This window comes from Hippopotamus amphibius, chromosome 8 (assembly GCF_030028045.1).
Source record: "Hippopotamus amphibius kiboko isolate mHipAmp2 chromosome 8, mHipAmp2.hap2, whole genome shotgun sequence".
Classification (NCBI taxonomy): Eukaryota; Metazoa; Chordata; class Mammalia; order Artiodactyla; family Hippopotamidae; genus Hippopotamus; species Hippopotamus amphibius.
Window position 1 is genome coordinate 3,281,446 of NC_080193.1, and position 260,259 is coordinate 3,541,704.

At 45.7% G+C, this 260,259-nt stretch overlaps 5 protein-coding genes and 1 non-coding gene across 30 annotated transcripts; 4 read left to right on the top strand and 2 right to left on the bottom strand.

Moving 5' to 3' along the window:
• Window positions 1-294: 294 nt before the first annotated feature.
• On the top strand, window positions 295-35,981 carry PISD (phosphatidylserine decarboxylase). Of its 3 annotated transcripts, none has more exons than XM_057744390.1 (8): window positions 295-370; window positions 6,555-6,634; window positions 9,869-10,044; window positions 33,522-33,758; window positions 33,906-34,044; window positions 34,265-34,411; window positions 34,683-34,843; window positions 35,409-35,981. In XM_057744390.1, exons 1-8 carry the CDS (start codon window positions 306-308, stop codon window positions 35,631-35,633), a joined length of 1,230 nt encoding a protein of 409 aa, XP_057600373.1. In that variant the 5' UTR covers window positions 295-305; the 3' UTR covers window positions 35,634-35,981. The 3 variants fall into 3 exon arrangements, with proteins under 3 accessions (XP_057600373.1, XP_057600375.1, XP_057600374.1); XM_057744391.1 differs by lacking the exons at window positions 295-370; window positions 6,555-6,634; window positions 9,869-10,044 and adding exons at window positions 26,469-26,670; window positions 30,092-30,317; window positions 31,903-32,068; XM_057744392.1 differs by lacking the exons at window positions 295-370; window positions 6,555-6,634; window positions 9,869-10,044 and adding exons at window positions 22,728-24,321; window positions 31,903-32,068.
• On the bottom strand, window positions 35,855-130,132 carry SFI1 (SFI1 centrin binding protein). 15 transcript variants are annotated; one of them, XM_057744380.1, is made up of 32 exons: window positions 124,819-125,401; window positions 110,256-110,385; window positions 102,178-102,351; window positions 100,849-100,920; window positions 89,293-89,403; window positions 85,223-85,317; window positions 79,143-79,260; window positions 78,196-78,298; window positions 70,030-70,186; window positions 68,437-68,598; window positions 66,638-66,708; window positions 65,570-65,662; window positions 63,846-63,943; window positions 62,701-62,767; window positions 58,918-59,048; window positions 48,675-48,756; window positions 48,178-48,356; window positions 47,425-47,500; window positions 46,822-46,917; window positions 46,339-46,415; window positions 45,490-45,592; window positions 44,259-44,355; window positions 41,695-41,855; window positions 41,187-41,261; window positions 40,532-40,606; window positions 40,272-40,442; window positions 39,931-40,193; window positions 39,242-39,346; window positions 38,951-39,155; window positions 37,489-37,823; window positions 36,914-37,025; window positions 35,855-36,841 (listed from the first exon to the last, which is right to left on the bottom strand). In XM_057744380.1, the coding sequence occupies exons 2-32, from the start codon at window positions 110,351-110,353 to the stop codon at window positions 36,737-36,739; spliced, it is 3,867 nt and encodes a 1,288-aa protein (XP_057600363.1). In that variant the 5' UTR covers window positions 110,354-110,385; window positions 124,819-125,401; the 3' UTR covers window positions 35,855-36,736. The 15 variants fall into 15 exon arrangements, with proteins under 15 accessions (XP_057600363.1, XP_057600360.1, XP_057600357.1 ...); XM_057744377.1 differs by having other exon boundaries at window positions 40,266-40,442; XM_057744374.1 differs by lacking the exon at window positions 124,819-125,401 and adding an exon at window positions 129,990-130,132 and having other exon boundaries at window positions 39,931-40,442.
• TRNAG-CCC (transfer RNA glycine (anticodon CCC)) lies at window positions 59,610-59,682 on the top strand. Its single transcript has one exon. It is a non-coding gene; the product is annotated as a tRNA-Gly (tRNA).
• Window positions 129,480-169,904, top strand: EIF4ENIF1 (eukaryotic translation initiation factor 4E nuclear import factor 1). 4 transcript variants are annotated; one of them, XM_057744386.1, is made up of 19 exons: window positions 129,480-129,597; window positions 130,518-130,637; window positions 143,112-143,185; window positions 144,635-144,762; window positions 147,511-147,797; window positions 148,040-148,241; window positions 151,792-151,967; window positions 156,653-156,788; window positions 157,007-157,186; window positions 157,814-158,046; window positions 160,666-160,737; window positions 161,194-161,377; window positions 162,338-162,417; window positions 162,767-162,909; window positions 164,892-164,970; window positions 166,478-166,610; window positions 167,765-168,109; window positions 168,382-168,546; window positions 169,138-169,904. In XM_057744386.1, the coding sequence occupies exons 2-19, from the start codon at window positions 130,545-130,547 to the stop codon at window positions 169,377-169,379; spliced, it is 2,952 nt and encodes a 983-aa protein (XP_057600369.1). In that variant the 5' UTR covers window positions 129,480-129,597; window positions 130,518-130,544; the 3' UTR covers window positions 169,380-169,904. The 4 variants fall into 4 exon arrangements, with proteins under 4 accessions (XP_057600369.1, XP_057600372.1, XP_057600371.1 ...); XM_057744389.1 differs by having other exon boundaries at window positions 162,770-162,909; XM_057744388.1 differs by having other exon boundaries at window positions 129,529-129,597; window positions 130,526-130,637.
• A 4,139-nt stretch (window positions 169,905-174,043) lies between these two features.
• DRG1 (developmentally regulated GTP binding protein 1) lies at window positions 174,044-192,752 on the bottom strand. Its single transcript, XM_057744394.1, has 9 exons — window positions 192,542-192,752; window positions 191,631-191,754; window positions 190,551-190,726; window positions 184,950-185,019; window positions 182,548-182,717; window positions 180,255-180,385; window positions 179,032-179,199; window positions 178,668-178,790; window positions 174,044-174,361 (listed from the first exon to the last, which is right to left on the bottom strand). The coding sequence occupies exons 1-9, from the start codon at window positions 192,581-192,583 to the stop codon at window positions 174,262-174,264; spliced, it is 1,104 nt and encodes a 367-aa protein (XP_057600377.1). The 5' UTR covers window positions 192,584-192,752; the 3' UTR covers window positions 174,044-174,261.
• A 33,840-nt stretch (window positions 192,753-226,592) lies between these two features.
• Window positions 226,593-244,812, top strand: PATZ1 (POZ/BTB and AT hook containing zinc finger 1). 6 transcript variants are annotated; one of them, XM_057746028.1, is made up of 5 exons: window positions 226,595-228,139; window positions 229,532-229,595; window positions 235,820-235,991; window positions 241,762-241,899; window positions 243,327-244,812. In XM_057746028.1, the coding sequence occupies exons 1-5, from the start codon at window positions 226,869-226,871 to the stop codon at window positions 243,743-243,745; spliced, it is 2,064 nt and encodes a 687-aa protein (XP_057602011.1). In that variant the 5' UTR covers window positions 226,595-226,868; the 3' UTR covers window positions 243,746-244,812. The 6 variants fall into 6 exon arrangements, with proteins under 6 accessions (XP_057602016.1, XP_057602011.1, XP_057602012.1 ...); XM_057746029.1 differs by having other exon boundaries at window positions 243,330-244,812; XM_057746034.1 differs by having other exon boundaries at window positions 226,596-228,139; window positions 241,827-241,899; window positions 243,327-243,492.
• Window positions 244,813-260,259: the final 15,447 nt, after the last annotated feature.

The following is a 260,259-nucleotide window of genomic DNA, read 5'->3' on the forward strand; positions in this document are numbered from 1 at the left end:
TCAGAATTTCCAGGCACATGCGGAAACGCACGTCAGAGGGAGGAAGGAAGACCGGAACGCTGCGCCCAGGTCCAGGTTTAGCAGAGCAGGCGCCGCCACCGGCCACACCTCTTCAACCCGGCTCAGCAGATGCGGGAAGCGCCAGGCTGACAGCGCCCCGAGCAGCCGAGGGAGGAGCTTAGACAGCTCCGCCCTCACACACTCCGCCTTCTTCATTGGCCCCGTGAGTTCGAGGCTCGTGACGTCACACGCGTGCGCCCCGCGTGTAAAAGGGGGGCGTGTCCCGCCGAGAAGGAGGAGACAAGATGGCGGCGTCCGTGGGCCCGGGGTGTTTGAGGTGGCTGCGCGGGGTCGCGCCGTGGCGAAGCAGGTACAGCTGCTTGGGGAGCCTGCCTCGAGGCGGGGTGGGGGGGGGGCGTCCGGGCCACACCGGGGTCTGGAGAGAGGAATCGTTTCCCTGTCGCGGGGTCGCCCTGAGGAGAGCTCGAGTGGAGAGGGAGCCACTCACCTTCACCGGGAGCTCGCGAGCAGGTGCGACCGCCGCCTCGTGGGGCGGGCCGAGTCAGGCCTTAGCGCTCTCTCTTTGCCCTTTCCGCAAGGAACAAAAAAACAAACCCCAGCCAGGCGAAGGAAGCTGCGTGCCCGTCAGGGCTGGACGCCTCTCCCTCAGGGATTCGTGTTGCTGGGAGCGACGGCGTGATGTGGGAACAGCCCAGGACTGGGAGTCGGGCGGCTTTCCTTTCGGGTTCTTGGTCTCTGAAGCGAGAGGGTTGGAGTCGATGATCTCAGAATAGCCCAGGGTGGAAATGGGGTCTTACCCCGGTGACTCCCGAAGCTTAGGTTGTTGGAGGGGTCATGTAAATACAGCTGCTGCTTTTCGGAGAATTGAGGCCCTGAGAGAGGGAGGGACTTGCTCAGTGTCACCCAGCCGGTTGGTAGCAGAGCCGGGACCCCCACCAGGGTACCCCTCTCTCTCTCTCTCACGCAAGGACCTTTCCCTCAGGCTGCCCGCATTATTCCAGATAGCTTACGTGAGAACCAGCTTTGGGAGCATTTTGGACTCTCGGAACATGGATGAAAACGTTGGTAGCTGTGACTCAGAGTCTGCTGCTCGGTGTCATTTCAAAGAGCTAAGGTTTGAGAGATACACGGTCCTTTTGTGTTTCAGGCGGGCTTCATTTTGTTAGTGTTGACCAAAGCTTGCTCTGTGATTTTGAGAAGTTAAGGACATTGGTTTCGGACCGAGAGGGAACAGAAACTGCCATTTCCCTGGCTAGAAAGATTCTCTCTTCTATTATTAACTACTCAGAAATGGTATAATTTTCTGAGGAGGGGGCTCCGCAGTGTGGTGGTAACTGTTAGGATTTGGACAAGGAGGGTCTCTGTGGTTTTAACGTTATCAGATGTGCTGTATGTCAGTCTGAAATTATCTAAAATATGTCAGAAGTTGGAAAGACTAAAAATTTAGTCTTCCTAAAATTTTTTTTTTTTTTTGAAGAATGGTGAGGAGGATGTACTTCACTCATTATGTTTAAAAGGGGGAAAAAGTCCTAACTTTAGTACCAGTGTAGGTAGATAAGACTGGATTTAGGTGCAGTTTAGGGAGGGATGAGGATTTGGGTACAATAAGAACTCAATTTTCAAAGGTATTACATATCCAGGTAGGAACTATATTGAGATGCAGCAAAACCCCAAAAGATAACATTTCCATGATTTTTAAGTAACGCGGTGTTTGTGAGACCTGTATTTGGAAGCCTCACAGTGCAGGGAAGTTTTTCAGTAACTAGATGATAGATGACAGGTGAGAGAACAAAGAGAAATCAATTATGGGTGCTAATTTAGGGCCATGTTTTCCACATTTGTTTGATAAAAGAATGGGGTGGGTGTTTAATTAGAAAAAGAGATTCCCAGCTATACCCCCACAGTGCTGCCAAATTCAGGTTCAGTACATGTAGGCTGGGGCTCTGGCAGCTGTGTTCTTTATACGTGCCCTGGATGATTCTTAGGTTCAGGCAGTATGGACATAGTACCCAGGGAGTGGTTGCTTGTGCGAAACTTAAGGAGTATTTATGATATCCCTACCGCTGCCAACTGCAGTCAGGGATTGGGGGAGGGGAGGGAGAGCAGGGGGAAAGAGGAATTAAAAGATATAGGCCTTGGGTTTAAAGAACTTCACAGTTTGGTATAAGAGCGAGGAAAGACTACTAAATAATATGGCATAGAACACGGAATGAGGCCTGCCAGTTCATTTTCAGGAAAACTTTCACAGCTCTAAAAAGCAGGAGAGACATAAGGACTATAGTTAGTATTACCACCAGGGGTGATGTTAAAAATATTTTAAAACTATGACAATGTGGACACGGATCAGTCAGGGCAGACACTGGTCACAGTTGAGGTGGCCATCCCAGCGTGTGCCAGCTGAATGTCAACTTTGTTACTTTTAATGATAGTGATATATAACTAGGTGCCAGGGCCTGGGCTTAGGGTTTTATGTGATTGTCTCATGTACTCCTAATAAGGTAGGTCCTGTTTTTACAGGTGGGGAAACTGAGGCTTAGAATTAGTTAAGAAATGCCTTAAGGTCACACAGCTAATAAGTGGCAGGATGGAGATTTGAGGCACACAGACTTGAGTGCTTAATCGTGGGCTTTCATTGCCTGCTTGCAGGAGGCCCACGTGAGTTCACCAGGTAGAAGGTACATGTGATTGAACTTAGCCATTCATTTCTCTGAAGCTTAATCTCACTGTTGAGATTGAGGCCCAGGGGAAAGACAGACAAACCCCTGCATCCATCAAGGGGTACCGACAGTGAACAAATAAGTGAATATATATCAAATCTGTTCATTTCGGGTAGTGAGAAGTGTTATGAAGAAAAATAAAGGAAGGTAATTAAAGGGTTAGAGAGCGCTCCAGAGGGACAACTCTCACGCTTTGGTTAGGAGGAAGCATTTGAGCAGAGAACTGAATGAGGAGGGACTGAGCCAGCTGGGGGGGGTGTGCCCAGCAGAGCAACAGCACATGCTAAGGTGTGGGTGTGCAAGAAGTGGGGGCGGATGAGTGAAGAGAGGGGAAGCAGCAGGAGGTCTGAGGGCTCAGTGAGGGCCACTTACATAGGGTGGTCTTATTTTCTGTTTTGAAAAGTTCACTCTGGCGGTTCTGTGGTGAATGGGACATGGAGGCCAAGCAAGGAGAGCAGGCTAGTGCAGTCCTTCAGCAATAGCTCCAGTGGCTCAGGCCAGAGTGAGAACGGTGGCAGAGAAGTAGGCATGGTATATTTTGACGGTAGAGGCTTCTTGCTTTGTCAGTGGATTGAATGTAGATAGAAAGAAAGGACTTACAAAGGAGTTCTAGGGTTTTGACCTGTGCAGCTGGGTGAATGGTGGTGCCTATTTTCCTGGGATGGTGTATTAATTATGGCAGTGTTGCTACGATAAAATGTGAACTCCAGCATCTCAGTGACTTAACACTGAGAGTAAAAGTTTTTGTCTTGATCATGTAAAGTCCCAGCGGGGTGCTCCTGATCTGCAGGGCAGCAGTGATTTGAGGACCCATCTCCTGCCATCTTCAACACATGGCTTCCCAAGGTCTGCATGCTTGTCTGCATCAGACAGGCTGAAAGGCAACAGCCTGGGAAGCCTGAATGGTCTCACAGTAGTTAGAACTCAGTTCTATGGCCACACGCTATTGCAAGGGCGGCTGGGAAGTGTAGTCTTTTGGGTAGAGGAAGTGGATTTAATAACCGTCTGGCTAGTCTATGCGGGGTGGAGCAGGTTGAAGGGGAGTGAGGGAGGGTCAGGAATTCTGTTTTGGACAAACTTAGTTTGAGGTGATTCAAAGTGGGGATGTTGGGTAACCGGGTGGAAATATGGTCCGGAGGTTTCTGAAGGAGCAGTGAGAGAGTCCTCAGTATCTGAATATTTAAAGCCACAGGACTGGGTGAACATCTCTAGGGAGAGAGTGTAGACAGAGAAGAGGTCTGAACCCTGGGCATGCAGCTGTTTGAAGTTAGGGAGAGATCAGAGAGGTAGGAAAATCAGGGTCTCAAAGATAAGTGTACTTCAAGAGGAGAAAGTGTGAATGAAGGAGATCAAAAGATACAAACTTATAAAATACGTAAGTCCGAGGATGTGACGTGCAGCATGCTGGCTACAGTTAACAATACTGTATTGTGTATTTGAAAGTTGCTAAGAGAATAGATCTTTCTTATCACAAGAAAAAAAATTTTGTAAATATGTATGGTGAGGGATGTTAACTAGATTTATTGTGATGATCCTTCACAATATATGCAAATTGGGAATAATGTTGTACACCTGAAACTAATATGTTACAGGTCAGTTATACCTCAGTGGGGAAAAAGGGGAGGAGGAAGGGATCACCAGTGGCAAATGCTGCTGAGAAGTCAAATAACTTGAGGTCCAAGAAATGTGCGTTAGGGTTGACAACGTGGAAGTTGGTGACCTTGACAAGAGGTGACGTGGTGGGAACAAAAGCCTGGGTGAATGGGTTGAGAGAGAGGGAGGCGAGGAAGCGATGACAGTGAACATTCCTCTTTTTAAGTGCTTGCAGTGGGGTGGACAGTGTTTCTGTAAGATCAGAGAAAGTACAACATTTATAGGAGGATAGGAATGAAAGACGAGCTGATGGACTGCGGCGTTTGCCAGGCACTTGTTCCAGGAGCTGGGGCTGCAGCAGTGGACGAGGGACCCAGACTCTGTTCTGGGAAGAACCGAATGCATACGAACCACCTGAACACTGAGCGTCAGGTTACAATGGGTGAACTGTTATCTCTGATTTGTACCTCCCCCAGCCCCCCACCCCCCCAACATAAAGCCTCATTCACCAGTCTGCAGACATTCTTTCAGGGAGGGGGTTCAACAGCAGTTCTGAACACACAATGCAGCAGTGTACACAGTACAACAATACAGCCTTCAGTCAGATTTTACACTTCTTGTTCTAATTCCATTTGGAAAGCAGGGTTTTAGGTGCTTAGCTTTTGCAGTGGGAGTATGCAGTCTGAGAGATGAGCATTGTTCACTGCTGAAAGGACATTTATGTATTGCAGCACACTCTTCTTTGTGTTAATAGCTGTCCATCCATCTGGCCTCAGAGGGGGTGGTGATTGTCATGGTCCCAGGCTTGCTCACCATACAGACCTTGCTTGCCTGTAGGAGAATTGGAGTCATCATGTCCGCACCTTACTGTGAGAGTGTTAAGTCTAGGAAATTTCATGTGAAAAAATGAAGGTGTTTAAATCTGATAATGTTTACAGGATCTCTATGTAAGACATAACTACTGAGTATCCATGAATATCAGTATTATTGTATGAAAGTCATATATGCAGTTCTGTTCTCCACAAAAATAGCAGTTTAGATATTTATAGTAGAGTAAATTTTTAGTTCTCTCCTAAAGAAAGGGCTCTAAGGTAAAAAGAGAAACACTGACAAGGACATAGTTTCTTTACTTTAGATTTCAGGTCCTTATTTGGGGGAACTGAAGTGCTGTGTGAATTGAAGGTGGGGTGTTTGCTCTTTGATTAAGGAGAGAGCCAGTTGTTCACTAAAAATTCATTCGTGCTTTCGTTGCTGGCACAGTCACTTATTGCCACTGGGGATATGTCCCGTTTCCCTGGTTGAAGAGGAAACAAACAAAGAATCAGAAATAATATTTTCTTAGAGCTTGAAGGCATGAAAACAGTCATTTTTTTCTCAGAATGCTTGAAAAACCTATTCACTCTGAAAGTAGGTTTTATGGCAAAGTAGCCACAAATGATAATTTAAAATTCCAAACTAGGTGAACCTTCCACACTCAAAGTAGATTAGAATAGTTCAGTCTGATTTGTTTGTGTCATTTTTTTTTTCCAGGTCAAACATTTAAGATTTCAGGGAATTCACTGGCGGTCCAGGGGTTAGGACTCCGCGCTTCTACTACAGGCAGCACAGGTTCGACCCTGCAAACCGTGGCGCAGCCAAAAAAAAAATTTCAGCCACTTTCTTAGGTTCTTTAATGAGGGCTTAGAGGCTGCGAGGCTGTGTACAGCTCTTTGTGGTGAAGCGATGTATGGCTTTGTGTAAGGCTGGCTTGACTACTTATTATAAGATTATAATTATAATCATAATCTTATAATTAAGAAGAGTAACTTTGTATGTGAAAAAGTTTTACTTATAGAAAAGTTATAAATAGTACAGAGAATTCCCAAATACCCTGTACTCTGATTGCCCAAACACCAGCTATTGGCTTCATCATTCTCTCTCCCTTCTTCTCACTTTTTTTCTCCCTCTTTGTGAGTGTGTGTATGCATATATATATATATATATTTTTTTTTTTTTTTGCATTTTTATATTTTTGGAACACTTGATGCCCCTTTACCTTTAAGTATTTGAGCCCTCTTCCTATAAGGATGTCTTCTTCCAAAAACCAGAATACGATGATCAAAGCCAGGAAATTAACAGACACAATATTATTGAATGTATAGACTGTAGTCAAATTTGGGCAGTTGATCCACTAATTTTTTTAATTAAAAAAATGTTTAATGCTTCCTTTTTGCTTGATCGTAGGCGCCCTCACTATGAAGACTTTGTCCTGAGCCATTTCCTACAGTCCTTGAGAAAGCTGCCTCTCAGAACTTTTTCCACAGGTAAGTAGCAATTAGAGGTGATGCTGAGCTCTCTGCTTCAGGGTGGTCGTCAGTACATTGGGATAAGCACAGCATGCATTTCATAGGGTTGTTGTTAGAATCAGATGGAATTGTGCCTGCGAGGTGCTTAGTGTCCCTGGCATGTAGCTACCACTGAAGCCTTAGCTGCTGTTGCCTGATTGTTTTTTCTGGCTGCGTAGTATTCTGTCACGTGACTGTACCATTTGGTGTAGGACATTTAAGTTGCTCCTAGTCTTTTTCTGTTAGACAGTTCTGTAGTAACATATTTTTGTGTGTCCTCAGGATAAATCTGTAGGCTTAGAATTGCTGGATCAAAAGGCTTGTGTATTTTATAATTTGGTATTTAGGCCAAATTCCTCTTCAAGGAGGGTTGTCTCAGTTTACATGCAGCAGGATGTGCTCGTGTGTGCGTCAGTTCCCATACCCTCCTCAGCACTGGGTTATGGACTTTGTGGATCTTGTAAGCAGCTATTGAACCTGTACGGAAATGTATATTGTCTTTATTATCTAAGTATCCGTTTTATTCTATCATACCAAAAACTGCCCAGTTTTTGTATCCTGGGATACAGTTTTTGTACCCCAGTTTTTGACTGCCCAGTAATTGTATCCTGGGAATAAAATTAGATGGTTAATGGGAATAAAAACAAAAGGCTTATTAAGGTAGTTAATAGGGGCACATCCGGGTGTTACTTATTTAGTTAGGACTTGTAGGCTGGAACAGATAGGAATCACTTGAAGGGTGGAGGGGGAGCCTCAGGAATGGAGCCAGAGTCTTGGATCTGCAGAAAAGCTGTGCTTTTATAAGGTGGCAAACCCAGCAGAGAGGTGGTCAGGAGTGGAGGGCACTCTCTGCTTACTACTTCCTGTTGGAGGAGTAAAGTAAGCCTTTGGAAGGCAAGAGAAAGAGACCTATCGTTGAAGAAAGGACCAGTGGAGCAGAAGCATTCGGGAGAGTGTGACCAGTCAGCCTAGGGTGCTGGTTCAGTGCAGGGAGGGAGTGTACCACACTTCTCTCATCACCAAATATTTCAGAAAGAGGGGAAAAAGTGCTTTTTGACAAGTTTTTCTGGTCAGAGGTAGAATGTTTAGTTGTTAAGTAGTAAGGGTTCATTAGGAATACTCAGAAGATGGAAGAGATTAATGACATCCATAGTTACTCATTAAAAAAAAAAGAAACAGCAGGGAATTCCCTGGCAGTCCAGTGGTTAGGACTCTGTGCTCTCACTGCTGAGGGCCCAGATTCAGTCCCTGGTCAGGGAACTAAAATCTCACAAGCCTCTTGACGTGGCCAAAAAAAAGAAGAAAGAAATAAAAAAAAAACAGTAACAACCAAAAGATGGTGGAGGGACAGGGACAGGTCGGCAGGACGATTTCCTTTGGTTAGAAGCCAAGGGCAGTGTGAAGGGTGTGCTCTTTGGTTTTGCACAGGCTATTGAGAATTCAGCTATTGAGATTTTGTTTTAACAGTAACTTTATTGAGATATATTTCACATACCATAAAATTTACCCTTTTAAATATGCAATTCAATGTTTTTTTGTATCGTTACAGAGTTGTACAGCTGTCATAACTACCTAATTTTAGAATATTTCATTCCACCCTCACCCCCCACAGTAACAGCACTTGATCCCCATTTCTCCCTATCCCCAACCCCTGGCACCCAACTAAACTTTATGTCTCTATATTATGTTTCCTACACCGGACACTTCGTATAAATGGAATCATACAATATACAGCCTTTTGTGGCTGACTGCTTTTACATGATATGTTCAGGGTTCATGTTGTAGCATGTGTCAATACTACATTCCTTTTTTATTACCAAATAATATTCCCTTGTATAGATATACTACATTTTTTTCATTCATCTGTTGATGGACATTTGGATTCTTTCCACCTTTCGGCTATTATGAACTAATGCTGCTGTGGAACATTCTTGACAAGTTTTTGTGTAGATGTATGTTTCACTTCCCTAAGAGCTGAATTCTAGGTTATGTGGTAATTTTATGTGTAATATTTTGCAGAACTGACAAACTGTTTTTCACAGTGGCAGCCCCGTTTTACAACCCCATCAGCAGTGTATGTGTGTTCCAGTTTCTCTACATTCTTAACCATTACTTACCTGTCTTTTTGATTATAACCATCCCAGTGGGTGTGAAGTTGTTATCTCATTGTGGTTTTGATTTGCATTTCCCTGATTGCTAATGATGTATTGGTTTGCTAGGGCTACTGGAACAAAGTACCACAAACTGAGTGGTTTAAACAGTAGAAATTTATTCTCTCACAGTTCTGGGGACTAGAGGTGCAAGATCACGGTGTCACAGGGCTGCTTCCTTCTGAGGGGTGTGAGGGAGAACCTATTCCAGGCGTCTTGTCTAGCTTCTGATGGATTGCTGGCAGTATTTGGCTCTTTTGGCTGAAAATTATAGACGCATTCCCCGATCTCTGCCTTCGTCTTCAGATACCATTCTCCCTTGTATGCATGTCTGTCTCCAAATTTTCTCTTTTTATAAGCACACTAGTCATATTGGATCAGGGCCCACTGTGATGACCTTATTTTAACTTGATTACCTCTGTAGAGATACCTTATATCCAAGTAAGATCACATTCTGAGGTGCTGGGAGTTAGGACTTTAGCATATGAATTTTGCAGGGACACAACTCAACCCATAACAGATGTTGGGCATCTTTACATGTGCTTACTGGCCATTCATATATCTTCTTTGGAGGAACATCTGTTCAAATCTGTAGTATTTTTTAAAATTGGGTTGTCTTTTACTGTTGAACATACGAGATTTTGCATTTGAGAGAATACTTGTGTCCAATCAGAACTGGGCCTGGATCATAAAAGTAGATCAGAGAGCCTGTGTGAGAAGTGGTTCCTGTCCCATTCCTGGCCCTGTTGGTAGCCAGTGGGGCAACCTGGATTAGTTTCTTGACCTCTTTGCAATTCAGTGTTTTCATCTTAAATTCTGTAATTATGGTGGCAGTTGGGGTGCATTGTAGTGTCACAGGAGAGGAACTTGTCCCTTACTAGATAGAATTTGGAGGCAGCAGGGTCTTTGCAGTGACTCAGGGCTGCACTTGCCTGTCAGATCCCTTCAGGGTCCAGTCAGCTTTGCTGAGGGCTTTTCCCGGCCCTCTTGTTAGTGCTGTGTTTGTGTGACTCATCCCTGTCCCTTCTCCCAGGCTCAAGAATTTTCCTGTTTTTTATTACAGGTGCCAGAAAAGTCCACACTGCCCCTGCCCGAACCTTGTCCCTGCTGCGCCCCCTGCCCGTTCTGGTTGCGACGGGCGGTGGGTACGCAGGTTACCGGCAATACGAGAAGTACCGGGAACGAGAGCGGGAGAAGCTGGGCTTGGAGATCCCGCCGAAACTTGCTGGTCACTGGGAGGTAGGAACAGGCTGGAACCACCTTAGGTTCTCATGGAGCACAACTGCCTGTCACTGTAAATTGCCCCAAAGTTAAGCTGTTTGAAAAAGTGAAATGCGCTTTCTTGGAGCTCATGTCTCCAGTGGGTTTGGGGCCGATCACAGAAGTTAAACCTTGGCGTCGTGTCTGGCTTCTTTCTGTCTCCAGACCCACCCCTGGTCTCCCTGAGGCCTCTGAGTGGAAGTTTCCTGCTGTTGAAATCTTCAGAGCTCATGCCTTATACTGGGGCTGGCATCCTGACCATTCACGCCTTCTCAGTCTGAGGATGAGCTGGAAGGGTTGGACTTCTGTGATTTGGATAAGTTCTCACCAGGAACCAGACTGAAATCATCAAATTCCTTTATTGTTACTGCTCAAAATGCTCTCCATGTGATTGGGCCGTGCAGTTGGGACTTCAGTGTCACTCGTGTGATACATAGTGAACTGTCTTACTCTCCTGTGCTTCCTGAGGCCCAGGATACCTGACTCAGCGCAGACAGGTTACACCTTTATATTATTCTTTTTTTTTTGGGGGGGTTACACCTTTATAAAGGTGTAAATTTAAAAATTGCCTTCTTTCACCCATAATTTAACAAGTGAAATATCTGAAATACCAGTAGACCCTGATAGCCTGGGCAGCAGAAGGGTGAGAGCAGAGACTTGATGGTGTTTGGGATAATGCGTTTGGATTTTCTCATGAGCAGCGCCATGTCAGTAACCCAGCTCAGCTGCACCCTGCGGCCAAGGTCCTGGTCCTGAAGGCAGGTTCCATCCATGCTCCTTAGTAGCTGGACTTGGGCATGTCACTTTCCAGGTTTTCTGGTTGTAGATTACAGAGTCCTTTTGGTGAAGGGTAATTGTATAGTATGTGAGTCACACTTTTTTTAAGTGTGCTGAATGCTATTTATTTCCCATAACATTGGTAGTCTCCTCTGTAAATATATCCTTCTCCTTCAGACTAGTAAAGTACTTGTAAGACTGTGGTCCATGATCCACTCAAGTGTTAAACCCAGGCTGGCTTCCCTCTGACCTCAGGCATCTGTCAGGCTGACCCAATCTGCGATGAGCTCACTTGCTTTCAGGAAATTCCCACTCATTTCAAAGGTATGTGAAGAGAATCTGCATTTGGAGGAAATTCATTCGCTACTTCCTTGTTGATAAAAGACCAGTGTCAGTAGTTTTTAATAGCATCCACTGTTTGTATAGTTGGGATTACTGCCGTGTATGAGTCAATACCTGAAAGATGATTGTAAAGAGGGCAGGGTTGACTGACTTCTAAGTTCTAGGCTGTGGACAGTGATAGGACACAGGAGCAGAGGGGCCTGGTACAGCGAGAGATCTGAAGCCCTGAGCTGTTCTTTCGGTTGAGTAAGATGGCTCGTGGGCTTGCAAGTTGGGCCACATGCCATTTTCTGCAGGGGAGGTGGTCTGGGCTGCGAGTAGATGCTGTAAGGCCTCGGGAGAGGCAGCAGCTTGTGAGGAGGGGGTTTCTTGAATGATATGGGTTCTTTGGTCTCACTCCTGGAGATTTAGAAAGTTTGGTCAAGGCTCAAGATCTTTGTTTCTGTGAAGCCCTGCAGGTGGTTCTCATGACAGGTCAGATTTAGGAGTCATGGGCAGATGAGCTGTAAGGGTCCCTTCAGGGCTCCATTTGTATGTCGCAGGGGGAAATTTCTGGTGGTGATTTTGCTGGAATATAATCGCTTCCTATCCCTGAGGACAAGTCTGGCATCTCCAGAGCTAAGAGAGAAGACAGGCTGCAAGTTACCCTGACAAGGCCTCTGGGGTCAGTGGCACAGCGGAGGTGACTGGTTGATTTTGTTTGACCAAATAACATTTTCTGGGTTTCCAGGAGACAGACACGGCAGTATGGCCATCCTCACACCCGAAGCCTTCCTGTTAGCCCCCGTTGGTCAGGGTACCAGCAAGAAGCCTTTGTGTGTTCCCCTTTCCCAGCCTGTGAATTTCTCTTGTGCCAGAGAAATGTCCGGTCCTCCTTCTGTATCAAAACTCTCAAGACCGTGGTTGTAGTACCTTATGTTGAACAGCACCTCACAGTTTTTCTGAACCCTTTTAGTTACAACAGCTCACGGAGAGGGGAAGGGCAGATGTTAGAGCTGTTTTACAAATGGAAAGACTAGTTGGTGGCAGAGTAGGTTCCAGAGCAGATCAGTCGACGCCCAGCCCTGTACTCCTGGAACAATACCGTGTTGCTCATAAAAAGTGCTCTTAGTACAGAAGCTCCGTGGTGACAGTGAGAGGTGGAGGGAGGGCTCAGTGTGTGCTTGAGGTACCTCCATTCTCTGGGGCTCTGACTGTTTAAAATGTGAGGTGAGTGTGAGTGGTCTGACTTGAACTGTTGTCTGTGATAATGGGACGAGCATTCACGTTAGCCCCCCACAGGGGCTCTTGAAGAATCCATGCCCACATCTCTCCTTAATGTAAAGAGAATTTCCTCTCTTCCGTAACAGTTTAGAGGAAACCATAGCTCCAAAGTCTATGCTGCCTCACTCCCTGCAGGCTGTCCTCTGGGCTGGGGTGGGCGCAGCTCTCGCAGAGGAGCTGCGAGGAGGGAGGGACAGGGTCTCAGGAGAAGAGGTGTGGGCACCAGCAGCTGCGAGGCCTTGGGCGAGTTGTTTCACCTTGTGGGGGTTCTGTTTTTACACATTTGAGAAACTGTTTCTAAGATTTTTGCCTGATCTAAGATTCATGTTTTTATGGTAGAAAAGAAGAAAAAAAAAAGTTCATGCAACTCGCTGAGTAGAAATGAAACCTATGTGTTAATGGATGTGAGATGAAGGGAATTCTGTAACTGGCAACAAAATAATCTGTTAAGGAGAGTGTTTGGAGTCTCTGGAAGCTTTCCGAAGCATCCAGGTTCCAGTAGCTCCACTCTTTTTCTCTCTCTATATGGTATATTTGTTCCCCAAGGTAGAAATAGTTTTGTCCTTTATCTCCTTATAGAGATGTGTTCATTCACAAAAAGTCAGAAAGCGTTGTAAAATATGAAGACGAAAAGAGTTGATGACCCGTAATCCCACAACCCGCAGGAAACCAGTTAACATTTTGGTGAACATCGCCCTTCTAGGCTTTCGGCTCTGTTTAGGAATATGTATTATTAAATCAACTTTTATTTTTAATAAGATAGTTAAACAATTTTTAAATAAAGTATGATCATGAGAGATGAGCCTTCCACTCTCCAGCCCATCTGCTAATCCCATTCCTGCTCTCCAGAAGCAAGGATTAACATTTCTTGTGTATCTTCCAGAAAGTCTCTCCATACTTACATATTTATTGAAAGTTGATTTCAATAATAAATGTTTTTCAAGTTTCGTTGCGAAACAGTTGATATACATGACTGTATATGTTTAAGGTGTACAGCATGATAGTTTGCTGTTTTATGAAATGATTACCACAGTGGGTTCAGCTAAAATGCATCATCTCATATAGATACAATAAAATGAAAAGAAAGAAGGAAAGAAAAAAGGAAAAAATATTTTCTCCTTGTGATGAGAACTCTTAGGATTAACTCTCTTAACAGTTTTCCTGTGTGATAATATAGCAGCATTAACTATAGTTGTGTTGTACATTAGATCCCTAGTACTTATTTCTCTTGTATCTGGAAGTTTGTACCTTTTGGCCACCTTCCTCCAATTCTCCCCTCCCCCTCCTCCTCATTCTGTTTTTCTGAGTTTGTTTTTTTGATTCCACATATAAGTGAGGTCATATGGTATTTTTCTTTCTCTGAGTCATACCACTTAGCATAATGCCTTCAGGATCCATCCATGTTGTCGCAGATGGTAGGATTTCCTTGTTTTTTATGCCTGAATAATACTGCATTATATATATTCAGTATATACACCGCAACTTCCTTATTCATTCATCCATCGATGGACACTTAAGTTATTTCCATGTCTTGGCTACTGAAAATGAAGCTGCTATGATGATTTAATTTTTAAGTTGATTTTACTGAGTTATTGTTTACATACAATAAAACCCTTTTTAAGCATATAATTCATAGTGTTTTTTTTAGATTTTTTTGTTTTTATAATGTGAACCATTTTTAAAGTCTTTATTGAATTTGTTACAATATTGCTTCTGTTTTATGTTTTGCTTTTTTGGCTGCCAGGCATGTGGGATCTTAGCTCTCTGACCAGGAACGAACCCGCACCCTCCCCCTCCCCCCCCGCCCCCCCCCCCCCCCATTGGAAGGCAAAGTCTTAACCACTGGACGGCCAGGGAAGTCCCAAAATTTTCTGTAGTCTTATTTTTTTTTTAAAGAACTTTTATTGGGATATAATTGACATACAATAAACGGCATGTATTTAAAGTGTACAATTTGATATTTTTTTTTATTAGTAATGTATTTATGGCAATCCCAACCTCCCAATGCATTCCCACCTCTCCCATCTGTGGTCTTATTAAATTCACCTATTCTAGTAGCTTTTTGTATAAATTTTCATTGTAGACATTGTTTTCCATTTTGGGAGTTTCAAGTGGTTCTTTTTTGTGTCTTCCATTTCTCTCATTATGAGCATATTTTCCCTTAAATCTCTGAGCATATTGTGCTTGTTTATTTAGCTGTCTCAAAGTCCTTTTCCTCTTCTGTCATTTCTGGGTCTATTTCTACTGACTGGTTTTCCCCTTTCCTGGTTATGCTTCCTTCACATGTCCAGTGATTTTGATTCAGTTCTGTACGTTGTGAGTTTTACTTTGCTGAGTGCTGGATTTTGTTGCTTTCTATCAAATAGATTTTATTCTAGCAGGCAGTTAACTTATGGATCTCTTTAATCCTTTCAGGCTTGTTTTGAAGCTTTTGTTAGGATAGCTTTAGCCTTTACTCTGGACTAGTTTAGTCCTACTAGTATGCTAGGGTGTGACCTTTCTGGGGTGTCTGCTAAATGCAGTGAGTATTTAGTGAGGACTCTCCATCTGGCTGGTCAAAATGCAGATGTCTCCTGGTCCTGTGTGAACCATGGGAATTGTTTGACTTATAGCTTTCTGGTTACTCTTTATGAGCCTTATGGAATTTAACCCTAGAAATGTATGGCATGATACTCAGCAAGAGACTCAGGGGAACCCCTCATAGATTTAGGGTCCTCTGCATAGCTCCCTCCTTTCTGGTTCTCTGCCTTAGAGAACCTGGATCTTTATTGGTGTGGTCACCTGGGGTTCATTACAAACAAGTAGGAGTCATCTCAGTAGGGATGCTTAGAGGAGTCTTTTTATTGAGTTGGTCAAAAAGTACAAACTTTTAGGCCAACCCAGTATTATTAAAGGATTCTGGGACCAGTTCCAGTGTGTATGTTGTATATTGGGGGCGGGTTCCCCACACCAACAAGCAATTCTCTGACACCAACTGGGTGTCGTACAATTTGACTAAATTCTGATACTATCTGCCTTGGAGATGGCATCAGATTCCACAGGTTAAGGGCTCAGTCCCACAAGACTTGCCCTCCACATCAGATGCTGTTAAAAAAAACAAAATTCAGCTGAATAAATTTAAAGATCTTACTGGTTCTGTTCAGTGATTCATGAATTAGGCAGCATCCCATCTAGCAGATAGAAAGGAGCTTCAAGGAGCAGTACAAAATGGAAGACTTTTATAGACAGAAGGAGGTGGGATAAGGAAGTTATTAAGCAAAAAGTGGATTGTTTCAGGCAAGGTCACCTTCCTTTGGGGGAAGACAGGTGTCTGTCAGGTGGAATACCTCACTGATGCTGACCAGGTAATTTCCACATTCCTGGGAGGAGCTGAAACTTCAGTTAGATTAGGTATTAAGACTTGGTTTGCTGAGGTAGGGCTCAGCACAAGTGACTCCATTTGGGCCTGTTGTTTCTTTATTTCACGATGCCAGTCCCAGGTTGTCACCTGTGCTTCTGACCAACTGGTACAGATTGGAGGTTCCAGCGACCCCTCCTTGGGTTACAGGTTAAGGGTTCATTCCTACAAGATTGTCCCCTGCCCCCACTTCAGACACCAGTGCAAGAACAGGTGCTTCTGACCAAATGACTGTAAATCAGAGGTTCCTATGAATTTTGGGTTCAGTTAATTTGCTAGAGCAGCTCACAGGACTCAGAAACATTTTACTTACTAGATTACCGGTTCATTACAGAAGATGTTGAAGGATAAGAGTGAACTGCCAGATGAGGAGATACGTAGGATGGGGTCCAGTACAATGGAGCTTTTTTTATTCTACAGGAATTTGGGGCCCTGCACAGTGGTACATGGAAGCATTTTGGTTCCCCAACCTGGAAGCTCTCCCAGTGTCATTCTTCTAGGTTTTTCTGGAGGCTTCGTTCCATAGGCATGATTGATTAAACCATTGGCTATTGGTGATTGATTCAACCTCCAGCCCCTCTCACTGCCTTGGAAATCAGGGAGATGGGGACTGTTCCAACCCTCTACTCTGGTTGGTTCCCCTGGCAGCCAGCCCTATCCTTAGATGCTTTCCAAAAGTCACATCTTTGACATAAACCCAGTTGTGATGGAAAGGGATATGAATAACAGGATATGTGTGGTTCACCTTTATGATTTTGAAGCTGTTTCGGGAACTGAGGACAAAAGACCAAACATTATAACCAAAGATGCACCCTTTGCTCTTATCACTCAGGATAAGAGGGTTCTGGGTGTTGTGAGCCAGGAGCCGTGACCAAATACAGTTGAGAAATGTATTTTGGTTATTTTGGTCATTATAGGAAATAGATGTTTCTTATAAATTGCAGTTTCACAAATATTGGGAATGATTGCTTGTAGAAGCTGTCACCACCCATTAAGGCTCCTCGGCCCTTATGTTGCTGCTTTCTGCCCTTGTGCTTTGAGTTCAGGTAGGCCAGGGCCACAGGCTGCATGCTGCAGGCATCCAGGAAGTCCTTTATACATTGCCAGGGACACCACTTTGCTCACTGGATGAGAGAAGTGTGTGGGAGGAAAGGAGAGGTCAGAAGTCACATTAAGATGAAACATGGGCTTGGGGACCAGGACGTTACCCCCAAACTGGGTTTGCCTCTTGGTGGATGTCGCGCCGAAAGGCGAAGCTAAGCCAAAGATCAGGAGAAGGAAGGATTTGTTACTTGCAGCAAGTAAGAAGAACAGTGAGGCTGTTTCCCAAAGCAGTGTCTCCCCAAACAGCAAGATTGGGGAAGTTTTAAGCTAAGGGTACAGGGATGTTCATGAAGGGGCTTGAGCAGAGGAGAACTCAGCGTAGAATTGGGGCAGAGGTGGACAGACAGAGTCCAAGCTTTAGTTGATTGAAGTCGGGGTGGGGCGGGGGTCAGCACCGTCATTCGGTCCTCTGCCTGGGTGGGGTCTTAGTTCCTCAGAACTCAGAGCTGTGGTAAATGTTATGCATGTCCCTTGAGGAGGAACCAGGACTCAGTTTTATTGCTGAAACTATTCTTTCTTGACTGCTTTTCCTTTGTTCCTGCATTCCGTCACTTCCCTAAAGATCATTAATTACTGAGAACTGTTCAAGGACAAGCATTATGGCCAGGCTTAGGTCACAGAATGGCTTAGGCCAAAAATGGCTTCTCTCATGTCAGGAAAGCCATGCCTGCTTCCTTCTCTGGGGACCCCCTACTGTATCTGCTTACAGAGAGACTGACGACCCATAATCCCTGGGGAGTGCAGCTAGGGGAGAGGGACCTGGAGACCACCCCCCCTCACCTTGCTCCTGTTGTCCACTGTCTGTCCTCGTTACCTCTGCCCTCTGTGTGTATCTTCACGTCAGTCCCTGTGTGCCCCCCCCCCCCATCCCCCGCCCAGTCTGTCCCTTCTTCTCATTGTCTTCTCCTGGGTCACTTTGCTGTCTGTTGTGACTAACGATGGCACCCTCTCTTCCTCTGCCCACAGAAACCATTCCAAAATATTTTGGTGATGTTTACTTACCCAGAGTCTTAGGGGTACTTCTCTTTTTGCTCGCTCTCTCTTTTTGAGTTCACGGTAAAATGTACTGTCTTACCTCAGCCTGCCATAACAAAATACCATAGACGGGGGTGGCTTAAACAGCTGAAATTTATGTTCCCACAGTTCTGGAGGCTGGGAAGTCCAAGATCAAGGTGAGAGCTCTCTTCCTGGCTAGTGGACCTTGTCCTCACACGGCAGAGAGATCGAGCAAGTGCTCTGGTGTCTCTTCTTAGAAGGGCACTAGTCCCATCACGAGGGCTCTACCCTCATTACCTCGTGTAATGTCCAGATACCATCACACTTCAGGGATGAGAACCTCAACATATGAATTTGGGTAAGGGGCACAATTCAGTCCATAGTGTATATTAACTGCTTTTTTTTTTTTTTCTGGCTGCGTTGCATCTTTGTTGCTGCGTGCAGGCTTTCTCTAGTTGTGGCGAGTGGGGCTATTCGTTGTTGTGGGGCGCAGGCTTCTCAGTGTGGTGGCTTCTCATGTTGCAGAGCATGGGCTTTAGGTGCGCAGGCTTCAGTGGTTGCAGCACGAGGACTCAGTAGTTGTGGCTCTTGGGCTCTAAAGTGCAGGCTCAATAGTTGTGGCACACGGGCTTAGTTGCTCCGCGGCATGTGGGATCTTCCCAGCCCAGGGATGAAACCTGTGTCTCTGCACTGGCAGGCGGATTCTTAACCACTGTGCCACCAGGGAAGTCCTTAAGTGCTTTTTAAGCATTCAATTCAGTGGCGTTAAGCATATCCTATTGTTTTGCAACCCATTACCAAAAAGTTCCTAGAACTTTTTCATCATCCGAAATGGAAATTTTGTACCTATTAAACAATATTCCCTGTTCCCTCTCCCGCCCCCAACCCCCATAAGCGCTGCTGTGCTCGCTGTGAATTTGCCTGTTCTAGGTACTTCATATTAGTGGAATCATACAACATTTGTCATTTGGTGTCTGGCTTATTATTTCACTTACCGTATTTTCAAGATTCATCCATGTTATAGCATGTATCAGAGTTCAGTTCCTTTTTAAGGCTGAATAATATTCCATTGTACGGCTAGACCGCGTTTTGTTTATCATTTGTTGATAGATACTGGATTGTTTCCACTTTGGTCGTTGGCATAGTGCTGCTGTGAGCTTTGGTGTGCAGTTGTCTGCTTGAGTCTTTGCTTTCAGTTCTTTAGGGTGTGTAACTCGGAGTGGAATTGCTGGTCATATGGCCATTATGTGTTTAACTTTTTGAGGAACTGCCAGGCTTTTCCACAGTGGCTGCACCATTTTATACTCCCACTAGCAGTGCATAAGGGTTTCACTTTCACTTTTTAAAATTATTTTTGCTAATAGCCGTCCTAGTGGGTGTGAAATGGTATCTCGTTGAGGCCTTGATTTGCATTTCCTAATGACTAGCAATGCTGAGCGTCTTTTCACACGCTTATTGGCTATTTCTATATCTTTGGAGAAATGTCTATTCAAGCCCTTTGCCCATTTTTGAATTGGGTGGTTTGTTTTTCATTGCTGAGTTGCAGGAGTTCTTTATTGTTATGGATACTAGACCCTTATCTGATATATGTATTTGCAGATATTTTTCTCCCATTCTATGGCTTATGTTTTCACTCTCTTGATCATGTTTTTTGATGAAGTCCAACTTATCTATTTTTACTTTTATTGCCTGTGTTTTTGGTGTCATATCCAAGAAATCATTTCTGAATCCAGTGTTGTGGAGATTTTTCTCCTATTTTCCTCTAAGAATTTTATGGTTTTAGGTCTTATGTTTAGGTCTTTGATCCATTTTGAATTGTTTTTTGTGTCGTGTAAGGTAAACGTCTGACTTCATTCACGTGGATGTCCAGTTTTCCTAGCACATTCCTGTTGAATGGTCTTGGCCCCCTTCTGGAAATCAGTCTCATTCTCTTGTGAATGACACAGATGATGTAACGTGCTGACAGAATGTTGGAGACCTGGGAGGACAGTTGTGATTCCCACCCCTTCTCACCAGAGGACTGGTTGCATAATTACGGGCTTTATTTTTCATGCATTCACTTCCTGTCTGTCTCTGTTTTTATTTTATTTTTAATCTTTTTGTAAAAATTAATTAATAAATTTTTGGCTGCATTGGGTCTTTGTTGCCACATGCTGTCTTCCTCTAGTTGCCACTGGCGGGGGCTACTCTTTGTTGTGGTGCGTGGGCTTCTCAGTGCGGTGGCTTCTCCTTGCGGAGCATGGGCTCTAGGCGCTCGGGCTTCAGTAGTTGCAGCACTTAGGCTCAGTAGCTGTGGCTCTCAGGCTCTAGAGTGCAGGCTCAGTAGTTGTGGCACATGGGCTTAGTTGCTCTGTGGTATGTGGGATTTTCCTGGACCAGGGTTGAACCTGTGTCCCCTGCATTGGCAGGCGGATTCTTAACCACTGCGCCACCAGGGAAGTCCTTGTCTCTGTTTTTAAATGGATATGCAGTTGACCCTTGAACAACTTGGGGGTTGGGCCACTGACTCCCCTCCCCCCAGCAGTCGAAAATATGCATATAACTTTACAGGCTGGGATTTCCTTGGTGATCCAGTGGTTAGGACTCCGAGCTTCACTGCAGGGGGCACAGGTTCCATCCCTGGTCCGGGAACTAGGATCCCACATGTTGCACAGTGCTGCTGGAAAAAAAAAAAGACTAACACACATAGAATGAGACAGTGTATCACAAGATAATCTATTCTGTATCATTATGCTAATTACTAAAATGCTGATTATGACTGATAATTATTGGAATAGTAGAATAAAGCCCTAAGCCCAGTGTCCTCATCGTGATTGTCTGACTGTGGCTATAAATGGCATTATCCTACTTAAACAAACAAAAAACTTTACGGGCCACCCTCGGTATGTGTGGCTACACATCCGCCAATTATGCAGTACTGTAGTACATACTTCGCGACGAAAAAATCTGCTTATGAGTGGACCTGCGCAGTTCAAACCTGTGTTGTTGAGGGGTCAGCTACTCCTGTTTTGTATCTTGCCTTTTTTACCTTATACATGCTGCTACATGTGATGGTTTTGCAAGACTTCATGTAAGTATATACCTAAAGTGGCTCTACTACCATAGTGGATTCTGGTGCCCCAGTGGTTTTTACCATTGTGATTAATGTTGTAGAGCACATCTTTGCACGTAGACCTTTTCCTCAGGCTCAATGCCTGGGTGTAGCATTGCTCTCTCAAAGGGTCTGGGCACCTGCAAGGTTTGTGCTGCGTGTTTGGCATCTGAAAGCATTGTACCCATTTGTAATAAGCGTCGTTGGATACATGAACCACACTGGGTATTAGCGAAAGACTTGTCATAGATGAATACGATTTCTCTCTTGAATTTACTGCTTCATTCAACAGATCTGTGAGCTCCTTCCATGTGCCAGGCCCTGTTGAGATGCTGGAATCCACTGGGAGACAGAACCAGAGCTCCCATCCTCAGAGAGCTTCCCCTATTAGGGGCTAAGACAGCTAAGAAACAGCGGACACATGGACACGTCGAGTGGTTGAAGTGCCGTGGGGAAAACAGGCGAAGGGCACAGTGTCTTGGACTGGGGTGGAGCTGGGCTGGGACCAAGGCAGTCAGGGAAGGAAGGAAGGCCCCGCTCAGTGCCATGTGGGCTGAGGGGGCATCTGAGGGGCGGGGAGAGTGGTCCAGGCAGAGGCTTGAAATGGACAGAGAACACTTATCCCTGTTGAGGGAGAACAAAGAGCCCCTGTGGCTGGAGGCACAGAGGGCAGAAAGGTGGGAGGGCGGGAGGACCCATGGCGCCAGCTCAGCCTGTCCTCTGAGTGAGCGCTGAGTGACGTGGGTTCTGATCTGATCCTGACTGTTGTGGAGACAGATTAGGGGACCTGTTGGAAGGCTCTGACAGGATCCCAGCAAGAGAAGGTGGTGGCCTGAATCAGGGTGGGAGCAGTGGAGGTGGGGGAAAGGCACTCAGTTCTGGTATTTTTTTAAATTGAAGTATACTTGATGTACAGTATAAGTTACAGGTGTACAATATAGTGACTCATAATTTTTAAAGGTTCAACTCCTTTTAAGGTTATAAACTATTGACTGTATTCCCTATGTTGTACAATATATTTTTGTAACTTTTTTTTTTTAATTTTTTTTTTATTTTTATTTTTTGGGGGGTGCACCAGGTTCAATCATCTGTTTTTATACACATATCCCCGTATTCCCTTCCTTCCTTGACTCCCCCTGCCTCGAGTTGTAACTTTTTTTTTATAAATTTATTTTTATTTATTTATTGGCTGCTTTGGGTCTTCGTTGCTGAGTGTGGGCTTTCTCTAGTTGCAATGAGTGGGGGCTACTCTTTGTTGCCATGTGCAGACCTCTCACTGTGGTGGCTTCTCTTGTTGCAGAGCATGGGCTTTAGGTGCATGGGCTTCGGTAGTTGCGTCGAGTGGGTTCAGTAATTGTGGCGCACGGGCTTAGTCGCTTTGAGGCACATGGGATCTTCCTGGACCAGGAATCGAACCTGTGTCCCCTGCATTGGCAGGTGGATTCTTAACCACTGCGTCATCAGGGAAGTCCTGCTTTTCTTTAAATGTGAGTCCACTTCAACATTTTCACGTGTTTATTCTCTGTCTATGTTGGCTCAGGGTATTTGTAAGTTTAATGTTTAGTCTGAATGGCACGGAACAAGGAATCCACACTCCTCCAGCCCTGGTCAGACCAGGAGGACGCCCTGCCCTGAGAACTGGAGCTGCAGGCAGGCCGAGTGCCAGGCGTGGAGGGAACGCTTCCACGAGTTTCTTTTTGGTAACTCATGATGTCCTTCCTGGAAAAGCTCTGGGTTTGGGGTCAAAGAGCCTATTCATCCGGGCTGCCTGGGCCTGGTATTGGGCCTCGGAGGGGAGGGCAGTTGCCACCGGGCGTCTGTGAAGAGCTGGATTGGCGGGAGCAGCACTGACCGCGGCTGGAAGGCCGCCACCTGTGCCCAGAGCGTTGCACTGTCTGCGTTTGTGTGGCAGCTGTGATTTCAGGCATACTGTCATTTTTGTCCCTGTCAGTCAAAAGAAGGGGAACAGACCTTCGTAATTGCTTCTTCCTGAGAGGAGGGGAAGGTGTGTAGCGTCTGTAAGCCCAGGTGTCACCGGGTGACACGGATGGCAGGTGTGTGGAGGGGGAGTGCACAGGGGAGCCCATTGCCCCCAGCCCCCGGGGTTTCTTCCACGCTGGGTGGCACCTGGCAGCAGACTCCCCTCGGTCTCTGGTGCTTCCACGGTGTCCTTTCTGCCTTCACTGGGCCTGGGGACAGAGGTGCAGGCAGTGGGAAGCTGGCCTGGGGGAAAGGGGGCCCTTTGGGGAAGAAGCAGTCCACGCGTCCCTCCTCCTGCAAACCAGGGAGCTGACTCTGCAGAGATGGGGCCTGAGGCTGCAGAGCAGGCCGTGGTCGGAGGGCTGCTGCATGGACCAAAGGGAGGGTTTAGCTCAGCCGGGTGAAGGGTGGCATGGCGCCTCAGGGCAGGAGAGGCGCCCTGTGCCAAATTGGTCTTGCGTGTTTCTCCCCAGTAGTAGAATTTACAGGTTTTTCTGTGGCTTAAAGCAAAATCTTCCAGTTTTTTTTGTTTGTTTGTTTGTTTTACTGTGAATACTTTTGAACTGAGTAAAAAACTTGAGAGAAGAGTTACCCCCACACAGCGCTTGATTGACCAGCTGTTGATGTTTAGTCGTATCCGCTTGTCTGTGTGCGTGTGTATGGACTCTCCTCTGAGCCACGGAGCGTACACGGCAGACGTTATGAACCTTCACCTCTAAACACTGCAGTCCGCATCTGAGCATAATAACACGGTTCGCTGTCGTCTTGCCTGGCTGTGGGGTGTTCAGGGAGCAGCCCTGCATCAGCACCGCTTCCTTGTTTCTGGCTTCAGTTTAGTATTTTTTAAAATGTGAGGTGCGACGTTCCAGTTCTGAAAAGGAGTAAAGGCACATCAGCGTGTCAGGTCGCCCACGTGGCCCACCCTCTACCCTTGTCGACTGGCATCTCCTTCACTCCTGGAGTCCATGACCCTGGACAGTGTGGAACATGTTTTGCATGTTTTTAAACTTCCTATAATTGTTATAGCTTTATTGTTCCCCTCTGTGAACAGGCTGCTGTTAAATGAAAATGATGTAGGCATTAAATACATACCTGGTCCCATGCTGGAGGGGGTGGGGAGATTCAGTAAGTACTGTTTTACCTCTTACCTAATAGTTGTTGAAAAAACAATTCTGGATGTTAAAATGGGCATGCAGTCAAGTTGGCGGGAAGTAGACCCTCCTGCCTCCCCAGCTCTGTCCTCAGAGAGTTCTGGGCTCATTCCAGGGCAGGAAGACCTCTCAAGGCCCCAGGGCCCTCCTCCATGGTTCCTGTCAGGAGCTGTGGCAGCCACTCCAGCCTTTCCTCCCCCTGCTCCCCCAGTCCAGGGAGGCGCTCTGTGCCTGTACCACTAAGGGGACAGGGAACGGATGAGGCTGGGCTCAGGCTGGAGGGAGCTTTCTGCTGGGCTTCCTTACCCTCCTGCACCCTCTTCGCTGCCTGAGTGGCAGAGAAGTCATCTGGGCTGGTGGGACTGCAGGAAACATTCAAGAACGCAAAGGGAGAGTTTGGCAGGGCTGTGAGAGGCCTTCAGATCAAGAAATCACCTGAGGGCACTCTGTGCTTGTCCCAGCTCCTGCCCAGGCTTCTGTGAGGCTGATAACCTGCCCCTAACTCCTCATGCCAGCTTTGGGACACTGGCCATCACCTCTCTTCCTCGAGGGGCCTCCACCAGCCCCCAAGGAATGAGAATTAACGGAGAGCATCTGCCACCCCTGCCCTGCCACTCCCTCTGTTCCCTGGCACAGCAGGGCACGGAGTTCACTCTGCGGGAGGGGAGTGGCTGTGGGTTGCCTAAGCGGGGAGGCCTGACCTTGGCTGCTGCGGCCAAGTGGCCTGGGGCCTGCAGAACCTTGCAGTGGCACTAGATGGCACTCCTGCCCAGGGAAGGCCAAACAAGGTGGGAGGACTGGAAATTAAGGAGCACGTGTGGGCGGCTGGAAGGGACCTCATTTGGGGTGGGAAAGTAAACCTTCCAAGGGCTTTTTTGTTATTCCCAGAAATTATGTTGAGTATTATCTGGAATATTGTCCAGAAGGCATTTCCCTCCTGAGATATACGTGCTGTAGAGCAGATTAGAAGGCAGGGAGGGCTAGTCTCAGGGCAGATCCATAGGCTGGTTTATGAGTTTTCTAGACACCAATCAGTATGAGAGGCTTTGAAAGATTACAGAGGAGCTCTGGTCAACGTGGAGCGGCCCCGTTGGTCATTTTACAGTGGAGAGCATCAGCGCTCCAGAGGCCGCTCAGTGAATGAGATTTTGGGCTTTTGATCCAGACTTGTTTTTTCCCCTTTGGGTCTCACTTGGGCTAGGTCTGGTCTGGATGCACTGCAGGCTGTGTGGAAGTCAGGCCCATCTTCCTGGATTTATGATTCTGGAATTTAGTGTTGCTAGGATTGTGTGTCAGCATCTTCCAGTGCTTTGACTTCTTTTTATCACAAGTGGTGTTTGGTCGGAGCTCTGAGGTGAGAAGGGGTCTGAAGTCTCGCTGGGGCTCTGAGAATGCTGTGGCCCAGGCTAGGAGGCTGAGGTGGGCTGTGCACCTCCTGGCGTCCCAGGACTCCAGCTTGTTACGGAGCACTTGGTGGGGCTGGATCCGGACAAGGGGGCAGGTTGCGGCTGTGGGGGCATGTGGGGCTGTGTCCACATGCTGCTGTGTCCTCTTGCAGGCTGCCTTGGCTGAGCTGCCCATCTCTTCAAGAGCACTGTGGGCTCTCTTCCTGTTCCAGATGTTGCTTTAGAAACTAAATTCCCAGCGGTCGGAAGAAGCTGGGGTTGTACTTTTGTTCAGCTAATCAGGCTCCTGAATTCCACATGCTTTTTGTGGTAGTGGTGGTGTTCCCCGCTGCACCCTCCGCCTCCCCTGAAAGATGTTAAGCTGGCTCATTCCATCCCATGTTGACAGAGTGCTTTTAGTGGGCATGGGGGTAGGGTGCTGACCCTGCAGGCTGGGGCCCAACCATCTTGTGGAGTAGAAAGATGAGGTGAGAATCACCCCACACATCTCCATCCCTGCAGGGAAGCCCACGCACTGGGCCGGGATGGACCTTGCCCACTGGGTCTTGTTTGCTGGTCTACACCAGGGGATTTTGTGTGTCAGGGTGTGTCTGCCTGGAGGAGGAGGGATGGGGTGGGGAGCAGGCTTTGTCTTCAGGGTAGCGTGTGGAAGGGAGCTGAGGCTTAGATGCCTTTTGTTGCGCTTGGAAGGCCAGAAAAGCTGTCCTGAGGTGGCTTTGTGCTCAGTCCAGAGAAGCTGGCCCTCGGGTGAGGTCCGCAGCACGTGGCCCAGAGGGGTGTGTTGGGCGGAGCGTGCGGCCCAGAGAGCCCAGCCCCGCGGAGGACAGCCCGGTGCCCCGCCCCCACCCCGGAAGGCACCCGCGGAGTCCTGCGGCCGCGGCTCCCCTGGCCCCGCCCCTCCCCCAAAGGGACCCCGGATGGGGGGCGGGGCGGGGCTGACGAGCCTGGTGTCCAGCCTCCCGCCCCCGCCCCCGCCCCCGGCGGCCTGAGTGGCTGGAGCCGGGCCCCCGCCTGCCCGCCCGCAGTCAAACTTCCGCGAGCGGCGCCGCCTGGCGAGTCGAGCCGGCGCGGAAGCTGAGCGCAGCGGACCACCGGCAGGTGAGTGAGCGGCCTTGGCCTTGGCCGCACCCTCCCCCCCGCCGCCGGAAGGCCTGCTCGCGGAGCCGGGAGTGCGGCCGGCTCCCGCGGTGCGGGTCGCCCCTTACCGATTGGGGCCTGAGGAGCCCACCTCCCAGCCCCAGTCGAGCTGTGGCTTCCCTGGCCGCACATGGTGTCACGGGGCCGGGCCGGATGAGCTCACTTCCTCCGCGTCCTGTAGCATCTCCTCGCCCCGTGGCCGGGAAAAGGCCCGGAAAAGGGAAATGCAGGCGTTGCGGGCGGCGCGGTGTCCTCCTGCGCCCATTTCCTCAGTGCTGCCCGAAGAGTCGGGGAGGGAAGCGGCACTGTTCCTCATTGGGACCCAGACGTGCTGTCACCATGTACCAGCCAGCACGCCGGAGGGGGGTGACACCCTGTCCTCCCCAGAACCTCATTCCCTGCTGGTGCCAGGGATTGCCCCAGAGAAGGTTCCTTTCCTTGAGGGGATTTAAGAAAGACCCCTTCTGAGTGCTGTCCCCACCTCCATCGCCCTTGAAAGAGGCACCTGTGGACCCTTCTCTTTGCTTCCTCTTCTCTTGCCAAGGCTTCCCCAAGATGGCTTACCCGTTTCACCTGGGAGAATCCATTTTCCTGGCTCCCTACTTCTGACATTTTGTCAGCTTCCAGCCCTGGAACTCAGGGGAGGAATGGTCAGTGGCCCCTGGACGCAGCTGCCCAGCGGCCCTGCCCTCCAGAGCTGGAGTGTGCACAGCAAATCAAGCTGGGGACACATGATTTGGGGGCACTGGAGGTTTCTGCTGAGGCTTCAGGCTAGGTAGCTGGCACCCAGTGAGCTTTCCACTCAGGGAGCAGGAGCACATCCTCGGGCTCTCTTGGGCTAGACATGTGCAGGGCTGCAAGGCCTTCATTGTGGTCAGTAAAGGGTGGGCAGGGACGTTGTGGCACCTCTGGGGTGTGAACCCCCAGAACAGCATGTCCTGACACAGGTGAGCTCCCCCAACATGGTCTTATTGAACTTCCTGCTCACATCATCGCTACCCCTGTGGTTTGGGCACCTCTGTGAGAACTGCCTCCTTCGCCCAGTACCTTCCATCTTCCCAGTGGTAGCAAACTTCTGTCCTCGCAGAGCGTGGGTTTGGAAATGAAGGGGAGGGAGGCATCAGGAGCCAGGTTTGGGGGGTGAGCCTGCGCTAAGCTCTTGGGTGGAAGAGAGGCAAGGGGTTTCTGAGCAGAGTTGTTCTGGGCCTTGGTCACAGCTGTGATCCGAGCCTCAAAGCGGGTGAGTGGACGGAAGAACCCTTCCCATTTCCAGATGAGGAAACTGAGACTCAGAGAGCACCTGTGATTTGCAAGGCCTCTCCCAGTTCTCAGGGCTAGGTGGGGGGAGGGCATCCAGGATCGCAGTAACCATAGTGTCCTTGTCCCCCACCAAAGAAAGCCACTCTGTGTTCTCATGTTCCACATGGCTAACCCTTAGGCCACTTAACAACTTTAAAGTCCTACTGGTCACAGCCCCAAATTCACCTCCATAAAGTGCCCTTGAGACTCGTGGGAGAAAGGGAAGATGTCTGTACTTCTCTGCTTCAGTGTACTGTCCTTGCAAGCTCCTCATTCAGGCCCCCAAGTTGCACTCAGGGAACCAGACAGGGAGAAAGCTCTAGCTTGGCCTCCAAAAGGCATTGTATGTGCAGAGGGCTAATGGGGCTCTGAGATGGCGATGCTGGGAGCGTTGTTGGCTGGGGAAGTGCCTCTGCTCTTGGGAAGTGAGAATGGGTGACCTCTAGGGACCCCCTTCCCTCGGTCCTGTGGTGCTGAGCTGGTCAGAGGGTGTTGGCCCATTTCCTGGGGGACAGCTGAATTCATGTCTGCTTCCTGGGGGCCTTTGGGGGCACACCAAGGTGATTTAAAAAATACCTGACCCTGGTCTCAGTGTCCCGTTTTAGAAGAGGAGGTAGAGTAGTGACTGAGACAGGACTGAGGCGTGAAGACCTCTTACCCAGCTCCTCAGGGCAGTTTCTGAGCTCCCTCCACTGCCCTAGTGGGCTGTCTGGCCCTGCCAGGCCCCTGGCCTGGAGGCCCTGGGGGAGAATGCAATGCAAAGGCACACGCTGGATCTGCTTTGAAGATCTGAGATTTGGGGCCGAGGTGGGGTTTGTCTGTGGGCTCCTGAACGTGCCTTTCTGACAACATGTTGCAGCGGTCAACGTCCCACCAAGGAAAACTGGCAGGAGAGGCCTAGCTCCCTTTGCGAATCCCACGTGTGTGTGCAGCCTGAGCTTTCTAGAGTCGGGGAGAGAGGCTTGTCCTGGAGCCTAGCTCCAGGCTCAACCCTGAATGCCCATCACCCCGCTGGGCCTGTTTCCTGGGGAGCCAGCCGGAGGCGAGTTTGGGGCCCGAGGGCGGGGAGGGGCTGTGCTCCGCAGGTGGGCGGTAGGAAGGGAGGTAGCGGGACCTCAGCTGAGCCTGGCCAGGCAAAAGCCAGAGTGTCCGTGGGGTCTCGGGCAGGAGGAGGCCTGGGTGGGCGTCCTCCTGCCATTCAGCGGCCGGTTAGCGAGGCGGGTGGCCTGGGGAGAGGAACTAGCAGAGGGGTCCTGGTCCGAGGTGGGGCAGGCCTCCGCAGGGGTGGAAATCCATGCTGTCCTCCAAAGCTTAGTCGGCCTCATCCGGCCCTGCGGCCACGCACACCGGGGGTCCTGCAGTTGCGGGGCTGGCGTTTTCTCCTTCTTGGCGGAGGTGGGTCTGCCCAGGGCATCAGACGTTCAGCCTGTGCCGGTCGAGCCATGTCCGAATTGGGGCCTCTTGCTTTGTCCCAGCGCGAGGCCTGAGCCGGGTCAGCTCTCTGCCTTCAGAACGGGTGCGGGACCCCGCGTGTCTTCATCTAGAGACGACGCCAGGCGCGTCCGTTGGGGGCCACGCTGGGCGGGGCCGGGACTCCGGGGCTGCGGAATGTTTGCGCCCCCCCCCCCCGCCCGTTATCTGCGGAGGCCGCGGACCACAGTGCTGCTCCCCCCCCCAGAGACAGGAAGGCAGGGCGGCCGGTTTCCCTGAGGTCGCCCTGGTGCCCTTCTTCAGAGGAGGCAGGTGTCGGGCCCCCGAGCGGGGAGGGGGGGAAAGCCAGAGCAGGCCAGACGCGGGGGTCTCAGCGCCGCGCCTCTCCCGCCTTCCCCGCGCCCTCATCTCTCAGATGCTCCTTTGTCACCTGAAAGGAAAGTGGGTCAGGTCCCGGCGAGGGGGGCCGCCCGTGCCGCAGACAGCATGACGCTGGGCGCCTGCCTGGAGCTCGGGGCTCAGGTTCCCGCTGTGCTCCTGGGTTGCAGACGCCGGGAGCCGGCAGGCGGCCAGGCCGGGGACGGAACGGGCCGAGGGCGGGGCCGCTGCGCGGGCAGAGCAGGTGTGTGACCGGCGCCTGTCTCTGCAACAGCCCCGATCTCTCACCTGCGCCCCTGAGCTGTTGGACCGGACCCAGCCGGGGAGCGGCCCCCCGACCGCCGTCGCCAGGGGCCGAGGAGCGGTGACAGCGCAGGAGCTCAGGGGGAAGGGAGGAAGGAGGAGAGACAAAGGGAGCGAGCCTGACGCCGCCTCCCTGCGCCGCCCACCATGTGTCAGTCAGAGGCGCGGCGAGGACCGGAGCTCCGCGCGGCGAAATGGTGAGATGCTGCGGGCCACGGCCGCGTCCTAACCCGGCCGCGCCCCGCCTCGACCTCCGGAAGGTCAGAGTTCACGTCCCGCGGCCCCGCGGTGGAGGCAGCGGCAGGGGGCTGGGGGACCAGCCCCCGCGGCTGGAGGGGTCCGGCCCAGGGGGCCTGAGTCGGAGAGCCCGCTTCAGGTACTGGGGGGCCGGCGGGCTTGTGGCCCAGTGTCTGTGCTGCGCCCCCGCCCCCTTCCCGGCGCAGCTCCTCCGGGATTGGTCCCCGCGCTTCTGCAGAGAGCGAGGTGGGTGGGGGGAGCCCAGTGGAGAACAGTGATGTGTCCGGCATTGCTTGTCCCCTACCCACTTCCTGGACCTTTTTAAAACCTGAAAACCCGAGGGGGTGGGAGAATGGACACGGGGGGCTCTGGTGAGCAGTGGAGAAGCCGCGCCTTCCGGGGCCACCATTGAGCTGCAGGGCCTGGCCTTCGGCTCAGTTATCCATTTTTTCTGCTTTGTGTATCAGTTGAGGTGCCTCTTTGTTTCTCAGTTTGTTGAGCAACTGGGGGCAGAGGACAGAGCTACTCTGAGAGTGCACAGGCACAGACGGGAGCCTTATTCTCCAGTTGAACGCAGTGTTTTTGTAGATGAGGAGACCAAGGCCCTGGGGACATTCTCAGAGTGGGTGGCAGTGAGGTCTCCTGATGGCCACACTGGGGCCTCAGGAGCACTTTCTAGGTCCTAGGCATGCGGCAAGGCGACTGGGGCCTCCATGTCATGCCTCAGGAGGCCAGGGTTCGGGTGGAAAGGCGCACTCCCGACTCTGGCTCCCCTGAGGCTGAGGCTGTGCTGAATGCACCCGCTTTGGGCTGGTGGGGTCTGGGGGAGGCCCAGCTGCCTTTTCTGGAAGGAGGGGCCTGGGTCAGATGTGTGTGGCCTCAGCAGACCTGGGAGGTGGGCTGAGGGTTGGTGGGGAGATTATCCCTGCCAACCTCTGGATTGTTTTGGAGAACCTGACCTGATGCAGAAAGACCACGGGGATAGATGGAGCAGTAGCGGTGAGGGGTGTGTGTACACGCACACGCGTGCTTGTGCATGTTTATGTGTGTGTGTGTTCCTTTGTGACCTTGTCAGGTCCAATCCCTTAATTTATCAGAGGAGGGAATAAGAGGCCTGAAGCCATGAAAAGATTTCCCAGATCCTGCGCTGCCAGGGGCTCAGGGGGATCAGACTAGCTCTCCTCAGAGCCTGTGTGGGCAGAGCTGACCCTGGGCGAGTAGGGGGCCGCGAGGTGGGCTCCGCACCATCTTCCCAGCGTGCTCAGCCCCAAGGTCCTCCCTGGGGCCACCGCCATGTTCAGAAGCTACTCTCTTAGAGGTGCCTCACTCTGTGTCTCAGCTGACAGGCAGGTGGAGAGACTGGGAAGTGAGTCCCCTGACCAGAGGCAGCCAAGCCCCTGACTCAGAGTGGGGCTGGGATGAAGGAGTCTGGTTGGTGCCACCTGACTCCATCTAGAGGCAAGGTTGCTGAGGGTGCGATGGGCCCCCCCACCTCCATCCCAGTCCTCCACTGACCCTGGCTGTGTGCGGACATGTGCCCTGCAGGTTGCACTTCCCCCAGCTGGCTCTGAGGCGGAGGCTGGGACAGCTGAGCTGCATGTCCAAACCCGCCCTGAAACTGCGCTCCTGGCCCCTGACGGTCCTCTACTACCTCCTGCCCCTCGGCGCCCTCAGGCCGCTCAGCCGGGTGGGATGGAGGCCTGTGAGCAGGGTAAGTGTGCAGAGGCTGCTGGCCTGGCCTCCCCGCAGGCAGGCCGGAGGTTGGGGCCTAGGAGACCGAGAAGGAGACATTTGTCCGAGCAGAGGTGGTGGTGTGGGGGCTCAGCCCCCCGGCAGGGTCATGTTCAAAGGCGAGTTGGCAGAGAGGGTGGGCTGGTTGGTGGCCATGTGGGCTGTAGACAGGTGACTGTAATGGCCCACTGTCTACTGCCTGCTCTCTCTGCCTGCATTTCTGCCATATGGGGACTCTGCTTTTGGAAAGAACCCACATTGGGCATTCAGAAAATGGTGTCTGTCTGATCTCCTGTGTTCAGGCAGAAAAGAGCTTACAGGTGATTTTGGGAAGAATCCAAATTAATTTCTGGACACCAGAGGGTGGTTCAGGGAGGCTGGAGCCTGTGTGGGCCCCTTTGGGTGAGGATGCCTTTGAGGACCCAGGAGCCCCAGGCAGGGCTGGGTGAGGGAGCAGCCTGGCTGCAGCTGACTGTCTTGGGCAAGCTGGCCCCGAGGAGGAAACGGCTCCCGGGCTTTTGGACAGCCCAGGCGGGCATTGCCAGGGTTTGAAAGCTCAGGCATCAGGTCCTGGGCATTAGGCCTGGGGTCATAGGGCAGCCCTGGGCCGCCCCTGCAGGTGGGCATTAGCTGAGAGTGCCTGGGAACCACTAGCTTACTGCCTCTTTAAAGGTGTTTAACGTTGGGATGGAATTGCTTTTACGCTTTGGGGACTTGGTGTCTTGGTTGTGTTCAGCAAGTAGCAGCCACCGATTAGAAGCAGGTCTCACTATGGCAGAGGCCCCTGAGGTTTAAGAGGCTGCCCCTTCTGGGTCGTGTGGCCCTGAGTTTGGCTGGAGAGTCTGACTCAGGGGCTGAGTCCCCTCTGCCTCCTGGAGGAGCTCCAGGTGGGGACAGCTGTGTGGACTGGCCAGGCCTGTGGGGACAGGTGGGCTCAGTGGGCGTGTCCAGGCCCTCAGAGTGTGGGTGTCAGTGCTTAGTGAGTCTGCACGAGAGTCTCCGATCTCAGTGGGGGACAAACACATGTGCTTTGGGCTGTGAACTTGCCTGTGCACCGGAGGCTGCTCCCTTCTCTGCTGATCTGGGACTCGGGCAGCACCACTCACCGCAGCCTGTGTGACCAGATCAGATCCGTGCATGCCCCTCCCCCAAGTGAGGCTGTGCTGGCCAGTCTCGCCGGGAACTGGGGAGGGACTGTGGCAGCCGCTGTGGGAACTCTGCAGGAAATGGCTGACACCTGAGCTGTAAGTCACTGTGTCACGGGCCCAGCTGGTACTGTGTGGAAGAGATTTGGGAGCTCAGTCTGGTACCTGGTGAGAAACAACCATGTCACAACGCCCTCGTGGGGACAAGCTGCTCAGGCCTGGGGAGGAGGGGGGCTGGGGGGTGAGCACACAGTGTGGCTGACTCACCTGCCCACCTGGGGCCTGCAGGTGGCCCTCTACAAGTCGGTGCCGACACGCTTGCTGTCGCGGGCCTGGGGCCGCCTCAACCAAGTGGAGCTGCCACACTGGCTGCGCAGGCCCGTCTACAGCCTGTACATCTGGACGTTTGGGGTGAACATGAAGGAGGCCGCCGTGGAGGACCTACATCATTACCGCAACCTCAGCGAGTTCTTCCGGCGCAAGCTGAAGCCACAGGCCCGGCCTGTGTGTGGCCTGCACAGCGTGGTGAGGACAGGCGGTTCTTGCCTGTGCCTTTAGGAGTGGGGTGGGGGGGGGGGGGGGGCGCTCCTCCCAGGCGGAAACCCAGGGAGGAGGTGGCCCTGCCCTCCACTCCTCCCCTCCCCCACAGCGAGCCCTTCCTGGCCCTTCCAGATCAGCCCATCAGATGGGAAGATCCTCAGCTTTGGGCAGGTGAAGAACTGCGAGGTAGAGCAGGTGAAGGGGGTCACCTACTCGCTGGAGTCGTTCCTGGGCCCTCGTACCCCCGCGGAGGACCTGCCCTTCCCACCAGGTGGGTCCTGACCCGGTCGTGGCTGGCAGCCCTGCTGTGGTGTGGCTGTGCTGGACGTCAGGAGGGTGGCAGTGGGTCAGGGACAGAGGCCTGTGGACCAGGAGTCACTCTGCCTGCAGCTGCAGGCCTCCCTGGAGCTGGTGTCCAGACTGCACGTGGGCTCTGTGCTGAGCAGCGTCAAGTACTTGTCTGAGTGCCTGGCCTCGTGTCTGCCCCACAGCCACCTCCTGCGGCTCCTTCAGGAGCCAGCTGGTCACCCGAGAAGGGAACGAGCTCTACCACTGTGTCATCTACTTGGCCCCGGGGGACTATCACTGCTTCCACTCCCCCACTGACTGGACTGTCTCCCACCGGCGCCATTTCCCGGGTAGGTCAGGGTCAGTAGGTGGGCGGCAGCTGTGCCTGGGGGCCTTGGACAGAGGTCCTCAGCTTCTTGGTGTCAGGGGATACAGGCTTCAAAGCTGGGAAGCGACTGCTGGGTGTGGGCGGCAGGGGCAGGCTGGGGGCCCGCCTGCTTTGCATTTGGAATGACATGGGGGTACACTGGGTCTTGGGGCCCCCCAGAGTAGACACACTAGGCTCTGGGAGGCTTTCTTCCTCCTGCCGGGCAGGGAGTAGCAGCGTCACTGTCCCCGTAGGCTCCCTGATGTCGGTGAACCCTGGCATGGCCCGCTGGATCAAAGAGCTTTTCTGCCACAATGAGCGTGTGGTCCTGACTGGGGACTGGAAACATGGCTTCTTCTCACTGACAGCTGTGGGGGCCACCAACGTGGGCTCCATCCGCATCTACTTCGACCGGGTAAGCAGAGCCCAGGTCCTGCTGACGTCCGAGGGCTGGGCCACCCGGGTTCCCTGCACCGTCTCCTGTGTAGCCAGTTCTGTCGGGACGGTGATTTCTAGGAGGGCACATCCCCCACCAGGCCTGGCCGTGCAGGGCAGCGGCCCGGGGCTCCTGCTCTGTTGTCCCCGCCCACCCCTGCCTAGAGGTGGCTGGAGAGGGAGGGAACTGGCCTCCATCAGCACGCCCCACCCAAGCTCCCCTTGGGTTTCTGGCAGAAGCAAAACGCCAAGCAGGGAGGTTGTGTGTGTGAGGGGTGCCAGCGCCCACCCTGCCCGCAGGCCTTCCCTTCTCAGTGTCAGTTTGTCCCTCAGCCCCTGGGTGCTGGTGTTGTGGCACCGTTTGTGCCAGTGAACCGTTGGGTCTGAATCCTCCATGTCCCTCTGGCCCCAGTTCACAGCTGGTCAGGGGCTATCGGATTAGACCTGGCCCACGGCCTCCCTTTCCGAGCAGGGTGGGGGACAGGGTTTGGGACAGCAGCAGGGGTGTGTTCAGGGTCCACACGCTCTTCCCTCGCCTCCCCCAGGACCTGCACACAAACAGCCCCCGGTACAGCAAGGGTTCCTACAATGACTTCAGCTTTGTGACGCACACCAACAAGGAGGGCATCGCCATGCGCAAGGGCGAGCACCTGGGGGAGTTCAACCTGGGCTCCACCATCGTGCTCATCTTCGAGGCCCCCAAGGACTTCAACTTCAAGCTGAAAGCGGGACAGAAAATCCGATTCGGGGAAGCTCTGGGCTCCCTGTAGAGCTTCTTTCGTGGCTGCGGCTGCTGAGGGACCTTTTCCAGAGAAACGTGAGGGTCTTTTCAAGGGGAACCTCTGAGGCTGTCTAGGGAGGGGGCTGTCAGGTCTGACCAGGCAGGACCTGGGAGACTTCTGTCCCTGCCGTCCGGGGTGCAGACAGGGTTGTCAGAGCCCCTGTCATCCCCTTTCCCACCCGAAGAGAAAGTACAGGCCAAGACGATTGATTCCCTCTTGGAGATTTTTTAATGTGTTGTATAAACTGGAGACCCTGCACCTCCTGGCCGAGCGTTCAGTTGGTCTGATTTCCGTTCTAAGATGGTAAGTGGTAGTTAAGGTACCTTCTCGCTGCTCCTCCTGTCACTGCTTTGTGGCCTCCTTGCACGGGGTGAGGTGCCTCCTGGCACTGACTGTGGGCCCCAGACCAGGGCCTTCAATGCAACTGCTCTCTGTTCCCAAATTCGCCCCACCCTGCTTGTTGGGAAAAGCTGGCTTCTTTTTGCACTTGTGGCTGAACGCGTTACCCCCGACTCTGCCAGTGACTTCCAAGGGTGGCCAGTAATGGCTTGGTGCTTTGCAGGCCCTGATGAGTGACCTTCTGGAGCTGGTAGGTCCTCTTTCCAGTAGGCAGACCCCATTATAACCCCCCCTCAGTGGTGTCCAAAGCAGACAGGGCAGGCAGCTGCTGGGGCCAAGGGAGAGCTTGGGTCCCCTCCCCATATCCAGACCTACATAAAGTACAGAAAAGTTGCTGCTATTGATCAGGGGCTTATGTTGGAGGCGGAGGAACCTTGGTGGTATATTTGATGTGTGGGGGAGGGGGGAAATGTCAGTGCCTAGAAAACCTGTCCCCAGGTAACAGGTACGCAGGCCTTGGGGAGCCACTGATGGTGGGGACAGGGCCAGGTTTCATGTTTCCTGGGGATGCTGTGAATTTCTCCTGCAGGAGAAGCCATTTGAACTTTTTCAACTGTATCAGTAGCACAGTATTTTTGTATGAAAAGTGGGAGACTTCTGAACAGTGATTCATTTAATTGCAACGTTTTGAAATTAAAAAAAAAAAAAACTCATTGCAGCTTTGCATCCTGTTCCTGGACATGGGGTGGTGACTAGCACAGAGCCTGCCGCAGGGCCTGGATGCGGGCGATGCAGGCGCGGATGGGCTGGCGCCGGGCCTGCAGCTTGGAGGCCAGCTGCTGGATCTGTGCTTCCACCTGGGGGGGTTGGGGGTCAGGGTGAGAGGAAGCCCAGCCAGGGACCCGTCCCAGGGCCCCTAGAGGTCGTACCTCCTGCAGCTCTTCCTGAACCTGCCGCTCTGCTTCCTGGTCCTCCCGCCTGGGCTCCTCCTGGCTCAGCTCCAGCCACCGCCGCAGGCTGCTTGCTTGCCGCTGGCAGGACCTGAGGGACAAACGCACCTGCTGCCTGGCTGGGCTCCAGGCAGAGCCTGCGGCTAGGAGACAAGCGCAGCAGCTGCTTCTGGTGTGGGTGGAGGGAGAAGGGGTCCTGTTCCTCCGTTCCCTCCCTGTCCTCTTCCCTGCACAGAGCTGGCCGAATGGGACCCGCCTGCTTCCCTCTGATCAAGGCTGCTGAGGGTCCCAGGTGTGGGGGACGTGGGCTGTGGACCCACACAAAGCAGGGCGGCTCACTGCTTCATCCTGAGTCTGTCATACTCGCCAGGTGGGCCACTGGCTTCCACAGACACAGGTAGGTGTAAGGCTTTGCTCAGCTTTTCTTGAAGGTAAGGCCAACCTGGGCCTTCCTGAGCAGGACTGACAGGGAGAGGTGCCACCTGCGTGCGGGGGCCATCACTGGGTCCCCCTGTTCCCCATGGCCGGGTGGCAGGTGTGTTTCTGAGTCTCACCTGAGGTTCTGCTTCGTGGTCTGGTAGTCCTGCAGTTGCTGCTGGATGCCCTCAAGCTCGGCTTCCAGGTCGGTGTGGTCAGTGGCGACAGGAGAATAAGCTTGATCTTGACCATCCTGTCCAGGCCCAGGCTGAACCCAGGGGTCCCACGTGCCAGGAGTGACTCGTGCACTCGAGGCACTGATAGGCCCCAGGTACACACCTGCAGTGTCAGAGCCAGGCCCAGGCCTGCTGCCTGTGAAGTCCCCAGGAAGGAGCAGACAGGGTTTGGGGACACTGGCCAGGGATGAAGGGACCTGGGATGAAAGTCCAGGGGTCATTGGCTGGGCTGACGCCTGTAAGGGAAGAATGAACACTGAGCAGGGAAGCAGGAGGAAGGCGGGGAGCTGGGGTTCCCCGCACCTGCACCTGTCCCAGCCAGCTCACCTGGCCCTGCTCATTCCTTCAGCACCTGTGATGTAGTCCCACGACCACCCAAGCAGCTGTTTCCAGTCTTACTGACCTTTCCTCCCACTCCAGCTATGACCTTGCATTTCAGTGAGGCAACTTGTTCATGTCCAGCCACAGCTATGACCCTCTTCCCTTCCCTCCTGGTAACAATGGACACTCTCCCCTCCCCCACCCTCCCTCCACCCCCACTTAGGTCACAGCTCTTCAGGCACCAGGGGGCCTTTGGGGCCCCAAGCCCATTGCACACTTGTGCGTCCTCACACCTTCCTGCCCAGACTCCTACGTCACAGGCCTCAGTCTCGGCCCCCCTCCTCCCTGTGACTCCATCAGTTCTTGGGGTTACCTTCAGCTTGTGCTGCAAACTGTCAACTTTGATCTCCAGCCCTGACCTTGTCCCTAAAGGCCAGGCTAAATCTGTTAGGTTACCTCAGATCTGGCAGGTTCAAGACACACGCTTCATGCTTTACCTGGTGGGTTCCCCCCCCCCTCCTGGTCCTGTCTTCCCTCTCACAGTAAAAGAAATCACTATACCCTGAGGTATTTGGGCCGGAAACCCAGGAGCCACCCTGAATTCCTTCTTTTACTCTTACCCAACTCTGAGCAAGCCCCACCTCGTGTGCCTCCCACGACCCCCACAGCCATCCGCCCAGTCCTGGCCGCCAGCCTTCTGCTGGACCCGAGCACAGCAGCCAGCCGTCCTCCACAACGGCCAGACTGCTCACCAGGGCCTGCAGGACCCTCTGTGAGCCGCAGTCTCTTCATGTGTCTGCATGTGGGGTTTTTTGTCTCCACCACACATGGGCGTCCCGAGCAGGGAAGGGCCTTTGGGGGCTGTTCCCTGCTGTGTCCCTAGGGTGGTGGCCCCTGCACCCTGTGAATGAATGAGTGGCCTCCCTGCATCTTCCTGAAGCAACGAGTACAGCTGTGGCTACAGCACCAAGCACACAAAAAAATAGCACCAGCATGAAGACCAGACCAAAGAACGAGGCCCCAGGTGCACTGGAGGACTTACCCGGGCAGCTGCTTCTGGCCCATGCGGCCTGAAGGAGGAAGGGGGCAGCAGCTCTGGGCCTGTGGGTGGCGGCTTCAGGCCAGCAGCGCTTGGCAGTGGGCTGCTTGGGTCCAGTGCTGTCCGGGCCTTTGCCAGGAAGGGTGTCATCAGGGCAGGGCCTACTGGCAGGACCTCGCCTGGCCCAGGCTCCCACAGTGCCTCAGGCCTGAGCGGAGGAAAGGCAGGAGCTGGTCAGGCGTGGTACCTTCCTGAGGAGCAGGAAGGAAAAGGCCCCAAAACCACACCACTTACCCCTGCCCCCCCAGGGTGCCACACCCCAGGGGCGTCTGGCTCTGCAGGGGTTCCAGCAGGAAGCTTGGGCGTCGCGGCTGCTTCCTTGCCCAGCAGGCAGCGCTACTGGGAAGAAACACAGGCTGTTCCTCCAGACTGCCCGGAGCCTGAGACCTCTGTGGGGAGGGGTCATCCAGTCTGACTCCTCCCATCTCACAGGGAGACTGAAGGCCAGAGGAGGAGAGGGTCTGCCCCAGGCGCCCTAACTGAACTTCTAGTAATGCCAGTGAGGCCGCTGCTGACGGGTGCACCACCCACACTGGCTCACTTGACCCAGGCGACGAGGCTGGAGCGGGCTGGGAGGTCGGGCCTTCGTCAGCTGCAGCAGCACAGCCAGCGGGGATGGGGAGGGGCCCGGTCACAAAAAAGTGGGGTTTCCAAGAGGGAACCTGTTTCCTGGCTGTCACGGGAAAGGTGGGGACTGCCCAGCGGCCCATTCCTTTGCTAAGGAACTGCACGTTCTCTCCCCCACTCGGGAGGAACAGAGACTGTGGTCCCTCCGGTTAGGGCTGGAGAACCAGGGGAGCCTGCTGCACAGAGGGTTCCAAGTGGCTCAGCCATGACCCTTGGGGCCCACGGACCTTCCTGTCCCGTCCAAGCTTTGCCCCAAGTGAAAGCAAGGAGGAAGAGGTGAGGGACGGGCTACTCACAGCTCCAGGATGTGGGGGTCCCCGGCGGCCGACGCCAGGCTGTCCAGAGCACCCCGAAGCCCACGAGGAGCTGGTGGCCTCCTGGTCTCCAGGGAGGCATCACCAGCCCCAGCAGCGACTCGGCTGGGAAGGGGACCCTCAAACGTCACTCTCCTGCTGGACACAGCGGACGTGGGGGGCGGAGGCTCCCTGCCAGGGCCCAGTGCCTTCTCTTTCCAGAGCGTGGCGCAGCGCCGGACCACACGGTGGAGACTGTGGGCCGCCTGCAACCGGCCTCTGGTCAGGTCATGCTGTGCCCGCCCGCTCCCCACGGAGGGTGGGAGGCCCTGGCCCACCTGCACCTGCTGCCGGGCGTGCAGCTGCTGCCGGAAGGCCTTCATGCCCGCCGCGAAGCGCAGGAGGCGCGTGACGCCCTCCTGGAGGAGCTGCTGGTGGTAGGCCTGCACCGCCCGCTCCTGCCGCGCCTTCTTTCTCCTTGTCTCCAGCACAAAGCCCAGCCAGGCGGCCCATGCCTCCACGGAGAAGTGGAAGTGAGGCCCCGCCCTCCTGCTCAGACGCCCGCCACAGGGCACGCTCCCCTCCCGAGACAGGGAGCCCCTACCTTTGCCTGTAGTGAGAAGGCCCAGAACCACAGGGCCCGTGCCGTGCCCTGCCGCTCCCGCCTCCTGTCCGCCAGCTGCAGGCCAGAAAGGACATATCCCCTGCAGGGAGACCGCCCTGACCCCGTGGCCCCGGTCACTCTCAGACCCTCTCTAGTCGGGCACTGCCCCCTCCACCAGCAAGGCCCAGCCCTGCCTGCCCTGAGGTGGGGGGTCAAGGAAGTTCCTTTGGCAAGAACACACACCAGGAGCTCGGGGGTCGGGAGCAGTGGGGCAGCGCGCCGGCCTCTGGGGAGAAAAGCTGGGATGGTTCGCACTGCGGGCCTGAGGGCAAGAGGGACGCAGCCGTGAGGGCCGCTGGGCAGGCCGCAGCCCCGCCGGGTGTTTTATCAAGATCTTGACAAAGACCTCAAATGCATTTTCTGTTAATTTTTGGATATCACCCTGACACATTTTCAACGTGACACTGTAGAAACATGGCCCTGAAGCGACCTGGCCTTAAACAGGCTCCAAGTGAAGGAAGCTGGCGGTGCTGGGAAGTGACTGCGGGTGGGGGGGCCCTGAGAAGAGGGTGATGTGAGAAATGATGAACTAGAGGCGGGCTCAGGAGGCAGCGGGAGGAGTGGAGGGGAGAAGCGGCCTCTCCACGGCTCCTACCTGCTGTCTCCACTGCTGGAAGCAGGTCCGGCTAAGTGTCTGGGCCAGGAGTCGGGCAGCCTGTCTCTGCAGGAGCTGAGGAGAGAGCGCACAGGGCGCTGTGTGCCCGGTGCAGCCAGGTGCCCACGCCCGGAGCCCCTGGGGGCAGCACGGGCTCCGGGCCAAGTGAACCGACCTTCCACCACCAAGAGTCGTCCTGGATGAAGCCATAGGCCTCCTGCACTAGACAGCGGTGTCCAGATGCCTCCGTAGGTCGCCCAACTCTGACAGGCACGGCCCACAATGAACCAGGTTCCCTGCTGAGCCATCTTCCACCCGGGAGGCTGGCCTCCCCAGCCTTCACTGAACACCCGGAAAGGCAGCCCTGCGCCCGCAGGGCCCCGACCACCCAGCATCCACACTGGCCGCCGTAAGTGCTTCAGGAAAGACCTTTCCTCTCTGGCACACGGTCTCCTGGCCCAGACACCCCACCACACAAGGGAACTCGGGGAGTTGCCGTCCGCCTCACCCTCTTCCTGACGCAGCCCAGGTGGTGCGCCTTCCAGCGGGCCACGGCCTGCAGCAGCAGCTGCCGGTGGTAATGCTGTGCCACCCTCTGCATCTGGACCCTCTGCTGGGCAGTGCTGCGGCTGCGGTCCCTCCAGCGCCAAAACCAGGTCCTGAGACAGCCTAAGGCAGATGGGGGTCAGTTTGCTCTTTGGGAGGATGCATATGGACGCCTGTGTGACGGTGAAAGCTCAGAGGATGGAGCAGGCTGTGGGGACAGAACTGGGGTGTCAGTCCAAACTCAGTGAGACCACCCCACGTGGACGGTGGCCATTCTGTGAGGATGGCTCTGGCCCCGTCAGCAACTATGCACACCCTGACCAGAACCAGATATGCTGTTTACTGCTGGGCCCTCCAAGGCGCCCCTCCACCCCCAGCCGTAAGCCTGTGCACAGCGACCACAGGTGTGCCAGGGCCTTCGTGGAGCCGCCCACAAGATACCGCTGGGCACACGAACGAGAAGACGCAGGGTCTGAGGGCATGGGGGGGGCAGCAGCCCCATTTTCCCAGGGAGGAAAATGAGGCTCAGAGGCCCAGGCAGGCCGAGACGGGCCAGGGAGTAGCAAAGCGGCTGCTGGCCGTGTCCTCTGACGGCCAGGCAGGCGGGGGCCACACCCTGTCGTGTCTGTGTCACCTGATTCTCTCTCAAGGGAGCAAGACTCTCTTCTGCCAACTTTTTTCCTTTTGGATTTTTTTCCTTTTCTTCAGTCCCAAGAGAAGTTTCTTTTAGAAACAGAAGAGGGCTGACCCCAAGGCACAGAGGCCAAGAGGGAGTGTCCCCCAGGACCTGCCGGAGGGGGCAGGGAAGGCCGCCTGCACAAGCCTAGAGGCGTTAGCGCTACACTAAGTGCCGCTCTTTCCTGGGTCCTGCTTTCCGTGTGGACACGTTAGCCTCAAGGGACGCTCATGACCAATTCCAGAGGCGGGTACTATTATCCCCCTTCACAGAAAGAGGCACGAAGCCTGAGAGGAGGCCATGCCCAAGGTCGCACAGCCACTCCTCTCAAGCACCGGTCAGCGTGAGTGTCCGTGACTCCTCGCTCCGTCCTCCTGCAGCACCCAGCCCAGCCCTGGACCACCAAGGTGTGCCTGACACTCGTAGACCTTAATTAAGCCAAGACACGGTCCCACAGGTATGGACTTTACATCTACCGTGTGCTAAGAATACGGCGTCTTGTCACACGGTCTCCCCAGTCCTCCATACCAGCCCTGATGGACACAGAGAGCCCAGAGCCAGCCACGTGCCACCACCCCTTCTAAGGAAAGCTGCATCCTGCGCCTGTCACCTCCCCACCGCGGCCACCTGATCCAAACTGGAAGGCCCGTGCCGCGCCGGTGCCAAAGCTCTGTCCAGGCAGAGACCAGGGCTGGGCTGAGCCCCTCGGCATCCTTCCTAGGAATGACTAGAAACACAGCCCTGGTTTCTGGGGTGAGGGGCGGCCTAGCATGCTGAGGGCGGAGCAGGTGTGGGGTTCTGGACACCAGGATTCCACTCAGCGGGCGGCAGGGTCTGTGTTCATCCACACGGGAACTCGTCAGAACCTAAGTGGATTAGCTTGTGTCCTGGAACAAATGCTATTAAGCCAATTTAACAACTTGATCCGTTTTCTCTATGGCCTGATTTAAACCATTTCCACTTGTTTCTTCATTTATTCTCACTAGGAGCTCTCTCCTCAGAACATCAGACTCCCCGCCACAGGGCCAAGGGCCTCTGGTTCCCAATGACTCTCAAGCAGAGGCTCCATCCAGACCGTCTCCCAGGCTGTCTGTACAGCAGGTCACGGGACTACCTCGGGCCAACTGGGCAAGTCCCTGCTCCCTGCTCCCTAAACAGACAAGGAAGTGGGACTCTGACACCATGGGGCTGACGTGACAGGCAGCAGCCACTGGAAGGACTTTCCCACCAAACTGTCCCACCCCAAACACCTCCATGTCCCCCGTTCCAGCTCCCCATCTTTATTCCTCTGTAGATCTCGAGCTTCAGCCTTTCATCTTAATATAAACTGGTTGGCAACGAGGTGGGAAGAGAATGCGAAGGTGTACGGACGGAAGAGTTACTCCCTCCCAAGTTCACGTCCATCCCGGAACCTCAGAGCTGCTGTTACTTGGTAAGAAGGTCAGTGCAGTGTCAGACATCTGGAGTGGGGTGGGCCCTTAATCCTATATGACTGGTGTCCTTCTAAGAAGAGACACAGATACACAGCCACGTGACGACACAGCCGAGGCTGGAGTCACACGTCTACAACCCGAGGAACAGCGAGGGCTGCCGGGAGCCACCAGAAGCCGGACGAGGCAGGGAAGTGGCCTCCCCTAGAGCCCTCGGAGGGAGCATGGCTCTGCCAACACCTTGAGTTTGGACTCAGAGAACAATTTTCTGCTGTTTTAGAGTCCATGGTCCTTGGTTACCTCAGCCACAGGAAACTAGTACACATGAGAAGGAGACAGAGACTGAGGGAAGCACCTTGGGAGCAGGACAAGAGCTGTGTCCTCCACAGGCCTGCCTGCAGCTGCTGGGGCCCCGCTTACCCCTCTTCAGCACCATCTGCGCCTCCCTGATGGCCCCGTCCTCCTGCTGTCGGTAGTACAGCTGCACTGATGCCGCCTCCCGCCAAGCAATCAGGACCTAAGGGGCAGAAGAACAGAGGGGTGGTCACAGCATGTCCTGACTTTCTGGGGTCATCCCGGCTCTGCGGGCGACTCTTTGTGGAATGAGGCCAACCGAACGGCACTCACACACGCTCCACGAAGTGCCCGCCGTCCATGCAGACGGCAGGCAACCGTGCCCAGCCCCTTCGCAGGAAGCCCTGCGTCTCAAGAGGACCCAGACTTCATACCATTCCGTGAAGGGGTCAAGTCCTCATGTAGGCTTTCATTCTATTTGTGAAGTGGAAGCTTTACACTGCATGCATTTTCATACACGAGGCACATATGAAATCACAGTAACAGAACTCAGGGATGCCTGGTGCCTGCTCCCCAAACAGTCACAAACTCCACCCCCACAAAAGGCCTCCTCCCTTCTGAGCCCTGAAGCCAAGCAGAGTCCTGGCCATCCTTCCAGGGCAGGGGACACACATGCTGGCCTCGGAACTTTCCGAGAGCAGACTGGGCCCTGACCACGCGTGACTGCCGCTCACCCGCGGAGGCTCCGACGCTATCAGCCCAGCCGGCCAGCCCGTGTGGGGCTCCCAGCAAGCTGCTTTCTTCCCGAACACCCCAGAGTCACGTCATCTGAGTCCCCTGTCTTGTGACACACCTTCCCAAAGCCACGTCCCTCCCCAGCATGTGGGACCAGGCCACACCAAGTGGCATTTTGGGGGCCACTTCCCACCAACACTGACCGATGACCTCACATTCCCAGATGCTCTATGGAAAGCCCCCACAGCCACGAATCCTACGAGGCCGATGAGCAGGAGTGGGGAAGGGGGACATCTGAGCACCTTGTGCCGACATGAGGAGACGTGGGGACCTACACGGTTTGTCCCAGTGGAAAATTCCACGTGTGGGAAACACTGGTTCTGGTGAGAACTGGTCCATACTCACTATCTGCCATGCTTTTGTTTTAATGGATGTTGGTTCACAGTTCAGGAAAATAAACAATAACCCACCTGCGGGCACAGCTGTGTGTGCTGGAGACGGGAGCCACCTCGTTTTCCAGGCTCCTCGTTCAGTTCAAACCTCTGGAGCCACCCCCACGGCAGCCCCTCCCGGGAACACGGCCCCCACCTCCCGGACGACCAGCTGGCCTGCCAGGGCTCACCGAGGAGCACAGGGTCCTTCTGTAGTGAGCTGCTGCTCGAGAGGCCTTCTTTGCTTCATCTGCGTGGGCCACGGCGTTCTCTCTCCAGCGACGTACCACACCCCTGCAGGCACGCGGGGGGGACAGAGTGACCGGGGTGTGGACCGTGAGACGCTCCTCAGCCCCATCCTGAATTGAGGTCTGCCCAAGCGTGTCTGTCATGCTGACAGCACATTTACGTCAACTGCACACCCCACACGCTGCTGAGCTGGTCTGTGCAGGCACTGTGGCAGCGCCACGGGCACCATGGCCTCACGCGTTCATGTGCCACGGGGAACACAGAGCTGTAACCAGGTGCCCAAGACGCAGGCGAGGCGGCAATGGGGAAGACAGAGGAAGGGCACGGTCAGCCTGGAACAGCATGTGCTGAACAATCAGAGGCAGGAAAAGAAAGAGCAGAAGGGAGGGCGAGAGGGAGGGAGCAGGTTAGAGGTCGGCTCAGCAAGAGCTGCAGGAGGCATCAAGTGTGAGAGACACAGATGGTCCCAGAGGCTGGGAGAAAGGCCTGGAGAGCCGGGGCCGGGGACTGACTAGGAGCTGAGAAGAGGTAAAAAGGCTAATCCTGCAGGTCTGGACTGGGCAGGGAAAGGTGCTCGGAAGAGCGAGACACATGGGAGATGGCGCAGCTGCTTCCCAGAGGCTCCTCTCTGCACACAGCGTGGGTTCGAGGCATGAGCGGCCCCAGGGAACGGCGCTGGTTGTGGAAGAGCCCAAGCCACCCTCTGAGCTGCATGAGGCAGGCAGGCCCCCGCCAGGGTCTGCAGTGTGTTTCCCGTTCCTCGGCCTGGGGCACGGGGCACGGAGACTCACCGCAGCAGCTGCCTCTGGTGCCAGCTCTCCCTGGCTGCCGCCTCCTGCAGGACGCGCCGCACCCGGCTCTGATGAACCTGCAGGTGACCAGGACTGGAGGCCGCCTGGGCCTATACCTCTCCCCACACTCAGGCAGCCACAGAGGGGCGGGGATGCGATGCCCACGGCGCTTACTGCAGACAGCAGGAGAGGCCAGGCACCCACCCAACGACAGGGAGAGGACTCGCTAAGCCCTCACTGGGTGAGTCCAACCGCTGGATTCCTGAACCAGGGGCCCCTCTGATGGTGAGGCTGGTACCCCGGACGAGGATGGAGAGCTTAGCTCTGCCCCGTAAGACCACTGGCCAGGGCACTCGCTCTGAGTCTGGTGGAATTACTGCTCTGTTTTGGGAGGGGCAGGAGGTACAAGGAAGGGAAACAAAGCCTCCAGAATCCCCCCCCCCCGCCAGGCAAGGAGACTTGGAGGAAAGCGGCATCTCCTACCCCCCAGGTCTGCAGCGCCCTGTGCAGCAAGGTGTGTTGGAGATGCAGGTCAGCTCGCATCACCTTCTGCCGCTCGGCACCGCGCAGGGCCAGGCGCTGCGGACAGAGGAGACAGCCGGCCGCCGTGCGCCCAGGGCCGAGGGGGGCTCAGCCGTGCCTCCGTCTCACACTTGGTTTGGAGGGCACACTTGGCAAGGTGCTTATGAACCCCTAAGCCCCACCGTCCTCTGCTATAAACATGCTCCCCTTAGGGGTTTGGGAGGATCATACGGGGCGAGTGCCGCCTGCAGGTGAATGCTAACCAGTATCAGCTTAAACATTTTTCATCCTGAAAAGGATGCCTGTGACGGGTTAGACCAGGAGCTTTAGATTCAGAGCATTCAGGAAGGAACAGCCTGGCACCTAACAGAACAACCAACTGTGAGCCAATCATCTCTCAAAACCAGGTTAGCGCTCCACCTGCCGCCCGGCCTCCTCCCCACACTCAAGAGGCAGGTGGTTTCTGAGGGACCGTGGAGACCATATGTTTGCCCTGAGTCACCCTGACACATGGCTCCACCTGCCCACAGCCCCACGTGGGCTGCGCCTGTGCCAAAGCCTCACCTCCCTCCACCTGGTCCAGGCCCAACGCAGGAGCCGTGCCGCGTGGAACCGTGCAGCCCGCGCCCTGCCCGTCCTCCTGTGGGGAGACAGTCAGCGCTCAGCCCAGAGCCTGCAACGGCCCTCTTGAGGGGCACCCCTTCGCAGCCCCTGGCCCCTGCCCAGTGGTTCTTAAACATGGAGCGGGGGGATCAAGACCCTTTCAGAAGAGCTGCCAAAGGATCTGGGCTCTCCACACAGAAAAGCACACAGATCCTCAAATTTCAGAGGCCTTTGTATTCATGTGGTAATAGGTGACTGAGGAGGAGGTTAAACATGGCCAGAGTTTGAGAGGTGAGAGACCCTCAGGGCACAAAGTGGATCTAGAGAGGAACCGGAGGCAGGAGGACGCCTGCAGGGAGCACGGGGCCATCTGCTCTGGCCCCTAACCAAGTGGCGTGCTGAAACTGCCACAATCTGCCCCTGGCCACGGCTGCTTCGAACGGGCCCCCATCAGCAAGCAGGATGTAGCTGACAGACGACCTCAGATCCACAGGCACTTCTGGCAGCCGCGTTCCTGAGCCCAGAGATCCATCAGGTGCCCCAGGAGCCTCTCACGACAGCCCTGGTTTTGCTTAGACAGTTTCGAATTGAATTTCCAGAACTTAAGACCAGAGTCTAGGCTAACATGACCCCCAGACTGGTGCTCAGTGCTGCTACTACAGTCAAAGCTTCCCCGAGCCCGGAAGGGCTTCCGAGGCAGAAGCAGCCACTCACTCTGTTCTGAGCCCTCGGGCCTTCTCCCTCCAGACACAGAAGGCCTTCCTGAGCCGCCCGAGGTGGTGGTGGGCACAGGCCACGGCCTGCCGCTGCCACTCCAGGCGACACGCTGCTGCTTGCTGGCACCACGTGGCCCAGGACCTCCGCAGAAGCTGCCGCTCTGCATGGAGGATGGCCTGCAGCAGGGAGAGATCAGAATGGGTCGTGTGTGAGGCGGAACAGGAGCCAGGAAGAGTCTGCAGGCCACGATGATGACCAAGGCAGAAGAGCTGGATGTGCAGGAGGTGCCTGGCCCAGAAGCCATCTGTAAACTCTACTGACAGAGGAACCAGATGCCCCAGACCCGCCCCTGCCTCGCTGAATCCTGGTCACGGGCGGGTCGTCCTTCAGGGTGGGTCTGGGCCAGGGCAGTGTCCTAGGAGGGGAGGCAATGAGCGCAAAGACTTGAAGCAGGTCCTGCCGGTCCTGGCACCTCCTCGGGGAGAAGCACTTACCATTCTCTCTGCCAAGCAGTGTTCTTGTTGCTGAGACATCTTCTGACACCAAACCGCAAACACGTGCTTCTGTAACATCTCCCTGAAAGTATGCAAATGAGTAACAGTAAACAACTCCAAGAGAACTGGAAGTTCCAAATAGTCGGAATTCTTCTCTTATACAGTGCCACTAAGAGCCAAATAAGCCTAGGTGGGGAGGAAGGAAAGCAGACAGTAGCTGAAAAACCCACAAATGACCCAAAACGTCCCACATTATTTCTGGCCTCACCCACGTGGTACAAAAAAGACGCAGGCTTTGAGATCCTATTTCCTCATCCACCCCACGATGAATTACCAACAGTGCCCAACGATCACAGCGAAAGCCTTTCTAGTCCATGCTGAGCAGCCAGGCTGCTGCTACACAAATCCTTGGAGGAAGCAGTTAGAAACAGATGCCAGACCCCCAAAACTGAGCTGGGCCCCAGGAAATGGAATTTTAAACAAGTATTCCACGTGAGGCAGACAGAGAGACAGGTTTGTCACCTCTGCCTACCTGCACACCATAACAACATCAAAACCTGTAAAAGCAGCACTGGGAGAACCGGTCAACAGCCTGCAGGGCCTGTGCCTCGGCAAAGTCATCAGGGGTGACACTGGGGGACAGAAGGACACGGCTCCCCTGGCATTTAACCCATCAGACACACCACTCAAAACAAAGAGCTCCACTGCCAACTATGACACAGCAACTGGTCCTGCCTGCCCTCCAGCCACACGTTACGAAGTGGGCGAGATATATGAAGCACCTGCTTCCACGCACTGGGCAACAGACAACGCAGATGTGATCCTTGAGAGGTGGGAAACATAAAAGGTGAGACCCCTGGCTGCCCAGGCTTTCTCCTGGGGGCCCTTTCTGGACACTGAGGGCAGGAGGGAGTCCCAGGAGAGTACGACGGTCTCCCTGAGTTGAGGCAGAGACTGGAGTTGGAGACCACAGTGGGGGGAGGGACTGGGTGGACACATGTGGCCTTCATAGACCTGGGTGGCAGCGATGCTACTCCCCCCCCCCCCACCCCCGCCCCAGGCACACTCCCTGTACCCTCCACAGGTGAGGCTGCACAGGCAGAGTCCATGAGCCCTAGCAAAGCAGCTGCTGCAGGGCTGAGAGCTGAATGGAGATACCGGAGGTTGGACGGGACTGGGAGAGGGCGTTCTGGCCTAATTAGAGTGAAGACACCTCGCTGGGAACCTCAGAACTCAGAAAGGCTAGACCTCAGGAATAGAGTCACACCCTAACCGTGAAGACAAAATAAAAAGAGACCCAGACAAAGAAAGAATGAAACCACACTGGACAGGATCAACAAGAACCACCAAAAGAAACAGGAATCACCACCTGCCAGAACAAAATGCAACACCCTTTTAAGGAAAGAAGCTGAAAATAATGACCCAAATGTTGGAATCAGCAAGCACTTAAAAATAGCTATTGTATATAAGTGTGGTATTTTAATGAAAAGATGAACAATATTAGTTACCAGGCAGGGACTCTCAGCAGAGAAACAAATTATGAAAAGAGAACTAAATTATTTGGTGGTTCCTCAAAAAGCTAAACAAAAAGCTACAGTGAAATTACTGTATCAATAGAGTAATTCTATGTTTAGCTTTCTATGTTTTACTGTATTGATACAGTAATTCCACTCCTAGGTATATAATGAAAAGATTAAAAGCAGGGACTCAGATGGGTGTGTGTGCACCAGTGCTCACAGCGGCATTATTCACAACGGCCAGGAGGCGGAAACAACCCAAGTATCCGTCAACACGTGGGTGGAGGAACAAACTGCGGTATGTCCATACAATGGAATATTATTAAGCCATAAAAAGGAATTAAATTCTTACTTGTGCTACAATATGGATAAACCTTGAAAACATCATACTAAGTGAACTAATGGACAAATATTTTATGATTCCACTTACATGAGGTACCTAGTATAGGCAACTGCAGAGACAGAAAGAGGTTAGAGGTTACCTGGGCTGGGAGTAGATGGTAGTGAAAAGTTACTGTTTAATGGGTACAGAGTTTCTGTTTGGAATGATGAAAAAGTTCCCAAAATGGACAGTGGTGATGACTGTATAATATTGTGAATGTACTTAATGCCACTGAATTGTGTACCTGAAAATAGTTAAAATGGTAAGTTTTTAAAAAAATTTATTTTAATGATTCAAAGTTTATTTCAATGGAATATTAGAACTTAAATTATATGCATATGTATATATACATGTTTTAATTTAAAAGCAAATGAAAAATAAAGCCAAACAAATTGAAGAGGAAAAAATCTGAAACTAAACTCATTCAGGAGACTAAAAAACTAAAGCATCTTGAAAACGTAACTTCTCTCTGAACTAAGAAATTCTATATCCTTTTTGGCAAGTCTTTCCTTTTAGTATAATAACAGCTAGTAAGACATATAGCTTATTTATTTTAGGTCCAAGAGATATTCACAGATTAAGATTTAAGGATAAATTCTTTCCCTTTCCTCTCTTCTCCACATTTTCCCATCCTTTATTTTATTGTCTGTTGTGATGCAGTGTGGATAACATAACTCACTTTTGACTGAAATACTTTCAACTATCAAAAGATACAGTAGAGGGACTTCCCTAGTAGTGCAGTGGTTAAGAATCTGCCTGCCAATGCAGGGGACACGGGTTCAATCCCTGCTCCAGGAAGATCCCACGTGCCGCGGAACAACTAAGCCCATGTGCCACAACTACTGAAGCCCATGCACCTAGGGCCCATGCTCCAACAAGAGAAGCCACAGCAATGAGGAGCCCGTGCACCACAGCAAAGAGTAGCCCCCGCTCGCTGCAACTAGAGAAAGCCTGCATGCAGCAATGAAGACCCAACACAGCCAATAAATAAATTAATTTTAAAAATTTATGAAATTAACAATTACAATTCCTCTATGGTTGCTTCTTTTGTGATTGTTAATAAATACATAAAATATTGAGCAAACTTTCTACATCTTTTAAAATATAAAATGGTAAGTTTTATGTTACATAGGTTTTACAATTTAAAAAAAAAAAAGGAAGCAAATGAAAATCCTAGAACTGAAAAGTACCATATCTGAAGTAGAAAAGTCACTGGATGGACTACAAACTAGAAACTGCATAAGAAATATCACTGAACTTGACTGAAGACAGATCAATCCAAAAACCAGAGAGAAAAAGGGTAGAAAAATATTGAACAAAGCCTCAGTGACCTGTGGGACAATATTAAGTGGGCTAACAGTATAATTTGAGTCTCAGAAGGAGAGAAGAGCAGATATAGGGCAGATAAATTACTTGAAGAAATAATAGTAAAAGACTTCCCAAATTTGGTTGGAGTGGGGAGTGGGGTGACACCTCGGATCCAAGCAGCTCAATGAACCCCAAGCAGGACAAACATAAGAAAACACCACTTCATAAATCACACTCTAAATGCTGAAAACCAAAGATTAATAAGAACATCTTAAAAGAAAAGGAAGAGAGACAGACCACATTAAGGGAAACAATACAAATGACGGGTGACTTTTCATCAGAAATAATGGAGGGGCTTCCTAGGTGGTGCAGTGGTGAAGAGTCTGCCTGCCAACGCAGGGGACACAGGTTCGATCCCTGTTCCAGGAGGATCCCACATGCCAAGGAGCAACTAAGCCCATGCGCCACAACTATTGAGCCTGCGCTTTAGAGCCCGTGAGCCACAATTATTGAGCCCATGTGCCGCAACTACTGAAGCCCACACGCCTAGAGCCCATGCTCTGCAACAAGAGAAGCCACGGCAATGAGGAGCCCACGCACCACAACAAAGAGTAGCCCCCGCTCACAGCAACTAGAGAAAGCCTGCATGCAGCAACAAAGACCCCACACAGCCAATAAATAAATAAATAAATAAATTTATAAAGGAAGGAAGGAAGGAAGAAATAATGGAGGCCAGAAGACAACAGAACAATGTCTTAAAAACACCTGGAAGTGAGGGGATGGAGAAATCAACTCATTGCCCCACAGCCAGGGAAGAGTCCTTTAAACATGAGAGAGTGAAATGACCACAAAACAAAAGCTGAGGTGGTTCATCTCCAGCTAACCTCTACTCTATAAAAATGCCAAAGGATCTTCTTCAGGCTGAAAGGAAATGATACAGATAAAAACTGCAAATCTACAGAAAGAAACAAAGAACACCAGATAGGGCAAATATGTGGGTTAATATAAAAGATTATATTTTTTCTTCTCCTAATTTTTAAAAACTAACCCTGATTGTTTAAAGCAAAAACAATAACATTGTATTAGGTAAAAAGTATTGCAGACACAAAATATATGACCACAAACACCATCAAGGATAAAGAGGAAAGGAATTTTACTATCTATGTTCTTAGGTTTAACATGAAGCGGTACAACAGTATTCTAAATAGCGCTGTAATGCGTTAACCATGCACACTGCAATTCCTAGAATCACACTTTAAAAAATACAAAAGGCAGACCCCGAAAAGCCAAAGCAATACCGAGGAAAAAAGAACAAAGCTAGAGGTTTCATACTCCCTGCCTGCAAATTATACTACAAAGCTATATGAATCAAAACAACTTGGGACTTCCCCGGTGGTGCGGTGGTTAAGAATCCGCCTGCCAATGCAGGGGACACGGGTTCAGTCCCTGGTCTGGGAAGATCCCACATGCCGCAGAGCAACTAAGCCCGTGCAGCACAGCTACTGAAGCCCACGCAGCACAGCTACTGAAGCCCACGCGCCTAGAGCCTGTGCTCCACAAGAGAAGCCACCACAGTGAGGAGCCTGTGCACCACAATGAAGAGTAGCCCCCGCTCTCTGCAACTAGAGTAAGCCCACATGCAGCCCAATGCAGCCAATAAATTAATTAATTAAACAAAATCGGGTTGGGAAAACTGGACAGCCACATGTAGAAGAATAAATCTAGACCACTATTTTACACCACACACAAAAATTAACTCAAAATGTATTAAAGACTTGAATGTAAGACCTGAAACCATAAAACTCCTAGAATAAAACACAGGCAGTACAACCTTTGACACTGGTCTCAGCAGTGTCTTTCTGGATACACCTCATTCAGGCGTAAGAAACAAAAGCAAAAATAAACAAATGGACTAAACTAAAAATCTAAAGTAGGTAGAAAGAACAAAATAAAGAGCTTACATCAGAGAAAAATAAACAGGAAAATTAGCAAAAGTTGGCTTTTCAAGAAAAAACAAAAACTAATAAATTCTTAGCAAGACTAATCAAGGAAAAAAAAGAAAACACAAATTATCAAAATCAGGAATGAAAACGGTGGTATCATTCCAGATTCTACAGACATTAAAAGGCACTGTTATGAATAGCTTTATGCCAGTATGTCTGACACCCTGGAGAGAATGAAAAATTCCTTGAAAAACAGAGCTTACCAAAACTGCCACAAAAAGAAACTCTTCAGTAGCTCTGTATCTATTTACAAAATGAAATCTGTAATCAAAAACCTTCTCATAAAAACAAACAAAAAAACTCTAGGCCCAGATAATTTCACTAGGAAATTCCATCAAAAATTGAAAGAAATAATACCAATCTTAAAAAGCCTTTCAGATAACAAAGGCAAAACATTACAAGAGAACTAGAGACCAATAGCCCTCACCAAAGTACATGTAATAAATTTTAACAAAACATTAACAGACCAAAATCAGTAATATGCAAAATGGGTAAATACATCACAACCAAGTTGGGTTTATCTCAGAAATACAAGGTTGATTTAACATTTGAAAACCAGGAAAACTATATGATCATCTCAGTAAATGCGGAAAAAGCATTTGGCAAAATTTATCCACCGTTCATAATAAAAAGAGTCAAAAAGCTAAGAATAGAAGGGAAGGTTTTCAATCTAATACAGGGCATCTATAAAAAGCTGATTTCAAAACCTGCTATAAAGATAGTTATCAAGATAGTATGCTAATGGCATAAGAATAAACAAATCGATAAATGAAACAGAAGAGAACGTTCAGAAATAGATAAAAACTTATATGGCCAATTGATTTTCAACAAAGATGCCAAGGCAATTCAATGGGGGAACAAAAATCTTCTCAAGAAATAGTGCTGGAAAAAACTGAAGAACAGGGGAAAAAAAAATCTTTGACTCCTATCTCATACCATATACAGAAAAAATTTCAAGATGATCACAGACCTAAATGTAAATGCTAAAACTATAAAGCTTCCAGAGAAAATGTAGGAAGATATCTTTTGAGATCTTGGAGTAGGCAAAATATTTCTTAGAGAGAACCCCCTAAATCACTAATTATAAAAGAAAAAAGATTGAGGAATTGGACTGTATCGAAATTTTTTAAACCACCACAATATATAATTTTTTCTCCTTTTCATTTATTTTTTATTATTTTTATTTTATTCTTTTTTAAAATTTTTTCAGCCACACCATGCGGCATGTGGGATCTTAGTTCCCTGATGAGGGACTGAACCCATGCCCCCTGCATTGGAAGTGCAGAATCTTAACCACTGGACCACCAGGGAAGCTCCCCTGTACTGTATCAAAATTAAACACTTCCACCCATCAAAAAAAAAAAACTATTAATTCATTTCAGTATATCTATAACCACCTACTTTGCTCTCAAAAAAAAAAAATACCGTTAGAAAATGAAAAAGCAAGCCACATACTGGAAGAAAATATTTTCAATACCTAACCCAACAAAAGAAATAATACCAACCAGAATATATTTCTAAAAACACTTCTACAAATCAATAATTTTAAAAAGACATATAACCCAATTTTTTAAAAAGCTAGGAAAAATACACTTCACAAAAGATATAAAATGGTCAATAAGCACATGATAAAGCCTGAAAGAGTCAAAGCCTGTCTGGTATTCAAAGAATGAAAATCAGCTCAGAATGAAAAGAACAAACAGCTCTACCATTCACCCCTCACACATAAATCCAACTGCAAGGAAACACTGTTTCTCCCAAGGTCATGCAGCAGTTGTAAAATGCCACAAGGACCCCCTCTTCAGGTGGTTACTGCTTTCCTCACCAAGGATGCCCCAGACAAGCTCTGCTACATCCACTCATCCCTGAGGCTGCTCATGACAGCTCTCCCTAGTGAATCCCCACTTCTCCTCATCCCTCCTCATCTTGCCTCAGAAACAGCAATCGATCCAAAACAGACCCCTGTTTCTCTTAGAGCCTCCTCAGAACCCTTCAGTGGCAGCCCAAACGTTACAGAGTCCCTTCCCTCGGGTACAGCAGCATTCCAGAGATTCTCTGGAATTCTCTTCTTCCTGGCAATCAATCTGATGTGGTCCAATGACATGGGTTTCTGTTTCTGGCTCATCAGGTTTTAAAGAAATGCTGGATATCATTAGTCGTCAGGAAAACGAGACAGCACTCCACACCCACCGAAACGGCTAAGTTAAAAAGACTGTCAAGAACACATGGTGGTGAGGATGTGCAGCAACCAGAATTCTCAGATTTGCTGGCGAGGGCATAAAATGCTGCAACCACCTATGAGATAAAGCATGAACCCACCCTCTGGTCCAGAAGTCTGCTTCTAGCTATCCACCAGAGAGAACTGAAAACATATTCCACTAAAACAAATGTTCATGGCAGCCTTACGCATAATGGCCTCTAACTGGAAACAACTCATCAGTTAAAACGGGTCAAAACACTGTCTCAGATTCATACAATAGCATACTACTCAGCAAACAAAAAAACAGCTACAAATACATGCGGAGACCTGGCTCAACCTCAAAAACATTACGCTGAGCTTGAAAAGACTCTCAAACAAAATAGAGCACGTACTGCATGACTGCGTGATCCTGCCGTATAAAGTTCAAAACCACGTGAAATTGACCTAGAACGCCAGACATCAGAGCAGTGGTTATTTATCGGCAATCGCACCTGGATGGAAAAGGGCTAGAAGGAAACTTCTGGGGTGATGGGAAGGTTCTGTATCTTCACTGGGGTGTGTATTATCCCGGGACGTAATTTGTAGAAACTCATCAAACTGTTTACTTAACACCTGTACCTTTCACTGCATGTAAATTTTAGCTCAATTAAAAAAAAAAAAAAAAGGCAAACCAGTCTTCTCTCATTCTCAGCATAATATTTCACTGGCATGTTAATAAACTACCATTTTTAGTTATAATTCATGAGATTCCACCATAAATTCTATCCGTATTCCTAAAATATTTTTTAAAATACCCTAAGAATTATGGAAAGATAGAACATACACATTTATTTGGAACTCTGATTTGCTAAACACCAAACCAAACCTATGGATATTAATTTACCTTAAGAGTCACAAATCAATTCTAGGGGTCAGGGGGACAGTTAATGTTTTATGCTGGGCACTCTGCTTGGTCCTCCTGACAAGCTGTGAGAAAAGGACTGTTATCAAATCATCTCCATTTCACACTTGAGGAAACTAGGGCTCAGAGAGACTGAGTGACCTGCCCATGGTCACAGAGATGGCAAGCGTGGAGCAAGGGTCTGAACTTGGTCAGGCCTGTTGGCTTCTAAGCCAGGTTCTCAATTACTCTGCCTTCTTGTGAACCAGGAAGGCGGGAATCTGAAAAACTAAGTTTCCTAAAAAGATTCAACCAAACCCAAACAAGATAATGCCTAGCTCCTCTTCGCCAGCCTTCAAACCTCCATCCTACTCCCTGCCTCCAATTCATCCTCTACGCTTTTGTCTCGAGTGATGGTTCTAAACTCACCCAAGCCTGCCCCCCCAACAACAGCCCTTTTAGGTGCTCCTCTTGGCTACTTTGAAGGTCCCCTCAATTTCTGGTCCCCACAACATGCCAAAATACAAAAAAGCAATAGAACCAAGCATGACTCGTTTGTAAAGGAAACAAAGGGGTGTGTATGCATGTGTTTTAGGTAGTGAAGCCATTTTTTGAATGAATCTTACACGAGACCTCAACACAGGAACTAAGGAAAGGTGAAGCAGCCCTCTGAAGGGGAGGGGGCAGAGGTAAGTGCTAGCCCACGTCAGTCGCTTTTCCTCATGGCCTCCCCCTAGAAACATCTCCTTGAACTTCATGTAAGGAGCCCCAGGGTTCTGGCTGATCCTCTCAAACCAGCATTCAGTCCTCCAAAGCCAAGTTCACTGCAACTTCTCCCAACGATGTCCCCCACTCCCCTTGTTTCTCTGTCCTAAGTTGATGCACACTGTCCTAAGGGCAATGTCCAAAACTGGCACCTTACTAGTTCCATGCGCCTTCTCAAACACCTGTCCATTATCTACATACAGGCCCAGGCAGCCTCTCCATCTCACCCTCCGTCCTCACCCCCAGCTCACAGCAAGCCTCCGCAGGGCACTTCCCTCAGCACCAGCTCTGAGCCCTGGAAGAACTCATGCTGACACCACTGAGGACACACGGGTCTATTCTCTTGGACTGCTCTTCAATTGTTTCTTGTGTATCAGTCTTTCCTCCTCACCAAGATCTACAGTTTCCACCAAGTCATCAAAAAGATCTTCTTCTTGATCCAGCAGCAAATACTTGGACTTTGGAATCAGGGAGCCCTGCATGTAAACACCCCGGCTATGCAGCTTCCTGCTTGTTACACAGGTGAGTCATTCATCACTTTGAACCTGTTCTCTCAGGACGGCTGTGAGAAGGAAATTATTAGGGAAGATGATGATGTCACAGGCAAATAAGCTTCTACATTTTCCTTTCTCCCATCACACCACACCCACCACAGTGGCCAACCATTAGTCATCAATCATCTCTTCATGACATTCTACCAACAGGTAGCAATGACCTGCTATGGGCAAGTTTGCCCCTGCGAGAGCTAAAAGGATGGAGCTCTGCTCCCTGCCCATCCTAATTTTGTTGACAAAAATAATTTTAAGACTTCAAAAAGCCAGGTCTCGCAGAACAGGAACCAAGGGTTTCAGAGAAATCACACTCAAGAAAGCCTGCCAAGGCGATGCGAGGTCCAACCACACTCTGATCCAGAAAGTTAATGGGCAGCTTTAATGCGGCTCGGAACAAGCAAAGGGGCATAAAGCCAGGGCTGTTCTGAAAGCACTTGCTACACAGATGGACAGACGTTTTCTCCGGGGAAACACTACCTGTCTTTTCCTGCTAGATGAGCTCAGTGAGCCCATATTATTGAAAATCCAGGAAGAACCAGGGCCTACGGGACGGGCAGGCTGAGAAACAAAGCAAATGGCTGTGCAGAACTAGACCTGAGATGCGTGGCCCAGCGCAGAGAGGAGCCTCACGGCGTACCTGTGAAACCGCGCTGCTCTGGCCTCAAGGACTCTCTCCTGCTGGCGACACCACCAGAGTCTTCTCCATGCCTGGAAGGCTGCAGGGAGGGCTCTCTGTTGGAAGTGACTGTCTGCTCTGGCCTGTAACAGCTAAAGTTAAACAATGAATGACTTTTATTTGTACTTTACATTAAAAAAAAAAAAAAAAAAAGACCTTTTAGGGCCACACTCTTGAGGGAGGGTTGCTTCCTACACAAAAAGTTTTTTAAATGAAAAGTCATTATTTTTAATCTTTGCCCACATGACAGCTGAAAAATGAAATGTGATAGATGAAAAATTTCCCCTTTAATTAAAAGTGAGTTAAGGGGGAATTCCCTGGTGGTCCAGGGTAAAGAATCTGCCTTACAATGCAGAGGACACAGGTTCAATCCCTGGTCAGGAAACTAAGATTCCACGTGCCGAGGGGCAACTAAGCCCGCGCATGCAAGGGCGCCACAACTACTGAGCTCTAGCGCCTCAACTACAGCCTGTGTGCCACAAACTAGAGCCCATGCGCTCTGGAACCCGCGCAACACAACTATTCGAGAAGAGAAAACCCACACGCCACAACTAGAGAGAAGCCTGTGCACCACAACAAAGAGCCTGTGAGCCACAACTAAGACCTGATGCAGCCAAAAATTAATTTTTTTTTAAAAAGTGAGTTAAGGGACTTCCCTGGTGGTCCAGTGGCTAAGACTCTGCACTCCCAATGCAGGGGGCCTGGGTTCAATCCCCGGTCAGGGAACTAGATCCCACATGTCACTACTAAGACCCAATGCAGCCAAATAAATAAACTATTTTTTAAAAAGTGAGTTAAGCACCTCTTCATATATTCGTCTACGTATGTGTGTGTATAGATACATATTTATCTAAGTTTTTTTTCCTATGGCCTAAGTGTTCATCCTCATCGCCCATTTTACTGTCAGCATTTAACTGTGATACATATGGGCTTCCTAAGCCTTAAATTTATCAGTCCTTTGTCATGTGTGCTATCAATTTTGTTCCTACCCTATAATATATCTTTTGATTTTGTTTACAATGTTTATTTGTAGTACAGACTCTAAATTTTTATGTAATTATAAAAGGCTAGTACAATTTCACTGATATATCAGTATGAAGACCGACAACTGACATAAGAAAATATAAACCTCCATGATCCAAAATTTGCGGGGGAAAGCATATACATGTGCAGCAGCTTTTAAAACAGGACTGCAAATTCTTTGATCCTCCTTCCCTTGAATCTGGGTGGACAGTGACCACTTCCACCAGAGTATGGTGAAAGTGACACTAAGTGACTCCTGAGGCTAGGTCTTAAAGGGCCACACAGCTTTTGTCTTGTTCACTGGAACACTCACTTTTGGAGCCTTGAGCTGCAGCACAGGAAGTCTGCCTACCCCGGGTAAGGAAGCCCACACCTCTCCGAGAGGTCATGTGTAGGCACTCTGGTTAACAGTCCCAGTGGAGCCCTGTCTTCAAGTCATTCCAGCCCAGGAACCAGACATGTAAGTGAAGAAACTTCTAGAAGACTCTAACCTCCTGCCACTAGAATCTTCCCAGCAGAGGCCCCAGTAATCAAAGAGCAGAGACCAGCCATCCTTGCTATGTACTGTCTCAATTTTTGACCCACAGAATCCTTAAGTGTAATAAAATGGTGGTTGTTTTAAGCCACTGAGTTTGGGGTGATTTTTCACAGAGCGACAGAAAACTAAATTGCATGCCTGCGTGTGTGTTTGTGAATACATGGGCACACACGTTCCTACCCACACGGAGGAAAGAAAATACCAGGTTTACTCACCAAGTAAGTGGCAGGATTATGGGTGTTTTAACTTTTTCTTCTTTATGTCTTCCTATCCTTCCCAAATTTTCTGTGATGTCTATATGCTGTTCACGGACATTTTCAAATGCAAACTAGAAGCACTAGTATAATGAGTCCCTTCAAACTTATTGTCCAGCTTCAACAGTTAGCAAACATTCCTGCCATTTTTTATATATTACTTTTTAAATAGAAAGAAACCCACAATAAAAAGTATTTTCATCTTTTCCTAAAATAGAAGGAACTGATGGGCTCCTTGGACATCGAAACCAAGAGATAACTTTCAGATTGTTAGCTAAAGATTTTAAAAAAAAAAACAACAGCTGAGCAGGGCTCTTACTGTTTTTCAGAAGTTCTGCTGTACAGGCTGTGCTGGAACCCTGTGAGAGATAACGGCTCTGACCCCTGACCTTCTACCAGTGCTGGGCCCCAGGGTCGAGGAGATCCCTTTTTTCAGGGAGAAACTAAATGAGACCCTTTGCTTCTTTTCTACTTTGAATAAATATAACCTTTCAACTCTGGGGCTCACATTCTTTCTCTAAAAGGGTTGTTTCTTTACATTCTGTTGTGCTTGCAATCAATATGCTCAAGAGACCCAGTGGCAATGTCCTTTCCGAAACAGGGACGTGAAAGAATGCACCAATTCCAAGCATTTTCTAGGGGTGGAAGGTAAAGGTGACAAAAACAAGCCATGTCCTAGGTTAGTCCCATCCAAACATCAAGATCTGAGGTGATCCTTGGGAAAAACTCTGAAGCAATCACCGGCAGCTCATCTGTTTGTTCACCTGTTTGTTCATTCACTTGTCCAAATACTAGTCAGCACCTACCCTTTGCCAACAGTTCAGGAGAAGAACTAGGCATGACAGGCTGTTCCCTCAAGCAGCCCCCAGCCTGGCAGGGAGGGAGCCCAGCCGAAAACATGCAATGAGAAAGCTGCACATGAGGCGGGGCAGGGGGAACAGGTGACAACTGAGCTGAAAGGGCAGCGAGAAGACTGGGAAGCAGGAGCAAGCTGAGAACACCCGGGGAGGACCGGCAGCTTGACTGCATGCAGCTGTGAAGGGGCAGAGTGGTAACAGCAACGGGGAGAGACACAGCACTAGCTCCCAAAGGAGACCGTATGCCTCCCCAAACTGAGGAACCAGCCAAACTCTTTTAGATTCACATGTCAGGCTTGAGCAGCAGATAGAGGAGGGGGTGGAGAAAAATAATTGGGAAGAGCCTGGTTCGTGTCCTCCCCGTTTCACCGCAGCAATGGCCAAGCAGAGGCCTGCACAGTCCACATCCCACTGCAAGGCCCGTGCAGACATCACCAGTCGAACACCAACTCCCCTGAGCCTGAATGTGGCCTGGAAACCCTACTCGGTTCATCGCGCCAGACAGCTGGTGACCCGGCATTGTCATCGTCAGAGCCACCCTGGGGCTAAACTACAAGCTCCCTGAGAGCAGGAACTTTGTATGCTTTGCATCCTCAGTGCCTAGCCTGGTGTCTGAGGCATAGCAGCCACTCAGTAAGTCTGCATCTGTCTTTCTCCACCTGCCTTCACTAATCCCTCAGCCTGACCACCACCTTCTCCCACCACCATGGGCATCTGTGTCTCACATCCTTAGGCTCTGGGATACGTCACTCAGGCTCTGCACCTTTCCCAGCATCTCCTGAAGGTCCCACGGGGTGAGGGGCTGGCTGAGTGATACAATCAATGATTTGGGTAAAGATGTGAATGGAATGACTGATATGCTCACTACCTTCAGAGAGCCGCTGCATTTTCAAAGCAGATGAAGGGATGGGAGTTATGCAGACTTTCTGACATCCCTGGAGGGGTCTTGGCAGATACCTTTGAGCTTTTCACAGCATCCTCTCTTCCAAATCAGAACACCAGACCTCTGGGCACAGGTCTTTCCCAAGAATCTTTCCAAAGCAAACGCTCCCTGCCCTGAGGAACTCCATACCTGCTGGGATCGTCTCTTCTGAGTAGACCGTAACCAGAATCTGAAATACTCGCGTAGCAATGTTATTCTGAAATGAAACACACACCACCAAGGTAACTGCCCTCCCACTTTCAGGTTTAAGGTTTTTAAATTTTGTTTTGATTTTAAGGAAGGTAAATCTGGGTATAGGTACATCTTGAGCGTTAAAGGTGCCCCAGAGGTTTCATTTTAAGGGAAACAAAAACCTGCTTTCTGACACAAAATCTGCCAACCCTGATTTTGGACTGTGGCTTGGCCCTGAAAAATTTGACAACTTTCTTATAAACCTAAATAGACCACCAACCACGGTGTCTCTGGAACTTAGGTAACATGTATGAAATGCCCCAAATACTCTGAACTTCTGGTTTTATGGCCAAACTCTGGGGCCTGTTTAGGATCACCTGGGTCTGTGACATGCTTCCACACAGTGATACTGAGAGTGAGAACCACATTCCGCTTTGTAAACAGGGATTGAGAATAATGATATACCCTGACAATTCCAAATTGAGTCACTTAAATATTGTGATTCTCAACGACTCATTAAAAAGTGCTCCAAAACTGGACCTACAACTACGCAAATTAAGTTAATTATACTGTTGGGGGAGGGTTAATTGAATGTTTCTTGCAGTAAGAAAGTGAACAGTGGTTCCATCTGAATAGTAAGACTAAGGGGTCAAAGGAAGGGGTCCAGGCAGCCTTTCTTTTTAAATTTCTACTTCTTTCCTATACATTCTGAGTTTTTCTTGGGGACATCTGATGCTTTTATTTATTTTAACTGAACGATTAACTCTAAAAAATTGAGGACACACTCTACACCCTCCAAGACCAAGCCACAATCACCCACCTGCCTGGGCCGTCTCTGTAACGCTATCAGTGCCTAAATTCCAAGACGGAATGTCACTAATGCCTGAAAACTGAGGCAGTGGTGGCCGAGCACCAGCACAAGCATCCTCAGTCTACCTCCCATCTCATCAACTACCAGGAAAAGGCAAGCTCAGGGACCACTGGTTTATAGCAGGGCCTTTCCGAATCTGCCGCAGTAACACACGGAGGGTGATGACGACTCCTGGAGACCAGCGAGTCAGTCACAACAGGTCCCTGGGGAGCCTGAAGGCCACGATCCCTACCTGTAGTGGTCCCAGGCAGCACGCAGGAAGGGGAGCCGCCCACTTTCCTCCCTCTGCTCAACCCGAGACTGCCAGAGGTTCCAGAACCTGTGCAGCAGCTGAAGCAAAACAGGAACGAAACCGTTTATTAAGTTTATTAAGGCAAAAGGTAAAATGATCTCTCGATCCATGAGTTAGCAAATCCATAACTCCAGAAGACTGTAAGCTCCCCCAAAGCAGGAATTACCTCGATTCGGAGCACCCAACATGTAACAGACCTGCAAAATAATTATGGCCAAGCTGTATGGAACTATTCTGGGCCAACATAAAAGGCAAAAAGCTGGCTCTACAAAATCTATGGAAATTAGAATGAAGAAGCTATTCCTAACCTAGGCCTCATGGAAGAAAACGCCATTTTAGAAATTAAAACTGATCTTATCACCTATTACTGCCTATGAAGTAGTCTTGCCAAAAAGTGTTTAACCTCCATCTAATCAAGCCCTTAGACCTAACGTCTAGTTTATAAGAGCTACACAGTTAAAAGAAAAATCAAATGATGTCAAAAGGAAACAGAAAAATAGAGGATACGGAAGATTGTACAATAACTGGCCTTCCTTTTCAAAAAGTCAATGTTATTAAGAAAAACAGTGTACATTATGCTAAGTGAAATAAGCCAATCACAAAAGGGCAAATACTGTAAACATGAGGTACCCAGAACAGTCAAATTCACAGAGACAGAAAGGAGAAGGGTGGTTGCTAGGAGCTGGGGGAGGAGGAGGATAATGGGAGTTACTGTTTAATTCACAGAGTGTCAGTTTTGCAAGATGGCAAAGGTTCTGGAGATGGATGATAGTGACGGTTGCCCAGTAATGTAAATGTACTTAATGCCATTGAGCTCTACACTTAAAAACAGTTACGATGATAAATTCTGTGTATTTTACCACAATTAAAAAATAACCATGTTAAAAGAAGTGGGGGTGGAGGGACTGTTATTGATTAAGAGTCTTAAGAGACATAACCAAATGCAGCCAGCCGTCAACCCTTCATTGAGTCTTGTTTTGAAAAAAAAAAGCTATAAAGACATTCTGGGGGCAACTGGGGAAATTTGAGTATGGGATAATATTAGAGCATTACTGTTCATTTTGTTAGGCATGAGAATGATACTGTGGTTATGCAGAAAAATGTTCTCATTTTTGGGCAATGCATACTGAAATGTTTAGGTGTAAAGTGTCACAATGTCTGTAATTCACTTTGATTCAGAAAAAAAAATCAAGTATTAACAATTATTGAATTTAGATGGTAAAATAGATAGAGCTTTATCATACTATTCTTTATATTTTTCTGATGTTTGAGCATTTTCACAATTAGAACACCCCTTCTCCTACACTGAGAAGCACAATCTACAGGTGGAGACAGAATATTTGTTTCTCTCAGGTAACAAGACTCACAGTGCAAACACAACCAAAGCCTCCTGGAATGCAAGACTTACAGTGTATTCCCTAGGTCAAGGTTGGAATCCACAGTCCCTGACCTCTGATTCAACTATCAATTTTTTTAGCAAACCGATAAAAAATGGGATTAAACAAGAGAAGAAAAAGGAGTTTCTCTACTCTCTGGCATAGATTACTAAAGAAAATGGACACTAAGGTTCTGGAGTCTAAAGATCTGAACAAACCTCTAAGCACAAAGGTTAAAAGGCAATGGGCCATCACAAGAGGTGCCTTAATAGAGAAGAGGACCCTCACCATGACATCATGCTGCTGGTGAGCAAGATTCCTTCTTATTCGTTGGAGATGGGCACGGGTCACGTTGTCCTTTAGGGCTCTAAAGCAAAAATGCTGTGAAAAGAAGAATGGTGTGTCTGTAACAGTAAGAGCAAAGCCTGAGAAGGTGGCAAGAAGCTCGGGCATGGCTGTTCACAGCTGTTCCCATGTCCCAGAGAGTGTTTCTCTGCTTTGAGATTCAACTGGGAGCCTGACACAAGCCCGCCCACACAGTAGGCACTTCATAAATGGCTGTGGGACACTCCCTGACGTCCACAGATACTCCATGGGAACAAACACACCCGCGCCTCTGACCAGGAGAGGTCCCTGTGACCCAGATGAAAAAACTAGACAAAGGTCAAAATGTCACCTCTGCTGCTCAGAAAAGAGACAGACTTTCAGCCTATGGTGGGGTTTGTTTTTTGTTTTTACCATGTGGGGTCAATGTGTATGCTTACACAATTATAAATGCAGTTTTGCAAGAGTAGAATAGAAGGAAGAGAAGGAATCTTTGGTGATTGGCGGTGGGGGTGAGGTGAGGCAGGACATGCTGGCCTGGCTCCGGCTCCGTCAAAAATGCCTCATGTGTGACTAAGCAAAGCCTATTCTCCGTCGTCTGGCTTCAGTTTCTTGAGACAGAAGTGAAGCAACTGGGGGTTTTCGTATTGTGCTCTGTGGACCCCCAGAGGCCACCTCGTGGGCTGAGGGTGGGGGAGAGCAGCCGGTAGAACAGACACTACTCTCCAGACCTGACTACGTCCACAGTGCCTCTACTTTGATTGATTTCGGAGACTAGGGTCCCACCACTTAAAAAGGGGGTCTGCCGTTGCAGAACATCCCAGGGCTAGATCACTTCTAAGGCTCCTCTGCAGCCCCAAACCCTTCTGACCCCACACCATCACCATCTCTGATCTAAAATGAAAACAGGAACGTGACCATGAACGGGGCTTCATGACGGAAGCCACCCCCACAACCAGATGCACTTAAGGAGCATGACATGGGCCGGGTCCCCCAGGAGTGGCTGCCTGAGCAAGGCTGTGGCGCCCTTACCAGCATGCTGCGCCTGCGGTGCTCTTCCGCCACCTTCCACTGCGCAGCTGCTTCTGCGCACAGCAGCACGTCTGCTGGAGTTAAGGCCTCTTGTCTCAACAAGGTCCCGCCCCAGCCCAGAGCTGTCCTAGTGACCCACCTGAGAGGTCCCAGCTGCAGGAGATGACGGGCACGTCAGGTGGGCTGGTGTCCACCTCTGCCTCCTCCTGACGACCCAGGGAAGAGAGGACTAAGGGGAACCATGTGAGTTCCTTATCTGTGTTTCTCCCCTCTCATGCCCATTTCATGAGGGGCAAAAATAGTTGAGATAAATTACCACCAGCTGAAGTAAACATTTCAAAATCTAGGCAGAACCTACTCTGATTTCTCCTGCATTCTGTTTTGGCATCACAATCTGGTCAGATGTTTGAGCTAAAAAACCTGGAGTTATTTTCAAACCCTTCTCCCCCCACCCGCTCCATCTTCTCAGCTGCCAAGTCCATCTGCTCCCCTCCTAGGTTTCCCCTGTTCTGTCCCCACCCCCAGCACCGTGCAGTGCACTTGGCTCGGGCCCCCTGTGCCAGTTTCGCTCCTACCATCAAACTTTATCCTTTCCAGAGTACAGATCTGCTGCATCGCTTCTCAAAAACCTGCAGGGGATCCCCAGTGTCACTGGGGTGAAGCCCAAATTCCTGACCACGGCACACAAGGGCCCTGCAAGCCGGTCTCCATCTCTCTGCCCTCCACACCCTACAAATCACTGCAGACCCCGGTAGCCACCATGGATGCTCTTCCTCATCTACACCTGCGTAAAGGCCACTCCTTACACCTGAACCGCCCCTCCCGACCTTCCTGCTGGGAGAAGGTGTCCTCCCCCAAGGTGTAGACTGAGGTCAAACACCACCTCCTCGGCGAGGTCTCCACAGTGGCTCTAGCAGGGCTTGATACAAACCTCTATGATAGCACTCATCACACCACGTTACAAAGGCTGGTTTTCATGTCTGTTTTCCCCACTGGACAATGAGCTGCTCTTAGTCTATAAGCTTCCCTGCATTCCACAACTTAGGCAGGAGTTTAAACCAAAGCAAGAGTTCAGTGAACAAACAAAAGTGTGGGTGAACACCCAGGGTGGTCCACATCCCACACCTGGGCATATACTGTGGCAGGGGCAGTGGTTAAGAAGGCACACTGGCGTCAAAGGCCTGGCTCTGCCAATGAGTTTGAAAATCACTCAGCACCTCTGCATCTGTTTCCTCATCTGTAAAATGGAGATGGTGACACCTACTCCACAGGGTTGCTGTGAGGATTAAGGAGATGATATGTAATGTCTGCACCCAGTAACAGCTCAATGAATAGAAGCTAGGATCGTAATGTCAGGGCCACTCAGGACAGATGGCTTTCTGGAACAGAAATGAAACAGAACAAATTTCTGAAGGAGAAATGGCCGTGGCTATTTACACCATCTAATGGGTAGAAAAAAGCAATGGAATAACAAAATTGGGGCAGCGGCAATGCCTGCGAGGGGGAGGAAAGGCAATGCAGTCAAGGAGGAGCAGACCGGGGTGAGAGCAGTGTTCTATTTTTCTGAGTTGTGTTCATTTTACTATTATTCTTTAAACTGTAAGTGTCTGTTAGACATACTCTTTTGTATGAATATTCCCAAAATAAAACAAAAAATTTTACAAAGTCAACAAAGATCGGGACTGTCTTAAACTGCTGAGTGGCTGTTTCCACATATCTCCTGACTCTTGTCTTACAGGCTGCTGAGCTCTTGCTGTTCTGGCTGAGGGATGGACAGGGCTGGGTGCTGCAAAGGATACAGTGTTTCCAGTGAGTAAAGGCCCTCCGCAGCACCATCCTCCTTGCCAGCTCCTCCACCCGCACGTGGTGGGCACACAAGCACTCCCTCCGCTCCCAGGCCCACCGCCAATCACAGAAGTGTGTCTGGAGCACAGTGACGTGGTGGAATCGCTGGGCCATCTCTGCAACAGAGAAAATAGCTTAAGTGCTGCCCCCTTGAGGTTGGGCAATGAGCTGGAAGCATCTTTAAGACAGGCCAAAACCCACTACTGGCAGGCAGCAGGGATTCAAGGCTGCTCCCACAAAGAACGTTTTTAAAAGGTTTTTAAACTTGGGACAGTTATTAGGAATCCCTTAGCTATATCTCTCTTCTACAAGGAAAGAGAAAAGAGTTCCATCAAAGGGCTGAGATTCCTAGTTAGCTACTGAGGAACAGGAATGGTGACTGCTGTTTTTTAAAAAAAACTCCCATTTCACTTTTGCTTCTTAACCAATGTTTCCCGGATGAGACTTCAGGGACTGAGTCAATGACCCACAACTTGGTCAACATGCTGGCAAAGGCTTTTGTGAGCTTTCAGCCAGGCTGACACAGGCTGCCAGCTTCATCTCCTTTTAAGACTAATTAGCTAATGGCCTGAGGAGCGTAAGTCCAGCAAGTGGGAGGGAATTGGTCCTGGAATGAGAATGCCGTAACTGGTTACTGGTCTGCAGCTCATCATTAAATAGCTTCATGCCTTCAACTTCCAGGCTTGGGCAACCAGACAGTTGGTCCCCCGTCACTATTTTCAAAAGGACACATTCCCTCTCCCAAGAGACAGTGAAGGCAGCCTATGAGATCCCGCAGGGAGGCCTAGGGGAAGCAGGAGAGCCTAACCCTGCGGCCAGCACGGTGCTCAACTTACTTCTGTATGGGCTCAAGAGATCAAAGTACGGAAAGTACTGACAATCATGACCTATTTCTCATTACTTCTGACCTCTCGCAGGGAAACGAAACCATCAAAATAGTGTTCAAAAATGCAACATCATAAATCATGTGCATCTCCATAAATGAGGACAAACAACTCGAACATCTGTAACAGGGGAATGGCTGGGGCTTCCCTGCGGGTCCAGTGGGTAGGACTCCACACTTCCACTGCAGGGGGCATGGGTTCCATCCCTGGTCGGGGAACTAAGATTCCGCAAGCCGTGGGGCACAGCCAGAAAAAAAAATTCTGAATTGCTAAGTAATTAAGGTAAGTCCCCTGTAACATACAATTATTTAAAAAATAACATTTATGAAGAAAACTTAAAGACACAGGAACATATTGGTCAGTTGTGTGAGGAAAAAAAAGCAAGATACAAAATTGTATGTATTATACTAATCATAATCACAGTATTTATCGCAGAATTAAAATTCTATTGAACTAAATATACTGAATAAAATATTGGAAAAAAAAACCCAGAAGCAAATAAATGTGAATCATGGATGACTCATCTTCCTCCTCAATCTCCTCTTCCAAAATCTGTGGTGTAGCATGGTGGTATCTCCCCTTAACAAGTTACCACCACTGGCGGACAGAGAGTGGGCACTGTGACCGACCCTCTGTCCCTGGAGCCCAGGACTTCCTGCTCACCTTTCCGCTGCCTCTTCTCTCTGCGCATCTGCAGGTATCCAAGCCAGGCCCTCAGGGCTCTGCACTGCTGCCAGTGCTGATGGTGTTTCACTGCGGAGACCACCTCCTGCCTCTCCCTGCACACACGCAGGAGCTGCTCCTGCCACCGTGTCCAAGCCTGAAAACCAGAAAAAGATGACCAGTGGCGGCAGGAAAACAGGTGAAGCACAGGTGAGGGAAAAGAGAAACAGACACACACTGGAAAGGCTAAAACCGGAAACAAGGAAGTGGCAATTCCCAAGCAGGATCGTAAATGACAGGAATTTGGGGTGAAAGGATCTTTAAGAAGGGCATTCTGCTTCCAGAAAGTAACTTTTTTTTCTGGATTAAGAAGGGAAAAAAAAGAAGAATGATAAAATCAATGCATATATAAGAAGCAGGGACAATCCAAGGGATGATATAATTAATTCAGATCTGGGACAGGCAAGGGTCTGCCTATTCTTTCACAGTAGGAGGAAGCCTATGGTCAAGAGGCCCTTTCTCAGGCACATTAGTCTCCAGGATGTGGACCTACAGAAACCGAGGTCTACAAAAGGATTCCCTTAAGATTATCCATAAACGCGCACCCTTGGGAAAGTCTTCACGGACGTTCAGCGATACGCATGCCCTACTTTGAAGGTGACTGTCATAGATGACTTGATACCTTCTTCTATACCTTCATACCTTTTTAAACCTGTAACACCTCGTCCTTCCTTCCTCGCACCTGAATACCATTTTTCCTATTTCACCAAAAAAATAAAAGCAATCAAAAGACAATCTCCAGCTCCTGCACGTCCTTCACCTGTCCTCAGGCTCTGCCTTTGCTCTTGCTCCCCTGGATAAACTGTCTATGCTCCCATCAGGGGTCAGCCCGCAATGAAGCCCATCTTCTCTCACCTTCTCAAGTTTATCACTCTGGCAATTCCCCTCACTCCCTTCTGCATCAGTTTCCACCCTCCACTAGATTTTTTTAAATCAGCATTTAAATGTGCTGTTATTTCTCCCTTTGGGGATGGAAAAAAAAACCCTTTGGGGATGTGACAACCAAAAGCAATGGGTGACCGCTGACTGGACCCTAGACCTGACACTAAAAGAGCAACACTATACAGCTGCACTACGAACTGTATTTTAGATATTACCATACCAATATTACATTTCTTAGATATGACAGTGATATTGCAGTTGTATAGGAGAACATCCTTATTTTTAGGAGATATAAACTGAAGTATTTAGGGTAAATACTTTATGTCTGCAACTTTAAAGCAACTCAGAAAATGGAAGCAATGTATTCACACACTCGCGAGAAAGCAAACGTGGCAAGATGTTAAGGATGGCTTACACTCGTGAAGAGAACCCAGTACCCCTTTTCTGTGATTTGGTATTTGTCAGAAATAAAAAGTTGGGGATAAAAGATGATGGTCACACAAACACTTCCTGAAGGGAATAAACCAGTGATCCTCAAACCAACCAGCCAACACCCCTCTCTAGACCACTGTGCCACCCGGCTAACACCCAAGTGTTTTCCTTTCCTTTCCAAACTTCAAAAGGGCTGTCTCCTTTCTCACTTCTTTTTCCAAGCTGATGTTCTTGAATCCTATCCCCATCAGGCTCGCTGAAACTGCTCTTATCAAGGGCATCGGTGACTCCACGTTGCTCAATACAAAGGTCAAGTCTCAGTCCTCACCTGCCCTGGCCTGCCGGAAGCATCTGACACAGCTCACCATGCCTGCCTCCACCTGGCTTCCAGGATACCTCGGTCTCTCCTTTGTTCCAACCGCTGATTCCCATCTCCTCACCAGGCAGGCTCAGTTCCACTGGCTATAGCCACTCCCTCTGTGCTTTCACCCAGTCTCATGGCTCTAAACGCTACCTGCACGCTGAGGACCCCCACATTTACACCTCAGGTCTGGACGCATCCTCAAGGCTCCACACATATAGCCAGCTGCCTCCCTGACACCCCCTCGTGGACAGATGAAAGGTCCATCAGGCTGAAGATACAGAGCTCAGAATGGAGCTCTTCCTAATCTTTCCCCACAAAACTGCCTCTACCTCCATCACCCCCATTTCAGTAAACAAAAACTCCATTGTTCCAGTTACTTAGGCCAAAAACCTGGGAGTCCTTCTGGACTTTTACTCTGACGCCTCACATCTAACCTATCCACACCAGCAAATCCTGTCGGCAATACCTCCAGAATATACCCAGAATCCAACACCATCTTGCTATCACCCTCATCCAGAATCTCTCCTGGAACTTTGTAATTGCTTCCTAACTGTCCTCCCTGCTTCTATCCTTGACTTTCTGTGGCCTGTTCTTAACACATGAGCCAGAGTGGTCCTTTTTCATTTGTGGTTGTTATGGCACTTAAATCTCTCCATTTTATGTGAAAGTTTCCCTCCCTGGCTTTTTTCTCTTCATGCTACCAATTTGTTAGAGAAACCAGGTCACATATCCTGTAAACTGTCCCACATTTTAGATTTGGTCGATTGTCTCCTCCAGATGTCTTCAACGTGTCCCTCTGATCCCTGTATTTCCCATGAACTGACAGTCAGATTCATGTTAGGCTTGGCTGGAGTCATGTTCAAATTTTAGGCAAGAGCACGTCTCAAGTGCTGCTGGGTACTTCCTGTTACATCATATCGTGCTTGGCTGCCACAGTTTTGGCGACACCAAGGCCGTTCAGTGGCTTCAGATGGCATCAGTCTGTCCCTCCCTTATATTTCCCTGTTGTCTTTCCACTGGGTGATCACCGCCTAGATCCATTTTCTCACCGGGGTGCCAATTTTCTAATTCTAATACTCCTGTGTTTATTAACTGGAATTCTATAAAGAAGCCTACTCTCTCACTAACCGTCTCATTTCTCAAAGATTAGTTTGTACAGGAAAGGCAGGACAAATGCTTGACTTTGGCCTTCATTAATTTCCAAAGAATTGAATTACTGCTCTAAAACAACCCAAAATTGTGACCAATGGGCTCCTTTTTTCCCCCTCATTATGAATGCATGAATCTTTATATATGTGATGTTTTCAACCCATGGCAGTCACTATTCTTTTTGATGCTCAAATTATTCTATCGTAAGCCTACGGGAGTCGTCCTGACACAACCCCACTAACCTGTGCTCATTTCCTCACATTCCTGCACACTATCTGCTAGGCTTATGACGTCTATTTCCTGCTCTAGACCTGGAATCAGTCACTTCTCCAAAAAGCTTCAGTTCCTTTTAGTGGGAAATCGTAGAGACCACAACGTGGGCACTGGGGAAGCTAAATGCTTTATTACTGCCACTGCTTCTAAGTGTTTTCAGTAAATCGAGTTAGAAACTCACTATTTTAGGTAAAAGAAAAAAATCATGAGTCCATATTGATACTGAGATTTCCAATTTCAGATTACAGGGCTTTTGTTTAACTTCTTTGATTTTGTACCTATAATCTTTCCTTTTACACTGAAAATCATGCTTCCAAATGACACTGCCACAGTTATTTGCTTTATCTTACGATGTAGCTATAACAGATTCAACACAATTCAAACCTGCTACTAACAATAAGACCATGGAATGCGATTTTAGATCTCTTAGTAGTTCTGTGTCCTCAGACTACAACTCACTAGGGATGAACAATCAAAATACTGTACTTTAAAGTAATTCTTTTCTCTTTGTAGTCATTGATACAAATTTGATATGTTTGTTTCAGTGTGTTCTCAAATCCTAGGGATTGGTTCTTTTCCTTTTTGATTAATTTTTTGTTTTTAATTATATCAAATACTTACATGGTTCCAAAGTTAAAACTATGTAACAAAGTAAATTCACGTTAGTACTTTTCTCCCCACACTGTTCCCTCTTGTCCCCCGCAGGTAACCAGTTTTCATTAGTTTTTGGTTTATTTTTCCATTGTTTCTTCTTGAAAGTATAAGAAAATACACTCTCTCTCTCCCTCTCCCTTTCTTCCTCAAAAGACAGCACACAGTGAACCAGAAGGAGCCTGTTGGGGGTGGGGTGGGGGGTGAAGGTGACCACATCACTCATCCACTCAAAGCCAGCAGCTTCCCCCTCCCCTGGAAAAAAAGCCAAAGCCTTTACGGGCACAGCCTGCAGAGTCTTACTATTATATCTACCACCTTGTCACGTCATGGACTAATCTTTCTCCTTTCCCTCTCACACTCATCAATGTATCACAAGCTACATCAAGTTCAGGAGTGAGGTAACTCAATATAATAAACATGAAAATTTTCTCCAATCTAATGTAAAAACTCAGTGTATTTTAATAAAAATCCTAGTAGGCTTTGTTGTGGAACTTGACAAGTTGATTCTAAAATTAATAAGAGTAAAGAAGAACTGCCAAGACAATTTTTAAAAGAACAAGAACAGAGAAGATCTCTTTCCCTACATGAAGACTTATGAGCTACACAGTAAGATCAGGAGCAGTAATAACAGTTAGTATTTACTGAGGATTTTCACACTCTAAGCACTGCTCTAAGCATATCACACATCTCCTCACACTTAATCCTCAACAATCCTACGAGGTAGGTACCATTATTATTTACTTACAGATAAGAAATCTAAGGCACAGGGAGATTAGGTAATTCATTTAAAAAAAGGCACAAAGCTAATAGGTGACAGCAGCAGAATTTCCACCTGGGCAGTCTGACTAGAGAACCTTTGCTCTTTCTTTGCATAATTAAAACAGTGCGGTACTGGCTCAGAGATAGACAAATAGACCAATGGAATACAGAGTCCAGAACAGACCCAGGAACAAAGGACCTTGCTCTATAATGGAGGTGAACTAATAGTATAAAAAAAAAAAAGATAAAGGATGAACTAATCAGTAAACAGTGCTGCAGAAATTAATTATCCAAAAGGAAAATGACAAACTAAGACCCTGTTTCACACAATTTATAAAATTAAACCCAAGACGGATTAAAGAACAAACCGTAAGATAAAAGAATAAACTAGGCTACACTGAAATTAATAACACTTGTATGAAAAAAAAAAGGCACCATAAACAAAGCAAAAAAACAAGCTGTAAACTAGAAAAAATACTTGCAATGTACTTAATAGTCAAAAGATTAGTAAGCAGAATCTACGACAATGTCCACAGAGCAGAAAAAGCCAAACAACCCAACAGAAAAAAAGGAGTGAGGTATGGTAACTAGCTGAAAAAAGAAACCCAAATGGCAAACAAGCATCTGAAAAGATGCTGGGCTTCACTAGGAATCAGTGAAACGTACGTTAAAGCAACAACAAATTACCACTTCACACCTATCAAATTGGTGAAAATGACCAAGTCTGGCAATGCAAAGTGCTGATGAGGCTGAAAGAAACGGAAACGGAAATTTTAGCACATAAACAGGCACAGCACTGGAGAGCAAATGGGCAACAATGATAAGGATGACGAGATGATACCCAAAGACCCAGAAGTTTCAATTCCAGGAACGAGACAAGAGAAACTCTCAGACTCTTGCACAAGGATCTGTGTTTAAGAACGCTCTCTGCGACACTGTAATTGTAAAAAAAAAAGTAATCAGAAGGAATCAACAATTCAGCAGCACTAAGCAGATAAACTGAGTCTTATTCAGTACAAAGGTATATTATATGTAGTTAATAGATCTCTATATATCAACATGGATAAACCTCAAAAATACACTTGTTGCATTAAAAAAAGCAAGCTGCAAAGTAAATGCACAGTATGACACCATTCGTAAGTTTCCTAACAACACAAAGCCAGAACATTTATTCTTTATGTATACGAAAGAATACAAGAGAATGAGGACTTCAGTATCAGGGTAGGGGTTCTCTCTAAGGAGGAAAGGTGACAGAAGGAAGGAAGGGGAGGGCTTGAACTGTGAATTTAATTACATTAAATTACATTAAATTCAGGGGCAAATATGGAAAAAGCTAACAACTTTTTAAATCTGTATGCTGGGTACTTGGATATCTGTTAATATTTTCAATAAATGTTTTATCTTCAATGTTTTTATTTTTGAAGTATATAAATTTAATTTTTTAAAATTTCACATATCTCATGATGTGTGCCCTGCCTAGTTCACAGATGCTGTGAGGATTAAGAGAAATGACTTAGGGGATTCCCTAAGTGGCGCAGAGGTTAAGAACCTGCCTGCCAATGCAGGGGACACGGGTTCGATCCCTGGTCTGGGAAGATTCCACATGGCACAGAGCAACTAAGCCCGTGCACCACAACTACTAAGCCTGCGCTCTAGAGCCCATGAGCCAAAACTACTGAGCCTGAGTGCTGCAACTACTGAAGCCTGCGCAGCTAGAGCCCGTGCTCAACAAGAGAAGCCACTGCAATGAGAAGCCTGTGCACTGCAACAAAGAGTAGCCCCTGCTCTCAACGAGAAAAAGCCTGCGTGCAGCAATGAAGACCCAATGCAACCAGTAAAAATAAATATATTTATTAAAAAAAAATAGAAATGACTTAAATTTAAGTTCTTGGTAAATCACATGGTACATATGGATTTTATTTATAATCTGCACTATAAAATCTGTTGTAGAGTCTCAGATAGTGTGGTCTGTATCAGTGCTACCTCGATCGCTCACATTTTTCACTGGGTTCGATCTTGAATGACTTCTGGCTGTCTTATAAGTTAAATCCAACCTCAAACCTCGAAAACCTGCTATCACTAAAAATATTCATTCAAATCTGTTGTTGCAAGCTTTGAAGGCAACAGTCAAAAGGGAATCCTAAAAGTGTTCTGAGCACTAGCGGCACCAGCAGAATGACTTTACAGGTTCTCAAAGTGACATCTGAAAGGGACAAGCACTCACACACCTGGAGACCATCAGTGACAGAAGACCAGCCTTATTATGTTCCTATGCTTCTGGCACTTTCACATTCACAGTCCCCTCTCCCTCCTGGGAGCACAAGTCTACATTGGACAAGGAGCATGATGGTTAAAAGAACGTCTCTGCACTTCCCAGGCTGCTTGGGTTCACATACTGGCTCTGACCTTTGCTAGGTGCAGGACCCTCACTCGAGTTATTTAACCTACAATAATATGGGATTTAAAAAATAACTTTGAAAACTGAGATAACGCACGTAAAGCACTTAGTCCAGCACCTAGGACAGTAAGACCACAACAAGTACTATTACTGCTCCTGCTGTTCTTGTTGCTGTTTTTATCACTGGCAAGTTCTGTGTCTACTTTCTCGCTATTGCTTCAGAAGACCTTACGAGTTCAGAGGTCAGCAAATTGTTTTCTAAAAGGGTCAGATAATAACTATATTAGGCTTTGCAGGCCACATGGTCTCTGTTGCAACTACTCAATTCCACCACTGTAGCCTGAAAGCAGCTTAGACAATATGTAAGTGAACAGGTATAACTGTGTCCCAATAAAACTTTATTTACAACAGGCAGCTGGCCAAATCTCACCCGTGGGCAAGTCTGCTGACCCTTGATCTATGCTGCTTGCACGTAATCTCCATATACAGCATATACTTGCATGGATGATGCAAAATGTTGTCAGTTTAAAAAGTTATTACTCCTACATATAGTAACAGGCACTTCTTTTTCTCCTCCTCCCTGCTCTATTCTCTGTGACTGACTTGGAAGACGTGCAAGTACCCAGAAGACATTAAACAGTGACAGAAATTCAGAAAGTCTATCAAAGGCCATAAGAAAGCTTTACCACAGCATACGTTTGGTACAGATGTTAGGCCTTCATAAGTGACCCAAAGCTAGTGACTTTCCTAAAAGGAGCTCTAAGACATAAGCCAAATTATATGAAAAAGCCAAGTTCTTTTCAGTCTTAGTTTCTTTTCTGCCCTCATTTTCTAGTTTGCTGTAGGAAAAGAGTAATGAAGAAATAAAGAATATACTGCTGTTTCTTTAAACATAGTTCGAATTAATTCATAAATCCCATTCTGGCTCCACAATTAGCAGGAACTCTCTGAAAACCACTGGCAATCCCATCTAGCATATTCCTTCAGCGGCCTCCGTCTGTTGAAGAGTCCAGCCTGCCAAGTTGCTTCTGCCTCTCCCACCCCTCTTCAGCCCCTTGAACTGCAGGGATGGCCTTGCAGAGAGGCAGCAGCATGACGGTCAGCCTCCTGTTTGGAAGTCCGACCCTCCTCCCCTCAGGTGTGGGACCTGGCGACATGGACGGAGGACACCAAAGCCTGAGTCTGCTGGACTCACCTGCAGCTGGAGGCTCTGGGCCCTGTGCCTCACGGCCAAGGCATGGAGGGCACGGCCCAGGCGGACCTGTCCCAGTCGCCGTCTCCACGCGCTCCACCACACCCTGTCAGAGAGCAAATCGAAGATGGGACCTGTCGGAGCACGGCCAGCCAGAAAAGAGAAGGGCAGTGAGGGCTGGGCCTCAAACCCTCAGCTCAAGCCCCTCTCCCTGTGGTGCCACCTCCAGACTGACACCTGTTAGATCCACTGCCGGAAAATACAATCGAGAAACACTTCTAGAGCTGCCAGTTAAGGGTTGGAAACTGATGATTCCTAACGTCAGATCCAGCCTTAGACACTACAGACAGGCTTTGGAACTGAGCTTTTAAGACACTGCCATTCAGGACACCTGAGGACCACTGGGAACAATGCACAGGGGATCAGTCCCATTACACAGCAGCTCACTGCCACACACATCTGGCTTCCCAAGTGGACTAGCTCAGGTCCCTCCAACATGTGGACGATGCTGCTGAGATGCAGTGCAGGGCAGCAGTTAGGAGCATGAGCTCTGGCATCAGAGAGATGGGCAGGTGAGCCCTAGTTTTGCTAATTACAACTTATACAGAAAGGCTGAGTAACTCGCCTGAGCCCATATATCTTAATCTGTGCAATAACAGTACTTATTTTATAGTTTAGGGTAAGGATTAAATGAGATACTTTATATTAAAAAATTAATACACAGAAACTTAACACAGGGTTTACTATTAAGTACTCAATTAGTGTGACTTATGATTTTGTGAAAACCTGATCTTCATGGTCAACAAGTCATCAATAAATATTTATTAGGTATCCATTATGTTCAAAACAAGGTTTTAAGGTGGGTCTTTATGCTGGCTTCCCCAGCAGCACACAGCAACGCTGAGGTAAACCGAATGCGGCTGATCTGCAAGGCAACAGAGTGCACCCACCACAAAATATTCCGCTGCCTCAACTCCAGGGCGGTGCTCTGCATCTGAAGTTTGGTCCTACGAAAAACCACGTAGATCAGCCAGGACTTCCAAGCCTGTCGCATCTTTTGCTTTGCATCTAGATGCACCAAAGAGATTTTCAAAAAGGGGTTGGGGGAGATGGATTACTCTGGGTTAAGACAAAAGTTCAAAGGCTCCCAGATGCATCCCTCCTTTGAATATCCAAATTCCTCCAGTCTTCCAGTGCCCTCTGCTGGAAAAGTTGTGAAGCTCTACAAAATTAATAAGGATGCAAGATGTGAAAAATGGTTATATAAGTGATGACATTTACAAAACATTTACAGGAAAATCAATGTACTGCACTGTTCAGAAGTCTTTTATTTTAAAAGTCCTTATTTTTTTTAGAGTTATATTCTGTAGTATTTATACATGAAATAACATAGGAAGCAGCGAAGTGAATGGGAATATGGATATAATAAGACTGGTATGAGTTGATAATTACTGGAAGCTGGGTGATGGGTACGTGGAAGTTCATTATTCTATTTTGTAGATATTTTTAAATTTTCATAATATAAAGTTAAAGAAGTCATGTTATAAAATTTGCTGTTTGAAATAATAACTGTAAAGTAGAATAAGCAAGACAAAAGGAAAAGATACTACCTGTATCTGTTTGAGAAACAGAATAAGGAGGACCAATAATGATCCTGGAGGAAAGAGAATTTACTAGATACGGGAGGTGCAAAGGCCCACAGGTCTCCCTTTGTGGTAGGTTCCGTTTTCATTATGAAAGTCATCACTTCAAAGAAAAGAAGTTTCTTTTCTTTTTAGAACACAAAGAAGAAAATAAAATTATGTAAAACATTTTCAGGATGTTCTTCAAAATGTGGTCAGGAGGACTACAGCTATACTTTATACTTCATAGTTGTTGACAAGTCAAGTCAAAATATGAAAATGAATTTAACACATAGCTTCTTTGGGCCCACACCAGATCTCAGGAATCGGCACATCTCGGGCAACAAGGACTAGTATGGTGCTGTGGTTTAGAGTTTAGGTTCCTAAGTAAGACAAGCTGGGTCTGCGTGGTGACCCTGTCACTGAGCTACGTAACCTCACACAAGTTCCTCATCTGCAAAATGGTGACTTCCTTCAAGGTACGTTTGCAAAGAACAAAAAAGATTATCTATGAAAAAGAGAAAATAAATGCAAGATAAAAGAAGACGTACCTATAACACTCTGGGGGAAAAGATGAGGCTTAATCTCAGGCAGTGGCAGAGAAAAGATGAGTGCAAGGGACACCTCAGGGAGCCACATTATAAGAGAAAATAATGGAATGCTGTTACAAAGAAGCCATTCCTAAGTAAGGTCTCTCATTTAGCTAGGAAAAGTAGGAAGATCAGGTCTAAAAGGGGTGCAGTGGACAAGCTGTACTAGAGACTTGCTGAGTTTGAGGTGCCTGCAGGACATTCATATGGAATGGCTTTGAGAAACAGCAGGATGCATTATCATTTTGAAAGTCAGTGCCTTTTTCCCTTAGGCTCTCCACATGGGTTCCTGGGTTCAACTCAGAGGAATCAGACACTGACCAGAGCTAAACTGGCCACAAGATCACTAAGGGACAATCTGGACAAAAAAGATCAAAAGTAAGCATTACAACTTGACACATGGCAGCAAGACAGACAACAGTTTCAAGTGCTGTGGGAGAAACACAGCCAGCACACTGCACCAGCAGGGGAGGAACAGCCAGTTCACACAAATCATGCTTAAGTGAGTGGTAGGTGACAAAACCATACCATATGAAGAAAACCACAGGTATATTATCACCCAGGAGTTCCTGCTCAGAGAGCTCACATCCTGGAAAATAGGAAAGGGAATCTCACAAATCTTCCCTTTGACTTGGAGTTATTCTCTCTCAGAGATAATGTACTTGTCCTTCACAAAACCTTCTGCAAAAGTATATCTGGGCTCTCAGTAAACTAGGAAAAGTGGGGATTTTCCTCAGCTTGATAAACAGTACCTACAAAAAGCCCATATCATACTTAATGGTGAGAAACTCAAAAGCTTTTCCGCTAATCAAGTACAAGGCAAGGATGACCCTCTAACCACTTCTTTTCATCATCACATTAGAAGTTCTAGCTAATGCAACAAGACAAAAGCAATAAAAGGTATACATATTGGGAAGGAAGAAATAAAACTGTCTTTGTTTGCGGATGACATGACTATGTAAAGAAGCGAAAAGAAATGACAAAAAAAAAAAACTCCTGGAACTAATAAGCAATTCACAGCAAGGCTGCAGGATGCAAGGTTAATATACAAAAGTCAACTGATTTCTTATATACCAGCAATGAACAAGTGGAATTTGAAATTAAAAGCACAGCATTTACATTAGCACTCAAAAAATGAAATACTGAGGTATAAATCTAACAATATATATATAAAATTGATATGAGGAAACTATAAAACTGTGATGAAAGAAATGAAAGAAGAACTAAATAAATGGGGAGAGAGTCCATTTTCAGGATAGGAAGACTCAATATTGTCAAGATATCAGTTCTTCCCAACTTGATTTACAGAGTCAATGCAATCCCAACCCAAATCCCAGCAAGTTTTCCTGTGGATATCACACTGATTATAATGTTTATTCAGAGGCAAAAGACCTGGAATACCCAACACAACATTAAAGGACAAGAAGCTCGGAGGACTGACCCTACCCAATTTGAAGAATCACGATAAAGCTAAAACAGTAACCAAAACAGTGTGATACTGGCAAAAGAAGTGACAAATAGATCAGTAGAACAGAGTAAAGCCTGGCAACAGACCCACATAAATACAGTCAACTTATCTTTGATAAAGGAGCAAAGGTAATACAATGGAGCAAAGATAGTCTTTTCCACAAATGGTGTAGGAACAACTGGACATCCGCATGCAGAAAAAAAAAGAATCTGGACAGAGACCTTACAAGCTTCATAAAAATTAACTCAAAATGGATCACAGGACCCTCTTGCAAAGAGCACCAGAATTACAACTACTGAACAATCATCGACAGAAAGACACGGGAACTCACCAAAAATGACACCCCACATCCAGAGACAAAGGAAAAGCCGCAATGAGATGGTAGGAGGGGCGCAATCGTGTTAAAATCAAATCCCATAAATGCTGGGTGGATGACTCACAAACTGGAGAACAGTTATACAGCAGAAGTCCACCCACTAAAGTGAGGGTTCTGAGCCTCACATCAGGCTTCCCAATGTGGGAGTCCAGCAACGGGAGGAGGAATCCCCAGAGAATCAGACTCTGAAAGCCAGTGGGATTTGATTGCAGGACCTCCACAGGACTGGGGGAAACGGAGACTCCACTCTCGGAGCGCACACAAAAAAATGTGCTCACCAGGACCCAGGGGAAAGGAGCAATGACCCCATAGGAGACTGAACCAGACCTACCGGCTGGTGTTGGAGGGGTGCCTGCAGAGGTGGGGGGGCAGCTGTGGCTCACGGAGGAAGCAGGGGCACTGGCAGCAGGGGTTTTGGGAAGTGCTTATTGGTGTGAGCCCTCCCAGAGTCTGCCATTAGCCCCACCAAAGAGCCTGTGGGCTCCAGCACTAGGTGGCCTCAGGTCAAACAACCAACAGGGTGCGAACACAGCCCTACCCATTAGCAGACAAGCAGATTAAAGTTTTACTGAGCTTCGCCCACCAGCCCACCAAATCGGATTAAAGCCTTACTGAGCTCCACCCACCCAGCCCTACCCACCATCAGTCCCTCCCATCAGGAAGCACCCACCAGCCTCCTAGACAGCTTCCTCCACAAGAGGGCAGACAGCACTATCAAGCAGTATCAGCAGTATTTCATCTTGTGGAACTGAAAACCACAGCCACAGAAAGACAGAGAAAATGAAAAAGCAGAGGACTTTGTACCAGATGAAGGGACAGGATAAAACCCCAGAAAAACAACTAAATGAAGAGGAGATAGGCAACCTTCCAGAAAAAGAATTCAGAACAATGATGGTGAAGATGATCCAGGACTTTGAAAAAAGACTGGATGCAAAGATCAAAAAGTTTACCAAAGACCTAGAAGAATTAAAGAGCAAACAAACAGAGATATGCAACACAATAACGGAAATGAAAAATACACTAGAAGGAACCAACAGCAGATTAACTGAGGCAGATGGGTGAATAAGTGACCTGGAAGACAGAATGGTGATCATCACTGATGTGGAAAAGAATAAAGAAAAAAGAATGAAAAGAACTGAAGACAGCCTAAGAGACCTCTGGGACAATGTTAAACGCACCAACATTCGCATTATAGGGGTCCAAGAAGGAGAAGAGAGAGAGAAAGGACCTGAGAAAATACTGGAAGAGATTACAGTTGAAAACTTCCCTAACATGGGAAACGAAATAGCTACCCAAGTCCAGGAAGTGCAGAGAGTCCCAGGCAGGATAAACCCACGAAGAAACACGCCAAGACATATAGTAGCCAAATTGACAAAAATTAAAGACAGAGAAAAGTTATTAAAAGCAACAAGGGAAAAACAACAAATAACATACAAGGGAACTCCCATAAGGTCAACAGCTGATTTCTCAGCAGAAACTTTGCAAGCCAGAAGGGAGTGGCATGATATATTTCATGTAATGACAGGAAAGAACCTACAACCAAGAATACTCTACCCAGCAAGGATCTCATTCAGATTCGACAGAGAAATCACAAGCTTTACAGACAAGCAACAGCTAAGAGAATTCAGCACCACCAAATCAGCCCTCCAGCAAATGCTAAAGGAACTTCTCTAAGTGGGAAACATAAGAGAAGAAAAGGACCTACAAAAACAAAAACAAAACAATTAAGAAAATGGTAATAGGAACATACATATCGACAATTACCTTGAATGTAAATGGACTAAATGCACCAACCAGAAGACACAGACTGGCTGAATGGATACAAAAACAAGACCCATATATATGCTGTCTACAAGAGACCCACTTCAGACCTAGGGACACATACAGACTGAAAGTGAGGGGATGGAAAAAGATATTCCATGCAAATGGAAATCAAAAGAAAGCTGGGGTGGCAATACTCATAGCAAATAGACCTTAAAATCAAAAATGTTACAAGAGACAAGAAAAGACATTACATAAAGATCAAGGGATCCATCCAAGAAGAGGAGATAACAATTATAAATATATATGCACCCAATATAGGAGCACCTCAATACATAAGGCAAATGCTAACAACTATGAAAGAGGAAATGCAAGGAAGAAATAGAGACACAGGTGTAGAGAACAAACACATGGACACCAAGTGGGAAAAGTGGGGAGGGTTGGGGGGAATGAACTGGGAGATTGGGACACCAAATTGTACACTCTAAATATATGCTGTTTATTGTCTGTTAACTGTATCTCAATAAAAGTTCTTAAAAAAAAAATTAAAAAAAAAAAAAGACTATATGCCAAAAAAAAAAAAAAAAAGGATCACAGACCTAAATGTAAAACACAAAACTATAAACCTTCTAGATGATAACATAAGAGAAAACCTAGATGACCCTGGGTTTGGTGATGATTTTTTAGATACAGCACCAAAGGCGCCATCCATGAAAAAAAAACTGATAAGCTGGACTTTATTAAAATTAAAAACTTTTGCTCAGCAAATGACAACGTCAAGAGAATGAGAAGACAATTCACAGAGTGGCAGAAAATATTTGTAAAAGATACACCTGACAAAGGATTATTATCCAAAATATACAAAGAACTCTTAAAACTCAAAAAGAAAACAAACAATCCAATTAAAAAGGGACAAAAGAACTTAACAGACACTTCACTAAAGAAAATACACCCTAGTATAAACTCTGGACGCTGAGCGATCATGATGGGTCAGTGTAAGTTCACCCATTGTAACAAACACACCACGCTGATGGGGGATGCTGATGACGGGGAAGGCCATGTATGTGTGGGGGAGGGGTGTATGGCCAATTGCTACCTTTCCCCTAACTTTGCTGTGAATCTAAAACTGCTCTTCAAAAATAAAATCTTAATAAAGGGAAAAAAGGCAAGTAAATGGAGGCATTTTCTTTAGACATGTGCTTCCTTTTCTCACCATGATCCTCGGCTCTCAGGTACTTGTCCCTCATCTCCCGCTGCTGATGCACGTAGGTCTTCCAGGTCCGGAACATCAGGTTGTACAAGTAATATCTGAGGAGCCAAAAACGCACACAGTGTTTCTTTAAGACAGAACAACTCCTAAGCTGACATACCCAGTCCCTTATGTACTCAGGAGAAATTAATAGGAACACTTCTGATACAAAAAAGCCAATCTATACCCTAAGCTAAAATTGGAGTGTTGTTCTCCACACCTTATATTATTATCACCAAGGAAAAAAGGCCTGAATTATCCGAGAATAACTTCACCTTCGGCACCCACAAAGCTGTGGCATTTGGAATGACGGTCATATCTACATCATCCACACCGTCCAAAACAGGACCTCTCCTTTGCACTGAAACAGTCAATGTTCTCCTTTGTCTTTTCCTTCTCAATACATACATTATACACGTTAAGACTGTCAGTCCCTCCATATCTTCACTATCCCATTTCCTAAGGTTTGATTTCATACTCTGCCAGTTTCTTAGAATGATTCAACATTGTCTATATTTTATCTGAAATATCCATAAATCAGAAACTCTGCCCCAAAGAGCCTAAAGATGTGATTATAATGAGTGAATACCATTTGAAAAAGACGCAATGTATAAAACATACTAAGTTTTTACTTTTAAAGAGGTATAAAAATATGTATGTGATATAATTCCCAATTTTTACTTTTTCTTCCACTTATCCCTTTGACAAATGTCAAAGTTTCTTTCCTCTATTGCTAAAAAAAAAAAGCAATTTTTAAAAGTTTTTTTCTATTTCTATTTTCTTAATGTTCTATATTGGGCATATATTTTCTCCCAATCAATATAAATTAAACAACTTTATTATTTTAAAAAAAGAGTTAGAAATTATACAGAGAGTCAGTGAGAAAAACCTATTCAAATCATTAGCATGATCAGTATGTAGTGGTTACTTGAATTAGAGGGGTATCTGTGTGGGTGTGCTCACATGCATACAGTATTGTGTGCTTGGGTTTAATTTAGTACCTTGATCTTGCTTACTCTAAAAAGAATTTGAAGAAAAACAGAAAATAATTCAAAACTCTTCTCCTTGCAAGGATGGTCCAACATCCACAAACTCAATCAATGTGATACATCATATAACAGAATGAAAGAAAATTCATATAATCATCAGTATCTCAGTATAATGAAGACCACATATGATGAGCCCACAGCTAAAATCATATTTGATGGAGAAAGGCTGAAAGCTTTTCCTCTAAGATCAGGAACAAGACAAAGGTGCCCACTCTCACCATTCCTTCTCAACATAGTACTAGGAGTCCTAGCCAGAGCAATTGGGCAAAAAGAAAAGAAATAAAAGGCATCAGAATAGGAAAGGAAGAAGTAAAACTCTCTCTATTTGCAGATGCCATGATTTTACATACAGAAACTCCTAAAGATTCAACCATAAAACTGTTAGATCTAACCAATGAATTCAGTAAAGTCACAGGATGTAAAATTAAAGAAATAAGTAGCATTTCTATACAGTAACAACAAATTATCTGAAAAAGAAAGAAATCAATTCCATTTATAGTAGATCAAAAATAACAAAATGCTTAGGGATAAATTTAACCAAGGAGGTGAAAGGTCTCTACTCTGAAAACTATAAGACACTGATAAAAGACATCAAAGAAGACAAATAAATGGAAAGGTATTCCATGTTCAGGAAGTAGAAAAATATTGTTAAACTGTTAGTACTACCAAAAGCCATCTACAGATTCAATGCAATCCCTACCAAGATCCTAATGGCATTTTTACAGAAGTAGAAAAAACAATCTTAAAATTTATGTGGAACCACAAAAAACCTCAAATAGTCAAAGCAATCCTGAGAAAGAACAAAGCAGGAGGCATCACATTTCCTGTTTTCCAGCTATACTATATAGCTATAGTATAGTATGGCACTGGCATAAAAACAGACAAACAGACTAATGGAACAGAATCGAGAGGCCCAAAATTAACCTAAGTACATACAGTTGTCTAATGTTTGACAAGGGAGCCAAGAATATTCAATGGGGAAAAGATAGTCTCTTCAATAAATGGTGCTGTAAAAATTGGATATTCACATATAAAAGAATGAAACTAGACCCATATCTAACACCACTCATTAAACAGAAATGGATTGGGACTTCCCTGGTGGCACAGTGGTTAAGAATCCACCTGCCAGTGCAGGGGACATGGGTTAGATCCCTAGGCTGGGAAGATCCCAAATGCAGTGAAGCAACAAAGCCCGTGAGTCTGCACTCTAGAGGTCGTGAACCACAACTACTGAGCCCACGTGCCACAACTACTGAAGCCTGTGTGCCTAGAGCCCATGCTCCACAACAAAGAGTAGCCCCTGCTTGCCACAACTAGAGAACATCCACGTGCAGCAATGAAGACCCAATGCAGCCAAAATTAATTAATTAATTAGTTACTTTAAAAAAATAGAAATGGGTTAGACTTAAAATCAAGACCCAACACCACGAAACTCCTAGAAAAAATATAGGGAAAAAGCTTCTTCACATAGGTCTTAGCAATGATTTTTTTGGATATGACGCCTAAAGCACAAGCAACAAAATAAATAAACAAGTGGGACTACAGCAAACCAAAAGGCTTATGCACAGCAAAAGACACAGCCAACAGAGTGAAAAAGACAACCTACAAAATGCGAAAAAAATATTTGCAACCCATATATCTGATAAGGGATTAATATCCAAAATATATAAAGAAGTCATACAACTCAACAGCAATAATAATAATAATAACAATCCAATTTAAAAGTGGGCAAAGGACTGAAACAGACATTTTTCCAAAGAAGATACACAAATGGCCAACAGGTACATGAAAAGATGCTCAACATCACTAGTCATTAGAAAATACAAATCAAAATCACATTATCACCTCACACCTGTTAAAATGGCCATCATTGAAAAGACAAAATAGAATTATAATACTGTGCACCTAAAATTTATATAATGTTATAAACCAATTTTACCTCAATTTAAAAAAAGGAAAAGTAGGAAATTAGGTCTCCCAAAAATAAGAGATAAAAAAGAAAAAAAAAAAAGAGAGAGAAATAACAAATGCTGGTGAGGATATGGAGAAAAAGGGAAGCTTGTGGATTGTTGGTAGGATTGTAAATTGGTATAGCCACTAAGGAAAACAGTATGCAGGATCTTTAAAAAAATCAACAATAGAACTAGCAGACAATCCAGCAATCCCACTTCTGGAAATATATCCAAAGGAAACAAAAATACTAACTTGAAAAGATATCTGAACCACCATGTTCACAGAACCATTATTCACAATAGCTAAGACAGGGAAAAAACTTAGGTTTGATGGATGGATGAATGGGTAAAGTTGTGGTATCTATATACAATGGAATTTATTCAGGCACTAAAAAATGAGGAAATCTCATAAAAATGTATATATTTAAAAAAACAAAAAAGAGGAAAACCTGCCATTTGTGACAACATGGATAGACCTTGAGGGCATTAGGCTAAGTGAAATATGTCAGACAGAGAAAGACAAATACTGTATCATCTCACTTATATGTGGAATCTTTTTAAAAAACAAAACAAATCAGAAAAAGATCAGATTTGTAGTTACCAGAGGCAGGAGGTTGGGGGCGGGGCAGTCAAAAGGTACAAATTTCCAGTTATAAGACAAAGACGTTCTAGGGATATAATGTACAATATGACTATAGTTACCACGGCTGTATGATATATATGAATGTTAAGAAAGCAAATCCGAGAAGTTCTCATTACAAGGAGAAAATTTTTTTCTTTTTTTTCCCATTTACTTTTATTGTATCTATATGAGACGATGAATGTTAACTCAACTCATTGTGGTAATCATTTCACAATATGTAAGTCAAACCTTTATTCTGTACACCTAAAACTCATACGGTAATTCACATATGTCAATTATATCTCAATAAAACTAGACTAAAAAATGTCCTTTTGACCAGAAACATGCCAATAAATAATTCTTTGATAATGTATATCAGTAAAATTAAAGTAACATAACATGAAATACGACCTATAGTGACAGTCGGCTCGAACACGGAGTTTCCACTCTCGATGGGAAACCCACCACTCTTCTTTCCATTCTTCAAAGACCTTCCGCAGAATTCTCTGCTCATAGTAAAGCCTAGGGCAATGAAAAAAAAAATCAGAGACATACCTGATGATGCTGGAGCTGATATCTATTCCCAAATCACCATTTCACATGGCCACTGCTTCCTCATAGAAAAGTGTGGCTCATTATTTGATAACACCAAAATAGATTAAAAATAGACATTTAATTTTTTCAGATCAAAACCTTAAAACTACTAAAGTATATATAAGGCTAAAAAGTTTTATACTCCAGATCTTACCAATTAAAGAGGTGAAAGTAAAAATCTGACTTTTTAAATACCATAAGTGAGTTGAGAATTAATATTCTCAAGTTTTTTCATTCACCAGACTAAAAAATATTTTTGATTAGTAAAAGACAGTACTTACACTTCTCATTTACATACCCGGGAGATTAAAAGTTATAAAATAAGCAAATGCCTAATGGTATTCCTAGGATTTAACAGAATATATTAGTTTAGCTGAAGTCTGACTAAGGGAGCTATAACAAGAGCAAAAGAGAAGTAAGAGAAAGTATGAAGGGAAAAAGCTATTAAGAAAGAAAGCAGCAGGACAGTGACATTGTGCTGATGCTAACAGGCATGGTCAGGAAGACTGGCACCTCAGGAATTCAGGCCAGTCAGTCACTCTGAATGTCTCTTCATTGTTCTGTAGATTACTAACGTGTCCCTCCTCCTCACCCACTCACAGGTTTTAAAAAACTGGCTGGCAAAAATATACCTAGAGAAATTCACCTCCCAATGTTTAGTGCAGCACTATTTACAACAGCCAAAACATGGAAGCAACCTAAATGTCCATCGACAGATGAATAGATAAAGGAGGATGTGGTACTTATATACAATGGAATATTACTCAGCCATAAAAAAGAATGAAGTAATGCCATCTGTAGCAACATGGATGGACCTAGAGATTATCACACTAAGTGAAATAAGTCAGAAAGAGAAAGACAAATATCATGATATCACTTATATGCAGAATCTAAAATATGACACAAATGAACTTACCTGGGAAACAGATTCACAGACACAGAAACCAGACTTGTGGTTGCTGCGGGGGGGGGGGGGGGTGGATAGACTGGAAATTTGGGATTGACTGCTATATTTAAAACAGATAACCAACAAGGACCTACTGTATGGCACAGGGAACTCTGCTCAATATTCTGTAACAATCAAAATGGGAAAAGAATTTGAAAAATAACGGGGGAAAAAAAAAGAAATTCACCTCACTATTTTTCATAATAAATAAAAAGAGAAAATCACCAGAAATACCCATCAAAAAGGGACAGCTTAAAATCAATCAATGTCAAATTCAATCAATGTTACACAGTCATATTTTATGAATAGAGCTAGAAATACTGAAATGGAAGATGCTCCAGAAAAATCACTGGATGAAGAAATAAAGCTACCTCGTGGTAGGTATATTTTTTAACTTTTTAAAATTCACTTTATTTTTTATTACTTTTTTTTTTTTTTTGGCCTGTGGGATCTTAGCTCCCTGACCAGGGATCAAACCTGCGCCCCCTGCAGTGGAAGCTCAGAGTCTTAACCACTGGACTGCCAGGGAAGTACCCTAAACTTTTTTTTTCTTTAAGAACTTTTATTGAGATACAATTGACATACAATAAAGTGCACATATTTAAAGTGTACAATTTGATGTTTTTTTCTTCTTAGTAATGTATATATGGCAATCCCAATCTCCCAATTCATCCCCCCCCCACCCCGCTTTCCCCACTTGGTGTCCACGTTTGTTCTCTACATCTGTGTCTCTATTTCTGCCTTGCAAACTGGCTGATTTGTACCATTTTTCTATATTCTGCATATATGTGTTAATATATGATATTTGTTTTTCTCTGACTCACTTCACTCTGTATGACAGTCTCTAGGTCCATCCATGTCTCTACAAATGTCCCAGTGTCATTCCTTTTTACAGCTGAGTAATATTTCACTGTATATATGTACCACATCCTCTTTATCCATTCATCTGTTGATAGTCCTCTAAACTTTTAAAGTTAACTTTTTTTTGTATTTCCAGTACTCATATGTTGGAGTTAATATACACGAAATATATCTGTATAAAATGTATGTACACACATATTTATATGTATACATAAACCATATCTATCTATATGCATACATGTATGTGTACATACATAAACTATTATATTATACATATTAAAAGCCTGAAAAGATCTCCAGAATACTAAACTGTCACCAGTGGTTCTGTCTCAGGGAAGGATTATAGGAGACTGGTGTTTCCTGTATTATACATTTCTTTAGTTTGAAAAAACTTGTGAACAGTATCTTTGTTCATAATTTTTAAAATTTTTAGTGGAAAAGAACCACACCCATTTGCACGTGCTTCCTTCTACCATCTACTATCTATCCATCTACTTCCTCCCTTTCCCAAAACTTCACTAAAATAACAGCAAATACTTTCAAAGGGTGTAAGCCCACAAAGAAAGAGAATAGGAGAAACAGTGTTAGCCAAGAGATGCCAACACATTTTAGATGACAGAAAGCAGGCAGATGAGTGGCAACTGGATCAGCAAATGAGAGAAGGCAGAGGTGAGAGAAGGCAGAGAACTCGGTGTCCGGTGGCGGGGGGAGTCAAGGGGCGAGTGGTTGGTGGCATGAACCCCAGAAAGGCATGGGAACAAGAGGCATCAGGAAGCAGGGAGCCCTGGGTGGAGATAAAAACACAGGACTGTGTGCAAGCCTCTATGTAAGAAGCAGTTAGGCCCCTGGATCTCATTATTTACCGAGCAGAGACCCGGGCTTATCTCTGGAGAGGATGAACCTGAGGGGCACTGGACTCTCCAACACCAGGCAGAGCTCGGGAGATGGGCCTAAACCGAGAGTCTACATACCACACAGTGAGACCCACATTCCCTCTCCTCTGCTTGCCGCCAAGCTTATAACCACCGCCACTTGCCTCCACCCCACTCCACCCCAGAAGGAGGATTTCTCTCCTTCAGATACTGACAGATGGAGGTCTCCCAATGAAACTACCTCGTCTCTGCCTCAAAAGCCTAAAGGGAAACCCTCAGTTTACAAGTCCCTATGCATACACTGAATAGGTATATATACAAGGGTGAGTCAAAAATTACCAGCCCTCTGGCTGTAGTACTTATAGAAGTTTTAACATAACCGGAGTGCTGATAATTTTTGACTCACCTTGTTAGCTTCTAAAATTAGTATTTTAGTGCCAAACCCTTAAATATCAGCAGACAATAAAAGGACCTCTTGACATTTGAGGAAAGACTCCAACACGAGACAGTGAACAAAAGCACACAGAAAAAAGCTTTGAAGAAACAGAGTAGACAAAAATCTTAAAAACATTACATTAACTTCAAAAACTTATAAGCCTCCAGGATGTTATTTTAGTTAAAAAAAGGAATATTCAAAGAACAAAAAAGAGCCCTTAGAAATTAAAACTATAACGGCAGAAATGAAAAAGAAAAGATCCATAAATAGGTAGAACAAAGAGGTGACTGGTCTGTAGGCCATAGTAAGGACTCTGGCTTTTATTGTCAGCAGGATGGGAAGCTGCCTGAGGTCTGAGCCAAAGAGTGATGTGACTGGATTTACTCAGACTGCCTATGTGAAGAGACTGACTAAGGACAAAGCTGGAAGCAAGAGACCAGTGAGGAGGCTCCTGGAGTCATTCAGGGGAGACATGATGATGGCCTGGACCAGGGTGGTAGCAAGTGGACGTACGGAAAAGAGCTTGGAGTCTGAGTCTATTTTGAAAGTTGAATCAACATAACTTTGGCAGAGATAAGATTAAGATGGCGGAGTAGGAGGACATGTGGCTCACTCCCTCTTGCAAGGGCACCGGAATTACAACTAAATGCTGAACAATCATCGACAGAAAGACACTGGAACTCACCAAAAAGATACCCCACATTAGGGGCTTCCTAGGTGGTGCAGTGGTTAAGAATCCGCCTGCCAATGCAGAGGAAGATCCTGCTCCAGGAAGATCCCACATGCCGCGGAAGAACTAAGCCCGTGCACCAAAAACAAAAAAAAGAAAAAAAGAAAAAAAAAAACAAAAAAGATACCCCACATCCAGAGACAAAGGAAAAGCCGCAATGAGATGGTAGGAGGGGCGCAATCGTGTTAAAATCAAATCCCATAAATGCTGGGTGGATGACTCACAAACTGGAGAACAGTTATACAGCAGAAGTCCACCCACTAAAGTGAGGGTTCTGAACCCCACGTCAGGTTTCCCATCCTGGGAGTCCAGCAACAGGAGGAGGAATCCCCAGAGAATCAGACTCTGAAAGCCAGTGGGATTTGATTGCAGGACCTCCACAGGACTGGGGGAAACGGAGACTCCACTCTCGGAGCGCACACAAAAAAATGTGCTCACCAGGACCCAGGGGGAAGGAGTAGTGACCCCATAGGAGACTGAACCAGACCTACCGGCTGGTGTTAGAGGGGTGCCTGCAGAGGTGGGGGGGCAGCTGTGGCTCACGGAGGAAGCAGGGGCACTGGCAGCAGGGGTTCTGGGAAATGCTGATTGGTGTGAGCCCTCCCAGAGTCTGCCATTAGCCCCACCAAAGAGCCTGTGGGCTCCAGCACTAGGTGGCCTCAGGTCAAACAACCAACAGGGTGCGAACACAGCCCTACCCATTAGCAGACAAGCAGATTAAAGTTTTACTGAGCTTCGCCCACCAGCCCACCAAATCGGATTAAAGCCTTACTGAGCTCCACCCACCCAGCCCTACCCACCATCAGTCCCTCCCATCAGGAAGCACCCACCAGCCTCCTAGACAGCTTCCTCCACAAGAGGGCAGACAGCACTATCAAGCAGTATCAGCAGTATTTCATCTTGTGGAACTGAAAACCACAGCCACAGAAAGACAGAGAAAATGAAAAAGCAGAGGACTTTGTACCAGATGAAGGGACAGGATAAAACCCCAGAAAAACAACTAAATGAAGAGGAGATAGGCAACCTTCCAGAAAAAGAATTCAGAACAATGATGGTGAAGATGATCCAGGACTTTGAAAAAAGACTGGATGCAAAGATCAAAAAGTTTACCAAAGACCTAGAAGAATTAAAGAGCAAACAAACAGAGATATGCAACACAATAACGGAAATGAAAAATACACTAAAAGGAACCAACAGCAGATTAACTGAGGCAGATGGGTGAATAAGTGACCTGGAAGACAGAATGGTGATCATCACTGATGTGGAAAAGAATAAAGAAAAAAGAATGAAAAGAACTGAAGACAGCCTAAGAGACCTCTGGGACAATGTTAAACGCACCAACATTCGCATTATAGGGGTCCAAGAAGGAGAAGAGAGAGAGAAAGGACCTGAGAAAATACTGGAAGAGATTACAGTTGAAAACTTCCCTAACATGGGAAACGAAATAGCCACCCAAGTCCAGGAAGCACAGAGAGTCCCAGGCAGGATAAACCCACGAAGAAACACGCCAAGACATATAGTAGTCAAATTGACAAAAATTAAAGACAGAGAAAAGTTATTAAAAGCAACAAGGGAAAAACAACAAATAACATACAAGGGAACTCCCATAAGGTTAACAGCTGATTTCTCAGCAGAAACTCTGCAAGCCAGAAGGGAGTGGCATGATATATTTCAAGTAATGACAGGAAAGAACCTACAACCAAGAATACTCTACCCAGCAAGGATCTCATTCAGATTCGACAGAGAAATCACAAGCTTTACAGACAAGCAACAGCTAAGAGAATTCAGCACCACCAAACCAGCCCTCCAACAAATGCTAAAGGAACTTCTCTAAGTGGGAAACATAAGAGAAGAAAAGGACCTACAAAAACAAAAACAAAACAATTAAGAAAATGGTAATAGGAACATACATATCGACAATTACCTTGAATGTAAATGGACTAAATGCACCAACCAAAAGACAAAGACTGGCTGAATGGATACAAAAACAAGACCCATTTATATGCTGTCTACAAGAGACCCACTTCAGACCTAGGGACACAAACAGACAAAGTGAGAGGATGGAAAAAGATATTCCATGCAAATGGAAATCAAAAGAAAGCTGGAGTGGCAATACTCATATCAGATAAAATAGACTTTAAAATCAAAAATGTTACAAGAGACAAGTAAGGACATTACATAAAGATCAAGGGATCCATCCAAGAAGAGGAGATAACAATTATAAATATATATGCACCCAATATAGGAGCACCTCAATACATAAGGCAAATGCTAACAATTATGAGAGAGGAAATGCAAGGCAGAAATAGACAGAGGTGTAGAGAACAAACACATGGACACCAAGTAGGGAAAGCGGGGAGGGTTGGGGGGTAATGAATTGGGAGATTGGGATACCAAATTGTACACTCTAAATATATGCTGTTTATTGTCTGTTAACTGTATCTCAATAAAAGTTCTTAAAAACAAAAAAACATAACTTTGGCATTTGGCATTGCAACTTGGGGAGTGAGCGAACAAGTTACCAAGGATCACTCCCAGGTTTCTGATCGGAGTCCCTGGAGGGATGGGAGTTTCCTCTATTGGAGAGGAGAAGACTCAGCAGAGAGGTCTGTGGGGAAAATCTAGACTTTGGTTATGGACATACTGAGTGATAACGTCTACCAGGCACAGAGTGGAGTGTCATGGGTGTAGCAGGCCAGGGTTCAAGGGAGAGGTCTGGGCGGGGTGTGTACGTCTGGAAATCATCAGAGATTTAATGAGGTTGTCACGGTTGAGAGATAGATAGACAGGCAGTGCAAGAACTGGGGGTGAGGTACTTAGATGAGGAGGAACCAACAAAAGAGAAGCAAAGAGGTGGAAGTACTGAGAGGATGGTAACTTGGAAGCTGGGAGAAAAAAGGGCTCCTTGAAGAAGGGGATGATGGGCTGTCTAATGCTTCTCGGTAAGTCAAGGAAGAGGAAATTTAAGAATTCAGCATTGATTTTAGCAAATGTAGTGACCTTACAAAAGGAAATACAGTTGTAGTGGCATGGTGGAATCAAAAGCCTCATAAGATGGATTTGAGACTACAAAAAGAGGTGCTGGAGAGATTGGGGATGGCCAGGAGATGTGATGTAAAGAAGGGCAAAGAGATAGAGAGCTAGCTGAAGGATGAAGTAGTACCAAAGAGATTTTTTTCCTTTCAGGATAGGAAAATAATAGCATTATATACGAGTGCAACTGATCCAGTAAAGAGGGGAAAACTGATGCAGAAAAGAGAGAGAAAAAAAAACCTGCTAGTGTGATAGCCTAGAGTAGGCACAAGGGGAATACAGCACAAAAAGATTTTGCCACAGATGAAAACATGAACAGTTCATCTGCCTAACAGTAGGGAAAGCAGGTCATATGGTGATAGATGCTGGTGGCAAGTGGATGGAGTGAAGGTCTCTTCTATTACTTCTATTTTCTCAAGAAAATAGGAAACAAGGCCTAAACTAAGAATGAGGGAGAAATATTGACAAATTAAATACTCTAAATGGATGTGACTGTTTTATCTACTTTCCAAATTAGCCAAGTAATATTTGTTCAGGTCTTCTCTTCAGAAAAAGAGGTGATTACTTCATATTTAAGACTGCCTTACATATGGACACATACTGTATTACTTTTGTCCTACTAATTCAATGGTCATTTTGGCTCTGTTTATTAATGATAAAACAATTTCAGTTTATAAAAGTTAAAACATTCCCCAAGGATATAAAGGCATTATTCTGAAGTTTCTGGTATATCATTCCCCTTTAAATTCCTAAAAGTGAAAAATAAATAATTCAACATGGAAAAAAAAAAAAAAAGGCAAAGATCAATGTGCCCAACCTTGCCCAAAGCAATGAACAAATAACCCACTTGATTAAAAAAGAGATTACAAGTTGAAACAAACCACCCCATCACAAATTCCAAAGTCAGTGAAAACACAGCATCAGAATTATAATTCTGATAGATGTTTAGAGAAAAAATATTCTCACTCTCACATTTTACAATTTGAGAAACTGAGGCCCAGCACCGTAACTTAACTCCAGATCAAACGATTACCTAGGGTCTAGATAAGAACCAAAATTCAGGTCTCCTAAAATCCAGTCCAATATTCTTTCCTGTCACCACTCAAGAGCAAAGAAAAGAAAAAGAGTACAATGTGAATGTTCTAACGCAGTGAGGCAGACATTAGTCAAAGATACCCAATACCCACCGCCAAGCCCCTACTTTCTCACCAGCATCCACTAGAAAGGCTGAAAGGGTTCCTTTCCCAGCCTCTTCAGTAGTTAAACGTGGCCAGTGGCATAGCTCTGGCCAATGAGGCAGAAGCAAAATGCAGCTGGGAGTTTCTAGGAAAGCTTTGCCTTCCTGACAAAGAGACAAGTCTAGCTGACACCACCCTTCCTCCCCCTTCCTGTGTAAAGCTAGAACAGTCATCTTGCAACTATGCAGTGTCATCTCTGAGGACAAAGGGCCTATATGCTAAGGATGGTGAACTGGAAAGGATCTAAAAGCCTGAGTCTCTGATGACATCACTAAACAGCTTAACCAATACCAACCTCTAGACTGTAAGAAAAAGCAAATCCCAAATTTTTAAGCCGTTGTCAGACTTTCTCTTACTTGGAGCCAAATGCATTCCTAACACAATCAGCATTTCCCAAGTACTTGGAATATAAATAGGTATTATTTGAAAAGAGGTTTCTAGTGAAATATGAGTCAAATATGAGTCTAACAGAATTAAGCAGGAAAAGGATTTGGGGAAGATAGTGAGGCAGCGACAGTTTTTCAATCTCTGAATCCTTATAAAACACACAGAACAACCATGCAGCAAAACCAAAAACTCATGTATCAATTAAAACAAAACTAGGTGACAAGGTATGCCTAAAATCCCAAAGTGCAAGCAGATGAGGACAAATCACCCAGAGTCAAATGACTGCCATGGTATTAACATTTGTACAGAAGAAGCGATGAAGATGGTACCTGAGAACCTGAGACCAAGAGAACCCAGATCGGCCAGTAAGTAGTCACTGGAAATGTAGAGGCCCAACTTGAGACCAGCAGCTGAAAGTGAGAGTTTTGTTCTCACCAAAACCAGCACTCACCTAAGAGCTGAAGCTACTGGAGCAGTTCAGCCCCTACAGTCTCAAAACCGACCTGACCTCAAAAACAGACAGGGCTTCATACTAAGAAGGAACTGCTGGGAGCAGAACAGAAACTGAGCAGGAGAAGTACAAAGAGACAAGGAAAGAGAGGATCAGATCAAGCATGGTAGGGGAATGAGCCAGATACCCCATTGAGCAAGCCGCCACATCTGTGAACACTACAAAGAGACAGAAGAGAGGGCTCAGTGAAATTAGGAAAGCTTAACTAAACCTCACTTCACTCTAGAAGTCTGCAAAATTAATTTCACACAAAAATGAGCAACAGAAAAGTAAATGAGGTCAAATCCTATACAAAGTTACTGTAGGAGAAAAGAAAAGGAGCAGAACAACAGGCCTATGGACAAAAAAACTATGCCAGAAAGATGTGCCCACAAAACAGGAAAAAACAAAAACACCCCAAGAAAACAAATAAACAACCCTGTAACCCATTTCAAAATGAGCTAAGACGTCAGGAAAATAAATCTGGGGGGGTCTGGAGTGGGTTGAATTGGGAGATTGGGATTGCCATATAGACATTACTAATAAGAAAGAAAAATCAAATGTATACCTTAAATATATGCAGTTTATTGTATATTAATTACATCTCAACAAAAGTCCTTAAAAAAATAAAATAAATCCACACCTAGGCATATCATATTAAATCTTTGAAAAATAATATAAATAATGAGTCTTCAAAAGAGTGCCAATTAGACCAACATCTTACAAATGGAAGTCATGAGACAATGGAATATCTTTAAAGTGCTGGGGAAAAAAACTGGCAATGTAGAGTAATATACCCTGTGAAATATCTTTCCAAAATGAAAGTGAAATAGAAACATTTTTAGACAAAATCTGAGAGGATTCATCACAAGCAGACCTACTCTGAAGGAAATGTTCAGGAATGTTTTAATGACAGAAGGAAAATCACCACAGATGGATACCTGGAGATGCAGGAAGAAACAAAGAACAACAGGAAGTGTAAACACATGAATAAATCTAAATGAACACTGGCTGTGTAAAATGAGAGTAATAATTTTCTGCAGATTTGAAAATGTAATCTGAATTCAGGGAATTCCCTGGTGGTCCAGGGAATCCACTGGGCGCTTTCACTGCTGTGGCCTGGGGTTCAATCTGTGGTGGGGGGACTAAGATCCTGCAAGTCGCGTGGCCCAGTCAAACAAAAGAAAAAAAACTTTTAAAAAATTTAATTAAAAATAAATAAATAAATAATAAACAATTAAAATACATTACAATAAGGGCATATAAGTGGGGACAGTGACAGGCAGGGTTAAAGTGTTCGAAGGACCTTGCCTTGCCTGGGAAGAGGGTAAAAAAACCAATTAACATTAGACCCCAATAAGTTAAACAAACATTCATTAGGGCAGTCAGTAAAAGAAGAATAAAGGAGTATATAACTTCTAAACTAATGGAGGATAATAAATAAAATACTCAATTGAGTAAAAAAAGAAAAACAAGAGTCTTCCGATAATGGCAAACTATGTTAACTCTGATCAGTTCTGCCCCTGAGAACAAGGAAAGCAAGACAAAAAAATTGAGACTTCCCTGGTGGCACAGTGGTTAAGAATCCGCCTACCAATGCAGGGGACACAGGTTCAAGCCCTGAACTGGGAAGATCCCACATGCTGTGGAACAACTAAGCCCATGCACCACGATGGAGCTCTCCTCTAGAGCCCGTGAGCCACAACTACTGAGCCCACGTGCCGCAACTACTGAAGCCCACACACCTAGAGCCCATGCTCCAAAACGAGAAGCCACCACACTGAGGGGCCCGTGCACTGCAACGAAGTGTAACTCCCTCTCGCCACAACTAGAGAAAAGCCCACACACAGCAACGAAGACCCAATGCAGCACCCCCCCAAAGTTAAAATAAATACATAAAATAAAAACGCTACATTCTCAATGGCTGTCAGTTCCCTGGAACATTCCCTGCACTAGCCCCTTCTCTCCATCCCCTGGGCCCCTGCACGGTGTCCTGACCCCGGTGGCCTCCCGTTGTGGTCCACTTAGGGTGCTGCAGCCAAAGCGACCTTAAAGTGAAGCTATGGGCAGAGGGACTTCCTCTTGACTACACGTCACTCCCCTTGCCAATGCCAACTTTTTCCCCAGGTTCTGCCCTAGACCAAGTCAATTTGTCAGTCTCGCCAGGGACCTGAAAGAGCTCATTTACTTCTCCTGGGCAAACATTCATTCAGTTACACTAAGCTGTTAAGTGACCATTACATGATATACCTCCTGGAGGATGGGGAGGAGCAGGGGAGGAACGCAACACAGGCCATAGTAAAGGTTAAATATGGGCTTAGTATAAAGCAAAAACCTAGAATGAACTCAGCAGAAGTTTGGTGTTCTGAGCTAATACTACCTGGCTTTAGAGGGAAAAACTCTTCCAAAAGTCATTCGAATCCACAAATACAAGAACTTTCTGGCCACGCATCTGAAAGAAGAAAAGAAATGACATACACATTTTAAAACTCCATTTGGTTTATACCATCAATCTTCTGGAAAGGAGACAGAACCTTTAAGGTCCCCAGGGGTGGGATACTAGTATGAGTCAAAAGGTGAATCATGTATAGATAATCCTGCATCAAACAGAGCACAGGATGGGACAGATTTATAAAGCTAAAAATCAAGACTATTTTCTAAAAAACTTTCAATATAAAGTATTTTGTCAACGAAGGTTTCAGAAATGAGGGAAAGGAAGTATATGCTTGTGCTTTTGTTCACAGTATTCTTCCTGCCTAAAACACCTGGCAAATGCCCACTTACCCACCAAGGCTCATCTTCAATGCTCACTCCTACATGAAGCCCTCCTGGACCTGCCCCAACCAAACAGAGCAAGCAGCTTGGTACTCTTAGCCCCCTGCTCCAACCCCTAGTGTAACGTTATTATGACACTAAATCCCAGGAAGCAGCTCACAGGGTGCCTGTTGTTCCCTCTGCACTGTGAGCCCATGAGAGCAGGGACTCATGGTATCCCCAGCACTTAACACAGTGCCTGGAACACACAGAAAAAGCTGGCTTGTCCTGGCCAGTTAATCTCCAAGTTCAGCTTGGAATGCTCTTCTTCCTCCTGCCCTTTACCTGGCTTATTCTTACGTTATCCTTCAGGACTTGGCTAAACTCCACCTCCTCTAGGAAGTCACTGCTGGCTATGCTGGCGTGGCTGTTCTTGCCACATGGGCCAGTGGTACCACATCCTCCCTTCTCATAGCACTTACCACACTTCGCTGTTGTGGCTTGTTTAACAGTCTGCCAAGCCTACCTGATTTTACACTTTCATGAGGTCTTGGACCAGGAATGTCTTATTCACCTTGTACGCTCAGCATCTAGCATAACATCTGGCTGTGTAAGCACCTAATAAATTTTTGTGGAATGAATAAAAGAATACCTTTCAAAGACCTAATCAAGAGTAACAGAAAATGATCATTTTCTTGGACCATGTTTAGACTTTTTCTGGAAGACTCTTTATAGCTTACACATGTGGGGCACAACTGGAGACCATGAATGAAAACATTCAATGACAGATTTCACATCAACAGATTCCTAAATACTCTGAACATTCTGCCATGAAGAACAGGCATTAAGGTCTTCAATTAATTGAGATAAGAGAATAAGAATCATCTCCTCATTTTAGCCAAGAAGGGAGAACAATGGAAAAGTCACTGAGGCAGGAGACCCCTTGCAAGCTCACCTGATGCGCAGTTCTCTTAGCCGGCCCCTGCGGGTCCTGGCATGTGAGGGGGGATACTGTACAGGGTGACTGGCCCTAGATATCTCACTCCGGATCCCAGAAAAGGCAGGAGACTTCTTTTTGGACAGTATCTTTGGAGAATAAGGTTTCTTAACTGCACCATCCCTAAAAGACCTTAAATTTGAGGAGTAAGGGAGAAAGGAGAGAATCAAATTATCTCTGCATGTGATGCAAACACCTTTTAACACACAAGTGAAATTAAACAGATAAGCTCATTGAGATGGAATGATAATAACTCTGCTTCAAGGACAATAAGCAGCCCAACCTCTGACAGAAACACCCGCCCCCTCTGGAGGTCGGTGCGGCTGGGTCGTAGGCTCTAGGCAGGAGCTACAGAGCTGGAGGGTACCTTGGAGTCATTCGTCCTAACACACTCTTTTTTTAATGTCATTTAAGGGGAATCCCAATAAAGGGCTCCCACTGGCCAAATCTGGGGCAATTTCAGCAGTAATAGATTAAAACCCATCAAATAAAATAGGAATCCACAAATCCATACTGATATAAGTAAGTAAATGAGTAAAAATAAATACATGAGGGAGAATGGAAAGCTCTACTTTGCAGGAGAATGCAATTAATAAACTTTTAAGAACCATCACAGTAGTAACTGATTCAGACCAGAATCATCAATGGATATAAAAACAAGTGGGTGCTAGTTTGATGAGAAACAGGCTATTAATGTAGTTTCAAAATATCTCCCCACAAAATACTTATTTCTTTATAGTGGAGAAACCTAGCAGACATCATCTTAGCCAAGTGATAAAAGTTAACATTAATGGTAATAGGACCAAATCTCCTGGTATCGATGTGCTGAGAACACAGCATTATTTCTGTGAAACTCCTGCCAAAAATGCACAACCTGAGTTTAATCATGAAGAAACACTGAACAAACCCAAACTGAGAAATATGCATAAAAAGTAAGTGGTCCGAACTCTTCAAAAATGCTTAGGTCATGGAAGGGAGGGAAATACTGAGAAATATTACCAAATTAAAGGGGACTAAAAAGACAAAATGAATAAAAAAGGAAGTTTTTCTTACATTTTGTTTTCTTTTTTGCTATAAATAACATTTTTGGGACAAAAGCCTTCAACTTACTCTCAAATAGTCCAGGGGAGGGGAGAAATATGGATATAGTTGATTCTCTTTATTTGTGGTAAGTTCTATAAAGTCTACATAAACACTGAGTTAGTGAATATACTAAACCACTGTCCCTAAGGGAAGATACATGGTTCGGTTCCTGCCAGCCTTCAAAAGCATTCATATCAACCCATCAATACAGAACCTTGCTTTATGTGTACTTCTGTTTAAAGACACCTTATTTAATACACATAGTGAGTCATTAACATTGAACTCATGGCCAACAGCCCTATAACTCATGCCTGGACAAAGCTCATCTAACATACACTTTCTTTATAAGGTACATCACAGCCTTCCTGCACTTAGCAATACCAGACAGCACTTCAGCACTATGATTGAGGGCCACTTTATTTATTCTTTTTTAAAAAATTTATTTATTTATTGGCTACGTTGGGTTTTCGTTGATGCGTGGTGCATGGGCTCCTCATTGCTATGGCTTCTCTTGTTGCAGAGCACGGGCTCTAGGTGCGTGGGCTCCAGTAGTTGCGGCTTAGTTGCTCCGCGGCACGTGGGATCTTCCTGCAGCAGGGCTCAAACCTGTGTCCCGTGCATTGGCAGGCGGATTCTTAACCACTGCGCCACCTAGAAAGTCCCTAAAGGCCACTTTAAACAGCAAAACCATGAACAAAAAGCACAAAACTGTGAAAATGTGGAACTACACAGACTGGGAAAAGAACGCTTGCTTACAATACGAGCTGAAACAAGAAGGCAGAGCACTGCCCTGTTCGACCTCAGCTGGGAGCCTGTGCATCAGTGACTAAAATGTTTCGGCCCTCTGCACATGTCCGCAAATGACATGAAAATGCCGAGAGAGGGAGGGGGGAGAGAGGGGGGTAGGAGAGAGAGAGAGAAGGAAAAAGAGAGACAGACAGACAGACAGGCAGATGAATGTGGTAAAATGTTAACAACAGAAGAATCTGGGAGAAGAAAGGTATAAAGTTCTTTGTCCTAGTCTTGCAATTTTTCTCTAAATTTGAAATTAGTTCAAACTAAAACATTAACAAAAATTTTAAAAATAAGGCTTTCATCCCACTCATTATAAAATAAAAATGAAAGGAGCCCTAAAAAGTTAAGAGCCTGTGAAAGAGCAAATTGATGGAAGTTGTGCTGGGACAGTGTCCTTTTGAAGCCCTGTTACATAACAAACAGGTAGTCAGACTGGGAAGCCCACGCCTAAAGTCATCACTGCCCACTGCTCTCTCCTTTCATCAGACTCTGGGCTCCTCCTCACCAGCTAGTGAGTCAAGTAGCAGATAAACTATTCACAGCTCTGGAAGTTTAAAGACCATAAAGATACCAACATTGGTGTAAGTCAGGCAACCCCAGAAATCTAAGTTATTCTAACATCTAAAGGAAGAGATCACAGACTGAAACCACAGATTTGTCTGTTTCTCATCGGAAGGCTCCAGGATGACAGGCACCATTTTTATTTGCTAATGTGTACTCAGCCCCTAACACACTGCCAGGCTCTAGGTAGGCAGTATAAAATTTGTTAAATTATGGAACAGAGGAAGGACATAAGGATGAAAATAGGGAACAGATGACACAGAAGGCACTTTAAAAAAACACAACATCAGAATCCAAATATCATGAAGAACAGGGGAGGAGCCTGGCTTAATTAAAAATATAAGAATACAATTACTTTTTAAAAAAATGTCAACAGGACTACGATTAGCCAAAAAATACAGAAAAATGGAAGTGAGGAGAAAGAATTAGAAAATGTTCATCCAAAAGTGACAAGGGGAAAAGACAAAAACTCTTAACTCGAAAAGCTATATGTACCCCAATGCTCACAACAGCACTATTTACAAGAGCCAAGACAAGGAAGCAACCTAAATATCCATCGAGAGATGAATGGATAGACGAATCCATTTGCAGCAACATGGATGGACCTAGAGATTATCATATTAAATGAAGTCAGACTGAGAAAGATACATATCGTATGATACACTTACAGTGTAATCTAAAAAATGATACAAATGAACTTATAAAACAGAAATAGGCACTTCCCTGGTGGTCCAGTGGATAAGACTCTGAGCTCCCAATGTAGGGGGCCTGGGTTCTATACCTGGTCAGGTAACTACATCCTGCATGCATGCTACAACTAAGAAGCCTGCATGCCACAACGAAGATCTTGAATGTCTCAACTAAGACCCGGTGCAGCCAGAAACACATAAATAAATAAACATTAAAAACAAACAAACCCAGAAATAGACTCATGGATATAGAAAACTTATAATTACCAAAAGTAAAAGCTGGGGAGGGATAAATTAGGAGTTTGGGATTAACAGATACACATTACTATATATAAAATAAGCAACAAGAACCTACTGTATAGCACAGGGAACTATATTCAATAGCTTATAATAACCTACAATGGAAAAGAATCTGAAAAAGAATATACATACGTATACTGAATCACTGCTGTACAGCTGAAACTAACATTGTAAATCAACTATACTTCAATTTTTAAAAATTAAGAAAAATTTAAAAACCAAAAAACTGCCAAGGGGAAGGTATGCTCTGACCAATTCATAACTATTTACTTGGAAGGTGTACCCTGTAGTGTTCATTTATTCACTTAGTATCAAGGACCTGCTATACCCCCAGCAACATATCTAGGCCTGGGGCCACAAAGACAAATACGTACTCAATGTGAAGATGTCTTACAAGGAAAAAACAAGATGTTGATAGCTTACAGCAAGCATAGGACACTGACACCCAATATCTATTTTCTCCTTTTTCACGTAACAGAATGTTTGGCTGGGCACATGGCTGCCCAGGATAAAGACTACATTTCCCCAGGCTCCCCTACCCCTAACTTCTAAAATTAAGTTTTTTGGTTTTTGGGTTTTTTAAGATTTATTTATTATTTGTTTTTTGGCTCCACTGGGTCTTCGTTGCTGCACACAGGCTTTCTCCAGTTGTGGAGAGCTGTGGCTACTCTTTGCTGCAGTGCGCAGGCTTCTCACTGCAGTGGCTTCTCTTGTTGCAGAACACGGACTCTAGGTGCACAGGCTTCAGTAGTTGCAACACATGGGCTCAGTAGTGTGGCACGTGGGCTCTAGAGCACAGGCTCAGCAGTTGTGGCACATGGGCTTAGCTGCTCCGCAGCATGTGGGATCTTCCCAGACCAGGGATGGAACCCGTGTCCCCTGCATTGGCAGGTGGATTCTTAACTACTGCGTCTAAAATTAAGTTCTAAGAGGATGTAGGTAAGCTCATCAGGTGGCAGGTTCCTGTAACCTGTAATCTGCCTTAAGATCCAGCCAATGTACACTTTCTCTTCTTATTTTCCTTCAACATGCTGCCTGGAATGGCTGTGCACTTGCACCAGGAGGATGAGGACCACATCCCAGAGACAGTGGTGTGGAGAGGGGGAAGGTCCTGGGTCCATAAGGACTTTACTGGACAGAACCATCATAACCACTTGCCTCCAGATTTCCTGTATGTGAAAAGGAAATCTCTTCTACCTTGTTTAGCATCTGTTACTTTGGACTTTCTGAACCTAATCCAAACTAACAGAGTAGGATAACTGGAAACAGAGTATGAGGTATAGAGTGGTAAGAAATGAGGCTAGGAAATGGACTATGGAGAGGCCTTGGAGCAAAGCTAAGGAGTTTGGATTGGAGCCCAAAGGCAATAAGAGTCACTGGAAAGTTCTAAGTATGGAGAGGGTGACACAGATTTGCAAACTCTGCAGTCATCATGGAGATGATGTATCAACTATGTCCCCACATTTTGATTTCAAACTCCCTAAGAAATCTCTGGAGTATAACATGGCTTCCTGCAGCAGGTGCCTTACTGGGAGAAAGGTGGCATACACTGCTGGTTTCCCTAGTAATTGTATTTCCCAGTGTAAACAAATAAACTGGTACTTTATGCATTGAATGAATTAAAGTAAGTAGCATGCTGGTTCGTACATCAGCTTAGTAAGCACAAGTCCACCTCCAAAAGACTCAGGGACCATTCACAAAATTAAGGGGGTGAGTGAATGGAAAGTTCTGCAGCCTGGTGGGAATTTATAGCCTGGGTTCTACCAGGGTCAAGGAATGGAAGCCTTATAATTGGTTTAAGATGACTGCAGACTAGTAATGTACCAAGGAGACAGAGGGAAATGTAAATCCTTTCTGAAGGAAGCCACCTTCATCATAAGCCTACAGACGTTCTTATACATAATTTTCATATACAATGTCCAGCACACAAAGAAGCTAGACTCCACGATTAAGGAAACAGAAACAATAGACCCACAAAGGCTTCAGATTTTAAAGAGATGTATGTATAAGTGTATATTATATATGTATAAACACATACATACACACACACTTCATTCATTCAGTAAAAGTTTATTGAGCACCTATTGCTGGTGAGACACTAAATACATAAAGATAAAAGACAGTTTTCTCGAGGGCTTCTGGTATATTGAGATGACAATGAGAATAACAATCACTAAATGCTCTGAAAAAGGTAAACTGGGGGTGTTATGGGAACGTACACACTGGGTGTCTAATCCACACTGGGTGGGAACAGGGTGGTCAGAAGAGGCTTCCTGGAGATGACATTGGAGTTGAGTTTGGAAATATGAGTAGGAATTACCCAGGAGTCAGGAAATGGAAAGAGCTGGGCGTGAATACTCAGCACTCACAGTGTAGAAGGAAAGTTCATGGAGAGTCAAGGAACTCCAAGGAGCCCCGCAGGACTCACAACAGTGGATCTCAGATTGCTTTACAGCAGAATACCTAGGGAATTCACTCCCTTCTCAAGGCTCCCCAACCTAAAGCTGCAGGGTATTCGAGGAAACAGGCCATGGTTAATTTGCTTCAGAAGATGAAGTAAAGCAGGCCTGATGAGTACTCTGTGGATCACAGGTAAACACTGTCAGGGTGTGGATTCAGCTTTTGAGGATGGGTCCCTCTTCTGTGGGATCAGCAGGGGTAGGACCTCAGCAGCTATGCTCGGCACGCCACGATCCGCCTCCAAGTCCCACTTGATTAGAGCAGGGGGAGAAATTTGACTCACAATGGACAGACCAGATTAATTCTCCCAGACCTGAATTTTGAGCTGAGACACGGTCTGAATAGGAGGTGGGGGCTGAAGCACAAAGATGGCACTGCTCAGGAGGAAGGGTCCAAACTGCTGAATAGGATTCTCCAGCTACCCTGGCTTCCACTTTGCCCAAGACCTAGTCGATTCTATAAAAAACTTCTGTACGTTAGTTAGGATCCTAGGTTGCAAGCAATAGGAACCCATTAGCTGCTGTCAGTATAACAGCAGGAGCTTTTCAACAAAATTGACAACCCTTTAGCTGAAACCAAGAAAAAAGAGAGAAAAGACACAGATCACCGAAAGTAGGAGTGAAAGGACATTATCACTGACCCTTCATAAATTAAAAGCATTATAAAAGAATACTATGAACTCTATGCCAACAAATTAGACAACTTAGAGAAAATGAACACATTCCGAGAAAAACACAGATCACAAAAACTGACTAGAGAATAAACAGAAACTCTGAATAGATCTATAACAAGAAATTGAATTAGTAATTAAAAATTATTCTAAAAAGAAAAGTCCGGGTCCTGATAGCTTCATTGATGAGTTCTATCAGACATTTAAAAAATAAGTGATGCCAATATTCTATAAACTCTTCCAGAAAACAAGAGGTCAGAACACTTCCAAAATCATTCTTTGAGGCCAATATCTTACCCTGATGCCAAAGGCAGACAAAGATATGACACACACACAAAATACAGACCAATATCCCTTGTGGTTATAAACACATAAATGATCAAAAAATATCAGCAAACCAAATCCAACATATAAAAACCATGTAACAAATACCATGACCAAGTTGGATTTATCCTAGGAATGCGAGGCTAGTTTAACATCTGAAAATCGATTAATGTAATTCACCCTATTAACAGAGAAAAGGACAAAAACTATTCAATCATTTCAACAGACGAAACCGATCACCAGTCATGATAAAAACTCTCAAGGGTCCCAAAAGAAAACAGATGACATACTAAACATACGATAACATGCTAAACATACAGTTGACACACTAAACATACGTGAGGTGATTCCCCAGCTCACATGCTTCGGAAAAATTCTGAACCAGAGCCTCAAGGACTAGAACTGATGTCTCAAACTATTAGCTCTTCCTTCTTCTCTCAGCATGCTGACATGCAGACCTCCTACAGTACAGGGTCCTTGTTGCCTCTACAGGGTGGAGACTGCAAAGGCTGCCACAGCAACCTCAGCATGAGGTGGGTCTCTCTCTTTAATGCCTGTCTCAGCTTTAGAGGAAAACCTCTATTGTCCCCATGTAGTCACATGCCCATCCCTGAACCAATCCGTCTTACAGCTGGGATTCTCATGCAGGGCCAGTCACAAGTCAGAGGCCCACCACTGTGAGACTGAGGTTCGTTAGTAAACTGCAGTCTCTTTCTTGTAAATTCCCTCCTTTTTCCTAAGTTAGCCAGAGTTGGCGTCTCCTATTTGGAATCAAAAGAACCTTAATGCAGGCTGAAAGCAACCATGATCAAAAGTAGGAGAAAGATATACTAGCCAGCCTCGATGTCATAACTTCTCTGGAAAATCATCCTTGTTTCTGCTCAAAGTCAAAATTTTAATGACAGATATCTCCACACACTCAAAATGGATATTGACTATAACATAAAGTATGAAATATGCATTATACACTATTCTCTAGGTGAAAAATCCAAAATACCAACAAGAAGCCATTTACCCCACATTCCTATCTCACTATTCATGATTTAGGAAAAAATTACTTTTTAAAAATTTATGATTTTCACACACAAAATATTTACAGGCTTTTCTATGGGCCATAATTTCAGTTATCTTTTTTGTCAAGTCCCATCACTCACCTGGAGTCAGCCTTCCTCTCCATTTTCCGCTTAATCCCTTTTTGATGAAAATTCAAGCAGTGGCTTGATACACACTTCTCAGTGAACAGATTCTTCATGTATCAAAAATTCTTTCATCTTGCCCTTCTAACTATAAGAAAAAGTAGAATGAAAAAGAGAGTAAATTACCTGAAGCCTCTAAGGAGCTACATTTCTGAACAGCTATACATCAGCTTCTAGTCTTCTGTACCTCCTTCTTAATTCAACAATAGATGAACATGGAAGTCCCTGATGTGACTCTTTTTTTTTTTTTTGGCTGCATTGAGTGGCTTACAGGATCTTAGTTCCCCAACCAGGAATCAAACCCTTGCCCTCAGCAGTGGAAGCATGGAGTCCTACCCACTGGACCACCAGGGAATTCCTGGAAAGTCACTGATTTTTAATTAACTAATTTATTTAATTTTATGGCTGTGTTGGGTCTTTGTTGCTGTGCGTGAGCACTCTCTAGTTGTGGTGCGGGGGGCTACTCTTTGTTGTGGTGTTCAGGCTTCACATTGTCGTGGCTTCTCTTGTGGAGCATGGGCTCTAGGCACGTGGGCTTCAGTAGTTGTGGCGCACAGGCTTAGTTGCTCTGTGGCATGTGGGATCTTCCCCGACCAGTGGTTGAACCTGTGTCCCCTGCATTGGCAGGCGGATTCTTAACCTCTTCGCCACCAGGGAAGCCAAACTGCTGATTTAAAAACAAAAATTGTAATTGCATTTTTAAAAGTTATTTTCTAAGAAATGAAACCGAGAGGAGAGTGAGCCACACTCAAAAGGTTATGACTGGCTCACCCGTCCTGTTTAGGTGATGTTCCAAGACCTTCAACTTCCTTTCATAAGAATACCAGTAGAGGCCAAGATTTCCTATTCCCTTCCCCCTCCCCCAGATTAATATTTATGGTTATCAATGTTACCTATAAGAATCTTCAGGCAGTTTTTGATCAGTGTACAGTTTTCATTTTCATTTAGTGATAATGTCTACCAATAATATTCATTACGAACTTAATAAATAATATAGTTTTAAAAATTTCTTAGTGCAAAGAATAGCAATATTGTAGGTTGAACTGTGTCCCCTGAAAAGATATACTGAACTCCTAACCTCTAGTACCTATGAATGTGACCTTGTTTGGAAACAGTCTTTCCAGATGTAATCAAGATATAAGTTAGGATGAGGTCTTACTGGAATAGGGTGGACCCTTAATCCAATATGATTGGCATCTTTATAAAAAGAGGAGAAGAGACAGAGGGACAGATACACACGGAGAGGAGACTGCCATATGAATACACAGACACACAAGGAGAACATGATGTGATGATGAAAGCTGAACCTCGACTGATGGGTCTACAAGCCAAGGAACACCAAGGACTGCTGGCAACAGCAGAAGCTAAGAAAAAGGCACAGAACAGATCCTTCCCCAGAGCATTCAGAAAGAGAACGGCCCTGTCTACATCTTGATTTCAGATTTCCAGCCTCCACAACTCTGAGACAATACATTTGTTGTTTTAAGCCACCCAGTTTGTGGTTTTTGTTACAGCAGGCTTTGTAAACTAATATAAGTAGTAAAACAAAGGAGGAAGACTTAAGTACATGGTGGAGGAAAGCTAACAGGGTGGACATGTCCTGTGTTGAGTAACTGTGATGCATTCATAATGAAACTTCCATTCTAAAAGAAGAAAATGACCCTTTATAATCGAGGTCACATATTTCAATGACAATCAGAAAAGGAGTTAGCCAGAAAAGAGGGTTTATCCATGCAAAAATGAATACTCCTTATTGAACTCAAACCTAAGCTCTAATCTTTCCAGTGCCACATTCCAAGTAATGAAAGTCACCATTAGTGACTAGTTCTGTAAATAAACTAAACTGAAAGATGATTCAAATAAAGATTTTTTTTTTTGTGAAACACTGCTATAATAAACAGGTCACTACCTTAGGTTTCTGTCTTGTTATAATGATTCCATGGAACGTTACTTACGGTCAAAGACTGCTTTTTGTTAATGCTCTGTGCCAACATTCTAACTACTTTACATATCGGCCTTTTCTATTAGAATATAAATTCCATGAAAACAGAAGCCATATCTGATCTCCTCATTACTGTATTTCCAGCACCTAAAACACTGTCTGGAAACTGACAGGTGAGATACATAACTACTGGAAAGATCAGGACATAAGTTTGGTCTCAGTAAGGAATTACATGAATATGAACTTACGTTTGAGTTGGAATATACATAATGATACCAAGTATAAAAGGAAAACAAAAATCACTAGGTGTGGACTCCAAGTTAAACCTACAGACTGACCTCCTAAGATGACAGTAAAGGATAAAAGGGTATAAACCATAAAGTCCGAGAGATGGGAGAAGAGATCACAGGAAATGAAAGATTTCTATAAATTTTTGCAACAGGAAGAAAATTAACTAGCCTAACAGATTTGAAGAAGTGAAAACCTACAGAGTGGGATACCAAAGAGAAGTAGGCCAACAGAATTCCAGAAGCACTCAGAACTAGAAGGAACAAGGAAAGGCACCCAGAACTGAAGCCCCAGGTCACAAATGAGGGGACTGAATGTAAGTCTATTTGGTGAGCATTTGGGACCCCTGGTCTCCTCCCCAACTCTGCCAGGTAGGGCATCCAGCTCCCTCCCCCCAGTCTCCTTTCAGAATTCTGGCAGCTACACTCCTCGGCTCCCAATCAGAAGCTGGAAGAATCTTCTCAAAAGAAGACCTAACAGACTTCGAGATAAAGACACCCATGCCCCATCTCCATCAATGAAAAAGCAGGCTTGCCCCTAGAGAAAAGCACACAAACCAAGTCCTGGTCAGACACTGGAAGCTTCCGACTAATTTCTCAGTTGCTGACACTCAAGTATGAATGGAAAATCAAGAATTACAAGACATTTTGAAATGACCTCCAACAAAAAAGAATGAAACCAAAACATGGGACTTCCCTGGTGGTCCATGGGTTAAGACTCTGCACTTGAAATGCAGGGGGCACGGGTTCAATCCCTGGTTGGGGAAGTAAGATCCCGCATGCCATGCCCTGCAAAAGAAGGAAGGCAAGAAGGAAGGGAGGGAGGGACTAAAACAAACAAAGGAATTTGAGGAAGGGCCACCACTTGTGATGTATTCCTGCCAAAAACTTGAATCTAAATATCATCAAGCTTTAGGACTTCCCTGGTGACGCAGTGGTTAAGAATCCGCCTGCCAATGCAGGGGACACAGTTCTAGCCCTGGTCGGGGAAGATCCCACAGGCCGGAGCAACTAAGCCCATGCACCACAACTACTGAGCCTGCACTCTAGAGCCCGCAAGCCACAACTACTGGGCCTGCGTGCTGCAACTACTGAAGCTTGTGTGCCTAGAGCCCATGCTCCGCAGCAAGAGAAGCCACTGCAACAAGAAGCTGTACACCACAATGAAGAGTAGCCTCCACTCACTGCAACTAGAGAAAGCCCGCACGCCACAACGAAGACCCAACGCAGCCAGTAAATAAACAAATAAAAAAGTTAAAAGTGGTAAATGTGAATAAAGGTATATGGGAGTTCTCTGTATCATTTTTGCAACCTCTCTGAAGACTGAGATTATTTCAAAATAAAAAATAAAGCAAAAATAATCCAGTGGCAGAGGTATAAATGAGATAAGATAGTTCATGAGTTGATAATCTTTGAAATTGGGTGATGGGTACATACTATATGTGGTTGAAATTCTTAATATTTTTTTTAAATTCTGGAGTAAACAGACAATATGAGGAAAAGAAGAAAAAAACACCACCAACAAAAAAGAAAACCATACGCTTAATATCCTTAGAGAAATAAGGGAACATATTATATATCCATAGAATAAAATGAGGATATTATTTAAAAGAAAACAAAGAACAAGAAACATATAGGAGAATCAAAACATTAGAAGGTGGCTGATAAAGTTGAAGAAATGCCCCAGAAATAGGAAGAAGTGGGGAAAGTGACAAAAGGAAATAAAGTTAGGAAATCAAAGGCTGGTAAGGGAGGGGTGAGATGAATTGGGAGATTGAGACTGACATATATATACACTAATATGTATAAAATAGATAATAAGAACCTGCTGTATAGCACAGGGAACTCCACTTCACTGTACAATAGAAACTAACACAACATTATAAAACAACTATACCCCAATTAGAAAAAAAAACCAAAAACATACAAACAAACAAGAGATTTTGGAAGGATGTCCTATGCCATTAATCGTCTGTCCAAAATATTAACTATAAACAAAATGGAATAAAGAATATGGAAAGAGTCAGTGTTACGGTGATTTGTTGTGAGAAGGACACTCTGGCCATTGCTCACCTTGAAACGGGGAGAAACAGGCAGCATCTACAAACTGGAAAAAGAAAGCAGATTTTTCTCTAGGACCTCCAGGAAAGACTGCAGACCTGCTGCACACGTTGGTTTTACCCCAGTGAGATCAATTTTGGACTTCTGACCTCCAGAACAGACAAGCAACCTCTGAAGTCTGGACTACTCAATCAGAAGTCAAGTAGGAGACTCTGGGGAGGGAGCACTGAATCCAGGATGCTAGACTACTAGGGAGTTCTCAGCCACAGGGTATATTAACTGCAGAGAACTTTCACAGAGCCCTGCATCAGAGTCTGAGACCTGGCTCCGTCCTACTGTCTGCAACTGCCAGTGCTGGACACCTCACAACAAACTACAAATGAGACAGAAACACAAACCCACCCATCAGCACACAGACTACCAAAAGCCATATTAATCTCACAGATACCCTAAAACACACCACCTGACACAGCCCTGCTCATAAGAGAGAAAAGACGCAGAGCCACACACCAGAAAGCAGGCACCAGACCCCCCCACCAGGAAGCCTTCTTAAGACAATGGACAAACCCCACCACAGAGGGCAGAGAGCAAAAACAAGAGGAATTACTACTAGGCAGCACAGGGAAAGAAGACAGCAAATCCTATAAATTAGGCAAAATGAGAAAACAAAGAAACACCATGCAGGCAAAGGAGGAGGAAAAAAACCCACAAGACCAAATAAATGAAGAGGAAATAGGAAAATTGCCTGAAAAAGAATTCAGAGTAATGATAGTAAAGATGATCCAAAATCTAGACAACAATATAGAGAAAATACAAGAAACAGTTAATAAGGACTTAGAAGAACTAAAGAGCAAACAAACAGTAATGGACAACAAAATAACTGAAATTAAAAATACTCTAGATGGTGGGGCTTCCTAGGTGGCACAGTGGTTAAGAATCCACCTGCCAATGCAGGGGACACGGGGTTTGATCCCTGCTCCAGGAAGATTCCCACGTGCCGTGGAGCAACTAAGCCCGTGCACCACAACTGCTGAACCTGTGCTTTAGAGCCCATGAGCCACAACTATTGAGCCCATATGTTGCAACTACTGAAGCCCACGCAGCTAGAGCCCGTGCTCTGCAACAAGAGAAGCCACAGCAATAAGGAGCCTGCGCATCACAACGAAGAGTAGCCCCCACTCACTGCAACTAAACAAAGAAAGCCAGCAGACAGCAAAAAAGACCCAACACAGCCAATAAAATTAATTAATTAATTTGAAAAAATACTCTTGATGGTATAAACAGCAAAATAACTGAGGCAGAAGAATGAGTGAGTTGGAAGATAAAATGGGGGAAATAACTGCCACAGAGCAGGAAAAAGAAAAAAGAATAAAAAGAATGAAAGACTGTCTCAGAGACCTTGGTGACAACATTAAGTGCACCAACATTCGAATCATAGGCATCCCAGAAGAAGAAGAAAAAAAGAAAGGGTCTGAGAAAATATCTGAAGAGGTTATAATAGAAAACTTCCCCAACATGGGAAAGGAAATAATTAATCAAATTCAAGAAGTGCAGAGAGTCCCATACAGAATAAACCCAAGGAGAAATACATCGAGGCACATGTTAATCAAACTAATGAAAATTAAACACAAAGAAAAAATATTAAAAGCAGCAAGAGAAAAGCAACAAATAACATATAAGGGAAAACCCATAAGGATAACAGCTGATCTTTCTGCAGAAACTCTGCAGGTCAGAAGGGAGTGGCAGGATATATTCAAAGTCCTGAAAGAGAAAAACCTACAGCCAAGAATACTCTACCCAGCAAGAATCTCATTCAGATTTGATGAAGAAATAAAAAGCTTTACAGACAAGCAAAAGTTAAGAGAATTCAGCACCATCAAACCAGCCTTACAACAATTGCTTAAGGAACTTTTCTAAGTAGGAAACACAAGAGAAGGAAAAGACCTACAAAAACAAACCCCAAACAATTAAGAAAATGGTAACAGGAACATACATGTCAATAATCACCTTAAATGTAAAAGGATTAAATGCTCCAACCAAAAGACACAGACTGGTTGAATGAATACAAAAAAAAGACCCTTATATACGCTGCCTACAAGAAACCCACTTCAGACCAAGGGATACATATAGACTGAAAGTAAGCGGCTGGAAAAACATATTCCATGCAAATGGAAGCAAAAAGAAAGCTGGAGTAGCAATACTCATATCAGACAAATTAGACCTTAAAGGAAAGACTATTACAAGAGACAAGGAAGGACACTACATAATGATCAAGGGATCAATCCAAGAAGAAGGTATAACAATTGTAAAGATCTATGCACCCAACATAGGAGCACCTCAATACATAAGGCAAATGCTAACAGCCATAAAAGGGGAAATCAAGAGTAACACAATAATAGTAGGAGACTTTAATACCCCACTTACATCAATGGACAGATCATCCAAACAGAAAATAAATAAGGACACACAAGCTTTAAATGACACATTAGACCATCTCGACTTAACTGATATTTATAGGACATTCCATCCAAAAACTACAAAATACACTTTCTTCTCAAGTGCACACAGAACATTTTCCAGGATAGATCACATCTTGGGTCACAAATCAAGCCTTGGTAAATTCAAGAAAACTGAAATCATAACAAGCATCTTCTCTGACCACAATGCCATGAGACTAGATATTAATTACCTGAAAAAAACTGTAAAAACTACAAACACATGGAAGCTAAACAATACACTATTAAACAACCAAAAAATCACTTTAGAAATCAAAGAGGAAATCAAAAAATATCTAGAAACAAATGACAATGAAAACACAACAACCCAAAACCTATGGAACACAGCAAAAGCAGCTCTAAGAGGGAAGTTTATAGCAATACAGTCCTACCTTAAGAAACAAGAAAAATATCGAATAAACAACCTAACCTTACACCTAAAACAATTAGAGAAAGCAGAACAAAGAAACCCCAAAGTGAGCAGAAGGAAAGAAATCATAAAGATTAGATCAGAAACAAATGAAAAAGAAATGAAGGAAACAGTAGCAAAGATCAATAAAACTGAAAGCTGGTTCTTTCAGAAGATAAACAAAATTGATAAACCATGAGCCAGACTCATCAGGAAAAAAAGGGAGAGGACGCAAATCAACAGAATTAGAAATGAAAAAGGAGAAGTAACAATGGACACCGCAGAAATACAAAAGATCATGAGACACTACTACAAGCAACTATATGCCAATAAATTGGATAACCTGGAAGAAATGGATAAATTCTTAGAAAAGTACAATCTTCCAAGACTGAACCAGGAAGAAATAGAAACTATGAACAGACAAATCACAAGTATGGAAATTGAGACTGTGATTAAAAATCTCCCAACAAACAAAAGCCCAGGTCCAGATGGATTCACAGGCGAATTCTATCAAACATTTAGAGAATAGCTAACACCTATCCTTCTCAAACTCTTCCAAAATATAGCAGAAGAAGGAACACTCCCAAACTCATTCTACGAGACCACCATCACAGTAATACCAAAACCAGAAAAAGGTGTCACAAAAAAAGAAAATTACAGGCCAATATCACCGATGAATACAGATGCAAAAATCCTCAACAAGATACTAGCTAACAGAATCCAACAGCACATTAAAAGGATTACACACCATGATCAAGTGGGCTTTATCCCTGGAATGTAAGGATTCTTCAGTATATGCAAATCAATCAATGTGATACACCATATTAACAAACTGAAGGATAAAAACCATACGATAATCTCAATAGACACAGAAAAAGCTTTTGACAGAATTCAACATCCATTTATGATAAAACTCTCCAGAAAATGGGCATAGAAGGAAGTTACCTCTACATAATAAAAGCCATATATGAGAAACCAAAACCAACATCATTCTAAATGGTGAAAAACTGAAAGCATTCCCTCTAAGAACAGGAACAAGACAAGGGTGCCCACTCTCACCATTATTATTCAACACAGTTTTGGAAATGTTAGCCACAGCAATCAGAGAAGAAAATGAAATAAAAGGAATCCACATTGGAAAAGAAGAAGTAAAATTGTCACTCTTTGCAGATGACATGATATTATACATAGAAAACCCTAAAGACACTACCGGAAAACTGCTAGCACTAATCAATGAATTTAGTAAAGTAGCAGGATATAAAATTAATGTGCAGAAATCTCTTGCATTCCTATACACTAACAATGAAAAAGCAGAAAGAGAAATTAAGGAAACTCTCCCATTTACCACTGCAATGAAAAGAATAAAATACCTAGGAATAAACCTGCCTAAGGAGGCAAAAGACCTGTATGCAGAAAACTATAAGACATTGATGAAAGAAATCAAAGACGATACAAACAGATGGAGAGACATACCATGTTCTTGCATTGGAAGAATCAACATTGTGAAAATGACTATCCTACCCAAAGCAATTTACAGATTCAACGCAATCCCTAGCAAATTACCAACCGCAAACTTCACAGAGCGAGAACAAGAAATCTTACAACTTGTATGGAAACACAAAAGACCCCGACTAGCCAAAGCAATCTTGAGAAGGAAAGACGGAGTTGGTGGAATTAGACTTCCTGACTTCAAACTATACTATAAGGCCACAGTGATCAAGACAGTATGGTACTGGCACAAAAATAGAAAGGAAGATCAATGGAACAGAACAGAGAACCCAGAGGTAAACCCAAGCACATACGGGTATCTTATCTTTGACAAAGGAGGCACGAATATACAATGAAAAAAAGACAGCCTCTTTAATAAGTGGTGCTGGGAAAACTGGACAGCAACATGTAAAAGAATGAAATTAGAACACTTCCTAACGCCATACACAAAAATAAACTCAAAATGGATTAAAGACCTACATGTAAGGCCAGACACTATAAAACTCCTAGAGGAAAACATAGGCAGAACACTCTATGACATCCATCGAAGCAAGATCCTTTTTGACCCACCTCCTAGAATAATAGAAATAAAATCAAGAATAAACAAATGGGACCTCATGAAACTTAAAAGCTTTTGCACAGCGAAAGAAACCATAAACAAGACAAGAAGACAACCCTCAGAATGGGAGAAAATACTTGCCAACGAAGCAATGGACAAAGGATTAATCTCCAAAATATACAAGCAGCTCATGCAGCTTAATGCCAAAAAAGCAAATACCCCAATCCACAAATGGGCGGAAGACCTAAATAGACATTTCTCCAAAGAAGACATACAGATAGTTAACAAACACATGAAAAGATGCTCAACATCACTAATCACTAGAGAAATGCAAGTCAAAGCCACAATGAGGTATCACCTCACACCAGTCAGAATGGCCATCATCAAAAAAATCTGGAAACAATAAATGTTGCAGAGGGTGTGGAGAAAAGGAAACTCTCCTGCACTGTTGGTGCTAATGTAAGTTTGTACAGCCACTATGGAAAACAGTTTGGAGGTTCCTTAAAAAACTAAAAAGAGAACTACCATATGATCCAGTAATCCCACTACTGCGCATATACCCAGAGAAAACCATAATTCAAAAAGAAACATGTACCATAATGCTCACTGCAGCACTATTTACAATAGCCAGGACATGGAAGCAACTCAAATGCCCACCAAAAGATCACTGGATAAAGATGTGGCCCATATATACAATGGAATATTACTCAGCTATAAAAAGGAATGAAATGTAGCTATATGTAATGAGGTCGATAGACCTAGAGACTGTCATACAGAGTGAAGTAAGCCAGAAAGAGAAAAACAAATACCATATGCTAACTCATATATACAGAATCTAAAAAAATGGTACTGATGAACCCAGTGACAGGGCAAGAATAAGGATGCAGATGCATAGAATGGACTGGAGGACATGGGGGTTGGGGGGGGAGGGGCGAAGGAGAAACTGGGATGAAGTGAGAGTAGCATAGACATATATACACTACCAACTGTAAAATAGATACCTAGTGGGAAGCTGCTGCATAACAAAGGAAGATAAACTCGATGATGGGTGATGACTTAGAGGGCCAGGACAGGGAGGGTGGGAGGGAGTTGCGGGAGGGAGAGGATATGGGGATATATATATGAATGCAGCTGATTCACTTTGGTGTACCTCAAAAGCTTGTACAAGAGTGTAAAGCAATTATATTCCAAGAAAGAGCTTAAGTAAGTAAGTAAGTAAGTAAGTAAATAAATAAATAAATAAATAAAATCAGCGGATTCATGGTTTTCAGGAGGTCAAAGTGTTGACTCTAGAAATACTACTAGAGGAGGAAATCAAGGAGCCCAGTAATGGTCTTCAGTGTGAGAAAATAAGAAATATATAGGTAAATGCAGACCTTGAACTTGCGTAGCTGAGGATGCAAAATTCTGGAGAGCTCAGGGTGTTGAATGATCATTTTTCTGATGCTGAGGTTCTCAAAAAGCAGTAATGCAGTGGATGACAGTAAGTCAATGCCTAAATTCTGTATGAATGGGGGTTGGCGATCATATCTAAGGCTGTTGGTGCACTGCCTTAATTTATACCTTCAATGTTATTCTCCTGTTAACTCTAATCTGCCTTAAATCTTTCTCTTGCTCCAATCTGTCCATCATACCCCAGAGTGTTTTACCTTTCTGAAATGCAGCTATGATATACGATCAACCACCTTGATTCCTTTAATAAGTCCTCATATCTCAGACAGTTTTTATTCCTTTGTGTTGCAAAGGACTTCTTGAATGGCCTTTACTTCCTTTTTCAGTGTGATCTCCTATGCTTCACACAAACCATTTTAGGTGCAGATAACAATGGTCTGCTGTTAAATGCTTTGCTGTCTGCAGAGTTAATTTCTCTATTCTGTTCAGTGTTTATTTCTCTATTTTGCAGAGCAGAAAATTTCTGCTCCACTTTTTTATCTCATTTATTTTTAATTTTTTTATCATGCATATTGTCATACTTTGTCTTCTTCCCCTGTAGGATAGTAATCTCAGGGGAATTTTAGTGATGACACATAATAAGCCTTCAATAAATATTTCTTTGCTGAAAAAAAAATATGGAAAGCTCTAATAAATAAATAAATAAATAAAAGAAAGCCAAGGCTTAATCCAGGGTATCAGATATACAACTTTGCTGAAAAAAAAATATGGAAAGCTCTAATAAATAAATAAATAAATAAATAAATAAATAAATAAAAGAAAGTCCAAGGCTTAATTCGGGGGATCAGATATACAACTAGCAAGAATTTCACAGAGATATGAGAGAATCAAAGAGGAAGAAATTATCAAAGAAATAAGAAGAAAGTTTTTAAAACTGAAAGATGTAAATCCTCAGATGAGAGGTCCTGTACCAAGTCCAAATGTCAGGGTAGATCACTTTTTCCAACATGGAAGGAGAAAAAGCTTAACATATGCCTTTCTTGAGAAGATAAAGGAAAACTGGACATTATCAAAATTAAACATTGGTGCTTTAAGGACATCATCAGGAAAGTGAAAAGAAAAAAAAAATGAAGACAACTCAATGAATGGGAAAAATACTTGCAAATCTGCTAGGTAACTTATATCTAGATTATATCTTTAAAATTCCTATAACTCACTAATGAAAACAATGAACCAAGTTTTAAAATGGACAAAGGATGTGACTAGACATTTAGTCTGTACAGAAGATATATAAGTGGCCTATAAGAACATTATGAGATGCTCAACATCATTAGCCATCAGGGAAATAAAAATCAAACCATAATGGGTTTCTCTGCTGGTGCAGTGGTTAAGAATCTGCCTGCCAATGCAGGGGACACTGGTTCGAGCCCTGGTCCAGGAAGATCCCACATGCCACGGAGCAACCAAGCCCATGCACAACTACTGAGCCTGTGCTCTACAGCCTGTGAGCCACAACTACTGAAGCCCGCACGCCTAGAGCCCATGCTCTGCAACAAGAGAAGGTATAAGAAGCCTGTGCACCACAGTGAAGAGCAGCCCCTGCTCTCTGCAATTACAGAAAGCCCGCTCGCAGCAACAAAGACACAACGCAGCCAATATATAAATAATAAATAAATAAGACTTTCCAAGATTCCAAAAAAAAAAAAAATCAAACCACAATGAGGTACCCATCAGAATGGCTGTAATCAAAAAGAAAGATAATAACAAGTGTTGATGAGCATGTAGAGAAACTGAAACCCTCCTACACTGCTGGTAGTAATGTAAAATGGTGCAGCCACTTTGGAAAACAGCCTGGCAGTTCCTCAAAAAGACAAATACAGAGTTACCATTTGATATAGCAGTTCCACTCTTCAGATTGTATCTAAGAGAACTAAAACCATACGTCTATACAAAAACTTGTACGTGAATGTTCATAGCAGCATTGTTCGTAATAGTCAAAAGGTAGAAGTGCACGTGCCCACCAACTAAAGGATAAACAAAACATGGTAAATCCATACAACGGAATATTACTCAGCCATGCAGTGTTGTTACATGCTGAAACATGGATGAACCTGGAAAACATTATGCTAAGTGAAAAACACCAATAGCAAAGGACCACATATTGTATAATTCCATTTACACGAAATGCTCAGAACAGGCAAATCTAGAGTCTGAAAGTAAAGTGGTAGTTGCCTAGGGCTGGGAGGAGTGAAGGGAAACGGTGAAGTGACTTACTAACAGGTAAAGGCTTCTTTTTCAGGTAATTAAAATGCTCTAAAATTGATTAAGGTGATGGCTGGATAACTGTGAATATACCAAAAACAACTGAACACTTTAAATGGGTGAACTGTATGGTATGTGAATTATATCACAATAAAGCTATTAAAAAAGAAGAGGAAGAAGTAGTAGAAGTAGTAGTATTGCAGGAAAATGTGCTCCAAAAACCAAGGAAATAAATCAAGAAAAAAAAAAAACCACCAGCAATCTGGGCAACAGTGAATCTAACACAAAAGAACAGTAAAAAAGAAACAAATCCCAGCACAGATGTGAAAACAAGTCTCTGGATTAGAACTGGGAACAGCAGGCACAGAGCCAACAGATCAGATTAGAGCAGAGGAGGAAGGTCTCCAGGTAAGAAATGGAACTGATGGTTTTGAGAGTATGCGAAAAATTACTGATAGGTCTATGAGAAATACTGAAGCATTCAGTAAAAACAATTAGTGATCTGTGCATGGAATACTAGGAAAATAAGAAAGTAAGGCAATTATTAATTCTCAGGAAAAAATGATGGGATGTACAAGAAAGGAAGAGTCGCAATTAGTCTACTTGGTTCAGCAGTGAATACCTGTTACATAATGTAAACATTGACTATTAACAAATCACCACATAACCACGTTGGTGAGATGAGCAAACAAAAACTGTGAGCCAAGTCCTTATCTCCCATGAATAACAGTCAACACTTAATGTGTAAATCTAACAAATCAAGAAATATCATCTATAAGGTTATTTACTTCCAATTTACGAATAACATCAGGAGGAACAGTTAGAAGGGAAATTGGAATTGGAGCCTGGAGACTATTTTCTAACATAAGCTCCCAATATTAATTTTTAAATACATATGTTAATTCCAAAAATATAAATGTAAAAGTATCTTAAAGAAGTGTCTACGGCATTCTGCAGCTTCTAAAAATAACAGAGAAATGAATGATTTTACTAAAGAAAAGCAAGGAAATACCTAAGTTTATATACTAAGTTGCAGAATAAGTTTCAACTACTTCTTCCAGGAAGCCTTCCATGACACCTCCAAGCCTCATATTTCCATGGCACTTAGGCGGGTACCATGCCACCTAGAACAAAAGAGATTAGCTTCAAAATAGCATTCCTGGACCGGGTACTCTGTGCCAGGCATAGCGCTAAGCACTTTTCACTAATTACCTGTTTTAACACAACCACCCCGACAGGTGGTAGCCATCTTCAGTTTACAGACGAAGTGCCCCAGGTCACCAGCTAAACGGTACAGCTGGGGCTGGTACTCAGGGCCCTAACACGATTCAGTCAACAAATATTCACTATAATCCAGAGGTTAACACTAAATCTGAACGGCCTCCTCACGAAGCACTAACCTCCCACCTGTGGGTGTTTGCCCAATCGGCCTCGAGGCTCAGGGGTGGCTCCTGAGGTCCGCAACCCCTCGCCCCTCGCAGCAGGGTTCCCGAAACCCAGGATTCGAACCCGCGCACGCTAACGAGCCTCGCACGGACGCGGGAGCGGCACCAGCGCCGCCGTCCCGGGCGCCATTCCACCTCTCCTCCACTCCCGCACCTCAGCCCCGCGGGAAGGTAGCATCACCTGCACTCCCAGAGGAGGAGGAAGCGGAAGCTTCCACAGGGCAGTCACCCGGCCGGGCTTGCAGGGACCGAGCGCTCACCGCTGGGCTCCGGCGGGAGAAGCCGAGCTCTGCCGCCTCGCGCCTCGGAGAAATCCCGGCGGACACGGGTCGGTCTCCTCAGGCCCGCGCGGCCCTCGCCCGCCTCCTCGCTTCCCGCGCCTCAGGACGCAAGTCTCGCGCCGGCCCCGCCCCCGTCTCCACGGCGACGCGGCGTGCGTGAAGGACGCCCCGCCCGGGACCCGGGAGTTCACGCAGCCTCAGTGCGGCAGGGGACACGCCTTCCTCCGGCCGCCTGGGAGATCCCGCGACGCCAGTAGGCCCTGAGGTGCGTGGATGGAAGCGCTTTCTAGGAGGCCCCGCGGAGGGCTCTCTGCCTCCGTGGCCCACTCGCTTCGCTCAGAGCTCAGCCTCGTACTGCTACTCTGAGACACGAGGGGGTGGGAGCTGTTTTGAAGCGGATTCCGGAGTTACGCTTCGCGCGGCAAGCACTAGGGACGAGGTTCCCGCGTGGAGGCCGGCACGGACCGAAGCCCTCCTTCCCCCACCTCCCGCGTGAGCCTCTCTGGCTCTCGTTCTCCGTGATTCCCAGGGAACCAGAGCCGGTCCCCGAGGCGTGCCGCGCGCGCATGCGTGTACTGGGAAGGTCATCGATCTTGACCGCGCGGGTGAGGGCGCGTTGTTGCGCAGCCGGCGAATAAAATTGTCCCGGGTTGATATCATCTCTTAATCGTTCATTTTAAAGTGTAATTAACAAGCGTTAATTGTTAGTAAGTAGTCGTTAATTTTGAAATTCAGGCCAACTGTGATCATTTTTAAACATGGGGATGGGAGACAGTAGGTAGGGGATTGATTGATTGGCTGTGTTGAGTCTCCATTGCTGGGGGCTTTCTCGAGTTGCCCTCAGGGATGGGGGGGAGGGGAGTTACTCTTCCTTGCCCGCGTGCAGGCTTCTCATTGCGATGGCTTCTGTTTTTGCAAAGCACAGGCTCTAGGTGCTTGGGCTTCAGTAGTTGTGGCTCGCTGGCTCTAGAGCACAGGCTCAGTAGTTATGGCACAAGGGCTAAGTTGCTCCTCTGCATGTGGCAGTATTCTCCGAGCAGGGCTCCAACCCATGTCCCCTGCATTGGCAGGCAGATTCGTAATCACTGCGCCACCAGGGAAGTCCCGGTCATTTTTTTTTAATTGAAGAATAATTTGATTTACAATGTTGTGTCAGGTGTGTAGCAAAGTTATTCAGTTATATGTATTCTTTTTTAGATTCTTTTTCATTATAGTTTATTAAGCTAGGGCATTTTTATATCCTTTTCTCCTGTGCTTTGTAAAAATTCATTTGAAAGCACCTGAGATTTCTGGTGGAGTGCACAAAAGCTAGCATTATGTATTTAAATGCGTGGAAGATTTTACATTAAAAACATGAAAAATACTGTTGTTGGGTACCTTGGGAATAGAAGCACAAGTAATTTGAATTTTTGCTCTCTTTTTTACCTATGTTAATTTTTGCAATTAAAAGTGTTTAAAAGGGGAAGTTCCACTTTAGCAGGACACGGGACCCCAACTTTAATCTGACATTATGTGGCCAAGTAGTTTTTAAATAATTTAGTGACTTTTAAAGTCTTAACACTGTAACTAATATTTACTTACTGTAAAGTTACTCTTTCCTATAAGTACTTTATTTAAATTATGTTTATATAAATTATGACAATCCAGGATGATAAATCAGTAACCATCCTTTTTAAATGATTTGCTGATACTTTATCATGTGTATTTACCACTGTCAGCTTTGACTAATTTAGGAAGGAATTATAGGTATTTCCATTTGAATTATAATTAGTCCTGCTGGGAAAGATTAGATAATATAGAATAACCGTAACTAGTGCAGCAGCACTTGGTGTCAGACTCTGTTTTAAGTACTTTGCATATATAAAATCAAAGATGTAAAGTGCCAGAAAGGGTTTAGGTTCTGCAGATAATTTGCTGTATGGTCTTCCAGAAGTCCCTTAATAATTCCTTTGTAGTCCATGACCGCATGATGACATGACTGTGAAACTGTTCAAATCCTGTTTTCTTGGAACTAGGGATTACCCTTGGAGAAAGAAAAGCGGAGTAGAAAAAAGCCCATTTAGGAAAGTGGAGAGCAGTGGAGGTCTGAGTTGAGGCTGCTCTCAAAATTTTTAGGTGTCTAATTTCTATTTGCTTCTCTGCTGTTCTTGGACTGCTGATTTCCCCAACTGACTGAAAGTTGGGAGTCCCCTTATGCCAAATTTTGAAACAAGAATGTGAACCTAAACCAAGATCTTACAAATATTTAGTAAAGAAGTAGAATAAATCATTTCTCTCTCTCTCAAAGGGGTTATCCTTGCAAAAGAGGGCATTTAGAATGACAAATTATCATTCCTGCCAAAGAGAATAACATTCAAAAGCTACAATGAAATAAGGATTTGCATCTAGCTTTTACATGCCACAAGTGAAAGTTCACAGATGCGCCCCCCCCCCCAAACGATTGCCTTAATTCCTAGGCAATTGGAATAATTGTCTTCTTTAATAAGCACAAATTAAGGCTCAGAGGTAGGAAGTGCGTTGAGAACAAGGTTCTTCAAGACATTAAAGAAGATCCTGGGGGATGAGCACATCCTCACTAGGATAGACCAGCAGACCCAGGAAATGAGCTCCAGGCCAGGTCTCTTACCATAATAGCTACAGTGCCTTGAGCACATTTCATATATGCCTTGCGGTAATTTTAAAATATACCCACAAGTTCTGGGACACTCTTCCTGTATAAAGGTGTAGTCTAAGTCCTTTTCCCTTAAATATACGCCAACCTTAGTGACATCTAAGGAACAGAATGTGGCATGTGGCGGGACAGTGAGTGACTTCGAGGCTAGGCTAAAAAAGACAATTTGCAACTGTCTGGCCCTCTCCTATGTGGGCACTTGCCCTGGGAATCTAGCCACCATGTTATGAGGAAGCACAAGCCAGTGAGACCAGGTGTATGTGTTCCAGCCAATACCTCCATTGGTTCCAGCTGACAGTCACCACCAACCACCAAACATTTGAGTGGGTGAGCCATTAGATGTTCCTAGGAGGCAGCCTTCCAGCTGATGTAGAAGGGAGCAGAGACCAGCTGTTCCAGCGAGAACCACCCCAAATTTCAGGTATGGTGCAAAATAAATGTTGGGTTGAGACACTGTGAGTTTTGGGGTGGTTTGTTACACAGCAAAAAAATAACCAGAACAGTGTTTTTAATGTTATCTCTGATTCCCACTACATGCCTAAAAAGTAGGTACTGCTATCTCTTTTTGATAGATGAGTAAACAGATTCAAAAAGGTGAAGTGACTAGCTCTGGTTTCACAGTGAGTGTCAGGAGCCAGGATTTAAGAGCTTCAAAGGGAAAAGGAAAAAAATAGGCCTCCACTTCTCCACAGTGGCTTGCAGAGAGAAGGTAGTTTGTAATAAAAATATTTTATTCAATATTACAGGTGAAAACAAAAAGTTTTCATAATTGTTTTCTCCTTTGCCAAGACTCATAGGACGGGAACTCTGTGCTCACTCACTGCCCCAATCTGCTGATTTCACAAGTGAAGCTCAAAGACAGTAGGCCCCTTCAAAGAAATGTAGACTTTGCTATCCTTCGGCGAGAAACATCACGTTCCCCTTCACGGCCCCACGGGGCAGAAGCGGGCTCACACGTGACCTCCGTCAAACCTTTCCTCCCCGCGTGGCAGTTGCTCTCATTTGCTCCCAGAGGAGGGAAGTGACATTTGCGTCTCTGCGGCCGACAGCCGTTCTCAGCACTACCTACTGAGCACTTGACGTCCGCAGTCTCGTTTTCATCCACACACACTTGCACTTCCCCTTCCCGTGCAGGCTAAGCAAAGATTCAGGCTATGCGGCGGGAAAAGACATTTCAATGAATTTGTCAGTCGCACGCAGCTCATTCAAAAGCAATCGTGGTAAATCTGGTTATTCATGCAGCAACGCGTCATCTCGCCCGTTCCTCACACACATAGAAAGAGGCCATTTTAGTGAGGAGAACGAAACTCCGAAGGCAGAGCTTTGCCCAAGATCACGCCACCAGTAAAGAGAGAGCCAAGGTGCGGACCCACAACCGGAAGGCGCACAGCCGCCAGGTTCGCCCGACTCAGGTTCCCGCCGCCGACGCCCCAGGGTTCTCCCCGACGCGAACCGCGCAAACGCAGCGGCCGACGTGCCCCCAGGCTGTGGCCCCCGACCCCCTTCCCGGCCCGGGTCGCCTTCCCGGGAGAGCCGCGGGGCGGGGGGCGCGGGCTCCGAGCTCCGCCCGCCCCGCCGCGCGCGTGGGAACGCGGCGTCCTCCCCGGGGCTGCCCGCGACGCCCGCCTGCGCACAGCCGAGAGGGTTCCCGCGGCCGCCCGCCCGCCCGCCGCCGCCATCCCCTCCCGGCCCCCGCCTCCCCGCCGCCGGGCGCACGCAGGGCCCGGCGCCCGGGCAGCGCGCCGCGACGCCTCCCTTTTCCGGCCGGCACCGCCGCGGACACCCCACATCCGGGCGCGCGGCGGCGAGGGCGGTGCTGGGGCCCGGGTGCGTGGAGGGAGTTATTAAGGGGGAGGGGGCCGGGGCGGAGGGGCGGAGCGCTGGGCCGCGCTTACGGCGGCTGGAGGGAGCCAGCCCGAGCGGGTGGGGGGGCGAGCGCGGAGGCCGCGCGGAGCCGCCTTCGGACCGGCGCGGACGGCGGGGAGGGGAGCGGCGGCCGAGGCACCGAGTAAGGGCCGGGCGGCGGCGGCGGCGGCGGGGTTCGGCGCGCTGCGCCCGTGGGCCGCGGGAAGAGAAGGGGCGCGCTGCGCCCGGGTTCGTGTGCGTGAGCGCGAGCTCCAGGGGGCAGGCAGGGGCGCGAGGCTCGCGGGGCGGCTGGCGGGGCCCGAGCCCCCGGGCCTGGGCGGACGGCGGCGGGCCTGCGCCGGCTCCAGCTCGGAGCGCCCGGGCCGGGGGATTCAGCCTCCCCACTGCCTCCGGCCCGCCTCCCCTCCGTGAGTACCGTCCCCGCCCTTCCTCCGAAGGAGGCCGCTGGGCCGGGGCCTGCGCGAGAGGCCGGGGGTTGGGGTCGCGGTCCCCGGGAAGCCGAGTTTTGGAGCCGAAGCCGGCACTCGCCCCTACCTTGCCAGGGGCGCTCCTGACGTGTCCACAGGTGCGGCCGGCCGGGCGAGAGGCGCCCGGGCCCAGTCCCCCGTGCCTGGCCTCCGGTAACAGGGGGCAGCTGGCGCCGTCCATTGGCAAGTGACAGGCACTTTACACCGCCGACTTCCCGGATCCCCAGGCCCAGCCAGTCTCCTACCTGCCCCTACTCCAGGAAACTTCCCCACTGCTGTCTGAATGGCCCTCACGGGTGGCAGCGACTGATCTTGGTTTCTTTTTGTATTAAAGCTGATTAAAGGCTGTACCCTCATTTGGGCACGTTCCACTTCTCCTCTCCTTACTCTGTTGATGCTTAGAGCTCTTTACTAGGAGAGATGTCTAAGTACCAGTGTTTCTGTTTCCAGGTGGTTTCTGATTTACAGTATTATTGCTGGGTGAGAATTTTTTAAAGGTAGTCAATCTAAGAGATGTGAATTTCGGTTTCTTAAACAGTCAGGACTTCTGAAAATTTATTGTTCTCGGTGACAGTTTTGTGCTTATCTGTTACAGGTGCACAGAACTGTAGACCAAGGAGCCATGGATAGAAGCTTGGGTGAAACAGAAAATGGAGATGCTTTCCTTGACCTGAAGAAGCAGCCGGCCTCCAAATCCCCCCATCGCTATACAAAAGTAGGCTTTGTTACTAATGAAATAGTGTTTCTTTATAGGTGAGGTTAGTAACATTGTGTAGGAATTTCATCAGTATTATTTAAAGTGGTAGTCTCATTCTGACGCACTATGTCGACTAAATATTAACTAGGTTTATTAAAGTATTGCTTTGAACTTTTTTCTGGAAGTGTGAATACCCAGAGTTTAAACTAGATTTTGCCTCTACGTAGCCTTCAGGTGAGGGGAATATTGGCTCAGGTATTCCCTGTGTGAATTTGTGGGTCAGTATATGTCGGCACACAAATTCTGAAACAGCTGTGTAATTGGTGTGTTATTGCCTTAAATTCTGTAGGATAGGGATTCCAGCTCTGGGATGGCTCACAGGAATCAGTGTCCTCTGTATTGATGTTTCCTTGAGCGGCGAACTCCCCACAGGAATACTCTAGTTTGCTTGCCTAGGGTAACCAGATTTTTTAATTCTTTTATTTTTTACTTCTTGTTATAAAATGGATATGGACACACAAAAGTAAGATTTAAAGCTAAAAACTTGTGGTGATTTTAAACTTCTCTAGATACCTGCTTTTTTGGGGGGGTGGGGGTGGAGGAATTCACCTCAAGGGTGTATATTTATTGAAGCTATTGTTTTGCTGTCCTGTGGGCTACTGAACATTTCTGAAGAGGTTGACAGGAGCAGTGATTTCTTTCCTAGTTCCCTGAAATGTGTTGGGCTGGAGTACGTAAAATGTGTGTAGGACTCTTGACAGGAAGGGATATGTCCTAGTTGGGCCCATATCTGTTACTGCCCTGGTGTGAACCCAGCCAGGGACTCTAATGTGGTTATTGTCCCTGGCTTCCCAGGATACTGACTGGTTAGTATTTTAAATTCAGGCCTTGTTTGTGTACTGATGCCACTACTCCTAACTACTTAATAAAGTATCTAATGCTATTGGAGTAATATTCATTTTTAGCATTAAAAAAAAAAACTTGAGGAAAAGGGTGTTTTTTGGTGTAAAAGGGTTTTTGAGTAATTGCTATCTTAACACAATCTGTTTTGGCATAACAGAATGTGAGTTGATAGAAAGCACTTTGCTTCTTCATTCAGATTTGGTCTTCCCAAATGTATTATGGTTTCTCTCAAACCTGCGAGTGCTTGAGTAGTATTTCACAACTTAAATTCATTACCTAAAATGTTGACAGGTGAAATCTGAATGGAGAAAAGTGTATTAAATGAAGGGAAAGTGATTTGAACTGTTTTTATTGGCTATAAGTTTATGTGCATTTAGGTCTTCCAGCACTTTTTGAATAAAAGTTCTGACTCGTACTTTATGTGTAGAGTCTAGGCATAGAGGCTTTTGAATCACTTTCACACACTGATAGGGGGGTAGCATGTATATTTCATCTTGAATGTATATCCATCTTTATGTATAAGTCATTTTTAGGAAGATATTAGTCTCTCTTAGTGTAGAACTTATATATGTCTACAGTAAAGATTAAGAAGCTCAATACTGGGCATCCCTGGTGGTGCAGTGGTTAAGAATCCACCTGCCAATGCAGGGGACACAGTCTGATCCCTGGGCCAGGAAGATCCCACACGCTGTGGAACAACTAAGCCGGTGTGCCACAACTACTGAGCCTGCGCTCTAGAACCTGTAAGCCACAACTATTGAGCCCACATGCCACAGCTACTAAAGCCCGAGTGCCTAGAGCCCATGCTGCACAACAAAAGAAGCCACCACAGTGAGAAGCCTGAGCACCACAAAGAAGAGTAGCCCCCGCTCATCACAACTAGAGAAAGCCTATGCGCACAGCAGCAAAGACCCAACATAGCTGGGCTTCCTAGGTGGCGCAGTGGTTAAGAATCAGCCTGCCAATGCAGAGGTCACGGGTTCGATCCCAGCTCCAGGAAGATACCACATACCACGGAGCAACTAAGCCCGTGTGCCAGAAAAAAAAAAAAAAAAAAAAAGACCCAACATAGCTAATAAATTAATTAATTAATTTAAAAAATAAAGATGAGGAATAGGTTTATAAAAAAAATTCAGTATTGTCATTTTTGACAGTCCAAACTCAGAGTTCTGCCATGCTCAGATAAATGTGCCTTAAAGAAATTTTTTAGGTTGATGACAGTTAAGTTTAGAGTCAATGGTCTTCTCTAGCCAATTTAGTTAGACATAGTCTTTCTGCTTCATTCAGGAGTATTTAGTTAATGGCAGTTTTAGGGTCATGTTTAGGCAGTGTTGGGGTATTGGGGTAGTGCTTTCATATATATGTTTCTCAACACTGGTAATTTTGTGTGGGATTTGAGGCAAACTAAGCCTTTTTCCTTTTGAAGGAAGTTTCAAACAGTCATGTGTTCTGAGCACTATAATAAAGGGTTTGTTAGTTCCACAACTGGAATAATATTTGAGCCATCCTACTCCCTGTCTACATACTAGGATCAAACTATTGGAATAAATAAAGCATTTAGTAATGTTTCTGCTGCTTCAAGTTCACAGGCTAGAAAGTTTAGAAGCAGTAGAAGGAAACTGTCCTCAGTGATTTTTGTAAGTGATGTCTTCTGTGAAAACTTTTGTAATTGAGGGATTTGTAATTTACTCCGGGGTCAAAAAACACTGGCCAAATGAGAGGGCTTCTTAACCTTTGACCCTTCTTCATTTAGCATTCAGTTGTTTTATGGGATAACGTGAACAGTCTGTTCAGAATTCGAGGGTTTTTTTCCCATGAAGGTGGAGGAGTTCAGATGCTTGGCTGAGTGCTTTTCAGGATAATAGACTAGAGTTTCCCTATGTGTTAGGACATCCTTTAGTCCAGCTTGCTTCTCAAACCTTAATGTGCCTCAGGATCACCTATGAACCTTGGTCAAGTGTGAATTCTGATTGTTAGGTCAGGGGTGGGCTTGAAAATTAGGCCTTTTAACCAGCTCCCAGGTGGTGCCCATTCTGCTGGTCCACTGACCACGCTTTGAGTAGCAAGCCTTTAGTCTTCCATGAAGAACTTGAAATATGGTGTTGATGTTGTCAAGCAACTCAGGTGCATTACTCCCTCCTCAGGGTTCAGTTGATGTCCATTGTGCTTCCATGAATATCTCGGCCGCTGGAGTTAGTCACATTGGGAATTTCCAGGCCTACCCCTTAGCATCAGTGATTATTTGGGTGGTTATAAGTGGCTTTATTATATGCAGCTACTATCTTGAGGGTCTTGAGCCCTTAATTTATACACCCTCTCAGTCCACTTTGCCAGGCCAGATGCCTAAGATCCAAAAGCTATGTTTTGGTAGTATTTAAATGTGCTTTTTTTTAAGTGGTTGCCTTATGTTGAAGGACTTTGGGAGGTTATAGAGTGGGGTCTCACATCAAAAGTCATGGATTAAACGTGGTTTAGACAGCAGTTCTCAAAGTGTGGTCCTGGAACTAACGTTTAGTATCATCTGGTAAATTGTTAGAAATACAAAATCTCGGGCCCCATCTCAGAGGTATTGAATCAAACTCTAGGGGTAGGGCCAGCCACCTCTGGCTGAAAAACAAGTAATTTAGAGAATTCTGACTCAGATTCAAGTTTGAGAACCATTAGTTTAGAAAACAGGAGGTAGTGTGGCTTATTAGTGGAAAAAGTTGGAGACTTATTCAGCTTTTTCTTACCTTCATCAGTGGTCCTTGTTTACCAGTTCTTGAGGTATAATACCTGCTCTTCTATTAGTGATACCATCTTCTGCTTGAAAAACAAAATAGAAATGCTTTGGCCTGTCCCACTCTTCACATCCATGTTTTTTTCTTCAAGTGAACAGACTGATTTTCTTAGGTCACAGAGTATTACGGATTTTGTGCTGTTTCTCCTTGCTCCCGTAGCTTGCCACTGACTCCTTATTGAATGCTGTCACCTGCCATTTGGACAGGGAATAAAAGCAGAGGACACTCAATATTCAGCTTGATAATGACCAGTGTTAACAATGCATGTTAAATCTGCCAGCTGAAAATCAGATATTTGATTATCTGAGTTACCTGTGTGTTCTTCATTGCCTTGACTAGGTGTAAATTGGCACCGTTTTATCTGTCAGTGTAGGGATCTTTAAAGGAGGCCACCCTAATTTGTGGCTGATGGGCAGTTGGTCACAGTGGTACAGCCATCTTTGTGTCTTTGCTTTGTTTTGTGTGTTCTGGCCATGCCACACAGCTTGTGCTTGCAGGATCTTAGTTCCCTGGCCAGGGACTGAACTTGGGCCCCGGCAGTGAAAGTGCCGAGTCCTAACCACTGAACCTCCAGGGAATTCCCTGTCTGCTTTAAAAATCATTAAGAAAACAGACAGGCCACTGGAGTGGACTGATTTGAGTAATCCTAGTCTTCTTGGAGAGAATCAGTTGTGAGACGAAGTCAAGTCTTTGAGAATACTCTGATTTAAATTCTAGGTTGAAATTAGTAGTCTGATGGTCAGTTTTTGTTATACAAAGATCTCGTTTGATAACTTCATGGGTATCTCATAAGCTGAGTTGAGTAGTAGCTACTAACGGGTGACATTTCAGTGAGGCACTTAGGTACAAACTTTTAAGCTAGTATAAAAACAGGGGTGCCTGTTTATATTGGGGAAGGCAGAACTGTGGTACGAAAAATCATGATACCATGTTAATGTTTCAGCTGTCCAGAAAACCGAACTATAAGTTCTTAGAGGGGGCTGGCTGGCAACACCATAGATACTGTCTTCTGATTGCTCTTTCCTACCTGTTCCAATTCTAAGTCATCTTGAAAAGTTGGGGTTAAGGGCCCTTGCCTCCTTGGGTATCCTCTCCTCCTTGCTCATAGTGGGAACTTCTAGCTAGATAAGGAGCCAGTCATTTCATGATTGGAACTGCTGACAGAAATTTGTGGGCAGGGCCTTTGATTCACGAAGGAGTGCTAGGAGAGGAGCTGGCCTGGGGAAGCCTACCCAAGGAGGTGGCAGTTTGTTCAGGGTTCCCAGTGGCCCCACTGGACTGGGACAAACCCAACACTGAGTGACAATGCTGCTGGGAGGGGTTGGGCGCCTTCCCTTGTCCTCTCCAGAGAATCAGTGGAGAGGAGAGGATAAGGGGCCGCCGAGCCCCATTGCCTGGTTTGGGATCCCCGACTCTGCCACTTACTTAAACCATGTTGCCTTCAGTCATATTCTTAGCTTCTCTGACTCAGCCTTTTCCTCTGTAAACTGCAGACAGAATAGTATTTACACTATAGGATTTTTGTGGGGAATAAATGAGAAAATGAGTATCAAGTGCTTAGAAAAGTGACTGGCACACAATAAGTGTTAAAAAGTGCTTATGATGTAATAAGGGTAGAGGGAGACACTGAAAGATAGCTTCTTTAGACACCAACTTTAGATCAAGGTGCTTATTTTGTAAATGTCACAGTAACCATCTCCATTTTAGTATGAAACCAGAAAGCACTATTGAAGATGGAATGCTACCACCCAAAAAATTATTTTCATAAGTTTCCTTCTGGTACTTATTTACCTGCTTACTTCATGTTTTACATTGTTTTTATCAGTTGTATAAACACATTTAAAAGCCAAGGTTTATTTTTATTGCATTGGCCAGATCGACAGAAGAAGCAGGCTTTCCTTTTTTTTCTTTTTTTCTCTTTTTTTTGCCCTATTCCCATTTCCTTAGCGTCACATAAACCATTTCAATAGAAGAAAAGTCTTTGCATCAAATCAGCCACCACTAGAGGCCTGGGTGATCCAGGTGCTGAGTCCTGCTTATCAGCTCTGCAGGAACCAGTCTGAATCCCAGCTTGCGTAAGAACTGTTCTAAACGGTGCCCCTTCAGCAGCAAACCTCATGAATGTGGGATGGTGGAAGGTGTCCAATGTGCCCCCTGTGTCATTTGTTCACCATTGCCCTGGCTGTCATCTATGGATGCCATTACCCCAATGTGATCTATTTTTAAAAGCTTTCTAAGCCTTTCAGAAAAGTCATGTGACTCATAGATTGAAATATCAGATCAGTCAGCAACCATCTGAGAGCCTGATGGGCCAAGCCCAATGTTAGTGGGTGTATGGAGGGTGGGGACTAAGAGAGGAGGTCAAAGGGGAACCCAGCTCAAGTGCTGCTCCAAGGACATCTGCCTTCTTCAGGAAGAGCCAGTCACACACAGGTGAGGTACTGGGTCACTTCTAGGGTGCTCGGACCACTAACAGTGGAATAAAAATATCCACAGTAATCATAAAAAATTGGGCTTTTTACTCATGTGAATTGAATTCAGCTCATGGAGGTAAAAAACATTTCCCCTTTCATTTCCTTCTATAAGTGACTTGTGTGAAATTCTGTAATGTCAGATTGTCATCAGAATGCATAGCTGCTTCTGCAGGGGATTTCTGCAAAAGAAACTGTATAAGGATTTAACCACTGTTGTTTGGGGCTTATACACACATCATTTGCTTTCTACTTTAATTCTGATCACTGAAAATGGGTGTCCATATTAGTAATTCCCAGATAGGTTGTTTGGGAGGGCTCAACACATTTTCTTTAAGGAAGACCGCTAAAACTAAGAAAATGTGTTTATACTTCCTTGGGTGTGGGACTCTTAGGCAATTAGCAGCTTGTTCTTGCCTGGTCAGGTTTTAGTAACCTATGCAAAAAGTAAAGTCTCTGATCCAGATGATAATCTTCTCTTATCCAGATGATAATTTTAGTGAATTTGTTCCCAATATAAGTTTCTGTGGATTGTCAGGACTCTATAAAAGGGTTATCTCACATTCCCTCCTGAAATACTCACAGGGAAGAAGTACTCCCACTTCAAAATGGGCACTTTGAAGTATTTTGCCTTTAACCACACTTGAAGGTTTTCTATGAAAATATCCCAAAGGAATTCCTTTCCAGGAATAGTTGCTGTTAAGGACTCTTGAGATGGCAGGTTCAAGACTTCTCTTGAGACACTGTAGAGCAGTGGGGCCAGGGACAACAGTCATCTGCCTGTGCTAGCCACTAAGCCTGGCACACAGGAAGTGTTCTGTGGACAGTTATGAAAGAGCAAACTTTGTGTTGACTTCGCTTATGGTTTCTCTCCTCCCATTAACTGGGGGATCCTCTCAGACAGGGATACCATCTTCAGCAACTTAAGACATTGCTGAAGGTAGCAGGTTTAGTTCTCTAAACACCATGAGGAGGATCTCATTTTTCTCTAAGTGTTGGGGTGGAGCTTGGGCCACATTCTGTGAAATGTGATTAGTTTAAAGCACTACTTCTTAACCTGTGTGGGGTCCATTGGAGATCTTTGGATGACCTTTGGAGATGAACCCTCATTGCAGAAATTGCACAAATGTATTTTGTGTGTGGTTTCCTTGATGCCATGAAACTGATTTAAGCCCTGCTCTCGAGAACAGTACCTATAGTTTGACCTAAATGTTTAAAGTTATTCCTAGCAGCTGTTACAATCCAAGAATTGTTTTGTTTTTCCAGTTCTCAGCCTGTTAATTAGGAAAATGGTTCTTCATCCTCTGTAGACAAGTGGGCTGTGGTTCAGCCATTGCATTTGGTTAGAGGCACATCCTGGCACAGACGGTGCTGCTGGTGTGGCTGACGCCGATGTGCAGCTCGCCCACTGCTCCACTCTGTGCTCTTACAGGCCTGTCAAGTCTGTACATTGAGCATTCACACCTAGTATATGCCAAGCTGGTTAAGTCAACAAAGAAAATTGGAATAATGTGGGAGGGAAAGTTAAAACATTTTTACCAACCTGAGCCACTCTTCTGTATCTCTGAGAGTAGTCGGCATTTATTAATCTGTGATTGAAGCAATAAGTCTGTAACGAGAAATTAAAACACTAACCTCTGGTAACTGAACCTTCGTTTAATTTACTTAAATTTTTTTGTTGTTGGGATAGAATTCACATACATAAAATTCACCCCCTTTTAAAGTGTACCATTTAGTGATTTTTGGTAAATTCATGGAGTTGTACAACCATCACTGCTATCTGACTCCAGAATATTTTCATCTTGGCAAACAGAAACTCTACCCATTAACAATCACCCCCCATTATCCCCTTCCCCCAGCCCCTGGCAACCAGTAACCTACTTTCTGACTCTATGGATTTACCCATTTTGAACGCTGCATATAAAGGGAATCATACAATATGTGGCCTTTTGTGTCTGACTTCTTTCATTTAACACAGTATTTTCAAGGTTCATATTGTACCGTGTATGAGTACTTTATTCTCTTTTGTGGCTAAATATTCCATTGTATAGGTTTACCACATTTTGTCTAACCATTTATCATTTGATGGATACATGGGTTGCTTAAACTTTTTGGCTGTTGTGAATAATGCTGCTATGAGCATTTGTGTACAAAGTCTTTGTGTGAACATAATTTTTCATTTCTCTTTGGTAACTAGGAGTGGGATTGCTGGGCCATGTGCTAACTTGTGTTTAACTTTTTGAGGAACTGCCACCATTTTCCACAGCAGCCACACCATTTTCCATTCCCATCAGCAGTGTTAGAGGATTCCAGTTTCTCTGCATCCTTATCAATACTTATTTTCCCTTTTTAAAAAATAGCCATCCTAGTAGACATGAAGTGGTATCTCGCTGTGGTTTTGACCTGCATTTGCCTGATGACTAATGATGTTGAACATCTTTCATGTGTGTGTTGGCCATTTGTGTATCTTTGGAGAAAAATCTACTGATCTTTTTAAATTAGGTGGTTGTATTTTTGTTGAGTTGTACACGTTCTGTCTGTATTCTAGATTCTAGACCCTTATCAGATACGTGATTTGTAAATATTTTTTCTTGTCATGTGGGTTGTCATTTCACTTTTTTAAAAAATTTATTCATTTATTTATTGGCTGCAATGTGTCTTCGTTGCTGTGCGCAGGCTTTCTCTAGTTGCGGCAAGTGGGGGCTACTCTTCAGTTGCAGTGCGTGGGCTTCTCAGTGCAATGGCTTCTCTTGTTGCGGAGCACGGGCTTCAATAGTTGTGGCACCTGGGCTCAATAGTTGTGGCTCGCGGGCTCTAGAGCACAGGCTCAGTAGTTGTGGCACACGGGATTAGTTGCTCTGTGGCATGTGCAATCTTCCCAGACCAGGGATCAAACCCGTGCCCCTGCATGGGCAGGTGGATTCTTAACCACTGCACCACCAGGGAAGTCCTATTTCACTTTCTTGATAGTGTCATATGAAGCAAAAAAGTTCCTAAATTTGAAGTCAAATTTATCTTTATCTTTGGTTGCTTAGGCTTTTGTTGTCATAGCTAAATAACATTGCTTAATCCAAGGTCATGGAGATTTACACCTGTGTCTTCTTCTAAGAGTTTTATAGTCATAGCTTATATGTTTAAGCCTTTGATACATTTTCAGTTACTTTTTGTACATGGTATGAGATAGGGGTAAATGTTATTTTTTTTGAACAGTTTTAGATTTAGAGAAAAACCGGGAACATTGTAGAGATTTCCTATATACCTCTCACCCAGTTTTCCCTATTATTAATATCTTACATTAGTAGGGTACAGTTTGTTACAGTTAACAATGTTGATACATTGTGATTAACTAAAGTCCACACTTTATTCACATTTCCTTAGTTTTAAACTAATGTTCTTTTTCTGTTTCGTGATTCCATCCAGGAGACCATATTACATTTAGTTGTCATCTCTCCTTAGTCTTCTCATTTCCCTTTTTTTTTTACCTTTGTTAAAATATTTTTTGATCCCCACAAATAGAATATTTTGGTCCTTCTACATGTTTTGTGGCTGTGTTAAAATTTTAATCTTTGCAAGTTGACTCCTAAAAAAACAGATAAAATCATTAGCGTTTCAGCAAACAGCTATAGTAATAATAGAGAACACCTGTCACTTGGGCTCCCTATTATCATTTGGAGTTAGAAGTTTCAAACAGAGCCTTATTATTGAGAAACTTTTTGTATATTGAGAATATACATATTTAAATATGAATTATATTGCCCTTGGTTTAATAGTATACTAGCGTTCTTAGTTTAATATTTGAATTTGAGGGTGGCAGAGTGAGGGGATATGTAATAATCTTTGAGTTGATTCTGATAGCAGAAATTTGCTTTGCAGTGTTTTTTCCTGTAGTGTATAAGTATTTCCTATATTGCAAGGTCCTTCCTGTTTTTACTGGAAAATGTTTTGAGCCCTAATCTTCTTAGGGTTTGTGTATTGTTATATCTGCAATCATCATATCAGTCCATCCACCCCACCCCTCACCACCAAATTTGTGTCACCCTGCCCTTCTGACACTGTTCACCATGTAGTTGTCTCTGGACTCCAGTCTCTGTGGCACTTTGCAGGTGGTATGTCAGTGCTTTGACAGTTTTTTCAGAATTTTGAGTAGCCTTTAGATATTTTCTTATATTTAGAATTTTATCTCAGACTTCCAAATTTGTCTAGGTATTTCTACCCAATTCATAAGACATAATTCATAAATGAATCTGAAGTAAACTTAAATGTCTGATTGATATTCTGGTTTCAAAATTAAAATGTCATCTTCTAGGGCATTTTGCTGTCACGGAGAAAACATTTAGGTGCCTCAGGTGTCTGAAGACACTGAGCAATTTCACGGCATGCTTGTATGCAGTGATTCCTATAGGCTGCGAGAGTTAACTCTATCCCTCTGTATTTACCCCAAGATATGGGAAGCAGCTATCAGAGTAGCAGCAAGCGTTCTGTTATGAGGCCTGTGATGGGGATGTTGGAGAGGCCGTAGCACAGTGGTATATGCTTTTTTGCAAGGCAGTTGTGGCATTTCACTGGTACTGAGAGTTTGGGAATTGCTGTTTTTACTTCACTGTGAAAATGTCTATATAAAAAGGAGGCAGTGGTTTTGTGTATATGTGTGTATATGAGCAGATGTGTGTGTGTGTGTGTGTGTGCACATGTGCACATATTTCCTGGTTCTGTTGAGAGGGCCTAGAAGCAAATGAGGATACCCAGTTCCCAAATCTTGATTTCTTATACCATTCCCCACGTACAGGGACTTGGATTTCTCAGAGAAATGGCTGGCTCTGGGGCTAGGACAGGATGGGTACAAGATAAGACAGAAAGTAAGAAAGTGCTTTTTAAAAAATGATGGGGCATGTCAGAAGGATGCAGGAGCCAGCTTGAAGAGGCTCTCAGTTTGAGCACCAAAATAATTAAGGACATTAATGAATTATAGACCACTGGAAAAATTGGGAATCTGTGAGCCCATGCCAATAATAAAGAGATAAATAAAAGGGGGAGAAGGGAGGGCTTGTGTTTACAGTGGAAGCCAAGTGCCTGACTGGTAATTATGGATGGAGGCTTAGAGTTGGAAAATCAAGATTGGTTTGGGTCAGAATCACCAATAGATGCTAAATTTAAAGGGAAATTTTGATGAAGACAAGGAAATTTGGATGATTTCAAATTGTCTCCCCCACGGATTGCATACTGATTGCAAGTGGGAATGTAGTAACTAAAGAGTAAAACTAGAGAATACCTTGACCAAGTTAACATCATTGATGAGGGGCAGATGGATGGGGTAGGCATCCAGAGGTGATGCTCTGAGATGGACAACATCTCTTAGGTTAGTATTCTGCTCCAGGGATGCTTAGCCTCAATCTAATCATCAAGAAACATTAGACAAACCCAAAATGAATAATGTTCTCTCTCTCTCTCTTTTTTTTTTTTTTAAAGGTAGGCTGTATTCTTTAGAAATGCTAATGTCATAAAAGACAAAAGAATTTGTAGAAATGTTCCAGATTAGAGACCAGGAGACATGACAACCAGTATCTGGTTCTAGACTGGATCCTGTGTTAGGTTCTAGTAAAAGGTAATAAAAGGACATTTTTGGGTCTTTTGACAAAACTGGAATCCGGAGGGATAAAGTGTTATTGATAACTGGTTATATAAAACTGACAGCCCTTCTCAACCAGGTTCTGCAGAAGTGAGCCCTTATGCCCTAAAGCATCCATCGTATGTAATATAGTCTCTTCTCTCCTGTGCATCTAAAATGATACTGGCTAAGTATAATCCTTGGGAGAATAGAAAAATAGTCACTCAAATTATTTTCTGTGGGGCTTAATTCTCTCATGGAACCAGAAAAAAAAAGGCTGTGAAAGAATATCCTCATTCTTAGGAAACAGGCACTAAAGTATTTAGGGGTAAAGGACCATGTATATTTAAAAAAAAAAAAAAATCTCCCTGTAAGTGGCATCTAGTGCATTTAAGACTAGTCAGATTAGCTGAAGGTTTTATGGAAGCCTGAAGCTACCATGTCTTGATCAGCATTCAGTGTTATGGAGTATATTATTGGACAGAAGTTTACAAGAGAGGGTGTTTTAGTAATAACGTGATCACTTATGTTATTTGCCAGTTCTGCTTGAGCTTCTAGTGAGAACCTTGAGCTGACTCTAGTCCTTTCTGGAATAAGTCAGGGTGTAAATAAATAAGAACTGTGTGAACTACTTAAGGTAGACAAGACACTCAGTTACTGATAATAAAAATAAGTTGAAAATAAGTGGCCTGAGAAATATTGTTCAGAATCACCATATGATTTCTCTTTCAAGGAGGAGCTCTTGGATATTAAAGAATGCCCTCATTCCAAACAGAGACCTTCGTGCCTCTCCGAGAAATACGACAGGTATTGGGGGGAGGGGGGAGGTCAGCTTCTTATTACACCAAACTTAATAAATTGGGTTGTGTTGTTTTGCTAGAATTATGAGTGGGGAGATTTCAGGGGTCATGACATTGGGCTTCCACACAAATACATTGCACATAAGCTATGCACATGACTAAATAGCATCTTGCTGCACTTTCATCAGCTTCATTATCAATTAGCTGAAATTCAGAGATTTAAGCTGCTAGGAACTCTGAGGACAATTCCCTTTCAACTAACTGGTCATGAAACTAAAACTAGAAAATGACCTGGTCAAAGGCGCATAGTCAGAAAGCAGAATAAAGACTTGAGGAACTTCCCTGGTGGCTCAGTGGTTAAGAATCTGCCTGCCAATGCAGGGGACACAGATTCGAGCCGTGGTCCAGGAAGATCCCACATGCAGAGGAGCAACTAAGCCCGCGGCTTCATCAAGGTAGATAGTTCATATTGACCTGCATTTTTTAATATATAAAGTGTTTAATTTTTTGGTAGAATAGGACTTTTTTTTTTTAATTTTGTATATGGACTGTTCAGAAGGTCGCTAAATCTGGTCTCCTCACCTCTTTCCCCTGATGAGGGTGATACTTGAAATAACGGCTATTCCAATTGGTCAGGATTTTTTGCTAAGTCTCAGATTAGCTGTGTTTGTTGGGGGGGGGGGGGGTCCTTCATTAAATCTGTAAAGGTTTTTTGTGCCTCAAATTGAATTTTCTTGTTACAACTAATTCTTTTTGGCATAAAATAATCTTGGGCACACATACTTGCTTTAATTTTGAAGGGGAGACATTGTGCCTAATAATAGTAATGAAAATTAGAGAGATGGAGGAAAGTTTCTCATCCTAGCAGAGATAGAGTTCGGTACCAGATCACTGGGCTGCAGAGCTTCTGCTCTGCACACTGCACCACCTGCCACCCCATCATTAGCGTGGGAGTAATAAAATCAAACCCAGATTACACACTTTAGGCTCTTAAAGAGCTGTCTGTCCTACTTGTGGGAAAAACTGAGGCTGTACGTAGAAATTCTGGAAAATACACACCAAGCATTCCAGGAGCTGCTTCTAGTGAGAGGATTAAGGGGCTTTTCCTCCCTAATCTTCAGTAAACTGAGTAATCAGTATTTATGGAGCATTTCTTTGTCTAGGACAGGCCTAGATACTGTAATCCATCTGTACCCCAAGGTTTGTGGTCTGAATGTTTCATTTACTCACAGACCACTGCTTTTCAAGTGACTGTTGCTGTTACGTGCACAACAACAGAGTATTGATGAATTTATTAGTAATTGTTTTCATCTTAAAAGAGAACCATTCTGATGGCAGCCATGAAGTGTTATATTGGAAAGGGGTTTCCATAACCTGTCACCTGAAGTAGTAGAAATTAGACTACATGTGTTGTTCATGGTGCAAGTGCTAACTGTTGGTGCCCTTTGACTTGCAGTGATGGTGTCTGGGACCCTGAGAAGTGGCATGCCTCCCTCTACCCAGCTTCAGGGCGGAGCTCACCAGTGGAAAATCTGAAGAAAGAGTTGGATACAGATCGGCCTTCCCTGGTGCGCAGGATAGTAGGTAAGCACAGTCTCTGAGAAGTGGGGGCAGCGATTTTGGAGACAGTGTTCTTTGCTGCTGGCTTCATTCTTAGCTGTGAGAGTGTTATGCATTGGGAAAAAGTATCATTATCAGGAAACTGACTTAACAGTTCATTTCTGATTAGCAGAGTAAAATCATAGCCTTCCTATGTAGCAGTGTTGAGTCGACTATATTGGGCTATGTGCTTTCGAATTGAGAGTACCAGGTCTTTCACTGATGTGGATGACCGAGTTAGGTGTGGTGGGGAGCATAAAGCTGCACTGGAGAGCTGGTTATGCTCAGTCACATGTGAGACTAGTCCTCAGGTTTAAGTCAGCTCCGGCAGTTCTTAATTCACAATAGATTATGATCTGAATACCGGGTTTGGATGTGGTTTGAGATTGGAGTAAAGTTTGCTCTTCCATACCTTTCCCCCTCTAAACTAGAAAAGATATTGAAGAGTGAAGTGGATACTTGGCAGTATAAGAGCTAGTCAAGGAACTTGTTGCAAGAGGGAACTTTTTTTGAGGTGAAAAGAACACCTCTCATAAAACCAACTCAGATCTGAGCAAAGAAGATGGGGTGACTATAGCTTGAGCTGTAAGACCCTTCTACACAGATGAAAATTTAGAAGCAACCTAAATGTCCAGCAATAGAAATGAAGTTGGGTAAACCTTGGGATGTCCACATATAGGACTGTTACAGTGTTCAGCTGTAAAAACATGTTGGAGATGTGTTCACCAAGCTATGCAAAACTTTCTCTTTTGTGTCTTATTTTCGGAAAAAAAGACACTGCATGGAAATTCTGGAAAAGTGCATACCAAAACATTTTAGGAAATGCTTCTGGTGAGAGTTGATTAAAGGAGGTTTTCCTCACTTATCTTTAGTTTTCTGATTTTCCTGGGAAGAATTTTTCTGTGTGGTGACATGTTTTTCTCACACCTTTATTGAGATAAAATTGGCATACAATAGACTGGTACATAAAGTGTACCATTTAATGTTTTGACATGTGAATACAATGTGAAACCATTACCACAATCAAAGTAATAACCATTTCCATCACCCCTAAAAGTCCCCTAGCACCCCATGTGTCCCTTCTTACACTCCACCCCCTGCTCCACAGGCAAGTGCTGGTCTGCTTTCTGTCACTGTAGATCAGTTTACATTTCCTAGAATTTAATATAAATGGAATTATACAGTACGCATTCTTTGGGTAGTTTCTTTCACCCAGAATACTTGTTTTAATATTCATTCATGTTGTTGAGACTATAAAAACTTCTTTCCATTTTATTGTCTAGTAGTATTCCAGCGTGTGAATTTGCCACAGTTTATCGATTTACCCATTCATAGACATTTGGGTTGTTTCAAGTTTCTGATTATTAACCAAAACACTCTGAACATTCACGTACAAGTCTCTATATAGATGTGCTCTTGGCTGAATATCTAAGAGTAGGATGGCTGGGTGCTGTAGTAGGTGTGTACATTTAACATTTTAAGAAACTGCCAAGCTGTTTTGCAAAGTGACTGTACCGTTTTACATTTCCACCAGCAGTGTGTGAGAGTTCTGCTTGCTTTACATCCCCATCAGCACTTGGAATGGTCAGTCTTTTTGATTTTAGCCAGTCTAATAGGCATGTATCACATTATTGTTTGATTTGCATTTCCCTAATGATGTTGATTATCTTTTCCTGTTCTTATTTGCCATCCATATATCATTTTTGGTTAAGTGTCTGTTCAAACCATTTGTCCATGTTTTTTTTGTTGTTGTTTTTTAGTTTTTAAGAGTTTTTATATGTATTGGATAAAGGTCCTTTATCAAATTTTTTGGGGGGTTGGGGGGGAAACCATGTAGCCTGAAGGATCTTAGTTCCCCAGCCAGGATTCAAACCCTCGCCCTCGGCAGTGAAAGCACAAAGCCCTAACCACTGGACAGCCGGGGAATTCCCTCAGATATATTCTTTGAAATATGTTCTCTCAGTCTGTGGCTTGTTTTTGTATTTTCTGAACAGTAACTTTCAAAGGACGGAAGTTTTAGATTTTGATCAAATCCAGTTTATCATTTTTTAAAATAGATTGTGCTCTTGGTGTCATGCCAAAGAAAACTGTGCTAACCCAGTGTCATAGATTTCCTCCATATTTCTTCTAGAAGTTTTATAGCTTTAAGGGTTACATTTAGACCTGTGATCCATTTTGAGTTAATTTTTGTATACGGTAACAGGTGTAACTTTGTCTTTTTTTTGGCATGTGGATATTCAACTGTTCAATACCATTTGTTGAAGAGATGCTTTAACTTTTTAAGTAGTTACTGTTTCAAACACTGACACCTACTATAGTTTATTAATTGATGAAACATTTGCTAATAATTACATAGATAAGAATTTAGTCAAGGGACTTCCCTGGTGGTCCAATGGTTAAACACTGCACGCTTCCACTGCAGGGGGCGTGGGTCAATCCCTGGTAGGAGAACTAAGATCCCACGTGCTGGCTGCACGGCCAAAAAAAAAAAAATTTTAGTCAAAACCAAGGGATTGTGGAGATTAATCATGGAAAATTATTGATTATGAAGTACATTTACTACTCCAAAGAGATGAAGCTTTGTTCATCTTTTTTAAACATGTGAACTCTCCAACTGTTTTAGTGGTGACTCTCTTCCAATACCCGCATGGCCGCCAGTCACGGACAGACCACCTAGAGAGGAAAAATGCCCTTGCTCGTTTGCTTAACTGTCTCTTTCCGGGCTCTTTCCAGATCCACGTGAGCGTGTGAAAGAAGATGACTTAGATGTTGTTCTCAGCCCACAGAGACGAAGCTTTGGAGGGGGCTGCCACGTGACGGCTGCTGTTAGCTCCCGGCGCTCAGGAAGCCCATTGGAAAAAGATAGTGATGGGCTCCGCCTGCTTGGCGGACGAAGGATTGGCAGTGGGAGGATAATCTCTGCTCGGACTTTTGAGAAGGATCACCGTCTTAGCGATAAGGACCTGCGAGACTTGAGAGACAGAGACCGAGAGAGGGACTACAAGGACAAGCGTTTCAGGGTTTGTCTTCTAGATCCTCTAGCACCTCGTGTTCACTTCATTTATACCAGGTTACTCTGTGATGCTGGGCGAACACAGCCCGTTGTTACGCCAGAGGGAGGAACAGAGAGCTCTGGGTGGAGGGGGCATATAGCATAGCACCTTCATTGCACCACTGAGCATTATTTAATGCATCAAGACCTTGATTGACGTAGAAATCCCTTAACTAGAATCTTTTTATTTTGCATTCTTTACTTTTCCAGAGGGACTTTGTGGATAGTAAACGTGTCTTTGGTGAGCGTAGAAGAAATGATTCCTACACAGAAGAAGAACCAGAATGGTTCTCAGCTGGACCCACAAGTCAGTCTGAAACCATTGAGCTGACTGGCTTTGATGATAAGATACTGGAAGAAGATCATAAGGGGAGAAAAAGAACAAGGCGACGGACAGCCTCTGTGAAGGAAGGTCAGCAAAACTTTGGGAGGAAAGCTCACTTTTCTGAAATGAGATGTGCTTATAATTGGCTTAATTGTACACTTAGGAATAGGTACCAGTGTTAAAAGTGGCAACTTTTTAATGTTGAAGCCTGATTTTGAAACTGCTTCCTAAGTATGAGTTCACTGTGTGTAGATTGTACTGTCTCCTCAACTTGTCCTGCCTGCAGTGCTAAATAGAAAAGTCTCCCATTACCTAGTAAGAGCACTGTGTACAGTTCCCCAGAGGTAAGAGCATGTGATAGAAAATAATGAGGGGTCTCATTTATTGAGCATGTATGTACTGGACATGTAATAAGCGTTTTGTCTATATAATCCTACTTCTCCTGACAACCCTGTGGAGGTAAATACTATTGTGCCCATCTTACAGATGAGCAAATGGAGACACAGGCGGCTTACATGACTTGTCTTTGGACACTGAGGAAGTGAGTAGTGAAGTTGAGAGTTGAAAAAGATGCTGTGCTTCAGAGCCCACTGCCTTCACCATGGTGTTAGGCCTTCCTAGTCAGTTGTCACTTGGCTTCTCCCGAACTCACTTTTCTCAGGTATCTTCCTTGCTAAACTAAAGAAGCCAGAGCTAATGTGTGAGGGGTGCCTGGTGCAGAGTGGGGGCCCACTAGTCATGTTCAGAGCAGTGACCAGGCTGGTGGTCTTGGGAGGAAGCAGGGAAGAGGCAGGTGGGTAACTTAGAGGAGACTTTGCCGTTAAATTGCCTTTGAGAGTTGCCTTTGTCTCATGCTCAGACTAAAGCAGCACCAGCAAGTGTGGTCTTTTCATCTCATGGTAAAGACCAGGCTCCTGGTGAGAAAAAGCCCATCTTTTTCTTAACTGAGATGAAACCTGAATTTCAGCCATTCTCGTATCAGCAGAGGAGGAGCCAGAAGTAGCAAAATATATCAGTAGTGTCACCTCCTCACCTTAAAGATGCAAAAAGAGACAGGCCTGGAAAGAGGTGACAACTGAGACCCTGTCCCATGGGTTTAGTGGCAGTGCCTCAAGTATCAATAGACTCCAGGGGTCCAGGCTCTCTCACCCCATTGATTAATTGTCCTAGCTACTGTGTTTAAGATAGACAGGTCCTGTAGTTGCATCTTGGCTGCAAGAATGAAAGGAAGGGGAGGGATGAGTGTCTTTGAGTCCATTTATGTCTGTATTCCAGCTTTCCATTAAACTTGGTATGTAGAGTTCTCTGTAGGCACATAATAGTGCTGGGAGTATAGCCATGGACAAGACAAATGTATTCCTTGCCTGCATGATTTTAATACAAGTGTGTGTTGAGCACCTGCTCTGTAGGGCCCATAGCTAGGTATTGTGTATATGGTGATGAATGAAATTTGAATGTGTATTGCACATATAAACAGAAAAAAAAAATTATGTAGAAGGAAGAAATGGTTAAAACCCTCCATTGATAAAAAATTCTAATTTGCATTCTCTCTAATGAAAAGTATATGTTCATTCTGGACTTCCCTGGCGATCCAGTGGTTAAGACTCTGTGCTTCCACTGCAGGGGGCACGGGTTCCATCCCTGGTCGGGGGAACTAAGATCCTGCATGCTGCACAGTCCAGCCAAAAAAAAGAAAAGCATATGTTCTGAAATGTGATAAAACTTGCGCTTAGTTATCTTTCCTGGGTCCCTGGCTTTTGAGACTATCATAATAAATGGCCAGTTGTGTTTGTCAGCTAATGATATTCCTACCCACTCTCAGTTGTCAGGCCAAGTTGTTCTCAAGCTGGCATAAAATTACACATGGGGCACTTTTGCTGCTTGCAAAAGCCATTTGTCTGTTGAGATGTTCCCATCTCAACACAAAATAGAATAGGAGAAACATTAAAGTGTTTTTGATAAGTGTATGAACTGAGTACAGACTTCTCTTCTGGCTCTCATCCTTAAGTTGGCAGACGGGTTCTGCTGGGTTAAATGAATTAGAGAGAAGCACTGCTGTAGTGCAAAAGGACACAAAGTTGACATTGATTAGGCTATTAAGTTGTTTAACTTTTCTAGGGCTCAGTTTCTTTGTCTGTAAAATGAGGAAAATACCTCCACCAAAGTAGTGATTTTAGTTAAATGTCAGTCTTCAAGGAACATCGTTTGCCTCTGCTGACCCACTGGAGAGGCTGCCCAGTGCCTTGTCTGTGGCTCACAAATGTCCACCTCACTGGTTGCCTTAGGCCTTCAGGAGGCCCAGGGTTCTAAGGCTGCAGGCACCTCTGGGGAAGGGCAGTGCTGCCTCATACGCACAGCACAGCGTGGAAGAGCACTGCTGGCCCACCTAAGGTGGAAGCTTCCGCCACCTGCTAGTATTGAGACCTTGGGTCAGCAAGCCACTTAACCTTTCAGTTGTTGTAGTCACCTACCTTGCTGTCTAGCTTTTTGAAGTGTTACTGGAATGAAAGCAGATGATAGCATTTAGCCTTCTTGGTCTAGAATATCCTGGCTGAATAATAATGAGACTGCAGTCCTGTTGGGGCCTTTTGAGAAGGGATGGGTCCAGGCTTTGGCACTTTTTTTTTTCTAGGAGGACTTCATGTCTGCTGTCATCTTGAAAATATAGGCACATATTACATAGGTGCTTTTGCATAGGGGCTTTGGGAGTTCTGTTCTTCAAATTAAAAAGTTGATTTTCCAGTATCTCTCAGTGCACTTAAAGGAAAAAAAAAATTTGTTTTTATCTGAAGGATTTTGCCTTTTGCTCATCCTCTGGCTAAAACTAAGATGTTAGCTTCCTTAAATGTTAACACTTGATAGCTTCACTTAGACCTTATCTTCCTATCCTAACAACTGGACATAACTAAGTTTTAAATGTACAAGGCACTGCAGAGTAAGACAAAGCTGATGAGAGCAGCTTTCCTGCCCTCAGAAAGCTCAGTCTCACCAGTGTTACTATAATACAGTGTGATAAGTACTCTGAGAGATAACACAAACATTATAGAGAAGGCGGTGATTAATTTTCTGGTAGGGTAAAAATGGTTAGGCAGGGCAGGCTTCCCAGTGGAGGTGACATTTGAGCTTTGCCTTGAAGGATGAACTACATTCAGTAGGCAAGTGAAACTTGCCCTTAGACTAAGTTTCATATAAATACCTTAGGTTGCTGAACCCTGACTTAAAGTGGTGATGCAGATGCATGGGTGAAAGCAGAGCCAAATTAATTTGGTTCCATTTTTAAGCAGTAAGAGACATTCAAAGACTGTCGTTTTGGTTTTTTTGTTTGTTTGTTTGTTTTAAAAAAAGATAGAAAAAGAAAAAAATCCATTACATTATAGAAAACTTAATGAATGGGCAGAGGAGGGATCATAACCCTTCCTGAATCATGTTGGTGTTCTGGCTGGTCATTAAGGCTTTTTTCCTCCTCTAGCTCCCATAGGAAGGAAACTGTTTTACTGTTTTAAGTGCTGCACCGGCACAAGAAGTCTGCTTTTAAAGTCATCTGTGGCTCTTTTGCATGTGTGATGATGTCGAGGCCACAGAATACGTCTGGAGCGGTTTGCTTGATCAGACTGTCTTTGTCCGGTTTTGCTTTCAGGCATAGCCGAGTGCAATGGAGGAGTGGCCGCAGAGGATGAGGTGGAGGCCATCCTCGAACAGGAGCCTGCTGCTGATCAGGAGGTGCCGAGGGAGGCCGTCTTGCCCGAGCAGTCCCCAGGAGAATTTGACTTTAACGAGTTCTTTAACCTTGATAAGGTGCCATGCTTGGCTTCGGTGAGTGTAGCAGCATGCTTATAAACAAGGATGGAGCAACCGCAGGGTTAAATCTGACCTGTGTCTTTAAGATACCTCTTTTTAAAGTTTTGTTTTGCTAGATGATTGGAGTTTTTTGGCTTTTACTCTTAAATGTTATTTGAATTTTTGTCGGCTTTGTTTTGAGAGGCTAAGTGGAAATGACTAAGTGAGACTTCTCTACCAGTTTACTCTTTTTCCAGGTTGTTAGCATTAGACTAAGGATTCTCCAGATGTTTAAGAATTGTCTGCTTTTATTTTTAAGTAGTTAAGTGTTTGCTGTAAAGACTTACTGTGGAGGTAGATTTTTATAAGTGGCAATCAGTATCACACTGATCTGCGTTCCTTGGGTAAAGCTGGTTAGGTGGTACCTGTGTGATGTGATGGTTCCGAAAACCTTTCGTGAAAAGGAACGTGAGATACTATCATTGTTGCTGTTCAACTGCTGAGGTCTAATCTTTCTCGACTTTTAAAGTAGAAACAGTAAGACATCCCAAATCTTCACTTGGTACCTGCCCTTGCTCCTGTCGCCTTTGGCCATTTAGACCATTAGTTAGTAATGCCTCATCAAATTTTGGAGAAAAGATAAAACTGTGGCCTGTGCCCCCAGAATTAAGATTTTCCGTGGTTGCTAAAAGTGCATAGGACTGATGAAATAGAATTTTAAAAATCATTTCACCAAAAGCATCTGTACATCCCAGATGTCCTTTACAGGATATGAAATATAGCAAGTAAGTTTGACCAGACATTTAGAATAAGTGGTTCATAGTTTAACTTAACGTACTCTACTCCTTAATTGTAACTGCTTCTTGTTTGATTATTGCATGAGCGGACAGAACTGGGCATGACAGAGAAGGCAACGTTGGCCTGTCTCCTTTGTCATTTGCCCCCAAAAGCCTAAAAGATGGCCAGGAGAATAGGTGAGCAGATACTGCATAGCATTGATAGGTTCAGGGCCACAGGCGAGTTCTAGGCCAGTACTTCTTAAATTCTCTATGGTGAGGACCAGGTTTTATTTCTAATCCATTGAGGACCGGTACTTTAGTATAAAGTACAGATATCACAGCAATGCCAAATTGCTATAAACATTTCTAAGCATTTACTCCAACTCTCTCAACTTACCTCATTGTGGACCAGCTTGGCCCAAGACCACACTTGTCTACAGCGCTGTTCAGGAGTGTGTGGACGGCAGCTACAAATCAGCTGGCAGCTGCGTGGTTTTGCTTCTTAAATTCTAGCAGTTCTAACTGTAAGTCTCCTAGCCAGATACCTCACTTACAGTGAGCTGGCCAGTAGTCCTTTGGCCCACTATGAGCAGAAGGGTTGCATCCAGATGTGAGCTTAATTTACTTAATGTGAAACTAAGTGGTACTCTCAAATTCTTAGGTTTTGAGGGGACAGTAATTTTTTTATTTTTACACCAACTATGTTTAGTCACTTTTTTTTTTTTTTTGCATTCTCTTAGAAGACAGATGGCAATCTTATTGTAAAAAGTTTTCACAGCAAAAGGTCAAAATTTAGAGGGCTGTACTTGGCTCCAAGTGTGAGCACCTGTGGAACTTAATCTGTGTGCCTAGGCAGAGGAAGAATTCAAAACTAAACTTTTAATAATAGGTAACATGCGTACAGTGCTGATTGTTATAGGCTTTACATCCAGTAAGTCATTTAATCCCCACAAAACCGCTGTAAGTTAGATTATACTGTTTCCATTTCACAGATGAGGAAGCAGGCACAGAGAAATTTAAATAAGTTTAAATAATTTCCCTGAAGTCACACAGCTAGTAAGTAGTGGAAACTGAATTCTAATTTTCGTAGTCTCAGTTAACAGTCTTTGCTCCCAATTCCCCACAACTATTTCTCCCTTTTATGCTTTATAGGCATAAAAGGGAGGAATAGGAATTCAGCACCATCTTATTCTTTGGCCCTCACTCTCAACCAAAACTTGGTTAATTCTGAGGAGGTACTAAGCTAGGAAGTCTCTCCATGTTTTTCATGGAGGTACTGCTCATTAAGGTGTATATTCCATGATCAATTCACTTAAAAGCAGAGCTGCAATCAGTAAAAGAGATGCTCTGGACTCTATTATAAAAATGCTTAGAAAATGACCAGTTATTGGGAGAAATAAGAAGGGCTATGTAAGATTTAAATATCAACTGACAAATGATATAAAGTGTTTGAGTTAGTACCTGGCTCTTAGTAGGCTCCACAAATGTTGGATATTAATTGGCATAAACAGAGTTTGTAAGCTATATTTACTGGCATTGCAATATATTAGCCACAAAAATCTGTACAAAATGAAAATCTGGATCACGTGCAAATAATTTCAGTTAAATAAAAATAAATTGATTTTAGACATGTGACTCTTACTACAGTAGCTGACACATAACAGATAAATAGAAGTATGTTGAGTGAAGAAAAAGGAAATCAAAACTGAAATCCTAAACTACTTAGAGTGATGAACAGGAGCATGACATAGAAAAACCTCGGTGGAATAATCAAATGTGTGCTAAGAAGAAAATATGTAGCCTTAAATGCATTCATTAGAAATCCAAAGAAAAATCAAACTAGAGTGAAACAAATACAAAAATATAGAAATTTCTATAAAAGCGGAAAGTAATGAAAGAAAAGCATTGATCAGTAAAAAACCTAGTAATTGTCAAAGAGCAAAAATATTTCACAATATCTGTTTGTCTAAATGACCTTTGACAGACCAAACTAATAGTCATATAGGTTACTGTAAAAATGCTATTAAAAATGTAGTCTAGAAAGAGCAGCTGAAACATACCAGACTGCAGTTCACAGCCTTCTCTTCTGGACTAGCTTAGGCTGTGGGATGTAGCAGCAGTCAGCTGAGTACCAAGGTGCATAAGGAGCGGGAGGGACTGCTATTAGAGCATCTCACCTGGCTCTGTGGTAAAAAAAAAAAAAAAAGACCAGATAAACTCTTCGGATTCTTCTTCGGTTCAAAATGCTCTAGTTTCTTGAAATTGGCATTTCCAGTAAATGTGTATAAAAGCGACTTTGTTTCTACTTATGTTTTAGCTATAATAAAACTTAGCTTCTCTAACAAAGTTGGTCACTGATCAGAGTATGGAAATAACTTTCTCAACACTTACTGTCAAATCTTTAGAAAATGTCCAGATGCTTTATATTCAGTTCCTTTACTTTTTCATGTTCCTCCTGTGTATCTTCTTGCTTTTTTCCTATACAGTATGATCAGAGAAAATAAAAACATAAAGTGCAAAGCTATTTTTGCTATATGTAAAATTTCAAACTCTTTTCAAAAGTAAAATAGTTTAAATAGCTCTAGCTTTTACTTTAAAAAATTTCTATTTATCACCAGGTAGTTGTGTTTGGGGTACAATTCCCAGTTTTTCACAGTGAAACAACACTTTATAATGCTTCTTATAATTTAATGATTGCAAATTAGTGCACTTGAAAGTCAGCATTATTTAAGGTGTGAGAGTCTACAAGTGGAATGTGATTGAAACTGTTGAATAATACCTGAGAAAATAGAAGTGCCACAAGTAATCAATGTCTTATTCTTGTATTTAAGAGAATTATTTGTAGCTTAATTTGGGTAAGTGTTATGAGAAAATTCTTCCAGATAAGAGTAAAAGAATAAGCCTAACCTTCCATTGCTGATCTTTGAGTAGAAACTGTGGGTTCTAGACTTCAGATAAAACAAGGTCCCTAATTCTGTCATCTTTGTACCAGTCTTGGGAAAAACCTGTTTTCTGTTTATGCCTTATTGTCAAGGATATGCCTCATTTTTGGATTGACATTTGCTTTATCTTGTCTTTTCTAAATATTGATAAGAACACTGCATAAAGATCAATTTGGATATTTACATTTATAATAGGGTACAACTGAAAATTTCATTTTCAATGCTTAAATCTAGTTTTTAAGAAGGATTGGTAATATAAATTACTGTTATGAAACAGTGCTGAAGAAATTACTTCTGATCATAGTGCATCATTTAATTGTTCCTATTATTAAACCAAAAACTATGGAGGTGAGATTTAAAAGAAAATAAACACCTGAAAACTTTCCATTAAGTTCAAACACATGTTAGAGATCAATTAAAAGTTCATCTTTCACATTCTGACTTGGACTTTGATAGGAAATACGACTTGGAAACAGGATCTTTATGAGCTCTACTTTTTAGCTTTTGGGTTCTGAAATTGTCAGCATTGGATTTCATGATGTTCATTACAACCTTGAGGATGTTGAAGTTTGAAGCAAGGGTTTTCTTTCATCAGCTCTCCATACCTGATGCTTAGCTGAAGGCCACTTATCAGCTTGGCAGTGGAATGCTTTACTATGGTGCTGATTTTGATTTTGAAATTATGCCCTCTTAGAACATTCCTGGATTTTCTAATGAGGCAAAGACAGAAAACCAGAACACTTTCTGTGGCACAGAGGTTTTGCTTTATGTGCTTAGAGGATACATGGTTGGTTATGCCCAAGTTTGGGTTACTCAGAAATGATCCAGGAGGGGAAGAAAAGTTAAAGATGCTCAAAATCCTAAGTTCTGAGGGTGTTTGCCTTCAGGTCAGCAGCATCAAAGGAAGTTTCAAAGTAAGTGACCCGTTCTTAAAATTTGAACCTTCTTGTCCTTTTCACCTGGAAACTATTATCTTAGCTTCTTTTATCTTTCCCTTTAGATGATAGAAGATGTTTTGGGAGAAGGGTCAGTCTCTGCCAGTCGGTTCAGTAGGTGGTTCTCTAACCCGAGCCGATCCGGAAGCCGATCCAGCAGTCTTGGGTCAACACCGCATGAAGAACTGGAGAGACTTGCAGGTACAGTTGTTCAGATTCTGGTCTTGGATGTAGACTTGAGCTTTCTCTAATATGGTTCATTTTGTCTTCATTAGTCAGGGGTCCATTGGTGAGCATTAAAGCGTTTCTGGATACTGAAAAAAACCCTTCAATTTGTGTCCTTTTAATACTGTTGAAGATTATGTTTCTGTGCTTTACTAGAACCAATTAATTATGAATACATTTACTTGCAACATTAGGTCTGGAACAAGCCATCCTCTCTCCTGGACAGAACTCGGGGAATTATTTTGCTCCTATACCATTAGAAGATCACGCTGAAAATAAAGTGGATATTCTAGAAATGCTACAGAAAGCCAAAGTGGACTTAAAACCTCTCCTTTCCAGCCTTTCTGCAAATAAAGAAAAGCTTAAAGAGAGCTGTAAGTGTTTATTAGTCTGCTTTAGGGTACTTGAAACATTTGGATGCTCAGTCTTAAGGCAGAATTGATTCTGTTACTTCATCAAAAGTCAAATAGATGGTGGGTTCTGTTTAATGTTCTTCAAAAAAACTTTTTATCAAACAGTATTCTCTTTGAGAACCTGTTAGTCCGTGGGCCACGAGCTCTGTGGTAAGGACTGTTCTTCTAAGTGCTCCTCCTTACCTGGGCCCTGAGTGTAACGCTCCCATGAATGTTGCAGTCCTCCCGAGCACAGCCTGGCAGCTCCTCACACCTCTGCCCCAGCGTGCCATATTCTTGCTTAGGTTACAGCCCTCAACATACAACCTTCATGATGTAATAACCATAGTGCAAGTAGCACTCTTGCTCATGTTGGGCCGTCTGGGATTCCTGTCCCTGGTAACAAGTCTCCGGAAGACTCACTATAAGATGTCCTCCTGCAGGATCGCAGTGCCTTCAGTTTGTCTATTTTTGATGTCAGCCTTTTCTGACAGGCTCTCTTCAACAGTGAAATAAATTATTTTCATCTTAACCATCACGGTATATAAAGAGAATTCCCACCACATATTCTTTTGCTTGGCTTAACCTGGACTTTCTCAACCTTTTCAGCACATTCAGGGGTTGTGCTCTCAGTGGAAGAGGTAGAAGCAGGGCTCAAGGGCTTGAAGGTGGACCAGCAAGTAAAGAGTTCGACTCCCTTTATGGCAGAACATTTAGAGGAGACCCTGAATACTGTGACCAGCAATCAGCAACTCAAAAAAGATGGAGATATGACTGCATTCAACAAGCTAGTGAGCACCATGAAGGCAAGTGGGACTTTGCCTTCTCAGCCCAAAGTCAGCGTAAGTATTTGGCATAAACCCCAGCCTTTTCTCCTGTTCCCTCTTTCTGTTCCACTTCCCATCCAATAAATGGATTTTAAAAAAGGTGCTCTGAGTAAGTTGGAAATTCTTTAGTAGTCATTTGGTCCTTGCTGCTTTTTGTGTGTTCTTTAATTATCGCTATACTGTTACTTGAAAAGGCTGGCTTGTGGTTAATCTGTATATATTGTGCGTTACAGTATAGAGATCAAAAGATTCAGACATAACTTGCTTATCTTAACTCACTGCTTAAGAAATAAAGGGGGGGCGTGTAAAAATGCCTTTTGGGATGAGCTCCAGAGAAAGTTTTCTGTTTTTTCAGCTACTTTAGGTAAAATAATTTACCACATTTTTATAGTAAACTCTTTCTTTTTACATTCTAATTACTCCCAGATACCTGGGATTACTTCCTTTCTTGATTAGGCAGTTGACAGGTATACATATCATTTGTAAAGTATCTAAGATGGATTTTTCAAGACAGTTGCATTCTGTTAATTTACTAATAGAAAAAGCTGTGACTCCAAACTTGTAAAACACCTTTAGGCATGAAGTTGGATTTACAAGGTGACTGCATGTCAGTAAATGCGGGTGTGTAGCACACACTGGTTTTTGTTATAACCCATTTAGAGGGTGCCTCTCACCATAGTCTCTGTGTTACTATTGCTCACCCTTGATTATACGAAGTGAAAGGGAAACAGTAAATCTGAATTGTAAGTGAAAACAGAGACTTACTTTAGTTGCTAACTTATAGCAAATTTACCAAATTGAGTTTTGCCTCTTGTTTTTTCTCACACCTTCTTGTCTGGGAACTACAGGTTAACCATGGGAGAAGTAGCTGTTTCACTGTGCCTTGTACCAAGGGAGGGCAGCTGATTTTTGATGTTTCTTATCTGACCAGCTGTTAGTGACAGATCCTAACAGAGACGCCATTGTTTCCGGCCTATCTACCTGACTCTCTGCCTCCAAAAGGAGGCATCTCAGATAGGTAGACTTATTTCTGTGTATCTGACCACGCCATGCCAGTTACAGGGGGTTCCCTGTAAGCTGCTTTAGATAATTTCCATGCAAAGAACTATTAGATATAAATGCTTTCAAATGAGGACCAGATTAAAGGACTGCAAACTATCCTGTTCTGCTTTCTTGTTATTGATACCTTTATGTCTTGGTGATTAGGTGCTGACCACAGTGGTGTGGGTCAGATCTTGCAAATAGCTTCTTTTAGTGTAAGTAAAGAAATGGAAGCAGGGGAATTCAACAGTTTACCTGATGCTTTTGAACATTTTGTTTCAGATATGATTCTAGGGTTTAATATTAACACTGTTGACCCTGAGTTGTGAGGATAACTGGTTTGATGTCGAGGTTTCAGTGCTCGGCTTTGGCCGAGGGAGTGAGCCTTAAACACGTGCATAAAGGAATGAATGATATAATTTAAGGTGCTAGGCAGAGTAACACAAACTCAACCTAGAAAAGAAAGCAACAAGGAAATAATGTGATAAGTGCACCAGGCATTATCCTAAAATACTACTTGATTTGCATGTTGTTGTTTCAGTCATGGACTACTTCCAAGCCTTCAGTTACTACAATTGTGTGTTATGTACACTGTTTCTGATCTGCCTCCGTTTTGGTTCAATCATATTGTTTATCCCCAAAATAGGACATGTTGGTTCTAAACTCTTTCAAATTAAATTGTAGACTCTACCCTCCAAATATAGTAATAAAGTTGCCTCTTTGTTTTTGTTAAATGGAATTAAATGACTCTTGAGGAGATTATTAAAATCAGTTACAGTCAGTTCCAATTCCAAAACCAACAGTAAAGCACTTGGATACCTTCGGGCTGTTCCTCACACCCGAGGACATTGCTGTGGACCTTGGCAGTTCCAGCTGGTGGAAGGGAAACTGACAGAAAACACACATCAGGTAGAGCTAAATGGACACAAGGATGTCCTGAAGCACCAGAAGTAATACAAGTTGGATGCAAAAGTTAACTGCTACTGCATTAAAAGAACTAAAAGTGGAAGATTTGAATTTCACCCTGTATACGAGACCCATTTTGGAATAGCTTGTTTAAAAATAATAAAGTGTAAATTTCCTGAAATATGAAACTCTGAAATATAATAATTTTGGCCAAACTCGCATGCTGCTTTAATAGGTCTTTCGTACCATCTATGGTCTATAAATCTTGTTAAAGATAATGTGTAGCAAAGGTTGCCTTGAAAATTAAAATCTGTAGATTATCAAGATTTCCTGCTTGTGTCTTCTTACTCAATAAGTGTTCCCCTAGCCATTTTCTTTTTCCCTTCTTTTGGTCACAGTGTTAGAAATAGTGAAATGGACTTAGGGTTACCACAGAGAGGAAGAGACCTTGTCTGAGGGTCTCTGAGTGGACTTTGCATGTACATGTGAAAATTCTTTCTGTTCCAAGATCTTTGGGACCTGTGTGATGAGAGAGTGGGACAAGTTGATCTAAGTTTTCTATGATTTGGACATCATTCTGCCGTTAAGTGCCAACTCCCTAGGGAGTTTTTATGTTTTCCTGTGGCCCCTAATTTATAAGTTAAGCATGTAAGAAGGTTAAAAGCAGTTTTCCTTTGACTTTTTTAGCGCACCCTTGAAAGCCATTTGATGTCCCCTGCTGAGATTCCAGGCCAGCCTGTCCCTAAGAACATCTTGCAGGTACTTCACAATCTTATACCGAGGCCTTGGAGTCCTGAACAGTAGTCCTCCGAACTGGTCTTGTATTGTGGTCCAGCTTTGGGCCTTAGAGAATGATCCATGTTGCCTGGCAACGAAGGATAAAATGTTGCTGCCTGACATAGTTCTGTGTTACTGTTAATCTCAATGTGGGGTGGGGAGGTGGCTAAAAAAGATGATAAAGTAAGTCCTTGGTTTCCAGTTTGCAGGTTTGCAATTTCTATGGAAATTTAAAATATCTAACTTATATTTGTAGCACTAACTTGAAGGAAATGTTGGTAGCTGAATGTTCTGAGAAATTTGTTGCATGTACATGTGCCAAGTCCTTCAGTGGAGCAGGAGGGAGATTCATCATTGGCTTCCAAAATTTAAACCACGACCTCTGATTAGGAGGAAGAACTAGGCTTGTTCACAAGGATTTGACTTTTCTGCCTTTAGGAACTTCTGGGTCCACCTGTTCAGAGACCTGCTTCTTCCAATCTTCTGAGTGGCCTCATGGGGAGCTTGGAGCCTACGACACCTTTACTGGGCCAAAGAGCACCCTCTCCTCCCTTGTCACAGGTGTTTCAGACGAGAGCAGCCTCAGCAGACTACCTTCGTCCCAGAATACCATCACCAATTGGTAAATGCTTTTGTGTGTATGTGCCCATCTGTCATCATTTTCCCTCCCCTTCCCTTAGGTTATACCTGTCCCCTAAAACTGGCAAAGTCTTTTTCATGGGTATCCTTGAAGAGTTTAAAAAGAAATGTATTAATTTTGTTATGCTTTCTTCAGGGAGTGATAAAGACATAGATGTGGAAGATAGTTTATTATCCAGCTGCCCTTCTAGATAAACAGGTTCATGTTACAGTTTTGTATTTTTTTCTCTTGAGGTTGATCTAAATTGGATCACGCTCTTTAGTTCATCTTCCTTATTTTGGGAATTCAATCTAGAAAAGTTAATTTGGCTTCTTAGGTTTTTCCTTCATAGAGAAGTCAGAGTAGTGGCTTTCCGCCAACCTGATGAAGTTGCACATGACCAGCTGTGAGGTCTTGTGGCTAATTGAGAACATGAATGGAAGAAGCACTTCCAGAAAGCTATCTTAGCAAGGTGTTATGCAGAATCTCATCGTGTTCCTGCACCCTTGACCACTTTAGGCTATTGGCTGCTCTTGCCCCTGCCAGTCTTACCTTAAGAGGAAGTTTTTGTAATCTTTCCATGATTAGGGCGATATAAAGGAAAGAGTATGAACCTCAGAGCACTGGTCTCTGCTTTGGTATCAGCTGGTGTGGTTACAGTGGGCCAGACCACTGGCTAGAAAAGCTCTTCTCTCCCAGATAAAGTTCTCAGCTCTGAAAGAAACAAAGCTGACCGCTTAGTGGGGAAGACAGATACACCAGCAGTTTGTGTCATTAAGTGCTCTGACTGAGGCCCACACAGCCCACTGTGGGGCAAAGAAGAAGAGAGACATCATCAGCCCAGGAAATCAGTACTTCCTGAAAGAGATGGTGTTCAGCAGGGGCAGCAGGCATTAATGATAATGCCTCTCTGAGGGACAGGTGCTGTCTTGACACGCACTGAATCTTTAACCTTCCCAACAGGTTTCACGCCAGGACCACAGCAGCTTCTCGGAGATCCATTCCAAGGCATGCGCAAGCCCATGAGCCCTGTCACAGCCCAGGTCTGGCTGAGCTCTTCCTCAAACTCAACCTGTTGCTTGCTTTTCACCCTTATTGGTGCTTGTGGGATAGAGAATTAAATTGCTGCAATGCTTGGAAGTGGTTTTGAACTTATAACTCAAGCTCATTGAAGGCTGGAAAGTCGGTGAAATTATATGAACATATAAAGTCATTTAAATAGCTAAAGTCCTGTTCAGTGGATGACAGCACAGTTTAGTCAGCTTTGCAGTATCTGATTTCTCTCAGCCGCTGCTTAAACGTACTCTTTGTAAAAGAGCAAAGAGAGATCTTTGTAGAAAGTGCACTGACTGTCATTCTTCTGCTGACCCCCCTTCTGCCACTTCTGTTCAGCAGATGAGCCAGCTAGACTTGCAACAGGCAGCTTTGGAGGGGCTGGCCCTGCCACATGACCTTGCAGTGCAGGCAGCAAACTTCTACCAGCCTGGTTTTGGCAAACCACAGGTGGACAGAACCAGAGATGGATTCAGAAACAGGTAAATTATTAGTCCTACCCTTATGGAGATTTGCAAATTAGTTATTCATAGGATAATTTCTGTTGTACACACTGATATATTGTACAGTATATGGTGACAGTTCCATCTCCCGAGTGTTCAGCGGAGGAATCGTATGATTGAATTCTACTGCAGGGGCATAGGCTTTTCATCCTATATAATTTTCTTTATGTTCTTCATTTAAAGGATTTGTTTTCACAGATATAGCTAGCATAGCTACTTATTTGCAGTTATGCTTATGAAATGATGAAAAGTAAAACTCCACTTAGCTTCCTCTGCCTCAGATTCCTTGATGCGTATCAAACTGTCCCTTCATTCAGGTTTGTTTATCAGAGCTGTTAACAAATGATAAGTGACTTCACTCTCCTCCCATCCTCTCTGCTAGTTTCAACAAGTAGTGAAATGAAATAAACCATAAGTTGGGGAGAGAAGGGTAGCAATTGTTCTTTTTTATTGTAAAATAAAACAGGCAGAAAACTGCATTAAGCAAATGTTTGGATTATTGTAAGGCAAACTCTCGTTAGCTACCCCAGAAGCCCTTCCTGTGCCTTGTCCCAGTAATACCCCTTTTCTCCAGAAGTGACCACTGTCCAGTGTTTAGAAGTAATCACCACCTTCAGTATTTTTAGTTTTATCACCAAAGTGTGCATCCTTGAACACTATACTCATGCCCCATATAGTATTTGGTACTTAAGACATATTTGTTTTGATGTGATTATTAAAATTGCTGTCTCAGTGTCTTGCTTCAGCTGGTTTTATGTGTTGACATTTTCAGAGAATGTTGGGACCAGTAAGTACCCCATTCCCTTACACAAATGTATAACAGCCCTCAGCCTAAACAGAGAGCTCAGGACTGGTCTGCTGAGTCCCTTCACTGGACTTCTCTCTACAACGTAACGATTTGTTGACCTTCAAAGCACTTTTGCTATCCATAATTTTGCTCTTGGCAACAGCTCTGTGAGGTAGATGGGGTAAAGAATTGCATTTTACAGTTACATACAGAAACTTAGGTTTTTTCAAAATGTCAAAGTGTCAGTGAACCTTCAATTTTTGGATCAAATGGCAGGCCCTCCCTAAACACCCTGTACGCAGTTGTGTCCCCCAGCAGACATGGATTCTCCTTGCCTTGCTTTATTTTTTTTATTGAACCTATCACCTAGCATACTATTTTTATTTTTTTATCTGTCTCCCTGCCCATAGTAACCCCTCTTTACCCTGCAAACACAAGAATGTAATGAAGCCAGAGATTTTTGCTTTGTTTACTGCTGTATCCCCAGCACCTAGAACAGTGTCTAGCACAGAGTAGGTGCTCACGTTTATCAGAAGGAATAAATGATAGGTCGTGCAGAACCACCAGATTGGTGTTCTATATGACTTGAACCACTGTCTCACAGCCTCGGTTCTATGCCACACACTGTGCCTACTCAGTGTTGCTCCCTAGCCTATCTCACTCGAATAGTCGGCAGGTAAACTACACACTAGCCCTGGATAACCCCACGTTCCCAAGGCCTTCCCAAGTCCCCGAACCTGTTCCTTCTACCTGAATCATTGTTCTCCACCTGTAGCTTCTCCTTGGGCACACTCAATGCAGCTCCTTCCGAGAGGAGCTTCCCAAAGTCCCTGCAGTGTAGGAATATCTTCTCATTCCTTCTACCCCTCATTTTCCCATTGTACTTTGTTGGTACCCTAATATTGACATGCCTTGTTTGCCCTGGGTTAGTAAGTATCTCCCCCACTAGAAGAGAGTTCTTGCGAGGCCCAGGACCATGTATCATTAAGCTTTTGTCTTTCCTCAGAACTTAGCACGTGGTTTTGCATATGTTAAGACACTTATTAAATGCTTGGGAAATTGAAATGAAGAAAGGAAATGGGATGCTTCCTAGGCTGGCCTTGAGTTTTATGTGGTTTTAGAACTTGGAGTTTGAGCAGCTTGGAGCTCACACTGATAATTGGTTTGTTCACAGGCAACCTCGAGTGACCAAGTCACCAGTACCTGTGCACCGAGGGAATTCCTCTTCCCCTGCCGCCTCCATCACAAGCATGGTCAGTGACCTTTGCCTTTGTGGCTTCTAGGCTTCTCCCTGTATGGTTGTGCCTGTGTTGTGTCACTGCGTACCCCAAAATGTCCTTGAGTGCCTTCCACAGGTGTCATTGATAATAGACTTTATACCTGCCTATTTATTAGATCCTCCCCTTTCAGGATACAGTCTAACTCTTAGGATTCTAAGTTCTAGTGAAGCGCCTGCATTGGGAAAGGTGTTCCAGCAGATAGACAAGTATGGGCCAGAGCATACAAGGTGGTATGACACGTTCAGATGAATGAACAATGGGAGTGGGGAGCAGGGGAGGACAGGGGTAAGGACAGGAGGTGAGGTGGACGGGGTGACTGATTGGAGCATGGGGGAGTCCAGAGAAACAGGTGGGAGTTCACAAATTCAGATTCAAGTCTCAATACGAGTTAAGGCTGGGACAGAGTGGTTTGCTTATTTGTGGTGACAAGTCAAGTTTGATAGCTGACTCATGTACCAGCATGTTTTTTTTTTTTTAGGTTTCATTCCCCCACAGACCTTTATCACCTAGTCAAAGCTGATAGGTCAAGGGGAGAAGACTATTGCTCTGTACTTCATGACCTTAGTGGGTCTTTGCACCAGGCACCCTGAAAGCAGGATCTAGGTGCTCTTCTGTTCATAATTCATGCCCTGTCTCCTGTCATCAGGAATTTGGGGCTGTTTAATGAGAAAAGTTGCATGCATAATAAAATCATCAATGTGAAAATTGGCAGTAAAGGGGACTTTCCTGATGGTCCAGTGGTTAAGACTTCACCTTCCAGTGCAGGGGTGCGGGTTCGATACCTGGGTGCGGAGCTAAGATCCCACATGCCTCACGGCCAAGAAACCAAAACATAAAACAGAAGCAGTATTATGGCAAAGTCAATAAAGACTTTAAAAAAAACAATAACAAAAAACAAAAAACCCTGACCAAAAAAAAAAGGCAGTAAAGAGGTGAGAACAAATGACCACAAATGGTGAGTGCTGGTGGCCAAGAAGACCTTTAAGAAGAAAATTGTGGATTTTCTGGTAGCCAGGTTAAGATGGGAAACATCAGGAGTACAGAGAAATTTAGGTTCTGCGGTTGTCATTGAAATGTCCTCGCCTAGCTGGGAGGGCTCTTGTTTCAGGTATAGTTTCGGTCCTGTTCTTCTCCCTTCCCAGCCTAATCCTGGTGGGCAAGGGAAAATGGCTGAAGCAGAGGTTGCATAGGCAAGTCCCCATCACCACAGAAAGGTAGGTTGAAGCTTCTGTGCTTTAACTACCTTTGTGCTAGAACTAAATCTAAGTTTGATTAAAGTAAACTGTGAGCAAGGGATGGTGCACTTAGGATACTGCCCATTTGGCCCATTCTGTCACTTTTCTTCCAGCAGCTAGAAACCAGAACGTTGGAGTTGGCCTCTGCCACATGCAGGGAAAGGGGGACTCTTCAGCTTGAGTAGTTTGGCCAGTTGATTAGGGAAAGGCATTTAAAGAATGTGTTATACTGTTTTTCTCTGCAGCTTTCTCCTTCCTTCACTCCTACCTCAGTGATTCGTAAGATGTACGAGAGCAAAGAGAAAAGCAAGGAGGAGCCAGCATCTGGAAAAGCAGCTCTTGGTGACAGTAAAGAGGACACTCAGAAGCCCAGTGAAGGTACTGCAGAGCTGTTGAGGATGTACTGCCCAATAAAGTATGTGACAGAGTATCAGCCTGCAAAGCCCTGGGCAAGACCCCTGGCTGCTTTGGACTACAGTTCTGGGTTTAACAGTGAGAAGGGTTGGATGAGCTCACAGTTACTTTAGCCATTTGAAATTCTGACCAATCTGTAATAGTGGCATGAGTGCTGGTATTGGGAAAGACAAGCATTAGTATAGGATCCTTATTTTGGCTTAGATTATTAGTACATTTATTTGGTAAATTAATAAAAGTCCAACCAGTTTTATTTCTGAAAGGTTCTCTCTAGTCTGTGGAGACTAATTATCCAATAAAATCTGTGCAATGGGTGAAGCATATAGGAGGTGTATAAGAGCCTTTTAGAAATATGTAGAAAATGTAAGAGGTTTTTAGGGGTTGCACAGTTGGGATTGTTAAGGACATACTGAAACAGATTCTAATAAGTGAGGTTTACATAGGTCTAGAGTATTGGTCTCAGAGCTTTTTGCCTGTGAGAAAGCTTCTGGGGGAAAAAAAGAAGGAAATCCTGTTGGTCCTACAAAAAGGCAGTTCAGATTCCTTCAACAGACTGTACTTGCTCTTTAAGCTTTCTGTTGTGATCGATCTACAGAACTTTACTCACTTGATTTTCCCTTTGGGCTAAAAAGTGTGTTAATCCCAAGCAGCTAGGACAGGACTAGCTTCCACCCAGGTCCAGACCACAACCATATGGGCAGAGCAAGGTGCCCAACTGAGTTAGACCACCAGACCTGAGATGCCAGCCTTTGCTTGCCCATAACTGTCCTGGATTGGGAAGATTATAAGAACAAAGATGTGGGCTTTTTAAGTTACCTCATTTACAACTTCAGAGTCTTTGGGTTTTTAGAGTGTAGCAAAAATAAACTCTTCCAGCAAGGTGATGGAAGACTGATAAACTTGGGGTCTACTCCCAGGTCTGTCCCTAACTACCCATGACCCTGACTAGGCCTGTTCATAAGGCAAAACGATGGTCCCTACAATGCAATCCTCTGAATCTGCTGAGGGGATCAAATAAGGATTGTGAGCTTTTTAAGAAATGAGTTACTGGGTCATTGGGAAGACAAAGTGTCTGAGAAGTTTGCCAATACCAAAATATTCTGTCTGGATTCTTACAGAGAACCTCCTGTCATCCAACTCTGTGCCCACCGCTGATCGAGAGTCTTCTCCCACTACAAATCCCAAGTTGTCAACCCTACCGCGGTTTTCATGTTCCACCCCACTATCCCAGACCAATCGTTACACCAAAGAACAAGATTATCGACCTAAAGCAACTGGGAGAAAAACACCCACCTTGGCATCCCAAGTTCCAGGAACACCTTTTCTCCGCCCTGTCCACCAAGTTCCCCTTGTCCCCCATGTCCCCATCGTTCGGCCTGCTCACCAGCTTCACCCAGGGTTGGTCCAAAGGATGCTGGCCCAGGGAGTACATCCACAGCATCTTCCAAGTTTGCTCCAGGCTGGTGAGTTTCTGACCTGGCATGATGACAGTTGCTAGAACTGATGAAGTGCTGTACTGTTGGAGGTTTTCATCCCTAGAAAGATGTTACTAGGTTTTTTTTTCCATTTTAACCAGATCGAATCTGATCTATCCCTTAGTCCATTAAAAGATTAGGAACCTAGCTTTGAGCATTCTTTATTCTTAATAAACTTTCAGATTAGCAAAAGTATATAGTCAAGCCTGAAAATTTCCAGGTAGATTATTTCTCACCAGTTTGGTCTTTCTGCCCAATAGGTGTGCTTCCTCCTGGGATGGACCTGACTCATTTACAGGGAATATCTGGCCCAATCCTGGGTCAACCTTTCTACCCTTTACCTGCCACTAGTCACCCTCTCCTAAACCCTCGTCCTGGGACACCTCTGCATCTGGCAATGATGCAACAGCAGCTACAGCGCTCAGGTAAGTTCAAGAATGGGCCAGGTGAGCTTAGGATGGGCTTAGGCTTAAAGTTTTTGAACCAGTTTCCAGTGAAGGGGATAAAATGACACTGACCATTCATTAATTTATCCTAGCAAGATTGGGATAAGGGTGTAACCAGAGAATAGGATGAAGTAAACCAAGCTCTATGGGATTTGGGATTCCCGTGAAGACAGTGGGAGAGCCAGGTGTGCTCTGGCTTTTTATTTTTTTTGTCCCTTTGCCTCTTAGGACAGGAGGCTGAGAATCCTTCCGACAGATTCAGCATAGGGACTGCTGAGAGTAGATGCTTTCCCACCAGCTCATGTCATTGCTTTTGCTTGTCATCTGAAGTAGTGGGCACGTCATCTAGGATGGGCTCTAAATATGGATGGCTTCTGAATAGCTCAGCTTTCCAAGGTGGCGTCTTCTGGCATTCCTCAGAGGAGTTTCCTAAAGGAGCCTAGACTCAATCATCTGGTAAAGAATTCTGTTTGGAGTTTCATGGATAGGATCTGAGTGAAATAGGGCCTGCTAGAGAACTACCTCCCCTCCTTGTGCTCTGAATGATAATCTTCCTTCTTATCTCCACAGTTCTTCATCCTCCAGGCTCTGGTTCCCAGGCAGCTGCTGTCAGCGTTCAGACTCCTCAGAGTGTGCCCAGCCGGTCAGGCCTGCCCCATGTGCACTCCCACCAGCTAGAGCACCACCCCAGCCAGAGGAGCAGCTCCCCAGTGGGCCTAGCCAAATGGTTTGGCTCAGACGTGCTACAGCAGCCCTTGCCCTCCATGCCCGCCAAAGTCATCAGTGTAGATGAACTGGAGTACCGACAGTGAGCAGGGCAGCAGGCTCACCTACGCCTGGACCTATGGTGGCATCCTGGTCAGGACTCTGCTTCCTCATCTCCTGTTGGTTTATGGGCTTTTTACTTTGTAGCACTCTGTGGGAAGCTGCTTAATGGCACCCAGGCACCTGGTGTGGTCTGCATTAGGATGGAAGGAACTTAACCAATTGAGTGGAGTCTACATGGTCTGAATACAGGATGCAGTGCTGTCCGTCCTGGAAACAGTCTTTTTTTGTAAGATATGAATGAAGTGTTGGTGTCTTCACCAAGAGGTGGCACCTTAAGGGTTCTGAGGAAATAAATGTATAGACCTTTATGTACAGACCTATGTATAAACAACTTTTGTACATACATATAGGATAGCTTTTTTGAACTTATACAGCTGTACATAAAAGTAGCTGATATTAGTTAAGCCTGTGTCAACAGTTTGGATTTTTTTTTCACTTGTACATTTGTGACTTTTTCTTTTGGTTGATTAAAAGTTGCATATGCTAAGTGTGTGAATGAAGTGAATGGCATTGTTGTGTTTATTTCTTCCTGAATCCCTTCCTCTTCACTAGGTTCTTTAAGGGAAATTATCAAGTTTTTTTCTTTAAAACTCATGGAATTGAACTCTCATTTGGGAGAAGGAAGCTATGGCCCTCTTTCTTGAGCCTTACAGACCCCAATGGCCCAGTTTTGGCTGGGCTGGCCTTATAGGTAGTCTTGTGACTAATATCAGGTGATAGTGTGCAATTTCTAAAATTAAACCCACCTAGTGAAAACAATTTTATTGGGTAATCATGTATATGGTAACTTGTCCCAAACAAATCCATGTTTCCTGGGGCAAAAGTCGACAGATTTCGCTTCCTGTTCTCCAGGTCAAAGTCCCCTATAGGGAAAAATGGGGCCTTAGAGTTCTGATTCAATCCATAATTTTTTTCCATATAAAACTTCCCTCAAGACTCTGGTGCCTGTGTTATCTTCTATCTCATTCCTCAGCTCACAGTTATTTTAATTATTCACCTTAACTACATGCACAACACTAGAGAAAAGGATTCTACTAGAATATTCTATGACCTTAAGCCCCCTTTCCTGACTGAAGGTTATTTAGCTCTACCAATCTGAGGTGACAAGCCTTCTCAAGCTCCTCAAGTTAACTCACCCGACATCTCAATACTTGTCAATTTACGGTCATCAAAGCATACTTTGATTTCATACCAGAGGGTCAAATAATGAGGCTCTTCTCTGCTTCACAGGTGAAGTGGACAAGAATACTGGATTTTGACTACAAGGGTAAAAAACAGCCTGAGTGTTAGGGGTGCAGCCTATAAACCTGGAGCTGCCCACCCTGCCCTATACTTCCAGGAATACAAAGAAGTAGGTCACTTTTCAACAAAACCTGGCTTTGTGGATTGAGTATGAGGTCTGTCTCTTCCTAGTACTTCAACTTCATTAGCCCTCCCTCCCCACAGTGTGATTTGCTGAGTGATTCTTCAACTTCAGAAACAAGCCCTGTTTAGAATTCTCACAAATGCTTTGTTTCCATAAACAAAGCTGGAAAACAATCTCAGGAAACAATGGCAGAATAGACAGCGGAATCCAATTCCATCTTTCCCGTGTGTCCTTTCACCTCCTTCCCTTGCATGTTGAACCAACAGTTAAGAGGTGTAGAGTGGGGAGGATTGGTTTGAAGCTGCCAGTGAGGGCTTCCTTTTCAGGCTAGAAGCTGATATAACAGAAATGAATAAATGTAGACACCAAGCAAATGCCAAAGCCATTAGCCAATAACTGGTGAGATGGAGCCAGAAGGAAATAAAGGAGTGTTGCTAAGAATAGCACAGCAGAAGCTAAAGGCACAGATCTTAACACTGTTTTGGTGAATGGGAGAGTAGAGGCAAAAGGAAGCTAATGCAGTCAGTCTTCAGGAGCTAGGAGCCAGATATAAAGGCAGGAGGACATGATGATGTGATGTCTGAGCTAACGAGGTATCTCACAGCAACTCTGGGAAGTCTAGCAGGCATGAGATGAGTTTAGAAGCAATCAAGGCTGGAAGGATGTGCAAGGCCCCTTCAAAGTGAAAAAACAGGGTCACAGAGAACCTACTGGAAGTTAAGGAGGGGGGTCAGGTAGGAAAGGAAAGAATAGTGCCCCCGCCCCCAAGGAAGCAGTTGAGCAGCCCGTGCTTGGGAAGTTAGTAATCAATGAGAAGTAGGGAAAAAATGGGAAAGTACCACCAGGCCTTCTCCCAGGAGCTAGCTATTAAGTATCTTATAGGCCAGGCTCTTAAGATGGAAGGGAAATCAGGTCCACTGGCCCATAAATGAAAGAGACAAGTTCCAGGAATGAAGATAACTTACTAGAGTAAACTGATTCAATAGTTCTATTCCTTTTACCAACAAGTGGTTCACGAATGGGTATGAGACACAAAGACAAACTGGCTGGGCAGGTTCTAGGAAATGGCTTCCCAAAAGATAAGACTCAGCCCTCTTTAGCATCCTCTGGATACTGATGTAAAGCCTGGGACTGAGCAGACATTCTCTGACTGTGAGGGGAGCGAATTGCCTAGCAAAGCCAACAAACTGCAGTGGACAGAGTAGCTTAATGGAAAGAATTTGGATACTCAGTGACATACCAGCCACCACAAGCCCATTTGAGCTCCAGACAACTTATGTGAAAGGCCAAGTTTTCTTCCATTTCAGCTGGTTAAATTAATGTCTGCTATTAAACACAGTTAAAAGCACTCTTAACTAGTTAATGGCACAGAATAGTGAGTCTGCTTAGCTGTGCTATAAAAGATTAGGAAAGACAAATGGAAATTCACAGGAAATTCAAGCCATGCTGTGACAGCCAAACAACTCTAGTCTTGGAGTTCACGAAGAGAAAGCTTTCCGCTGTAGGAATAATCCTCCTTGGTGGCCTCGCCCCAGGCAGCATTCCTGACACAAAACTGTCTCTCTCCCAGAACTCCCATGTCTGAGCCCAGAAGGGAGAGAAAGGAGGGGTAGGGTAATGCTCTCCTCAAACACCAGGGGGCCACCAGTGGGGGAAGGGGAGGGTGTTGAATGAGGGAAGCAAGGCCTGCTCAAAGCACATCCTGAGGCCTTGGATGTACTTGGATTTCAGCACCCTTCTCTCCTCAACATCCTGGCATTTCATTGCCCAATTAAAGTGAATTTGAGGATTCCCCCCAAAACCCAGTATGTGCTCTGGCTGAAGAGTAAGTAAACCTTGCTGAAAATCCCATAGCTTAGAAAGCCAACGTCTCTCTGAAGAGCCAATCTCTCTCTGAAGAGGCTCTAAACTATGGCCTCTATCATGAATGTACCAGTGATATCAAGGTCTACACCCTGCAAAGTGACTAGGATACCAGGTTTATCTCCTGGGCCTGGGGACAGTGCTAAGTCCAGGCTCTAGGAAGACTATGAGAGGGAAACAACTGTCACTAAGGTAACAGGAGTAACAAGTACTGGAAAAGGCTGAGTATGTGGATAATCCCACATCCTCACTCCTCACAATCTGCTAGAAGCTCTAGCACACTTCATCTAAAATCAAACTCTGTCTTTCTATAAATCTGTTTCCCTTACTGATATTCTCAGGGACTACCGTTCTCTATCACCCCGGTTGTCCATACTGAAATAATCTGATTTCTCTTCCTCCAAAGAGCAAGTCAGTCATTTACCAAGTCTAGATTTCTCCTCTGTACCTGTATGCCCACACCCTCCCACTCCCCATATTCACTAGCCCAGTCCAGCACACACAGATTTTTGCCACTTTCCCATTATCAAGGCAATCCCTTTATTACCAGTCCAAAACCTCTAATTATCTCCTTAGTACCTTCTCAAGTAGTCTTGACCCCACCCCTCCTTATAACCTAACCTCCCACCTCCATACATACACATATGTGTACCCACAAACCTGCTCTGATCACACTGGTTGCCTCACTTGCAATGTTCTGCCTCCATGCTTTCACCCAGGTTATGTGGTTAGGGCCAGGACTGCCACAGGAGTTCAAGCAGAAGGGCTGTGCTATGGGAAAGGAGACACTTAGTGGCGCCCAGCTGGCAGCATGGTTCAGCTCAACATTCAGCCCCACACTGATACACAGCTGTGCGCTAACTACAGGAAAGTAGTCAGTGAAAACAAGAGCCAACATTCACCAAGTACTTACATGCCAGATACTGTGCTAAGTATTTTATAAGTACCATCTCTCTTAATACTAAGAATCTCCACTCTAGAAAGTAAGTGTTACTACTATCTCCATGTTACATGATGAAACTTAAGCTTATAGAGGTTGAGTAATTTACACAGAGTTTCACAGCTAATTAGAGGTGGGCCTGTCATTCAAAGCCCGATGTAGCTGGTCAGAATATTTTACTCAACCGCCACACTACACCATCTCCCAAACGGGCTAGCCTTGCAATGAATAATCAGTTAACTTACATCAAGTCCTTCCTTTCTCTGGTATCATCTGGGAAAGACCACTTGAAAGGACTGAAAGCCACATCCAGTTGGAAGGGTTTCTCACGACTAACCATCAAGTGAGATGTTGCAGTCACATTTTTACCCATTTCACATTCAAGACCGAGCTCCCAAGCACCCCTTCTGCAGCTGCCTCACTATACATACCCATCCTCATTCAGTCCAACTCAAAACAAATTCTGACAATGACACACGAACTGTACACAGTTGGCTGGCCTACCAGGTCCTTTATGCAGCTCAACATACAAGGTGACACCAAGTTAAAACAACTGAAGTTCCAATTTGGGTGCCTCCATCTCCCTCCCCTGTATCCTGATCCAGTGGCTGAGAAAGCCAGGAGGGGCTTGAAATCGGATGTTTGATCATGGGGAAAGCTGCCATGGTTGGCCCGGCCGATGGGGAAGGAGATGGTGTCACTTCTTCACAATCTGAATGACATCCTCGTCCTCCAATGTATGGTCTTTACCCACTTTTTGAGGATTGTGTTTCACAGAGAGACCCCACACCAGAGCACTGTATGGAAGGAAAAAAAGAACAGTTAGTGTAAATAATTACCTAGCTTCTATCTACCTAGGTGCCACTTTCTGCTCAGATTTAGCGTTCCAGCTCTTAAGAGCCAAAGGCCTGCAACAGCCAAGGTTCCCTGTCCCCAGTCAAAGCCCAAAGGCTTCAGCTTCCCCAGCAGTGTGGCACATTGGAGGCTTCACATAAAAAGTGGCAGACTTTTGGAAGTGGTGTGGTTGCTCTTGCTCCAGAGACTACTTATGAAAGTCAAAGAGAAAAAACACAAATGAGAGGTATGACAAGACTAGTTTAAAATTAAAAGGAGAAAGCATAGGTTTGTTACACAGAAAAACCCTGAAATAACTGATTGGAAATTGATTCCTACAAACGCAATTGATTCTTACAAATGCAAACTATTACAGAATAGTAGTTTTTATTGGGTCTATTGAAACCATCAGTGGGTACTAGTAAGAAATGTAGGACCTCCTTTCTCAGCCATAATAGGAAAACTCTCCCTTCCTATCAAGAAACCATAATTGAAATGGTCTCCTGATTTCTTAGAATACAGGAAGGTAATTTTTATCCATGGGCTTCCAATACTAAGAGTATGATGTGCCACTAATGGAAATTAGTGAACAAGACACTGAGACTAAGAACTATGTACCAAAGGAGTAGAAAACGTTGGCCATATTATTTTTATATCGTCTTTGCTTTAAAAATCGATATTCCCCCCTCAAAATAATTACTAAACAAGATTTCACTTTTTTAAATAAAAACAGATAAACAAATAACAGGAAATGATAAAACACCATTAGTAAAACAGATATATATAAAGATTTTCAAATGTACTAACAAGCAAGATAAATGCAAGGTGACCATTTTACTATCTTAAGCCAGAAAGCTAATTTTTAGCAGTCAAATTCAATGCCTGCAATAAAGTTAGTGCCTTGTATTTTGCTGATGACAAAACATAAACAGGTTCAGCCCTTTTGGAAAGCAATGCAGCAAAACACATCATAAGCCACATAATCATTACCTCTACTTTTGGATTAAAGAAATAAAAAGGGAAAGGTCTGTGCATTAAGACTAGAAAATTATGTAACGTATCAAAAGACAGGAAAAATATGGTTATAAAAATGATATATATGAATCTTACAACACAGAAAACATTTATATAGTAAATTATCAAAGGATATGTGCATGTAGTCAAGGACACAAAGGGATGAAACAGGGATATGTCATAATTAGTAGGCCTAAAGCTGAATTTTTTGTTGCTGTTATTAAGATTGTTAAGGGACTTCCCTGGTGGCACAGTGGTTAAGAATCCACCTGCCAATGCAGGGGACACAGGTTCGATCCCTGGTCTGGGAAGATCGCACGTGCCATACAGCAACTAAGCCCATGCACCACAACAACTGAGCCCATGCTTCCTAGAGCCCACGTGCCACAAATACTGAGCCTGAGTGCTGCAACTACTGAAGCTTGGGCGCCTAGAGCCCATGCTCCCCAACAAGAGAAGCCACCGCACTGAGAAGCCCGAGCACTGCAACGAAGAGTAGCCCTCACTCATCACAACTAGAGAAAGCCTGCGTATAGCAATGAAGACCCAATGCAGCCAAAGAAAAGTAATTTTTTTTTAAAAAGACAGGTAAAATGCTATTTGTCCAATAATTTAAAGAGAAACAAAAAACAGGAAAATAGTGACCAAATAAAATTCTATTTGCTGTGATATGTCTCGTCTCCAAAATATTTTTCTCCCCTTTAATTCCTTGGTTAAGTTACAATTCGGAGGCACTGAACAATGTTCTGTTACCACGGAAGGCAGGAACAGCCCAGAAATCTATGAATTTTGAAAAAAAAAGTCTAACTTTTCCCAAGACTCCCCTGCACTAATTCAAGTATGTGCCAAAATGTAATGATTTGAGGATAGCATAAATTAGCACCTACATGTGGAATACAGTTATTTTTGATAAAAGGAATGTGACGGTTAATAAAGAACTTCACTCTTTCCGTATTCTTAGGATCAGAAATTAAGATGTTATGGAAAAACTCCAAACAAACTTTTTGGCCAACCCAATATTTTATAAACTATTTCTAGACTTCCCTGGTGGTTCACTGGTTAAGACTCTGCACTTCTGCTGCAGGGGGGCCCAGGTTCAATCCCTGGTCAGGAAACTAAGATTTCACATGCCATGTGGAGTGGAGTGGAGTTGAATGGAATAACTATTTCTATGCTTTCCTGATTTTCTACAATTATTTTCTATTTTCTTTTGTTTTTAAAACAATTTTTAAAATTTCAGCCTGTAAAGATAAAAAGAATTATTCATAAATACTGTAACTCAGTTAGTTAAAATATTTCTCATGGGTTTATAGGTTGCAGTCCTGAACTACTTTTTATATGTACTAGAATTAAATAAGTAGATTATAGATAATGACAGCCACTTTTTTCACTGTTGGAGTGACCAGTTAAAATAAGATAAAGGACAAGGCTAACATGAACCCTGTGGTGTTAAACTGGAATCAGAGGTAACAATAAATAAACTCATGGTTAGATAAGGATGGATGGTTAATTAAACAGATACGTAAGACAAGATAAAAAAAATAAAGATGTACTAATTTTAAGTATGGGTTAGTATCCTGACAGATATTTCCTAACTCTGTCTGCTAAGAGGGCCTGCAAGCAACAACAGCCCACTATCAGTGAGGATGCCTAGCACACAGATCTTGTAAACCCGGGCTCCTTGGAGAGGTGAGTGATTTCAGGGCCGGTGCAAGAAAAATCACTATGAATCAGAAACACCTAGTAATGCCAAAAGGTAAGGAAATGTTTTAAGAAAAAAAAAAAGGGCAGCCTATTAAAAGAACACAGGAGCCAATCTTAAGGAGTTCCTAATGGCGAAAGCTGGAACAACTTGAGCAACAAAATAATGATAGGATTGGATTACTCAGCACCATGGAATAAACACCTAAGAGCTCATACTGATATAAATAAATTATGAATTAAATTAATAAACAGGGGAGAAGAGCTAGCTGTAACTCACAACAGAATTTCAATAAATAAATGTAAAATGAAAGAGGGAAATAAAGAATCACCATTAAGCAAACAACACAGCAATAAATGTTGCAGACAAGCTCCACCATAGATGTTAAAATCAGCAGGCAAACATCTGAAGAGAAATAGACCTTCATAATCTCAAAGTACCCCCCCAAGACATTTATCATATAAAAGAGAATAGTATCTTTACAGTGGAGAAACCCAGCCAACACCAACATAACCAAGTTATCGAAGTAAATATTACCATCCATAAGATATATCAACATCAAGAATCCGCTGATATGATACAAACTGAGGACACACCACCATTTTTGTGGTATTCTTAACCAAAAATGCATAATCTCACTTCAATCATGAGAGAACACTAGACAAATCCAAATCCAAAGGGAGGGACATGCTACAAAATAACTGCTCAGTACTCTTCAAAAGGGCCAAAGACACTGAAAGACTTTAAGGAAATATTACTAGGAGACTGGAACACTGGAAGACTAGGGAGTAGTAACAGCTAAAGCCCATGTAGATTCCTGAAACACAAAGAGGACACTGGCAGGAAAGGTATTAAAATTCAAATAAGGTCTATAGTTTACTTAATATTGTACCAATGCTAACCGCTGTTCTTAATGATTGTATTATGCTTATGTGAGCTGATAATGTTCGGAAAAATAAGGTGAAGGATGTAAAGAAACTCTATTACCATTTCTGCAACTATCCTGTAAGTCTAAAATTAGTACAAAATAAGATGTTAAAAAAATTTTTCTTCAGGACTTCCCTGGTGGTCCAGTGGTTAAGACTCCACGCTTTCAATGCAGGGGGCACAGGTTCAATCCCTGGTGAGGGAACTAAGCTTCCCCATGAAGTGCACTGAGGCAAAAAAAAAAAAATGTTCCACCTGTACCAGCAGTGAGAAGTATAAGAAAGACTGGGGGGATTTACTCACGCAAAAGGTTTAGAGGGGCCTCAGCACCCAGTGAAGCCCAGTGTGATGCTGGTAGGAACAATTAACATTCTGTGTTTGCCAAGAGGAAGAGGAATTAACAAGAGAAAGTCAGAGCACTTTGTATTGTCAGCCCTCCCAACCTGAAAAGGCTTTTAGGGCTCCTCCTGCTCCAAGCTGGCATGGTTTTAAGAAGACACTGCAAAGTTCTAACCAAGCAAGCATTTCCTAATGCCTAACTTCTATAATGCTATCCTAAGAATTATTAGTTGTTAGAACCAGTAGCTCACAGGGAAAAGAAGGCACCATGAGCCCAAGATACTTACTATTTAAATTCTTTGATAAGATTTTTGTGAATCTTCATGCAGAAATCCTCCACCGTGGTCCTGGAGTAAGGCAGCACCACTGGGGAGGTGTAATCTGGCAACTGGCCTTTGGGTTTGGTGTAACTAGAACACAAAGGGAGCAGAGGTTGCCTACTTCTTGGAATGTTTCATGTGTGAATGCAAATCAACCCTCCATCACCCCGGAGATCAGACATGGATATAATCTCTAACTGGAGGAAGAAAGTGCCTTCAATATGGCCTCGAAGATGATAGGAATTAATTTATTTATATCTCCAGAGGGTATCATTTTAGGACAGTCTGGTTTAAATACTACAGTGATATTACCCTATCCACTAAGACTTACATCCTCACTAGTTTCAGATAGTCCCAGATCTTCTCCAAGAGGTCATCAAAATTCCAGCGGTGATGCGCAGAGATAGGTACACAGTGAGGCACCTTATAGATGATATCCAATTCCTCAATGGAGATCTGATCAATCTTATTTAACACATAGATGCAGGGGATATAGACTCTATAGAAGTAGAATAAAAACAGTACATTAGTTTGGAACTGTAGACAAGACTGTCAGTCTGATTTTCAGCACCCTCTTACCAAGACTCCAAATCAGAGACTCTCAGATGGGATCATAAAAAAGTCAGCCAAAAAAAAAGAACTTCCTACCAAAATAAGGTAGAACATCCAAAAAGTGAACTATGGGTTGAGAAGTAACAAAACTCAAGCCATAGTCCTTAGTCATGCCACTAATTTCTGAGAAAGCATGCTGCAGTGGAAAGAACACAAGTTTTGGAGTCGCACACAATGAATTTATTCCCAGCTCTGTCACTTTCTAGACACGTGTCCCTAGGCAAGTCTCAGAGTCGATTTCTCAGACTTGTTTTATGAACTGTAAAAATGTAAATATATTTCTAATAATATAACCTAAGAGAATAAAAAAAAATTTTTTTTAACACAACATCTAGCAATGTCATAATCCTAATGTTCAATCAACAGGGCAGCTAAGGTTACTAATAATTAGGCAAGTTGCAACTTCTCAGGCTTCAATTACCTCACTTACAAAACACGTAACTCAAAGCACTAGCTTTTGTTTATTTTCAAAATGCCAGAAATAATTTTAACAGTAGTTTCAATTATTATTTATTTTTGAATACTAATAATAGTAATGTCTCATGGAAAAGGGTTTCAACTCTGTACCCTTAGAGAAAACAGATACAGCCAGTCTGCTCTGAGTTCTGCAGAATGGCCTACAGGATTTCTCAGATGCATTAATTCTATGAGAGCAGACTGAGAACCCACTCTTTTCAACCATGATATGACACAGAGCTTAGGGGATAGCCTAGTTCACAGCAAGTACCTGAAACAAGCAATTCGATTATCATGGTCAAATTTCAGAGCAAAGAAGGATGTCAGCAATCAAGACCAACCCTTCATTTTACAGCTAAAGAAAGCAAGGCTCACTATTATTTGAGACAATAGCACAACTGGAGTTAGAATCGATGTCTGCCAGATTCACAATCCAATGCTGTTACAAGGCTTCAAATCCAAACTCAGGCACCATTCAGTCAGTACCTATTTCCTTCCACCACATCAATGAGGTCATCTGCTGTGGCATCACTACGCAGAGTCACATCAGCGTTATGGATTTTGTATTCGGCCAGAATGCTCTTCACAGTTTCAGCATCTAGCTCACTCTGAGGGCACTGAATGGGCATAGAAGACAATGACTGGTCAGAGAGCAAAAAAATCTCCTAAGAGTATCTACTGGATAATTACCTGGATAATCCTAGATAAGGTGCAAACCTACTTCTAAAGATCATTATCCTGGACAAGAGTAACTGACTTTTAGCAGGAAATACTCAAAAACTAAAAATCTTTCCAAACTCAAAGGAAGGTGCTATGGTATGAACTGTGTCCCTATCCCCACCCAACCTCATATGTTGAAGACCTAACCCAGTATCTCAGAATGGAGACAGGGTCTTTAAAGAGGTAATTAAATTAAAATGAGGTCATATTGGTGGGCACTACTCCAATGTGACTCACGTCCTTAGAAGAAAAGGAGTAAGGACACACACACAGAGGGAAGATCATGTGAAGACACAGGAGAAGACAGCTATCTACAAGCCAAGAACAGAGGTCTCAGAAGAAACCAGTCCTGCCCACACCTTCATGTCAGATATCCAGTCTCCAAAAATAAGAGAATTAAATTTCTGTTGTTCAAGCCACCCAGGTTATATATAGCACTTTATTATGGCAGCCTTAGCAAAAATACAGAAAGAATGCTCAAACATTATGACAGGATAATAGAAAAGATCTTTTGGGCACAACAGTTTAAATCTATGCCAGTCAAATAATCTGGACCTCTCCAATGTTAACTGTTGTAGGAAATTATATTATATGACTTAGAAGCAGCATTTGACAGAACTGATCACTCTGCCAATCTGAAACACTTTCTTTAATTGGCTTCCAGGATTCCAGACTCTTCTGGTTTTCCTTCTTCTTTGTCTGAGATGTCTTATTTGCTGATTCTTCCCATCTCCCAGCCTCTAATCATTGTGGAGGACGGAGGGAGGTGTCACAAAGCTCAATCCTTGAACCTCTTTTCTATTTATACTCACTTCCTCAGCTAAGTGATCGCAGCTAAGCTCATGGCTTTAAAATTGATAACCACTAAATGTAAACCCCCAGCCCAGATCATTCCTCATAAACCTATTTGACAGTAACACCTGGACATCTAACTTGAGTGTTACTAGCATCTCCTCCCCTCGCCTCCGAACCTATTCTACACAAAGTCCTACTATTTTAGTCATGAGAGTTCATTTTTCTAGCTCAGGACAAAAACTCACCATCACCTCTTTTCTCTCACAACCCACATCCAGCCCAGCTATAACTCCTACGAACTATTTCCAAAATCTTCCACAATCAACCACTCCACATCTCCTCCACTGTTAGAATTCTGGTCTAAGAAGCCATCACTTGTTGACTAGATTACTGCAATAACCTCTTAAATGGGTTCTGTGCTTCTGTACTTAGCCCATTTCAGTCTGTTCTCAACAAATGGCCAGATTGATTCCTTTAAAACTTAAATGAATTTTACTCCACAGACTGGAACCCAATCAAAAAATTCTGCATCTCCTGCAAAGTAAAAGCACATATGGCCCCATGCTATGACTTTGTTTCTTACTACTCGCCTGCTTGCTCAACCCGCTGTCCCTCAAAAGTTCAAAGGAATGCTCTACCTCAGGGCCTTGCACTTGGATGTTCCCTCTGCATGAAATTCTCTTCCTCAAGATACTCATTTGGATTACTCCTTCATGTCACCTCAGTGAAGATTTCTCTGATCAACCTTCTTAAAACTGCAATCCTCCCACCAACACTCTCCATCCTCTTTGCCTAGTTTACTTTTGTCCTTAGTTTATCATCATCTAATATATTATAATAACTTATTAATTTTGTTTGCTACTTTCCCCATTAGAATATAAGGGCAGGAAGTTTTGTCTATTTTGCTCCCTATTCCATTCCCCCTGAAAGCCTAAAACAGTGCTTTGCCCACAGTAGGTGCTCTATAAATCTGTGCTGAATGAACGAAAACAGATGGTATCAGCAGCCATCTACTTCATGCAAGCATATGATTGGTCTTTAGTCCCATACCACCCCAAATAACCTAAAAGAGGAAATAAAGTCACAAAGGTAAGTCTGAAACTGACTCTTGTCCTACTCTGTCAGTCATTACAACATCATTGTGTTACTTCAATTAGCGCTGGGAAAAGCCAGGCAATTTCCAAATGTCAATGTCCATGTACCATAATCCACTCTCCACCCCCGTCCCTTCAGCAACGTGCCCCATATCACCTTTTCCACTTACAGTGGCCGTGAGATTAATGCCTCCCTTATCCTTCTTCTTAAAGCCAATGTTGGGGGGTTTGCTGTTCAAGCGTATGCCAAAGCCTTCCAGCTCATTTTCAATTATCTTCTTATGTCCCAAGGGCTTCAGGACATCCAAAACAATCAAGATCAAGTTACACGTTCTGGCCACTGAAGAAATGAAAACAAAACTTTTTTTCAAATTTTTTTCAAAGCTCATTAAAGACATAATTTAAATACTCCAAAAGGGGGAGGGGGTGGTATAGAGTTACTACAATTAAAAGACAAATGATTTTTTTTTTATAAATATAGAGACACAAATGAAGTTCTTAAGATTTCCAAAGATTTATGCCAGAAGTCAATCTCCAATGTAGTCTTTGTTTTCTATTAGTATATCTAGAGGATGGGTCAACTTCTAGATAAACTAGTAGAAAAATAATTTGGAATGAAGATACAAACCAGGCAATAACCTGAATACCTAAAAAAGTTCAGAAAGATTTAAAACAATAAGAATTCTAAAAGAATAAGGTTATCCAGTTAGCATACTTTTTGTCAACTTTTCTAAGGTATAATTTATAAAAAACAGTGCGACGCATATTGTTTGATGACAAATGTATATACCTGTATAACCACCACAGCAACTGAGATTCAGAACATTTCCATCACCTCCAAAAGCTTCCTTATACCCCTTTGCAATCAATCCTCCCCTCAATTCCCAGTCAATCACTGATCTGCTTTCTGTCACCATAGATTAAGTTGCAATTTTTAGAATTTCATATAAATGGAATTACACAAAATGTAGTCTTTTGTGCCTGGCTCTTTTAAAGTAGCATAATGTTTCTGATTCTCATCTATGAATGACTTCAAACCTATAATTCTATAAATAGCTAAATTAATAATTCAATATAAGGATAGAATAAAAATATTTATTTTCATGTTTAAAAAAAAGAAAAAAACAGAATTTACCTATCATTCACTCTTTTTCAGTAAGTTTCTAAAGAATGTGCTTCAGCAAAACACGAAAACAACCCCAAAATGGTAAGATGCCAACTATGAGAAATAGGGGATCCCACACAAGAACACAGAAGAAAATGTGAGGATGACAGCCATGCAAAAAGTCTAGAGCTGCATTATCCAACAGACCATCCACTAGCCATCTAGAGCTATTCATTTTTAAATTAATTAAAATTCAATAAAATTTAAAATTCAGTTAATTGCACCAGGCACACTTTAAGTGCTCAACAGCCACACATGCCTACGACTACCATATTGGACAGCACAAATTCAAAACATTTCTATTACTTTAGAACATTTCCATTACTGGACAGTGGTGGTCTAGGAAGCAACCAATCCAGACTGAAGCATAAAGACAAAGGGTAAAGGAAGGTAGTGTCAGGGTTGAGGGGAAATAATGAAATCAGTAAGACTATATTTAGAACTGTAGTCAGGTATCTAGAAAAATATTGATTGATAGGCATTTGATCTATTGGAACATTTGAAAAATATCAGCAAACAGAAAAGTAAACAAAATAAAACAAGAACCAATTATTAACTCCATGAAAAACAAATTTCAGAAACAGATTTCAAGAGAAAAGAAACCAAGTCATAATACACTATTTATCTCAGCACTGAACAAAAGTTACAGTCATTACATAATCATATAAACCATGACTGATAAGTTAACTAAAAATTATCATATAAATTCTTTAAAAGAATAGAAAGAGATATGGAGCATGAGAGCTGATTTCCTACCATAACATAAAATCAATAGATGGTATCTAAAATTAATCATGAAATAGCAATATAAACATAACATTTTAAAATATGAAGTAGAAGAAACAGTTGAAGACTTGAAAGTACTTGCCAATGGGGGATGACAGTAGAGGTGAAAAGAGGTGGTGCAGCAGATTCTTGCAATTTAAAAGATTAGCACCCGCCCCCTTTTTTTTGGCTGCGCCACGCAGCTTATAAAATTTTAGTTCCCCAACCAGGGATTGAACCCAGGCCCTCAGCATTGATAGTGCAGAGTCCTACCCACTTGACCACCAAGGAATTCCCCTCTGATCATCCTTCTATAAAATTTTACTTTAAATAAAAAGAAAACAAGAGGAAAAAGCATCGGTGGGAGTCAGGAAACCTGAGTTCTAGCTCTGAATCTGCCACAACAGTGCAACATTGCACCAAAGCACTTCACTTCTCCTGTCCTTAGTGTTTCTCTTCAAATGGGGATCTGGACTGTTGCTCTCTGAGGTCTCTTCAAGTTCCGACATTCTACTCTGGTGAGAAGTCAGGTAAAACTATGCCCTTCACTGTGGTACCAACTCCAAGCCAAACAGTCCCATCTAAAGGAACAGTATCCAGTAAAGGGATGACATCCCAGGATAACGGCCCTGGAACACTCACCTGCAATGACTTGACGGCCTCTACCTTTCCCATCCTTGGCACCCTCAATGATACCTGGGAGATCCAGAAGCTGAAAAATTAAAGAGAAAAGGAAAAACTGGTCATAAATCTGAACAGATCAAATAGAATGATTCCTCAAGTATTCACAATTTAGGAGATCCAAATCCAATCTTCCTTTATAAGTGAATGTGTGAATCTTACTTTTACTAAGCACCTACTAAATGTCAGCTGCAAGCTTCTTGTATACTTTAGTTCAAAATGCCTAGCAAGTCTGTAAATAAGGATATTAGTTGAGGTTCATAGAAGTTAAGCTGTTTGCCTAAAACCACAGTCCTAATAAGTCAAATAAGATTATAATCCACATCTTGGGGGCCTGAATTCATTATTCTATGTTAATATCTTTCAATATTCCCCCCACTTTTCAGAAGGCTGAGCTGCCACACAGATTCCTTACTATAGATAATAAATGGATCATGATATTCACAAGTGATACATCCTCAGACCTTTGCAAATCCTCCAATTCACAAAAATTTCTCCAGCCATTCTTCATCAGCCAAGCACGTAAGAATCAATTATAAAACAATTAAAAATGCAGATATCTGAGCCCCATCCCTGCAGATTCTGATTTGGAAGGGCCAAAGTAGGATTCAGATATTGATCTGTATCTCAGAAGGCTCCATGGGCGACTCTGATACATGTCCCCAGTTGAAAATGACCACTCAATTGCCCAGGAAATGCAATAAAGTAAAAACTTCACAGAAGTCACAGTGTATGTACCTAATGATGAGAAGAGCAAAACCAAATCCATGGCACACGATTCAAATTCATAAACTACAGTTGTAAGCCCTTAAGAGTCTGTTAAGAGCATATGTAAAAATCTGAAAATACTACTGTATGGCCAATACTGAATTATTCACATGAACAGACAGGGATATAGTTGCAGCTTATCAAAACATCACTTAAAACTAGCCTTTACTGGGGAATTCCCTGGCAGTTCAGTGGTTATGACTCGTGCTTTTACTGCCAAGGGCCTGGGTTTGATCCCGGTCTGGGAACTAAGATTCCACAAACCGTGAGGAAAGGCAAAAAAAAAAAAAAAATTTGCCTTTGCTATAGCATATCTGATATTACAGAAATATACTTCACATTAAATAAACCACAAGGAAAAAGAATGAACTCAGGAGGTGCTTTAGAGTTTTAACTTTTCCATTCAAGAACTTGCTCAAAAGCTTCTCCCTATTTCTCACTACATAATAAATAACATTACCACCTCTAAAACTGATACAACACATCAGTTAAATTGAGCTACTCTTCCTCTTTCAAAAAATGTAATTTATGTTCAATACACATGCCTAGATTCAGAAACTTTAGTTACACTGATTTAAAAGGCTGCCTCAGCTCTAATGAGCACACCAGATCTTGATTTCTAAACATCTGTCTCCAATAAAAGGAATGAATGCTCCTTCAGAAGTGGCTGATTCCAGGGCTGGGGCAGGAAAATATCGGAACATCGTCTGGTGCCAAAAAATAAGGAATTACACACAAAAAGATGAGGGCTTCTGGAAAGAACACAGGAGCCAACCTGAAGGAGTTACTAATAGTCATACCTGAAACAATCTTGAGTAATAAAATAATGGCAGTACTGGATTATAATCCATAAGATAAAATAAATATCCATGAGCCCACAATGATACAAACTGAATAAATAAATGGGAGGGAAGGAACAGCTCCTCCATATGGTAGAATTCCAATTAATAAATGTAGTAGTAAAGAGGGGGGGTTGGGGTGGGATGAACTGGGAGATTGGGATTGCTGTATATACATTACTAATAAGAAAAAAAATCAAATTGTACACTTTAAATACACACAGTTTACTGTTATGTCAATTATATCTCAATAAAAGTTCTATAAATAAATAAATAAATAAATGTGGTAGGAAAAAGAAAAACAGAATCACCATTAAGCAAGAAGCACAGTAATAACTGCTGCAGATGAGATCCACAGATGAATGCTAAAATGAGTGGGCAAGCTTGTGAAACAGGATTTGCATCTTCTCAAAGTATCTCCCCCGAGATGTTTACAAACTATAAAAAAGAAAGATAATAGCTTTACAGCAGAGAAACCCCACAGACACCACTTTAACCAACTGATGGGGGTCTACATTGCCAACAAGATATACTAACATCATGAATCCCTAAGATGCACTAAGGACATACCACCACTTCTGTAGTATGCTTGCCAAAAAAACATAATACCTCAATATAATCATAAGAAAACATCAGAGAAATCCAAATTGAGAGACAGTCTACAAATAACTGATCAGCACTCTTTAAGACTGTCAAGATCATGAAGGACAGGACTGAGGAACTATTACAGATGGTAGGAGAATAGGAGAAAGAACTAAATGTAACATTGATGATCTCAAATAGAATCTTGAAAAAGAATAAGAACATTGGTAGGGAAATTGGTAAAAATTCGAGTAAGTTCTACAGTTTAGTGAATAGTATTGCACCAGAGATAATCTATTACTGATAATTATTCTACGTTTATATAAGATGCTAACATTAGGGGAAGCAGGGTGATATAAGAGATCTCAAAATAATTATGCTAAGTGAAAGAAGCCGACCAAAAAATCAAAGTACATTTATATTTACACACAGTCTTATTTACATTAAACTCTTTACATGTAAACTACAGGATGGAAGGGGCACGAGGAAACTTTGGGGATGACATACTCACGATCTTGATTGTGGTGATATTTTCACCAGCATATAGATATGTCAAAACTTATCAAATTGTATACGTGCAGTTTACTGCATGTGAATTTCAAACTTTCAAACATTTCAATAAAGACATTTGAAAAAAACAAAAAGTTTCTCATCAGTTGTTCCTAAGAAATTAAGTCTAAAGTGTATTTCTTCAGCCCTCCCAAAGATTCTGTAGTCTACTTCTAGCACTTTGTAAATCCCTGTCTACTTAAAAAAAAAAGTATTCCATCAGCAAAAGGCTTTATACCAGAGAAGAGAACTAGAGCTTTCTGACTTTGGCTACTGAACATGGTGGAAAAATTTACTGAGGCCCCTACAAATGTAAAAGCAAGTTAACTTTAGCTTTTCTTGAGAGGGAAATATTTAAAATTACATTAAACTATTTAAATATTTTAAATTACATTGAACTATTTAAATGCCGCAACTAAATTTCACCCAATAAAAAGTTCATGCTTTACATATCTGAATTTCAGATTACAACCAACTAAGAAACGAGAAAATAAAGAATATTTCTTCAAATCATGTAACTAGGATTTTAAGAACTGGATGTTAACCTACTTCAAACTCAAATGCCTTTAGAGGTTAAAGTAGATACATGTGCAAGTCTACATATACATACATATATATGTATATATGTGTACGTATGACAACAGGAGTCCTAGGGACCCTGGCAAGGTGAAACGTAAGTCCCATAATTTTTAAAGCACTGTACAACCACTTTGCAGGCCAATCTCTGACTATGTGATCCATCAGTTTTCTTCTAACATCCCTGGTTAAGTGGTGGTTCAGCACTACTTGAACACTTCCAGACACAGTAATTAATTACCTCGAGGTACCATTAGATTTTTTGGCACCTTTACTGTTTAAAAGATCTTCCTTCCTAACAAAAAAACCCTAGAAATCCACCTCCTTATAATTCTTATTAGGTGGTTCTAATTTTGCACACCATTCCCCACCAAGTCACAGATAATGTATCCTTTGCTGCAAAACAGCCTTTTAAAAAAACACTCGAGGGCAGTCAATTTAATCCAGTTAAACACATCTACTAGTATGCTTACTTGGTTTCTGGAGAAAATCAGAAGGAAAAACAGCCCTGAGGCAGAGGGCACAGACAGAAAAGAAAGTAATATGGAAAAAAGGAAGAAAAAAACCCAAAAAGGTCAAAAGAGACTGAAATAAATGAAGGTTTTGAGGAAAAGACAAGGAAAGAGAGGGGTTAAGTGGCTATTTATTCTGTGATGTACCCAGAGGCCCTGAGAGAGGTGCCATAACATCTCATCAGGAAAGAGGTTACTCTCTGAGCTCCCAAAGGTGTGACTGTCAACAAGACTCTGAAACCAGATGATATTAAGCACTGGTCCAGATATGCCCAAGTGTTCTCATTCTTATTACTATATACATTTGGACATGGGGTCCTAGAAAGGTACATGTCCTAACAGCACCTGCATGGGCATCTGGCCAGAAAGTAAAAAACCCACTGAAAATACCACTAGGACACTGGTCCCTTCCTACTTCAGATTTTATTATAAAGAAGCATGAGTGCACTTCACAACTCACTGTGCAGCTCAGCAAGAGGGAAAACAAACGCCTACACCTGGAGTTTCCAAACGATGTGCCAAGGCACTCAGGGCATTCTAAATTTTCAAGAGAAACAGCAGTTTTTAGTATCTGTCAGGCACTGAGGGAACTACCAGATCCAAGAAGCTCACAATTTCACCATTAGATCCTACTACACTGCTTTCAATTACATCAGATCCGATTCTTTGGGAAGTTGGATTTTTCAGCAGTTACTATGGTAAAAAGTAAGCACCACACAGAAATCAGTGCGTGAAAGAAAACAAATGTGGCAGTACCCAATCTGATTCCAAAATCTGAGAAGTTATGTGGTACCCAACAGTGCCCATATCCTATTAGTAAATAACTTTAGCTGTAAAGGCATAAATAATTGTTTGGATCTATCTATTCAACAAATGGAACCATTAGGTTATTTCTTTTGGCCTGGAGCACCATAAAAAATTACCATGACCAGAAAAGCTGTCAGGAAATAACTGCTGAGACACTAAGTGTGCTGTGAACCTAGAAAGTTTGGGAACCTCTAGCCTAGATTCAAATGCCGTGAAATTCAGAACCTACCTTCTTAGCTGTGGAGCCAAAAAGAATGTGTTCCATTATATTATACATATACCTTCTTTCATACCCAAGTAGACTCCTCATTTGGGAGGCCTAAATCTATCACCTAAGAACTTCTGAAGACAACAACTTCATTAAGGCTCACAGATAAGAATTATGTTCTAAAAAGGGTCTGATCATGTTATTTTCTTATTAAAAATTTTCTGATGGCTCACAGCTGTGTACAAGATAAAATTCAACTTCCTAAACAGGCACATAAGATCCCTCATAATTCAGCTCCAACCTACCTTTCCAGATTCAGTTTCTATCACTCCCTGTCCCATAGCTAAGCTCACACCACAGCTGGCTGTTCACTGTTATGGCTGCTTGAAATTGCCCTTTACATTCTCTGGCTGGTGAAATTGTATTTGAACTTTAAAACCCACCCAATTGTCAGTTTCTATATGAAGCCTTTTCTGTTTTATCAGACCTTCCACCACCCCCATCCTCAGGTGCAAAAAGTAGTCCTTCCTTTCTCTGTGTTTTCACAAATGATATCCCACCACATTATTGTTTTTATGTACTGCTCTATCTCCCCTGCTAGACATTGAGGGCCTGGTAGATCAAAGATCAGGCCTGGCATAAAGAGAGCTCCAAATAAATGCTTTTTAAATGAAAGAAAGAATTGATTTCTTCCCTTCCTTGGCCTGCAGGCCTGACTCACCTGGATCTTGGCACCTTTGTATCTGATGACACCAGGCACAGTGGTCAGAGTAGTGAACTCATAGGCTGCCACCTCGGAATATACCCCTGCCAGGTTACTAAGCAGTGTTGACTTCCCCACAGATGGAAAACCCACAAACCCAATTCGAGCATCACCTGTCTTGGCAACGTCAAATCCTAAAACATCAATAAATATAAAAAAGAGGAGGAAAGTTAACCCTGGGAGTGTTGAGACTCATGTAATTCCTTTTACATTCTGGCTGCCTATCCCTCTAGAACCTATTTCTCCAACTTTTTACAGTTTCTCTCTAGGGTAGAGCTTAAGCACACAAAATTCCCCCATAGCAATTCACAATATTTAATGCAGTGTTTAATGTAAAAATTTCATACCTCTACCTGTTATACACCTTTCTAGTACTCACAATATTTAGGGCCCAAATATTATATAACAACTGATTTAAAAAATCAGTTTCTTTTTTTTCTTACAAACTCTGGGAACTGTGTGACTGACAGAGTTTTCTTTTCTTACAGTGGATTGCAAACAAATTCAAAGCCAAATCTGTGGCCCTTCTCTAGGAAGTGTACAGATCTTCTGACATTACTTTTCGTCCTAACTTTATCTCTCTTGGCTTCAACTTATTCTTTCTACCTTCATTCCCCTTTGTATCAACTTGCTTTACCTTGTCGACTATTTATTTACATATTTAGGTGAACCAATGTAAATCTATTTTGGATTAGTACAGGATATACATAAATAAAACCCTAGTTCACTTAGAGAATATTCATTCGCCTTTGAAATCAATAGAATTGGGAATTCCCTGGCGGTCCAGTGGTTAGGACCAGGCACTTTCACTGCCAGGGCCCAGGTTCAATCCCTGGTGGGGGAACTAAAATCCCACAAGCCAAAAAAAAAAAAAAAAGGAATCAGTAGAATAAAATAAAATAAACACAATTCAAGAATTTAGGCGTAAGAAACACAAATCTACTTTGATAGAAAATTTTATATTATTTTTAAACCACATGCCTTTATTACTTTAATAAAAATTACACCAAAAAAAAGGGGGGGAATTAAAACACAAACCTTCTCCTGGTCCACCACCACCACCACCTTTTGGAGTAATGAGTTCCCTGCGAAGCTTAGCAAGGCGAGCCTTAAGCAGCCCTAGATGGTGTGCCGTGGCCTTGTTCTTTTGAGTCCGAGCCATCTATAAAGGAGGAATCACAGCCATAAATCAGAAGCAGTTCCTACAAGGTAAAACATCCAGAATGAATGCTGCCCCAGCTCTGAGAGAATAATGTTTTTTTCTAGGTCCTACTAACGTCAATACACCCATTTAAAGTCAGACTTAAAGGTAAAAATCCATTCTCTCCATCACCCAGCCCATTCCCCTCATTACAAAGCAAACAACTGAGGCCCAAAGAGAAGAAACACGACTAAGGTCATTACCATCAGCATTCACAGATTAGACTAAAACTCAGCTGCTGATTCCTTTTCAACTGCTAGTGCCCGGTGTGCCCCAGCCGATTTTAAAGAGCTCTGAGCTCTTCAGAAGACAGAATCACACAACACTCCAGGTGGAATCTACAGCTGCCACAGATGACAACTTACTTCCAGATCCTATTCCCGGGAGCCATACTCTGGGAAAGAGGGTCATCAAAGTAGGGACTGGGGAAGGAGGGGGAGGGAGGTTCGGAGGATGATAAGGAAACATACTGAAGTACGTGAGCAGGTAAGGGCTGAAGCGGGGATATAGAATTCAGTGCTGCTCACAGAAAAAGAAGAGGAGACGGAGAGAAACAACGTTCAGACAGGAGCCGAACGCTGGAAGGGGGCACCGACTAAGGTGCAGGGGTGTGGAACGCGGGCCCGGGCTGAGGCGGGTCTAGGAAAGCAAGCCGAGGCTGAGGGGAGTCGGGAAACGCGGGCCCGGTCCCGACGCGGCTGAGGGAAGTTCAGGCAGGAGCGACGCCGCCGAAAAGAACGCCCATTACCTCGGCTTCGATCTCCGCGATCTTAGCTAAGGTGCTGCTCATGGTGGCGAGTCGCGGGGGCCGCAGTGGCCTCCACACGGACAGTCCCCCTTCGCACAGCCGCCGGCTGGTCCGCCACAGACGGCGCTACAGCAGTGCGCAAGCGCGGGACTTCCTATTTCTCGCGAGAGTTCTGCGCGCGGTTCACCGCGAGATGTACAACTTGAGGTGGTCGCCTCCTTCTCAGCCAACCCCGCCCCGTCCCGCGAGCCAGCGCGGTGTCATAGAGCCCGCGGGAGCGGGGGCCAGAGAGGCCGCCCGGGTCTTTACCTCCCAGAGCGCGCAGAGAGTCGCGCGCCGCTCGGCCCCGCCCCGCCGGACTTGCGCCTGGCGTCCGGCTCCGCTGCCGGCGCACGGCGTGTGTTGTGTGATGAGTGACTCCTCGCCGCAGGCCCGCAGCCCCTCTTCCTCAGAGACGCACTCGCGCCCCCCACCCGTCTTTCTCCCCAGCACCGACGGGGTCCTGGGGCCTCGTCCACCTGGGGAGACACCCCCGGGAACTCGGCCTCCTGAATTGATGTAGAGACCTATCTTCAGCTTGTCTCGTCCTCTTGGGAAAAGAAAATGCCCCCTTCCCATCACTCAGAACTATTTTTAGGTGTCTGTTCTGTTTACCCCCAACCCCGAGTAGTGTGCGTGGCACGTGGTGAGCCAACAATAAGTGCATGGTTGACTGGATGACTCCCAGAGAACCGGTCCTTGCAACATAGCTTAATACTGAAAAATTCTAAACTATATTGAGGATAAATAAATAGTGGTACCTCTGTGCTGTGAAATATTATTTCAGACGTTAAAACAGAGGTCTTTGTGGTCTGAGTGAAAGGATGTCGAGGACATATTGTTTAAAAAAAATGGTAGCAGAACTGCACCTACGTTGTAATCCCGTGTATGTTAGTTTTAAAATCATATAGGTGTACAAGTCGGAACGCACATTGTTAAATGGCCTGAATGAAAGGATATAATCTCAAACTGTTAACAGCGGGATAGGATGCGAGGAAAGGCAGAGAAAGCCTTTCACTTGTTATTCCACATATGACTGTCTCGTTCAATTTTTTTTTAAAGATTAATGTATCCATGTATTATTTGTGTAATAATAATAATAAAATTTCAAATTTCAAAAGACTCCTCTTCCCCAAGTGTCTTGTGAAGAGGAAGTCAGGACGCCCAGGCGCTGTGTGCTGGTTTTGAAAGGGGCTTCCTGTGGGATCAACGAATTCTTGTTGATTGATTGATTGATCCATCGGGAGTCCGCAGAACAGGCTTAACCTGCAGGGCTGGCCTCCACTCAGCCCTGGGAGGGAAGTTTATTTATCTAAATTTGTAAGGAAGAACAATTCCAAATTGCCAGAGACACATCAGGAGGTTTTATCCAGCATAAGGGAGGGAATGGGAAAAGGAAAGCTTTTACAGAAGGTCCCGAAGGGCTCAGGAGTTTCTTTCTTTTCTTTAACCTCAGCCTTTTCATAAATAAATTAAGGGGTGATGAGGTAATTAGATTCCACACCGTCAGTAATGGAGGAGGGAAGGAGAGAAGAGGAAGTCCAGCTGGAATGGAATATGATCAAAGATCAGTCTTAAAAGACAGATAAAATCAAATCAGCAGGCCTTTGCTAACTTCGAGCACTTAAGGGATTAATTGGCTGACAATATCACGGGCATGATGCTCTGTGAGGAGGTTCTCCTTAGCAAATCTGTCATAGGAAGCCTGCAGCTAAATTAACTACTTCATTGCTCGAAGACACCCCCGAAGCCACCTTAGGGGCCCCAAACTGTCAGGATTGTGCCAAAGGGTAATACTGACCTCCCCCATGGTCCTGGGTGGCCATCTTATTCATCCAACAAATATTAACTGAGCTCCTACTGCTACTTGACACTGTACCAGGTCTGAGGACAGAGCAGAGAGTGAATCAGACACTGTCCTGCACTTAAGAAGTATCTAGGTTGGGAGGCCAATGCCAGGCCTTTAAGCTCAGCTCCTAAGAGCCAGAGCCAGCCCAGGTCTGCTGGGCACTAACCGCAACAGAGGGCCTGTTTGCCATAGGGCTAAACCACTAGTGCCTTGGCACTGTATTTCTAAAAAAAAAAAAAAAAAAAAATTAATGAAACAGAGGAAAGACAGACAGGAAAGCTTTGTCTCTTGCCAGGACACTCCAACCATTCTGAAATAACTGCAACTCTTCCAATGTGCAGGTGTTCTCTGTGCTGGTGTTTCTGCTCAGTATACTTTTCTCCCACCCTTTCCCTCCACCACCCACATCTAGATAACTCTTCTTCAGCCTCCTGGTCTTCTGATGCATATAGTCTCTGAGAAGATTTCCTTGGAACTCAAGCCTGGGTAGAGGCCCTCCAACTGGCTGCCCCAGTGTCTCACCCCATCAGAGCACAATCACTCTGCTTGTTTACTCCTCTGACTCCCCACCAACCCTGAGGCCCAGGAGGGAGGAGCAGTGTAAATCTCTAGCACCAGCCTGCGGGGCAGCTACAGCAAGCGCTTGAAACATATTTATGAAACAAATGGAAATAAAAACGCGACAGGAAAAAATTTTTGTTAAGAAGCAGAAAAGATAATTCTTTTCCTAAATGAGCATTTATACCTTTTTACAGACACTATAGTGATGGAGAGCTAAACACCTGTGTCTGGTTGATGGCAGGAGAAATAACAGGATAATGATACGGAAAAATCCGTGTTACCACTTTTTTAAGCTTAGCTTCTAAACAGATTAAAATTCCCAGATACTGTAACAGTAGGGGGTGGGAAGCCCTCCATGAAGGGTGGGTATTAATATCACTAGTGGATGATGTACGTTTTGCTTTCAGAAGGGGGGTTCTCAAGAATGTGCACATCTAGGGCACGATGAAGACAATTCTCTACAAACAGTTTGTCTCTTAGATGCAAAAAAATGAAAATATACAAAAATCTTCACTAAATAAAAGTCTGCCTCTTCTGCCATTCAAGTGGTTGGTTCCTTGACCCATATAATACAGTCTATTCATTTCAGTTCAGTACATATTTTGTGCCAGGGACTGTGCTAGGTAGGCACTGGGGATACAAAGGTAAGATGCCTTCTATTCCCCAGGAGAGGAGTAAAGGTATGAAAATACCCAAAACTCAGTACTACAAGGCCCAATGAGTGAGGCAAGTGTCAGAAGAGATAAAAACAAGGTACTTTGTGAGGTTCAAAGAAGGAAATGCTTACATCTGGTTTGGGTCAGAAAACAGCTCTGAAAGAGATGAGCCTGGGGAGATGGAGACAGAGATGAAAGAAAGGGAGCATTCCAGGCAGATGAGGAAAGGCAGGGCAGAGGGAAGCACAGCACACGCCCGCAGGCTTCACAAGTGCCACCGGGCTGAAGCGAGTGTGTGTGCTAAGGGTGTCCCAAAACAAGAAGTTATTCCTGAACATCAACATGCATCCTGCTCACCTGAGATCGTGGATCTGGTCAGCATGGGCCAGTCATTTTGGGGGTAAAGAGCAAACAGTACTTTGCTAAAAGATAATTCATTTTCCTTCTTTAGCTTTCTTCTGAGAAAGTTGTAAAAATACCCAAAAACTTTTATTGTTTGTTCTAAGTAAGCATCTTGAAACAGAAGAAGTGAACTAATGAGAAATCTTATTAAAACCCTGGTCTAGGGCTTCCTAGGTGGCAGAGTGGTTAAGAATCTGCCTGCCTGCTGGGGCTTCCTAGGTGGCGCAGTGGTTGAGAACACGCCTGCCAATGCAGGGGACATGGGTTTGATCCCTGCTCCAGGAAGACCCCACATGCCGCAGAGCAACCAAGCCCGTGTGCCACAACTGTTAAGCCTGAGCTTTAGAGCCCGTGAGCCACAACTACTGAGCCCATGTACTGCAACTACTGAAGCCCACGTGCCTAGAGCCCATGCTCCGCAACAAGAGAAGCCACGGCAACGAGGAGCTCACACCACAACGAAGGGTACCCCCCACTTACCACAACTAAAGAAAGCTCATGCACAGCAAAAAAAGACCCAACACAGCCAATAAAATAAATAAATTAATTAATTAATTTAAAAAAAACCTGGTCTAGAAATGTCAATCTAGTTTAGCAAAATGGAGGTAGAATAGAGAAATAAACGTGCCTCCAAAGACTGTCATATTTAATTATGGTATGTTAATAAAGAAATACACATTTAATTACAATGTTAGCAATGGGAGGCTAACAATGGTAGAACTGAAAAGCATAGGAGAGCTTCTAAAATAACAGGAGGGATAAGGAATGTGATTAAGCCAGCGAAAGTAAGGGAAAAGAGAAAGAGGAAATAATAAAGTAGAATAAACAGCATAAAATACAGAATGAAAGAAATAACATTCAATGTATCTGTTATCATACAATAAAAAGACTGAAGTCCCCTTTCAAAAACAGACATTTGGGTTTTTAAAAAATCTAGATGGATCTTAACTATGAAAAAAACACCTAAACAATTGACAAAGAAAGGGTAAATATAAAAGAATGAAAATAGACAGATACATAGATGATTAAAGATATGCCAGATAAATGCTAACAGGAAGAAAAGAGCATTATTCATAACAGGTAAAAAGTGGAAATAACCCACGTAGCTATCAACTGATGATGGATAAGTAAATTGTGGTATATCCATAAAATGGAATATTATTCATCAATAAAAAGGAGTGAGGTACTGATGCATGCTACAACAAGTAAAACCTTAAAAACATTATATTCAGTGAAAGAAGCCAGTCACAAAAGACCATGTATTATAAGATTTCTTTTAAATTAAATGTCCAGAACAGGAAAATCTATAGAGACAGAAAGTAGATTAGTGGCTGCCTATGACTTGGGGGTGGGGTGGGAATGGTGGGTTGATGACTGCTAAAGAGCAAGGGGTTCTTTTTTTTTTATTTTTTTTTATTTTTTGGGGGGTACACCAAGTTCAATCATCTGTTTTTATACACATATCCCCGTATTCCCTCCCTTCCTTGACTCCCCCCCCTTCAAGTCCCCCCCACCCTCCCCGCCCCAGTCCTCTAAGACATCTTCCATCCTCGAGTTGGACTCCCTTTGTTATACAACAACTTCCCACTGACTATCTATTTTACAGTTGGTAGTATATATATGTCTGTGCTACTCTCTCACTTCGTCTCAGCTTCCCCTTCACCCCCTGCCCCCTCCCAAACCTCGAGTTCTCCAGTCCATTCTCTGTATCTGCGTCCTTGTTCTTGTCACTGAGTTCATCAGTACCATTTTTAGATTCCATATATGTGAGTTAGCATACAATATTTGTCTTTCTCTTTCTGACTTACTTCACTCTGTATGACAGACTGTAGTTCTATCCACCTCATGACATATAGCTCCGTCTCATCCCTTTTTATAGCTGAGTAATATTCCATTGTATATATATGCCACATCTTCTGTATCCATTCATTTGTTGATGGGCATTTCGGTTGCTTCCATGTCCTGGCTATTGTAAATAGTGCTGCAATAAACATTATGGTACAAGTTTCTTTTGGGATTATGGTTTTCTTTGGGTATATGCCCAGTAATGGGATTACTGGATCATATGGTAGTTCTATGTGTAGTTTTTTAAGGAACCTCCAAATTGTTTTCCATAGTGGCTGTACCAACTTACATCCCCACCAACAATGCAGGAGAGTTCCCTTTTCTCCACACCCTCTCCAACATTTGTTGTTTCCAGATTTTGTGATGATGGCCATTCTGATCGGTGTGAGGTGATACCTCATTGTGGCTTTGACTTGCATTTCTCTGATGATGAGTGATGTTGAGCATCTTTTCATGTGTTTGTTGGCCATCTGTATGTCTTCTTTGGAGAAATGTCTATTTAGGTCTTCTGCCCATTTGTGGATTGGGGTATTTGCTTTTTTGGTATTAAGCTTCATGAGCTGCTTGTATATTTTGGAGGTTAATCCTTTGTCCGTTGTTTCATAGGCAATTATTTTTTCCCACTCTGAGGATTGCCTTTTAGTCTTGTTTATGGTTTCTTTTGCTGTGCAAAAGCTTTTAAGTTTCATGAGGTCCCATTTGTTTATTCTTGATTTTATTTCCATGATTCTAGGAGGTGGGTCAAAAAGGATCTTGCTTTGATGGATGTCATAGAGTGTTCTGCCTATGTTTTCCTCTAGGAGTTTTATAGTGTCTGGCCTTACATGTAGGTCTTTAATCCATTTGGAGTTTATTTTTGTGTATGGTGTTAGGAAGTGTTCTAACTTCATTCTTTTACATGTTGCTGTCCAATTTTCCCAGCACCACTTATTGAAGAGGCTGTCTTTTTTCCATTGTATATTCGTGCCTCCTTTGTCAAAGATAAGGTGCCCATGTGTGTTTGGGCTTACCTCTGAGTTCTCTATTCTATTCCATTGGTCTTCCTTTCCATTTTTGTGCCAGTACCATACTGTCTTGATCACTATGGCCTTGTAATATAGTTTGAAGTCAGGAAGCCTGATTCCACCTACTCCATTTTTCCTTCTCAAGATTGCTTTGGCTATTCGGGGTCTTTTGCGTTTCCATACAAATCGTAAGATTCCTGAGCAAGGGGTTCTTTTTGAGAAAATGAAAACGTTATAAACTTGATTGTGGAGATAGCTGCACAACATTGTGAATATACTAAAAACCATTGAATTGTATTTTTTAAATCTAAATAGTCCAAATAGTAGAAATTATATACTCTGTGCTCTCTGCAAAGAATCCAATTAAACTAAATATCAGCAACAAAGATATGGGGAAAATGTAACCACTTGGAAATTAAGAAACATTCTCCTAAATAAATTTTTTTTAATTTTTTTGTTTTTTTATTCTTTACAATAAACTGCATATATTTAGAGTGTACAATTTGGTATCCCAATCTCCCAATTCATTCCCCCCCAACCCTCCCCGCTTTCCCCACTTGGTGTCCATATGTTTATTCTCTACATCTGTGTCTCCATTTCTGCCTTGCAAACTGGTTGATTTGTACCATTTTTCTATAATCCACATATATGTGTTAATATACGATATTTGTTTTTCTCTTTCTGACTCACTTCACTCTGTATGACAGTCTCTAGGTCCATCCATGTCTCTACAAATGTCCCAGTTTCATTGCTTTTTACAGCTGAGTAATATTCCATTGTATATATGTACCACATCTTCTTTATCCATTCATCTGTTGATGGACATATAGGTTGCTTCCATGTCCTGGCTATTGTGAATAGTGCTGCAATGAACACTGGAGTGCATGTGTTTTTTGAATTATGGTGTTCTCTGGGTATATGCCCAGTAGTGGGATTGCTGAATCATATGGTAGTTCTATTTTTAGTTTTGCAAGGAACCTCCATACTGTTCTCCATAGTGGCTGTATCAATTTACATTCCCACCAACAGTGCAAGAGGGTTCCCTTTTCTCCACACCCTCTCCAGCATTTACTGTTTGTCGATTTTCTGATGATGCCCATTCTAACTGGTGTGAAGTGGTACCTCATTGTAGTTTTGATTTGCATTTCTCTAATAATTAGTGATGTTGAGCAGCTTTTCATGTGCCTCTTGGCCATCCGTATGTCTTCTTTGGAGAAATGCCTATTTAGGTCTTCTGCCCATTTTTTGATTGGGTTGTTTGTTTTCTTGATATTGAGATGGATAAACTGTTTATATATTTTGGAGATTAATCCTTTGTCTGTTGATTCGTTTGCAAATATTTTCTCCCATTCTGAGGGTTGTCTTTTCGTCTTGCTTATAGCTTCCTTTGCTGTGCAGAAGCTTTGAAGTTTCATTAGGTCCCACTTATTTATTTTTGTTTTTATTTCCATTATTCTAGGGGGTGGATCAAAAAAGATCTTGCTGTTATTTACGTCAAAGAGTGTTCTTCCTATGTTTTCCTCTAGGAGTTTTATAGTGTCTGGCCTTACCTAAATAAATTTTTAAAAGTGAAATTTCAGGGGCAAGATAGAGGTATAGGATTAAGAGATAAAACTACTATGTATAAAATAAGTAAGCAACAAGAATACCTGACACCAAAAAAAAAAAAGAATACCTTGTACAGCACAAGGAAATACAGCCATTATTTTGTCATAAATTTAAGTGGAGTATTGGGAATTCCTTGCAGGTCCAGTGGTTAGGACTCTGTGCTTTTGCTGACCAGGGCCCAGGTTCAACCCCTGTTCAGGGAACTAAGATTCCACAAGCCACTCAGCATGGCCAAAGAATTTAAAAATAAAAGTAAATAAAATAAATAAATGGAGTAAAATCTATTAAAAAATTGAATCACTATGTTCTATACCTGAAACTAATATAATATTGTAAATCAATTATATGTAAATAAATTAACTTTAAAAAGTGAAATTTCAAGTGATCTATAATCATGAATAAAACATTTCATACAAAACCATAGGAATACTACTAAAACTGTACTCAGGAAATCATGTAGTCTTAAAGGTTTTATTTTAAAAAAGATAAATGAGTTAAATATCCAAATTTTAAAATTAGTACAAGAACCATGTAAAGTAGAAAGTTCTAAAAATAAATGAAATAGAAAATTAATATGATAACAGTTTGTCAAAATATTTGAAAGGATTTGAAAGGCCCAATAAAGTAGAAAGGAAAAATATACCGGCGAGCCTGAAACATGGGTAAAGGATAGAAAAAAATAATAAACAGTAACCGTGAGGCAGAAAGGACATATAACCACTAGTAATAGCAATTAAAATGATTACAAAAGGCTATTCTGTATAACTCTATGCCAAAGAATTAGAAAATCTAAGGGAAATATTGTCATTCCTGGCAAAAAATAAAATAAAATACTACAATTCCCCCAGAAGAGAAAGAAGACCTAAATAGACTAGTACGTAACTATAAAAGAGTTTGGAAAAGTATCAATCATTTTAGAAGGCACCAGGTTCAGATGGTTTTACAGCTGAGACGTCTTCAATTTTAAAGAATAAGATGAAACTTGGGGGCCATGGATATGTTCATTTTCTCCATTTCTTTATTGTGGTGATGGTTCCATGGGCATATGCATAAATCAAAACTCATCAGTTACATACTTTACATATGTGCGATGTTTTATATGTCAATTACAGCTGCAAAAAGATGTTTACAGAAAGACAGAGAAAGTAGGACTTCCACTTCCAGTGATGACGAACTAATCCTTTAATCCTAAACAACAGTAAGACTGGACAAAATCAGAGGCGACTGCTTTCAGGCTTTGGAAAACAGGCAACACAGACCGTGATCCTTGAGAAAAGGGAAATAGACAAGATGAACCCCATGTTTGTCCTGGCTTTCTGCCTGGTGATAGTTTCCCAACTGCAGTGGATCCCAAGCAAAGGAGTGGTCTTCCTGAGCTGAGAAGGCAGAAATCAGTATTTGGGGCTGCTAAAGCAGCGGAAATTTGCAGGTCAGTTTACAGGAGTAGCACAGCAAGGTGTGGGAGGAGGCAAAAGCCTATACGGGAATTCCTCTTGATTCTTTGGCCAAAGAAGGCTGGGCTGTGGGCTGTGTGTATAGAGAGCAACTACTCACGGCTGAAAGCTGAACAGACATAGCAAAGTTTGCTCGATATTTGAACATGGAGTTCAAGCCAGGCCATAATGGATGTGCTGAACATTTGGGGCATTCAGTTGAGACCCCCAAAAGGCCATGTTTTAGGAATAAGAACTAAGTCCTAGAGTAAAGGCCATGCCCAAGGACCAAAGACAAAACCAAAAGAGACTCTCCCAAACACAACTTCAAACCTGATAGGAACAAGAGGCCCCACCAGTAACTTAACTACCTGCCAGACCAAAACTGAAAACCCTCGAAAAGAATGCAGCAAAGTCCAGACTCCCTGCAATGTATCACTCATGTCTACCATACAATAAAAAATTATTACACGTGCAAAGATGAAGGAAAGTGAGATACATAGTCTAGAGAAAAAAATCAATAGAAAAAGACCCCAAGAGGACCTTGATGTTGGAATGAGCAGTTAAGGATTTAACACGACTATTATAAACATGTTCAAGGATTTAAAGGAAGAAGTGGACATAATGAGGGAACATCTTAGCAGAGACATGGAAAATATTTAAAAAATGGGATTTATAGAACAGATAAGTACAATATCTGAAATGAAAATTTCACCTTATGAAGTCAACAGAAAATAAAAAAGTGCAGAAAAAGCTTAAATAAACTTGAAGAATCAATAGAGATCATCTAAACTGAAAAACAAAGAGAAAAAAATTGGGTGAAAAAAAATGAACAATCTTAGTGTCCCACGGGACAATATCAAACTGTAACACACCTGTATCAGGAGCCCAGAAGGAGAGGAGAGATAATAGGGTAGAAAAACCACACAAAGAAATAAGGGCTAAAATTTCCCAAGTTTGGTAGAAAACATCATCCTACGGACCCAAGAAGCTCAGCAAACCTCATGTAGGATAAATACAAACACACACTTAGGAACCCAGTATCCAAAGTGCTGGAAAACAAGGATAAAGAGAAACTCTAAGCAGCAGCCAGAGGAAAAAAGACACATGGGGGAAACCAATACAAATGACAACTCACTTCTCATCAGAAACATGCAAGAAGACACTGGAGCAAGGTCTTTAAAGTGCTGAGATAGAGAACGTGCTCTCTGTAATAGAGAATAGAATTCTATCCAGTAAAAATATTCTAAAAAAATGAGAGTGAAATAAAGACATGCTCAGATAAATGAAAGTTAAAGAGAGTTCACTGCCAGCCACAAGAAATGCTCAAGGAAATTCCCCAGATGAAATTCAGATAAGCAAAAAGGGATGAAGGAACTTCCCAGGTGGTCCAGTGGGTAAGACTCCATGCTCCCAACGCAGGGGACTTGGGTTCGATCACTGGTTGGGGAACTAGATCTCTCATGAATGCCACAACTAAGAGTCCGCATACTGCAACTAAGTCCATATGCCACAACTAAAGATCCTGAATGCTGCACTGAGGATCCCATGGGCCGCAACTAAGACCTGGCGCAGCCAAAATAAATAAGTAAATAAATAAATAAACATATATTTAAAAAATAAAATAAAATACAAATTACTTCTGTCTTTGCAGCCTAGTTAAAAAAAAAGGAAGGAGGGGATGAAAAGCACTGGAAATGATAAATACATAGATAAATTTTTTTAATTGTCCTTTAAATTACATATTAACTCTGTCTCAGTAAAACCGGAAATTTTTGTCTTTTATGTTTTCTTAAAAAGACAACTGGGGACTTCCCTGGTGGTCCGGTGGTTAAGAATTCGCCTTCCAATGCAGGGGACTGGGTTCAATCTGTGGTCGGGGAACTAATATCCCACCCGCTGCAGGGCAACTAAGCCTGCGCACTCTAGAGCCCGCTTGCCACATCTAGAGAGAAGCCCCCGCACCGCAACAAAGAGCCTGCACTACAACAAAATATCCTGCATGCCACCGCTAAGACCCAATGCAGCCAAATACATAAATAAATATTTAAAAATAAATAAAAACAAGAATAGTGGAGTCTTCAAACTCAGTGCTCCTCAGTGTAAAAAAAAAAAAAAAAAGCTGTGTAAAGCAAAAGCTGTAACATTGTATTGTGAGTTTTGTATATACATGAAATGACTATCATAGCACAAAGTACAATATTGGGGGTGTAAATGGAAGTATATTATTGTGAGAGTGTCATGTTTTACATGAAATGGTATAATACTAAGTCTTTAAAAAATGCCCACAATCAAAAGTATTAGAAGAAACTTTAGGAAAACATTCAGAAGACCTTGGGTGAGCAAAGCCTCCTAAAATAAGACAAACCCAGGGGCCTTAAAGGAAATGACTGGCAAATTTAGCTACAAAACAATATATTTTTTGGACTGCAGGAGACACCCAAAACAAAGTCAAATATAAATGACCAACTCGTAAAAAAATATTTACAACACGTATGAAAGACGAAAGTTTATCACTCTTACTGTAGAAAAAAGCCTCTACAAAGCGTTGTGAGAAAAAGACGAACGATCCAACAGAGGGGTGAGCAAAGGATATGAACAGGCAATTCCAAGAAGAGAAGACCCAAATGATCAGTAACTACAGGAAAAACTGCTCACCATGTCTACTAACCAGGGGAATTCCAATAAAGAAACAATGAGATAGCATTTTATCCCCATTATATTGATAAAAATAGAGAAATGACGTCCAGTGCCAGTAAGAATGTGGAAAAAAGGAGCACTCTCATTCCTTGCTACCAGAAGTGTGAATTGTTATAATCCTTTTGGGACATAAGATGACAGTATTTACTAAAATATAAAACATACGTGGCCCTTTGACCCTGCATTCCCACTTTGGGGAATCTATCGTATAGTTCCTGAATAAGTACAAGAATGTTTATGGCAGTATTATTTGTAGTTCAAAGAAAAAAAAAAAAAGCCTGAAACAATCCGATGTCCGTCAGTAGGAAAACAGTAGAATCCATTCTGTATGTGAACAATAGAAAATTATACATAGATACTAAAAATGAATAAGACCTTTATTTTTTTTATCTAGTAGGTATATACATGATACTTTTATTTTTAGGTGAAAAATTAATTTATAGAGTAATATGTATAGTTTACCTAATTTTTATGAAAATACAAACAAAAAACCCCACATAAAATCCTGTAGATGAAAGCTCCCAATGGCCAAAGCTAGAATAATCTGAGCAATAAGGTAAATAAAGAAGTATACACCCAAAGGATAAATAGTAAATATCCATGAGTCCATACTGGTATAAATGATTGATTAATAAATACATGGGGAGAAGAGACAAATCTGTGCAGAATTCAAAATGATTTATATAGATACTCTGTCCATGAAGAAGGGGAACAGAAGTCCCCACTACTTAGGTGTGGGCTCTACATAATGACTTCCTTCTAAAGAGTGCAGTATGGGGCTTCCCTGCTGGTGCAGTGGTTAAGAATCTGCCTGCCAATGCAGAACACACGAGTTTGAGCCCTGGTCCAGGAAGATCCCACATGCCACGATGGCAACTAAGCCCATGTATGACAGCCACTGAGCCTGCCCTCTAGAGCCCGCGAGTCACAACACTGAGCTCGTGTGCCACAACTACTGAAGCCAGCGCAACAAGAGAGGTCACTGCAATGAGAAGCCCGTGCACTGCAATGAAGAGTAGCCCCTGCTCACCACAACTAGAGAAACCAACGAAGACCCAACACAGCAAAAAATAAAATAAATTTAGAAAATAAAAATAAAAAAGGAACTCTACCTACAAAAAAAAAAAAGAGTACAGTGTGTATGGAGAGAGGGGGTAACTTGACCCTGGAGAACCCTGAAAACACTATCTCAGCCAGGTGATCAAGGTCAACATCAACAGTGATAAGTCATGTAGATGGTATGTACCCTGGATGTGATGTGATGAATGGTACTTTACCTCTTTGGTTTTCCTCCTCCAAAGCCATAACCTCAGTCTAATTATGAGAAAAACATCAGACAAGTCCCAGTATAGGGACATTCTACAAAATACCTGACAGGCACTCCTCAAAACTGTCAAGGTCATCAAAAACATAGAAAGTCTGAGAAGCTGTCACAGCCAAGAGGAGCCTAAGGAGATATGACAACTGAATATAATGTGGTGTCCTGGATGGGTTCTAGAACGTTAGGTAAAAACGAAGGGAATCTTAAACTATGCACGTTAGTTAATGATAATGTATCAATAATGTTCATTCATTGTAATAAGTGTACCTTGTTACTAATGTAAGACATTCACAATAGGGGAAACCAGATATGGGGTGTATGGGAACTCTTTATATGCTCTCCTCAGATTTTCTGCAAATCTAAAACGGTCCTAAAAGTTAAAGTCTGTTTTTCAAAAATCCTATATGTACATGTAGTTATATTTATCCATAGATATGTGCATGAATGTGAAGAAAGAGGTAGAAGGATACATGCTGGGCTGCAAAACCTGGTTACGTTCAGGCGGTAGAAAGAGAGACCGATGGGAAGAGATAATTAAGACAGTTTCCCCTGTTGGGACTTCCCTGGTGGTCCAGTGGTTAAGACTCCGAGCTCCCAATGCAGGGTGTCCAGGTTAGATCCCTGCTCGGGGAACTAAATCCTGTAGGCCAACAGCTAAGACCTGGCGCAGCCAAATATATAAATATTAAAAAAAAAAAAAAAAAAGATAGTTTCACCTATTGAAACAAGTATGTACAGAGTATTGCTTCCGAAATTTAAAATTATATATTAAAAATAGTAATAGAAATGCCAATGGACTGTAAGTGTACATCTTAAGGAATCAGTTGAAATGAGGGATTTTGACTCTGCCTCTGTGGACGGTCCCGGGTTGCCCTTCTGTGCCAAAATCCCATGACCGTCACCTGACCATTCTCTTTCCCGAATGTCTCAATAGGAACACACTACTCCATTGAACTTAGAGCTGTGAAATGGAATGCATCCCTGGTAAAGGTAGGATTCTTCAGTTCTTTGTTTGCTTTCTAATTAATTAATTGACTTTTAATTTTTTAAATTATATTTAAGTTATTATTTTTAAAAATGTCTTCTTGGGAAATTCCCTGGTGGTCCAGTATTAGTACTTGTCGCTTTCACTGGTGGGCCCTGGCTTCAATCCCTGGTCGGGGAACTAAGATCCCACAAGCTGCACGGCAGGGCCAAAAGAAAAAAAAAAAGTCTTCTTGTAGACAGTTTGGAATATACAAAAATGTATAAGGAAAACAATATCAAACACCTACAGCCCCACCATCCACTATCATTACTTTTTTATTATTTTTTTAGTTCCTTCTAGGTCTTCTTTCAATGCACACAGGGAGTAGTTTGATTTTTTTTCCTATTACAAAAGCAATAAATATTCAATACAGAAACAAATCTTCAAAACAGAAAACATGGATATACAAAAAGAAGAAAATGAAAATCACATATAATCCCACCACTTAGCATTTATCTGTGTCTCCTACAGATATTTTTCTCTGCATTTACTTTTTTTCTAGACGAAATTGAGCATCACTATTTTTTAAGTGGAGTATAGTTGATTTACAATGTTTAAGGTGCACAGCAACATGATTCAGTTATACATGTACTATATACATAAACGTGTATATTCTTTTCCAGATTCTTTTCCATTATAGGTTATTACAAGATATTGAATGCAGGTCTCTACATCCTAGCGCTCTACAGTAGGTCCCTGTTGTTTATTTTATATACAGTGGTATGTATCTGTTAATCCCAAATTCCTAATTATCACCTTCCCCTCTGGTAACCATAAGTTTATTTTGTATGTCTGCAAGTCTATTTCTGTTTTGTAAATAAATTCATTTGGTCATTTTCTTAGATTCCACATATAAGTGATATCATATGATATTTGTCTGATTTCACTTCGTGTGATAATCCCCAAGTCCATTCATGTTGCTGCAAGGGTATCATTCTTTATACCCAGTTTTGTTTCCCTTGTTTCTTTGAGCTCAATATTATATTATGAGTGCCTTTTCTCTTCATTACCAATTGTGCTTCATCAGAATTCCTGTGGGGAAATACTCTTGGAGCCCATCTCTCCTTCAAACAGGTGTTTTCCAAGCACCTGCTCTGCTATACAACCAATATATTGCCTGGCCTGGAAGAGCTGACACTCTGGTGGAGGAGGCAGGAAAAGAACCCGAACACACCAATCAATATATAATCACGGACTTCCTAGGTGGCACAGTGGTTAAGAATCCACCTCCCAATACAGGGAACATGGGTTTGAGCCCTGCTCCAGAAAGATCCCACGTGCCAAGAAGCAACTAAGCCTGTGTGCCACAACTACTGAGGCTGCACCTTAGAGCCTGCGAGCCACAACTATTGAGCCTGTGTGTCACAACTACTTAAGCCCTAGCACCTACAGCCCACGCTCCGCAACAAGAGAAGCCACTGCAATGAGCCCATGCATGACAATGAAGAGTAGCCCCCACTCTCCGCAACTAGAGAAAGCCCGTGTGCAGCAACAAAGACCCAACGCAGCCAATAAATAAATAAATAAATAAATTTATTTAAAAAATATATATATATAATCACAGTTTGAAGTGTTATGATGGAAATAAAGAGGGTATAGTGATTAGAAACAATATTAGGAGTGGGATTTGTAGGGTGGTCAGGTGAGGCCTATTTAAGCTGAGACCTGAGACAGAGGAAGCCAAGGTGGGCTTTGGCGCTGGCAGGAAATAATCTTATAGGTGTATCTGGAACCTGGTGAGGTCCTGCCAAAACCAGCAGCAGCACTGGGACCAGAATGTGACTCCTAGCTGCCCATCCAAAGCTCTCTGCCCTTGACTACTGTGGCTAGTGTAGGCTCCACTGTGCTGAAGGGGGGTGGGACAGCCACGCTGGTGTCACAGGTGTGCAATCTATATAGTCCCAAAGGGCTTCGCATTGGACTTTAATGCTCTGTTGTCACTGTCTTGAAGTTCTAAACAATTTATCTTTGAACTGGCATTTTGTAAGTGGAGGCCTCTGGACAGTGAGCAGAGGAGACAAGTACAACATGCGTTTGCTTATGTATAAGGATGTATGCTAATACACTGAGAAAGGTCCCAGCAGTCACCATGCCCGGTGAGCACAGATTCCCGTGGACCCACGCTGCCTGGGAATTCAGCACGACTCAAGGCAAATGCAAGGTAAAAGGGTTACTCTGAGAGCAAGTGGGGACACAGCCCTGAGAGGCCATGCCTACCATCTGAGTTGGAACTTGCTTGAATGCAGAAAGAAGGCACCAATGTTCTAGAAAAGATGAATGACCAAAGAACCCTATCATATCCTCTCTTACTCACGTGCCTTTGTGTTAGCCAACTACTTGTGCTGAAAGTGACGACAGAAGGAAAAGGAAAGACAGAGCAACCCAGAGTTCCTTTTCCTTGCAGTCTTCCCTGACTCATCGGTAAGCTGTTGCTGGAACGTGCATGTCTCAAGCAGTGAAATAAAAACAGTTGAGTGTATTTTGTGCAGCACTTCCACTGCCGTGGCAAGCACAAAATACAAACATGTGGACAAGTTATAAAATGCAAATTGTGTGATTTGGCAATTCCATGTGGGAGTTAAACTCTCATAGATTGTTGCATTTAAAACTGGCATCGCACAATATGAACACAAATGGTAAAATTTGTGCTCATAATTAAAAATTTTGTTTTCTTTCCTTAGAACAACATTAAATGCCAAATGAAAAACACCATGACCATTTGAGAGAGAGAGAGAGACAGAGAGAGACCTCAGAAGAAAGGAAAAAGCCTTACATGCTATTGCTTTCAACAGCACTTTTCTTCTTGTGTACAAGGGGCCCCGAATTTTCATTTTGCACCAGGTCCCACAGATTAGAGAGCCAGCCCTGGGGGCAGCTCAGAGAAAAAGCGAGGATCTCTGCTTCTAAGTGAGGCACATGAGATAAAAGCAGAGGAAAAAAATCGGCTGAGACAGCGGCACAGTTTATTTAGCTTTAATACAAAATGATGTTAGCAGCAACATGTACCTGGATATGTTAAAAGCTGATGCTCAACTTTTTCTTGTTTTTAAATTTGACTTTGTCCATTTTATTCTGAGTCTTTAAGATTTGTTTTAAAAATCATAAGAGAAACACAAGCTCTCCATAGTCAATTCATACACTATCTAACAAAGCAGTATGTGAAATCTCCAGCTCCTCCCAGAACTTCACGGCAGTGAGTCCCTGGTCCTGTTCCCTTTTCTCTGAGGCTCAGAGAGGTGAGCCACCCACAGTGACCCAGCTCGTAAATGGAAGGATCGGGACTGGTACCCAGATGGGTCTGCATCCTGCATTGAGCGTGTTCAGTTCATGCCTTCAGCAGAACCATTAGTAACACGAGGAGCCAAGACAGACACTGGAGAGCATCACGAGTGTGTCTGGCCCAGATTCCGCTCCATAACGACAGGCCTCCGCGGCTGCTAGGGAAATCCCAACCGGATATTAATTTCACCATTGTCAATGGCCTTCATAATATTTTTGTTTTAAAAAATGATGATTCAAAGTAAGGAGATCAAGTACATTATTAGTTCCTGTGATCTCAATTCTCAGATGAATTCATGCAATTTAGTGCCTCAATGCAGTCAGATGGAAGTTGCAAAGCAGGCTGTGTCAGAAATAACAGATTTCTAAATGAATTTGACTGATATAAATACAATATTAGGGGCGGGGGCAGGGTCTACTGAGTGGAGATGATATCTGATCATCTTTGGATGGTCAGGGCCCAGCAGAGTGTCTAGTTCAAGGTAAATACTCCATATGCTGGCCGGATTGAATTAGTCAGTGTGCACAAAGGTTTCTCATCCTTATGTCCTTAAATGGAAAAGATGCCTCAGTTTTTCTGGCGTTTTCAGTGCAACACAGCAAAGCGAGCCCCTCATTTGTGAAGATGCTTTCTAGCTTAGCAGCTTAGCAGCTATGACACAATGTAATTACACCAGGAGGAGCCCTCATCTTGTAAGGTATCTGACCAGTTCATAACAACCCACATTTTCTGAGAAATGCCCTCTCCCCACAGTGGGGAGCCATTTGCTAGGACAGGACCCCTTCCTTTCTCCTGGCCACAGGGCATGGTACCAGGGTGAATAAGATACCTGAACTGGGCTCATCCAATTTTCTTTCCAAGGGACTAAGCATTGGGGTTCAGCAGTTCTGGTTGGTTTCTAGCGTGACTGGGATGAGGAGCATGACAAAATTTGGGATTCATACTGTAGCCCTCTTCTGCCGTGTGCCTAGATAGATAAAGACAATCTGTAGAGGGTAAGATTGTTTGGGGGAAAGAAGAGATGAGGGCTGGCTCCTGGCAGCCATGTTTGCACCATATGATCTTGCCTTTGTCCACAGCTGACTGGACCCACGTGGCAGTGGATCCAAGTCTGACCAGTTAGTCCTTCTCCCGGGAATTTCTCCATGGCTGGAACTATACATGTGGCACTGGGGAACTGGGGAGCAGATGTGTTCTAGACCAAAGAGGCAGAGAAGCTGGTCTGCATGCAGCCTGGGAAAAGCATGTCTGTGACAAATGGTGGCGAGAAAGGCCTTTGTTAGTCCCCAAAGTGCTCTTCTCCCTCCTTCTGGGCCTGCTGGCATTCCTGCTTGTAGGTTCCAGGAGACACTCTGGGGTCTTTCAAGTGAAGTCCTTTCTTATTTAAGGACCTTGAGTTGACTTTGTTGCCTGCAACCAAAAGAGCTCTAACTGATTCTCAGGACTCCCATGTCTTGTGCTAGGCCTCCTGAAGCCCCCATTACTTTTGGATTGGTGAGATGTGACAGTGCCCTTCTGGTAAATTCAAATTCTCCTCACTTAAGCTAGTCTGAATACTTCTTTGGTATTTGTTTCCAAAGGAGCTTTGACTCAAAGAATACTGGTTTGTATCAGTGAAGGTATGGACATATGCCTGTATATATGTGGAAGCCAACTTTGGACAAAACTCCCCTGGCTCTACCGAAGACATCACTTCCTGTCTCTGTTTTTACTGGCCTCTCTGCCCCTCGAACAATCTTTAGAGACCACATGCATGTGTGTGGCTAGGATGATGCAAGAAGTGACTGGGGGTTGCCTCTAAGGAAGGAAGCAAAGAACAGGACTTGAGAGGATCTGGATTTCAGTCTCGGCTCTATGCCTTAGCTTTAGAGTTTGGGCAAGTCCTAGACACCCCCCAACCTCAGTCTGCACATCTCTAAAATGGGAATAATAGTCCTCACTTTCCTGATCATTCAAGGTTGTTGGATGGTAAAGAGTATGAGACGTTCAACAGTATAAAGAATGATTATTTTATAATGACTACAAAGTGAATATATGGTTATGTAGAAAACCTTGAAAATAAAGAATAACATGAAAAGGGACGTAGAAAAAAAATCACCTGTAATTCTGCCCCTGCCCAACTAAATGCCACTGGTTAGATTTTGCTGCACATCCTCAAATCTTTTTTCTATGTCTACTTTCTTCTTTGCTGACAAAATTAGGATCCTACTGTTTTGTATGAAGTAGGTTCTCTTTTAATTCAAAGCAATTTGTGACTATTTTCCAAAATTCTTCCACTTCATTTTAAACGTTGCATAGTATTTCATCCCAGAAAGGAATCTTAATTTTCACAACCACTCCCACTTCATTGCAAGACCCCAGGCTGGGAACTGTAGCAGTTAAATGATAGTAGAAATCAAAGCTACTGGAATAAAGGCTAGAGATCAAGAAAGACTTCGTTCTTAACATATACACGCTACTATGTACAAAACAGATAAACAGGGACTTCCCTAGTGGTCTAGTGAGTAAGACTCCGAGCTCCCAATGCAGGGGGCCCGGGTTCTATCCCTGGTCGGGGAACTAGATCCCACATGTATGCCACAACTAAAGATCCTGCGTGCCGCAACTCAACATGCCACAATGAAGAGCCCGTGTGCCGCAACTAAGACCCAGTGCAACCAAAAAAAATAGGTAAACAACAAGGACCTATTGTACAGCACAGGGAACTATACTCAATATCTTGTAATAACCTATAATGGAAAAGAATCTGAAAAAGAATATATATATACATACATGTATATATATGTATACTGAATATATACTGAATCACTTTGCTATACACTTGAAACTAACACAACATTGTAAATTAACTGTACTTCAATTAAAAAAGAAAGACAGGGGACTTCCTAGGTGGCTCAGTGGCTGGGAATCTGCCTGCCAATGCAGGGGACACGGGTTTGATCCCTGCTCCAGGAAGATCCCACATGCCACGGAGCAACTAAGCCCATGTGCTACAACTATTGAGCCTGTGCTCTAGAGTCCATGAGCCACAACTGTTGAGCATGTGTGCTGCAACTACTGAAGCCCACGCACCTAGAGCCGGTGCTCTGCAACAAGAGAAGCCACTGCAACGAGGAGCCCACGCACCACAGTGAGGAGTAGCCCCTGCTCGCTGCAACTAGAGGAAGCCTGTGTGCAGCCACAGACCTAATGCAGCCAATAAATAAATAAATTTATTAAAAAAAAAAAAAAAGAAAAGAAAGACAGGGACTCCCCTGGCAGTCCAGTGGTTAAGACTTTGCCTTTCAGTGCAGGGGATGCTGATTCAATCCCTGGTTGGGGAGCTAAAATCCCACATACCTGGCAACCAACAAACCAAAACAGAAAACAGAAACAATATTGTAACAAGTTCAGTAAAGACTTTAAAAATGGTCTGCATCAAAAACAAAAAAACAAAAAAAACTTTAGGAAGGAAGGAAGAAAGACAGGAAAAAAGATTTCATTCCATATGAACTTCGAATGTATTACCTATGCAAATGAATAGATGGATGAAAGTCTGCGCACTGGAGCTGAAATCTGAGCTGTTGAACAACAGTTTTTCTAGAAGAGAAAAACGTAGGAACAGGGGAATTCCTAATAGAAGGACAGCACAAGCGAAGGTGTAGAAGCAAGAAGCAGAAGTAGATTATGGAACAGACTTTTTTTTTTTTTTTTTTTGGCACACGGGTTTCGTTGCTCCACGGCATGTGGGGATCTTCCTGGAGCTGGGATCGAACCTGTGACCTCTACACTGGCGGGCGGATTCTTAACCACTGCGCCACCTAGGAAGCCCAGGAACAGACTTTTTTATCTAGAAAAAAAGGAGCTGGCATCCCTAGATTCTAATCTGTATCAGACTAACAGCTCCAAATGTTAGGGTATACTGGTCTACCAAACAAAGTCCAACTTTAAAAAAAAAATTAAAAAAAAAAAAAAAAAGGAGTTGGCAAGTGACAAAGTCAGGGTTTGAACTGAGGCCTGCCTGGCTCCTCTGTGCTCACTAGTAACCACTGTCCCTTTTGCAGAGATCTGGGTCCTTTTGGATTTGAGGCAGATTGCTTCCCACCTGGGGGCTCTTAAATGGAGGAATTGAAGTGATCAATACCTAAGGCTCAGTCCAGGCTTACATCCTGTGAATGGAAGTTCCAACTGACCACATTTCGTTTGCTGGCCACCCTGGGTCTGGTGGGTCAGATGAGCCTTTCCAGGGTAGGGTTTCTAAGAATTTCTAAGAAAGCTCTGAGTTTCTCAGAGGCAACCAGGGACATGTTTCGAGGCCCAGGCCCCATCTCAGAACGCTTTTGAGATTGAGATGGGGGTACAGCCTGCAGGCTCAAAGCATTTGACCTCCTGGCCCAAGATCGTATATTACATCCCATTGCAGGAGAAATGCCCACCAGGGAATTCCAAGAGCCATTTCCAGGCACACTGAATGGCAAACTGTGAGTGAGAGGACTCCTCTGAGAAGAGCCACTCCAGGGATGATAACCTGGGGGCTGGAGGTCCACTCGGGCCCTCTGGCCAGTTTCACTGAGCCAGCATCGTGTTCACTGAAAATTTTGGACCGCTTGACAAACATTTGGAAACAGGAGGGACTTCACTGGTGGTCCAGCGGTTAACACTCCATGCTCCCAATGCAGGGTGCCAGGGTTCAATCCCTGGTCAGGCAACTAAATCCTGCATGCCGCAACTAAGACCTGGCATAGCCAAATAAGTAAATATTTTAAGAAACAAACAAAAAATTTTAAAACAGGAGATTTCCAGATTTCTAGATTCTCGTGAGAAATGGGAAGACCTGACAAGACTGGGCCCATATTCCCATGACCGGCTCCCCCTGCGTGTCGGCACCTGCCTCACCCTGCAGTCCTGCTCACCTCACACACCTCACCAAGTGAGCCTGGCCCCTGGAGGCACGTGAGTTTGAGACCCTCGATCTAGGTCAACCCTCTCATTTTACAGCTGAAGAAACTGAATCCTTGAGAGGGGAAGGGACTAAACTAAGGCCACAAAGACTGGAGACTCCAGCTACTTTCTGAGGTCCAACTTCCAATCCTGTGTTTCTTTTAGAGCCCAAGCCAGGAACCAGAAAACCAACGATCCCTGTGCCTGTCATGAAGGTTGAGGGCCTACTGTACGCCAGGTGCCTCTCACAGAATGAAGTCGCAGTTCCCACGGGGCTGGTGTCTCCAGGGTCTCAAGTAACACCCCCACCCCCTCACTCCCATCCCAACAGGTTTGGGAATCACCTGATACTGGAACACACTACATTCTCACTCAGAAAGGTCCAGCTGCCAGAAGGGAAGTACCCTGGGCCCTTCCTTCTTTACCGCTCAGCATTTGGCCTTGGCTCCTTGTAGGAAGCCTGCCCTGGGGCCCCAAGGCTGGGTTCCATCATCCCTGATATGAGTTCTAATTCTTGTGTTTCCCTCATCACAGCATTGAACACCGAATTGCAGGTAACCACAACAGCGATGACATCCGCAAAATAGATACCATTTGGTTAAGCATTTACAACGTGCATAACAGTGTTCTCACTCATCTCTATAAGAACCCCCTATGCCCTGAGAAGTAAAGTAAATTGACCCCAAATCTCACAGCTGGAAGTGGGTTCAGACCTCCCTGACTGACAAGAAGTGGATGCTCTTCCTATTTTCTATACCTCGGTTGCTAGGAAGGGGTTTTCACAATCAAGGGAGACCTGAAGCCCTGAGGATGTGGGTTTACCCCTTTACCTCGACTTTCCAGGTTCTTCATGTGAATCTTGCAATGTCAGGCCTGCACAGATGGGAGCCGGGGAGTTGCCCTATGAGGGAACCGCAAGGCGCTTGGCAGGGGTTTTGTAAATGTGGACAGCAGATTGCAAGCTTCTGCAGGTGTCACCCCCCCAACCCTTCACCCCAGGCAGGAACTGAGGAGAGTCACCACTAACCAGTCTGGATTGACACCCCAAATTTCTGAGCCAGAGTGGAGCTGAGGCTCATTTAGCCGAACTCTGGTAATTTACATGATAATTCTTATTTTAAAATCTAAGTTTTGGACTTCTGAATAAATTTCTGTTCTTGTAAGCCCCCTGCCCCAATTTGACTTATCTCCCACCCTCCCAGTAAAAAACGCCTTGTGAAAGCACCATTGGCCTGACAAAATGTCTCCACTTCCAGCCCAACATACAAAATCAGATGATCATTTAAAAATTTCTGCTATGTTTTGGGGGGTGGGGGTTGGGGGGCAATGAATTGGGAGCTTGGGATTGCCATATATACATTACTAATAAGAAAAAAAATCAAATTGTACATTAAAAAAAAAAAAAACTTCTGCTATGTTTGATCCAAAGATGTTCATCTCAGTGCTGACTCTAATAGCAAAGAAAAGGGAAAAGAACACAACCTAAATGTCCAACATGGAAACTGATTAAAGAATCAAGGTGAGGGCTTCCTAGGTGGCGCAGTGGTTGAGAATCCGCCTGCCAATTCAGAGGACATGGGTTCGATCCCTGCTCTAGGAAGATCCCACATGTCTTGGAGCAACCAAGCCCGTGTGCCACAACTATTGAGCCTGCACTTTAGAGACTGTGAGCCACAACTACTGAGCCCACGTGCTGCAACTACTGAGCCTACACACCTCGAGCCTGTGCTCCGCAACAAGAGAAGCCACGGCAATGAGGAGCCCACGCACCACAACAAAGAGTAGCCCCCACTCACTGCAACTAAAGAAAGCCCGTGCACAGCAAAAAAAGACCCAACACGGCCAATAAAATAAATAAATAAATAAATAAATTTATTTTAAAAAAAAGAATCAAGGTGAAACCATCCATCCAGTAGGAAACTCTGCAGTGAGTGAAAATATGTACTTTTTATTTTAATATTTATGTAATGACTTGAAAAGTACTCATGATATTATGGATTCTTCATTGCTTTTCAAGTTACAAAAGTCATCCCTTTTCTTCATAAGAATAAAATAAAACACTCTAGAAATGTTTAAGGTAAGAGGTGAAATGCCCCACAAACATGCCTACCTCCAGCCCCAGTGGTAACATGCAGTGTGTTCACGATATACAGTACGTTTAAGAAGCAGGATAAATTGTATACATTCATCAGTATCACTTAAAAAAAAAAATTAAGCATTGGGGACTTCCCCGGTGGTCCAGTGGTAAAGAATCCGTCCTGCAGTGCAGGGGACGTGGGGTTGATCCCTGGTCAGAAAACTGGGATCCCACATGCCGTGGGGCAACTAAGCCTGCGCACCGCAACTACTGAGCCCGAATGCCTCAACTAGAGAGCCCGTGCGCCACAACTAGAGAAGAAAAACCCGCACACCACAATTAGAGAGAAGCCCACACACGGCAGCCAAGTGCCTGCATGCCACAACAGAGATCTGGCGTGCCTCAAAGAAGACCTGACACAGCCAAAAATATAAACAAACAAACAAACAAACAACAGTTTTCTTTAAAAAAACCTATGCATTGGAATAGAAAAAAGGGCTATTTACACACCATGTTCATAGCAGCGTTATTCACAATAGCTACACGTGGAAGTAACCCGTGTGTCCATCAGTGGATAAATGGATAAGTAAAACATGGTCTATTCATACAATGGAATATGAGTCAACCTCAAAAAGGAAGGAAATTCTGACACACGCTACAACATAGATGAACCCTGAGGACTTTATGCTAGGTGAAACAAGCCAGTCACAAAAAGACAAATACAATATGATTCCACTTATATGAGGTATGTAGAGGAGTCAAAATCATAGAGACAGACAGTAGATTGGTGGTTGCTGGGGGCTGGAGAGAGGAGGGAATGTCAAGCTATTGTTTAATGAGTATAGAGTCTCAGCTTTACAAGATGAAAAGAGCTACAGAGACGGACGGTGGTGATGATTGCACAACATTATGAATGTATTCAAAACCACTAAACGGTACACTTAAAAATGGTTAGGATGGTGAATTTCATGTTGTGTGTATTTTACCACGATAAAAAAAAATTGGGGGAAAAAGCCTAGACAAAAATACACCAACATTTTAGTACTTCTCTTTGGGTTATGGAGCTGTGGGTAACTTTTTTTCTTTTTCTTTCTGCTTTTCTTCATTTTCCAAATAATCCTTTCTGGGGAAAATGAACAATAAAAATAAAAATGATAGATAGAATCTTTTCTCTTTCCTCATCTTACTTCACCCAATAATCAGTACTAGTTCAAGATTCTGTTTGTGTGGAATTTGGCTGCATCCAAGCCAGGCACCACCATGGCAAACCTTTTTTTTTTTTAATAAATAAATTTATTTATTTATTGGCTGTGTGGGGTCTTCATTGCTGCAGGTGGCTTTCCCTAGTTGCAGCGAGTGGGGGCTACTCTTCGTGGCAGTGCATGGGCTTCTCATTGCGGTGGGTTCTCTTGTTGCAGAGCACGAGCTCCAGGCACATGGGCTTCAGTAACTGTGGCACGTGGGCTCAGTAATTGTGGCTTGAGGGCTCTAGAGCGCAGCCTCAGTAGTTGTGGCACACGGACTTAGTTGCATGTGGGATCTTCCTGGACCAGGGGTCAAACCCGTGTCCCCTGCATTGGCAGGTGGAATCTCAACCACTGTGCCACCAGGGAAGTTCCTGAGAGTTACCTTTATTTGAGCTAGCTTGTTGGTATGTAAACTGAGGCTCAGAGGAGAGGCTCAGTGGTCTGGGAAAAGCCCCAGATAGAGACCCAGCATGGACATCCATGGGAGGTCACCCTGTGGTCTCTCCATTGAGGTCAGTTCAATGCAATAAACATGTTTTGTTTTGAGCACTGAGGGTGCACCAGGCTCTGTGTCATGTGCCAAGGGCTGGGGGTCAGGAATGACCCAGGGACAATCCTGCCCTATAGCCTGGTTGTGCTGACACAGAGTGTTCAAAAGGAGCTGGTTGGTCGGGCCACACGTTACCATGGAATCTTCAGCTAAAAGCTTAACTCAACCCTAGCACCATCACCTTTGTTCATGCAAACAACCGATGGTTTCCGGTTTTCATTATTAGAAACAGTGCTCCAGCGAACATTCTTTAATCTACATCTTAGAGCACAGCTGTGCTTATTTCATCAGATTCCGATAAATGAAATTGCTGGATCAAAGGGTAAGCGTATTTCCTAGACTTTTAAAACATGTTGCCCGAATGCTTTCCAGAAAGTTGCACCAATGTACCCTCTCAGCAGCAGGATATGAGAACACTGGGTCCTTCTGGGCTCTTGCAGACCTAATGGCAGTTAGCAAACTATTTGATGATTTGATGGCCAACAATGATTTTTTTCACAGATACATTCAAGTATTTATGAATCACATGCACTGTGCTGAGCAGCGGAGATACTGTGGGGTCAAGATAGGAGGAGTCTCTGCCGTGGGAGCCTCTGTCTAGCGGGAAAGAAAATTTAAGGGGTAATTATTACCCCGAGGAGTAGTGGTGTCACAGGTGTCGTGAAAAGAGGAGAGGGACAGCTTCGGGCACTTCTGGAAACTTAGCAGGAGTTAACTATTAGGGTGTCTGGGGAAGCTGCATTTAAACAGAGACCAATTAGTACATTGGAAACAGCACTTGGTTTTTACAGGCCATTTGCATTTCCTCTTTTTGTGAGTTGCCTGCTTGTGTCCTTTGCACATTTTTTCCTTCAGGGTATTCTTTTAAAAAAAAAAAGTTTTTAATTGAAGTAAGATTCACATAACATAAAAGTCACCATTTAAAAAAAACTTTCTATTTTATATTGGAGTATAGACGATTAACAATGTTGTGATAGTTTCAGATGCACAGCAAAGGGACTCAGCCATATATATACGTATCCATTCTCCCCCAAACTCCCCTCCCATCCAGGCGGCCACAAAACATGGAGCAGAGTTCCCTGTGCCGTACAGTAGGTCCTCTTTGGTTATCCATTCTAAATACAGCAGGACTTCCGTGGTGGCGCAGTGGTTGAGATTCCGCCTGCCAACACAGGGGACCCAGGTTCAATCCCTGGGCTGGGAAGACCCCACATGGCACAGAGCAGCCAAGCCCGTGCGCCACAACTACTGAGCCCACGTGTCACAACCACTGAAGCCCATGTACCTAGAGCCCATGCCGTGCAACAAGAGAAGCCACCTCAATGAGAAGCCTGCTCACCGCAAAGAGTAGCCCCCACTTGCCGCAACTAGAGAAAGCCCGTGCGCAACAACGAAGACCAAACGCAGCCCGTAAATAAATAAATACATTTTAAAAAATAAAAAATAAATATATAAACAAAGCAGTGTGTGCCTATCAATCCCAAACTTCCTGACTATCTCTCCCCCCACCCTTCCCCGAACTCACCATTTTAATGTACGTGATTCAGCGGCATTTACTACATTCACAATGTTGTGTAGTGTGGAGCTCTTTTTTTAATTAATTAATTTATTTTGAAAAATTTCAAATTCAGTAAATGCTTAAAAAGCAGTAAAACAAATACCCTAATTTGGGGATGTTTACTTTTTAATTGATCTTTAAGAACTCTTTCTATATTAAGGATATTAACTGCTTCTCTGGCATCTGGAGCCAATTTTCTTCAGTTGGCCACTTGTCCTTCACATACGTGTGAGTATGCACGTGCGCACATGCCATGCTTTATCACTAGCCATGTTTCCTGCCCCCATGTCACCAGTGACACCGTAACTGTCCTTCAGTTACTTAGGAATGAAAAAGAAAATCCTCATAGATTTGCATGTAGAAAAAATAAAACAATTACATAGAAAGTTTTTTGCTTTTTTTTGTTTCCGATTAACTGAAAGAGAGAGCAAGTCCAGCTGGTGATACAGAGGCAGGAAATATGGCCAGTGATAAACCACGGCCCACGGGGTCCCTGTCAGGCCTCGGAGACCACAGCACAGAGGGGCCGAGATAAGCTGGGTCGGTGGGGGGAAGGCAGGAACTCCTGGGCCTCTTGCAGGATCCTCGGCCGAAGCTCAAAAAGCTGGGGCTCCAGACCAGGCAGCTGATTTGCACACTCTTCCTGGTCATGAAGGGAAACCCAGTCGTCAAGAAGGAAAAGAAGCCCGGGGTGTGCTGTTAAGACACTGGCTGTTGGAGTCAGGGAGGCCTGCCATCGACTTGCACCCCACCCTCCACCAGTGCAGGCTCGGATGAACCACCTAACTTCCCGGTTACCTCACCTATAAGAAGAGGGCAATAACCCTACCCTCAAAAGAAGGCTGGGGGGCACTAAACAACTCCCGGCACAGTTCACCCAAAGCTACACTGTCCGTCTGGCTCCAAACCCCGAGCTCTGCTCCTGCACGAGGTGCCCTCATGGTCCAACGAATGACCTTGTCGCTATGGTTATTGGGAAGCAAAGCCCAGCCCAGCACTGAAAAGCCAGCAAAGGAGGCGCGTTGGCGTCACAGGCCTTCTAAGCAAGCCTGATAAAGGCAAGAAGAGTTGTCTGGCAGAAACGAGGGGGCCCCTCTTGCTTGCTTCCCTCCATCATCCCCTGCTGTTGGGTCCCTGGCTCACGGCCAATCACGCACCCAAAGCCCGGCAGCCTGGGTTCGTGGGGAAGGCCCCAGGAGCGGCCAGGGTCCAGGTGCCATTCGCACACTCAGCCATCCCTGCCCCTTCCTCAGCTGGCGGTTCCCAGTGCCCTCACCTGCAAGATGAGACCCCCAGAGCCGACACCTCAAAGGGGAGTTTCGAGAATCACAGAGGGTAAACCAAATAATGCTCTCAGTACCACACCTGGCAGTTAGTGTTCAGTAAATGTTTGCTGTTATTGTCAACGCCTTGTTCCCAGATGGGAACACCGAAATATGTTGGGAGGAAAATATATTGTTATGAGACAAGATTATAAAGCACTATATAAAATAGGACCCAATTATGTTTAAAAAAAATTATACATATGTAGAAGGGGAAAAAGACCAGAAGGAAATGTTGGCAGCGCTTAACTCTTGCTGATAAAATTATAGGGGATCTTTCTCTTTCTTTGTGTTTTCATGTGTTTTTTACATTTTCCTACAGTGCACATATCACTTTTGCAATCGGGGGGGGGGGGGGCGGGGGAAGCACTGTGAGAGATAAGAGGAGTTATCTCTTGGACCTGGGCTCGCAGAGAGGATGCCCCAGAGGAAGCAGGATTTGAGCAGGGCCTGGAAGAATGGGAGAATTTGAAGAATGGGGGAGGAGAGCCAGGAGAAGCCTTTTTCTTGTCCTTGTTTTTTTTGTCTGTCTCCTCCCAAAGGCTGTGGGCTCCTTGAGGGCACGGTCCGTAGTTTAACTTGTTCACTGCTGTATGCCTAGCATCTAAAGCAAACACATTTTAAAAAATCCAAAAAACTGGTGCTTAGTAGGTGCTCAGTAAATACAGATCTAGTGAGCAAGTAACCTTGACAGCTCCACTTAGCCTGGGAGACAAGGATGATCTCAGTTGGCTGTCCAGCTGGTGCACTGCCAAAACGGAGGTGTGTGGTTTCCATGGCAACAGAAGAGGGCCCACCAGGCCGGCAGCAGGAGGCAGACGCAGGGATTGCGAGCTCTGCATCTTTTCAAGGTGCAGCCTGGAAATTGGGAACATGGCGGTGGACTCTTTCAACAGATGTTGAGGGAAAAGAAGGTGCTTCCTAATAGAGTCAACTTAGTCACTCACTGGACAGGTTTGTCACGTCAGTCAGTGAATGCTCAGGCAAGTAGTTCGGGTCTTTGAAGGAAGGTGCGAGGCTCCTAGTGGGTGGAAGGCTAGGGACTCAGGGAAGTTTGGTTCTAGTCTGAACCTTGCTGTGCGACCTTGGGCAAGTTACTTAACCTCTCTGGGCCTCAGCATGTTTATTCATAAAATGGGAGGTTTGATCAGCTCTAAAATTGCTCATAAAAAGATGTGTGTGATATTAATGTAACACGGTGCAGCCCCTGTGGAAAACAGTCAAACACAGAATTATCATAGAGTATCATATGATTCCAACTCCACTTGTAGGTATATACCCAAGAGAATTGAAAACGGGTACTTAAACAAATACTTGTACTCAAATGTTCATAGTGATACTATTCACAACAGCCCGATGACCGTCAATGGATGAATCGGTGAAGAAAAGGTAGCATTCCATATGGTGGAATTCACCCATAAAAAGGAATGGTGGTGCTACAACATGGATGAACCTTGAAAACATTATGCTATGTGAAAAAAGCCAGACTCAAAAGAGCAAATATTGTACGATTCCATTTATATTAAATATCTAGAACAGATAAATCCATAGAAACAGAATGCAGAGTGGCGGTTGCCAGGGGCTGGAGGAAGTGGGGAGTGGGGACAGAATTTTCTTTTAGGGTAATGGAAATGTCTTGGAACTTGATAGAGGTCTTGTTTGCACAGCCCTGTAAAGGTAATAAGTGCTGGTGAATTACACACTTTAAAACGGTTAATTTTATGTTATGTGAATTTCACCTCCATTTTTAAAAAGATAAAGAAAGAAAGAAACAAAGAAAGAGCCTAAGAGAGAAGCAAGGCTGAAGGTTCAGTTATAGATAAAATTGGGAGATCACCGCAGGCCTCCCACACAATTACACTGCGAAGATGACATGCAGGAAAAAGCTCCCCGTTGCGGTCAGGACTGGGATCTGGATCTATCTCTGGTCACTTTCTCGTGGTGGGATGCTAGGCCACTCACTCAAGCTCCCTGAACCTCAGGCTTCCTATGTGCAGAATGGGGCTGGTGCATCTTCCCTGTTTTCCTCAGAGCACTGTGGATCAATGTTGTGAGAGCACTCTGTGAACCCACACTCACAGGGTGACCCCTCTGGGATGAACAGCTCAGCCTCCCGTGTACTAAGCACAGCACATTGAGAACCAATTCCTGGTTCATGTTGAGACAGGGGGCTTAGAAGCCACTGGCAAAGAAGTGGCGCACCTGGGCTAACCAGTTGGATTCCTGGCTCCACCACTATCAGTGTCGCCTTGGGCAAGTCACTCATTTTCCTGTTTCTTCCGTGGTAGAATGGGACTATATCTACCTTGAAGAGAGGCTGTGTGCATACTGTAGGCACTCAGTAATCAGATCCCTTCCCTCTTTCTTTGTGGCTGCTCTCAAACACAAAAACTGCCGGTTCCCAGAATCCACCGAAGAATCTGAGCTGTGGCTCAGAGAAGTTCAGGCACTGGCCTGAGGCTGCACAGCTAGTTTGGGCTTAGAACACAGATCGCCTGGCTCTGGGTCCAGGAACTTCCCTCAAGCCTCTAACCTTCCTCATTTATTTTCTCTATTAACGTTTGGCATCTACTCCGACCTGGGAACGGCAGAAGTGTGTAAGTAGAGACCCAGCCCAGAATTATGTGCTGTGCAGACCTCATCACCTCAGGAGACAGGTGCTGCCGTCCCCAGTGTACATGTTAGGAAACTGTGTTTAAGGCTCAGAGAGGCCAAGGGACTGGCACCAAAAAAAGCAACCAGAAAGCGGAGGTCTCGAATTCGAACTCGGATCCTGCCGGGGCACCACGCCCGGACCCCCTCGGCGCGCGCGGCTCCGCGCACGCAGGGCGCGCGGTGGTGGGAATCCCGCGCGGAGCTGGAAGCCGGGGCCGTTCATTTGCATGCTAATACCCAGAATGCTTTTCCCCGCACACCGCTTCTCTTAATGGAAGCGCTCAGTTTGGAACCGTGGAAAGTTTGGAACGCACACTTCGCTCCTTCTTTGCAACTGTGGGAACTTCCCGCCCGCACACGCGGTGCCTGCAGCCTGGGGCTCCAAGTCGGGCTGCCTGGCGGCGGCCGCCACCTCTTCCCTGACAGACGAACCTCTGTGTCCATCCCGCGCGCTGCAGCATCTCCCGGACAGCCGGGGACAAAGCGCCCAGGCCCGCCGGCGGGGCTCATAGTCCGCGCGCTGGACGACTCGCTAGGCTGAGGGCGCTGGGGATGCTCCTGACCTCAGGAGGCCAAAAGGGTGCTCCCTGGGGCCTCCAGTACCCCCGTTTCCCTGGGGTGCGCGGGGATCCCTGCTCCTGCCCGTCGCCCTTGCCTCTGTGTTGTCGCCTCCCTGAGCTGGTGACTTTCCGCTCCCTGGGGCACAAAGCTTGGCGTGTGGCGGTTTGGGGGAGAGCGTGGACGACGGCCTCGTATCCCCAGTTCTCCCGGGCGCGCAGCCCCTTTGGACCAGTCAGTGCGCCGGGTCCAGAAGCAGCTCCGGAGGTTCTGCCTGCCCCCAGCCAGGACCCCGGGCCCTCTCTGGGGTTGGGAGCCGGGAGGCGGTCGCAGGCGACTTCTGGGGGTTTCGCGCATCGAAGGGGGGGTTCGAAGGGTAGCCGACGCCCGCTCGACTTACGGGTGCACATCGCAGGCTGGGGGGGCCCAGTTCTGCACCCCTCGGCCTCCCCCCTTCCCCCGCCCCGTCCGCTCGCCGCCTCTCTCGGCGGGGAGGGAGGGGCAGTGGGAGCTGGTTTGCTGGCTAGGCGCTTCGTTTGCATTGGTCCGGGGGGGGCTGAGACTGCAGCCCCCGGCCCCGCGGGCGGGGTGGGGAGGCGGGGGCCGGACGGGGGCTCAGTCTGCGCTAGCATTGGCGGAGCAGGGGACTGGGGGGGGGCAGGAAGCGGGGGGAGCGGAGCTGCGGGGGGGGTATATAAATAGGGAAGGGGGGACGTGCATCCTCGGCTGGGTGAGGGGGGGGCGCTCGGCACAAAGAAAGTGGAAAGTTTGCAGCGCGGGGCGGTCCGGGCCAGGGATCGGGTGCGCACGTGCAGGGCCGGGGGCGCCGGGGGCCCCCCACGCCGAGCTCGCCGTTTCTTTTTTTTTTCTGCAAGCGGAGGGGGGGGGGTGTTGTTGGTATCGCCCCCTCCTTCTCCTCCCCCCAGGGGTGAAAGTGCAAGAGGAAGTGCAGCCGCTGCCATCTTTCCTCCGCTCCGAACACACGGAGCCCGGGGCCGCCGCGCCGCCGCTCCGCCGCCGCCTTCGCCCGGCCCGGGACAGGGCCCGCCCTGCCGCCGCCGCCGCCCGCCCGCTCCAGCCTTCGCTGCCGACTCCGCCCGCCCGCCTCCGGGGCCCGGCCCGCGCTGCCGCCCCGCCGCGCGCCCCGCCGCCGCCGCCGCCTTAGCCTTTTGTTTCCTCCGCTCCGGCGCCCCCGCCCCGGCTCGCGCTTTGCAGGGGACGCAGCGCGCGCCCCCAGCGGGCCCGGGAAGAGCCGCGGCGCGCGCGCGCCTGCGCGACAGACCCCTCCTCCTCCTCCTCCTCCCCGCGCGCGCGCGCGCGCCCCTCTTGGCCGCGCGCCGGCGCCGCCTGGCGGGCGGGAGGGGAGGTGGCAGGCGCGTTTGCGGGAGGGGCGCACCTCTGTGCTCGCGTCCCCCCCCCCCCTCCCGGAGGTAGACCGAGAAGGGGAGGCGGACAAGCGGGCGGGGAGGAGAGAGGAGTTCACGATCCGGCAGGGGTGGGGGCAGCTATGCGGGAGGTGGCGCGCCCCGCCGTCTAGACAGTGCGATCCGGGCAGGGGGCGTGTGCGCTCGGCGCACCTGCGAGACTACAGAGCCCCGGGCCCGCACGTGCGGGGAGTGTAGACACGTTCGCTGCGCCCTGCGTCTCGCTGCCCGGGGGACGGGAGTGGGGCGGGCAAGCGCCGCGGCCCGGTGTGTGGGGAGGGGGCGGCGGCCATGGAGCGAGTGAACGACGCTTCCTGCGGCCCGTCGGGCTGCTACACCTACCAGGTGAGCAGACACAGCACGGAGATGCTGCACAACCTGAACCAGCAGCGCAAAAACGGCGGGCGCTTCTGCGACGTGCTCCTGCGGGTGGGCGACGAGAGCTTCCCGGCGCACCGCGCGGTGCTGGCCGCCTGCAGCGAGTACTTTGAGTCGGTGTTCAGCGCCCAGTTGGGCGACGGCGGAGCTGCGGACGGGGGTCCCGCTGACGTGGGGGGCGCAGCGGCGGCCCCGGGCGGCGGGGCTGGGGGCAGCCGGGAGCTGGAGATGCACACCATCAGCTCCAAGGTGTTCGGGGACATCCTGGACTTCGCCTACACTTCCCGCATTGTGGTTCGCCTGGAGAGCTTCCCCGAGCTTATGACGGCCGCCAAGTTTCTGCTGATGAGGTCGGTCATTGAGATCTGCCAGGAAGTCATCAAACAGTCCAATGTGCAGATCCTGGTGCCCCCTGCCCGGGCCGACATCATGCTCTTTCGTCCCCCTGGGACTTCGGACTTGGGTTTCCCTTTGGACATGACCAATGGGGCAGCCTTGGCAGCCAACAGCAATGGCATCGCAGGCAGCATGCAGCCCGAGGAGGAGGCAGCCAGGGCGGCTGGTGCAGCCATTGCGAGCCAAGCCTCCCTGCCTGTGTTACCTGGGGTGGACCGCTTGCCCATGGTGGCTGGACCCCTGTCCCCCCAACTGCTGACTTCCCCATTCCCCAATGTGGCATCCAGTGCCCCTCCCCTGACTGGCAAGCGAGGCCGGGGCCGCCCAAGGAAGGCCAACCTGCTGGACTCAATGTTCGGGTCCCCAGGGGGCCTGAGGGAGGCAGGCATCCTTCCGTGCGGCCTGTGTGGAAAGGTGTTCACGGATGCCAACCGGCTCCGGCAGCACGAGGCCCAACATGGTGTCACCAGCCTCCAGCTGGGCTACATCGACCTTCCTCCTCCGAGGCTGGGTGAGAATGGGCTGCCCATCTCTGAGGACCCCGACGGCCCCCGAAAGAGGAGCCGGACCAGGAAGCAGGTGGCCTGCGAGATCTGCGGCAAGATCTTCCGTGACGTGTACCATCTCAATCGGCACAAGCTCTCCCACTCGGGGGAGAAGCCCTATTCCTGCCCCGTGTGTGGGCTGCGGTTCAAGAGGAAAGATCGCATGTCCTACCACGTGCGGTCCCACGACGGGTCCGTGGGCAAGCCCTACATCTGCCAGAGCTGTGGGAAAGGCTTCTCCAGGTGAGGAATCTTGCCCCCCCCCCGCCCCCCACCATGACTTGTCCTATTCCTGACTCATGGAATAGCTTCTCGCCAAGATCTGGGGGTGTGAGCCTTGGGGGGAGGTCACTCGACCTTGTAGGGCCAAGTCAGTTTTGGGGAGAGTGTTTTAACGGCCCTGATTTTGAGATGATGTGGCCAAGAGCTGCTTTCTCTTCCCTCAGGGAAGTTCTCTGGCACTAGGCGTGCCCTACTGTCTCTCTTCCTTGGGGCCTTGTGGGAAGGGGCCGGATTCCTCAGGCCGCAGCCACCGGGCCTCACCATTCTTCTCCCTGGGCTCCCTTTGTGTTTCCGGCACCAGGCGAGGGGCCCCCTCTGGGGGCGGGAGGCCGGGCTCCTCCAGTGACTTTCCCCGCTTGAATGGCCGCCGGGGGAGGGACTGAAACAAGTGCATCTGGGACTCCTTACGCTCCCGCGCCTCCGTGTTCCCCCGCACAGCACTGGCAATCCCGGGTCAGTAGACTCCGGTTTTGCCCCTCAGAGCGCCGGCATCACGGGGCACAGAGCTGGACTCCCTGAGTCTCTTCTGAACAGCGAAATCTTTGATCTGCTCTGACCTGGTAGCTCCAGAGCCTACCTGAACCCACAGATCCCCTTTATGTTCACTGGACAGAGAGGAAGGAGGGCAGGATGTCTTTTTAGATTGACTTTTTAGTAAGCCTGATAAGGAAATGAAGATTGTCTGTGAGCAGCGGGTTGTTTTCCCTCTTAAAAGAATATTCAGAATAAAGGACTGGTTTTAACTTGCCTGGGTACTGAGGGCCTTGTGTGTGCGAACGTAGGGATGCAGAACTCCCTCAGAGGGGCCCCAAGCAGGAACCAGTCTTACCGGTCAGGCAGTCCCTGCCCACCTGCTCTGTCGGGCATCTGGTTTACCAGCCCAGCTGGGGACTTAAGGCTTCATCCCTTGGCCTCTGGGGACTGAATTCCATCCGGGTGGCATTCATTGGCTGCTGTGGCGGGAGAGGCTGGGGGAGGGGAATACTGAGTTTCTAAGGGGCTTTCGTCTGGACAATGAATCACACATACCCCCTCCCGGAAAGGCTGCAGCAAGGCAGCGTGGTCTCATTCTAAAGCCCCCTCCTTGCGTCCTAGAAATCACTGAGTTCCTGGTGGGGGGAGGCGGGTGGGCAAGGTCAGAGACAAATGCTCACTCCCCTTCCCCCTCTAGAGAAAACCAGGGCAGAGAGGCCTGGGCCTCAGGAGCCAGAGCTGGGTGGTGACTTTTCTTTGTCCTGCGGGGGTGGGGTGAGGGACGTCCTCTCCAGCAGTGTGGGGGTGGGGGTCTGGCCAACTTTATAGCCCCCTCTCTTGAGGTCTTGTTCTAAAGTCTCTCTTGGTTCTCTTTTCCAGGCCTGATCACTTGAACGGACATATCAAGCAGGTGCACACTTCTGAGCGGCCTCACAAGTGTCAGGTAGGGGCTGGGCCGGGGCAGAGATGGGCTGAAAGAGAATGCTGCTGTCCTCACAGCTGCGGCCGTGAGCCGGCTGATGTGCGTGCTGGGCCGGCGGACTGACCACCGCTGTGCGCACCTCCCCTGCTGTCCCCCCACCCTCCGTCTGCTCTCCTCCTTTGTTCTCCCCCGGCCCCCTCCCTCCCACCACTGCTGTCCCCTCCTCCCTGGTTGCTGGGTCCTGGTTCCCACCCCGTCTCTGTCTTTGCTCTGTTGCTTGGCTTTCCTCTCCTGGCGTCTGCCAGCTCCTTGGATGGTGGGCCACATTTCAGAGGTGTCGTTCTGGGGGCACTGGCACCCCACTGGGTCCAGCTACTGGGTCCAGCTTCTGGTTCCCAGCCGTTTGCAGGGGCCACTGTGGGGTGGGCATGGTTTCTAAAGGGCTCCTGGTGGTCCAGTCAACCACCCTTCCCCTTGTATGCCCGGCAGGCTGACCCGAGTTGGAGCTCCTTCTGGGTCCCCTCCACTCAGGGCACTGGGCCGTGGGGGTGGCGGTGAAGGAGGCAGGGAGTGGGTGGTCTCAGCTCCGATCCCTGGCACCTGCTTAACCCATCCTGAGCCATGTGTGCACACAGCCAAGGGCTTCTGAGAACCGGAGGTGGCTTCCTGTCCTTGAGAGCTCTTTGTGTAGCAGTAGGTGGGGGGGGGCTGGGCAAGATTCTCACCCTTGGTTTGTCTGGTTGAACAATACCTGGGGGCCCTGTGGTGCCCAGAAAATTGAGCTTCCTCTCCTGGCCACTGAGCATTCCTGTGTGGCTGGAAAACACGCCTCTAACTTCTCCATGGTCGTCCCCCCTTTTCTGGGCCAAGGTCCCGCCATCTGAGCGGGAGCCAGGTGTGGGGTGCTTCCTGCAGTGTCTTGGGGGGGTGCCCCGCTTTTCCTTATCCTGTTGGTGGCAAGGAGGCAGGGTCTGGGGAGACCGATAGGGAGGGACGGACGTGCTGTAGGTGGGGCGGAGAGCCCCCAGGGGCCAGGCGACCAGGGGTGGGCCTGCTGGGATGTATCTGTGCCTCGCTGCCCCGTCTCCCTCTGTCTGACTCTCTCATCACGGAGCACATTCGGACTCTCCCAGGTAGTGTGCCGAGCCGCCCAGCAGAGCAGGAGGAGCCCCGAGGGCAGCGGGGGCGTGCCCGGAGGCCTGGGGGGGTAACCTGCACTCTCTGCCCTTTTTCCAGGTGTGGGTTGGGAGCAGCAGCGGCCTGCCGCCCCTGGAACCGCTTCCTAGCGACCTGCCATCATGGGACTTTGCCCAGCCTGCTTTGTGGAGGTCGTCCCATTCGGTTCCTGACACCGCCTTTTCCCTTTCTCTAAAAAAATCCTTCCCGGCCCTCGAAAACCTGGGCCCGGCACCCTCCAGCAACGCTCTCTTCTGCCCAGCCCCGCCGGGCTATCTGAGGCAGGGCTGGACGGCCCCAGAGGGCAGCCGGGCCTTTACCCAGTGGCCTGTGGGCTAGCCGGGGCCTCTCAAGAGGGTTTTCTGTGGAGGGGAACAGCAGGGGCGGTGGTCTGAGCGCCCTGCTTTTGGGAGAGACCAGCAGAGGGGTCCCTGCCCACCATCCATGCCCAGCTCCTCCCTGGGTGACGTGGACTCTTTCCCAGCTCAGGGACCCCAGATAGGGGTAGCAAGGAGCTCCTTCCTGCGTCCCCCCCCACAGTCTCCACATTTCTTTCTGGGCTCTCTTGCCTTGTTTTCCCCCTTTAGCAGATGGTACCCCTGGGTGTCTGTCCTTGCCTGGAGGTTGGTGCTTTCCCGGGAACTAAGCCACTGGCGTATGTGCTTCCCCTCCTCTGGCATCCCCTAAGGTGCGGGGTTTCTAGAATGGGGCCTGGCCGCCCTTGCCCCCACGCTGGGAGTGAATCCTCCTCCAGAGGAGACTCCGGGGCAACTCCAGCTGGGCCAGCCCGTGCTGCCCGCTTCCCTTCCCCCTCACACAGGTCCGCTTTCATTTCTGGCTCGTGAATTAGACTTCTGTGGTTTTGAGGTTTGTTAGCAGGTCTGCTCAGGAACTAGACGAACCAGTAGCTTTACAAGGGGTCATCCCAGTATATGGCTTTGGGGGCTGATAAAGCAGATGTAGACCCCCCTTGGGTCCCAGTGGTGTGCCCTTTAGCCCCTGCGAGTTCTGCGGGGATAATAGGAGTGATGATAAAAGTTTTCATTCTAACATCTGAGGCTTTGTGTGTTTTGTCCTTGGTCTGTGTCATAACACTGACATTGTCCCTTGGTGTACGCGCCCGCTCCTGCCCTGCCCCTCCGACACCCTCTCACAGGCCTGCTGGCCCCGCCTCCAGCTGCACAGCCAGAACTCCCCTAACAGTGACCCCGCAGGTGACGACGTGCTGCCTGCCAGGCCCCGGGCTGGCTGGCCAGCTGTGCCTGGGCTTGGTTAAATAGCAGGGCATCTGTTTTGTGCGGTGTGTCTGCTGAAAGCATCAGAGGTGAAGAGACAGCTCTCTGGGAGTTGGTTCCTTGGGCCCCTGACAGAGCTGGGCATGGGCCATACCTCTTGGTCCCTCCTGATGCTACAGAGGACAGTAGGGGCCAGTTACCGAGATGGGAGCCACAGCTTGAGGGAAAAGGCCCTCCGAATGTGGGGGCAGTGGGGGCTTGGGCTTGGCAGTGACACACGTCTCCTTGGGGTTTGGCCCACGTGTCCTTAAATGGCCCAGATGCTCCAGTGCGGCTCGATCTGTGAGTGCTGTGGGCTGGGACGTTGACCCCTCATGGAGTTCAGCCTGAAGCCAAGAGCCTGGAACAGCTTAGACCTCTCCCCGTACCCCCCGTGGCCCCTCTTCTCGGGGACTGGTGGGCGGGGGGGTGGTTTGGGCTGGAGGGAGAGCTCCTTAGGAATTGAGGTGGGAAGAGGGGGCTGAGATGCGCCCAGTGCACCGCCCTCAGACTTTTCCAGGGCTGTGGAAAAGGCTGCTTCAGACGCCCCCTGAGGCTGCCAGGCTCAGCGGCCACCAAGAGTATGGTGTGCACTGGAGTCCCTGCTGCCAGTTAGGCCCCATTCCTGAGCTGTTCACCCCTCGGGAAGAAAAGCAGTAGGACGTCTGGGACAGGGAGGAACTGGCAGGGAGGGAAGGGGCCCTGGCTGGGGCTCGGTGTTGAGTGGTGATGACCGGGGGGCTGGGCCGGGACCTGGCAGTGGGCCTCGAGCGATAGCAGGGCTGCCTGCACGCAGTGGGTAAGGTGGCTCTTCTCAGCACCACCGGCAGTCGGGCTGATCCCGTCAGGGTCCCTCTGCCTTCTCCCTGCCTCCAGGACAGGACATGTCTTTCTCTCGAGTGGCCCCAGCATGGAGGTTCTGGGCATCCCTTTCTTTGAGATCCATCTCTCTCCTCAGCCTTTCTCTCCTGGGTCAAGTGGCCATCCCTTTTATGTTCGGTGTTGTCTGAACTTCTGGCAGGCCTAGACTCGGACTTGAACACTTTCACAGTGCCTCCAGAAAACCTTGGGTACTCCAGCCACAAAGGGTCAATCCTGGCACAGAGAAGCCAACCACCATTTCAGCTTGGCTTTGTGACACAGTGAAAGTTTTGTTGCGTGTGTATTTTTTTTCCCTAGTAGCAGATTTACATTCCTGATTATGTTTGCTCAGGCTAAAGTCTGCTTTCATTCCTTGAGAGATAATCCATGAAGGATGAGGTGGGAGAACTCAGCCTGGTCTGCGATTTTAACTCTGCTTAGCTAATCCCCCAAATGGATAATCCACTTGTGGACAGTCGAGGTCTGGCTACCCATTATCTTTCATTAGCAAAGTGTGACAGGCAGTGATGTAAAGGACACGTCCCAAAAGAACGTTGGCAAGAGAAACAAGGCATCTCTTTCACATCCTTCTAGTGACATCCTCTCCCAGGGACCATGGAAGATGGAATCCTGAATGTGTGCTTTCAGCTGCATTTTCTTACACCTGGTCCATAGTTGGTTCCTTTGAGTTCTGTGGTGTAGACCACACTGCCTGCCATCATTGGGGGGGTGGTCCTCAGGTCACTGTCTGGCAGAGCTGGCTCTCATCCCCAGATAAATCAACAGGTGTGCCCCTCTCTCCTGCAGGGGTTCACTGCACCCCTTACTCTGGTTTAGTCCGCGGGCTGGGGGTAAGATTCAGTTTTTCCCCCACTGTGGCCTATGATTGGTCACAGGGTCTGTGACATGGGGCCCACCTGTGGCCATGAGACCAAGCACCCATGATGCTTTCTGAGTACCTAAGCGCTCAAGCTTCCCTGCACAGATCCTGTCACCTCTATCAGGACAGCCCTGGCCACGAAGTACACGGATAAAAATGATCAACACCTTTCAAGAGAAGCTACCTCTACTGAGGCTGGAGGTGGTAAGAGCACAGGCTCAGGGGCTGGTTCTCAGTCCAGCTGCCCTGAGTCCTCCCAGGAGCTCTGTCTGCCCGGCTGTAAATTGAGAAGGATGGGAATGCCCCAGGGTGGTTGGGGGGATCGGTAGGGCACTGGCCTGGCAGCAGTAGGGTGTCGCTTTCTCTAGTAGCTGAGCCCTGTGCTTTGTGCAAATCACTCTCTAAACTTAGCCCCCTCATTTCTCAAATGAATAAACTCAATATATAAAACAGATGAAAGCAGTACAGTTGACCATTGAACAACACGAAGGTTAGGAGTGCTGACCCTCCGGGCAGTGAGAAACACACATACAACTTAGAGTCGGCCTCTGTACACGCGATTCTCCCACGTCCGCGGTTCCACATCCGCAGGTTCAGCCAACTGTGTTTGGTGTACCACCTACGCTAGTATTTACTGTTGAAAACAATCTGTATCAGTGGACCCGTGCAGTTCAAACCCTTGAAAACTGTTCAAGGGTCAGCTGTGTTTTATTAGCATAAATTGTTCTATTCAAATGTGTAACATTTATTCAAAAGATAACGACTGAGAAGATCACAGCCGGTCCTGATGCAGACATTTGGGGTTGGGGTAGCAACCGTGGCATCTTCTGCCTCCACAGCATCGTGTCGTTTGTTTCTCACTTTGTAAAGTGATAGATAAACGCTGTACGTGGTGACAGTGTTCAGACACTTACCTTAAGGTCTCAGGATCTCAGGGTCTGTTTCTGTTAAATGGAGCCAGTCGGAGCACCTCCACTCTAGCCAATGAATGGGGTGGCGGGTCTTCAGTGCATTAACATTCGGTCTGTGATGCACTTACAGGTGAATGTTGCTTTCTCTTGTGGTTCTAAAATAGTAAACACACACATACAGAGAAAAGAAATGAGTCAACTTTGACTAGAACCCCTGAGACACGTCCATGGAACCAAAAGAGTTTGAAGGTCACCAGATGAACTCTCCTGAGGGCTTTCCCGACGTCCTGTGACCTCCAAGGCTGGGCGGCCGTGCAGGCCTCGGCTGGGGGAGGGAGGTTGGGGGGAGACCGAGTCAGGGGAGCTGGGACTACCTTCCCAGGGCGTGGTGCTGACGGCAGTTCCTGGCTGGTGGGCTGAGGGCACGGCCTGCCCCGAGGGCCACCGTGAGGATGCACTGCATGTGGCGAGGGCCTGCCTGGCACGGGGGTGGGGTGGGGTGGGGGGCTCGGTCAGTGCAGGGTGATGCCATCCTTGTGAGCACCAGCACTGGCGCACCACAGGTGCCCCCCTCATTCACTGCTAATTTTCACATTTGCACAATTGACACTGTCATGTTGTGGGCTGCTTTTTCAATACAAACACACGGATATTATGAAGAGTAATCTCTGTCCTGCCTTTCCATTTCCCTGTGGCCACGACTAATGTCACATGAATAAAGTGAGTACATTGAATTCTTTGTGTAAAGCAACCAGGGGAGGCCCAGGGTGGAGAAGGTGGAGACTGTTCTGTTTATATGCCAATAGCTCTTCTGTAAATTCACTTACAGCCAGTGCAACTAAAGTCAGTTCTTAAATGTTTAAGAATGAGAAACACCTAGCTCTTCCTTTTGCAGAACTCAGCCTGCCGTGTAGTGGGCGTGTTGGGGGCCGGTGGGAACCAGGGGTCCCAGGGGGGAGACCGTGGGGAGTAGGAGCGGCTTAACTCGGCATCTGGGGAGAAAGCCCGGGCTGCGGTCTGATGTTCTCTTTACACAGGGAGTCCCTGTGTTGGCCGGAAACAGCTTTGTGTCACGAGGTGCCTGGTGGGGAGTCAGCTGTGGGTGCCAGCTTTTACTCACCCCGTTTTCCTTTCTGCCCTCAGACCTGCAATGCTTCTTTCGCCACCCGAGACCGTCTGCGCTCCCACCTGGCCTGTCATGAAGACAAGGTGCCCTGCCAGGTATGCGGGAAGTACTTGCGGGCGGCGTACATGGCAGACCACCTGAAGAAGCACAGTGAGGGGCCCAGCAACTTCTGCAGTATCTGTAACCGAGGTAATCTCCCTGCTGTTTCCCCACGTCCAGGGGATGGGCCTGAGCCCGTGTGGGAGGCCGGGGGGTGCCTCACCGCCCTGCCTCAGGCCCCACTCTCTGCACAGCCAGCCCTCCCTTCCCACTGAGCGATAAACACCCTCGGCCCGCTGCTAGCTGTTTGTCACCCTTTCCTTTCCGAGAAACGTGGGTGCTTGGAGTCGGAGTTGCCAGGAGCTCAGCAAGCGGGAACAGAAGGAGAGAGTGTTGTTCCCGAGCTTGGGCTCATGACACGCTGCAGTGGGGCAGGACGGATGCGCTGAGCTGCTGCGGTTGTGAGAGTCGTTAGGCCCCAAGAGGTAGGAGAAAGAGGGCTCCTGCTTGAGAGCTTTGCTGGCTGATTCACTGGCATGTGAACGTCGGCAGCCAGGTGACGTGGTCGAGCGTGGAGATGGACAAGGGCCGAAACTTTCTAGCACAGATGGTCAGAAGGGCCCAGATCCAGGTAGACTGTGGCCTTGAGGAGAGCGGAACGTGGCAGGTGCTCTGAGCAGGGCAGCGTGCTGGAGGCCGAGGCCAGCCGAGGTGGCCTCTGTAGCCCTGGTGTTGTGTCGGATGAAGTCTGGCCTGTCCCTGAGCTTCTGCCAGGGCTCGTTGGCTGCTGGAAGGGCAGAGGTTCGTGCTTTGCAAGCGGCGTCAGTGGAGGAGGCTGCGCCGTACCTGCTGAAGGAGGTGGTGAGCGTGAGTTTGCTTCTGCATGGTGCGCTTGCTTTGGCCAGGTGGGCACGTGGCTGGGAAGTCCTATCTCCTGGGACATTCTTGTCCCAACGCTTCTGGAATTCTTGAGTGTGGCTTCGTGAATTGAGCGCTAAGCCAGGAGGCAGGGGACCCAGGGTTTAGCTGGCCCCTCCCACCTCACCCTTCTGTGTGACCCTGAACTCTCCCATCCCTTCTCTTAAGGCTCAGTCTCTTCATCTCTAAATGGGGTTGAGAACACCCCCCTTGCCCACCTCACAGGGTTGTTGTGAGGCCCCCAGGAGACAAGGTAGGTGAGAGTTCTCTGAACCCCGAAAGCTGCAACACACTTGGGAGGCCCTTCTTACACTTTGCAGCAGTGTCAGGAAAGACACAGCTCACTGATATTCTGGTTTGGACCAGGCACAACTCTCCTGCAGTCCTTGGCTGGGATCTCTGAGTTCTGTGCTGTCTCCACGTGCCCTGAGGTCGCTGGTGGAGGGAGCCTGCTGAGTGGCTGGGTGTTCTTGGTGCCCTGAGCTGGGACCCTCTCCAGGACTGCACACCTGGGGTTTGCCTTGAAGTCTGCTGGATGTCGATGTTTGTACCACCAGGAAACCTGCTGTGGAAGCAGGGAGGTGGTCAGAAAAGCAGCTTAAGCATCTGTCCTATTTTCTGACATGTCAACAGAGCCCTTTCTGGCAGGAGCTTCCTCTGGGGAGCTAGCGGTGAGGCTCTGCGTGGAGAGAGCTATCAGGCTGTGGCTGCCCAGCTCTAGGAAAAGATGGTTCCTTGTCTCTCTTCATCCTGACGTGGCTTCCTGACCACGCCCCCAAATAACTCTAGACCTGTTGCAACGTGCTGCCAGCAGGTGTTCTGTCAGGGTTTCAAGGTTGACGTTCTCAGCCTGAGAGTTGTGGTCGGAGACCAGAGGCAGTAAACCAGTTAGCGCGGAGGAGGATGCCAGTGAGGAAGCTGAGATGAAGCCTGGATTACAGAGTGGGCGGGAGCTGGGTGGGGGACGCAGGGCCACAGCCCCTGGGGGCCCCCCCCCGCACAGGAGGAAAGAAGAGCTGAGAGCAGCAGGGAACAGCAGGGAAAGTCGACCCAGTTAGGAGACAGCTGATGTGGCAAAGACAACAACTATTGTACATCAGGATTTGTTTTCCCCGGGCTGGTAAAGAGGACTTGGGCAGTAGCCACAGGCCCTGTGGCCGGGGCAGGGGTGCCAGCAGAGTAGCACCAGAGCTCACCTTTCCTCAGAAAAGCCAAGGCTACATGTGGATCGTAAGCAAAACAGCTTTGGGGGAGTTCCCTGGCAGTGCAGTGGTTAGGACTCCATGCTTTCACCGCCGAGGGTTTGGGTTCAGTCCCTGATCAGGGAACTGGGATCTCACAAGCTGCGTGGTATGGCCAAACAAAAAACCAGCTTCGCCTCCCAGGGTTGGAGCAGGCAGTCCCGTTCCTCCAAGAAGACAGAAGAGGGCTCTAGTCCAAACCACCCTCGGCTCTCAGAAGGAAGAGGAGATAATTTCGGTCCATCGTCAGAAGAGAAGAAGCCGGATTCTACCTCTGGACTCACTTCTTGGGCAGAAATAGGAAAAGATGCCTCCCCTCCCCCCGCCAGAAAAAAGAGGAAGAGGAAGGCAGTTTTTCCAGGAAGAGGACAGGCTACCGAAGACACTGAGGCTCTGGAGTCAGGATGCAGCGGGCTCTGGGCCGTCCTCTCCAGGCTGTGACTACAGGAGGAGCTGCAGAAATAAACGGATGTTCTTCTCTCTGCTGGGGTTCAAGCAAAGGCTGACGTCAGCCAGCTGGTCCGCGGGTGAGGCCGGATCGGGTGAATTTCCAGGTGCCCTCTGAGGTCCTCCAGTCCCAACAATCCTTAAGCAATCAGCTTAACCACCCATCCATCTGCCTGCTTTCAGCCACACAGACAACTCTTGCCTGTGAAGAATGGGAGAGCGGAGACGCGGCCGGCGGCCCAGCCCCACACTGGAGACAGACGACCTTGTCTTTGTTCTAGAGATGTATCAGGACGTGGGCCATCCCATCCGTAGAGAAGATAATTTGCAGTTGGAGGAGTTCAGTGGCTGCAAAAGCCTGTTCCCTCATGTTCAGGTTGAGCAAATCAGTTGAGTTGAACCGTGGGGAGGACCTGGTAGATTGCCACAATTTCCCTTCTTTTTAAGTTTCTGTAGGCGGGGTCTTTGTGTATATGTGTATGTACTGCTATGAGGGAGGAAGAGGGAGAGCGTATTGGGAATCTGTCTTTGATAGAGACAACATTTGCATTCTAACATCATTGCTTAAAGAGTTGAGAAGGCCTTCTCTCCAGCCAGAGGTGAGTGCACAGGTTGTCACCAGTGCCATTCGTGGATGCAGACAGCCTGTCGTCCCCTGGACTGAGGTGACACAAGCCTACTTGGTGCCCCCCTCCAGCACAGTTCAGCTGGGCATGGCCCCACCACGGTGTGAAAGTAGAAAGCAGTCCCTGACCCCTGCACACACGTGGACGCTGCCAGCCGAGGGTTTGCTTCCAGAGCACGAATCGCAGCACGCCAGGCAAGAAAACGCAGTGGAGGAGCAGCAGCCGCGTGGTGATAAATGCTCCGTCTCTGGGTCGCGAGAGAGGGTGGCCCGTCGGTGGTGGTGGAGTCGCGTGTGTGCTTCGCGTGCCCATCACTCTGATGCTGGTGTCCGGCGGCCTCTTTGGCTCTTGGGTAATCGGTGGTGAATGGGCAGCTGGGTTTAGAATTCCAGCCAAATGTGTCTGGCTTCAAACATGTGTTCACAGAAACTCAGCTTCTGTTTTAACCCAAAACTTGGCTGCTGAGCTGCTCTGTGTTGAAGTTCTGGGCTTTAGGTGGCAGCTGTGGATCCACGCCCACCACCCGCCACGTAGTTTCGCTGTGGATAGTAACTAGTTTGCAGCTGGGGCGACGTCAAGGGGATCCAGCCACGTGGTCCCCAGACTGTTTTTCAGGAAAACGCAGTGAGTTTTCATCGAGCATCTGCTGTGTTCCCTGGCACAGCTCTTCCCACAAGGAGTAAATATAATAGTTCCTGTGCTCCTTTCCTCCTTTCCCGTCCTTCTTGAGTGCAGTGGCCCTGCCCTTGTGCACCATGGAGAGAGCTTCAAACCACTTCAGGGGCCCCACAAGGGATTAAAAAACAAAAATTCCCTTCTAAAGTGGTATCATCACATCAGGCAGAAAGCCCTGATATTTATGCTGGTTGCCAGGGCCATAGTGCCATCCGTGGGGCAGGGCTGAGAGCCTCTGTCCCATGAGCCTTATCTGCTCCTCCCTGACCACAGTCTCCCTCATAGGGGTGTTTATATGGGATACTTGTAAGCCAGTCTGTCCCCTGCTTAGCCCCGGGCAGACCACTTGGTCATAGTGCAGGATGACGTGCTCTACCAGCCAGGGCAGGACAGCAGCGTCTGGTCCAGGAGGGTCTTTTTTGTCAGGAAAGGAAGGAAGATTCACCCAGTCCCCCATCTCCCTCTCGAACCACCAACTGCTACCATCCAGGGACTGTTTGTTAAATGAGATTCCCATTCTGACCCACCGGTATGGCAGAGAAATACAGGAATGTAAATGGTGATGATGGAGCCTGCTGCAAAAGTCCAAGGGATGTTTCTAGGGCCAGGACCGAGATGCAGGGACCGTCGGAGAGTCTTCCCAGTGGTGAAGGACCACATGGAGGCACGTGGCCCTGGGGTCGCAGTCCAGTCCATGTAGCAGCTGTACAGGCGGCTGCGAAGCCCACAGCGACGCACGAGGTGCACTGGGCCTGGCACACCTCTGTCACTCGCTGAAGGTGACCTTTGTTGTAGTTCGAGCAGCGTTCAAAAGGCCAGGCCAATTCAGACTTTTCTAAAACAAGTCTTGTGCAGACATTCCACGGTACTCTCCAGCCACCGGCCTATTAGTAGTGGATCCCACTGCTACCCTGTGACCGTAATTTAACAGGGGAATGAAAGTACCTGAGGATGTGTCAGCCGCATCGGGAGTGGACTGAAGGGACACCATCAAGGCCCTAGCACCCCAGGTGGGCCTTTTGCCAAAAAGTCCTGGTTCCTGGCGAAGGCACTTTCGGATCCTTGACTGTGGGGGGATTTGATGCCCCGGCTCCTTCCTGCAAAACCCACGTGGAAATCCTTTGACTGGCCCATCTGGTTCTATCTCCTCAGACTCGTGGCTACTGTGGAAGTTGGCCCAAGATCCATCTCTTGCATCTTCAGATGCCTGAGGCAACTTGAGGCTCAAACTGACTGGAGCAGCTCCCAGATGGCTGGATTGCCCCTCCCCCAGAATAAACACAAGGACTGTCCCTGTTTCTTCTTAAGGCCTTAAGTGAACCTGGTGGATCCTCCAGAACCAAACCGAGAAGACCACCGTGAATGAGATGACTGCACCCCCCTCTAACATAACTTCCTCTTTTCATTGTTCTTCAAAAGGTCTGAATAGTTACTAAGTCCAGTTACTCTGAAGGTGAGAAAGTGAGCAGAACAGAGCATGTCCTAACAGGTAGAAGACAGGGGACTCCTGGAGGCATTTGGTTGGGATTTCATCTTGCCCCCGTCTGGTTTCCTGTGCAGATGGTTTGCCTTCACAAGCGTTGAGCAGGCGTCCTGCCGGCGGGAGTTCTGGGTCTTCCCTGGAGCCCCATGTATTTTCCTGACAGCATTTCTAGCTGTGGTCCCTGCAGCTGGTCTGGGGCTGTGGACTGTCCACTCAGACCACTTGTTACTGAGGCACCAAGCAAGCCTAGAGGCAGCTGGCCTCTGGCCCTGGCAGGAGCCAGATCTCAGGCCATTCCTCCAGGCAGCCTCCACCGCAGCCTTGCAGAGCGGGCTCTGCAGAGAAGCCGACTTGAGGACAGTGCCACCCTCCCTCGTGAGCCAGGCGGCTCCCATGGCTGCAGCCTTTTTGAGCCAAGGAGGGGCCCCTTCTAGGAGTGCTAGCCAGCGCGGCCAGAGGAGAGGCGTGGGGGAAGCAGAGAGGTGTCTGTGTGCTGGCCGCGGGATCTCATCTCCTTTTGTCTTGTTTAGGTTTCTCCTCTGCCTCCTACTTAAAGGTCCATGTTAAAACCCACCACGGTGTTCCCCTTCCCCAGGTCTCCAGGCACCAGGAGCCCATCCCGAATGGGGGAGCAGCGTTCCACTGCGCCAGGACCTATGGCAACAAAGGCAAGCGACCCCTTGCTCTGCACTTTGCTTCTCTGCGCAGACTGTGTTGTGGGGGCGCTGGGCCGGGCGTGGGGAGGCACAAAGGCTGCCGGCTGCTGGCTGCCTCGAGGAGGCTCGAGATCTGAGTGGCAGTGGCCTCCAGGACAGAAGTCATGGTGGGGATCTCACTCCAGGGCAGTGAGTGAGGCTTGAGAGCACTGCCGAGATCCAGCCCCCCGCCTCCTCTTCCCCAGCCCCCCACCTCGCTCCTGGCCAGCCCCCACGTCCAGAGCTCTGCAGGGACGTCCCGGGCCCAGGGCAGGAAGAGGAGCCCTGCATGATGAGCCTCTGGGCCTGTCCATTGCCTGTGACCCTTTAAGGATGGCGTGGAGCTGCGGCTGAAAGCTTTCTTCTCCTCTGACCCTGCAGGCGGGGGGAGCCAAGGGCTGGCTTCCCCCTCGATAGGGGTGGTTGGTTGCTGCGAGCAGCCCTTTCCGGAGAGCCTCTGGCCGCGTTTGTGAGATGCATGGCGCTGACTCCGAGTTGGTTTGCGTAGAGCTCCCTAGGTCCCCCTCCACTTGTTGATCCGGGTTGTTCTGTGGTGTTTCAAGTTGTTGTTGCCTTGGGGATGACGCCAGGGGCTTGGCAGACGGCAGAGATGGCATGCTCCACGCTCCCATCACAGACCTCCCTTCCCGGCATGGCGCTCTGAACCCAGGCAGGAAGCGGCTCATTGTGGAGGAGTCACGTGTGGGCTGGGCAGGGCAGATCAGTGAGGGCTGTCTCAAGGCCCAGCTTGTCCTGGGCCCTGCGCAGGGACAGCCGGCCGACTGAGTTGTTCAGTTCCTTTTAAGCTGCGTGCTTTGGCCATTTGGCCCGGCAGGCTTCTGGCAGGCGGAGGCGGCGAGGGCAGAGCTTGTGTTCGCGGCGCTGGGAAGAGGACTGGCTCTGACTCAGCCGTCGACAGGGTCTGCCTGGGTTGAGGAGCCTGCGGCTCTGGTTCTGTCTTGCTAGGGTGCAGCCAGTCTGCTGCAGAGGTGAGGCCACTGACGTACCTGCTCAGCATCATCACAACAGCTGTCTTACCCTCAGAGGCACCCAGGAGAGCGCCTAGGAGTTGGGGGTCTTGGGCTGTCCTGGGCAGAGGCAGAGGAGGTCCCCTCTCCACACCCTTCCTCGAAGCAGGCCGAGTTGGTGGTGAGCAGTACACGTGCGCCTGCATGAAGAGTCCTCGGCGAGGGAGGCTGGCAGCCCCAGGCCCTGCTGTCTCACCCCCGTGGGCACGCCAGGCTTCCCGACTGACCAGCCGAACCTCTGTGGGTTCCGCTGGGCGGTGGCTGGCCACCGGCTGCCCTCCACGAGCCTGTGAGCTGGCCCCTCGAGACCCCTCCGAGGGGGCGTCCCCAGAGCCCGGCCTCACCGCTCCTCTGTGTTCTGTTTCCTCCTAGAAGGCCAGAAATGCTCACATCAGGATCCGATTGAGAGCTCTGACTCCTACGGTGACCTCTCGGACGCCAGCGACCTGAAGACGCCTGAGAAACAGAGCACCAATGGCTCCTTCTCCTGTGACATGGCGGTCCCCAAAAACAAAATGGAGTCTGACGGGGAGAAGAAGTACCCCTGCCCCGAGTGTGGGAGCTTCTTCCGCTCCAAGTCCTACTTGAACAAACACATCCAGAAGGTGCATGTCCGGGCCCTTGGGGGCCCCCTGGGGGACCTGGGCCCTGCCCTCGGCTCCCCTTTCTCTCCCCAGCAGAACATGTCTCTCCTCGAGTCCTTTGGGTTCCAGATCGTTCAGTCGGCGTTTGCATCATCTCTGGTAGATCCCGAGGTCGACCAGCAGCCCATGGGGCCTGAGGGCAAGTGAGGCAGGTGCTGCGTCCCCGCAGAAACGGCCACCGGGGACCGCCGCGAAACGCTGTGAATGCGGAGGGAAGTGGTGTCTTTGGGTTCTGTAGCTGAGAGATTTTAATTCATTTTTAACTCCCCCCTCCAGCCCTGTCACCCCACCCCCCATCCCCCAATGGTCTTTAGAAGTAGATTCTCATCTGATACTCAGCAAAAATATCTGTGGGACCCAGTATGGGATGAGGGCAGAACACACTACACAGGCCTCCAAGGCAACACCAGGGCCAGTTTCTCTGATAGGCGGAAGCTGGAGCTCCTGGTGCTCAGTTCTTAGTGACCCCATTTCCACACCCTCACCTGACAGCACTCTGGGACCTTGGTGATTTTGGTCCCCTGCCCCTTCTCATATCCCTCATTCCCCCTTCTCATATCCCTCGAAAAATGCCACAGTAGGGTCTCCACCCACTTACACGATGCTGATGCCCAACTGTTTTCAAAGAAGCTGGAAGCCTACAGCATCCCATGGACCATGGGGTGAGTGTCCTCTGAGAGCCCCCTGAGCTTGACCTTTGACCTGGGGGGCCCCAGATCTTTCTGAGCCCTGCTTGCAGGCTAGCATTTTGCCACTAGGACGAGCTTAGCAATAGAGGACACGCCTACCCCAAATTCCAGTTCTTATGTGATTTTAACCATTCAACTTGCTGTTGGGTTTTGATTCTCTAATTATTATTATTATTGTTATTATTTTTTAGGACCAGTTGTAGTGAATTGCTACTGAAAGCTATCCCAGGTGATACAGAGCTCTTTGTAAACCGCAGCCACACGTTAGGGTTAGGATTAAACTTTGTTTAGATGTACCATAATTAACTTGGCTAGTTGATTGTTTGAAGTCTATGGAAGAAATAGTTTTATGCAAAATTTTAAAAATGCCAGTCTGGTCAGGAAGGGAGAGGGTTTCCGTGCTGTTGGAAAGCGGGGGGCTGGCAGGCGGGGACATCGTACACCTCAGTTGTATCACACGTGAGCAAGCCCAGGTGGACCCTGTGATGTGAACTAATCTGATCAGACTGTATTAAAAACGTTAGTATGTTACTCTGCCTGCTCCCCTGAGTCTGGTTTTTTCCTCTGGGATCCAGAGGGGGGGGCAGTCTGTGCTCCTGCACCTGGGTGGGGTGGGATCACAGAAGACCTCTCTTCCTCTTCACTGCACCAGGCCCACTGGGATCGACAGGTGGGTGCTTCCCCTGCAGATTCAGCTGCCAGCATCCACCCACTCCTTCTCTCCTGGTCTTCACTGCTCTGTGCCCCAGACCCTGGGGTACAGTGGTGCACGGAATACCCTTGTGGAGCTTAAAGTGGGAGAGACAGGGAGCCAGTAAGCAGATTTAACCGTAGAGGTCAGATAAGGACACGTCCAGGAGAGAAACGGGCAAGGGAGGCATAGTGACGATGGGAGAGCAGGTAGGTGGTCCGGGCCGGTGAGAGGCGGGGGTGGGACTCTGGGAGGGAGACCTGGAGCCAGAGGGGACCCGAGAGGCTAGGACCTAAGGGGAAACATGGGCAGGGAGAAGATCCTCATGGAGGGCTCCAAGTAGCTCAGCAACGTGAGTCCCCCCAACCCTGTGTCACCCACGGGGTTAAGTAAAAGGCTGCCGCACCCTTAGTGGTGAACATGTGAGGGAAAGGGGAAAGAGAACAGCCAACAGGCAAGAAATGAGCACTGAATGGGAGCAGGAGTCAGAGCACGAGGGCACAGGCAGGCTGACGGCAGCCTGGGCATCAAGGGAAACCCTGAACTAACAGAACCAGCATTTAACCTCCAAAGAGAAAGGAAAAAAGTGACAAAGGGGAGAAATACAAACATAGACCAGGGGACTTCCCTGGTGGTGCAGTGATTAAGAATCCACCTGCCAATGCAGGGACATGGGTTCGAGCTCTGGTCCAGGAAGATCCCACGTGCCTTGGAGCAGCTAAGCCCGTGTGCCACAACTACTGAAGCCTGTGTGCCCTAGAGCCCACAAGCCACAACTACTGAGCCCATGAGCCACAACTACTGAAGCCCAAGCGCCTACAGCCTGTGTTCCGCAACAAGAGAAGCCACTGCAACGAGAAGCCTGCACACCGCAAAGAGTAGCCCCTGCTCACCACAACTACAGAAAGCCCTGTGCAGCAATGAAGACACAATGCAGCCAAAAAACAAAACAAAACAAAACAAATCCACAAACATAGACCAGGAGGAGCAAACAAAGCACGAAATGATTTAGATCCATATTTACATCAATAATTACATTGTTCTGGCTTAAAGGCAAAGACTGAGCTCGATTTTTTTTAATTGAAATATAGCTGACATACATCATGTCAGTTTCAGGTGTACTGCATAGCAATTTGAGGTTTGCGTACATTATGAAACGATCACCAGGATAAGTCTAGAAACCACCCGTCCCCATACAAAGTTATTACAACATTCATGACCATGTTCCTTACACTTTATATTACCTCCCTGTGGCTTATTTGTTTTATAACTGGAGGTTCGTACCTCTTAATCCCCTTCGCCTGTTTTGCCCCCGCCTCCCACACTTCCCCCAACCAGACTTTTTTTTTTTTAAAAACCCTAAGCATCTATGTGAAATCTTGGGTAAGTTGCAGGGCTCTGTGGAGTGTGCGGGATGGAAGCTTTGGGCCCTTTGCGGTGAGCGTCGGAGGAGAAGGCAGGCACCACGATTAGGAAGCGGCCGGCGTCTGTCTCCTGGCGTGAGTGGAGCAAACACTACTCACTGAGGCCAGGGCAGCACGTGGAGGCCCTGCCCCCAGCCTGGCGTCTCCTCCGAACACCAGGGCTCTTTGGGCTGGGGGAGAAAAGCCGTGCAGGACGTGGTGCACAAGGGCAGGCTGACTCTTCTCGTCACCCTGGTGACAAGGTGAAGGCCCTGAGCTCTGGCCGTCAAGCCCCACCATCTGCCCACCCCCAACCCTGGGCAAATCTCTGAGCCTCGGTTTCCTCACCAGTGAAACAGACTGTGAAGACTAAGGAGGCCTGAGCTAAACCAGTGCCTGATTCTCAGCACACCCGTGAGGTGGGTTCCATTGCTTCCCCTCCTGCAGACGAGCAACAGGCTGAGAGGTGGAGGCACCCCAGCCGGGGCCCACCCTGTCACAGAGGAACGGGCAGAGCCAGGATTCAAACTCAGGTCTGTCCTCGACTCCAGAACCTCCGGGCACAAACTCCAGCGACAGGGCCTCTGCACACATGTAAACGTGCACTACCGTGGCTGGCACAGAGCAGGCTGTGCCACCCTTCCAGGCCCCCAGGACAAGGGCCTGCACAGGGCAGCAGAGAAAAGCCACAGAGGAAGTCAGGGTCAGTGCCAGAGGCCGTGCCGGGAGAGTCTGAGTGAGTGAGCACAGGCTTCATCCTGAGACGGACCCTCTGGGCTCCCGAGCCTCCCCGGGCCCCACTGAACGCAGGCGCTCCTGGCACCACCGACCGCCTGGACAACTTGCTCTGAGCAGACCTGCCACACCAGGGAGCCTGTACAGCCACTGGCCGACAGCCTGGGCCAAGACGGGACACGGGCCTCACTCCCCACGGCAATGATTACCCACAGGGAGGTCCCGTGGCACCAAGGGACCCTGGCACGTATGGCTACAAAGAAACGGGACCCCTGAGAGCCAGGAGTGGCAGGAGCCTGTGGGCCTGTGGCCAGCCTCAGGAGGGGCTCCTGAGACGCCTCTTACAGCTGCCGCCACTCCCCAAGCCTTGGCCTCCGCTCTGTGAAGTGTGGACGACAGCACTGACTTGGGAGGGTGTAGAGAGGCCGGATCACGCACATCGGGTGCATCCCCCGGCGTGAGTGAACTCCGGCCCCTTCCCTGGCCCCCCGTTTCTACTCTCTGCCTTTCTCTCTCCAGAGTCTTGTGAGGGTCCCCAAAACGAACTCTCCACAGCAGCTTGCCTCCTCTGGGTTTCCCTGCTCCAACCCCACACTTTCGACTAGAGATGCCCCAAGCACAAGCCCCAACCTGTGCTCTTGTTTTTCACATCGGGCCTTTATTTGTGCCAACCCGCAGTCACATCCCATGCTTAACAACAGCAAGCATAACAACATTGGCGTTCAGTGCCAGGCACCCTTCGAAACACACTCATAAATCTCTTTGCCCTCCAATCTCCCAAAGAGGTACGCGCTGCTCTTACAATTAAGCAACTTACCCCAAACACACAGCTTTAAGTGGTGTGGTGAGGACCTGAACCCAGGCCTAGGGTCTGCGTCTTCACTGCGACCCTGCACTGGGGCATGTCCTGGCCCCGCCCGGGCTCCACGCTCAGACCCTCCCCTTCTCAGCAATTCCCACCTGGTCCCAGCCCCGAGCCTTTACCCTGAAACACCCTCCACCTGGAAGGCTCTTCCCCCACAGCCCTGTGCACCTGAGTCTTACCGTTTCCACAGCCTTCTTCGCCTCTGCCCTCCTCCGACCTTCCACAGTGCCACACCTGCCCCCTCCCCGGGCCGTCACCAGGGTCCTTGGCTCATGGTGGTGTCTGGGGAGGGCCAGTGGGTGCAGACCCAGCACCACCTCTTGCTAACCCGGTGGCCTCTGCCACATGCAGCTCTTGTTCTCATGGCTGCTGTGAGAATTACAAGGGCTGGTACCTGGAAAGCACATTAGGAAACACTCAGAAAGCTCTCTTCTAGTTTGCCCACATCACCTCCTCCACCAGACGACACCTGCATAGAAATGTGCAAGAGCAGAGAGAGGCAAACTTTCTCTGCAACAAGCTACAGGGTGAACATCTCCAGCTCTGCGAGCCGTGTGGCCGCCGGTGCAGATGCTCCACTCCGCCGCATGGGAGCAGCCAGGCACAGGCACGGCTGGGTTCCAACACACCTTCATCGAGGGACACGGAAATTTGAATGGCATATACCTTTTACGTGTTACAAAATATTCTTTTGATTTTTTTCCCAACCATTTAAAAATGTAAAGATCACTGTTAGCTCATTGGCTATACAAAACAAGGTGCAGGTAGGCTCTTGCCAACCACCGCTCGAGACCAGCCTCTCTTCCTGCTTCTCCGGGCCTCTCCTGGCTTCAGAGCTCAGATTTCTCCCAGAATCGGGTCCCAGGCTACCGCAGGCTCGTGGTGTATGTGAGTAAAGTCGACCTGACACCCAGAGCTTGTGATTTCTTGGTCTGCCATTGATCCCCACAGAGTGCAATGCCAAGCCCCCAGACAAGGTCGTTCTAAGGAACTCCAGAGACCACACAAAGGAAGGCCTAGTGCGCCCAGAACAAGAACTGCCTGCCCAGCTTTCTGGTCATTTGGTTTTCACTCATGTCTCCTCTGGGGGCAGGACAGAGGGAAGAGGGCAGGCGGGGAGCTGGCAGACGAGGGAGCAGGAGAAGCAAGGAGTGAGGCCAGGGACCCAGTCCCGATCCTGTCTGCTCATGTTCTTCCTGGCTTTCCCCAAAACCTTGTGCTCAGAGGCACCAGGCATGAAGCGAGGGCTGCCAGTTTGGGCAGCGAGCTCAGACTTTGAGTTCTCTGGAGTGTCCTTGCAGGAGGACATTCCGCAGTCGTGCCCTCTCTTGCGTTGAGGGGCGAGGTCACACTCGCCCTAGATTCATCCCCAGAGCCCCACCAGTTCCCTCCAGTTCCTGCAACCGCCGGCCACCCAGCACCTGGCATCAGGCCTCCAGTCTGTACACACCCCGTCTCTGCCCTGCTTTCCGCGGCCACCGGCCTGACTCCCCAGGGATCTCCTGAGGTGCCTGCTGGACACTGGAAGCGACCCTCACTGGGAATGGGGCAGAGTGTCTGTCTGGATCTGCATCTCTCGTTGAACCGTGTGAAAGGAAACATGAATCTGTCCTAAGGAAACAAGGCTCTTTTGAAGACAAGGCAGTGTGGAGGTACACACCTCTGAATAAAGCTTCTTTGTATTGCTGTGGATGCCACAACGGGAAAATCACTGACTTTTGCTTCAGGGAGAGCCTGCTGCCCGCACTCAGCCTGGAGCCCCACCCGGGGCCCTTCCACACCGGCCAGAGGCCAAGCCTGCAGCTCTGAGGACGGACCTGCGAGACTGTCCTCACCTCCCCTTCCTTCAAGGGCATTCGTTCTCTTCTGATTCTCTCCTCTTCTGGGTCAGAATCTGTGCCCCTGAGCGTGCTGGATGTCCTGGTGGCCACGCAGAGGAGCACGAACTCCACACATGGCAGGGCCCGTGTTTACTTTCTTTTAAGCTTTTCTTTGGATGATGATAAACTATTTGCTTTTTCATGTTGTTTCCTCCACCTGTAAAGCCCTTATCGCCTGTCTGCCTGAAGAACTCTTGTTCATCTTATTCAGCTCAGGTGGCCCCTTGTCTGCAAAGCCTCCAGGAGGGAGGCAGCTTTCATCCTCACACCACTGCTCTGTGCTACAGGCCGTGCCAGGGGCCTCATGTACACCAACAACCCTGTGGAGTAGGTACTGTTTAATCTCACCGAGGCCCAGAGAGGGCACATAACTGCCCACGTCACACAGCTGTGCAGTGGCAGAGTCAAGACCCGAATCCTGAACTGTGAATGTGGGTCCCAGGGCCGCATCACTGTGCCAGCTCCTGTTCTCCACATATTTCCACTTTTCCATCATCCTTTTATGCATCTATCTCCCTATACGAGGCCAGGTTTCGTCACAAACGGGGTTCGTGCAAAGATAATTCATCTCTGCATTCCCCACTTGGCACTTAGCAGCTACTGAGTCATTTGACAGATGTTCTGAGCGGGCAACTGTGCCAGGAAGGACTGAACTCCTGCTCCCAAGGAGCTTAAACACACAGAGAAGGACAGGACTGGGACATACGCACAAGCAAATGCCTGAACCACAAGAGCGAACGTGACATGAGAGGGGAGGGGAAAAAATGCTCTTTCGGTTTGGAGAAGGTCTGAGAAGTGGTGGCGTTAGAGCACCCTGGAGCATGCTTAGGACTTGCAGATGTAGGGACGGGTGTGGGGAAAACCGGGGCGGGGGCACCGAGAAGGGAGGACATGGGCAAACTTGCTTTTGAAGTCCAAATACCAGCTGACAATCAAAGTGACAAATGCCTTCATGTCACCAAGGGAGAAAAGGGCCATTTCAGTAGGAGCTGCTGGAAAAAGTCAGCCAGCAATCAGTGAAGAAGAGCTGGTCAGGGCAGACCATGCTCCAATGTCTGAACAAAGACATCTTCCTACAAGGAATTCTGCAGCCAGCTCATTTTTATTTTATTTTATTTATTTTATTTTATTTTTTTGCAGCCAGCTTTAAATAACAAATCTTCTCATTAAAATAATAACCCCCCCCCCTTTTACTGAGCACATGGTTCTTCTGATTCTCGTGACTGTGACTGGGGCAGCTGTCCCCATTTCACAGATAAGAAAACCGAGGCTCAGGACTTCCCTGGTGGCACAATGGTTAAGAATCTGCCTGCCAATGCAGGGAACACGGGTTTGATCCCTGGTCTGGGAAGATCCCACATGCCACAGAGCAACTAAGGCTGTGTGCCACAATTACCGAGCCTGTGCTCTAGAGTCCGCAAGCCACAACTACTGAGCCCGTGTGCCACAACTACCAAAGCCCAAACACCCAGAGCCCGTGCTCCGAAACAAGAAAAGCCACTGCAATGAGAAGCCCGCACACTGCAACGAACAGTAGCCCCAGCTTGCCACAACTAGAGAAAGCCCGTGTGCAGCAAGGAAGTCCCAACACAGGCAATAAATAAGTTAATTAATTAATTAAAAAAAAAGAAAGAAAAGAAAACTGAGGCTCACAAATCTAGCCCAGAATAAAAAGCCTGAGATTTAGAGTCAGAAGATCTTGGCTCCAAGGCTCACTCTTACTTTCCTGTACTGATGGCAGAACTTTTTTGGAAGGTAATTTGTTAGAATTAATCAAGAGTTTAAAATGTTCATATCCTTTAAACCAGTAATTCTACATGTAGGAAGCTATCTAACAAAGTAATACTAAAGAACTTAATACACAAAGATGTATGTAAAATGTGAAAGCAGCCTAAATGGCTGGTTAATATACAGCCATTTAAAAATGATTACAAAAATGTTTAATATCACAGAGGGAAATGTTTATATTAAAAGTGGTTATGAGAAAACAGCAAATTATGAGAAAACGAAATTGCCTAGGTGGTAAGATCTGAACAATGTTAAAAAGACTCATGGAAAAAAACTGGAAGAAAATGCACTTGCAGCTGGTTTACTGGGGCATCTCATCCTGTATAAACGTGAATCCTTTTCTATATTTTTCAGTAGCTGCCCTTAGTAACGCCATGTCTAAGCCCTCTTTCTCACTGGGTAGCTTAATGACAGACGCCATAGATTCTTAACTACTTTCAGAAATTAGAATAGCCTCCTTCTCGTATTTCAGATTCATTTTAAATGTTTACACAAATAAAAATACTGACTTAAAAATGTCCATCTCAAGTTCCCCTTCAAAGCTCTCGGCCTCTACTCCCAGGGAAGCTAGACCTGCCACGGCCCTGGTGGCCTGAGTGGAGGGTGGAGCAATGAGGTCTATCCTCTCCCACTTTTCATCTCACTCAAAGGAAACCCAAATTCCTCCCCGAGGTGTACAAGGCCCCTCGTGACTCGGCCCCTGGTTGCCCCTTTGACCCCCCATCCCTCACCTGGCTGCAGCCACAGTGGTCTCCTCGCTGTTCCTCTCACAAGCCAAGCACTCTCCTGCCTGGGGGCCTTTGCCCTTGGTCCCCTGCCTGGGACATTCTTCCTCCAGGTAGTCACAGGGCTTGCTGCCTCACCTCAGCAGAGCTGTTCACCCTGACCACCAAATGTAAAACAACACACTCCTACCCTATCCCTTTCCCCAATTCTTCTTCCTCCTTAGTACCTAGCACCCTGATGTATTATATGCTTGTAAGTGTATGGTCTGCCTTCCCCCATCAGAATGCACGACACTGTCCACTGTTCCATCCTCACCACCCAGCAGCGAAATTAATTCTTTCCAAACATTTCATTATAAGGACTGTTTCATAATTATACCTGCCCAAGTCCAATGGCAATTTTCACGCCCTTCCTTGTGTACTGGGGAAACCATGCCCTGAATGGGAGTAAAATCCCATTTTCCATGTTCAGCTCAGGCTGGAATTACCCTGGCACCTTGGCTCAGGGTTGGAGAGAAGAAGAGGGGCTCTGCCCTTAGCGTCTGACCATCTCCAACCCTCGTCCTGACACCTGCAGCTGGCCGGAGTCTGGCAAGATGTATTCTGCCACAGCCCACTTTCTGGGAAGCTGTGTTGTGGAAAAGACAAATACATGTAAATAACCAAGAAATGTGATGGAAGGGGTGGGCAGGTGTAGGGAATTTACTGTATTTACAGGGGTGGAGGGAGGAGCCCCCAGCAGAAACATGCACCCAGAGCTCCACAGAGTCATTACTCGCCTTAAGAGCTGGGAGGTGGGGTCATGTATCCAACGTAGGACCATGAACTCTGGGGACACTCCCACCTACATTCACCACCCTCCTGGCCTCAACTTTCACGGAGGCTGAGATAAAACTCTGTAGCCCCTCTGCCGGAGCGGTGACCACATCTGACCCCAGGCTGCTTTGTCTTAAGGGGAGAAAGAGCCCATCTCTCTTGTCAATATAGGGCCCAACCCCCACACAATGACCAGCTCTTCTAAGGGCCCATGTGGTCTTCCAGTGCTGAGCCCCAACCCTGCTCTCCTGACTCTGTGGGCAGTGGGCCACCTTCCCTGCCCCTTACCCAGAAAGCTGCTCTTCCCAGAACTGTTCTCAACAAGCTGCTCTCCTCCTCCTGAGACCTGCCTGGACTAGTCCGGGCACTTCACAACAATGTTCCACTTTCCCTTGGCAGAACTGGGCTCTGGCTCCTATCTTTTGCCACCAGAGGCACCTGTATGCAGCCACCCATGAGCGACCAGCAGGGGGAGTCAGGAAATCCACACTCTGCAGCTGGACAGAAGGGGTCGTGAGGCTCAGGTAATTTCCCCCTCATTTAAGATGCACAGAACCAAGTGCACTGTTACAACAGCTGAGTGTGAGGTTCAGCTAAGTGGAAAGCAAAATGGAATTCATCCAGTTGGACAGCAACAGCTCATTATTAAGCACCTTCTACATGCCAGCCTAGACCCTTGTACAGGGTAATTCCCAGCCTCCAACGTAAGGATTGATGACCTGGGAGAGCTGGTGAGTGGAGGTCCAGGCACAGGGACCACAGGGAAGGTGCATGACTGGCTCCCAGGATGCTGGGAGTGGGAGAGACAAGAAAATAGTTTGAGGCCAGAAAATTCCTGTGATTCTGCCAATACAACAGCACTGCCAAAGAGGGAATGACGGGCCCAATAAAACTGTGAAAAGCAATCTAAATAAGAGCTCATGTCCTAGTATCTGAAGGAAACAGCTTCAAGAATAGTACAGGACTTCCTTGGTGGCACAGTGGTTAAGAATCACCTGCCAATGCAGGGGACATGGGTTCGATCCCTGGTGCAGGAAGATTCCACATGCTGCGGAGCAACTAAGCCCGTGCTCCACAAGTACTGAGCCTGCGCTCTAGAGCCCAAGAGCCACAGCTACAGAAGCCTGAGCGCCCAGAGCCCATGCTCTACAACAAGAGAAGCCACAGCACTAAGAAGCCTGCGCACAGCAATGAAGACCCAATGCAGCCATAAATAAATAAATAACTTAATTTAATTAATTAAAGGAAAGAATAAGTAGAAACTGAAAACTTGATCACTATACTAATTTTGGTTCAAATTAATCCAGTGGGGAGAGGGAGTGAAAGGGAGTAGAGATGAATCGCAACTGGTCATGTACTGACACTTCCACAAGCTGGGAGACAGGTGTCTGGTAATCCATTACATTAGTCTCTCTTTTGCATCTGTTCGAAAATTCCCCTTGGAAAAGTTTATATATATCAACAAGATACATATGTATCTTCAACAGAAGATACCCTATTTGTTAAGGGAGAAAACTGGGCATGTCTGCTCACCCAAGATCCCTAGAGAGCTCAGGACACCCTGAAGCTGTGGGCTTTCTCTCCTGTTCCTCCTCTCACAGGTCTGCTGCCAGAGCCAATGACCTTGATGCTTTAAAGAGCAGCACAATGTGTGCAAGTCATGTCGCTGGGGCTCCTTACCTGGTTATTCATAGCAGCAGGGAAGAAGAAACTCGAGACCTCTCGTGGGGAAACTACTGAGCTGTAAGTTCTATCTTCTGTTGCCCAATAGGAAAGGAGTGTTTGGTTAGGATGATGAGAGGAGACTCCGTGGGAGTGAGGGATGAATTCTGTTCCTAGCAGCACTGTGTGGTCGCTGGGAAACCTGAACAAGTCCCATCATCTCTGGGAGCTCCTCCTTTCTAAAGACAGGACGTATTACATATGGAAACAGCACTTGTGGGTGCTTGTTTTGGCAGCATGAGAGAAGTTCAAAAGATGTTTTTTTTTCCCCATGTGTATCCTCGTCAGTATGACATCTCAGGGATAGTAATTTATGAATAAAAAAGCATACAGCAGATCCTAAGGCTGGTGCCACTCCTGACCTATGGAGAGCTCTGGTTCAAGAAAGAGGTTTTCTTAGCAGGCCTTTACCCCAGAAATTCTTTTTTTTTTTTTTAATTCATTTATTTATTTATTTGTTTGTTTGTTTTATTGGCTGTGTTGGGTCTTTGTTGCTGCACACGGGCTTTCTCTAGTTGTGGCGAGCAGGGGCTACTCTTTGTTGTGGTGCACAGGCTTCTCATTGCAGTGGACTCTCTTGTTGCAGAGCATGGGCTCTAGGCACATGGGCTTCAGTAGTTGTGGCACATGGGCTCAATAGTTGTGGCTCACGGGCTCTAGAGTGCAGGCTCAATAGTTGTGGCACACGGGCTTAGTTGCCCCACGGCATGTGGTATCTTCCTGGGGCAGGAATCGAACCCATGTCCCCTGCATTGGCAGGCGGATTCTTACCCACTGCGCCACCTAGGAAGTCCTACCCCAGAAATTCAATTCACAAGTGGTAGGAAATACTGGGTCTGGGCTGAGGCAGGTGGGAGTGGTTCAAGTTTCTGTGAGAATGAATTAAAAAATGCAGCCAGCATTCCCTGAAATCCAGGCTTGCTAGCTAATGAGTCTGGGTCTGGAAGAAACAGTGCAAAAAAGGCTATATAAAACAGTAGAAACCAACCCAGAAAACAGGGTGACATAAGAGTTTGACAAAACCTAGCATAGTAAGGCAATAAAACAAATGCTTCATAATTATTTTAAATGACGGGGTACCAATTATATAAATGATCCACACAAAAGTACATGCTCCAAAAAAAAAAAAAAAGAAAGAAAAGAAAATACAAAATATTGATCACAATACACAAATGTACTACACATCAGAAGCACGTTTGGAGTAATAAAAGTAGAGCATTCACAAAGCTATATTAATAAAAATAGTATGGTGCTGGCATAATGATAAACATATATATCATTGGAACAGAATTGAGAGTCCAGAAATAAATTCATATATCTATGGTCATTTGATTTTTGACAAGGTACCAAGACCATTCAATGGGGAAAGGATAGTCTTTCCACAAATCATGCTGGGACAGCTAGATGTAAACATGCAAAATATAACACCAAAAAAAAAAAAAAACCCAACCCACAAAATATAACACCAAAAGTGCAAGCAATCAAAGAAAAAACAGATCAACTAGACTTCATCAAAATTAAAAACTTTTGTGCATCAAAGGACTATCAAGAGGGCCTTCCCTGGTGGCGCAGTGGTTAAGAATACCCCTGCCAATGCAGGGGACACAGGTTCGATCTCTGGTCTGGGAAGATCCCACATGCCACAGAGCAATTAAGCCTGTGCGCCACAACTACTGAGCCTGCGCTTTAGAGCCTGTGCACCACAACTACTGAGGCTGTGTGCCACAACTACTGAAGCCTGTGCACCTAGAGCCCATGCTTTGCAGCAAGAGATGCCACTGTACTGAGAAGCCCACGCACCACAACAGAGTAGCCCCCGCTCGCTGCAACTAGAGAAAGCCCGTGCACAACAATGAAGACCCAACGCAGACAAAAAATACATAAAACTTAAAAAAAAAAAAAAAGGACTATCAAGAAAGTGAAAACAGGGACTTCCCTGGTGGTCCAGTGGTTAAGAATCCGCCTGCCAGTGCAGGGGACACGGGTTCAATCCCTGGTCGGGGAACCAAGATCCCACATGCCGAGGGGCAATGAAGCTCCCACGCTGAAACAAAGAGCCTGCATGCCGCAGTGAAGATCCTGCGCGTGCAACTAACACCTGATGCAGCCAAATAAAAAAAAATTAATAAAATTTTTAAAATACTTAAAAAAAAAAGTGAAAACACAACTCACAGGTGGGGCGAACACATCTCATATATGTGATAAAAGTCTATTATCCAGGATATATAAAGAAATATCACAATACAAACAATCCAATTAAAAAATGGGCAAAGGATTGCAATAACCATTTCTCCAAAGAAGATAAACAAATGGCCAGAAAGCACATGAAAAGATGTTCAACATCTTTTCATTAGTCATTAGGAAAATGCAAATCAAAACCACAACGAGACATCACTTTTCCCTACTAGGACGGCAATAATTTTAAACAGGGGAGGGGTATAACAAGTAGTTAGTGAGGGTGTGGAGAAGCTGGAACTCGTGTCACTGGTGGGATGCAGAGGTGCAGCCACTGCGGACACAGTCTGCTGGTCACTCTCAGGTATACGCCCCCAAAGAACGTAAAACAGGTATCAAACAAAAACCTGCACATGGATGTTCACAGCACCATTATTCGTAACAGCCAGAAGGTGGAAACGACCCAGTGTCCACCAGCTGACGAATGGACACACAGAGTGCCGTATCACCATGCAAGAGGAGGTTATTCAGCCGAAAAAAGGAATGAAATCCTGGAATGTGCCACAACATAGATGGATGTCGAAAACAATATGCCTAGTAAAATAAGCCAGAAACAAAGGGTCAGATTTAGTGTGATTCCGTTGATATGAAACATCCGAATCAGGCAAATCCATAGACAGAAAGTGGAGCAAGGGCTGCCAGCAGATGGGGACTGGGGAGAATGGGGAGCGACTGCTAACAGGTAGTACGCCTCTTTTTGGAGTGATGAAGATGTCCTGGAGTTAGAGAGAGGCGTACAACCTAAGGAATATACTAAAAACTGCCGAACTGTACACTGCAAAATGGTGAATTTTATGGTACCCGAATTACAGTTCAATTAAAAAAGTAGAGTGTCCTTTTTTGTTGTTAAATTTACTTAATTTAATGAAGTTTTGTTTTTGAGAGTGTCTGTGTCTTGATGGTGCAGGACACGCCCACATCCAAAGGCTGGTGTGCCGCGCTCTGCAACGCATTTGCCACCATCAGTTCCCACCTCATCCTCAGTCTCCAGCTGCAAACCAAACCTCTAGCCGTTACCTGAACACAGACTGCCAAGCTCTTCCAGACTCCAGCACCTGCACTCGTGCTGTTCCTTCTGCCTGGAAACCTGCTCCCTCTGTCCCCCTCATCCAATTCCAACTTGACTTTCGATACCAAACACAAACGTCACTGGCACCTTGAAGCTCCTCCAGCTTCACCCTAGCCCAGCTCAGAAGATGTTACTTTCTCTGTACATTCCTCTACAGTGGCATTTCTTATAGTATATTGTAATGGTTTGGTCCCATGTTTGTCCTCTTCTCTCTTCCTTCTCCGCCCCAGATTAAGACCCCTGAGGAGGCACAACTTTCCTGTTCCATCTTGAGAACCAGCGTAGTGCTCAGAGCAGAAGAGGAAGAGGAGAAACGTTTACTGAATGCCTAATGAGCGCCGGGCACAGAACTATATTTACACCCATCCTGTGAAGCCCATATTACCATCCCTATCTTACAGATGAGTAGACAGGTTTGGAAAGGCTGACTGATTTCCCCAAGAGCCTTAGACTTGTTAAGTGAAGGAGTGAAGGAGCTGAGATCAGAACTGGACTTCCGCCTCAGACCCAGGGCTCTGCCTGTCAGCACGGTGAAGTGGCGACTAGCAAAGGCTGTGGGATCAGACTGCCTGGGTACATAGCCTGGCTCTTCCACTTATCATCTTTGTGGCTTTAGGGAGGTTACCTAACCTCTTTGTGATGGTTTCTTCATTTATAAAATGAGGATGGGTCCTGCACCTAGGGTTTTTACGAAGAATAGATGAAACAGTACATGTAAAAGCGCTTACAACAGTATATGGCACATAGCAAGTGCTCAATAACGTGAGCTATGATGTTCATTACTGCCCAACGCTGAGCCACTGTTTGGTAAACGCTGGATGGCCATGCATCTCTCTATGCAGAGATTTCCGGTTATCCATCCCACTGTCAAGTCAGGACTAGGGTCTCTCAGGAATTCAGAGAGGGGGTGTTAAAGCTCTAACAAGTAAATATATTACAGGGATAATACTTTGACCTTTTTAAGACTCTTTGAGCTGACAATGACCACAAAATGCAGAGGACAGCAAGTATTTTCTACCCCATTTCTAGGTAATTTGGATTTTCTTAAGCCACCAAGCATAACCAGAGCAAAATCAGAGGCTTGGCTGGGCTTCAGCTTCTAACCCGAGGTGGTGGCAGTAACAGCAATAATATTAGTGCTAATAGCTCTTCATACGTGTGAGGCATTCTTCCAGATGCCTTACTTGTGTGAACAACGTCATGTTTACTGGAGCAGATTTTCCTACTGTGGCCTAGAGAGCAGAAAGTCAGAGTAAAAAGCAGAGTAAAACGGCTGATGGCAGAGCCACTCTGGGAACGGGAAGCTTTCTCATAAATCCGATGACTTGTGAAGGTGACAAAAGGCCACTTAGTCAGTGTTGGAAATGACAAGCTCCTAGAAAGTGGAAACGCCCCTCCACTGCCCTGGGCAGCGACAGCCTGGCTGCAACTGGGCGGAATTTCTATTTCTAATATCAGGACAATAAGGAAGCTGCTGCCAATACTGCGTTCAACTCAAGAACACTCAGCCTCGATGGCCGAGTCCCAGCTAAGCCATTAAGGTAAACGTAGAAGGAAGCGCCGGGTAGGAACCTCACTGGAAAGTCACAGAACACAACTGAGTGTTTGAAGCTGGTACTTACCGTCCTATCATTGAAGTCTGGGTCTTGCCGTGCTGGGGCCAAACTGAGTCCACCTACGACGCCCCCGTAACACACTCGTTTCTGTTATCTGGGCTTCACAGTAATAAGATGTTCACTTCCCTCCTCTGTGCATTTCCTTCCAGCCACAGTCACTCTGGGGTTGTGTCTGGGATTTTTTTCTTTTCTGTTCATTTTACTGTAACAGAGTCTGAAGATTCCATATTACAATGCTTTTTAACATTTCCAGACATACAAATTCTTTAAAGGATATCTCTTAAGGGGAAATGGGATGAAGCTGTGGGGAAAGGTGGGCAAAGACAACAGTGACTTTGACAGTGCAGAACGGGAGAGAGAGAGGAGGGAACTGAGGGTAAAAGGAAGAGCGGCCCCTGACACAGAAGGTGCTCAACAACTGCTTGCT

Bases quoted from the DNA above. Each gene is read 5' to 3' on its own strand.
- DRG1 (XM_057744394.1), bottom strand. From the start codon at position 192,583: ATGAGCAGCACCTTAGCTAAGATCGCGGAGATCGAAGCCGAG. The intron at 191,755-192,541 runs GTAATGGGCGTT...CCTCCTTTATAG, and splicing joins TCGCGGAGATCGAAGCCGAG to ATGGCTCGGACTCAAAAGAA. The intron at 190,727-191,630 runs GTTTGTGTTTTA...TTGATGTTTTAG, and splicing joins TGGTGGTGGACCAGGAGAAG to GATTTGACGTTGCCAAGACA.
- PATZ1 (XM_057746028.1), top strand. From the start codon at position 226,869: ATGGAGCGAGTGAACGACGCTTCCTGCGGCCCGTCGGGCTGCTACACC. The intron at 235,992-241,761 runs GTAATCTCCCTG...TGTCTTGTTTAG, and splicing joins CTGCAGTATCTGTAACCGAG to GTTTCTCCTCTGCCTCCTAC. The intron at 241,900-243,326 runs GCAAGCGACCCC...GTTTCCTCCTAG, and splicing joins CAGGACCTATGGCAACAAAG to AAGGCCAGAAATGCTCACAT.
- SFI1 (XM_057744374.1), bottom strand. From the start codon at position 110,353: ATGAAGAATCTGTTCACTGAGAAGTGTGTATCAAGCCACTGCTTGAAT. The intron at 70,187-78,195 runs GTGAGTCCAGCA...TCTGGTTTTCAG, and splicing joins CCCAGAGCCTCCAGCTGCAG to GCTTGGACACGGTGGCAGGA. The intron at 48,357-48,674 runs GTAAGTGCTTCT...TCCCTGCTGCAG, and splicing joins ACTGCTTGGCAGAGAGAATG to GCCATCCTCCATGCAGAGCG.
- PISD (XM_057744392.1), top strand. From the start codon at position 23,981: ATGACCCTGGACAGTGTGGAACATGTTTTGCATGTTTTTAAACTTCCT. The intron at 24,322-31,902 runs GTTCCTGTCAGG...TGTGCCCTGCAG, and splicing joins CCCCAGGGCCCTCCTCCATG to GTTGCACTTCCCCCAGCTGG. The intron at 32,069-33,521 runs GTAAGTGTGCAG...TGGGGCCTGCAG, and splicing joins GATGGAGGCCTGTGAGCAGG to GTGGCCCTCTACAAGTCGGT.
- EIF4ENIF1 (XM_057744386.1), top strand. From the start codon at position 130,545: ATGGATAGAAGCTTGGGTGAAACAGAAAATGGAGATGCTTTCCTTGAC. The intron at 130,638-143,111 runs GTAGGCTTTGTT...TTCTCTTTCAAG, and splicing joins CCCCCCATCGCTATACAAAA to GAGGAGCTCTTGGATATTAA. The intron at 156,789-157,006 runs GTACAGTTGTTC...TTGCAACATTAG, and splicing joins AGAACTGGAGAGACTTGCAG to GTCTGGAACAAGCCATCCTC.